Source organism: Crotalus tigris, unplaced genomic scaffold, assembly GCF_016545835.1.
Source record: "Crotalus tigris isolate CLP2741 ecotype Arizona unplaced genomic scaffold, ASM1654583v1 scf7180000019068.10715455, whole genome shotgun sequence".
Taxonomy (NCBI): Eukaryota; Metazoa; Chordata; class Lepidosauria; order Squamata; family Viperidae; genus Crotalus; species Crotalus tigris.
Window position 1 is genome coordinate 2,908,401 of NW_024097358.1, and position 283,809 is coordinate 3,192,209.

The following is a 283,809-nucleotide window of genomic DNA, read 5'->3' on the forward strand; positions in this document are numbered from 1 at the left end:
TAGGTCCCAAGTTGTCTTTGAACTGGGATTTTTTTTTCTTTTTTAAAAAAAATTCCCCTTGAATCTCATTCTTCTGTTAAAGTCACATAGCAACTGGGTTTTCCCCTAAATCTCCAGGTTTTTACATTTTTGAGATGACTGTTGATCTGCACTATGGTAACTTTCAGCAGCCCTTTGAAGCATTTGATCTGTTGACCTGCCTTATCTCATAAACCCTCTTTTTTTTTTTCAACCTTGCAATTGGAAGATGGGTGAATTTCAAGTCCTAGAATTCCCCCGGCAGCATGAAAGCTCAAGTTTTCTTAAAGTTGCTAAGGTTGGAACACTTCGTTATGGATGCTTCAAAACTGGAGAGGCAAAAAAAAAAAAGAACCTTACAGCCAAGATAAATGGCCAAGGAGATAATAAAATAAATGACAAACTCAGTGCAGGATGCCAGGTACAAAATTCAGATAGAAAATATTGCTCAAGTTAATGATTGAAGATGGCCAGCTGGAATCGGAGCTTGTTTCAGAACGCATGGACCTCAAATCGAAGCATTTGGAGCATCTGTGTCTTTTTCTCCTTACCAGGTTTTGTGTGGGAAAGAAAACAGCAGAAGCAACGGGGACTTGTGAACAAGAGGTGGAAGATATCTGGTTCCCCTACAAAGTCGTAGGATTGTGTGATTAAGGCATCTTCTAAAAACATTGGTGATGCCTTCATCAGTGTTTAGTAAATGGATTCATGCCCAGCTATGTGTACATGTACAACTTCCTCTAAAATAATAGAATAGAATAGAATAGAATAGAATAGAATAGAATAGAATAGAATAGAGAGACAGACAGATGATTGCTAGATAGATAGATAGATGATAGACAAACAGATAGATGATATAGAATAGAATAGAATAGAGAGAGACAGACAGACAGATGATTGCTAGATAGATAAATAGATAGATGATAGACAAACAGATAGATGACAAATGATAGAATAGAATAGAAAGAGACAGACAGATGATTGATAGATAGATAGATAGATGATAGACAAACAGATAGATAGATGATAAATGATAGAATAGAATACAATAGAAAAGAAGAGTTGGAAGGGACCTTGGAGGTCTTCTAGTCCAACCCCCTACTCAGGCAGGAAGCCCTATGCCATTTCAGACAAATGGCTATCCAGTCTCTTCTTAAAAACTTCCAGTGTTACAACATTCACAACTTCTGGAGGCAGGTTGTTCCACTGATTAATTGTTCTAACTGTCAGAAAATTCCTCCTTAGTTCTAGGTTGCTTCTCTCTCTGTTTAGTTTCCATCCGTTGCTTGTTGTCCTGCCTTCAGGTGCCTTGAAGAATAGCATTACACATTACATTGCACATTGTGGTCTGCGGACATATGACGGCCACTTTATTTTTCTCTTTTTGCCAAAGAGCTTTGCTGAGAAAATAACAAGCCACGCGCCATGTTTCTGAATTTTGATCACGTGGCCATGAGGATGCTGCAAGAGTCGTAAGTGTGAAAAATGGTCATAAGACACTTTTTTCAGTGCTGTTGTAACCTGAGTGAATTGCTGTAAGCCGAAGAGTACCTGAATTTTAGGAGTTGAAAGACATCCTTATCCCCTGTAACTATGATCATATTTTCTGTATCTTAAATTCTGAGTAAAATCCTAAAAGGCACCAGCCAGCCTTACTTCCAACCTCTTCCAACCTCTCTCTCTCCCACTAAAACGGGTCAAAGCCACCATCTCAAAACTTAACCCGAAAGAAATAAGACAACAGTGAAAACTCTGGAATGCTCATTTCCTACTTGGGTTGAGTTTTTGTTTTGGAAACTCCTGCCTGCAGTTCTATAAAAAAAAATAATCACATATTTGGAAAAGGGATGGAAACCTCATGCAAAGTCAGGCGTAATAGAATTCCATATTCGGAGAAGGTTTTGCCCACGGCTCCTTCGTCTTTCCTCCATATGACGATTCTTTTCCTAGTGGGGTGGAGAAAGACCTTCCCAAACAAGTAAAGCCCTGAATCCCTCCCCCCCAATCTGGCCTAAATGAAATCCATGTGCTTGACTGGCAGATATTTTCCACCAGAACCAGTGCCCAGGCTGGCTCTCTCTAGCTGGTTATTTTCTCGGCAAAGCTCTTTAGCAAAAACAGAAAAATAAAGTGGGTGTCCTATGTCTGCAGACCACAATGTGCAACGTAATGTGTAATGCTATTCTCCAAAGCACCTGAAGGCAGGACAAGAAGCAACAGATGGAAAATAACCAAAGAGAGAAGCAACCTAGAACTAAGGAGGAATTTCCTGATGCTGAGAACAATTAATCAGTGGAACAGCCTGCCTTCAGGAGCGGTGAATGCTCCAACACTGGAAGTTTTTAAGAAGAGACTGGACAGCCATTTGTCCGAAATGGTATAGGGTTTCCTGCCTGAGCAGGGGGTTGGACTAGAAGATGTCTCTGAAAACCTCCAGTGATGGAGCATCCTCAACTTGAAGTCCTTGGCCTCTCAACTTTCCTGTGATATTTTCTTTTAGCCATTGTTATGGGTCTTCCTTCACTGTGTCAAGGTCTGCTTCTTTTACTGAAAATAATTGTGTGAGTCTGGTTTGCATCTGTGGAACAACCAGCAACAATTGGGGGATCAGTGACAGATACTGACAGCAAATGTTGTTGGGTAAAGGCATTCTTTCTTTGTTCAACATAGTAATAGCCTTTGTTCAACATAGTAATAATCATCTGCTATCCAGATGGCCTTGTGTCAAGTTATCCACAGAAACAGGATAAACCAAGATAGCCAAGATAAAACACATTAATTTTTAACCCCATAAAGTGGCCCAAAAGCCATATCAGGGGCAAAAGACATGATCAGGCTTCAGAGCCTGGTTCCCCAATGCAAGAGTCTCTAGATGTGATTAGTAGATAGGAGGAATTGATATCACTTTGTCCCAAAGATGTTATTTCAAAAGGCAACTGGACTTTTTTGTTGTTTTTCCTTGAAGATGTTTCGCTTCTCATCCAAGAAGCTTCTTCAATTCTTCTTCAGGTGCTTCTTGGATGAGAAGCAAAACGACTTCAAGAAAAAGCAAAGAAAGTCCAGTTGCCTTTTGAAAAAGCACCTTTGGGACAACCGTGATCTGGATGATTAAGAATCTCAACAGACTGTTACTATTTTATCAAAGAAACAGATTCCTAACCTAAGAGGAAGAAATCTAAAAGCTTCCATTTTAATGATCAAACTAACAAAAGAAGTTTGGAGGAATCTTATCTCAGATCTGAAGATGCTGTGTTCTAAACCCTAATTCTTGGTATTAATGCCCATTAAAGAAAGTCTTCATTTTCCTTCCCTGTTTTCTGTAGTTCAGGAGATTGATGTGCACTGGTGTAAAAACTCGGGATAGCTGTGATATCCAGGAAAAGGGCATTCTTAAGTGGGCCAAACGGACCAAAAGCTAGCTGTATGATGAAAAATCAGGAAGTAGGAACTAATTTCTCAAGATGCTCTTTGTTTCAGATGCCAAAAACATGCAAGCCATGGAACGGAGCCCTATCGTTGGTATTGTTCATTGTATTCCTCCTACTATCAATCACAAAAGCAGAAAAGTTGAAGGAAAGTTGGAACAGGAGCCTTGTCATCATAATCAGCCTTTCTAAGATCAAAGTTGGACATAATCCTATTTATGTGAAGCAGTTGGATTATACGCAACACTAAGATGGTGTCTATGGACACGTGATGTTCACCACCAGGACCACTGCTTAACAGACAGACGGTTGCTGCCAATTTCAACCTGGGGTGAAAGAGTATGGAAAGAGATGCAAGTCTTTAAGTTAAAGAGATTAAAGAGCCCCATGTTACAGATATGTGATCTCATGTGGCTTCCATCATTATGTTTGCCATGTTTTTCTAAGCAGCTCTCCTATGCTTTCATCCCCCAGATTTGCTGGGTCGCTGTTATTCTTTCTCTCCTCTTATTTCTTTTTTTGTTTGCTTTTCTTTCTCTCCTTTTGTTTCTTTTACTTCTCATTTCCTGCTTCCTGGCTCCAACTTTCATCTCCAGTTGCTCCTTCCCAGTCCCTCAAGGAGCTCCTTTTTCCTGAAAACTGATGAGCCTCTGATACGTTTCTGACTGATGAAAAAAGAGGACACGTTCAAAGCATCACCTTTAGCCTGCTTTCTGAGGCTCCCACCTGGGATGGGACAGCAGAGGTCCAAATTGGTGCTTTGCATATCTTTAAACCACTATATACACAGCTGGATTGAAGAAGTGTATTCAGGTTTCCCATTGTCTAGGCAGAGCTGAAGATTCTGTCAGCCATCAGATGTTACCGCCTACAACTTTGAGCATCACTCAGTGTTGACCTTGCTGGTTGGGTCTGTTGGGAATTGTAGTTCAGCAACATACTGAAGGTCACAGATTCTCCATTCTTGGTCTACGTAGCGATCCTATTTGGTTGTATGAAGGAATAGCTAGACAATAGTTACTCTGAATACTAACCAACTTTGAATACTCCATTTATTTAGAAGAACAGCTGCAAAAGGAAAATCTAAGTGGGACCACAACACTGGACAACAGCAGAGTTTAACCCTATTCCCAAAGTAGTTTTACACTATTGGCTTTACAAGTAGAGGCTTCTAGCACTGATGATGTTACCTAGTTTGGTAATGAAATGTTTGCAAGAAAACCACCAAGCTCAGGGTGCCCCAAAGGCCCCACAGTGGCTTCTACAGCTAAGCATGATTGTGATTACATGTGTAGATCTTGCCTTAGGTACTTACAACACCTGACACAAGTACATAAGTTGTAGTATTTGCATTATGATGTAATAATGCAGTTTTGTATCCAAGTCGTCTCTCTCAGGACAACAATGCCACCGAGCTATTATTAAGGAATTCCCATGAAGAGGTCCTCATTCTTTACCCCAGCATTGAGAGCTGACCTGAACTGAAACTTCCTCATGGCTATGTTTTATTCTGTTTTACTAAAGGAAAAAGAAAAAAAAGAGATTCAACTATAGACTGCCACTCACTTTTCTAATATGGCAGTTAAGTGAAATAGGGAAGGCAAACTACGGCTCGACCTTCCACAACTACACAGCCATAATTCATTGGTTGGTGTGATTTTCTACTGTGGTTCAGGAAAATAATCCTCAAGGTGGGTCTGGAAAGTCAAACATCATAGAAGGAATAGCTAATCTTCTCTATATTGCTGCTAAGGCAATATTCATATGAATGAGTTTATGATTGCCAAGAGTCAAACTTGAACTGAATTAGCTTGAATGCTTTAAACTGCAGAAAAAAAGTATATCAGTTGATCGTGCCTCAAAGTCTCCAGTGTTACCTTTTAAAGAACCTCAAATACCCATGCTGTTTTTGTATGACTATGGTACTTTGAGATGTTTTCTGTTTTAACAGTATAATAGAATAACAGAGTTGGAAGGGACAGGCAGGAAACCCATTTCAGACAAATGGTTGTCCAATATTTCCTTTAAAACCTCCCGTGTTGGAGCACCCACAACTTCTGAAGGCAAGCTGCTGATTAATTGTTCTCCTTAGTTCTAGGTTGGTTCTCTGCTTGATTAGTTTCCATCCATTGCTTCTTTTTTCTGTCTTCGGTTACACCAGTTTACCTCATTTGCGCAGTACAGAAATTGCATGCTTTGTGCAACACATTAATCTATAATTTATAACCGTAGTTTCCCAGCTCTCAACTCTGTTATTGTTTTAAAATGATGCCAACAGAAATCTCTATAGCTTATCTTCTTTCAATAATATACAAGCTGAGGTTTTTATTTCAATATTTCCATGTGATGGAAGCACAGAAAGATTGTGTTTCTTAACATCACACTAAGCCTTTTGTATTTGTCTATAAAGAATCTGGTTGAATAGTGTGAGAAAGGACACAGGTGTAAATAGAATATTGACAGTACAGACTTCAAAATACCAATAAGGACGTAGATTAAAAATAAACACTGATTTACTGATTCATTTGTTTTACCTTTAATATAGTGCCCCCTAGCAACATTACGAGATGTTTACACATCGTTCTCTGCGTTTTCCCATTTTAATGACAGGTTCCCCTTTGTTTCATGTAGGCTATTTTACCATTTGTTATTTCTGCTCAACTTTCCACTTTCCTGAACAAATATTTACCACCCGGCACTCAGTGACAGGCTGTGTTCTAGGGCATCAAGAATGAAAGCTATGGTATTTTCCAGGGGAAAATCCTAATGAAAGTGTTGTTAGCAAAATCAGTTAAAAATACTGGGATACTTTAAAGGCTAAAAAATGGCAGTGCAACATTTTTTTTTATAAAGGGCTTTAGAGTGTGCAGGTATACAGGTTTTGTACCTGTCTGCAATTCCATAAAGAGCCATAGGACTCCAAAGATTCAGCTGCTTAAAGAATTCCAGAGAGATTCTGAATTTGCATTTTGTGTGTTCCAAAACATTATTTCGCAATCAACTATGAAGCATTGTATAACCTAAGAAATTTATGATAGTGTAAATTCAGATTAGACTAGACTAGACTAACTAGAATAATCTTTATAGGTTTAGTTCTTTGACCATATCAAAACCCCTAAACAAAGGATAGGATGGGATGGGATGGGATGGGATGGGACGGGACGGGATGGGAAGAGGAGAGGAGAGGAGAGGAAAAGAGAAAAGAAGAGAAGAGTACTTTATTCTCCAAGTGTGATTAGACGCACAAGGAATTTGTCTCTGGTGCAGAAGCTCTCAGTGTACATGCAGAGTAATAGTAACAGAGTAATAATAATAATAGTAATAATAATCATAATAATGATACCAAATATAGAGGGTAGTAGAAATGAGAAGGATAATAATAATACTACAGTTGTAGAACGTGGGTGAATATACTTAGACATAAGACAGTACTGTGAAGATTAGGTGTTCAGCAGAGTGACAGCATGAGGGAAAGTGTTATACAAAGTGTTGTTATCCAATATGGTGCATGTGTTTGTGGATGTGCACATCCACACCAATATCTGTGCATGAACAAAGAGGTACACTATAGAATGAAAACCATTATTTTATCCAACAACTTTCCCTTTCATAATTTCCGGACAAAATTTTTATTTTCAATGCATTTGAAAGCTACCACAGTGGCTGGATCACTCAATAGAATAAATGTAGTTTATAGCTCCCTGTTTTGTACAAATTCAAATAATAGTTTTCTGTGTAATTCAGGGGCACTCGGAGGGTGCCACCCTCTTGACTATTTTTCACCAGGACATCCCTGGGGTAGTCAATTAATCCAGGCAAATGTATTAATTCCAACAGTCATGCTTCATTTAAGTATGTGTTTGTTTGTTGTACAAACAAGCCAGCAAACAGTAAGGTCAATTGGGGAAGGAGGGGAATCAAATCCACTAAGCTGTAAGTGATTTAAGATGCATTACTGTTTTCTTTTTGATTTCCTTATTGGATCGTTTTCACCAAGAACTGAATACAGAAACCTGATTGTTTGAACAGATCCTCTTAAATGGGAAAATGTGTTCTAGTAGATTTGTGCTCTTTAAATAACTAAAAATAAAATATAGAAGCTAAGAGAAATTGGGATATTCCTTTCAAGCTGTTAGTGACATTAGCTTTATTTTGAACAAATATGTTACTGAACAAAGCTGGATATCTCCCTTTTTTAGTTTCCAAGCCAGTTGTGATAAAGATTGGACAGTCTCGTGAATAAAAATTGGACAGTCACTTTCACCATGTTTAGTATATATTAACTGGAGGCTACGGGTTTCAAGCTATGAAAAAAGAAAAACTTCCTCTCAAATAGATTGTTAACAAAATAAGGGTCCGCTTGTTTACACAATTAGTAACTTGCTGGTGATCTGAACTTGGAGCTCAAATAATGACAAAGGGCAGATGAGCCAAGAAAACATTTGCTGCCCATATACAATATTCTGATCTAGTAATCACCCTTTGTAAAACAGGTTGATGCATTCAGGCATCACGCTAATCCATAAACCAATTTCCAAACCGCATAATTTTAATCATGGACGAGTCCTTCTAGTTAGTAACTAGCAGCGACCCTACAAGTCTCCAGTAGAGGTCCTTCTTAACCTCAAATCTTAGCAAAGCTGATGTGGATTCAGCCTTGAATGCAAGTCAAGGGATCGGTTTTCCTTTATAGGCGACCTCTCTTACAACATAAATTAGAATTCTGCTAATTTTATCCTGTACTAAGTGCCAATTAGCCATCCTTGCTTAGCATACAATAATATAGGCATAGACATTGTTGTCTCCTTTGCTAATCCCTCCCTTTCTAATTACATATAGGCAGTCCTCAGTTTATAACCATTTGTTTAGTGACCGATCTCGGTCATCCAAAGGTGCTTTTTATATTCCTTGCAAGCCTTCAGTTCCCCACCATTCAGTCAGAACTGAAGAAGCTTCTTGGATGAGAAGTGAAACATCGTCAAGGAAAAAACAAAGGAAGCACCTCTGGAACTCTGAATGTATCCCAGCTTTTCCAAGGAAGGCAATCCATTAGAAGCTCTGCCATTCATTATCAAAGGCATTGACAAATTCATTAAGGAAATATTTCTGAAGGATGATCCAACAGGCCGTGGGTGGTCTAGTATTTTATTTAAAAAACTGAACGGTGGGTTTCAACCCAATAAGGATGGCTTTATTGTAATTTTAACAATTGTGTATGGACTATAAATTGGGTTAGGAAGGCTTAACTGATCAAGGAGGCAAGACTTTTGAAGCATTGTCAAATAATTTGCATGACTCCCGTAAAAGAATAAACTATACCAGGGATGGGAGCTATTCTTCAGATATAAGTTCTATGTAGATTAAGGCATGGCTAAATTCATCGATTCCTCCAAGTCTTTTCCCAGGGGAATCTTGCTTGCATGTTTTCAACTCAGCTGTTTATTTCCAATCTCCATGGTGACTCAGAATTTGGGGACTTAGTCACCTTGTTAAATATATTACTCTTTGGAAAATGTGACTGTACCATATTCCTACAAAATTCTTTTTAAACAAATAAAAATAACAATATTTTTTTAAAAAATGATGTGAAAGATCCAGTAAACTAATCTAGCCAAGTTGATCAATATAGAAAGACACAGAGGAAAAGTTTAGAGGCTAACACTTCACCATGGTTAATTTTTCTTAAAATCACTTGCCAGGTTAAGACTTAATTTAGCCCTTATGTGACAGCTCTCATTAATTTTAAGAGTTTGTTATGCAATAAACCAAACACTGGGATGTCTTTGGGAGACAATGCCAAAAAAAGTCTAGATGAAGACCGGATTTGTTATTGGTCTTGTGCTTTTTCCTTGCTTCAAAAAAAAAATCGCCTTCCTTATAAACAGATAGTCTTTGACTTACAACACCTTGTTTAGTGACTGTTCAAAATTACAACGGCACTGAAAAAAGTAATTTATGACCGTTTTTCACACTTACGACCATTGTGGCATCCCTAGGGTCATGTGATCAAAATTTGGACCGCTAGGCAACTGGCTCTTATTTATGAGAGTCCCAGGATTATGTGACTTTCTGATGAGCAAAGTCAGTGGGGGACCCAGATTCACTTAACAACCGTGTTACTAACAACTGCCGTGATTCCCTTAACAATCATAGCAAGAAAGGGCAAAACTCACTTAACAAATGTTTTGCTTAACGGAATTTGGGCCTCAAATTTCAAGGATTATCTGTGAAGTCATTTGTTTAAATATTTATTGAATGTTAACTTGAGTATTAAAAAAAAAGCAATTAAGCATTTTAAAAGTTTTCTAAAACCATTCTGGAGAAGAAGACAAAAATGGGCAACTAGATAGGCAGGCAGTAGGTGAGGTCACGAGTAGCAATCAATCCATGCTATGCAGTCAGTTTCCCGGCAAACTGATGAAAAAGGATGAATGTGTCTCAGCCCGAGAAAGAAAATAATTTGTCCAAATATAATACGTCACAGCTCTTCAAACAATAAACTTCTTACACAGCCTTGAGCTGCACAAAGCTAGACAAGTACTCAACGTGGCAGAATCCTTCTGTGCAAACGTGCCATATAATATTAACTGCCGAGTATGAAATTTGACCAGCAGCAGCCATAGTCTGCGGACTATAAAGTTGGATGCTTTCATTTGGGTTTGATTTAAAGTTCTCGCGCTTTTTACTTGAGCTTGCCTAAATGGCAAGCTAAAAAAAAGCAGGATTCGCTTTGGTTTTTTGTGTTGGTGAACTTGTTTGTTTTTTGCTGACGCCTCTTAGCTACAATGGCCAGCTGCAGCTTGGAACTGATGTAGCAAGCTGAATAAATATTTGTATTTATTCTGTCTAGTCATTTTGAGACACTTCCCCTAAAACCAATAGGAGTAACCTCAAGCAAGCGGGAGGCATGCAGCCTTATTATAGTTTTATCAGGAGACAAGTTGGAACATATGACTCAACTCTGCTCTACAAGGAATGTGAGTCCAAGATATACATACAGGCTGATGGGTTGAGTGCCACCCTTGAGCATGAATAGAATAGAATACAGAAAAGGGCACAATAGCCCTTTTCTTGTATTCATCCAAAGTCTAGGCAAGCAGGAGTACATTTTAAATATTTAGTACCTTCCCAAAGAACATATGCTGAACACTAAAACAATGATTTCTGTGTTTTAAAAAGATACAATAAAAATGCCAACCATTTAATTAGTAATGTGTTTCTTCATCTTCTAAAGTATTCCAAAAAAGGAATTTCAGATATATGTTTTTACCAAATGGATGAAAAATAAATGAGTCCCTAATTGTGTTTCTGCATTCATTTTCATCTCAGGTAAATTCTTTATCTCAAGCCTTCAATATTAAGGATGCTCTATCTGAGCTGCAAAAATCTAGATTAACACTAGAGACACAGATACTGAAAACACAAACCCATTGCTGGCCATCTACTAGTTGTCTAGACTTTTGCAGACAGATATAATTAACTCCAGCTTCACCTCTTAGTGAAATGACCATCACGTCGCTTTAGACTCTGTAGCGGTATATTTAATAATTTCTTCCCTTCTATCCCATTACAATTTCAATTTCCTTTTGAAACATGTGGCTTTCACATATTCTAACATGGGTGGAGATAATAATTATGTAACTTACATATTTCTATACAGCTTTTACTGAAGGACATTCAATTTGTTGTTTGCATTTAGCTTCACAAGGGTAAACATAGGCCACACTGAAATAGACAAGCACAGCCCCTCAGAACATTGGCAGGCAAGCCTTCAGATGTTTCAAAAGGATCTCACTTTAGAAAGATTAAACAAGGCCAAATAGACTGCATATGGAGTTTTTCTAGAATTCTTGCAACTAGAAGTATGGAGTATGGAGAAATTTCCTAACAGTGAGAACAATCAACCTTGCCTTCAAAAGCTGGGGGTGCTCCAACACTGGACATATTTAAAAAGAGACTGGACAGCCACTTGTCTGAAATGGCTGTTTGAGGTCTCTTGCTTGAGCAGGGGGTTGGACTAGAAGATCTCCAAGGTCCCTTCCAGCTCTGTTATTCTGAACTTCCCCTTCAAATTCTTCCTAGTTTTTTTCCAGCTTTGCAACAGTGGAAAACACTCAAGGTCATTTGCTAGTTCCTACTTATGGCAAAACCTTTCACCAGTGTCGTTAAGAATAGCTCCTATTGTTTTTGGAAAAACTACGTGAGTCTTTGCACGACAGTTGGTACTATCCATTCTGGTAATCTGAGAATAAAATAGTTTAAACGTCTGACCAAATACTTAGCACAAAAATTCTTGATGCATGCCGTGGATTTTCTTCTAAGGCAAAGAGGTCCTTTTCCAAAAATAGCTGATGAAAAGAAAATCTAAAGTTAAAATCTGACTCAAGCCACATCTGACTCAAAATCTGACTCAAACCAGCATAATGTAAAGACTCCAACATAACTAGCACACATTTATCACTGGATTCACTAGGAACTAAATAATGCAGAATTATGACTACCATTAACTCAACAATCCTATGATTGCATTTACCCGGCTCACTTTAATTAGCATTCATTTGTGAACCTTAGTCATGTTCTTTTGCCTTGTTGTGCAAGCTCAGGCTGTTTGCTTAGTTTATGGTTTAATTTAGTTTGGGAATCTAGAAAATGGGTTAATTCAGCAACCTGGTTAAATGTATTGTGCAAACATCTGTATATTTCTTATTTTAGAATTAACTAGGAGAGTTTTTATTTAAAACTTCTATGTAACATTTTAGACCCATAATGGCAAAGAATGAATGTTTGTTTTGCTTTCTGAAAACATCTTCTAAATATGGTGATTTCCCCCATTTCTTAATGGTAAAGCATGCAAGCCATCATGTATCATATACCACGTTAATTGTGAAGGTAATTTCAAAGGCAGAAAAGATGGCAATAGTGGGATATTTCAAGTTAGCATAAGGGTTGGAAAAATTTATTTACAAATTAGAGAAAATATACTAATATGAACCACATAGCCTGTTTTGCTTTTTCTCAAACTGCATTTTATTTATTTACTGTCATATGCCATGGCAATCCAGCAGACTCCAAATGCTTTGCATAACCATTACAGTAAAAATGTTATGAACAAACCAATATACTGTTGTTGTTAGTTGCAAAGTCGTGTCCAACCCATCGCGACCCCATGGACAACGTTCCTCCAGGCCTTCCTGTCCCATCTTCTGGAGTCCATTTAAGCTCAGGCCTACTGCTTCAGTGACTCCATCCAGCCACCTCATTCTCTGTCGTCCCCTTCTTCTCTTGCCCTCCATCTTTCCCAGCATCAGGCTCTTCTCCAGTGAGTCCTTCTCATTAGGTGGCCAAAGTACTTGAGTTTCAACTTCAGGCCTTCTAAAGAGCAGTCGGGGTTGATCTCCTCTAGGATTGATCGCCTTGCAGTCCAGGGGACTCGCAGGAGTCTTCTCCAGCACCATAGTTCAAAGGCTTCAATTCTTTGGCGCTCAGCCTTTTTATAGTCCAACTTTCACAGCCATACAATGCAACTGGGAAAACCATGGCCTTGACTATACGCACTTTTGTTGGCAGGGTGATGTCTCTGCTTTTTAGTATGTTGTCTAGATTTGCCATAGCTTTTCTCCCCAGGAGCGTCTTTTAATTTCTTGGCTGCAGTCCCCATCTATGGTGATCTTGGAGCCCAGGAAGATAAAATCTGTCACTACCTCCATTTCCTCCCCATCTATTTGCCAGGAATTGAGAGGGCCGGATGCCATGATCTTGGTTTTCTTAATGTTGAGTTTCAAGCCAACTTTTGCACTCTTCTTCACCCGCATCAAGAGGCTCTTTAGTTCCTCTTCATTTTCTGCCATTAGAGTGGTACCATCTGCATATCTTAGGTTGTTGATATTTCTCAATATACTGTAAGAATTACAATTCATAACTAATTCATCACTAGGGTTACGAATTTATACAGTTCATAATTCTAGTGCGCAAGGAACTGTCACCATTCTATACTCAAGGCATTCCAAAAAAACAAACCCCCTTTTGTGGGGAACTATTTAATTTCAGAGAATATACTATTCCTCTTGACATCTACTTTGTTCTTGGGGCTTATACCATAGCAGAATATTCACATCCCACACTTGACTAGGTCAGCCAGGCAACTAGCAGCTTTTCAATATTTAACACAACCAAGTGTTTTTTGTTTTGACATACGCAAATCCAGAATCCAGACTAAATCCACTAGTATTTCTATGCAGACTCAACTGACATCATCCACATTCTGCTCTTCCTGTTTCTGCATGTGGCAAGAGATTTTCACTGTGCGATGGATAATTTAAAACAGTGGTTCTCAACCTTTTTAATGCCGCGACCCCCCCCCAAACCGGTCATAAGTCGAGGACTACTCAACCGGTCGTAAGTCGAGGACTACTCAACTGATGCACCACCGTTGACAGAATGGGACTTTTGGCGGGCTCAGCAGGGCAGAGACAGCCTGGACAATTCCTATTGGCTTTTGAAAGCCAATAGAATGAGACTCTATTCAATTCTGGGAGTTGAAGTCCACATGCCTTAAAATGGTCAAGGTTGAGAAACACTGGCCTAATCTGTACCGGTGCGAGACCTCGGTTTTCTCCATTGGATACAAGGATGCGTCGGAATGGCAGCTAATGGAGCAAACTCGCAAATAGCCGCGTTAAGCTTGCTACCAACCCAAATAATCCAACTTCCTTCGGAATAAACGGGATTCTGAGCTAGGCATGGGCGGCCAGAGAGCTTCTCCGCGAACAGGATAGCTTCTCCCTCACCAGGAGGGTGACTCAAAATGGCAGCCTGAGGCGGCGAGCTGAGGCTACCTTCCGCGGCACACGTGACGTGGCCCCGCCCCGTTCTCGGGCTCCGCCTCCTCCTTCCCCTCCCCGCCGTCACTCCCCGCTCCACCAATTGCGTCACAAGGACCCAATTGCCCGCCGCCTCTTCTCCTGGCTGGGCGGGGCGTCGCGGGGAGCGGCACCGCTCTCGCGGCCTGAAAGTCCTCCGCCCAATTTCTTTCCGATATTCGTCGCACCCGGCATCCGGGAGCCAATCCCGTGTCGCTTGGGGGCGGGGAGTGGCAGGCGGCGCCGCCAATGGAGTGAGAAAGACGGCGGGCCGCGAGTGGGAGGAGCCTCCGGCGACGGCGGCGCAAGGTGTGTGAAAGGTCGTGCCGGAGGGGGCGTCTCGATGGGAGTCGTTATCCGGGCGGGAATCGGCGGGACCGCCGGCGTCGGGCCTGCACAGGTGAGGCGAGCAGCGGGGCCGAGGGGTCGGGCAGGGGTCAGTCGGTCCCCAGGCTCGAGATCCGGAGGCGCCTTTCCATCCGCGGGCCTCCTTCTCCCCCCCCCACCCGCCTTCGTCCCCGTGGATGCGGCTGCGTTATCCTCCCTCCCTCCCTCCGTCATCCTCCAGACGGGCTGGACTACAACTCCCATCATGCCTCAGCCAGCCCGTTGGGACGCCTTGCCTTGGCATCGCCCTTGCCTGTAGTTTTTCTCTCTCCCATTTGCATCCTGCGCGGAGTCGGGCAGGACGCGGCTTCCTCTCTTCCTCGGAGAGCTCGGGGCCCCTCCGTGGGAGGGGAGGGGGCTGGTTTGTACCTTCACAACAACCCTGCGAGGTAGGTGGGGGAGAGAGAAGGTAACTGACCCACGAAGGGCACTTGGGAAATGGCATGGGCGGGGGGGGCTTGGTCCCTTCACTGACTTTATTGTGGGGGGGGAGAGAGCTCCTGGGGGGGGTTTCTTTCCTAACCTACCTCTCTCTCTCTCTTCCACCCCCCCGCCATTTTATTCCAAGGGCATTTTAATTCGGGATTTTTGTAAAGGTGTCCAAGGAAGTCATAACATGTTCTTTTTGTTTAAAGACTCTTCTAACATTTTGAATGGGATAACTGAAATGTAATCATGGAGAGACTCTACAGCAGTGGTTCTCAACCTTTCTAATGCCGGAACCCCATAATACAGTTCCCCACGTTGTGGTGACCCCCAACCACTTATACATCACTGGGTGCCAGGGGCGTGGCCAAAGAAAAGGGGGAAAAAATGGCGGACTGCGTTGTTTGGCGACCCCCGTGAAATGGTCGTTCGACCCCAAATGGGGTCCCGACCCACAGGTTGAGAACCACTGATCTACAGGGTGGCTGGTGGTCAAAAACAACTGGGTGGCATTGAATAATGTACAAAAAGGAAAGACTTTGGGTTGGGAAGCTGGGTGCTTGAGATTCGACCTGCTCAAAGGGACAATAATCACAGAAACCTTAACGGGGAAAAAAATGGGTAGGTCGGTTTGCCTTGGGCAGCAGAAAGGAGATGAAAGGTGGGGCTTTCTCAAAAGGTCATGAGGAATGTCTACGAAGAGCTCTCCTGGATCAGCTGAAGATCCTTCTAATCTGGGATCTAGTTGGCAGCCCTAGTCTGCTTCCTTGACAAAATTCCTGAGCAGGATATGAAGGCGATTCAACCCTCCTAATTGCTTCTCCTATCTTAATTGAGAGGTATGGAGAGAATAAGATGCATCTTGAAGATATCCGTGATTAAATTCCCCCCAGAAAGAGGCAAAGAACAATAAAGCAGGGGGGAAACATATAGAAATTGTTGTTGTTGTTAGTTGCGAAGTCGTGTCCGACCCATCACGACCCCATGGACAACATATAGAAATATGTCTCTATATAATGGAGGCACTTCTTTAAAAGTATCAGCTGCACCAAGGTGGAAAGGAAATTGCTCCTTCGTAGCTTGTTTTTTTTTAACAGCCCAGGAATTCAGGGATGGCAAAAGAGGATTTCCTCTTTCAGTTTCCTCTTTCATCTCATACAATTATTGTACAGTGATTTATTTCAAGGGTACCTTCCACTCAGCCTCCGCCTTTCTCTCTTCCTGAATGTCCTTTCTTATGGGAATTCCAAATTTCTTTGAGGTTGAATTGATTTTGGATTATCACTTGAATCCCAGACATGAACCAATTTCCAGGGACTCCTATATCCATTATGAAAGGCCATATTTGTTTTCACCTTCCCGCTTTTTCCTCTTCAAGGGCAGTGTTTTCCTATAGTATAGCCTTTTCTCTCCTTATCCTCTTGTTTGTCACTTTATAAGCTGTTCATATTAGAATACCAGTGGCTTTGCTTTGGGAGGTTCATGTGCTGTGCCTCACTTTTCTCCTGGCATGGTTTATAGATGGCATTATGCTAATCCAGTGGTTCTCAACCTTTCTAATGCCACGACCCCATAATACAGTTCCCCATGTTGTGGTGACCCTCAATCACTTATACATCACCGGGTGCCAGGGGCCTGGCCAAAGAAAAGGAGGAAAAAATGGCAGACAGCCTTGTTTGGTGACCCCCGTGAAATGGTCGTTCGACCCCAAATGGGGTCCCGACCCACAGGTTGAGAACCACTGTGCTAATCCTTTCTCTTTTCTCCCTCCTGGTTTTTCCACTATACAGAAAAGAGACAATAAAAGGAAACAAAACTACTGTCAAAGTTTTAAATTAAACACCTATTTTTACAGAGTAGATAGATCAGATGTGTTCTCAGTTCTAGATGATAACAAGCCGGTAGATTTAAAATTTTTAAAAAAGCAATTTGTGTAGTTTGTGAAGAAGGTGAGGATTTTTTTTTTTTTTTTTTTTTTACATACAGTAGTTTTTTAAATGGAAGTTGGAAGCGGGCCTTGTAGAGATGTTAGAGCCAGTTTGGCATAGTGATTAAGCTGCTGGCCTAGAAACCAAGAGTCTGAATTGTAGTCCCGCCTTAGGCATGGAAGCTGGCTGGGTGACTTTAGGGCTAACCATTCTCTCTTAGCCCAACTCACCTCACAGTGTTGTTGTTGTTGTTGTTGTTGTCATGGGGAAACTAAGAGGCACCAGGAAGAGCTATTAAGTATATACGTTGCCTAGATGGATGAATAAATAGAATAAAAATATAATAATGTTGCAGATTCAAATCTGCAGGAGTAAGTCATCTGCATTAGCAAAGATGGAGTTTGATGACTTGAAAAACTTCCAACTCTGTGATTGTTAATGGTTCCTGCACTGCATGTTTCCTATTATTTCTTGAGTTAAGGTGGGGGGAGAGAACAATGCATCTACACCTTGTTTTTTTGGCCATCGTTCCAAAGATGAAAAGTGATTTCACCCCAAGTTTTTTGCTTCAAGAATTCTTTGACAGTTAATCCCTTTTCAACTGTACTTGACCCCTTAATGGGTAGTTTATATATCTTCTAATTCTTACATCACACGTACTTCTCCCATCTTATGTAGCTGAGCTGTGCAGTCTATTCTTTAATAGCTTTTTAGGGGTTTTTGCTATTTATTTGGATTATTTAATGTCACGTTAAGTAGCTTGCCAGGAAAAAATTACACAATCGCTTACAAAATGTGTTAGTCCAATTAATGTGTGAGGAGGCCTAGACTAGATAATATCTTGCCTTGCCAGGTACAAAACTCTTTGGTCCTCTGGAGTTAATTGTGTTATCAATTTAATAGTTCTGTTGGGTTGGGTAAACAAATTCCTGTGGTGTCTTGCACTGAATATTACTGTTGCTGTATAGTTTGGTTTTATGTCCTGATATAAATCCTGATTTCTTCCTGATAATGATTCCTGGAATCATGATTCCTTGGAATTGCTATCAGAATGGAGAAATGAACTGCAGTTCAAGTGCATGTTTTTGCCTATTCAATTGACACAGAATTGCATGTATTCTTCCATAGTTTCTGGCGTTTAAAAATAGTTTTTTACCCAGCAATAACCATACATTTTCACCAATGCTGTACTTATTTATCAATAAGTATTAAGATACCAAGATAGGGGCTATGGCGAGGTCAGGAAATAATTCGATTGCCAAGTATTTTACTTTTCAGAACCTTCTAAATCGCTTTTAATACAAAATATTGCAATATCTTTTGGTAGATTTTTTTCCCATTTCTTGATATTGTCTACTATATTTCAGCTCTAGGCATTGTTTTCTGATATTTTCTGGTGAACCATCTGCAATTTCAATGTATTCCTTTCTTGCACTTAAAACAATGTATGTTTTCTTTCGACAAATTACTTGTATAGGATGCCCAATTTTGTTGGAAAAGCATGGATTTGAATTTCTTACTTTGGTCATATAACAAATCTTCGACGCCTCTTTAAAAATGCTGTTTTAAAAACATTCTTCAGATTTTATGGGATGTTTGCTTTGTTTATATGAGATAGGAGAATTTGTGCCAAGTCTGAAATGACTGAAAACATTCTCTTTTATTGCTCTTCAGACCCTTTAACAATATGGTATAAAGCTTTAACACATTTGTGGCCTTTTTATTGAGGCAACAGATTTGTAAAGGGTTTGATTGGCTTTTGGCATGGTGATTAGTAGAATGAAGTTTTTCCTTTGCACTAAGAAGTCCAGAAATATGATTTTTTTTTAAAAAAATTGTACTTTAAACTGTAAAATACAGATTGCATATGAGAATACTTTCTTTCAAGTGAAGAAATTGGCATGTTAAAGGAAAAGTTAATTGTCTCTGATGTAGCTAGCAGTTTTCAGAAGAAATAAAGGAATGACAGAGGTTATGGGATGAGTAAGGCAGATTACCAGAATTCTTGTTATTGTAGTAAAAATAAGAAGTTGCCTCCTACAAAATTAAGCCATTGGGATATCTGAGAGTGGCTGCAAATAAACTTGTGCCAAGAATCAATAAGTAATATAAATGAAAACTTGAAATTATAATATTGAACCATAGAATAATAGGTTGGGAAATCTTGGAAATTCTAGTCTAGTCCAATCCCTGCTCAAGCTGGAGACCTTATAGCTGTTTGATAGCATTATTGATTTTCTGTTTTACTTTATGACTAATTTACTGTATTAAAGTTGTACATTAACTGTATACACCAGTGGTTCTCAACCTGTGGGTCGGGACCCCATTTGGGGTCGAACGACCATTTTACGGGGGTCGCCAAACAACGCAGTCCACCATTTCCCCCCCCCCCCCTTTTCCTTAGCTGTGCTACTCCCTTTTATTCTATTGGCTTTCAAAAGCCAATAGGAATTGTCCAGGCTGTCTCTGCCCTGCTGAGCCCACCAAAAGTCCCATTCTGCAAACGGTGCTGCACCAGTTGAGTAGTCCTCGACTTACGACCGGTTGAGTAGTCCTCGACTTACGACCGGTTGGGGGTTGCAACATTAAAAAGGTTGAGAACCACTGGTATACACGCACACACACACACACACAGAGAGAGAGAGAAATATATGCAAAACATGCACATAACGCATTTGAACTTCCTGTGTTGTAAACTATATCAAAAACAAAAATCTCATTGCTATTGCTACTAATGTAACCATTTTAGGAGTGAATATTTTACAAATGAGTTCACTTCCTTTCAGAACTGTTATACAAGCCTGAAAAGAGTCTTGTAAAAATGGACGTAAGCCTGTCATTTAGCATTTAATGTCTCAATTTCAATTACTGTATGTGGGAACTGCTGCAAAAGAGCAAAGGGCTCCACCTTTCAAAATGCTATTTAAATGCTGTTTAAATAAGTTGATTAATAAATGGCAGGACATCCTCTGCTCCCTAGAAATAATTGCAAATGGTGGCATAGCATTGCATTAAAATAAGCACAAAACTAGCTTCATAATTGAGGTGCTTTGGATACGAGTCTAAATTCCCCAGGTTAAAATGTGAAGTGTTTTTAAAGTGGAGAATTTTAAAACGCAGCTTGTAATATAGACATAGAATGATTTGGTAAGCCCTATCAAAGTTTTATTTAGACAAAATCCCACGGACAACAGGTAGTCCCCAACTTAACGACCCCAATTGAGCCTGTTGCTAAGCGTGACCGTTAAGTGAGTTTTGCCCCATTTTACGACCTTTTGCCACAGTTGCTAAGTGAAGCCCTGCGGTTGTTAAATAATACCGTTGTTAAGTGAATCTGGCTTCCTCATTGACTTTACTTGTCAGAAGATGGCAAAGGGGGATCACATGATTCCGGGATGCTGCAACCGTCATAAATATGAATCGGTTGCCAAGCGTTTGAATTTGGATCACCTGACCACGTGATGAACATAAAATTGATTTGCATTAATATGAAGATAATTTTTATGCACATTGTTCTCCCCATGGATAAATAATGATGTAGATGCAGTTGAAGGGGCTTCTGTCTAATAGATTTATATGGAATAGCTTAAAAATAGTATAGCAGAGGGCTTTTGTTTTAAGTAGGATACCTATGCTTTGTTGTGACTTGTTTCTCGTGTGAGTTGCTGCTGCCAGTAAAGTGATATACAATCTGCTTTTGTTTTGTAGGTTGATTTTGCATTGGACTTCATATTTGCTTAGATGGTCTGGAGTTTCCTGTTCTTAAGAATAAGTCTCATACTACACAGGTGGGTTTTGTATGCTTGGAATGCATTGTTTGTACAGTATTATAATATATTAACTAGCTATTGTTTCTGCCAAAGGACCAAGCCAAGCAAACCAGGAAGTAATGGAATATTCCCTCTCTGCCTCTTTCCTGTACGTGCTTATAGTCTTCTGGTTAAAATTTGGGCCAGGATACTATATCAAATAGGATTACAAAATTAGAGAGTGTAATTCAGATTACACATTTAAAGACAGACTTGATATCCTAGCGCAGGGGTGTCAAAAACTGCCGGCCCGCGTGCCGGATGCGTCATGGCGAAACCGCACCCATCCCATTGCCGGCAATGGAAAAAAAAAGTCACGATACGTCATGACACATCATGTGACGTAGTGAGTTTGACACCCCTGTCCTAGTGAAACATCCTTTTTTCCATTCCCCCCCCCACTGGATTAAGGTTTGAAACGAGACATAGTTTATTAGTCATAAAGTAAAACAGATAATCTACAGTACTATCAAACACGTGCGGCCGTTGTATAAAAAAAAACCTGAAGAGCATTGATAAAAATGTGGGTTGCTCCTGTACGGTGCATAGTCATTGCCTGTGTGACTAATATCTCCAACAGAAAAAAGGAAGGTGGTAAAATATATTCAATCCATTTCTGAGCCGTTCTAAACGGCCTTCCTTTTGTAAGGGATTACGTGCATTTTATTTAGCACCTTTTTGTAATGGGAATGTGTGGATGAACTTTGGGGGATGAAGGGGAAGAGATGCTGTCTAGAAAACAGGTAAAAGAGACAGGAGCCCCCGGTTGGCTTAACAGTCAGAGAAAGAAAAGTAGGGAGGACCTGCCCTAATGGATCCAGCAGTTAAAAAGTTTGTACTTTCAGACTTGCAAAATAGATTTGTCAACCCTCCCAGGTAAACCAGAGGGGAAATACAGCTGGATGAACTAAATCTATTCCGTTCATAGAATTTTGTTAAGTCTAACGCAGTGGTTCTCAACCTTTTTAATGCCGCGACCCCCCCCCAACCGGTCGTAAGTCGAGGACTACTCAACCGGTCGTAAGTCGAGGACTACTCAACTGGTGCTGCACCGTTTGCAGACTTGGGACTTTTGGCAGGCTCAGCAGAGCAGAGACAGCCTGGACAATTCCTATTGGCTTTTGAAAGCCAATAGAATTAGACTCTATTCAAGAGAGTCTGTTCTATTGGCTTTCAAAAGCCAATAGAATAAAAGGGAGTAGCACGGCTAAGGAAAAGGGGGAAAAAATGGCGGATTGCGTTGTTTGGCGACCCCCGTGAAATGGTCGTTCGACCCCAAATGGGGTCCCGACCCACAGGTTGAGAACCCCTGGTCTAAAGGCACAAATTTCCTGCCAGCTCTTTTAACTGCTTGATCGGTTAGGGAGGGTCCTTCCTAAATTTCTTTGTCGGACCCATAAGCCACTGGGAGCTCCACCCTCTCTTGTCTGATTGTTTCCTAAGCAGCATCTCTTTCCCATGCTCCTTTCAAGGTCATCTAACATACCCCATTAACCTTCTCCAGTGGGCTTATCTTAATACAATTAATTGAATTTGTCTTTCAGATAAGGCTTCTTTCCTTGGTACATAGCTAAGCCACTGAAATGTAATAAGCAAATAAAAGATTTTCCAGTGGAGTAAATATTTTTCTCGGAATAAAAACTGCACCGTTTTAATCTAGAATGAAATGTGGGGTTCTGGGTAGTACTCTTAGATTGAAGAAGCTTTTATCATTTGAAAATGTGGCAGTAAAATGGATTCATTTATTTTTATCTCACCTGTATTATTTTTTATAAATAACTCCAAGTGGAGAATGTACTTGATACTCCTTCCTATTTTCCTCATCATAGCAGCCCTGTGAAGTGGGTGGGGTTGAGAGAATGGCCTAAAGCAGTGGTTCTCAACCTGTGGGTCGGGAACCCATTTGGGGTCGAATGACCATTTCACGGGGGTCGCCAAACAACGCAGTCCGCCATTTTTTTTCCCCTTTTCCTTAGCTGTGCTACTCCCTTTTATTCTATTGGCTTTTGAAAGCCAATAGAATAGACTCTCTTGAATAGAGTCTAATTCTATTGGCTTTCAAAAGCCAATAGGAATTGTCCAGGCTGTCTCTGCCCTGCTGAGCCCGCCAAAAGTCCCATTCTGCAAACGGTGCTGCACCAGTTGAGTAGTCCTCGACTTACGGCCGGTTGAGTAGTCCTCGACTTATGACCGGTTGGAAGGTCACGGCATTAAAAAGGTTGAGAACCACTGGCCTAAAGTCTCCCAGCCAGCTTTTACGTCTAAGGCAGAACTAGAACTCACAGTCTCCTGGTGATTGGCCCAAAGTCACCCAGCCAGATTTCACACCTGAGGTGGAACTTAACGGTCTCCCAATTTCTTGCCTTCAAAATAACCTTTGATATCAGATCGAGAGACTTCTTTCAGTTACGTGAATCAAACCTCCGATGCTGAACTGGACGAAGCTTCCTTGAGTTGAGTGGGCTTAGATTTGAAAGCTTTTTTTTTTTTTTAACTTGATAATTTAATAAAGGACTATTGCACCTCGTAACAATTTTGGTTGCCAAACATCTGTTTTCCAAACATGTTTTTTTTTTTTCTTTTTCAGATAGCAAGATGAGTTCCTTAATAGAAACCCCTGAGCTGCCGGCGGTGTTTGATGGGGTTAAATTGGCTGCTGTCGCTGCTGTTCTTTACATTATTGTTCGTTGCCTGAATCTGAAGAGCCCAACCGCACCTCCTGAGCTGATATACCAAGACACACCTTTAGCCCGCTTCCTAATCAAGTCGTGCCCTCTCCTAACCAAAGAGTGAGTAGCCTAGCCGTATATGGAACTATTTGGCTATTTTGTAATAGTAATAGTAGTAAAGTTGGAAGGGACCTTGGAGGTCATCTAGTCCAACCCCCTGCTCAGGCAGGAAACCCTACACCATTTCGGACAAATAGGCGTCCAGTCTCTTCTTAAAAACTTCCAGTGTTGGAGCATTCACCGCTTCTGGAGGCAGGTTGTTCCACTGGTTAATTGTTCTAACTGTCAGGAAGTTTCTCCTTAGTTCTAGGTTGCTTCTCTCCTTGATTAGTTTCCACCCGTTGCTTCTTGTCCTGCCTTCAGGTGCTTTGGAAAATAGCTTAATTCCCTCTTCTTTATGGCAGCCCCTGAGATATGGGAATACTGCTATCATGTCCCCCCTTGTCCTTCTCTTCGTTAAACTAGACATACCCAATTCTCGCAACCGTTCCTTATATGTTTTAGCCTCCAGTCCCCTAATCATCTTTGTTGCTCTTCCCTGTACTCTTTCTAGAGTCTCAACATCTTTTTTACATCGTGGTGACCAAAACTGGATGCAGTATTCCAAGTGTGGCCTTACCAAGGCATTGAAGAGTGGTATTAATACTTCACGTGATCTTGATTCTATCCCTCTGTTAATGCAGCCTAGCACTGTGTTGGCCTTTTTGGCAGCTGCAGTGCCCTTTTGATTTAGGGGTTAACGAGGTAAGAGGAAGCAAGGTACAAAACTGGAAGCCACCTCATCAGGTTAGGCTCTTTCTTGACGTCAAAAAAAGCCTTGCCTTACGAACCTCATCCTACACTAAGTGAAATTTGCTTTGCTTAATTAAAAGTGCCCGCTTTACAAAAGTCTATAAATCCTGGAGGGAGAGCCCAAAATTGATGTGGCTGAGGAAAACATTTGTTAAAGTGAGTTTTGCCCCATTCACTGGAAGTTTTTTAAGAAGAGACTGGACAGTCATTTGTCTGAAATGGTATAGGGCTTCCTGCCTGAGCAGGGGGTTGGACTCGATGACCTCCAAGGTCCCTTCCAACTTTATTATTATTATTAAGTGAATCAGTGCAGCTGTTAAGTTAGCAACATGGTAGTTAAGTGAATCTGGCTTCCTCATCAACTTTGCTTGTCAAAAGGTTGTAAAAGGGGATCACATGATCTTGGGACGCAGCAACGGTCCCAAATATGAAAAGGTTGCCAAGCATCTGGATTTTGGTCACATGATCATAGGGATGTTACAAAGGTCGTAAGTGCTCATAAGTTGCTTTGTTCAATGCCATTGTAACTTTGCACAGTCACCAAACAAACTGTGGGTAAGGTGAGGTCGACCTATACATCTGAAACCATCAATTCAGCCCGGATCAAGGTGTGGTTGAATTGGAGAAGCTGCAAAACCACTTCTTGGAAAAAAAAGCACTTCTAAAGGCCTATACCTGAAGTTGAAATTCAGGTAGGGACTAAATCGGCCAGTCTAATTATAGACTAAATTGTTTTGTTTTGGATATTTGAAGGAGCTGTACATATTTGCCTTAGGAAGTCTTGTGCAATCTCAGACTCCCTTTGTAGTCAGTTGCCAAGCCTCTGGTTTCTTTTCTTTTTTTCTTTTTTGCACCCTGTGCTTCTGAATGGCTGTGAAAATATGTCAGTAACACCTGTCTATTTCACATTCTGTCCTTGAACCATTTGGGAAAGGGGATAGATGTGATGTAGGTTAGGGCTGCAAATAATCCTTCTTATTACTATCACTTCTTACTGTTTGACAGTGGTTTTTATAATGTGTTCTGTAAGATCTTCCAAGGACTTACTTTAGTCTTAACCTGATGATAATGTTCACTTACAGTGCATGTTTTCGAGTATTTTGCAGTGCTTCACTTAGGGCATTACTCAAGAGATGCTTATGATATGAATGCTGCTGTGGCAGTTTAAGAAAAAAAAGGGGTAATTAATTAAAAACAAAAACTTACCCATTATTTAAAAATGTCCTGGGTCTCTTCAGATGCAACCCTTACGTCACCTTGTGTAAATAGTTTGTGCTTTTATGTTTTATGTTTTCATATCCTGAATAGTGATTCCCCTGTGCCCCTTTGGAGAAAAACAAACTGTTGGTGCTTCCCCCCCCCCGCTGAATATCTCCCATTGATCACCGTTTAGAATTTAAGCCTCAACCAGCAGCCCTCTTCAGACATTTTAAAACTCATTCCACTTAATATTGCATGACAAGAGAATAAGGCTATACGTTTTAATTCCGAGTAACAAAAGCCCCCTGAAGACACAGTCAGCTTGTGCAACTCACCCACTGTTTCTTATTGCCAGACAATGAATGCCTGCCTGGTGCTTTCTTTGGAGAAAGTTTACTAATTGGATTATCCAGTTTTGCTACCGATATCAAGAAGGTTTTCACTTGTATTGTGTGCTGGCAGAATACAGTCTGATTACTGCTTTTGCCCCACGGTAATCTGAGTGCATTGTGAAGAAAAGTTCCCTCCAGGCCTCTGAGTTTGGTGTGTAACCATATGCACACATGCAAATAACCCTATTCTCCTCTCCCATCTGTGCTTAGAAGTAAAAGGAAAGCAATGTTGGTTCTTTGGGTGGTTGCTGATTTGCAAACCCACACTTTATGCTAACTTGTTATTTGGCTATTGTGTCTGAATTCATGGAACACTGAACCACAGGGAAATGCTCCACTGCTTCAGGGAGGCTGTTTAGCTCTGATTTTGTATTATACTTCTACAGGTTTTTGTGCTATATCAGTACTTGTCTTACTTCTTTACTTTGCTGACTACTCCTATTAGTTATATTATCTTTTTTTTAAAAAAAATTTTTTTTGATGTAAGGGAGCCATGCCAGGAAGTATTTTAGTTCTAAGGTATAATATACTACTAAAGGTAAACAAATTGTCATTAATTCTGCAGTTAATATCAACATAATGTAAAAAATTAACACTAATAATAATAATAATCAAAACTGCAGATATGACGTGTAAAGTTTATCTGTTCCCCCCTCAGAAATATTGAAGCTGATGAGGTATGATGTTCTTTGGGAAACACATACATACACACAAAAGAGGGATGGGAAAGCATCAAATAGCTAGGAAATAAAGAGCCATTTTCTCCAGAAATGAACCAATTACTTTTTAACTTTTCTGTATCCTCAGGAACAAGTAATTCTTATGACATCATGAGTAGAAGTCAGCATATTCTGCCCTTTCCCAGAACATTGAACACAAAATTCCTACCCTAACCCACAAGTAAAGGCACGATATTATGTTACGTTTGCTCATCCATAGATCTGGAAGACCTGCTTCTCATAAATATTTTTTCAAGGAACCAATTTTGTTCCTGAACAATATCTGCATTATACAAGTAACTGATGCTAAACTTCTGTCCCCTCCAATGGGTTTACATTCAGCTAAATCTTTTCCTTGTGAACTAGCAAAACAACAACAACAACAAAACACCAACGTCCAGCAATATGTTGTATAACTTTTTAATTAGCTGGATCTGTTGTAATGGGTTTGTACTTAAAAACCCAAGACTTTGACAGATAAAGTAATTCTAGGAGTTTTTAAAACACCTGCATTTAGACAGCTTCAGAAATGACAAATGATACAAAGTGTGGAACAGGGAAAAAAACTTGCTGCGATTAAATTTGGGGCAGAATGCATGGAATTTTAATTGCTGTGTTTCATGGTGGGAATTCCAAGGATCTTATTGAAGCTTAGGAGATTTTACATACTTCTTCTAGCTTGATCTAACAAATGGATAACAACACATGTAGGTCAAACTGTACTTTTCAGTTCTAATAAAATCAGCTTGTGAAGCAGTCAAGTTTTTTCAAATAGGCACATGAAAAGTAGCATTCTCAGGTCACAGTTGATGGGATTTAATTCTCTTTCCACCAACTCAGTTATTACATCAATCTGGCTGTTTGTTCTGGGTCACCTCCAATTCATTCAACAATAGTTAATACTGGTCATAACGTAATACATCTGCAAACAGCATGCAGCAAAGGTCTGAATATCCCTAGCATAATTAGCAAGATAGTGTTGTTCCACCACTCCCCCTTAGCAGAATACTTGAATAATAGGGATGTGCCAAACAAGGGGTTCCAAGCATGATTCACTGACTTTTTGGAAGCCACCTGGATTGAGGTTCTTGATATCCGTGTGGCATTCAAGATATCAATGCCCCTTGATGATATTTCAGAAATCTTGAAAGACTTGACTGTTCTGGTTAGGGTGCTTGAGACTCTGGTAAGGTTATTTGTAGGTATGTTAGCCCAGTGGTTCTCAAATCTTTTTAATGCCGTGACCCCCCAACCAGTCGTAAGTCGAGGACTACTCAACTGGTGCAGCACCGTTTGCAGAATGGGACTTTTGGCTCTGCCCTGCTCAGCAGGGCAGAGACAGCCTGGACAATTCCTGTTGGCTTTTGAAAGCCAATAGAATTAGACTCTATTCAAGAGAGTCTATTCTATTGGCTTTCAAAAACCAATAGAATAAAAGGGAGTAGCACAGCTAAGGAAAAGGGGGAAAAAATGGCAGACTGCGTTGTTTGGTGACCCCCGTGAAATGGTCATTCGACCCCAAATGGGGTCCCGACCCACAGGTTGAGAACCACTGGGTTAGCCAGACTTGTCAGTGAAAGATGTATGAATGTCTCTACAAACAAATAGGATAGGATTACAATCCTAGTGATCCCACCGCCTTAACTTTATTGCAGTCAGAGATTCCATGACATCACAAATTCCTTGGATAAGTGACCAGCTCTTTTTCTCTTTTTTGTTCCTGGTGTCTTCTGCAGGCTCTTTCATTCCTTTTTGTATGCATGCCACTCTATTACCCACCGAGCATTTCTATATTCCAACTGTCTCAACTTTTATTGCCCTTTCATATATTTTACTAAAGTTTATCCTAATGTAAAACACAAAGAGAAATGAAACAAAGTTAAAGAAAAATGAGAGGTACGGAAAGAAACTGACTTCTGATTTTTTTTAATGCAACAGAAAACAAAAACAAAAAAAGTTACAGTCAACCCTTTGCTTCCTATTTTTCTATGACAATGTTTCAAGCCATTTCTATATCAGCGTTTGAAGTCATTTCTATAACAATGTTTCAAGCCATTTCTGTAACAAGTATTTCAGCTTTTCCTCCCGATAATGAGGATGCTAATTACTTTACAAGCTGCATTCAGGTTCTTGAGCAACCTTGACTAGCTGTTATTTGACAGAACATTGCTGCATGAAGTGCAAGAAGTGCCAGCGTGACTCTCCTGCCCCATAAATTTGATCTAATGTGGAGCAGTACAATTAGCCGCGGTGCCAATGTCCTTACTTGCACTCAGTCCAATTTGCAGGATCCAAAGTTTTTGTGGATGGCAAAAGCAGCATCTTATTGTTGTGACTCAGGGCCCATCTGTTTGTATATGTGTGCATCATCCCCAACACATGTACCGAAAAGATGGAATAATGCTACTTCCATCATTTATCCCTCTTGCAGATGCCTTTATATATGGGATGTGTGTATGCATGTGTGTGCATGCCCGCCTCCTGCAAAATGTGTAATCCTTTCAGTGAGATGCACCAATCCAGTATGCATATGCTTCAGGTTTCCCTGAAACCCTTGCATTGCTCTAAGGAGAACTTAATACATATTGAAGAGGTTATGCTTTGGATTATTTCATAATACTTCCAGAAACTGAGACTTTTTTCTCTGGGCCAAGGAGTTAGTCCTGAAAATATTGTACTATTGGTGGGTCAGTTGACTGATTGGTCCTGTGCAAATTAGCATGTCTATTATTCAATTTTCAGCCTTAAAATTAGCAAGAAATTCCAAAATGCCAAGGCTTCTGGCGGTTTTCATATATTTCCCCTCCATCTGTAGCCTATGGTGAGCTCCCCTGTGTCCTGAGTGCTTAGTCTGTGTAACTCCAAATATCACAGAATGCCTAGAGGAGACTTCCCTTTCCACTCGTTGAAAAATTTCAACATCTCAGTACTGCAGTAAGGGTGGAAACATTTTGAAACATGTTCTACAGATAGAATGGGAGTGTAGATGTGATTTCTCCACCTCCTACTTGTAAATATCCCAGAGGCTTTTGATTGAGCTCTGTAAGAGGCTAAATGGCTCCTGACTTGATCAATGGGGCCATTCTTATGTATTTCTTAATAATTAACCTCTAAAGAAAGCTAGTCCTGTTTGATAGTTTGGAAATGCTAGCCAGGTGTTTTTCTGGCAGGATGGTACTGTTGAAAGCGATATCCCTCCATTTTTAACCTCTTCATTTCCTCTTCTTTGTCATTTCTCCTTTAGTATATCTGGAACCATAAATTTAAGATAAAGGACCATCTGTTTTAGCCTCAGTTATGGCACTTTCTTGATGAGTCTAATACATAGGTTGTTTGCTCTCTTAAAAGATGCTGCCTTTGGAAGTGTTTTTTCAAAGGTCACTAAATTATACCCAGTCCTCAGATTTGCCATCTGTTGCCCCATGGCTTTTAACTCTGACCTCTGCTATTTATTTGAGCTATCTAGATTGTACATTAACTTAGGTAAACATTTGTGTCCAAGATGGCTTGCTAACAAAGATCTACCTTTATTTATGTGGCTTGTCTAGAAGTAAACAATTGTGTCCAAAGTGGCCTGTTAATAAATTAAAGATCTTTTGTTTAGATTGCTTTTACAGAGGTAACCATTTGTGTCCAAGGCAGCCTGCTAATCAATTAAAGATACTTATTTGTTTGTTTGTTTATATTGCTTTTATGAATAATGTATATAGAATTGTAACTCTGAATTATTACAATGATATCCTGTACTTTGGTTATTCCTTTATTTTCTCCTCTATTCATTTCATTTTTTTAAAAGCACTTTTTATGTATGTGGTTCCTCACCACCACCTTTCTCTGAAAATGTAAGTATTTGCACCATCATTAAAGATGTGTCTTAAGGCAAAAAGCGCATGTTTGCAATTTGTTTCAATCCATGCCTTTCCATTTTCTCTTTAGGTACATTCCACCTTTGATCTGGGGTAAGAGTGGGCACATTCAGACTGCCCTTTACGGGAAGATGGGGAGAGTAAGTTCGCCACATCCTTACGGGCTTCGCAAGTACCTCACCATGTCAGATGGCGCCACAGCCACTTTTGACCTCTTTGAACCGCTAGCTGAAAACAGCAGCAAAGGTTAGCCTGTGCCTATCTGTTATTTCTCTACCCGGAAGTTTGAGTAAATATTTGCAGAAAGTACCGGCTGCAACATTTACTCCCACGGAGAGACTGGAGATTTATTGGCTTTATAATTCTGGCCTGAGTTTCAGCGTTTGGTCTGGTGGCCTGACTTTGGAACCTCTGGCCCAAGAGCTGGCTATGTGGTGTGTACAAATAGAGATTATTTTTATAGCTCTCAGATAAGAGGCATTGAGTTCTTTTTTAGGGCTAGAATGTCAAATGTTATTCCTGTTACTCATAACGATCACTCTGTGAGATAGGCGGCTATATACAGATAGTCCTTGACTCGCCACAGTTCATTTAGTGACCGTTCCAAGTTACGACGGCAGTGAAAAAAAAGTTATGGCCATTTGTCACAATTAACCACCTTTGTAGCACCTCCGTGGCCACGTGATCAAAATTCAGACGCTTGGCAACTAGTTCGTATTTTACGACCGTTGCAGTGTCCCGGAGTCACGCAATCCCCTTTGGTGACCTCCTGGCAATCAAAGTCAGTGGGGAACCCGGATTCGCTTAAGAACCAGATTCCTAACGTATCAACTGCAGCCATTCACTTAACAACTGTGGCAGGAAAGGTCGTAAAATGAGGCAAAACTCACTTAACAAATGCCTGGCTTAACAACAGACATTTTGGGCTCAGTGGTGGTCGTAAGTTGAGGACTACCAGTCAATCAATCAATCATGCTTGGGATTAAGGTCTGTTAAATAGACTGTAAAGACTGGGATCCCCCCCACCCCACCCTGTTGAGGAGCTTAATTAAATCTGAAACCTGTTTTGTTTGCTTGAAAGAATTCCCCCTAACGTTATACGCGAAGTTGTCCGTTGGAAGGGAAAAGGCGCCATTGGGTTTGAAGTATCCAGGTGTCTTGGAAACGTCTGCCCGATGTCTAAAATATGTTCCTCTCCAGGGCATTCCTTTTGCCAAAATAGCACGTGGCTCGTTCTTGTTTGCCACTGCAACAGAAGCTTGAACAGCAGAGGCTTTCCAAAGTAACACTCTGCTCTTACTGTAGCTTAATTATTGCTTTGAAAGTATTATTTCGTCTTCCCCCAAAGGATACCTTACTTTCCATTTGTCACACAGGCGTGAAAAATACAGACCAAAAACAAATCCCTTCTCATCCAGTCTTCTTTCTCCTTCTCCTAAAGAATATTCTTGAGAAGGGAAGATGTCATGAGGCATAAGTAACACAAGCCTCATTCATAAGAGGTTCAGAGCAGCTAAGCTTACTGGCAGCTTACCCCAAGTTGCTTTAAGACCACCACCTCCAATTTGAAGCTTCTCAGAGGTAGTGGAAGAATTCTCTGCTCACAGAGCCAGTGACTGTGACAGCTTAAAGTTAGATTTCCCATTTGACAGGCGTCAACTTAGGAAAACTGGTTTAAAGCCTTTCTGAGAAAAAACAGGATAAACATTCTGGGGGCAGGGGTGCATGCATGCTTTTATTTTCTCCTGGTTGCTGCTTGCTTGCAGAAATTAACTGAAAAAAGCCTAATGAACCTGGCTATGAGATGAATAAAGAGAGGGGATTTAAAAAAATTCTTTCTGGAATTGTAACAACTAGTCACATTTTGAGAAGTTGTCTTTGTCAGCGACTGCTAATTGGAGAAGTTGTTTTCAGTGATGCTTGCAGTAACTTGTCAAAATAAATTCTGGGTCATTTTAAAGAGCTTGGGTAAACAAACTGAAGTTGCGTAATGGATGTCATGTTTCCTCTCTCTGTATTGTACTGTAGCATAATAAATTGCCACATTCTGAGCAAAAGTATGTGTGTATGAGAGAGGGAGGGAGGGAGGGGTTGGAGAGAGAGAGAGAGAAGAAATGTAAAATTCGCTTTGTTCTGAAATTAGTCTCCATAGATTAAAGTTAGTGAATGAAATGTCATTTTGCATCTTCCATATCCAACTTCTTAAAATTCTCCCTCTCCGATGTTTTTATTCTCCAGAAGATATCACAATGGTCATCTGCCCTGGAATAGCTAATCACAGTGAGAAGCAGTACATCCGAACCTTTGTTGACTATGCTCAAAAGAAGGGCTACCGATGCGCTGTGTTAAATCACCTCGGGGCCCTTCCAAATATTGAGCTGACATCGCCACGCATGTTCACGTATGGTAAATATTGGCTCACTCTTCCGTCTTCTCCTGTCAGCGTTAGTTCCTTGCATGCCTCTGTTCCTAGTGTCCAAGGTACGGGTGGGTCTAATTTGATCAATGGCTCAGCTCACACTTTTACAGTAAGCCCTAATGAGCTTTGCTTGGTTTGGTCTGACCATGTGAATCCAACCAGGATTGTGGTCTGTTAAAAAACATAAGTATATGTTGTTAAATCATGCTGAGGAACAAAATATGGCAGAAGGTTAATTCAATGAAAAAAAGACTTTTTTTTCAACATGGGCATGTTTCTATATGCATGAAGAGAAAGGACAGAGAGAGCTGTTTTCTCGTAGGAATATACATGCAGTGCTATAATCAGTTCCTTTAGCTTGACTCAGGTAGTGCAAGAAAACAGAGTGAGACGTAGCTTACTATAGGACTCTTGGAGAGTAGCCCAAGCTGATACATCTTAAAACCCAAAGGATAGGAGTTAGCACCAAAGGAAGAATTTGTTTTTCCATTGAAATCTTGTTGGTTCCTGCCATTCTTTGTATCCTGTTGTTTATGATGAGTAGTTCAAATCTCTAGTGTAAAGCCTTTGGCATCACTTTTTTTAAAAATATAATTATAGTCTGTAGCCTCAGGAGATTATTCTGGAGTGTTATTGAGCAATCAAAATGTTACTGTAATGTTCTGCCTTATCTTCTATTTCTCTTATGCTTTATTTACCTATACTCAGGTTTGACACTCGAAAACAAAATCCTGGTAGAAAGGATTTTGCCCGTTATGCACGTGAATAGATAGCAGCTTGATTCCAGCCCTAAAACATTGTACATATAACTTTCCAAAAGTTCACACCTTTAAGCTTGAGGACCCTGTTGTTCTCCAGATGTTGATGAACTTTGGCGTCAAGGAGCTGAAGCCAGTATGGCCAGTGCTAAGGAATGTTGGGCCTTGGCCATATCTTGGGTTTCCCACCTTACATATTGATCAAATGTATTAATATTGCTCCTGATGTGGACTTCAATTCCCAGAAATGTCCAGCCAGCATGTCTTTCTTTTCACTGTTTCATAGGTTGCACCTGGGAATTTGCTGCTATGGTGAGCCACATCAAGAAGACATATCCTCAGTCCAACCTTGTTGTTGTTGGCTTTAGCCTTGGTGGAAATATAGTGTGCAAATATCTTGGCGAGTCCCACATTAACCAGGACCGGGTGCTCTGTTGTGTCAGTGTGTGTCAGGGGTATAGTGCATTGAGGTGAGTTGACTTCTGAGCAGGAGGACAGTATAGTTGCTACTGTGTTTCCCCGAAAATAAGACTGAGTCTTATAGTAATTTTTGCTCCAAAAGACTCACTAGGGCTTATTTTGCAGGGGAAATACGGTCTTATTTTGGGGGAAATATGGTACTAAATGCATCCGTTTGACTGACAATCTTATCTGGGGCTTAGTTTGGGGATGGGGCTTATATTACGAGCATCCTAAAAAATCATGCTAGGGCAGTGGTTCTCAACCTGTGGGTCGGGACCCCATTTGGGGTCGAACGACCATTTCACGGGGGTCGCCAAACAACGCAGTCCGCCATTTTTTTTCCCCTTTACCTTAGCTGTGCTACTCCCTTTTATTCTATTGGCTTTTGAAAGCCAACAGAATAGACTCTCTTGAATAGAGTCTAATTCTATTGGCTTTCAAAAGCCAATAGGAATTGTCCAGGCTGTCTCTGCTCTGCTGAGCCCGCCAAAAGTCCCATTCTGCAAACGGTGCTGCACCAGTTGAGTAGTCCTCGACTTATGACCGGTTGAGTAGTCCTCGACTTACGACCGGTTGGGGGTCGCGGCATTAGAAAGGTTGAGAACCACTGGGCTAGGGTTTATTTTCCAGTTGGGTCTTATTTTGGGGGAAAACATGGTAGGTGCTTTTGCTGAGGGTAGAGGAAGTAAATCATTTCTACGTATCTTGTACTCAACTGTCTCTTTCTACTCCTTTTGCAAGATTCTGTCTTTTTGGAAATTATGACATTAGGAGGCAACCTTCAGCAGTAATCCCAAATCTATATCAAATGCAATAAAGCAAAGACTGCAATCAGACAAGAAAATCTAAATATACTACAGATAGGAAATTATTATAGAAATATAAAAGGAATTAACAGATCTGAAAGAGTAAAGGCAGTTGCCTGCTGCTGGGAAAAAAAAAAACTATCTCTTTAGGAGGGTATTTTATTTTTCTTGGGCAAAAACTCAAGTGATCTTTCAGTCTGGTTTGGTTCAGTCCAACACTAACAGAAATACAACCATTATCTTAATCTGTCAAGTATTGGTTTATCATCCCAATACACGTATTTCATGGGTTAAAAACTTCTCTTGTGTTTGTTTTCAATTTTAAAATGGCTAATTTGGTCCCAAATGCTATTGAAATCCAATGCTACAACTCCATCGTAACTAAATAAAAAGTAGACTGGCCAAAATTAAGGGGCTTTATTTTAGAAAGATTAGACAACATATAGATCTTATTAGTGTACCAAAAGCACATTAATTATCCGGTAGAATTGAGCCATATCCATATTAAAAAAAAATATCAACTCAGTTCGACTCTTAGTTTCTCACAGATTTTATATTTCAGGCTACAAAGTAGCCGAAATTTTGTCCAGATTAAATCTTGAAAAGCAATAAGATTAGAACAGTGCAAGCTTTATATTTTACATCTTATTTTGTCCCTCCTCAGACTTATCGAATTGAACTGGAGGAAAGTGGGAGGATACTGTACTTAGTGGGAAAATGGATCTGACACCTTTTTGCAAACATCTTGATAAGATGATGTTGCATGTTCCATACGTACGCAGTGAAGAGTTTGGAAGACCATAATATAACACAGAAATTTTTTTCCTTAAACCAAGTAATTGGTTTAAGTGATGATGTAATGTATTCCCTGCCCAAACCTGGTTAAATATCAAAAGAAGCTTTCAAATCAGGTTCTGTATTGATCTGTACCTACTTGGCCAACTTTTGCAATGTCTGATCCTTCAGCTGATTTTAGAAATGACACTTTGAGACAATATAGGACCGCGTACTCTTTTCGTAAATTTTTCTTTTGCAAGTTGGTTGGCAGCTTCGTATTCCTGTTTTTGAGGATTTTGTTCCCTCTAATGGTTGACTTTTTAATAGCACTTCTCTGTCATTGCCTAAGTTGTGGAAACTATGCCTAATCCTCAACACATGCCTCTAATGGAGTTTGCCCTCTGTGGTTGTTAAAAGAACACAGACAACATTGTTCACTAGGGCCTGGATTTGCCCCAAACCAGAAGTGTCAGTTTTTAGCAAAACTCTGCCGAAACTCGCTCATGTGATTGCAGGATGGCCATCAAGGCAGCCATGTCACTGAGGTACAGTCACATGATCGTGGGTGGGGTGACAGCCATCACTTCAGAATCGGGTCATACCTCCCCTTTTTCAGATAACTTGTAACTTCAGATGGTCGCTAAGTCGAGGACCACCTGTGTTGCTAGCCCCTAGGAAAAGATTTAAAGGAGTGATGTTGCAAATTAGCGTCTTGTCACCATAACCTTACAATAATTTTCATTAACTGGTTTTATTTATTTATTTTCCTCTCTACCATCGTTAGGGCACAGGAAACCTTCATGCAGTGGGACCAGTGCCGGAGATTTTACAATTTCCTCATGGCAGACAACCTGAAAAAAATCATCTTGTCTCACAGGTGTAGAAATATATCTTATTTTGCTCTAAATGTACGGCATGCTGTGTAGATGGATTGCAATTTTTACCACTCCAAGCTAGTTAGTTTTAATCAGGTTGGATAGATTATTTACTGGATTCATCTGGATGAAAACTAGGGCATTTAGCTTGAGAGATGGTCTGTTATGACCGGAGACTGGAAAATAGAATTTAAAAAAAAAAATCTTTTGGCACATACAGCAACTGTATGAAATACTAATAATTGTAACGGCTGCTGTGATTCCTCCTCAAGGCTTTCATAGCAAAGAGCAGTGGGGAAGGAAAATCTTTAGGGCATTAAGAGTCTCTTATGGTTTACAGGGTACTGAATCTCCTTAATTTGTCCCAGATATCCAAACATTTGGATAACTGCAGATATTTTAATCTTCCTCTTTTAAAAGAGTCCCCAGTCTTAAGTACAAGCAATCCTTTGCAAATCTGAAGGATATCTTGTTAATCTGCCAAAAACATTTTGTCTCCATAATAGATCTTTTGTGCTGTAGTGCAACCCCCGAGCCAAATTTCCCCAAATGTTTTTGTGCTCTACAAGTACAGAGAACAAAGCTCACACATATGGCCCACAGTTTTCCTTTTGTTCTCAGCTCTTTATTTCCTGCACAGTCAGGAGCACTAATGGTCTCTACTGTCCTATGCACCAAGCCAGATTTCTCTGCTGAACAACATATGTTGAAGTAACCATTCCAAGTGAATTATTTGATTGAGCAGCATTGTCATATCTCTGTAATTGTGTGGTAATTGATCACGGAGAAGAACACTAAGGGTACCTGTAACTCTAGCCCGATGCCTTGTTATTTGCAAAATGTCTATGACCCATTGTTGCCTGTGGGGGGAAAAAAAACACATTTTAAATAAGCTCTGCCTAGTTAAACAAAACATACCTTTTTTGGAAAGGCATCCTCAACTATGTTCACTTTTCTGTATTCCAAAATTTATCAGACAACATTCAGTTATTTTTTCTCATAGATTTGATTTTGTTAAATGCAAAATTCTTCAGCCAAAGCTAGAAGAATGAAGAATTTCTTTTTCTTTTTTACAGTTTTGAAATTGCATTTTTATTCTTACTGCTACTCAGTAAAGTTGAGGGATACATATGGTTTTTTTTGGGTCAGGTAAATATGTTTATCTTTAGAGGAATATTATGAAGAAACTCATTTTAAAGTCTCTGCCTAGAAATCTTAACAGTTGAACGGCAGTTTTGACTAGAGTCTTTCTGACCTAAGATGAGTTTTATAAACTCTAGATTTCTGATTCATTCTTCTAGCTTTGGCTGAATTACATTCTTCTCTTTGTAAAACTAACAAGCATACTGGTATCGAATTTCATGTTGGTTTTCCAAAGGACAAAATTTGAATGTGACATAAAATGGACAAGTCACACTACAATAAACGTGAAGATTTGTCTCTATACAGTATAGGAGCCCTAGTGACACAGTGATTAGAATGCAGTATTGCAAACTAACCTCTGCCCACAGCCTGGAGTGCGATCCTGACGGGGCCCAAGGTTGACTCACATTTCCATCCTTCCGAGGTCGGTAAATTGAGGAGCCTGATTTTGGGGGGCAACACGCTGACATTGTAAACCACCCAGAGACTGCGGTAAAAGCACTGTGGAGTGGTATACAAGTCTAAGTGCTATTGCTATTACTATCTATAAAGCCATTTTTTAGATAATCATGAGATCAAGAGTTAGCAAATACTGCTATCACTGTGATGCCTGTGATGGGCATAACAATAGCTTTTTTTTCCTGTGTATTTTAGACAAGCCTTGTTTGCTGAAACTACGAGAAAGGTACATAGTTTAGTGGAAACAGATCTAAGCAGACTGCACATGGCAACGTCTCTTATGCAGATTGATGACAGCATTATGAGGTATGCAAGAAAGTAGTATTGCTTACTTTTCTACATAAATGTTTTAGCATAATCTTGATTTCTAGAAATGAAGTTTCTGCTTAATATGACTGTACCTTAATTTTGGCCACCATTTATTGGGGGTTCATTAGAAGTTGCACCTGCTGCAGGATTTTTTTTTTTTAACTATAACTCTCAGTATGCTATAAATAGCAGTATTACGGTATATGTAAGTGGAGTTACCGGGATGAGTGGAATCATTAAGCTGTAAAGTTAAGATTCTTCTGCACTTCTGTAAATTTAGGATTTTGCTAGAAAAACGTACTATGTGTTAATTCAGGATTTATTCACTTTTGCAAATATTTTCTGATGCTTTTAAACATCTGCTTGGCGTACAGTTTTACTAAGGCCAAGTATAGAACTGTTTTGAAAGAACCCATACAGTCCAAGTTTACTTTATCCATGGATGCTATAATGTAGTAAGACAAGCATTCCAAGGTGAGTTGTTTATGAGTCATGCAAAACAAAATGTCATCAGTATGATAGAACCTTATTAATCGGTTAGGCAACAGACTTCTTTAATTGCGGATGAAAAAGAAATCTGACTTTTAGTTAGAAGATGGTCCATTTGAGCCGTATCTTTCATAACCTTGAACCCAGATTTATTTGGCAACAAGGAACTGGCATTCTAATCAGAATTAATTTACCTAGGCGTAGTTGATTCAACAGAAAAAAATATTTAATATATTAGGAGAGATTATCTAATTATCTGTCTATCTCTTCAAATTGGTTCTTGACTACTAGAGACTAGCTGGACAAGTTCTTGCAGTTTTCTTGGCAAAGTTTTCAGAAGTGGTTTGCCCGAACTTGCTGAGGACTTTCTAGAGTGACTGGCTGATTTGTGCCTAAGAAGTCATGGTTCACCCCCGTGTTTGACCACACATAGACCCACAGGTTTATTTTCCCATCATCAGTGATTCAGTTATAACTCGCTAAATCTTTCTCACCCTTCTGTTTTCTTTTCTTTTTCCCTGGTCTTAGAAAATTTCATGGTTACGGCTCCCTAAGAGAATATTATGAACAGGAGAGTTGTCTGCATTACTTGCACAGAGTGAGTTATCATAATATGTACTGAACATTGGTCGTTTTGGTTCTGTGGTTTAAAATGAAAAATGGTCTAAAATGAAAAAAAAAAAAAAAGATGGGGCAATAGACCATTTAGACTTGGTGTAGAAGATGGAGTGCAGTTTAAGAAAAGATGTATTTGGCCACGGGTATAATGCAGGTGCTCAAATAATTCTAGGAAGGATTTTATAGAGTCACCTTAAAAAGTTACATGTTTCTTGAGAAGAATACAGTGACATTATGGTAGTGTAAGGTAATGAAAATAGAAAGCAATAATGAAATTTTGGAACTGGAAATAACTTTGATTCAGACTTCTGAATAATTCACATGAGATTGCTCAGCACAAATTCCTAACTATTTTCCGTGACCCTCATGCTGATATACTAGGAAGCATTTGCCCCTGGAAAACATTCAATACAGTCTTTGCAAATTCTGTAATCGTTAACAGTCTTGCAGTTTATTCACATCAGGCAAGACCACAAATTGGCTTTTTCCTATGTTCTACCCCGATCCCTTCCCAGGGTTAAAAAAATCTTGTGGAAGAAGATAACATCACGAGGGCATATTTGTGAATTGGTTTGGATATAATTTTGGATATAGGCCCCTCTTTCACCCAACTTAGTTGAATACTGTTATGGTCTATGCCTAAAAGCTCTTCTTTTGACAATTCAGGGGATGTTTTTAATGTTTTTTAATGTTTATTATGCTGTAAGCCGCCAAAGTCATTCGAACCGAGATGGGCGGGAAATAAATTTAATAGATGAATAAATGCCATTTCAATGAACAGCAGAAGCGACTCAGAATTGTACTCTTTCCACTTCAGAAAATTCTATTAATCACACATAGGGTAGAAATCATGATGACTTTAGATAATCTCATAGATGACTTTAGCATAACTGTGATGGTCTAAGCGTTCTTCCTGAAACAATAACTAAAACATTGGGACAAATACAGGCTGAACTTTATTCTTAATCCATGACTTAGCTTCCCCAAAAATATCCTTGTTCTCTAAGTCAACATTGTTAACAGGATGTGAGTTTCTGTATATTCAGTTCTCCCTAAGATGTGGCACTCCCATTAGGACGTTTTGAGTAGGATGCATGTTTTTGAATGAAATAAATCAGTCAGAACGCACATCGTGCTCTTTTCTCTCTTCAGATCTTTGTTCCCCTCTTGCTAGTTAATGCTGCTGATGACCCATTGGTGCATGATAGCCTCTTATCCATCCCAAGAGCCCTCTCAGGTAAGGCCAGGCCTTGGCTCAAACTTTTCTCTCCAACCCTACCGCCATGTAGAATATACCCCAACGAATCAAGATAAGCTCCATATTCTCCCTCTTTGGCTTCGTAATGTTCTGTAATGCCCCACAGAAGTACAATCCCACAGTCCTCAGCTTACCACCACAACTGAGCCCCAGAATTTCTGTTGCTAAGCGAGACAGTCATTAAGCGAGTTTTGCCCCAGTTAATAATAATAATAATCCTTGCAGTTATTAAGTTAGTAACACAGTTGTAAAGTGAGCCTGGCTTCCCCCTTGATTTTGTTCGTGATAAGATAAGATTACCTTTATTGTCGTTTTTTACTGTGGGCACAACGACACACATCAAAAATGAAATTTAGTTGCCCGCTCTCAAAGACACACACCTAAACCTACTATATACAACATATATATAGACCTACACCCCTACCTATACATAATATATGAATATTAAACACTGTCCATCTTGAATATATAATGGAAGGAGGAAGCTTGAGAGTCCACAAGGTTTAACGAAACTGTGGCTGAATCTGGATGTTCTGCTTCGGTCGCAAAAGGGGATCATGTGACCCCGGGACACCACAACCGTCATAAACATGAGCCAGTGGTCAAGCATTTGAATTGTGATCACGGGACCACAGGATGCTGCAACAGTCCTAAGGGTGGAAAAGGGTCCTAAGTCACTTTTTTCAGTGCCGTTGTACTTTCGAACGGTCACTAAATGAACTGTTGTAAGTCAAGGGCTACCTGTAGGTCTTTGGGTCACATGGAAGCAGGCTGTGACTTCTTTTCACAGCTTCGGCCCAAAGGAGATGTGGGGCAAAACGTCCACGAGTTTTCCTCACGTTACAATTTAATCTTACGCAACCCCATCCCGCTTTGCAGCGTAGAAAAGAGTTTATGGCCTAAAGCCCAATATGCGGGGACGGTAGACACATCAGTGGGAGATACCAAAAGTGGATTTGATTCCTATAATTTGCTGGCTTTCCTTTGGACTGAAAACAGGTGTTGGTTGTTTTTTTTTTTTTAAATCAGGATATAACGACTGCTGTTTGGTATCATTTGTGGCTGCTTCTTAACTATAGATCACCGCGAAGAAAGCCGCAACAATTTGGGAAACGTACGTGGGCAAAGCCCAGAAGCGAAGTGAGATTGCGTTCTAAACTTCATTTATTTTTACTCTTTCAGAGAAACAGGAAAACGTCATGTTCGTTTTACCCTTGCACGGGGGCCACCTGGGATTTTTTGAAGGGTCCGTCCTTTTTCCTGAACCCCTTACCTGGATGGATAAGCTGGTGGTGCAGTACGCAGATGCCATCTGTCAGTGGGAGAAGAATAAATTTCATTGCTCGGATACGGAACAATCATCTGGCCAAGAATAAACCAGTCCCAAAGACTTTTTTTCAGGTTGTTTCCGACTTAGTTTCCATCTTCTTCTTCCTTGCTGCTTTTTTTCCAGGCCAGGCCTGATCATCTTCAGTGTAGGCATTCGACCTCAGCGTTTCAGGCCAAATAGAGCTACGGCACGAAGGTGTTGATGTTTTGAACGGTTTGGGAGTGGGCTTGCAGCCTACTCAACTCAGAGAGGAACCCTTGGGGTGGCTGCCTGTAGCTTACTATAAGGTTTCGAAACTAGCGAAACACCTGGACATCTTGGAGAGGGGCAAGGTGTCCCAACGCTTACCTTTTTCACTGTTCAAAGAAAACAAGCAGAGCAACCATGCCTGGTTGTTTTTGCAAAACTTGCCTAGTGTGTTACTAATGCGAGATAGAAGTGTACTTTCTTTGTGGTCGTGTTTCACCTCGTTAACCACCGCGGGCCCTGGGAAAAGGGAAATTTTACACATCTGCGAAAGACACAGATAAAACCGTCTCCGCATCTCTCGAGTGAGGAAGGACTTCTTCGTTCTTTCTTGTGAATGCATCTCAAGGTTTTCGGTGGCTTTGAAAACGTTCGGGAGGTCAATCGGCCCTTAATTCCAGAATTCTGACTGAGTGCATTCAGTCAATCACCCTTTTTGCTTTTCTCACTGGGGCTTTCCACGTAGAAAGCTCTGGGACTCAATGGTAGATGCCCTGCTCTGTTAACTACTTGATATTGAAACAAGTAGCCTTGTGATCGTTGCCTTTTCTGAAACAAGGCATTATATTTTGACATAAAAGTCGTGAGTGCTCCTAACCCAGGCCTTTTAATACTGTCTGTAAGTGAAAAACCAGTGACCATCAGTTTGTAAGTTATCTGTTCTTCTTTTTTTTTTTGGTTAGAGAAATTTCATATGCGAAGGATGGAGAAAATAAAACATCCAAATTCTTTTCACCTCCCCAGCATACTAAAGCAGTGTAGTAAGATTTTGAAAGCCACAATGGTCTCAGCTTAAAGAAGTTTGTTTTTTTGTTTTTTCAAATGTACTGTATGCCTTAACTATTAGTGGCTTCTGCAATTCCCTGAGTCCAAAGGTGCTTGTTAAAACTTTCAGCCCAGTGACATCAAATGGGATTGGCAACTTCAAGCGAGATGCAATAATGCAGATAAAATGGAGAAATAGGACTTTTTGCTGATGTAGAATAGAGAAACAGATTTTTGTACTGAGCAAGTTTCCAACCTGAAAGTTAAAAAAAAAAAAAAAAAGACACATCTGTATTTGTACATGCACCCATTCATTCATTCATTCTGAAGTCTGGATTACTTAAGACAGTGCAACTTTGCGATTAGACTAGTTTTCAACTGCAGTTCTGTTTTCAACTGTCAGTTTGGTGTTCCTTCCTTAGGCGTATTTCAGTTTACATTTGAACAGTCATTCCCCTGCATTATAGTCCCTATAATAGTTAGCACTTTATTGCTTCTATCTTTTGCTTTGCTGCCTAGACACTTTAATTATAGCAGGCACTTGTTGTTTTTTTAAACTGTTGGGAAGTCTTTCTTGAAAATAAATGTATGGAGTATCTTCCCAGTTGGTTTGGAGATTCCGAAAAGTGTAACTTATGTTTTTCAGGATTTGTTTTTTGTTTTTAAAAATTGAGCAATATTTGCCAGTAGCAGAGGTGCATTTCTCACATCAGAAGTCAAACTGCTCCATCGTCAGAGCCCTCTTGACCTGTTCAACAAACTCTGTGACCTAAGCAGAGTAAATGAATTCAAATTCTATTTTGTTCTTACATAGGAAGGATCGATCACTCATTAAAAATTTTAAGTTTCTTCCCCCCCCCCACCTCATGTAGTCTTATTTTGCTTTTTTGCCATTTCTTTCTATTTTCCTGGAAACCAAATCCAAGATAAGCATATGATTTTAGCTGCAGAACAACATTTTAATAATCTCAGATGCTTATTTCTATTTAAGGAACAACGACAACAACAAAAAAAAACCTAGTTGTTTCAATTGTTTTCTTTGCTACAGTATATAAAATAGGAATGAACATGACTTATTTTTCCTCAGCTGAACAATGTATTAAAAAGCAGGCAATAAGAATCTTAACACTTTCTCATCATTTCTGTCTTCAAGATAATAACCTTATTGTGTTTTGTATTTAAAATAAATGTAATAAAACTAGCATTTCCTAATCTGGTGATCTCCCGTCAATTCCTGATATCTTTACCTTAATGGCTGGGAATAATATATTTCAACAACTCTGAAGGAGCATCAGTTGATAAAATAATTGCTGTGAATTAAAATTACTTGTAAGTAAAGGCACTTGCTAGACTTTCTGCTGAAAGGCCTGCGAAGGTAGAGTTTGCCTTTATTTTTCTTTTTACAACCAGTTGCAGACTTTGTGTACAATAAGACAAGGAATTTAATCTTTCCTTGTTTAAAGTTTGGAAATGGGGTTGCAAGGTTGTGCGGTTGTATAACATAACAATTTCCAATGAGGATTGTTTTTGTGACTTAAATTCATTTAGAACTATTCAAACCCTTGGAAAATAATTTTTGCTGCTCCATCCTGTAAATAAGACTCTTGTATGTCCCAGCTGTTAACAGGAAAAATCAGAACTTTTCAGTAAGTCAGACGGTCAAAGGAATGTCTTTTGAGTCACAAATTTGATCTTTTCTGCTGCATCAATGAAAAAGAAACCCATGTAAGATGGTGGTAAATTCAATTCTAAGTCCCTCTCCCTCCCCCCCCCCCCAAAAAAAATTCTGTTAAGGAAAAGACTGAAATGATGAGAAATTGACCAACAAAAGATAGTTGCCAATTTATATACCTTCCTTGGCACTAAGCCTTTTTTTTATTATTTTAGTGAAACAGAATATTGCTTGAAAGTTTTTGGAAACAGATCAGATTTTCCCACCATTTATCTTAAACTCAGTTAAAAGAAAACCTCTGGACCAAGATCTTTTTTAAGAGATTTTCTTTGCTTTCCATATTCGGAATTTGACAGATTGTTCCTCTGAAGACTTTTTTGGCATACTGGAGACATTACTGCTCATACATACATACTCCCCTTTTTAATGAAGATGGGGGTTGGGAATTGCATCAGTCCCTCTTGATAAGCTGTTGCAGCCAAATGGTCCATCCGGTGTCACCTTTGTCAGTTGACTAAAAGATAGAAGCCAACTCTTTCCTGGCAACCTCTGTGCCAGAATTAATGTCTTGGCAGCTTTGTCTTTGCATTAAAGATAGCTTCTTTGTGGGTCAAGCGTGCATTTTCCAAATATATGCTAGTTTTACAAGTGTTCCGTAGGTCTACATGTAAAAAAGGAAATAGCCAACTAATAGACTGCATTTCACCTTCCATTCCTTTTGCATTTCATTCTCCTTCCCTTAAGAACAATTGCTGACTTTCAGCCATATTATCTCTGCCGTCTTCAAAATATGTACTGTAATATTGGTGCATTAAGTCTCTGATAGCTTCACCCGTAGGTCTGTTTTTAAAGCAGGGCTGAAAATTGTAGCCCTGTCCTCTAGTGATGGCATTGCTAGGCCCCTAGCAGATAGATCAGTGCCTGCCTGTGTCATTCTTGACTGCAGAAACACGACCTATTTCTGATCTAAAGGAATATGTGACCAGGTCACACAGCCACCCAATATTAATCTTAGTAATGTGCTAGTCCCGTATCCCCGCTTGATGTGCATACACGTGTTAAATTTAAAAAAAAGGAAAAATTGTTAAAAAAAATCTCACGCATAGAGAGACCAAAGCACGAGACAATTTTGTGCTTAGATTGCACTGTTAGAATGATGTGAGCTCAAGTTATTGTTCACTTCTTTTAGATGTGTAGAACAGAGCTTCCAGTCCCTGGAGGGGATTTTTATCATAGGAAAATACCTCAACGAGACAGCTTGACTTTAAATCGGAATGAATGGCCTGGCAGTGGTAGTGATAATCAAAAAGAAGATTTAAGGGGTCCATATCACATTTTCCCCCCTCCCTCCCCCCCATTCTATTTCTTTCCGCATATGTTAACGTGATGGTCTTAATAGCAAACCTGGTTCACTTCCTGCAGATTCTCTTAATCAGAGCGAAAGGCAGCTTGGCTGCTGGTTAGAAGAACTGGAGAGGGGAGAATTCGTAGCTCGGTTTAAAAAGGAAAGGATTCTCGCCCAGTGTGCTGGTATCGGAGCCCTTCGCTTTTTGTTCTTTGCAAACCACCTTTGTGCTCTATGTGTTAAGTCTTTTTTTTCTCTCTCTCTCCTTGAAGTGTCCTTGATGAGATTCATGGTAAAATAAAAACAAATCAACTGGGGAGCTGGGGAAGAATCTCCTTTGAGAACTCTGTGTATTCCATTTTAAATGTTCTTTTTTCTTTCTGCTGGTTTCATTAAAGGGCAGCATTTGGCTAAGCTGGAACAGAGAATTGCCATTCCCCTTCCTTCCTTTCTTTCTTTTGTCTACCAGAGGATATGTATTTTTATTTCCTTGATACGGTGTATTTCCTTTCAGATCCTCAGGTTCTGGGACTACCAAAGTCCCAGCAGCTTTGCTGATTCCAGTCTTAGTGGAACACGGCCTCTTTTTTTGTTTTTATTTTATTTTTATTTTTTTTTTGCCCTCAGGATTCCTGAAATGTGGGCAAAAATAATGTATTTGATGGCTTTATTTGGCTTTTGTTTTGATGTGGCATCCAGTAACATCTGGGTTTGTGCAAACAATCCTGCCATTATCCATAGAGGTCCCGTTTCATATCACGAGTAGGAAGTCATACCATTGCCTGGAACAAATGAGAAATTAACCCACTAATTGGTGGAACCCATCCTTTACTTTATCGCCTTCCAAGCTGACGTCATTCCAGCTGTTTAGAATGGGTTGCATTTCATAGCAAAGCCATTTAGGCATTTTGGGAAGTCTTTCTCCTGATTTAAAAAAAAAGCACAATTTTTAAAGAAGGGGATTTCTTGATTTATTACACTCTTGTTTTTCCTCTTGAACATGTCCTAATAGAGGGGCCCAACACCTCAGGAAGCTAGACGTGTACCTGTGCTCTTTTTCCGTTTGTGTCACTGCAGCTGCCTTATTTGGAGTAAGTTGAGCATTTTTTACCTTTTTTTTTTTTAAAAAAAGGCTGTTGGACTTCAATTCTACTTTATTTTATTGGCAATTTTGGATTCCAAGACCAGTTTTGGGAACCCTTACTTCCACAATCCCAAATTCCTTTACAAATAACAATGCTGCCCTGGGGAATTTGTGTATGTGTGTGATCCTCACTACCGGTTCGTTGTGGGACTGGCTGTCTGCAGGATGAAGTTTTTGCAACTAGCAATGCAATTTTTTTCTAAATCTGCTAATCTTTCCAGTTTAGAAAAGTGTGTCCTTGATATATTTCTTTTGGTTTTTGTTCTGTGTGTGATCAATCAAAACAGTAATTTTGTTATTTGATTCAATGGAATTTCTTTGCTTAGAAAAAAAAAATAAAGACCTTAACTGAGTTCGCAATGAGGATTGTGTCTCATTATTTCTCTTTACTTGGATAGGAATAAGTGGACTTGGAATTTAGATTTCCTGTATGCCTTATTTTTCCCCAGAGGTCAAACTAACAAAAACAAACAAATGCATAATTGTTATTGGGTTGCAGAACCAAGTACATTGATGTTATTTCAGGTAGAGACACTTAACTGCTGCAAATAATCAGTCTCTGTTAAATATGCATATTGAACGAACAAATTTTAACCTGAAATAGTTTATTGTTTATTGTGTCTGCAATTAGAATACCATAAACCTCTGGTAAGTGGTAACCAACAGATGCTCCCATTTTAAGGGTGATAAATGTTGAATGTTTAGAGGGATGATCTTGAAGATAGATAATTTGCCATTTTACATATTTAATTTAGCTTGCCATTTATGATCGATTGGAAACATTGCAGTGTAATTCAACTTTTTGTATGTTTCCAGTTTAGGAAGCATGAAGTGAAATAACATAGCACAGCACCTGTGCTGTGTCAGATTTCTGATAAAATCAGCCAAGAACTTACAAACAGATTAAGGGGTTTTTTTTTGTATTAGTAGCTAACATGCTTTTATGTCAGAAAAAGACAATTGTAGTGCTCAATGCAAAAAGAAAAAATAGGATTAGTAATAATAGGAGCCTAAAAAATAGTAGGAAAACGTGAAAATATCATACCTCTGGGAATTTAGGAAATATCAATCAATCAGATTGTATCATTGAAAACTTTGTTATTGTGTTTTTCTTTTAAGACAAAAGATGCTAATGTATGAGTTTTTGTGTGGGGGGGGGCTCTGCCTTTGGTGACTGAGAGAGTGAAAACGAGGAATGAAAGAGACAGAAGTGGAGCTTATGATCACAATCGGTATGGTGCCATCAATCCAGGTAATCCTCAACTTACGGACATTCATTTAGCAATCATTTGAAGTTACCACGACACTGACCATTCCTCACATTTGTGACCGCTACAGCAATCCCCAGGGTCACACAATCAAAATTTGTGCAACTTGGCAACTGGCTGTATTTATCATGGGTTTGCAGCATTCTGGTGTCACAGGATCATCCTGTGTGACCTTCCCAGACAGCTTCTGACCGGTCAGCGAGAGAAAGCAGATTTGCTTTACAACTGTGATTCACTTAACGGCAAAAAAAAAAAAAGATTATAAAATCAGTTACGGCTCACTCAAATAACCCGCCTGGCTTAGCGGTGGAAATTTTGGTCCTAATTGTGGTTATACATCGAGAACTATCTGCACTGCATTTCCAAGAAAAGCTGAGGCTGATCTTCCACCTCAGGGGTCCATTTTTAGAGAGTTGTGTCTTCGGTGTCCGTCCAGATCCCAAAAAGCTTCTCGGCGATCATCTTGCCATCGTATGTGGGCAGGTTGCCTCCAAAATTAGCTGGCAATATATCAGCATCAATCTCTTGAAAGAAGGTGTCAAGTTCGTCCCCGTGCACAAAGACCTGAATATGGAAAGAAATGGGCAAGACGTGAGCCAAAGACGGCCGCAGGGATTCATTCTGGAGATGCTTATCCTGCTATTTTTTAAAATCTGATTTAAGTTTAACGTCTAACCCAGTGATGGCTAACCTTTTAGAGACCCTAAAACTGCCCCCCGTCCCCGCTCCGCCCTGCCCACTGGGCCACCCACCATCTCCACGGCCCACCACAGATCACCCAGGCAGCCCAGCAGCATCATGGCGGCCATGCCCTCCGCCCGTGCCCCGCAGCATCATCTGCATGCAACGGGGCGCAAGGGTGGAGTCTTGTCCCCCGCTGCCCCGCTACCATGTCCTTGGCTGCGCTGCTTCGTGTGGGCTGTGCCCAGGGGCGACTCTCCGGGGGGGCTGCTGGTGAGGAGGGGACCATGGGAAGAGGTGGGGCTGGGGAGATGGTGTGTGTGCCCACAGAGAGGGCTCCGAGTGCCACCTCTGGCACCCGTGCCATAGGTTCACCACCACTGGTCTAACCTATCAAAGAGAAGGATTAAGGGGGACACGTCTCCCAGTACTGGAAAGGCTGTCACAGAGAAGAAGGGATTGACTTGTTCTCCAAAGCACCGGAGGGCAGGGTAAGAAGTAATGGATGGAAATTTGTTAAAAAGAGTTCCAACCTGAAGGAGAAACTTCTTGAAAGAGAGGACAATTAATCCATGGAACCAGTGGTGGGATTCAAATAAGTGAACAACCGGTTCTCTGCGTGGATGCCGCTTCCGGAAGTCCATTCTGGGCCTGGGCAACCAAAAATTAGCTACCGGTTTTGCCAAAGTGGTGCGAACTGGCTGAATCCCACCACTGCATGGAACGGTTTGCCTCCCAAAGTTGTGGGTGCTCCCTTTCTGGAGGCTTTCAATAATAGACAGTTGCAGCATCCTGAGTCGTGTGATTGTCATTTGCAACCTTCCCAGCCAGCTTCCATTAAGCCAAAAATCTGTGGGCAAAGGCAGATTTGCTTAATGGCTGCGTGATTCGCTTAACAAACGCAATGATACACTTAACGTGGCAAAAAAAAAAAAAGATTGTAAAATCAGTCACAACTCCCTTAACAAGCACCTGGCCTAGCGATGGAAATTCTGGTCCAAACGGTGGCGATAAGCTGAAGGCTATCTGTACCACGGTGTAGTCTTTGATGGTACAACTCACCCTTTCCAGGAGCTTGTTCTTCAGGAAGGGTTTGACAATGTTGTAAGTAGTGGTAAAATACCAAGGCTGGTGAATGAAATGAATGGCCTTGAATCGAGCTGGAAAGGAATCCTGGGAATTCCAAAGATAAGTGTGAAAGCCAGAAAAATGGAAGGTGTCTTAAGCAAGATCTCCTCTATCCAGAAACCTAGATTTCTTCTGAGCCCTGTTCACACAAGACTTCTTCCACTAAACTAATCAAATGTCCCTTTTGATTGTTCTGGCAGTGCACAATCTCAGCAACTGGGTCGAAAAGGAACAATTTGTGACTAGGAAGTCATTTCCACCCCCTCATGTCCATTTTTAGCTGGAAGAAGTCTTATTTTGTAAGAGTCCTGGCAAGGCTAAGGCTACCAGCAATAGCAGTAGCACTTAAGACCTATATACCACTTCACAATGCTTTACAGCCATCTCTAAGAAGTTTACAGAGTCAGCATGTTGCCCCCCCAAAAAATCTGGGTCCTCATTTTACCGACCTCGGAAGGATGGAAGACTGAGTCAACCTTGAGTCGATCAGGATCGAACTGCTGGCAGCGGGCAGAGTTTACCTGCAATACTGTATTCTAACCACAGCTCTTCTCTAGAGGGCAGCAACATCTTTCTCCTACCATCTAAAAGTTCACTGTCTTCTTCAGTCTGATCTATGGTTTGGTCACTGTAAGGGAGTGTTTGCTATCCAATCTTGACAGAGAGTTCTATAATATTTATATTTATTTATCAAATTTATTTGCCATCCATCTCACGGTTCGGGCATGGAAGGACTTTGGAAGACTAGGTGGATCAAATAGATTAGCTCAGATTTAGCTATTTTCTTAACATAATTGACGGGTGGAATTATTAACTGGGTCTTTACGGCTAAATCTAACCTTGGGGTTTGCTGACTGCAGCCGTTAATCAAGAGTACAAAAGGGCAAACTAAACAATGCAGTGGAGTCTTGGTTAAAGCAAAACATCTCTACAAAACTCTGCAGACTCCTGTTATTTACACACAGGCAAGGGGATGGCTGAGCTATTGTTGAGTCCTGCCTCAGGGGATTTCATGGAGCTTTTCTTTAGATGGCAGAAAATATTGCAGACGTCCGCTGTGACTTCAACATGTGCTGCATTGGAGATCTTTTTTCTGCTGAAGTGTCCCACTGAAGAGACATATTCCTTGTGTATCCAATCACCTTTGGCCAATAAAGAATTCTATCTATCACTGGAACAGTGCCTCCAAATCCTTCCCTATGGCTCCATTGTGAACTGCTACCCCACAGCTTGCCCAAATATTCTAGCATGATTATCTTATTTAAGGCAATTTCATGATGTTTGGTCTTTGCAACTTGCCAAGGCAAGTAGATAAGGCTCACCTGTAGCATGTCCACCATTTTTTTCAGTTCCGAAGGCTTGATGCCGTAGGCTTGCTGCATGGTGAATCCCTTGAAGTTTTCAACGATACAGAAGCCATTGATTTGAGTTTCTTCATTCTCCAGCAGCTTCTCCAAGATCACACAGTAGGCACGGAGGATCTGTAGTAAAACCATTGGAGAGTAGCAACTCATGCTCCAACACATTCACGGATCTTCCTGCATTGGCTTTGAAACACCAACCATAAAACTTTTCATTGGCTCTGTTACTGATAAAGTACCAAAGTAGTAATCGTCATCAAAGAAGATAGGATTGGATTTGTGGGGTCCTTGGTGCTCTCCAAGCTTTGTTGTTTTCCTACTGACATTTCAAGTACCAAACTAGGTATCAGCAGCAGCACTGATGATGTTACGTAGTTTGGTAATGAAATGTCTGCAAGAAAACAACCAAGTTCGGAGAGCACCAAGGACCCCATAGTTGAACCCTGAGCTACAAATATTAGGTTTGGATTTATACATCATGCAAAGACATAATGGGATTGTTTGATTTTTCACAAACTATGGCTCCTAGCCTAGCACAATGTGTGATTCTCCCCAGCCAAACCTGTTTTCTTCAGGAAACCAACATTAAAACGAACTGTGGATTAGTGTGTTGTGCAAACTATTCTGTCGTTAGAATCACTTGACTTTCCAATATTGTGGGCTGCTTTTCCTGAACGAATGAAGAATAAAGTCAGCGGTGGCAAGTTTTGATGGTTATACGTGGGATGGATTCCTTCATCAAAGTAACCATGTTTGGTTTTTATAAAGTTTTAGCAGGCCACAGTTAACTGAATTATTATACTACACTAATCCACAAATTGGGGTTTCCAAAGCACAGGTTGTTCAGCTCATCTAATACTAAGCCCTAAATCAAAGCTATTGGATATGGGCTGCAAAACTCCAAAAGACTGGGAGACGACAGCAAAAAGATGCAGAACACAACAACTCTGTTTGAGATTCTTTCTGATGTTTCCAGCCTGGATGTGGTACTTCTACAAAAATAAGCAAACCATAGAGTAGTGCAGTGTGTGAACTCAGCTACTTAATTCTATCAGCGTCGTAGTACAGTTCTGAATACCAAACACTGAGGAATTGATTTTACTTCTTCTGCTTCTGGGTTTCCTTCCAGAGGGAGTTGATTTCTGACTGGCTACAGATAGATATGCTTGACTGGGCTAGACATGACTTTGATCTGATCCAGTACAGAGGTTCATGCCTGTCAAAACTGACAAGACATCATGTGGCTTATTCCAAACATAGTAATTTCATTCAGTGTTCCCTAAGACAGTCTCCTGTCTCTTGGCTGATGTGAATTTTCTGCTCCACCTTAAAGAAGATTTCTCTAAGTAAATGAACTTAACACAGTAACCCCCACCTAACAGGAAAGATCATGTAAACTGAAGAGGATTGAATGGTGGAAGTTCTTCCATACACAGCAGACCAGCTGCATGCCATCTCCCTTCTCTGTTTGCAATTTGCACCCAGATTTTTCCATTCCAGATGAGAAATATTGGCCATTTCTGTTGAGCAACATCTGGAGGGCCACAGTGCTTTCCTTGCTTTAGGGGGGAGCAAGGACAAGTTGATAAGAAAAAATGTCATACATGAAATTTCCTGACGGTTAGAAAAAATAACCAGAGAACAACCTGCCTCCAGAAGCTGTGAATGCTCCAGCAGTGGAAGTTTTTAAGAAGAGGCTGGACAGCCATTTGTCTGAAATGGTATAGTGTTTCCTGTCTGATGGGGTTGGACTAGATGACCTACAAGGTCCCTTCCAACATTATTATTATTATTATTATTATTATTATTATTATTATTATTGATATTATTTGTACAAACATGAAAAATGTTTACATTTAACCATTTATGCACTGAAAATATTAAGATTGATATTTGTTTTAGATTGAAGAAGGAGAATACTATTGGGAGAAGGGAAGATCAAAGAAATATATTATTAGTTAATATACTAATTATGGAATTACAAAAAGTAACTATTATTGACTGTTAATTACTACTGATTGTTTTTTCAAAATATATGAACTAAGACAACATGCTGTACACTAGGCACTAAGGGTTGGTATTGTAAAAATTAATAATTAAAAAAGACTTAGAAAAAACTTTAAAAGATGAACCATCTTTACCGAACAATACCAACCTCATCAAATGTGATTTCTTCATAATCCCAGTTCTCTATGTTGAACAGCAGCACCACCCGACCGTATTTATCCCTGTTGCACAAGATGCCAGGGTAGCCAGCCTCGATGGTACTCCGTACAGCCTCGGGGACCAGGTTTTCAAAGAGTTCTGGATACTGCTGGCGGAAGTTGACGTAACCTGGAGTTAGGGATAGAGGCTCTAACAGTGCCACATTAGAGATGCTAAATGAGTGAACGGCTCAATCATCAAAATTAAAACTCGACGTTTCCAAAGTGGAAGTGGTGACAGAGGCAGGCGGCTTTGTCCAGTGACAGCTGCATGCTTTCAACAACAAGTTCGTCAGCTCCGATCAACAGCTCAGTAAATTCAACACTGTTGTTGCGATACAGAAATCACCCATTTTAATCTGAAGGAAGCCAAGGGCAGAACAATATTTTTTTTTAAAATTCATAACCTGGATGCGTAAAAATGAAACTTTACACACGTGGACTTGAGCGTGAATAGAAGACCCTCTTTGAACAACAGACCTGCTTATCCAGATCCGTTTGGGTAGATGTTTCAACGGATATTCACAGGGCAAACAGACCCTCTCTGCAGACTCTCCATCTCAAAAATCTGAAACCCATTACTTCAGAAGTCCCCAACCTTTTGGGCACCAGGGACAGGTTCAGTCAAGAAAGTTTTTTCCATGGACCGGAGGGGGCATGGTTTTGTGTGCTGCCTGCATCCTGCAAATGGGGCTTTGCTTGATTGTGTGGACCGGTTGCTGGCATGCCACGGCTCGGTACTGGTCCACGGACCAGGAGTTGGGGACCCCTGCATTAGTTGGCAAGTAGACAAACAGTACTGCAATGACATCTATTGCTAGTGGAAGTAGTGGAGCTATTATATTGGAGGCCTTTAAGAAGAGACTGGGCAGCCACTTGTCTGAAACGATGTAGGGTGTCTTGCTTGATCAGGGGGTTGGACTAGAAGACCTCCAAGGTCCCTTTCAACTCTATTGTTCTATTATTATTCTATTCCCTTCTGTTTTATTCTGTTCTGATAGTGCTACTACCCGCAATTTGAGTAACATAACTCATCCCAGCCAAACAACAAGCCCAGCATCTTAACCACTTGACCCATCATGCCACCCAAGCTGTGAGATGGACATCTGTAAAAATCATTGCAACCAGTAAATAAATACATTTCAACCCCCCAACGAGTGATATTTATGGATCTACATGTCTGCAGGGAAGGGTCCAATGGAAGACTCCCCACCTTTAACCAAATCATAAGCTCTGTTGATATCAAACTTGCGGGCACGTAAGAAACGGAGGAGAAAAGCATCTTCCCTCCCCTGCATTTTCTCAGCAACTGCTTTGCAAATGTCTTCTCCATCTTTAGCTTTCTCTTGGATAAGTTCGTGAAGCTCTTTCACTGCTAACTCACGTTTCTCTAGGGTCTCGTTCAATTCATCTTTAGCCTAGGGACAAGAGGCAAAGATAATGTGACAGGTAGGCATTGAGTTGGGGGATCATACTGGAATCTCAAGAAACTGGACTTTCTTGTTTTTCTTTGAAGACTCAGGTGACCCTAAGGATGCAGGTAAACCTCCAAGTGGCCTCAACAGCTCTCTAAAAAGAAGGCAAATGACCAGCTGTCTGCAAGGAACATTAATCCGTCCATTCCCCATCTGAACAGTCAACTATAGACTATTGTTAAGTTGGAGTGAGAGCTTATAATACAGCACTGTAGTTAACATTGCCCTGTTTTGGGGAGTTTGGTGCCATCCAGTGGCTGATAGTAATTATGCTTCTCTCTATCACCCAGGCTTGGCTTACTTAGCCTTACAGGATTTTAGGATTAGGTGGTCATGGCTATGAAGTAAATGGTTGCAGCTCTTAAGCTGAATAAGATGATCAGTGTTTGGTAGCTAAGCATAGATTAAAACAGGGGTCTTCAAACTTGGCCTTTTTATGACTTGTGGACTTCAACTGCCAGAATTCCTCAGCCAAGCACAATTCTGGGAGTTGAAGTCCACAAGTCATAAAAGGGCCAAGTTTGAAGACCCCTGGATTAAAAAGTCTGAGTGACGTGCAGAATAGCACAAGGAACTTGCAGCCAGATATATTTTACAGTCCTCCCTAAAGCAGATCCTCCAGTCAGGATAAAATGGGTGGCAAGGCTAGCCGGCCAACGGATCTGTGCTAAATGTTTTTCTTGGCCATCTTCTGCATCTGGTTCCTGCTTCCGTTGTTCTCCCCCATTTTGCATGATGCTCACCTTCTGCAAGGTGTGTGCGGGGATCTTCTCGGGCTTCCCAAACACAGGACCGTGGTCGCTGGTGGTCAGTCGCTCGAGTTTAGTACGCAAAGCCTGTTCCTCTTCCGAAAGAGGCCTGAAGGTGCCCGTCTGGGACTGAAATTGCAAGATGAAGGTCAGGCAAACCTCAGGCAACAGTTTAGAATAGAATAGAATAGAATAGAATAGAATAGAATAGAATAGAATAGAATAGAATAGAATAATCTTTATTGACATTGTGTAACTCACAATGAAATTAAGTGCTGTCCACAGTGCACACTACACACAAGTAAAAACCACAAATAAAAACATACGTTATATACGCACATCCTTCACATTCTATTCACCATTGCACTGCCTCTAATATCGCACTTCAATGTTGCATTATACAGTGGTATTTAATACGGTTACAGCTCTGGGATAAAAATGATTTTTCAGCCTATTTGTCTTTGTTTTTATTAACCTGTACCTCCTGCCAGATGGTAATAGTTAAAAAAAAAAAGAATGTCCAGGATGAGATGAATCTTTAAGAATATTTTGAGCTTTCCTAAGACAATGGGAACTGTACAGTTCGTCCAGGGGGTGGGGGGAGGAGAGGGCAGCCAATAATCCTCTGGGCGAAGGTAATGTCCCTCTGGAGTCATGCAAAGGAGGAAAGATTCCGGCTAGCAACGGCAGGAGAGGTTGGGAACCCTTTTGGCTGCATGTTCACGCAGCACTAAATCGCAATCAAGACAAATCCATTTTAGCCTAACTTGCTTATGGAGGCAATTCGTGCTTTAATTTTTGGGTAGGGACAGCTTGGCTATGTTTGCATATATTTTCCCATATTTAAACCACTGAGCCATAATTAAGTTCATTTGGCCTGATTTGCTGGATTTACATAGCACAGGGAGCAGAAAAATAACTAGAAAATAGAATGATAAGAGTTGGAAGGGATCTCGGCAGTCTTCTAATCCAAACCGCCCAGATTTGTTTCGATATGAGATGGGCGGCAAGTAAATTTAACAAATAAATAACCCCCCTACTCAAGTGGGAGGACTTATACTATCTGGGCAGTTGGCTACCCAGCTCTTCTTGAAAAACCTCCTGGGACACAGCACCCACAAACACACAGACTGGGCTTGAATAATATGCCAGATCAAAATGGGGTTTGCTGCTTTGGGGTTTAGCGCAGTGGTAGCAAACCTATGGCACAGGTGCCAGAGGCGGCACTCAGAGCCCTCTCTGTGGGCACACCTGCCATGCCCCGGAGATGGCAACCGTCCCTCTTCAACCAGCCGCCCGCTAACTCGCCGAGGTCCCACATGGCTGGATGCATCCCAGCACCCATGCGCTCTCTGGCCTCTGTGTGCAGGGCCCAATGGTATCAGGCAGCAGCCGCCCCGGCCCCTGCCTCACCTTGCCCTGTGACAATGGCACCCTCGCCCTGCCTCGCCTTGCCTCACCTCACCCCGCAGGATGAGCCTCCTGCCCACCGCCCCACCTGCCACCCTGGATCTCCCCCAACCCTGCCCGGCCCCCACAGTCATCCCTCCCCACGAGTAACATCGAGGTGATCATGCCCACCTTGGCCACACCCACCCAATCTGCCATGACCACACAGCCAAGCCCACCCAGTGGCCCACGCCCACCTGGCACCCTGCGATAAATAAGTTGGTTCGCCATCACTGGTTTAGCGTGTGGGGTGACCAGAGCTAGTTCTGCTGCAGAGAAAGTTTGAATCTCGCATCTTTCCCAGCAGTTATCCCCAGTGAGAACTTGAGCACAGGAACAAAGGAAGAGAGTTAAAACTTACCATTGCTGTCATCTTTGCACTCCAATTTAGCCCCTGAGAGAAAGAAAAGGAGACAGAAAAACACAGGGGAACCCTGTTAGGGAGGCAAACCTGGTTTGTCTAATAAGGTTTGTCTAATAATGACTGAATGGATTAACCACACTTAACTGGACTAACAGAATAACAGAGTTGGAAGAGATTTTGGACGTCTTCTATTCAGTGGTGGGATTCGGCCAGTTCACATCAGTTCGGCAGAACCGGTCACTAATTTGTTGTTGCCCAGGCCCAGAACGGACTTCCGGAAGTGGCATCCACACAGAGAACCGGTTGTTCACATATTTGAATCCCACCACTGCTTCTAGTCCAACCCTGTGCTCAAGCAGAACACCTTATACCCTTCTGAACAAATGGCTGTCCAGTCTCTTCTTAAAAACCTCCAGTGATGGAGCACCCACAACTTCTGGAGGCAAGCAGTTCCACTGGTTAATTGTTCTCAGTAGCAGGAAATTTCTCCGTAGTGCTTAGTACTAACATTGCATGCTCACCAAGCAAACAGCATTACAGCAATGCAATATCTGAACCCATTCATAACAGCAGTAGCACCTAGACTTATATACCGCTTCACAGTGCTGTACAGCTGCCTCTAAGTGGTTTACAGAGTCAGCATCTTGGCCCCAACAACCTCGGAAGGATGGAAGGCTGAGTCAACCTCGAGCCGGTCAAAACCAATCAAGGTGCATTGTATCTCATGCAATATGCAAATCCAGTCACCTGCAGCATAATGACACATCGCTAACTACGCCAGCCTCCTTCATTAGGGACAAAACCACAGTCTTGTGCCATCTGGCAAGCTTTTGAAATGGGCAGAGGCTCAGGATGGCTTCTCCAAGTCTTCTGTGCATAAAACTTTAAACCAAGCTGGAAAAATACCACTGATTCTTCAGCCTACAATGAAGCCAATCTCATTAAGCTGGTGCCACACTTCTAAGGAAGCCTACATTGGACTCAGCTGGTTAGATTCATTCTTGGGATGGAGCAAATGCTTTGAATGCAGAAGCTGCTGGATTTACTGCCTGGCATCTACCTTGAAAACAAACCAAGATACACCCATAGAGAAGACTTTTACTGTGGATATTATTCAGCCGGTAGATAAATAGTCTTAACTCAATAGAAACCGTACACAATGACTTGAACTCCTGCATGGTTTTTCACTGGAATATAGACATTCTAGCCTTGGGCTCCATCACCTCTCCTATTCTTCTTCTTTTTTTTTTAAAGCTTCAGTAAAGCTGTGGCATCTTTGACTAGAGCAACAGAATTCTGGCTACATTGCAAAACTTCAATAAGTAAAATACTCACAAAGGATGCCAAGATACTCGAGGAAGATCTGTGTAGGAGATCCTGAAACCAAGAGTGAGGAACGTTTACACAGGCAGGCTGCAGGGAAGCTAGTAGGACTGGAGAGAATCAACGAAAACTCCTGACAAACATCCTGTTAGCAACACTGGGTTGGGATTAGGCCGTCCCGGGGCATTGCTCAGGAGAGCTGCATAATGAGGTCAACCCAAACCAGAGAAGGGATTCCCATGGAAGAAAAGTACAAAAAGAGGATGGAACAAAGACAGAGCAGCGGCCAAGGAGATTTGGCTCAGCGAAAATGCACAACAAGGGACGTTGATGGGATTCGGGGAGCGATTAACCGTGTATAAAAGCCTCTTATTGTATAAGTGGGCCAGACTCATTAGCGTAACTTGGAGGGAGAATGAAGGATTCGTGAGAACGTTGCCAATGAGATAAAAGGCAGAGACCGCAACTCCATCAAGGAGGAAGAGCAACTTCATGGCGAAACAGACATTTTTCATACGTGAGGTCCATATTCTCTTCCTGCCATGTCCGTGGGCGTATTTGTGTGTCTGTATCCTCTGCCAGCATGGGGATGCAGGTTCTCTTTATATCCATGGCAATTAAATCCATCGCTGCTTCTTTCCACCCTTCCTTTGCTTAAACAGGCTCTTTGCCTCATGCTTTAAGGTTCTGAAGTTGAGTGTCTGCTGACATAACTGACTTGCCTGCCCTGAGAACTGATGGCTCCCAGCTTATATCTCACACTTTGGTTGATGTCTCGGTGTGTGATCTAGCCAGACCTTCCATACCAATTATGAGCGATTGCCCTCTCCTTCGACTTGAGCCCTTCCTAGAAGCATCTGGTGGGATCTGGAACATGATTCCCTTTCCTTGATCCAGGAGAATTCGTCTTAAGTCCTTATGTATTCCTCAGTCCATTCTCTTCACATAGAATGGGGCAGACGCTAAAGGACTGCAGTTAGTCCTCGACGTACGAGGTTCAAAGTTATGACAACCTTGGAAAAGTGACTTATGAACCATGCTTGCAGTTGTAACCATTGTACCACTGTCACGTGATCGCAGTGCAGGTGCTTGGTAACTGGTTCATATTTACGACAGTTGCGGTGTCTTGTGAACAAGTGATTGTGATTTGCCACCTTCCCAGATGGCTTCGGAAAAACAGTTGATTGGGGAAGCCGGATCCGCTTAATGACATGACTTACTTAACAACTGCATGATTCGCTTAATGACCGTGGTAAACATAGTCCTTAAAATCTGTTCTGAAAATTCCAGTCCCAATTTAGTCCCATACATTGAAGACTACCTGTACAATTAGTTACGGGGGGAAGGCAGCACAACGGGGAACAAATGAAGACATGGTGCCTGAAGACACCATCACAATGACACCAGAATACATTTGTTATTTGCATCATTTGTTATGTGTCATTTTTTTGCAAGTAATCATTCTGTTGTTATCACAACATGTACTCGACACACCTGCAGTTATGCCCATTCACATTTTAAACTTTATGTGTTCATTTTCATCCATTGTGGGAGAGACTCTCTCTCTCTCTCTCTCTCTCTCTCTCTCTCTCTCTCTCTCTCTCTCTCTCCTCCCATGTTGCATCAGACAATAGTGTATTGATTTATTGAATAAGCTACAAATAGCAGAATGTTCATAACATGCTAAGCCATTATTAGCCCTGGTTAATAATCCACAGCAGCTAGGTTCAGATCACAAGACAAGTCGAACAAATCAGAGCTTGGATTATCACATGCAGTCACAGGCCGTTCCTCTAACAGGAACAGAAGATTAGTTTAGATTCAGATTAAAAAGAATAGGCAAGGGGGAGACCATTAAAGTTAGCTGACGGTTCTTTTAACTTAGAAAGATTCCAGATTCAAAGAAAGAAGCATATAGGTCCAGTGGAGAGCAACTGAAATATGAAAGATGTGTTCTTTAATTGCATGGGGATGTAAGGATTTGGAATTCCACGGTACCAGGACTGTGGGAGGGGACTATGTGTTCCAATTGTGGGTGCAGATCAAGGAGAGAGACAAAGAGAGAGAGAGAGAGAGAGAAGAGGAGAAAGAAGAGGAGTGATAGAGAAAAGAGAGAGAGAGGAGGGAGAGAAGAGGAGAGAGAGAGAGAGAGAGAGAGAGAGAGAGAGAGAGAGAGAGAGAGAGAGAGAGAGAGATACAACTGTCAATGGCACTTGTGTGGAGAAGGCACAATATGGGTTCAGCCAAATGCCATTTTGATCTCTTTTTTCCCCCCTGAAGCTTCTGATTGGGCATCTACACATTTGACAGTTTTCATGAATGGTATTATTTGACTCTAATTAAGCAAACACAATACTGTATTTAGGCCTTGATGTCCAGCCCTCATTTGACATTGTCTGCAGAGGCTCTGTTTGAAGGGCTGAAAGATGAAAAATATGTCTTTCTAGCCCTATCTACATACGAAAACCGGATCTTGAAATGGCCCACCAGTATTTTACAGCAGAGTGACCGGGCCAATAACTAGGTCACCTAAGCATAAGCAGGAGCAGCCTGGCAGCCTCCACCTGATGGTATGCGAGCCACTAAGACAGCAGATTTTCAAGTAGCTAACAGCTCAGCACATGATGTTCTAAAGGCAGCACATCAAGTAGAACAATGCAATCTGTTCATGAGAACATGTAATGGTGGGAGAAGTAGGAGAAACCAGAAAGACCATGCCAACAATGATCTTAGCTAGCTCAAACTATTAAGCAGGGTCATGCTTGGGTGGAACATAATGAAGTCCCAGAGCTGCTAGATTAGGAAACTGAAAAAAAAAAAATCCTAAAAGGCAATGGAGTCTTTATCTTCGTCTTTAAACAGGCCATCTCATCTGTTTTGGCAGGCCAAACCAGGCATATAAAGAATCCAGTTGCTGCAATGAATGTTCTTTGTTGACTGCAATAGCAATAGCACTTAGACTTATATACAGCTTCATGGTGCTTTTACAGCCCTCTCTAAGCGGTTTAGAAAGTCAGCCCCCAACAATCTGGGTCCCCATTTTACCGACCTCGGAAGGATGGAAGGCTGAGTCAACCTTAAGCCGGTCAGAATCGAACTGCTGACAATGAGCAGAATCAGCCTGCAATACTGCATTCTAACCCCTGTGCCCCCATGGCTCAGTTTAACCCAACTTACTGACTGCAAATAATAATAATAATAATAATAATAATAATAATAATAATAATAATAGTAATAAAGTTGGAAGGGACCTTGGAGGTCATCAAGTCCAACTCCCTGCTCAGGCAGGAAACCCTACACCATTTCGGACAAATGGCTGTCCAGTCTCTTCTTAAAAACTTCCAGTGTTGGAGCATTCACCTCTTCTGGAGGCAGGTTGTTCCACTGGTTAATTGTTCTCACTGTCAGGAAGTTTCTCCTTAGTTTCAGATTGCTTCTCTGCTTGATTAGTTTCCATCCGTTGCTTCTTGTCCTGCCTTCAGGCGCTTTGGAGAATAGCTTGACTCCCTCTTCTTTGTGGCGATGTGAACTAGGTGTTATTCTTCTATTCTTGCCCATTTGATGTCAAATTGTAGCGTTTTACTCTTTTTTTGTTCAAAATCCTTTCCTGCCAATTATCATTTCCGGAATGTTTCTTTCGTGTCCTTGATATTTTGCCCAATGTTGACTCACTTTCACTCTAGTCAATTTCTTAGTCATTTTTACAGTGCCTCCCCCTTTCTGCTTCCGGCAATTGTTCTCAAAGTGCTGTTGCTGTATCTCCTAAATTAACTTAGTACTTCTACTACTTTGAAACCTGTATTTGGCAAAATAATAATAAGCATAAAAAAAAATCTTCCCATGTGGAAGATACTTAAAAGATATTTGATGAAATGGATTGTCTTGATGCCTGTTTAGATTTGATGCCAATAAATTCCAAGGTGTTATAAAAGAACATTAAGATGATTCTTCGCCCAGATGAAGAGGATGAAATAACAGGATACCCTGATAATAAATTAGATTTGAATTTTCCAGATTTGAATTTATATATTCTTTTGCTTTATTTTCTTAGATAACTGACACTCTTTTTAAAGACATTTGGAATAAACATTTTAATAAACATTAACTACCACGATCTGTAACATAATGTTGTGATGTGGGTAGCATTCCATCCACTTCATCACACCCATCCCTATGTTTTAGGTCCCACCCTCACCCCTTTTCGCCATTAAATTTAATCTATATTTTGCAACCACCAAAAAAGATTTTCTTTTCCCCACTTTGTGATTTTTTTCCCCCTCCATTTTTTTTCTTACAAATTTAACAGTTACCCTAGGCCTTGCAGATACCTGTGTCTACTCCATGGGGGTGACACTTTGACTATATAAAGAAATCTACTCCACCTAACAGTGGAGTAGAGAAAAATAATAAAATAACAATAGCAGCTAGTCTCAAGAAAAATGACGTTCTTAAGGAATAAGGCCAAGTTGTACTAATCAGTGGGGATTATGGTTCTCCTTGATTGACTCCTTCCCTTCAGCAGCGCAAGGTTTCAAAGAAAGCTTGAAAAACAAGCTGTGCATCTGCAGAAAGGCCACATGGATTACAGTAATCCTCATTTTCTGAATAAAAGTAAAGTTTCTGGTAAATTGAACTTGACTTTTTATAGGCCTATTCATGCTGTTCTCTTAGCAATTGTGTGGAAGTGATTTGTCTCTCTCTTATTCCGGAATACATTTTGATTTCTCCATAGATTTCCCGTCCAATGGCAACACACTTCTAATCCTGTGTAATGCAGAATTCTTGGATTCAGTTTTCTATCATAGGCTTTATGACTCTCAGGACACTCAATGGAAAGTAGTTTGGACATTCCCAACAGAGAATCTGCATCATCTACAATGGGTGTTTTTCAAACCGGGCCACTTTATGTGGACTTCCCACATAAAGAATTCCCCAACCATCAGGATAATAATAATAATAATAATAATAATAATAATAATAATAATAATAATAATAATAATAATGATGATGATGATGATGATAATAGAGTTGGAAGGGACCTTGGAGGTCTTCTAGTCCAAGACAAGAAGCCCAATCAGGAGTATGGGTTGTCCTCGTCTTATGACCACAACAGAACCCCAAATTTCTGCTGCTAAGTAAAACATTTGTTAAGGGGATTTTGCTCCGTTTTATGGCCTTCCTTGCCACGGCGAATCGCCGTCATTATTAAGTTACTTTTTTCCCCAACGCCATTGGAACTTTGAACGGTCACTAAATGAACTGTTGTTAAGTTGAGGACTACCTGCATTGGATTGGTGACGAAAAACCTCCCCTTCCCTCCTTGTAAAAATGCTCAGTGGTGCGGTTTAGAGCAGGGGGTCTTCAAACTTGGCCCTTTTATGACTTATGGACTTGAACTCCCAGAATTCCTCAGCCAGGCATGCCTGGTTGAGGAATTCTGGGAGTTGAAGTCCACAAGTCATAAAAGGGCCAAGTTTGAAGACCCCCTGGGCTAGAGGCAGGGATGGGGACTCTGTCGTTCACTAAACACGTGGGAATGCATGCCTCCCGCGATGCCAAAGGGCTTCCTCGTTGCCCCTCTCAAAGCTGGCGCGGGTTTCCTAATTTTATTCCCATCCAGCAAACCTGGGACTTCAGTTGGGGAGATAAATGCAATGGCAAGTCCGCCAGGAATGCAACTTAGAACCACCCCGCTAAGATCTCTGGCGGGAGAATGTTAAACGGCCGGGACAAAAGCCGGCACCCGCGACATTTTTACGAAGAGAAAAAAAAAGACTCGCGTGGGTACTAAAAAGGGCGGGATGGGGACTCGAACCCATGGCCTCGAAACCATCGGACAGAGAAAACCCGAGGGCGCCACGGCTCCATCCGGGTCTTTGCGGAGAAGCCGGAAATGATAGGAGGGGAAGCGGGAGATTGGTTGCCTAGGGAAACGGGAGAGGAGGGGAAAAAAAAAAAGCAATCGCTTTAGCGGGGGCGGGGCTTGTTGTGTGCACTTCCTGGGCGGGAGATTCGACTCTCGGAAAGGCTGGCGAGGAAGGCGGGATGCGTCGATAGGGCGGGCGAAGAGAGAGGAAAAGTGGGGAAGGGCCCTTCCGGTTGGGGCAGGGTCCTGCAGGGGAGGGGAGGGGGCATTTGGAGGGGGAGGGGTGGAAGGAAGGGCAGTCAGCTGAGGAACCACTTGGTGGGCGGTGGTGGTGGGAGCTCATTGGGCGAGAGGGGTCAAAGGGGCATCAGCCAACGGTGGGAGCTTATTGGGTGACGGGAGATCACGTGGGCCCCAGCCAATAGAGCTGAGGCAACGGGGGCCGCGGAGGGTCAGATAACTAGAATAGAAAAGAATTAAATAGAATAGAATAGAATTAAACAGACTGTAGACTAGAATAGACTAGAATAGAATTAAACAGATTGTGGAATAGAATAGAACTGATTGTGGAATAGAATAGAATTAAACAGATTGTAGATTAGAATAGACTAGAATAGAAATAAACAGATTATAGACTAGACTAGAATATGGAATGGAGGATAGAATAGAATAAAAATAGAATAGAATAATGGAATAGAATAGAATTAAACAGATTGTAGAACAGATTAGAATAGAATTAAACAGATTGTAGATTAGAATAGAATAGAAATAAACAGATTATAGACTAGACTAGAATATGGAATGGAGAATAGAATAGAATAAAAAATAGAATAGAATAATGGAATAGAATAGAACTAAACAGATTGTAGAACAGACTAGAATAGAATTAAACAGATTGTAGATTAGAATAGAATAGAATAGAAATAAACAGATTATAGACTAGAACAGAACAGAACAGAACAGAATCTTTATTGTCACTTTGAATGTTATGGGCTTCCCCAGAAAGGACTGGCTTTCCTTAACCCAGAAAGCAAAACAAATGAAGAAAACCTGGTTTTTTTTTTTTTTTTGTCTTTCAGTAAACCTCCCTTATTCTTGAATATTCTGCCAGGATGGACCAGAAAATCCTGCTTCTGGCATCCGAGGGAAACTCAGAGCGCCTCCAGTCCTGCCTGGAGAGGCTGAACGAAAAAGAGGTCAGCGCCCATTGCCTATCAGTTAAATAAATCCCCCTCCCCCAACGTATCCCCACCAAGCTTATTTGTGCACCACTTTTGTCTGGGAATTCCTTCTGTTCTATCCTCAGTAGCTTCTTCATGTTGGTCCCCATGCTGGGCAAGCTGTGGCACTCTAGGTAGTGCTGAGCTAAAGTTTATAAACTTCCTTTAAAGCAGTGTTGCTTAAAGTGTGGTCTGAGGACCCATGGGGATTCCCCAAGACCCTGTCAGGGGTCCACAAAAATCAAAATTATTTGCCAGACATTGAGAGCATTTGCAAAAATGTAAAAACCATGTTGCTATTGTTTTTGTTGTAAAAAAATTAAGTTTTTTCATGAAAAAAAATATCGATATTTGTCCTGCTGAAATTAAAACGGATGTTTTTGTAGAATATTTATCAAACCATGAACAAGAAACCATATTAAACCCATTAGACATTAACATAAATATTTTGTATGATTTCAACTGCTCTTACCCAGGTTTCTTGCCAACTGGGCTAGCTTGCCATTTATGAAATATGCTATCAATCGACTCTTTTGCTGTGTCACTTGATTGTTTATGTCTGAATTCTCACTCGTTCCTTTTTTCAACATGTTCACAATCTTGCACAGATTATTCTTCGGATAATTTATAGGTTACATTAAATATGCATGTTTTTATTCAAGATTAATACTGGGGGTAATGTTGAATGTAAAAGTTCAAAGGAATGACACGTTTTGCAATTCTGGTCTCTTTGCCACAGTTGAATGACCTTGTTACGAAACATGCTTTGAGGAAGAAGGGGATTGGTGCTGTTCTGAGAGGAATCTTCAAAGGTACTTACTAAGACTAGTGGATTGATCTCTAGCCCAGTGACATGGTTTCTTGTCCATACGAAGCTAGTCTTTTGAGCAAGTATAAACATAGTAGTCAGTTTCTGACCATACTAGGGACAACCTACTTCTCAGTTTCATTTTAATACCTGGGTTTTCTTCCTTTTAATATCATTAGAACAGGCTAGCATCAAGTAATAGCTTATAAATAGTTGGTTCTTTTTAATCAACAAAGTATTGGGAAAGCAAATCGCCCCATCTGTTGATAAAGTCGCCCTATCTGTTGATAAAGGAACATGCAAGCTTTCAGACTTCAAAAATCCAACTTTCCACTGTTTTAAGCAGTACAAAATTAACAATATTTTGTTGTTGTGTGTTTTTTTGTTTAGGTTCGCCTTGCTCTCAACAGAAAGGTGTTGCCAGAAGACTAAGTATTTACAAACACTGTATCGAGTTAGTGGAATCTGGTGACCTGCAAGTGGAAATTGCATCTGAAATAATAAGACTGCTTATGTTAGAGGTAAAAGATAAAAATAGCTTCTCAGGGGTTTCCCCAAGTTAACACTGGGGATGACTGCCTTTTACATCTAAGTCAGAAGTTTATGTTTTTTGAGTTGGCCAATATATTAGCAACATGATAACATTTCCTTTGCAGTCCAATGCTATGTATGCTTATATAGATTTCTAAAAATGAATACTTTGTTACTGTCTGGGATTGTTTGTTCCTTGTTGTTGTTAGGGCACCTCTCACAGTTGTTAATTTTTTAAAAAGCAACTTTATCTAAGCTGGCAGTCTCCACATGCAGTTTGTGAACTAACTCCCAGAATCCTTGGCAATTCTCATGTTAGCAGGGGGGGAATTCTTAAAATTGAAGCCCATGTAATTGAATGGCATTGAGAATGGGAAAGGCTGCAATATGGACGATGTGGCATGCATAGGCTTTGCTTTTTTTGATCATGAAATTAGACCGGGCTACATCCTCAGCTTTTTAATAGCTGGCATGATATGCAAAATGTGTGTAATAGTTCCTCTTTTATTTTGGGAAAGCTATTTCATGTTGTGACTAAAAGAAGTACCTCTGTGACACTTTTATAGTTGTAATGTAATTCAGAGCTCGTTTCTTTCTTTGGTCTGAACCCTTTTAATATAATCAATTATGTAATATAATTTTTAAAATATTATATTTAATACCTCAGGCTCACAAGATGCCAGGGCTTACTTTGGCTGACTTGGCTATGTTGTTCATTGAAGCAATTAAAGGAGGCAGCCTGTTGAGTGGCAAATCTTTGGAACTCTTTCCTACACTTCTTACTTTGCTGGCTACATCTAAGGAGACCCTTGAATATGGGGCAGGTAAGCTTACTCCTCTTCAGTTTTCCCTTCTTTGTCTTTTGCTAACTAGCAACATCTAACATTTCCTTTTCAGGTGAGCTGACTGGGGACGAATATAAGAAACAGCTGATTAATACCCTCTGCTCCAGCAGGTAAGTTTGCGCTTGTCAGATCAGATGCCATTTGGTGGCATCTGTTCTGGTGGTCAATTTCATGTAAAGTGTTTATTGGCATAATTTACATAGACACATGCTAAATTATAAATACATGGAATCTCTCTCTCTCTCTCCCTCCTGCTCACTCTTTCCTCCCCAGTATTTTATGAAGTGTCATCATATTTCTTCCTATAGATAATGAGCAAAGGTAATAGAGTGTTTACTTTGATAATAACTGGAAATGTTCAGGATTACATTTGCCTTGTAATCCTTTGAGTAAGCCTCAGAATTAGAGCTTTCAAATACCACTTTGTAAATGAAAGCATTGCATAAGAAAAAGACAGTTGAATTCTGGATAGATTGTTGGTTACTTGTATTGGTATAAGCTTTTGTGGATTATTTAATTAGTCTGAAAATTCTTTGCCCTATTAAATGTAAAGTTCCACCAATCTCTTTGTAGGTTCAGTGTATTAAACAATTGCATTTCTCTGGAAGTATTTTTTGCTATATTTATATTCAGACTGATTTTTTTTTGGGACAGATGGAGTCCTCAGTATGTGATCCATCTAACTTCCATGTTCAGGTAAAATTTTCCTTTTGGGGGAGCGGTCTAAGACTTGGGGATCAATTGCACAGAGATGTTCAATAACAGTCTATGCTTGGACTTCAGCAAGTTTTCTAGGCTTCTTCCCTTGTGTTCCTTATGTGGGAAAGGTTCCAAAGGAAAGCATTCATATCTGCATCATTTTGGAAAGATCCAGGTGCTGAGGAATGCTTTTATATCCTTTCCTGAATTGGCTGATGAAATTGAAAATTGCTTAGAAAGATTATTTAAAGTGTTCCAAGTTCAGAATTTATTTATGGCCCAAATCCGAACATATTCTGAGGGAAGCTTGTCTTTGTGGAAAAAGAATATTATATGTCAGACTTGAATTTGTTTAGAATGCCAATCTAAGATCAAAATATCTGTATTCAAATCTTGATCTAGCTACAAGTTTATTAGTTGATGTTATTTTTCATTGGCTTTGTTTTAATGACTAAGCCACAATGGTCCATCAGTTAAGTCACGGCTTGAAACCCAAAGTGCCTCAATTTATGGGAGATAGTGAGCTAAAAAAATCAAACAGAATTATGATGTGTAACACACGCCACATAAAATTATTATAGAGTTGGGCAGTCTCACAAAATTAATAAAATAAATTAACCTAATCATCATTTCAGCTGACTGTATATCTCAGGTTTATTGTGAAGGTTCACTGAGAAGGAGAGAACCAATTCTGCTCCTTAAGAGCTTTGCAGAAAGCCAGTATATATTATAGACACAAATAAATGTATGTGTTGATGCAAATGTGGTGCTGTCTTCTGAAAAGGCACCAATCTGCCTTTTGTGTCACTATACAGGGATGTTCCATTGAGTAAGGAAGAATTGCAGTTTGTGGTAGAAAAGGTCTTAAGAATGTTCTCCAAGCTAGGTCTCCAGGAAATCCCACCTTTGGTTTATCAGCTGTTGCTGCTTTCTTCAAAGGTAATGCTTTTGTGTAAACTGCCCTCCCAAATTTTCCAACATCACTCTAATTCAGGGGTGTCAAACACCATTTCATTGAGGGCTGCATCAGCATTGCGGTTGCCCTTGGGGGGGGGGGCTGGGTGGGTGTGGCCAGGATGGATGCAGCCTACTGGGTGGGCGTGGATGGAGTGGGTGTGGCCTACTGGGTGGGCACGGCCAACTCTACATCGTTCGCGTCAAGAATGCCTGTGGGGGCCTCGGCAGGCGGGGGACAGATCTGAGGGTCTCTGGCGAAGAGGGTGGGACCGGGGCAAGTGCCAAGGCATGGTGCATTTCTTCATTCCTCACAAAGGGTGACACCTCCCCACCATGCATCCAGGGGGCAGGGCTGACACGCAGGGACTGGTTCCACGCTGTTTCCAGACGGCCTTGTGGAACTAAGACTGAATGCGTTTCAGCATAGATGGCCACCACAAAATTGTACATTGGCTCCCAGCTGGCCTGGGCCAGGGCCAAGGCAACGGGGGCCGTTCCCTCACTGTTTCCAGGATGGCTTTGCAGGCCACATGAAACCACTTCGTGGGCCGCATCCGGCCCCCGGGCCTTGTGTTTGACATGTCTGCTCTAACATCATAGTTTCATGGCTCAGACGAATTGTCCTGTTTCCCCAAACACTTGGAATATGGATCGTGTAACACAGCCATCTCATCACTTCTCAGGGTAGCAAGAAAAACATTTTGGAAGGGATTGTCAACTTTTTCAACCAGATGGATAAAAAGCAGAAAGAAGAGCAGAGAGATTCAGGGTAAGTCGCTTTTTCCCACCTTCTCGATTTTAGCTGTGATATCCATCGCCCTTTGTTGAAGCAGACATATTGCATTCCCTTCTTATCACAACTGACACTCAATCTTCCAGATCAGTGGAACTTGAAGAAGCTACAGTGCCCTTAGAACAACTCCGCCACGTGGAAGGCACCGTCATTCTGCATATTGTGCTAGCTATAAATCTGGACCACGATCTAGGAAAGGAGCTAATAAAATACTTAAAGGTATATTAAATGGCGGAGTTAAGAGAATGAGTTGATCTCAGGCAAGCCATATGGCATTACTTCTTTGTAAATATGAAGTTCTCTTAAATAGGTTTGCATTTTTTTTATGCCTCCTAGGCAGAGCAGCAAGGGGATCCTAGCAAAGCCCTGTGCCCCTTCAGTGTGACTATTCTGCTTTCAATGGCCAGAATACATCGATTTAAAGAACAGGTATGTCCCTCTTTCTCGATTTTGAGTGACTCTCGTTTAGTCAGTTACAGAAAACCTGATCGTGCTGTCATGTTTAATTATGCTTCTTCTGTACTGAATTTGCTGAACTGTTCCCTTCAAGACACTGATTGAGGGAAGTCCTAACTGCTCATTCTTGTGGTATTTTAGATATTTGACTTTCTGAAAACATCAATTATGAAAACTTTCAAGGACAAACAGTTTCTTCAGGGCTCCAGGTTTCTACAGGATTTAGCTCCTCTACAGTATGATATATCTGATATGTTTTTGGAAGTTGTCGCGAACAGGTAAGTTACTACAGCTTGTCGATTTGGACTTTAGAGCAATTAATGCAGGGAACTTTACCTTTTCCTCCTGCTAATTCCCCACCTAAACCATGAAGCTTTGTAATCAACACATTTACTATAAGAGGTTTTTTTTTTTTAAGTACAGATGTAGAATCCCTTTATTGTGCTGTTTTCTTTTCTCTGTCTTTCCGATGTCCCACCCAGCGTGTTTGGTTGGGATCATGTGACCCAGGGTCTAGTAGAACTTGGATTTATCCTCATGGACTCTTATGGGCCAAAAAGACTTTTTGGAAGTAAAACCACAGAAAGTAACCATATTCTGCCCAAAACTCCAGCCCAGCAGGTGTGTAAATTGGGAGCTGATATCCTCTTGGAAACTTTCAAGGTAATGTAAAAATGGAACTGTATGACACTGTAGATATAATATTAAGCTATATTTTTTTCCTCTGTTGATATAGGCCAGTGGTGGTGAACCTATGGCACGGGTGCCAGAGGCGGCACTCAGAGCCCTCTCTGTGGGCACGTGTACCATCGCCCCAGTCCTAGGCCTTCAGCTGGGTTTTAGAAAACCTTTTTGCTTTAGGCCTCCGCCGCCGTGTGCAAAATAAAAAAAAGGTTCAATCAATCAGCCAATTTCAACTTCTTGCGGGAAAAAAAAGATCTTGCAAAGTTGGAATTGATTGATTGAACTTTTTAGTCCCACCCAGTCTGCCATTACCACCGCAGCCATGCCCACCCAATGGTACACACCCACCCGGCACCCAACGATGCATAAGTGGGTTTTGGGTTGCAGTTTGGGCACTCAGTCTCTAAAAGGTTCGCCATCACTGATAATAGGCTTTTTTTTAATTCTTCTGATATTTAGAAATATTTCTAGACTGTCTTTAAAGGCAAAAAGTCAAGTTGTTTTGATAATTTGGTCACAGTTTTTTTCCTTCTCAATTTAAAATAAATTAAAATTGATTTTTTTCCCCCTTAACCCTGCCTCTTACTATTTGTGGGAAACAGGAAAAAACAGCAGGAAACTTCGTTCAAGGCGAATTGTTATTGGAATGGGCTAAGGGCACAGTACGCAATTTGTTTTTGCTTTTAAACAGAAAACCAACTTTCATTCAAAAATACTATTTAAATAATTAAAACAGGAGCAAGGTAACCTACCTGAGAAAGTAAAACCTTAAGAGAGAATTCCTCTTTTTCATAGATTCAACAAGTGCTTATAGAGGCACTTTCTGTGCTGATCAATGGCTTTAGAGTAAACCTCTTTGGGGCTGCCTGGTAAAGCATCAGCCAAGGTAGCATAGCTTCAACAGATTGTAATAGCGCTCCTAAGACTACCTGGAGAATATGTGCATTTTTAAAATACTCTTTATCTTCCAGGGCCACGAACCGATCAGAAGTGAAATTCTAGAGCAGATCCTGAACAGAGTGATCACAAATGCAGGCCTTCCCATCACCCACTTCATAGGTAATTTTGTCTTACGGAATTCAAGCTCATAAAATAGACTGCAAACTTCCAGGATTTCATCAGCCAGGAATTTCCCCAGGCTGCTGAATTAAAGAAGCCAATGATAGATTTCTCTAATGCGTGAAACCGTAAGGACTTACTCAGCAAGCTTTACATGAGGATGTAAAGCAGAGGTCCCCAATCTTTTGGGCACCAGGGACCAGTTCCATGGAGAGACGTTTTTCCATGGACCGGAGGGTGGGTGGGTGGTTTTGTGTGCTGCCTGGGTCCCGTAGATGGGGCTTTACTCTGTTTTCTATTCTATTCTATTCTATTCTATTCTATTCTATTCTATTCTATTCTATTCTATTCTATTCTACTCTACTCTACTCTACTCTACTCTACTCTACTCTGTTCTATTCTACTCTACTCTATTTTCTGTTCTATTCTATTTTCTATTGTATTGTATATTCTATTCTACTCTATATTTTCTGTTTTATTCTCTGTTCTATTCTATTCTATTTTCTATTGTATATTCTATTCTATTCTATTCTACTCTACTCTACTCTGTTCTACTCTGTTCTATTCTACTCTACTCTATTCTCTGTTCTATTCTGTTCTATTCTACTCTATTCTCTGTTCTATTCTATTTTCTATTATATTGTATATTCTATTCTACTCTATTCTATTTTCTGTTCTATTCTATTCTATTCTATTCTATTCTATTCTATTCTATTCTATTCTATTCTATTCTATTCTATTCTATTCTATTCTACTTCAAGGAATTTGTCTCCAGTACAGAAGCACTCAGTATACGTGCAAAACAACAGAGAATAATACCAATAAAAGGAGGAAGTAAAGAAGATAATAAAAAGGATAGATAATACTACAGTCACATTACATGGGTTAATATGCATGGATATTAGACAGAACTGCAAATCAATGCGTATCTGCCTGCCTTTTTGATTTTGAAAGGATCTGCTAGTCAGAGCACCATCCTGTCTCTTACCCTACCAGATGCCACAGCTTTAGATGTTCTCCTCTCTTTGCAGAGCTTTTGTCCAGTATTATTCTGTCTGCTCCTCTTGTCCTTCAGAATTCTTCCTCTAATGTCACAGAAGCTTTTGAGCATTTCTCATTCCTTCCCCTTGACACAGTTCAAGGGTTTCTCAAGGCTGTACAGGTAACGTAATTATATTTTTTTATAACTATGTGGTTGCTCAAAAATTGAGATTTTTTTTTAAAAAAAAAAACAAGGCATATTATAGATCATTAGAAACACAAAGTGTACTTGGACCGAAAATGAATCTTTAATTGCTCAAAAGGTTTTCTTCCTTCTCCCACCCATAGAGAAAAGGCCCAAAGTGGGTTACAAAACTGTTTTTTTTTTGTATTGCAATAGTTATAAAGACAGTTTATCAAACCAAGATACATGCCCAGAATTGCCCTTTCTGTCATATTCCAATTTCCCGGCTGCCGTTGATTCCTTCTCGGAAATCCCTTGCTTATGAGCCTGTGATACTCAAGTCTAACACATTTATTTTCTCCCAGCCTCTGCTCAAAATAAGCATGTCTTTGAGGGATTCATTGATCCTTGTTCTTCGCAAATCCATGTTCTCTGGGTAAGTTATCTTTGTTTTTTTGTTTTTTTTTAAAAAAAATGTATTCCATGTTTGTTGATTTCCCCCTGCATACGTATGTGCAAATGCTTTTTTTTTTTTTAAGTAAAATTCAGTAGAACTGTTGGATCACTTTTATCTCAAAAATGTTTGCTTGAAGAGTGAAGTAAAAAAAAAAATTCCAATAAGAATGACTGATGGTTTCCAGACAGAGAACCTTAAATCTCTGTGACAAGGGAAATTACAAATGTTCAAGTTTTCTTGTTTTGGGTTGTGAACAAGTAGCCCACCATTCTAATAATTTTTCATCCTGAGGTTGAGGAACTCTGCCTTAAAGCGTTCTTCTCTCTTGATTGCAGACAGCTAGATGCCCGCAAGTCAGCAGTTGCTGGATTTTTGCTGCTCTTGAAAAATTTTAAGGTTCTGGGAAGCTTGACCTCTTCCCAATGCAGCCAAGCCATTGGAGCCAGTCAGGTAAAAAAAAAATAAATAATAGCACTGGTTCCAGCATGTTTCAGTAGCTCTCCTGCAGATGCTGAGTTTGATCTGCTGCACTAATGCGTATGCTGGAAGGGAGTTGTCTGAGAAATGATAGAAACAGCTAATTACAATTAACTAACCGATGGATTATAACTAACCAGTGGAAGGGACTATCCCCAATGTCTTCGAAAGATTTAAATTACTGTCCTGGGTGCTGATGCTGGTTGGGAGTATTGAAGTACAGTATGGAATGATGGTAGGCTTGAGCAATGGCAGAAATGGCTACAGAGTCACTGGGAGCCAGGCGGCGTATAAATGTATTATTCGTATTTATTATTTAGTTTCTTCTCCATCAGATCTGACTCCAGTTGAAAAAAATATCTCCCATTTAACTGGTACCATCAACTTAGGCTGATTTCATAAGCTTACAGAATACGGTGTTACTGTAACCAGCAGGGTTAGATGTCTAAGTTTAACATGTACAGGATTCTGTCCATAGAACAAGAATACAACAGTTCATTTAGTGACTGTTTGGAGTTACAACGGCACCGGGGGAAAAAAATGACCTATGACTGTTTTTCACACAGTGGTTGCAGCCTCCCCGTGGTCACATGATCCGAATTCAGACGGTTGGCAACTGACTCATTATTTATGACGGTTGCAGTGTCCCGGGGTCACGTGATCACCTTTTGTCACCTTCTCACAAGCCAAGTCAGTGGGGAAACCAGGTTCACTTAAAAAGCCTCTTATTGCAGTGAGTCACTTAACAACTGGATGTAAATTGAGGCAAAATTCACCTTAACAAATCTCTTGCTTAGCAACAGGAATTTTGGACTCCATTGCGGTCCAAAGTCGAGGACTACCTGTACCAGTGCTGGCGAACCTATGGCACGGGTGCCAGAGGCGGCACTCAGAGCCCTCTCTGTGGGCACGCACAGCGTCACCCCAGTCCTAGGCCTTCAGCTGGGTTTTATAAAACCTTTTCGCTTTAGGCCTCCGCTGCCGTGTGCAAAAAAAACCCCCAAAGGTTCATTCAATCGATCAATTTCAACTTCTCGCGGGGAAAAAAAAGATCTCGCAAAGTTGGAATTGATTGATTGAACTTTTTAGTCCCACCCAGTCTGCCGTTACCACCGTAGCCACGCCCACCCAATGGCCACACCCACCCGGCACCCGACGATGCATAAGTGGGTTTGGGGTTTCAGTTTGGGCACTCGGTCTGTAAAAAGTTCGCCACCAGTGACCTGTACAGAGATTTCCATGTCTGTTCCTTCCTTCCAGGTCCAGGTAGATGTCCACGCCCGCTATAACGCGGCAGCCAATGAGGCCTTCTGCTTAGAGATCCTAGGCAGTCTGAGGCGATGCCTGAGCCAGCAAGCTGATGTTAGGCTCACCCTCTATGAGGTAAGGGGGGCCTCTCCGCTTACCTTAACTCCGTAACATTTCTCCATTTCTAGCTGTGTCTCAAGTAAACTTACTGCTAATAACAGAGTTGGAAGGGGCCTTGGAGGTCTTCTAGTCCAACCCCCTTGTCAAGCAGGAAACCCTATACCAGTGGTGGTGAACCTATGGCACGGGTGCCAGAGGCGGCACTTGGAGCCCTTTCTGTGGGCACACGTGCTGTTGCCCCAGCCTTGCCTCTCCCCGTGACCCCGTCCTCACCAGCAGCCCTCCTGGAGAAGAGTCGCCCCCCAGCGTGGCCCACGCGGAGCAGTGCAGTCAAGGACATGGCAGCCAGGCAGCATAGACAAGACTCTGCCCTCACGCCCCATTGCGCACAGTTGATGCTGCAAGGCACGGGCAGAGGGTGTGGCTGCCTGCAGGGCCATCACTGCCCTATACCATTTCAGACAAATGGTTGTCCAAATCTCTTCTTAAAAACTTCCAGTGTTGGAGCATTCACCACTTCTGGAGGCAGGTTCTTCCACTGATTCATTGTTCTCAGCATCAGGAAGTTTCTCCTTAGTTCTAGGTTGCTTCTCTCCTTGATTAGTTTCCACCCATTGCTTCTTGTCCTGCCTTCAGGCGCTTTGGAGAATAGCTTGACTCCCTCTTCTTTGTGGTGATAGCAGACTTTCTGCTTCTTTAGTTTTCTGATCTGTGTCAGGCTCACATTTAAAAAACAAACAAACCTCTTTCCCTTCATTTGTCTTTCCAGGGTTTTAATGACGTCCTGCGCAGGAACTCTCAATTGAGTCATTCCATCCTGGACATGCTTCTCTCACAGGTACAGTGATGATCAAATATTAGAAGCTGGATTTAAGTGAAAAGCCAACCAGAGTTTGGGGGGGGTCACCTTTTTAAATTTTAAGTATCCCTGGTTTAGAGTGTAATTCTGCTTCTCAAGAGAAAGCACAAGCCCAGTTGATTGGAGGGGCAAAATGGCAAATTAATTTTGTGCCTCAAAATAGGAATGTAGAAGAAGGATTTCCCACGTAGTTGGGGAGGAGGAAGAAATATGGATCTAAGGCACATATTCTTCATGAGAGTAATGTTTTGAGCCCAAGACAAATATATCTTAACAAACCTCTTCCAAAAAGCTTCTTGGATGAGAAGCGAAGCGTTTTCAAAAAAAAAAACCCCGAGAAAGCCCAATTGCCTTTTGGAAAACCACCTTTGGGAGACCAAATTAGTGGCTGTGTTCTGAAAGGCATTACTGTTTATAGCAGGGGTTCTCAACCTTGGCAACTTTAAGACTTGTGGACTTCAACTCCCAGAATTCCTCAGCCAGCAAAGCTGGCTGAGGAATTCTGGGAGTTGCAGTCCACAAGTCTTAAAGTTGCCAAGGTTGAGAACCCCTGGTTTATAGGCAAGTAACAAGTGACAAAGGAGATTCATCCATCTTAGACCCCATTAAAGGAAACAAAAGTCTATTTATTCCTGGAAGGAAATGGTGATTGCGACAGAAGCATCTCTCTTCACCCTCATTCAGCAAATGGTTGCTTCATTCCAATTTTTTTTTTTAAAAAAAAATCTATTTTTAATGGGGGAGCTTTCTCCTCCTCCTCGCTGTTCGTAATCTATAAAATAATAGATTATGATTCATCATTTAACAAATTCATCTCTTTTGTTTATTGCAACAGATAAGGCAATATTATGAAGCTGAACCAGACCTGCTGCCCCCCTTGAAATTAGAGAGATGCATCTTGGCTCAAAGAGATCAAATCTTCTTGCAGGAACCTTTGGTGAGAAAGGAAAAAAAAACAAACGGTTCACTTGTTTTAAACCTGTCTTTGAGTTTGCATTTGGGATCAACAAGAGGATATTGGCATATTTCCTATGCCCCTTGTCCTGCTTTATCCATTGAAGGCCAATTAAATGGAGCCTTTGAAAAGATATTTAAGGGTTGGCTGGCTTTGAAAATGAGGAAAGGACATCTTTCATTCATAGTTTAATGCCACGATTCCTTCAGGCTCACCTCCTGTGCTGCATTCAGCATTGTTTGGCCTGGTATAAGAATGTTTTAACTGCGCACCAGCAAGCTGAAGAAGAGGAGGAGGAGGAAGAGGAGGATAGAAGTTTCCAGCAAGAATTGGATAAGATGTTGGAATCCATCACAAGACGAATGATCAAGAGTGAACTGGAAGATTTTGAGCTGGTAACTGATTCATTTGTTTATTTGTGACATTTCTATGCTACCGTACTCCAAACACCTCTCTACAATATATAGAAAAGAGAGAGATCAAAAACAGCAGAAAAAATAGTAAACAATGCAAACCACAATCTTCTTCTTGTGCCATATCCGTTATCGGACGTTGGCGATCCTGTTTTTATCAGCAGCCGAAAAAGTGCTGCTGAGTTTTGTCCGAACCAATCCCTTAGATTTTGAAGCCACGATGTTCTTCTTCTGCCTGGACCTCGTTTGCCTTCCATCTTTCCCTGGAGGATTAAATGGAATATGCCGTATTTTTCCGGGTGTCGCAACACATCTCCGAAATATTCTAATTTTCCTTTTTTAATTGTTTTGATGGTTTCCCTTGGCTTTCCCAGGTGGCTTATCACCTCCTCATTTCTGATCTTGTCAACCCAGCTTATGCGTAACAGCCGCCTGTCAATCCAGGCTCCCCCTAAGAGCAAACCATAATCGTAAGGAGGAAAAGCAAATGGGAAGGAGATTGATTCAGCCATGTACAAATATTAGAAGTGGCCATTCTGATCTGCTTGCTTTTGAATGATAGGATAAATCGGCAGACTTCTCTCAATCAACCGGAGTGGGCTTAAAGAACAACATCTATGCTATTTTAGTGATGGGCATCTGTGAGGTCTTGATTGAGTACAACTTTAGTACAGGCAACTATAGGTAAGGAATTGATTTTTTTATTTCTAAAGCTTCTGGTCCTCTCTGTCTGGACCGGAAGATCTGTGGACCCAGCTTCTAAACGAGCTTTGAACGATTTCATTAGTTAGATCCATCACCACAAAATCTGTTTGTCATTTGTAAAGTGCAAGGAAGAGCAACACAACAACAAAAATGAACAAACACTCCTGAAAGAAAAAAACACACACACACACAGAGAAAGGTTCATCTTTAAAAAAAAAAGTAGCTTGGTCCTAGAGCAGTTGTTACCTTACAAGTGCCTGGATGAGCAGGCTGGGTCTTTAGTTGCTGTTTAAAATAATGTGGCAGCCAGTTGCACCAGTCACCTGTCTTGTGAAGAGACAGTCCCAAATACTACAGTATTTAATAGGCTGAACCAACTAGCAAACCCACAAACAGTGATGATTCTTTGATTTTAATGCATGACCTTGTGTGTATTGGAGAATTTGTTTTAGGAACTAAACCATGTAGGGCTATTTAGATCCAAAATGTATGTACGTATCTATCTATCTATCTATCTATCTATCTATCTATCTATCTATCTATCTATCTATCTATCTATCTATCTATCTATCTACCTACCTACCTACCTACCTACCTACCTACCTACCTACCTACCTACATACATACATACATACATACATACATACATACCTATAGATTTAAAGAGTATTGGTCCTGATGGTACATGGCTAAGTTAGATGTTCTACCTTTAGTTGCTTTCCTTGAAACTGCAGGAAAAGTCTTTGCAAAAAAATATATATACAGTATCTTTATTTGATTCTTGATGCGGGTTGTTTGTGTGTTTAAAATTCAAATTAAATAGTTCTCTGAGCCTTTAAAAATGTTCATCCTTAAGAATAGAAATGATGTAACAAAGACATAGCATCCACATCTAGTGCATATCAAGAAATGAATCACCACTCTGTTTCAATTTTTATTATCTGCGGTTAAGTCAAGAGAAAATAGGCCCTCTGCAAAATGAAAAATCATTTTGCGTCTCTTGACTTTCTGTTTTTACCTTGCAGTAAGAACAAGTTTGAAGATGTTTTGAGCCTGTTCAAGTGCTACACCAAACTTTGTGAAATCTCGAAAGAGAAAGCGGGAAAGAGCAAACTCTCATCAACAAACAAAATTCCCCGAAGCTTCCTGTCGATGGGCTTTGTGTGTACCTTACTTACAAGTCTCTTCAGGTAAAGAATATTGACTTAAGACACTGATCCAGCCTCTGCATCTTTTGAATAATCAAAGGCAGCCACCAAAAGATGAGATGGAAATAGAAATAGCACCTGAAACACAAAAATGAGTTGTAATAGCTGGTAATAAAATACAGGCAATGCTCTTTATTTGCAGGAATTACATTCTGTAAAATTGTCACAAATAATAGATGAGCAAATATTGTAAAGCTTAGCTGTGAATGTGCACATTGGACAATTCCAACGTTTTGTCCCTCTACATGTCCATGAATACGACCCCAAAGTGCCCCAAATCTAATTTTCTGGTTACAAATAAATTTTAGTGCGTGAGCAAATTTGCATATACGGAATCTATGAATAATGAGTCTTGCCTGTAGCATAAAAGCACTTTCAATAAGAACCCCCAAATATTATTTTAAAAAGAGCAGCAGGAGATAAAGCAGCACTACTTGCCTGAAACAAAAAGGATTTTGAAATAACTATAAGAGGGCCTTATAGGACCAGAACGCAGTATTAGCAGCTTAACTTTTAGTTAATTTGGGCTTCTATAGGCACCATTTCAGCTGAACAATTCAAGATAATTGTTTATTCCTTCAGGTCCAAAAACAATAAAACTTGGGTTGTTTTTTTCCCCATTCTGACTGTACTGACTGAATGTATTTCACTATAATCCTTATCGGCTTTCACGTGCTGGCTGCAGATAATGAGAAGTTGGCTTGAGACGCCTGAAAGATGCGGATTTATAGACAGGCAGTCTTCAGCTCCACTCAACATCCAAGGACTTAGCCGTGGCATTTGTCTATTTTCAGGCTCTGTCACTCTGTTTTACTTTCTCAGTCCAGAATTTTCTTCCAACTTTTCAGGGACTGTGCCCAAAACCACGAGGAGAGCCTGGCTATTCTCCGCTCCAGCACTGAGTTCATGCGCTATGCTGTCAGCGTAGCTTTGCAGAAAGTGCAGCAACTGGACGAGGCAGGGCAGACAGATGGGCCAGAGGGACAGAATCCAGGGAAGATGTTCCAGTATCTTTGCAAAATCACTCGGTGAGTTAAATCCTAAGGCAGTGGTTCTCAACCTGTGGGTTGGGCCCCCATTTGGGGTCAAACGACCATTTCACGGGGGTCGCCAAACAACGCAGACCGCCATTTTTTCCCCCTTTTCCTTAGCTGTGCTACTCCCTTTTATTCTATTGGCTTTTGAAAGCCAATAGAATAGACTTTCTTGAATAGAGTCTAATTCTATTGGCTTTCAAAAGCCAGTAGGAATTGTCCAGGCTGTCTCTGCCCTGCTGAGCCCGGCAAAAATCCCATTCTGCAAACGGTGCTGCACCAGTTGAGTAGTCCTCACAACCGGTTGAGTAGTCCTCGACTTACGACCGGTTGGGGGTCGTGGCATTAAAAAGGTTGAGAACCACTGTCCTAAGGGGTCAAACAGTTCCAGTATTATAATAGTAATATATATATTTTTTGTCTAGAAGAGCGGCAGGAATAACAGGAATAACCTATATAGGAATAACCTATGTACATCCTTACCTACTTAAGCTGATTTCTTTTGGGATTGAGTATGCAGAGTGCAGAAATGGAGTAAAAAAAAAAAAAAGTACAAATCAAGGCAGATATATGTGTCCCAGGATAATGTTGCAGGATCCAATCTGGATCAGTCACCAGGACCAAAGTCAAGGCGTGAGAGAAGAAGAATAAAGGAAACACCCACTAAATTTGTGTTGCACATTTCTATATATATTCCACGCACTTCTCTTCTTGCAAAACATTCTTGTTTTGACTAGATCAGGGGTCTTCAAACTTGTGGAGCAAAGCTGGCTGAGGAATTCTGGGCGTTGAAGTCCACAAGTCATAAAAGGGCCAAGTTTGAAGACCCCTGTACTAGATCTTCATACTGCTAAGTGCATTGCTTAAAGTGCACCACGAGAAGAGTTTAAAGCAGCAGTTAAGGACGCACGGAATTATTTCTTCAGTCAGCCTGATCTGATCCTAGTCTATTCTTCTCTTCCTATAGAGTCCTCCTGTGGAGATACACCTCGATCCCAACCTCAGCAGAAGAATTTGGGAAGAAGGATAAAGGCAAAAGCATCTCATTGTTATGCTTGGAAGGCCTGCTGCGGATTTTTAACACAGTGCCACAACTTCATCCAGACAAAATCTCACAGTTCCTCCAGGCTTTGGGTAAATACGATTCTGCTTCTTTCGCCAACCCAGATTCTATCTCCAGGCGTCCTTTTCACACTGATTTAATGGATTTCTTTTCTGGATTTTCACTTCTTCCTGGCTGCCCTCTATTCATTCCTCTTTGTTAGATCTCGCAAATGAAGAAGACGAAGAGGCAGCAGAGGTGAATGTCACCGAGAAAGCTGCCTTCCAGATTCGGCAGTTTCAGGTGAGCTCAAGCATGTGGTGATGGCCACTAAGCAGCTCCAAGATATTGGGCCGTCAGGGATCTGAAAGTCAGTCAGAGCTTCAATTTTGGAGCATCCTTCAGGAAAGATTCTGTAATTATTCTAGTTTTCCCTAGAAAATCTTCCAAGTCCCCTAGACTAGGAATGGGGTGCTTGATTCTCAAAGCACTCATACCTCCTTCGGATGATTGTTTCATGTTTTTCTTTTGCCTTTTTTCAGAGATCACTAACAAACCTGCTTAGCAACACAGAAGAAGATTTCAGCAGCAAGGAAGCTCTTCTGTTGATCAACATCCTTGTGATGCTCTCCAAACTGATGGACCCTTCCTCATCCCAGGTAGGTATTTTTAATTTGTTTAGGGTTTTTTTTTGTATCCCCCCCTTTATTATTTTTACTAATAACTCAAAGTGAAGATATCCAGTACATCTACCTCCTCGCCACGCTTTCCAGAATGGCAAGGAATTATTGAGTATTATAAAAGTACAATTGATTTATTGTAAAGTTTTTGTTCTTAAGTTGGTTCTTGACCCTGCCTTATATGCCTGCTATCAGCTTCTCCTAATAAAAGTTCCTTTTGGAATGAAACTGTTCCAAGAGTCCTGCTTTCTTGGGATGAGGTTTTGAAGCGGGTCCTTACAGGTCCGTTAATTCTTTTTATTAATTTGAAGTGTCTGCTCTGAAAGCCTCGTTAGTTGAGAAATTGGATTTAAGTGACTGAGGAGTAATCAACTAATGAGAAATCGCTTTTTTCTCTTTATGCAGTTTGTGCAGCTGTTATCCTGGACAGTGAAACTTTGCAAGGAAACTTGCTTGGGTGAGTGTTAATTGCTTGAGTCAGCATGCTGTTCCAGGTGAATTCGGACTGCTCACTAACTCCATGCAACAGTGCAGGTTGGACATTGGCTGAGCACCTGACTTGAGTGAACGAGCCAATAGCTTTTTATCCCCAATTTTAAAGCCAATCATGTTCAATGTGCCCACCTCAAAGTTTTTGCTAGTGGGAACCAAATTGGAACTTTCAATTATGGATAATACCAAAAGTCATTATGACAATGAAAAAAAAAGAGGTATGCCTGGTTCCCCAACTAACCAGTCCCTCATATCATATTTGAATATACACGTAGGGTTTTATGGCAAAAGATAAAAAATAAAATGCAACAAATGAAATCAGAACAGTCTAACCACGCATAGGAGAGTGTTTGGGTTACGCCTGTGAAGGCAAGTGAAACCAGATCAAACGTTTTCAAAACTTGTTGACAGAGTTTTTTTCTCTTTCTCTACAGAAGATGCTCCTTGTTGCAAAGGCTTACTCTCTCTGCTTTTCACACTGCATGCTCTTGTTAAGAGCCCAGTCGCCCTACTGCGTGATCTTGCCCAAGACATCCATGCTCAGCTGGGAGACATAGATCAGGTGAGGAAGACCAGCTGCGCTTTTAAAGATTGAACTCAAGATAATCCAGGATTTCCCTTTTCAAGCTAAGTTGTAATGTGATTTGATATGGGGCATTTGAAGTATGAACCTAGCTGATGTACTTGGGAAAATCTGGACAGTTAGATGACTAACATATGAAGAAATTATGACCGATAAGAATTGGATTGAATATAAAGGAAATTAAACGTAAACAAAAATTACGAAAATAGGACGCATGGTGAACTAATGAGATGATGGTTATAAGAATAATATAAGCTGAAAAAATGTCATACAGAGAGATGATTATTATCTGTATAAACATAAAAAATGCCTATATCTAATCATTTATATATTGAAAATATTAAGAATTATATTTTGTTTAAGGTTGAAGAAGGAGAATGTGAATGGGAGAAGGGGAGATCAAAGAAATATATCATTAATTAATATACTAATTATGGAATTATCAAACTGAATCATTATTGATTGTTAATTATTATTGTCTTTTTTGGTTAAAATATAAACCAAGACAACACTCTGTACACCAGACACTGGAGATTGTTATAGTTAAAAACCAATAAAATATTTAAAATAAAATGTGAAGTATGAACCTAGCTTGTAGCTCAACATATTGTGCCAGTTGTCTTGGTTTTACTATATCAACAAGCCACGATTAAAACAATGTCTTGTGAACCTAATTGGTTTATTAACCTGCATCCCTTTTCCTTTAATGGGATTCTTGGCAATCTTACCAGTATGGGATAGATTAGAGAGGGTTGTAACAAAGATAATCTCTGTTTCTATTAATATTCCCAGGATGTTGAGATGGAACATCAGTGTCACTTTGCCCTTGTGAATTCAAAGACTGCAGCTCCTACTGCTTGTGTAAGTTATATTGGGATCCAACTTAAAGAGTGCAATTACCGAAACATGAAAATTGCTACTTTAGAAGAGAGCATCGCACAGCACCTGGCTTGTTACTTACGTGGTGTAAGTTGTCTCAACCTCTGTCTTTTTTTTTTTTTAAGTTGATGGTTTTGAGTCAAGCAGACAAGATCCTTGAAGAGGTAGATTGGCTGATCAACAGGATGAAAAACTATTTGGGATCTGAGGCAGCAGGTAATATTTATGAAGAACCTCTTTTGTGAAATGCTTGGATAATTGCCTGTTTTCTGTCAAAAATGACTGCTTCTGGAGAAAGCCCAGCTATGATCATTAAAGCAAATCTACATCATCAGCTTTCAAATTAATATAATTAGAACTTTGCCTTGGTATTTGCAAAATATGGGCCCCCACTTTTGTCAGATCAAACAAGTAGACATGATCAGATATATTAAGATCCTCTTTTTCAGAAGAGATCCCAGCTATACATTTTGGCTATAAAGAGAAAAAAAAAATGGGCCGTAAGGAAAAAGTTTTGCCTCTTTAGGTAGTAAACAGGAGTAAAAGAGGAATAGAAATGTGACTGATCACAAAATCGTGCCAGTTTAATCTTCACGAGGTGAGAGGGAGCCTCCAGAGGTGCAAATCAGATTTTATCTGGTTTTGAACATTCTGCATAATTTCAATCAGTTTTAGCGCAGCCTATTTTCTTTCTTTTTTTTTGTCTTAAGAAAATTGCAATTGAAGATCGATGTTTTCTGATTGGCTTGATCCAATAAACTTAATGGCCACATTTTGGATCTAATGAAGTCTTATTTTAAAGCTTACATAACACTTTCCTTGTATTCGCTTAAAATAGCAGGAAACTAACCATCATATCCAATTTTGATGATGAAACGTAAGTAGCTGTAAGAATGGAAAAATTGAGGGATTCAGGGACAAGGAAATTTAAGAATCCCAGGCTCTTTTCTAACCATGTGCTAGAAGTCCACCTGAACCACAACTCAGAGAGAAAAAAAGATCCTCCCATCCAAAGCAGATAATCCTAGAGCAGTGGTTCTCAACCTGTGGGTCGGGACCCCATTTGGGGTCGAACGACCATTTCACGGGGGTCGCCAAACAACGCAGTCCGCCATTTTCCCCCCTTTTCCTTAGCTGTGCTCCTCCCTTTTATTCTATTGGCTTTTGAAAGCCAATAGAATAGACTCTCTTGAATAGAGTCTAATTCTATTGACTTTCAAAAGCCAATAGGAATTGTCCAGGCTGTCTCTGCCCTGCTGAGCCCGCCAAAAGTCCCAGTCTGCAAACAGTTGAGTAGTCCTCGACATACGACCAGTTGAGTAGTCCTCGACTTACGACCGGTTGGGGGTCGCGCCATTAAAAAGGTTGAGAACCACTGGTCTAAACGATGCTGCACCAGTTGAGTAGTCCTCGACTTACGACCGGTTGAGTAGTCCTCGACTTACGACCAGTTGGGTGTCGCGGCATTAAAAAGGTTGAGAACCACTGTTGTAGAGGATTCAGACCTAGAGGATTTGTGACCTGAACATAACTCCCCCCCTCCTTTTTTTTTTTACTAGAAAATGCCTCTCAAGCAATAATCCAGACTCAACCTTTAGAGAAAGCTGTCATTCTACAGCTTGGGACTTTGCTGACGGCCTACCACGAGCTGGTCCAAACGGCCCTACCCACCGGAAGCTGTGTGGACACGTTGCTTAGGAGTCTCAGCAAGATGTATGCCATTCTCACAACGCTTGTAAAATATGTGAGTGCTTGGAGGGATAAAGGCAAATTTCCCTTAAGTCCATTATTCAGAGGGAGTTAAAATGTAGACAGCTGTTAGACTGAACAGTAGAAAAGAGCTGGTTTATGCAGAAAATGTCTACAGGACTATTCCTAAAAAGGGCCTGAACCTTAAGTGGTGTCTGCCAAATGTTTGGTTATGCAGACCCTAGAAGCATGGAGTTGCCTGCTATAAGGCCCAGGAATAATATATATAAAGACATCCTGATTTGAGTTGGGTAATGTGAAACGATATTCCTTATCTGGGGAAAGAGGCAAGATTCTGTTATTCCATCTGCAACAGTAAAAAAAATACTCTTAATCTCCTCCTGTGCTACTTCTTGGCCTTGCTCACCTCAAAGCGTTGATATCACTCTTGAAAGAATTTCTCTCTATCCCATCTTATATCAAGCAAAATAAAGGCCATGTTATTCTTCTTTCTCATGTTCTCCTCTTTCTGAGTAATCTTTTCTCCTCCATTAATGTTCCACTGCTCCCTTCCCAAGGCCTAGTTTATATATATATTCTTTCGCGGAGAGTAAGGCAGTCCTATCCCTCAGACACGTCCTCTTGCTTTACTCTCCTAGTATCTCCAAGTGTGTCGAAACACAGCCGGAGGGATTCCGGGACGATTTGAGAAACTGGTGAGTATAGCTCCTTGGGCACAATGCCTATCATTATTAGGGACATTATAAATATTGGGCCAGGTAGGAATGGAGAGTCTGTGGAGATCATAGAAGGAAACTCTCAGGATAACTATCACCCTTTTATTTCTGTAGGTTAGGCTGTCTGGTTCTCACATGACTCCTCAGTGCTACGCCTTCATCACATACGTCCAGGTGAGACAAAGTGCTCAATTTCCTATTTCTAGTCCCAGATGAAGCTATTATTAGCTTAAGAAGAGAAATGCTATGAGCGTAAGATGAAGCAACTTTGTTGAATCAAACTGCATTTGAGTTTGAGCATCCCCTGGTAGGGATGGGAAGCTGGTGGCAATCCAGATACATCTGTGGATGCTCTAATATCAAAATCTGAGGATCAAAGTTCTATTAGATGTTGCTGGCAGACAGAATTCCACCCTGTTCTAGAACTATATGAATGTAGCAGGCGGAAAAGTCTTGAATTTGAGGATGGTAAGAATGAGGATCCAGAATTTCTCTATCGCTGGGACAAAAGTCATTGGAACAACAATGTGAGCTTGTAGTTCTCAAGAGTTAGGAAAACACATCAGTAGACTGTTGCCAGCAAATAACCAACTGAAGCCTCTGGACTCATGTACCCAGTTGCTCTATTCCCACCAGACCCATTAAAGCAGACATGTCAAACACAAGGCTCGGGGGCCGGATGCGGCCCGCGAAGTGGTTTCATGTGGCCCGCGAAGCCATCCTGGAAACAGTGAGGGAATGGCCCCCGCTGCCTTGGCCCTGGCCCAGGCCAGCCGGGAGCCAATGTACAATTTTGTGGTGGCCATCTATGCTGAAATGCATTCAGTCTTAGTGCCACAAGGCTGTCTGGAAACAGCGAGGAACCAGCCCCTGCCGTGTCGGCCCTGCCCCCTGGGTGCATGCTGGGGAGGTGTCACCCCTTGTGAGGAATGAAGAAATTCCTTGGCGCTTGCCCCGGTCCCACCCCCTTCTGCCAGAGACCCTCAGATCTGTCCCACTCCTGCCCAGGCCCCCACAGGCACCCTTGATGCGAATGATGTAGAGTTGGCCACGCCCACCCAGTAGGCCACACCCACTCCATTCATGCCCACCCAGTAGGCCGCACCCACCCTGGCCAGACCCACCCGGCCCCCCTGAGGGCAACCGCAATGCTGATGCAGCCCTCAATAAAATTGAGTTTGACACCCCTGCATTAAAGATATGTCTTCCTAATATGATGTTTTGTTTTTGTCAGAACATCCAATGTGAAACCCTGACCTCTGCAGGTGAAAAAAAGAAAAAAGACAAAAAGGGAGAGGAATCCGCTGTTATGGTAAGCGTGGTTAGTTTTTCACATTTATGTAGTTCCATGAAGGCAGGCTGAGCTAAAAGTTGGTCTTCAATATTTTCTTATATCTACATCTTAAGAGTGGGTTTAAACTATTGTCCTACAGTAGTTCCCAGACATTTTATTTTTGCATTCTAGAACAGCAGCAACTTCTAGGAAAATGAGATATTCACACAATCAGAAACAATTGATGTGTTCGTACACAATAAATGTTAAGAGAAAATGGGGTGGACTTAACATGGTCGATGCTTGGATAGAAGACTTATCATTTTGCTTCTGTCCACAGAGAGATTCTAGTTACATCAAATGTCTGTGTGAAGACTTGATTCAGTTGAGTGATGTCAGTGGTGTATTTTAAAATATTTAAAATCTTTCCATGTTTTTTATTTACATAAGTGTGAAACTAATGTAGCCAACAGTATTCTACTTCGTTGCTTCAAAAATTCCTTTATAACTAAAACACTTGCTTAGCCCTTTAATGTAAAAAATAACATCTGGTCTATTTTGATCTCAAAATATGGTAGTTCTTTTCATTTGTTCTACTTTTGCTAACTTCTGGCCCATGAAAATTCTTTGTTGGATGCTGTCTGGTGACACTTCTTATGAGACGGGTAGTTATATAAACAAATAAAATCCTAAACAGTAATAATGTGTTATCTTTTATTGCTATGCTGATTTTCTTGGAATTCATAGGCTAAAGTGCTGCGGGAGACTAAACCAATTCCAAACTTGGTTTTCGCCATAGAACAGTATGAGAATTTTCTGATCCATCTCTCTAAAAAGGCAAAGGTAAGATTTAATTCTAAAAATATCGTTAATTCCTTTTTATAAAATACTGGCAATTGTGATATAACTTAGCGTATCTTTTATACTGCATCTGATGCTTATGCACGTTACGATTCATTAGCCTTGCCTCCCAAGTTCAACATTTTAATTATTTTTCATTTGCATAAGCAATTTCACTTCTTGACTTCCCACATCAAAATAGCATCCGATATGTTAGAATTCAGAGTGATCGAGAAGGGTCTTTGTATTTGCCCTCTGATGAACTATTAACTTATTTGTCTCATAAACCCAATTCTTTCTATTCAGATGCAAATTTTCAGTTAAATTTTTAGTTGATCTATACCATTGGTGGCGAACCTATGGCACACGTGCCAGAGGGGGCACTTGGAGCTCTCTCTGTGGGCACACGCACCTCTCTCTTTGGCTAAGTTTCCACGGGAAAAAAGCCATTTCTCAAGCCCCTTCCTAGCCAAAACAAGCTTCCGGAGCGAGCGGGCTGTTTTCAGCTTTGAATTATATCAAATCTGACACCAGAAACAGACTAACAGATGACCTGAGTGCTGTATGTGTTGCTTTCAAACTTACAAAGTATAAGCCAAGGTTAGACAAATTATCAGCATGCATACCACAGCAGAAATCACATAAATTGTTCAAAAGCATGCCAAATGCCAACTTTTACTTTTCAGTAAAAAGTTGTTTGTATCATTGAAAGCTTTGTCATTGTGTTTTTCTTTTAAGACAAAAGATGTTAATGTATGAGTTGTTTTTTTCTAAACTAAAACCTCAGTATTCAGATTAAATTGCCCTGTTGACACTTTGCGATAAATAAGTGGATTTTGGGTTGCAGTTTGGGCACTCGGTCTCTAAAAGCTTCGCCATCACTGATCTATATACACTTACAGTAACCATACCTCATATAAACCAAGTGTAAATTTGGTATTTCTTATCAATCCTTTGAATGGGTGGTATAAACGTTTTGCAAAATAACTGATTGACCTCTGGGTGTTCCAGGTCAACTTAATGCAATACATGAAACTAAGTGCCTCCCGGGATTTCCGAATCAACGTATCTACTATAGAAAATGTCCTACAGGAACAGAATGCTGAGGAGGAGCCAGACCACAATGAGGTCAGTTAGCAGGAAAGGTGACCTCTCCATGTGCCTCCAAGACCCCTCCCTTGATGCCTGCACACCTTCTTTTAAAAGGTTCCTTTCATGATATAAAGGAAGTTCTTGGTTTATGACTACAATTCACCAAGCTGAACATTTCTGTTCCTAAGGAACACAATTGTTACGTGAATTTTGCCCCGTTTTACGACCTTTCTTGCCACATTTGTTAAGTTAGTAACATGGCTGCTAAGTGAATCTGTCTTCCCCATTGACTTTGCTAGTCAGAAGGTCGCAAAAGGGATCACATGACCCCGGGACACTGTGACCGTCATAAATGTGAACCAGTTGCCAATTTTGATCCCATGGGGAGGCTGCAACAGTCATAAGCCGAGGTGGCGCAACAGTTAGAGTGCAGTACTGCAGCCACTTTAGCTGACTGTGTTCAGCAGGTCAGCGGTTCAAATCTCACCGGCTCAAGGTTGATTCAGCCTTCCATCCTTCCGAGGTAGGTAAAATGAGGACCCAGATTGTTGGGGGCAATGTAAATATATATATATATACATTGCTTACTGGTGTACACCGCTTAGAGAGTGCTTGCACTTAAAGCGGTATATAAGTCTCATAAATAAATAAATAAATAAATGAGTGTAAAAAAAGGTCATAAATCATTTTTCTTCAGTGCCCCTGTAACTTCAAACGGTCACTAAATGGACTGTTTGAAGTCGGGGACTACCTGGACATTGAAAAGGGAGTGAGGTAAAGCCCCGGCCAATTCGCAGCAAGGCCTTTATGTTCCACAAGTGTTCTGCTGATGCCCATTTTGGAAACCACTTTGTGAATGTCCTCCCACTAAGATCCCAAATTTCCAGATGTGCTCCTTGTTTCCAAGAGGTTTTCTTTATAGTCTGAAGGAACACACCAAAAGATCCTTCTTTTGGGGATAGCAGCAATCTCTCTCTCTCTCTAAATTCTCCTTGTGAAGTCTGCATGAGTATCAACCCTGCGCGTGCTAACATCAGTTTAAATAATTATAGTGTGTAAATCTAAATCAAAAATCATGGTGTTTGGAAAACATCACGAGAGACATAGATGGCAATTAGAGGGTGAACCAATTGGTTAACACAATGGTTCTCAACCTTTCTAATGCCGCGACCCCATAATACAGTTCCCCATGTTGTGGTGACCCCCAACCACTTATACATCACTGGGTGCCAGGGGCATGGCCAAAGAAAAGGGGGGAAAAATGGCGGACAGCCTTGTTTGGCGACCCCCGTGAAATGGTCGTTCGACCCCAAATGGGGTCCCGACCCACAGGTTGAGAACCCCTGGGTTAACACCTTTGTATACTTAGGCATAATGTTTTCCAAGACTGAATCTTGGGCTTGCCACCATCAGCGGAGCACACTTAGACCAAAGGCTCGTTTGAATCTACTGCTTCAATTAAAGGATCATAGTTATCCAGGGTCCCTTGTTCTATTAATCAGAGTATAGAAAGCTAAGGTTACTCCTGTGGTTTTGTAAAAAATAAATTATAATGTTCTGCCAACTTGTTTTAAAAGCCAGCCATTAATGGAACATGGCAATATGGCAACAGTCCTAGTCCTATTCCAAAGTGAAGGGACAACTCCACACTGCTACAGTTTGGGAGCAGGAATAAATACCAAGACATTTTCTGCTTCCAGGAAATTTTTATTTAATTTCAAAAATAAAATAGAATCCCGAAATCTTTTGTTGTGGGATCTCCATCCTTACCACAGTTCTCTTCTGTTTCTTTCCTTGAAACCTATCTTAACAAAGGCAAAATAAAATAAAATAAACCCTCTAAAATATTTGGGAGATCTGTTACAACAGAGGTGACTAGTTTGGTTAGCTAGAAAATTACATAGCTTGCACTATTTCAGTCATTCACTGGCCAGTTATGGGTTTCCTCATGTGCTCTGTTTTTATTTCTTCCAGAGCATTGCATCTGCACAGTCAAACCCCAGCAGAGAACCCAAGAAGAAGAGACAAAAAAAATGAGAGCAGCAATGTTTCTTCTCAAATGGCTGGTTTTGCACCTTGTTAACATCCACAAGGAGACCATCTTTTTCAGTCTACAGCATATCTAACAAAGTGTTTCTTCACCATATCCTTTGCACATAGAACCTTAAATGCTCGCAGTATTGGTAACCTGCTGATGACCTATCCATGGTCTATCCTTATAAGGCACATTAAATTTGCCACTTTTCCTTTGGGTCCCTAATCCTCCACGATGGCCTTGGGAACCACAATCCTCAGCGATGCCTCTTCTCCTCCTTTTTTGACTTGGAGTGAGAAAAAAAAAGCAGGTGTCCGTGATCAAAAGGTTCCTTTTGGAGGATCCCGCTGGGACAAAGTGTGTCCAGTTAACTTCTAAACTCAAACTTCATTTTCCTTTTTCCAAGGAACCTTTTGTTATTTCAATAAGTTTGTATATATCCAGAGCTTCCCCTGTAAGAAATTAACAGTAACAAAAGTCATGTCTGCGCATATTAAAAATGCTCAAAAGTTAAAACTTAACTTTTAAAGATTCACGAGCTGGTTTTTATGCTCCTAAATACAATTCCAAGCAGGGATTTATATAAGGCAGGGAAGGAAGGAGCATGCAAATTTAAACTTCCAACTCTTTTTTAGTTTGGCCAGAAACTATGAATATATTTAGATATTAATAAGCCAGAGCAGGTTTGAATTTTCTTACTTTACTTTGGCAAAGTATTCCTCTAACAATTTAATAAAATGCATAATGTTCCGTTGGTTTCTTAAGCTGTCGCATTTAGTTCAGCAATTGTTAACTGTGTTCCTGAAAATAAACAGCTATATACTTTTAAAAATGCACATTAACTTGCAAAAGCAATTTCAGATAGCCCTGATATAGGAGGCTTTTCTTCTTAAAAAGTAAGTATCTTTCGTGGGGGGGGGGGAAGATAAAATGTTTATATTCTGTACTCAGGTATTCAGGCTCATTGAATTTAAATGTCTCTCACTTCTACATGTTGTTAGTTGCAAAGTCGTGTCCGACCCATCGCGACCCCATGGACAATGTTCCTCCAGGCCTTCCTGTCCTCTACCATCTTCTGGAGTCCATTTAAGCTCACCCCTACTGCTTCAGTGACTCCATCCAGCCACCTCCTTCTCTATCATCCCCTTCTTCTCTTGCCCTCCATCTTTCCCAGCATTAGGCTCTTCTCCAGTGAGTCCTTCTCATTAGGTGGCCAAAGTACTTGAGTTTCAACTTCAGGATCTGGCCTTCTAAAGAGCAGTCGGGGTTGATCTCCTCTAGGACTGACCGGTTTGATCGCCTTGCAGTCCAGGGGACTCGCAGGAGTCTTCTCCAGCACCATAGCTCAAAGGCCTCAATTCTTTTGCGCTCAGCCTTTCTTATGGTCCAACTTTCACAGCCATGCATTGCAACTGGGAAAACCATGGCCTTGACTATACGCATTTTTGTTGGCAGGGTGACATCTCTGCTTTTTAGTATGCTGTCTAGATTGGCCATAGCTTTCCTCCCCAGGAGCAAGCGTCTTTTAATTTCTTGGCTGCAGTCCCCATCTATGGTGATCTTGGAGCCCAGGAAGATAAAATCTGTCACTACCTCCATTTCCTCCCCATCTATTTGCCAGGAATTGAGAGGGCCGGATGCCATGATCTTGGTTTTCTTAATGTTGAGTTTCAACACTTCTACATAGCTGTGCACAAAAGTGTCCTGTTAAGTCAGAGAATGTAAGGGAAGATACTATCCCCAGTTTAATACTTTCCTTCCCTGTTGCAGGAAACATGAGAACTCATGCATGCACTTTGGGTTTGTCCTTAAGGATACTCCTGGGCAAAGTCTAAGAGCCAAACTGGTCCTGAGGATGAGGGAAGCCTTGCACAAAGCTGATTTCCAGACTGAGAAAGGCTTACAGTCTCTCATTATATAGGATTATCCAGCAACTGGAAGATAGAATTCTTGTCAAGTGTGATTTTGAAAAGCAGTAACCATCTGATACACACCTTGGGGGATGTTGACGGGGTAACACAATCCATTGTCGCCTCTTTCCTTAAACAATGATCAATATCTACAGCGCTGAAAAAGGCCACTGACTGAGGCAGATCCTGAAGACCGAGTTTATAGGCAAACATACACCTAAAAAAGTGAATGCTGGATTTAGGGAAGAATATTGAGAAGGATATTCCTTTTTCCTTTGAAGCAGGGCCTCTGATCAGTTACAAAATAAATCGTTTAAAAGGTACACTACAACACACCTTCACTATTTCCATCATGCACCTTTTTCCTCTGGAGGAAAAAAAATCAATTGTCCAAAATCACATTTTAATTAGCCACAGAAATTCTATTTAAGTTCGAAAAAAATGGGTAACTGATATATAAAATAGAAAACTCTATATAATATTTTATTCTAAATCAGTAAGCAAGAGCTTCAGAGGATTTTTTTTTTTTACCCCGATATATTAGTTGGTGCTTGAATCTGTGATTTAAAATTATGTCCAAAACTCAGCCCTTGAAGCTCTTTCCCTGATTGTAATCACATGTGCGTATCTCAAAGAAGAACAGATAAAAATCTCCAACCCAGTTCTCAAGATGCCACAGATTTTCTGGGATTTGCAAATACAATGATGCAATCTTGAGCCAGCCTACTATTATTCTACAAATATGTAATTGGTAAAAATTGCATGAAGGGAAACTAATTTTTTTAAAATCAGCTCTGCATTCTTTCAATTAAAATATTTTATTGCCCAGTAGTGTTTTTTCCAAGATTTGAGAATAATGGATTCTCATTAGATCCCAACAATCTTTCAGAGAACTGGGACTAGATTATTAAAATTCTAAACACTAATGTGTCACAGTAAGTTTGATATTTATCTTTGGTATGCAGTTACTAAGTCTTAGAGGTCTTAGAGGCTTTATTTCCAATAATTTCTTTTCCAACTCAACTTCCTTAAACTGAATATTTTTGCCGATAAATTCCTATGTTTCCGACTAAGAAAATGTTTGGCCATCCTCAATTCACATCAGTTGAACCATCTTCCCCAAGCTGACTGGCATTCTCCAGGGTCAATAGGAACACAACTTCTAAAATTTCTACCTAGCATAAGACATCTGGGCTTGTAACCCAAATATCTGGAGGGCACTAGATTATGGGAACATCTCAAATACTAAATTAAGGGGAAATCTCAAATACAGTATGAGCTTGCCAAATGATAGGACCGGAATTTACCGTGTGAGGAGGTTTGTAATCTGCAGGGCAAGCGCTGCCCGATAGCGGTCCTCACTCTTGACCAAGTAGCGCACTTCGTCATGGATGCTGATGCAAAAACGCCCATCAATGTCAAAGACCTCAAAAAGCCATTTCATAGATACGAGCATCAGATGCAGATAATCCACCGCTGAACTTTGAACCACCCAATTTATTCTGCTCGTCACAAACTAGAAAGAGAAAGGAAAAAAAAAATGAACAGATACTGTAATACTTTTTCAATCAGGAAAATCAACTTATTTAATTGCTGCGTAGTTGAGATTTGGGAAGTCTGCGCATCAGCCCGTCTACAACCATCTGCAACCTACATTTTACCCATCCACCCCTTTGCAGCTTTGATGATTGAGGCCTACGTGCAATTGCAGACAAGTCTAAATCAAGCTTAAGAACAAAGATGGTAAGGACAACATTTCCAATTGCAGATCAGTCACTACTTTTACTGCTCAAATAATTAAAAAATCAACTGGTTAGAGCAGAAGGATTTCTCTCACCTCGCCTTCAACAGCTGCTGGCTCCAATGCTCTAGAAATTCGACAGCCCAGCACTGGGGTGCTGGGTGCTTCCGACATGGCGATGCTTTCCAGTTTGTTGAACATTTCAGATTCTGTGCCATTGGCCCACACTCGCTGGCACACCACGTCCCACTTCTTCCTGCGAGATCTAGAATACGAAGCACATCGCTGCTGAACTGGGAGATCAACAGAAAATCTGACCTTACAATTTTGGGTTGCAGTCATTGAACCGCAAGAAGAAAAGACTTGCAATGCAGCAGGAGACGCACACGCAGAGCAAAGAATAACAAACTGATACTGCAATCATACATGATTCATATTTTAGCTTTGTAGTGTTTCAGCTTCCTTTTAAAATGACAATAACGAAAAGTTTTTTTTTTTTTTTTTAGTTTCTGGACCTTATGGCTGAAAAGGCAAACTTAAGAATCTGTCGCTGAAGTTTGGGGAATTTCAGAAATCACAAGAGTATCTGACTGAAATTACCAGACATTTGGAGGAGCAACATGCAAAGAATTCTGAGTGCCAAAGAATTTAGCAAAGCATGCAATTCCTAGCAGAAGTTTGCAGGATGGAGTTTAGCTGATTCTAGCATGGAACATGACTTCATTTTAGTGCCAACAACCCAGTGTTTTGCACAAGTCTGATTATTTTGAAGGAATAACTACAGTAAAGCTTGGCTCTTGTTGTCTCTTTACCGTTTCTTTGCTTCTCTTTGTAACCGCCACACGTCTTGCAAAGGTATGGAACCATCTTCTGCTCTGTCTACCGCGAGGCCCAATTGATTCACTAGCCATTCTCCTTCCTGAGACAGGTGGCAGCTATAAGAAATGAAGAAAGAAGGAAATCCAACGGTGGGACAGACCTTCTAAAAGCTGCTGAGATTTAGAAGCCCCCTCCTGGATCTGTTGCAATGCACTTGTGTCAGAAGCACCGAGGCTGAAAGGTGTCGGAGCATGCACAGTCTTATTGCGCTGAGGTAACCCAGGAATAAATACAGTAAACAATGGTCTGTATTAAATGGTGGTTTATCACATACTATGTACAATTATACACTAGAAACAAAATATAACCACGTGGTGATACAGCAAACTCCAATACACAGCAATTACAGCAGGAAACAGACGAGAGAGAGAGAGAGAGAGAGAGAGAGACACTCCAGCAAGGTCTTCCCTTTTATACTCAAGCTCTTAAAGGGATACAGACTCCTGCCGAGTCATTCCTAACTGCATCATTCATCTCACATTATACAAGCTGGTTAGCTTCTAAATCATTACCTTGACAAAAGGATTAACCGGTGACATCACTGTTGCCCAGAGAACACCCAGTTGAGGCCTCCTTTCATGTCCCCGGCAGGAGCTGGAGCAAAGGACGAGAGCTCACCCCACTCCCTGGCAGCATTCGGGTCTCGAACGTGGATTTACTAAGCTCCAACCCAGTGTCCTAACCACCCAAGCTCCTTCTTGGACCTGTTTAAACAAGTTCTTCTGACCTGCCTCTGAACTTAGGCTCTTAGGCTGCAATGGTTGGTAGATTCTTTGTGGTAAGATTTACATGCTGGTGGATTTTCTTTGGATTCTCTTTTGGATACTATATTGTGAATCAATTTTCTAAGCCACTCAGAGTTGCATGGGTTGGAACAGCGTGTAAATCCAATCAATCATCTAGTCATTCAACACAACGAAAATTCCTCCTTTGCCCAAAGCAACCTTACCGTCGGATTCCCTTCGTGACAGCATACATTTGCCGGGCCTTCTCATTGGCTTCCTGTTCTGTCAGGCGGTGGTTGAACTGCATGAGGAGGCGCTCAGCAAACGCCTGTCCTGCCCCATAGATACGTCCGTAGTTGAACACTTTGGCGTGCTCTCGGCTGATCCCCACGGTGGAGGCCGTCTTGCTGTGCAGATCCGTGCCGTTGCTTTTCTTCCCCTGGAGTGTCATCCAGCCAAAAGCAGTGCAGCCTTCAAAGGGACGGAAAAAAGAGGGTCAGGAAGTAAAAGATCGTCTCAAGGTGGCTTTGATAAGACGAGAACCAAGAACAGAGTGGATCCGGAGGGGAACTGTTGACAGGGATGCAAAGTGGAGCCAAGAACCAGTTTTTGCACAGAAAAAGAAGCATGTCTCCAGTGTTTAGGGCTGCAGTACTTGCTTGGAAACATTTGTCAACTGAGGTGCTAGAGGTTAGCCTGATGCCAAACAGTCAGTTCTGCATTCTCCCCTTTTCCTTCTAAGCTAATCAGAAATGTCACATCCGAAAGGTGCTTTTTCCGGAGGCAACTGGACTGTCTTGTTTTTCTTTGAAGACGTTTCACTTCTCATGCAAGAAGCTTCTTCAGCTCTGACTGGAGGGTGGGGAATGGAAGGGTTTATATTCCTTGCAGACAGCTGGTCATTTGCCTTCTTTTAGAGCACGGGTGTCAAACTCGCCCTGTCATGTGACCTGTCGTGACGCATTGCGACTTTTTTTGCAGCTGGGGTGGGCACGGCCTCCGCATGACAATTAATCAGTGGAACAACCTGCCTCCAGAAGCGGTGAATGCTCCAACACTGGAGGTTTTTAAGAAGAAACTGGACAGCCATTTGTCTGAATTGGTATAGGTCAGGGGTAGGCAACCTTGGCTCTTTTATGACTCATGGACTTCAACTCCCAGAATTCCTGAGCCAGCATGGCTCAGCTTGGAAACCTCTCCCTTTTCCCTCAGCGTGGCTGGCTCAGGAATTCTGGGAATTGAAGTCCACAAGTCATAAAAGAGCCGAGGTTGCCTACCCCTGGTATAGGGCTACCTGCCTGAGCAGGGGGTTGGACTTGATGACCTCCAAGGTCCCTTCCAACTTTATTATTATTATTATGATGATGCAACCGGCCAACAGTCTGACACCCCTATTTTAGAGAGTCACTGAGTCCACCTGGAGCAGTGTTGACCTGGAGGTTTACCTGTGTCCTCAGGGTCACCTGAGTAGTGCAAATGGGAGTGGAGCCTTCTTGAAACTGTTGAAAGGACTGTGTTGTAGACTGAAGACAGACGATGCAAGGATTATAAATCCTTCCATTCCCCACCCTCCAGTCAGAGCTGAAGAAGCTTCTTGGATGAGAAGCGAAACGTCTTCAAAGAAAAACAAGAAAGTCCAATTGCCTCCTGAAAAAGCACCTTTGGGGCAACCATGATCTGGAGGACTGAGAATCTCCATAGACTTTCGATTATTTAAATAAAATAGGTTTTAAAATTCAGCTCCGGAGCACAGGTAGCTCCTCGACTTACCAACCACTCGTTTAGTGATGATTTGAAGTTACCACAGCACTGAAAAAAAGTGACCTGGGACTGGTCCTCCCACTTATAACTGGTGCAGCCTCCCTATACTCATGAGATCAAAATTCGGATGCTTGGCCACTGGCCTTTGCCACTTTCCCAGCTTGGCTTCTGACGAGCAAAGTCAACAGGGGAACTCAGATCCGCTTAACAAACCTGTGATCCGCTTACAACTGCAATAATTCACTGAACCGTGGCAAAAAACAAAACAAAAACGCCTGTAAAATTGGGAGCAGCTTGTTCAACAAATGCTTTGCTTAGCCATGGGAATTCTCGTCCCAACGGTGGGGTCATAAATTGAGGATAGCTATTCGAGGGGCCTTTAGAAACAGGAGACAAATAAACGTACAAGAAAATTGATGTATCAGGAGCTGCTAACGGAGAGGACGCAGAGAAGGTTTATGTTTACCGACACGATATTTTGGCTACCCGGGAGAAAACTGCTCGGTATGCCGATACTCGCCATGCATGCCAGCAAAATGGGCTTCTCCCAAGACAGCTGCTATCCAAAGCTCTTGAGAATCAACATCAGCTCCCACCAGATGGTAACCAGGAGGAGTCTGGACGATCGCTTTAAGCTCGCTGCCCACCCGGTCGGTCTGTAAGAAATGGAAGGAGTAATTTTAGTTTCTCACGAGCCGCGGTCGATGCGTGGGCTTGGATTAAAAGGAAGCCCTTCCCTCCTCCATCCTTTTGCTCGGCTGAAAGACTCATTCTTCAGAATGGACAATCAGTCAGCTCTTATACAGGTGGTCCTCGGCTTACGACAGTTCGTTTAATAACCATTCAAAGTTGGTGCTGAAAAAATAGACTTATGACCGTTTTTCACACTTACACCATTGTATGGTTCACGTGATCAAAATTCAGATGCTTGGCAACTGACTCACATTTATGACCAGAGAAGTCATAAAATGAGGCAAAACTCACTTAACAAATGTCTCACTTAACAACAAAAATGTTGGGCTCAATTGTGATCATTAAGTCGAGGACTACCTGCACTGTTTTATTTTTTCACACTTAGCGACCGTTACAGCATCCTCAGCGTCACGTGATTTACATTCAGATGCTTGATCACTGACTCATATTTATGACGGTTGCCGTGTCCTGGGGGGGGAGGGTGTCTTGTGATCCCCTTTTGCAATCTCCTGACTCAAGGGGGAAGTCAGATTCACTCAGCAGCCTGCTTACTAACTTATCAACTGCCGTGATTCAATTAACAACGGTGGCCAGAAAAGTCGTAAAATGAGGCAAAACTCACTTAACAAATGTCTCAACAAAAATGCTGGGTTCAGTTATGATCGTAAGTTGAGGACTTCCTGAACTGTTTCATTGGTTCTACGTGTGCATAGATGGCTTGTGTTTTGCACTGGGTGTGGCAGGAAAAAAAAACCAACAAATTTATTCTGCTCTTCCATATTCCTCAACCTAGCCCTGCCATATAGGAGGGTAGAGCAGCCAGAACAATCAGCATTGAACCAAATTTCAGGACTTGAGGAAAGAAATTATCCTTATTTGGGTTTAAAGCAACACAAATAGGTTTCTGTTGCAAGTCCGGAAGGGTCTCAAATACCTTAGCGTTGTGGAAACGGGCCTGCAATTTCCCGCTTCCATGCTATCATATTCCGCTCCACTGTGGGAACAGCCAAAAGGCTGGTGCAGAATTTTGAATACAAAGTCTCTGAAAAGAGCATTTTACCCTGGCATTGCTGGCGGTCAGCCACGTAGGCTCCACAGCTCGCCGAGTGACCGTTCCAGCAGTCACTACTTGTGGCAGGATGGCTCCATAAGCATTCTCGTCATCGTAGTCTGGGTGCCTAGAAAAAGATCACAGTGAGAACCCACTTCAAAACCTGGAAGATCAACGTCAGTGACTCTGCAGATTCCACACTGCTGTTTATCGCAATGTTGGTCTTGACTGCATTTCTCTATACAGACCTAGTCACGGATCTTGGCAATTCCCCTTTCTTCAACCAAACCACTATCTGTGAACTGCAAGGAGGAAAAAAAAAGTTTTACAATAAAGTTAGACTAAACTTTTTCTGCCACCTGTCCAGTCTTTTCCACAGACCGTACAGTGTGTGGTTTTGTGTGCTGCCTGCATCCCGCGGATGGTGCTTTGCTTGTTTGTGCAGACTGATTGCTGGCATGTCGCGGCCCTGGTTTATGCAACCTGGACGGGTTTATGATAGAAGGAAGACATTCTACATACAGAACAGAGTTCAAATTACTGCTGTGCGGAAGGAAAGCAAAGGAGAAGGGGAGAAAGGAGAATAAGAAAGAGCAAGCAATTACACTATGGTGAGTTGGCAGCGAGACAAAACCACAACTGAATATGCATCCCTCTGCTCACCTGATGCGTTTATGGGCGTTTCTCCAGAACGAGATTTTCTTGTTGATTTCCAAAGCATGGGTCCCATCTGCTGCTCCTATTCCAGCTTTAAGAGTGCCATCTTCCATCTTGGGTAAGAAATCCTTGGCAAATGGGCTCCCAACATTGCTGGCATTGCCATCCTTTTAAGAGCCAGTGAAGAAAGTTTTATTTTAATTGAAAGCAGATTCTGCAAGCAAAATGCAACGCTTCTTCCTTGATTATTTTTTAAAAAATTCCTTCTTTCATGGAAACACAAGAGAGAACCTCTCTCTTATCAGATCCCTGTTTCAGCTGGGACTATTAGAGATTCTGAATCACTGAGCTATATGACCCATTTTATCCCTGAAAATTATTCTTAGGTTTTTCTAAATGGGCAGAATATTTTTCCCATTAATTAACATTCCTCAGCTGCACTCGCCATAACTGAGAACACGCAAATCTTCACAGCGATCTTCACAACAACAAGCAAAACAAATTTACACTCTGGTGCCTCTTATCTACATTCCCTTTCTTTGTTCTTCCAATCAGGAGAAAAGATACTTCATTGCTGAGATGCCTTAGTAAGAAGAATTTTTCTAGCCAAAACTTATCAGTCATACAGATGCTGATTGGGTAAGTCCAGAGTGCCACAGCTACATTCTCCCTCTTGCCAACTCAAACAGGGCTACAAAAATTATCTAAATAAATAAAAAAATATTAATGTGCACTAAAATGAAAAGGAGGTGGGGTGCAGTGGAGACTGCAACTAACTACAGGGATGTCAAAATGACAACACATTCACTGGATTCCCTGACAGATATACAAACACAGACACCGTGAAGTTCACCCTTACTTTGTGAGGCAGCTTAAAAAACCAGCATCCAGGAATATTGACATCATTGTAAGGTCCGTTGCCATGGTGATATTCAGGTGAACTCTTCACCAACTCCATCTCCTCCTGTACAGAAGAATCAATGCAGGATTAAGCAGTTGAGAGTCATTCATTCATTCATATGTATGTATGTTGGACACTACAAATGGCTGATCAAAGAAGAATTGATGCCTTTGAACAGTGGTGTGGGCATAAATTATAGTGTCTACCATGGAAGACAGAGTGACTAACAGAGGTGTTAAATTGTATAAAACCAGGCTCATCACTAGAAGCTAAAATCATAAGAATACATCTGACTTACTTTGGCCATGTCATACGTGCAAATTCATTGGACAAGGCAATGATGTTAGGAATGGTTAGTGGAACAAGGAGGGGCAAACAAAGAACATGGTACAAAGATGAACATCCAACAACTGGGAAGAAGCTGTGCTTGACGGGGTTGGACGGAGAGCACTTGCCTATAAAGTTGCCAAGACTAAATGGTTAAAACAACAACAGATATGTATGCATGTATGAACAAAAGAACACCTTCAAGCATGCCTGATACCAGATTAAATTATGATTATTTTATTTCTTTAGATAGGCCATTACCTGCCTCAGTTCTCGGGTGATAGGATCCACATCCATATCCACCTCCACATGGCCAAGCAACTCAAACTGACATGAAAAAAAAAAGAGAAACTCTTTAACATGTGAACGTTGTTCCATATCTGTTCACGGTATCGCTTATCTTCCAAGTTTGCATTTGACCAAAAGGATTAGCTATAAAATGTGAAAAAAACACTCCCTCTGTATATAAACAACCAACCAATGTTTTAACCTATCTGACATGCAAGTTTTAAAAAATAATTACGATGTGGTCATTTTTTAATCTGAGAATCAAGAATTTCTGCGGGAGGTAAGGCAAACTGCAGATGGTTCTGCAAAATCAAAACCAACAATTGTTGCAAAGTACAAGGTGAGTAGACTGGTTTCCTGGAACCTCCCTGGATCAGGAGAGGACAGGAGACCATCCACGTGTGCTCTGGATGACTGTTCCTTATAAGGAGACCACAGAATAGCACTTTTCTGCATGCCGGGAGATGACACAATTCGCCATTTTGCTTGCAACCACGGCAAAGCCTTTTAAAGGACACTAATTTCGCAATATATTTATCAACAATCCAGTAAGAATTCCTCCACCCAATATCTGGCACGGTACAATAAAGTGCATACTCTGTCACAAAACTGTACATCTCATCTTGGAGAGGAGAATAAGTACCTTTTCCCAAAAATCACCGTTTTCCGTTAAGAACTCTTCTTCCAGGTAGCTGCCAAGTGAAACCGGTTGCTCCTTGCCTTTCTCCTTGCAATATTCCCGATACAGATGTTCTATTACCCTATCAGAAATAAGAGTATTCATAGCCTGAACTGCAGCAGAATCATAATCATCCCTTGACTAGTAAAATGTATGAGCCTTTTTCTTCCTTCTCATTACTGAATTGTCTTTAGGGGGGAATAGATATTTTAGACCCGCGGTGGCGAACCTATGGCACTCAGAGCCCTCTCTGTGGGCATGCGCGCTGTCACCCCAGTCCTAGGCCTTCAGCTGGGTTTTATAAAACCTTTTTGCTTTAAGCCTCTGCCGCCGTGTGCAAAAAAAAAAGGTTCAATCAATCAATCAATCAATTTTAACTTCTTGCGGGGAAAAAAAAGATCTTGCAAAATTGGAATTGATTGATTGAACTTTTTAGTCCCACCCAGTCTTCCGTTACCACCACAGACACGCCCATCCAATTGGCCACACCCACCCAAAGGGCCACGCCCACCCAGAACCCGACGATACATAAGTGGGTTTTGCGTTGCAGTTTGGGCACTCGATCTGTAAAAGGTACGCCATCACTACTTTAGATCTAATTGTGGGGTTTTCTTTTAGGTACGTAAAGTTCCTGGGTACCTGATATAAAGCTCACAAAAACATTTTCTTGTCTTTACAGCTCTTGAAAAGTAGAATGAATGATGTTTTTCTTAGTGTCAAAATCCAGCAACATTAAGCCAGACAAATAAAAGGCAAAGACAATACTGGCCTAATATTGTAACGACACCGAAGTGACATGCAGTCCAATTCACAAGTTTTGTAAACATTTTACAAGCATCTTGACATACCGCTGAGAAGAATTTGGTGATATTGTCGGCAATATCTGTTACATCATTAATATAACACAGCAATCACTTAGATGAACCTAGTCAGAGTTTTTTGAAGTGGCCATTTTAAGATATGCGGACATGAACTCTGAGCAAGCTCCCAGAATTTTGGGAGTGGAAACCCACGCCTTTTAAAATTGCCAAGTTCAAAAAAAAAAAAAAAAAAGCTGACCTACAGGATTTAAGATGACATCAGTTGATTTCACATGTCCCTACAATGTTTGCAGAAAAACAAGACATAATTAGGTGTCTCTTATTGCATCTGGACAGTTTTTCCAATCCGAACCAATGTTATCTGAAGATAATTCATTCTGGAGCTGAAGGTTAAGTTGCTTCAAGTCAAGATCCCACATTAATTCCCCAAGAAACAGCCAGAGGGGAAGACATACCTTATTCTGGGTTATCACTGAAAATCTGAGCAATGGCATGATTTTTTTTTATTGCATCTGGAACTTAATTTTAACAGCTTTGGTTAAAAAAATACCAGAGGCTAGGCCTGCAAGCTGATGAAATAAGCTTTGTTCTCTCCTGCTTTTCTACTCTTTGCTGTGCCAGATCCTTACCCTATTACTGTATAGTCATCTTATCTAGAAAGTTGGTATTGGAGAATTGCAGTGCCACTTGTTGAGTTTCATGCTTTGCTACATTTCCAAAATATTACTGTTGATGTTCTGCTGTTCTCCAACTGAAGACTGTAATAAAGCTCTTTGGGTGAGATGTACACACTTATGCATCCATTACACAACATGCAAAGGTGTGTGTGTGTGGGGGGTTAGCACTGGGGATTTCACTTCCCCCAGAAATCCTTCCTTACTTGAAAGGGCAGGTGGCCGACGCAGCATCTGGATCATCCTCTAACAGGTTGTCCTTCCTTCCTGGCACCAGGTAGCCCCAGCCATGTTTCTCAGAGTAGTGCAATGGAAAGCCATCCCAGTTGAGCCTCATGAGCTTTGGAGTCACTCTCATTTGAAGGCTGATAAGGCTGGGTCCAGGGGCCCAACTAGGATCATTGAGACGTGGACACAGGTTGCGGTACCATCTACCAGGAAGAAGCAAATAATTTTGACACTCAACTAACACCTGGATAATGAAGACTGCTTACAAAGCTGTTTGCCCATATTTCTTTTCTGAGACTGCTATTGGTTTTGTTGTTCTTCACGACCCCGTGGACCACAGCAGACCAGGCCCTCCTCACCTCCACTGTCTCCCAGAGTTTGCCCAAATTCATGTCCATTGCCTCAGTGACACTATCTAACCATCTCATCCTCTGCCGTCCCCTTCTCCTGTGGCCTTCCACCTTTCCCAGCATCAGGGTCTTTTCCAATGAGTCTTCTCTTCTCCCAAAGATGCTTTTTCACAAACCCATCAGGACAAGCGTCAGCAGTCCAATCTGCATTTAAAAGACAAAGGCCACTCTTTCGAAGGCAGAAAAGTCCACATTTTAGACAGGATCACTGGTTTGAAAGAGGCCATTTATGTCAAAACTGAACAGCCCTCTCTCAACAGAGGGGGAGGAATCCAACATCATCTATCTCCAGCCTACAACACAGTCCATTCAACACTTCCAAGAAAGCTCCACACCCATTTGCACTACTCAGGTGACCCTGAAGACACAGATGAGCTCCAGGTAGCTTTAACGACTCGCTAAAAGAAGGCAAATGACCAGCTGTCTGCAAGGAGTATAAATCCTTCCATTCCCCACCCTCCAGTCAGAGCTGAAGAAGCTTCTTGGATGAGAAGCGAAACATCTTCCAAGAAAAACAAAGTCCAGTTGCCTTGTGAAAAAGCACCTTTGGGATAACTATGACCTCCTAGATGACTGAGCATCTCCATAGACAGTTCTCTCTTCTCAGTATCTGTCCTTCCAAAGAACAAATGCAGACCATTCCCATGAGATGGAGGCAAAGGAAGACCCAGCTGTGCTGGTTGGGCATTAGAGGAGCAGAAACTCATCACAGCTGGAAAGAACCAGATTTTGGGAAACTGTTTCAAGAGAACTCCTTATTTATCTACATCTGAAACATTTCTTTAGGAACTTACTCAGGATGGCCAGGGAGATGCTGAATTCTCTTAGGCTGCAAAACCACCGTCTCCTTTAGACTCTGAAGAACCTGTTGGCTGGCATTTTGGTTTTGCTCTCCTTCTTCTGTCAGAGGACCAGGATCTATTTTCACAACGTAACAATACAACAGTACAAAATAAAAAATTACAAGCAGCATGCAAACCATCTGAATTGTACCTTATCTGATCTGAAGGAGCCTCAGAACCTATCTTGCCCCAATAAAACTCCATGACTTGCAAAGTGATAGCCCAAGGTAATAGCAAATGAGTTCAAAGGGAGCAGATGACCAGGGAAGTTGAGGCTGGATGGAGCCGGTGAGATTCCCAAGGAGGTGAGTTTACAGAATGCAACATAGGAATGGATACAAGCAAAATCAAAGAATCAAAGATAAGAAAGTACCGTTAATCCTGTTGGTATACTCTAGGTTTGGCTAGAATTTTATTCTCTTATTTCCTCCCTTTTACTTTGTTTTGCTAACTGTGACTTATTCTGCTTATGTTAAATGAGTGTATGAGTATGCATACGTATTCTTTGTAGCTTTCATTCAGAAAGCAAATTTCAAAGACTCCGCCAATGTTCAAGGAGAATTATAATATGGTTAAGGGGAAACTGGTTCACACATTAGGCCAAACCACGGTTTGTTAAACCCTGTTCCGCAGAATCACCCCACCCTTAATGGGTGGTGCACTGCATTAAGCCTTAGCTGTGAGGTGTCAACCACAATGGCTACAGTAGTGGAGTATGCCAAAGCAAAAGAAACACACAATTTCAGCATAACGCCAGGTGTGATCCCAGCCAGTCAGTGCAGTGTACAGGAACCTAAAGATGACAGAAAGAGAACTCCGGATTACAAGGCCTACCACCTTGAGCTGGCCATGAAGAGACATCAAACACACAATTATACAATTGTAAGGAAATCCTCTCTTAATCTGATCAATAAGTGGACATCTACCTTCCTGCCACTCCAGCGGAGATGCTTTTTCCACTACTTTAGCTGGCTCTTCATTCACGTCTTCCTTTTTCTTCCTAATTGGTTTCGTTTTCTTTTGCTTAAATGTTTGGAGGTCCCATTTCAGATCCCACAACCAGGGGTCATCTTTGTACCTATTGGGATACAACAGAGCAACCTCAAGGAGGGAATCATACAAACAGCCCCTTCCCATCTCAAACAGGTTTTCCCACCCAAAGGCATCTGAGATTCTGCAGGCTACAGCCAAACCGGGAGATAAGGTTGATTCTATAGCTGTAGAGTCAATTTCTTCTTCTCTCATTATCACCCTACTGCTGCTTGACTGAGATCCGGATTGCAAGACCCATCATTTTACTGAACGGTATAGTTCTGGTTTAAAGCCTACTAGCTCTACTATGCCACGGTTGACGAGTACCTCTCCTCATGAAGCAGCTGACAAGCGTTGTCTGCCAAGTTCATCAAAGACTTCTTCATCTCTTTTTGCAGCTCCTCGTAAGTGACCTGCGCTTCATCCAGGTACTTCACCCAGTTCTGATTAACAGGTAAGTAAGAAACCCCCATTTCTAGCATACCTGCAAAAGTCACTGGATGTGGACACCTAATGGGGAATAACAGACAGGATCAGCCAAAAGAGAAAGAAAACAACCAAGCTCAGGGACCCCACGAACTAAACCGTGCTCACTCCACGCTCCTACAGTTCTTTACAAGGTCTTAAACAACTATACAAAGTCAACCCGAGATTGGTAGCTAACCCAGAACACTAGACTCTCATCCTCAAACACATTTTCACCCAACGAACAATTCACCTTTGCAAGAAAAGTGGAAGCTGCTCGTGGAATATTTCATAAGTAGCCTGAACATCAAGGGCACAGTAATTCATCAGCTCCTTTGAACAAAGAGTGAAACATAAGGACAGTTATTAAAAGGTGGACCACAAGCCATTTGCTAATCTACTTTAAATATTGCCTCCTGGTTACTCTTCGTTTCACGCAGATGTTTTCTCGGCTCCTACTAGCCAAGACTCTGTTTTCAGAAAGAGAGAAGAGATTGTCTTCCCACCTGGAAGTTATTTCTGATATCATTCATGCTGCCCTTGACAAAGAGTTCACGGGCTTCTTTCTGCAACGGCTGCCCTCCAACGTAGAGGGAATGCACATCGGCCAGGTTGTTGATGCTGCTGATGTTCACCCAGTTCCAGGAGCCAACCTACAACGGAAGACCAGCAAAGAGAAAAATAAGAAACTCATCTATAGATTGAAAACCACGTGGAGAGAAACTAGACTGGTTAGAAGCCGGGCAGCATTTTAATATAATAAATAATAAAGACACAACTGTCCATGCCGATCATTATGGCTCGTTTCTCCCCTACAGCTTTAACTCTCAGAATGAAATAACCAGTTTGTCTCCTCTGCAATCTCAGTTAGATGCCCATCTTTTTATTAGATGCCCAGGCCTCTCTAGCTTAATCCATATATATATGCAGTAGAATCAGGATGGAGGAAATCAGAGAACATCTTTTTTCTCCAACAGAGGGGAGGTCCTGTTTGTGAATGCCACTCTCCCGTTTCAAATAAATCTTGCAGAAATAAAAGAGCGGGAAACGTTTTGTGGCAAGGTCTCCTGCTTGAGCGGGCGCTGGACTAGAAGACCTCCAAGCTCCCCTCCAGCTCTATTCTGATTCTGAACTATTTTCTGCTCTTTTAAAGATAGACTTTAAAAGAGGAGGCAAGGAGACAGGTTGGACATATGGGTGCTACAACTTACTGTATGTCCGTCACGATATAAGATAGAAATTCTGGGCTTCATTGTGGTTGTTAAGTTGTGGACTACCTGTATCTGCAACCTTCCGGGTGTCCTTTGAGAAGGTCCACTCCTTCCACAGTTATGTCCCTTGCACTGGGCCAGTTGCATCAAGAACACACCAAGTACCTTGTGTCGAGAGTCAAGGTGCTGTGCAACAGCATCCTGATCATGGCTGCCTCCACTTACCATGGGCCCATTGCCTTTTCTGCGTGTTTTCTTGATGTGTTGCTGGACCTGTTGCAGTCCTCTCCCCTTGCCCTGCTTGGCGGCCTTCCAAAGGCTGCGCTGGAAACCGGTCAGTCCGGAGATAGCCATGTGCATGCTCATTGTGTCCAGGAACCGCATTTGGGATCCCTAAAAGAATGGTCGGAACAGTCAAAGGGAGCATTTGACATTGCCTTACAAACCAACGTAGACTGGAACATCAGTCTGAAATGGTATAGGGTTTCCTGCCTGAGCAGGGGGTTGGACTAGATGACCTACAAGGTCCCTTCCAACTCTGTTTATTCTATTCTATTCTATTCTATTCTATTCTATTCTATTCTATTCTATTCTATTCTATTCCTTATTCTATTCTATTCTATTCTATTCTATTCTATTCTATTCTATTCTATTCTATTCTATTCTATTCTATTCTATTCTATTCTTCCGAATTCTATTTCTATTCTATTCCAAATTCTATTCTATTCTGTTCTGTTCTATTCTCAGACATATGATACGACCAGTTCATATCTCACTCAACAAATGGCATCGCATGCTGGGGTTCCTTAATATAGTAACATGCTGCAACAACCAGGTTCAAAGAAATGTACACCATCAACCTATTGAACATTTGCTTCGCAGCTGCACGATCCACTTAACAACTGCAGTGATTCACTTAACCACCGTGGCAAGACAAGATAGTAAAATGGGGCAAAGCCCATTGAGCTGTCTTGCTTAGCAACAGAAATTTGATCGTTAAGTCGAGGACTACCTGCACAGCCCTAGAATCTCCTGGTGGTCTTCCATTTAAGTACAGCAAGCCACCAGATCTGACACCCCCCCCCCCATTTTAATTGTTCAAGATCAGCCAAGTCAACCCCCGGCCACAAACCTTTTCTCCTTCGCGTCCCTGTGAGAACCGCGCAGAGGAGAAGAAAGCAAGCTGAAGAAACGGAGGGATGTCTTACCTGGATCAGGTATTGCTCCTTAACGTGAGCCCGGTCAAAGGAGACGTTGTGGCCGATCACCAGCCTCTCCTGCCCAGTCTGCTTTCTGAGGCTGCTGCTGCTTTCCAGGGGGATGAGATCGGAGAGCCCCAGCTGGTTAGACCAGCTATAGCGTTGTTCCAGCAGACGCTTGCTGCACCAAGAATACCTGTGAAGCCGAGCAGATCTATTTTTTACCGTATTTTTTTCCTTTTGGTTTAGCCACTCTGCAAAGCCAAACTCTGCATATTACTCTGCTGAACACCTAATTCTCACCGTGCTGTCTAACATCTATGTGTATTTTCTCAATAGTATGGTTGCAGTCAACAGAGGCATAGTGTCAAGATCACGTGAAGTACTAGTACCGCTTTATAAAGCCCTAATGAGACCACACCTGGAATACTGCAGCCAATTTTGGTCACCATATCACAAAAAAGATGTTGAGAGTCTGGAAAAAGTTCAGAGAAGAGCAACTAAGATGATCCAAGGCCTGGAGACCAAAACATACAAAGAACGGCTGCGGGACTTGGGTTTGGCTAGTCTAAAGAAAAGAAGAAACAGGGGTGACATGATAGCAGTGTTCCAGTATCTGAGGGGCTGCCACAAGGCAGAGGGGGTCACGTTATTCACCAAAGCACCAGCGGGAAGGACGAGAAACAATGGTTGGAAGCTGATCAAAGAGAGAAGCAACCTGGAATTAAGGAGAAACTTCCTGACAGTGAACTTCCAGTGGAACAGCTTGCCCCCAGAAATCATGGGTGCTCCATCACTGGAGATTTTCAAGAAGAGACTAGACCAGGGGTTCTCAACCTGTAGGTCGGGACCCCATTTGGGATCGAACGACCATTTCACGGGGGTCGCCAAACAACGCAGTCCGCCATTTTCCCCCCCTTTTCCTTAGCTGTGCTACTCCCTTTTATTCTATTGGCTTTTGAAAGCCAATAGAATAGACTCTCTTGAATAGAGTCTAATTCTATTGGCTTTCAAAAGCCAATAGGAATTGTACAGGCTGTCTCTGCCCTGCTGAGCCCGCCAAAAGTCCCATTCTGCAAACGGGGCCGCACCAGTTGAGTAGTCCTCGACTTACAACCGGTTGAGTAGTCCTCGACTTACGACCGGTTGGGGTCGCAGCATTAAAAATGTTGAGAACCACTGGACTAGACATTCACCTGTCTGAGATGGTATAGGTTCTCCTGCTTGAGCAGGGGGCTGGACTAGAAGACCTCCTAGGTCCCATTCTATTCTGTTCTGTTCTGTTCTGCTCTGCTCTACTCTACTCTACTCTACTCTACTGCTTCTTACCAAGCATTGGATGACAAAGCCACTGCGAGGGTGGGACAATGTCCTTCTTCCATGCACACCTCCACATCAAAGACCAAAGCTCGTTCATCGGGGAAATCCACCTTTTCCCTCTCCCCCTCGGGACCGTACCGAGTCCACCCTACTTCCCAAGCCCACTCCGTGGGCCTTGGTGGGATCTCATGCTCAAAAAGCTCCTTCGCAGCCTCCAGATAGGGGAGGCTCTGCTTCTGAGCCAAGAGGCGGAAATGTTCATCGATGTTAGCTCCGTACATCCGGGGAAGCTGCAATTCCACATCAGGAATGGTGGCTGTCTCTTTGCCCCACAAGTCATGCCTCTCCAAGTGTTCTATGCTCTTCTGGATGTCTTCCTCTGAATAATGAACTTGAGCAGCCCGGAAGATCTGTTTATGAAGGCCCTTGGAGAGCATCTGGATGCCAAGAGGATTCATGCGTTGCTCCTCTTTGGGAGGAGCACCAGTATCTGGCGCCATCTTCTCCTGAAGCAGGAGACCCGCAGAGGAACGGGAGGAGCACGCCCGGGTTCTGCACAAGAAGGATGGACCTGCCAGCGACGTCCTCCATGCCAGGCGCTTCATCTTCACCTACGGGCGAGCGGTTGGGAAAACAAGCCCGATTTCCTGGCCAGCTCAGATCTGTCAGGAAACAGCATGCCCCATGCTCACGTTAATATTTCCCATTCCAGATTCTTATTAACACTACCTTACTAGGAGGCAATCAACCATGATTTCTTATCATGGCTTGCTGAACAAGCTATAACGGTGGCGCAGTGGTGAGAATGCAGTACTGCAGGCTAACTCACTGCTGACTGTCAGGAGTTCGATCCTGACCGGCTTAAGCTTGACTCGGCCTTCCCTCCTTCCGAGGTGGGTCAAATGAGGACCCAGATTGTTGGGGGCAATATATGCTGACCCTGTAAACCTCTTAGACAGGGCTGTCAAGCACTGCAAAGCACCATATAAGTCTTAAGTGTTATTGCTGTTAATAGCCGAGCTTATACAACCCACTGCACTGATGACGTTACTTAGCTGGGTCCTGACATGTCTGCATGGAAACAATCCAGCTCAGAGCACTTAAGAACTCCTCATTTCAACCCTGAGCTACAAAAATATTCTACTGGCGACACCGATCTATTAATCAAGCCTATGTCCCTTTCTCTTACCCTTGGAAAAAAACAACAGAAAAGTTGTTCCTTCCTTAATTACAAACACTGATTCCCTCCCCCCCCCCAGCAAAATCAGGCTATCCACACATCCCCAAAGGATATTCCCTCCCGTCCTCTGAAAATGATTTATTGCGTGTTTTTGCCTTCTCGACTGTTCTCTAAAACATTTAAAATTCAGCCACGTTAAAACAAACAAACCAGACAAACGCATCTATGCTTAATGTTTGCTTAATGCTAACCATGGGTTCTGTAGCCTCGCCAGCATGTTGTGCAAAACCCAGCCAGTTTGGGTTAGTTTAGGGATTGAATCCCCATCGTGCAACTTCAGACCACTAAGGGTTAAGCGCTGGGTGAAATGCAAGACGCGGGTTAAGCTTGTCGTGGGAATGGACCCTCTCTGGCTCGCGCACCACCTTCTTTCCTTGCCCTCCCCTTAAAAAAGGGGGGGGGGTTATTTAAGCCCGTCTCTCCCCCAAATTTGGCCATTCCTCTCCCCCCCATAGAAACAGATGCCTGCTCACCACCTAATCCGAAGGAAATCTGCCTTCCTTCTTTTCCCAAGAAAAGAAAATGCAGGAAGAGAGGAAGATGCCCCCCTCCCTCGCGGCTTTGCACCCTTCGAAAGTGCAAAAAGCCCCCCCAAACCTTACAAGGCCGGCCCCCGCTTCCTTCCACCTTCTGCAAAGAAAAACCTCAACGCAAATCTGCAGCTCTTCCGCTTCCAACTCATGGCGGCCTCTTCCAACTCAAGAAGGGGGGGAACTGAGGATGAAAGGGGAAACCAAACGCTCCTTTTTACGTTCCGAAAGCTCCCCAGAAAGCGAGAGCGCCTCTAAAGGGGTTACGTAAAACAAAAAAAACGAGGCTCAGAAAAAAGTACATCGCTGTCGAGAAGCTTGTTTTGTATTTGTCTGTCTTTGGAGGCCTCCCCTGCCTCTGAGGAGGAAATGGGACCTTCCCAACACGGCCCGGAGCCGCGGCTGCAGCTGAGTCCTTGCTGCAACTTCTATAGGGATCGCGCAGCTCTCCTTACCGGAGTGGCCGCGTGGCCTAATGGATAAGGCGTCTGACTTCGGATCAGAAGATTGCAGGTTCGAGTCCTGCCGCGGTCGCAAAGAAAAGAAGTGAAGGCAGCTTCTGTGTTTTTGTTTGAATAACCCAAATAAATAATTTTGGTTATACTGTCCTGATTTTAGTGGTGAAACATGTTGACTTCAGTCTCGAGAAGCTCTTTTGTGCCTTCTTCCATTCCATCCGTAAACTGGACTTGAGTCCTCTCTGAGCTTAGTTGTTTTCTTGCAGACATCTCATTAACCAAGCTAGATAACATCTTCAGGGCTACAGGCCTGACTTAGCCCGGATGATGTTACCTAGTTTGGGTGACGGTGCGCCTGCAAGAAAACAACCAAGCTCAGCACCAAAGACCGCTCACGTCAAGCCTGAGCTGCAAAGATGCTCCTTTATTGATATTTTATTTCAGCCTTTAATCACACCCAAAAGTGCTCCCTAATGTGGCTAGCCAAAAGGGGATTCCTTTGGGCACACAATCCAATGCATTTCAAAGGCAGAAATTTGCAGATTGGGTTCCTACAGTCTGCCATACCCCAGGCAGCAAATGCTTCCTTCAAATTGTGTCGTGATTTATCCTGGTTCACAATGCAAGTTAAAGTAATAAGCAGGGAGCCCTCCATTTCACAGGGGGCATATTGTGTGAATCGCTACCATCCGAGTAATAAAGGAGAGCTGATTTGGTAGAAATTCTACAGGGCAGAACCCCTGAGCGGCCTGTTCCAAATCTTCTGGATCAATCCATATGCACAGGATGTCCTGTCACTAAATCAGATCATTTGTTTAATGTCAGGTTAGCAGGTTGCCTGACCCCAATTATTCCATGGTTTTTGACTTAGTGCAATGTGTGAATCACAATGAAAAGGAAAGCAGGGAAAAAAGATATCCAGGCAGGTGTTGTTGTTTTTTTAAACACTAGGTTTCTTTTTTCCAGGAATTTTGCAAAACTTTTTTTTAAAATAATAATAATAATAAAAATTCATACTTTCAACCTGAATTGGTAAATATCCCCAGGCTCAATTTGCTACCGGTAGAGGAGCAGACTGGGTCCTTAAAGCGATCTTTTCAAACTAATTTTTAAGATGTTGTTTAGATATATAGATTAAAAAAAACCTTCTTGAAATGAATGAGGAGATCTTAATGTGCCCACTAGGTGGCAGCATTGACTGCGAAATTAAATGTATTAAGCAGCTTTTTCCTACAATACTGCACTAACGGATTTCAAATCACGTTTTGGAAACTGTAGATAGATAGATAGATAGATAGATAGATAGATAGATAGATAGATAGATAGATAGATAGATAGATAGATAGATAGATAGATAGATAGATAGATAGATAGATAGATAGATAGATAGATAGATAGATAGATAGATAGTCTGCTTGAGTTTTCCCTAGGCATATATATCATCCTTTAGGGGAGTGTTTCTTATTTTTTTTTTCTCCCAGGATCTCTTCTCCTTTTTAAAAATTATCCAGGACCCCAAAATAATTTTTGTTTGTATGGATTATATTTACAAAGACTTACCATATTAAAAATTAACATTGATGCCTTTGCTGCCACTACAGATTCTTACAGTTGTCTGATGGGATTTTAATACTGTATTATTTTTCCAGGAAATAATTTAATTTTGCAGATCCCTGAGAGGGTTTTGAGCACAGTGACCAAGTGCCCTTTAATTCAGCCTTTTGTTCATACTAGGATACAGAGACTGTTTTATGCTTCTGAATGTGGATTTGCTTACAAGGAAGAGCTGAGATAAAGAATAGTGTGCCTATACAGTAGTTTATTTGTTTGTTTGATTGTTTAATATCCCAGTTTTATTATTTTTACAAATAAGGCAGCAAACATATCCAGCAGTCCTTCCCCTTCCTATTTTCCTCAAATGATATCCCTGGATGTGGCCCCCACCTGTCTCTTTAGCAACAGCTAAAGAGATCTCAGTTCAAGGACCTGCCCCTTTGGGAAGGGGGGGATGCTTCCCCATCCAGTATTATCAACAGGGCACTTGGGGAGCCCCTTGATTTCAGGACAAGGGTCACCTCCATTAGTGAACCATCTTCTAGGTAGCCAGCTAAGCAATCCTCACCTAGAACAAGGCTTCCAGATCTGGGCAGCTAAAGCCCAAACACCAGCAGGGGGCAGTATGGAAATATAGATAAACTGCCGTCTATTGCATGTGTTTATTTAGAACATTTATATGGCCACCCATCTTAAACCAAACTCTGGGCAGCCCCAACTTACATTATAAAAATAATATATCTATATCTATATATTTAATAATTTTGAATATTGGAATCCCAGGTATGGACATTTAAAGTCAATCAGATAAAAATAAAGAGCTCTGGGATGTAAGATAAAAGGCTTTTTTTATTAATTGCTGAGCTTTCATTAACAACCTATTAACATCATCAGATTCAAGCATTTGCTCCATGGATATAAAAACAATAAAACAAGGGAGGGAGGGAGGGAGGGAGGGAGGGAGGGAGGGAGGGAAGGAAGGAAGGAAGGAAGGAAGGAAAGAAGGAAGGAGGGAGGGAGGGAAGGAAGGAAGGAAGGAAGGAAGGAAGGAAGGAAGGAAGGAAGGAAGGAAGGAAGGAAGGAAGGAAGGAAGGAAGGAAAGAAGGAAGGAAGGAGCCAACTCTTAACGAACATCCAATTTTTTGCAGCCCACTTTTTTTATTCCAAGTCCAAAACATGTGCAAACTCACCCCTGAGGTTAGTTCAGTGGGCTGAATCAACCTCTCAACGTTGGATTTATTTAATAGGCCAAACTTGAGGAGTTAAAATGTCCACCATGCTAATACAACCTACTTATAGATGACTAAATGTTTGCTTAATACACTCCATGGAACAAATGCTTGAATCTTTGGGTGTATGCATCAACAGTCGTTTTGTTCTTCCCTGCCACACATTTGGCATCTAAGCAACCATCTGGGCCTTTTCTCATAACAACCTAAACGTAGAATTCTAAAATGTTCTGGGAAAGGAATGGCATTTGTTAGAGGGGGGGAGGGAGGGAGAGAGAGAGAGAATAGGAGGGAGGGAGAGAGGGAGGGAGGGATGAAAAGAGAGGGAGAGAGGGAGGAAAAGAGAGGGAGAGACAGGGAGAGGGAGGGAGGGAGAGAATTCTGCACAACTGCTCACAGGTTTTTATTCTTTATTGCTGTTCTCTTGCCATTATTTTATGTGCAAAAACCCACAAAACTCTTAAGATTAAATGTTTTGCTGTGCATTAATTTAAGGTTCTTTTCTGAAGAAGGATTATTGAGGAGAAATAAGTTGGGACTAGATAAGAGAATAGAACAGAGCTGGAAGGGACCTTGAAGGTCTTCTAATCCAGCCCCCTGCTCAAGCAGGAGAACCTATGCTATCTCAGACAAGTGACTGTCCAGTCTCTTCTTAAAATTCTCCAGTGATAAAGCACCCCCAACTTCTAGTGGCAAGCTGTTCCACTGGTTAATTGTCCTCACTGTCAGGAAGTTTCTCCTTAATTCCAGGTTGCTTCTCTTCTTGATTAGTTTCCAACCATTGTTTCTTGAGGCTAGTGGATATAATTTCTTGAGCTTCTTTAACAGTGCCATGATGAAGATAATCTGTCTTAAAACAGCCATTTACCAGATTATAAAAATGATAAGGTTGCTTCTCAACTTCATTTTTATATTCAGATGTATGGAGGGCTTGAGTATTCCATAACCTTGACTCTCAGGGCAGAACTGTAGATTAATACTTGCATAGCACCAAAAAGCAAGACTCCTACCATATAGATTTGTTATCGGCAATGTGTGAAAAGCTGGCACTGTATAGGAAATCTATAGAACACATGACATGACATTTTAGGCAAAGTATGAAATATTTGTATTATTCTAATATGCTATATACTTTCCCTAGGCATATATATAGTATATATGATATATACTTTCCCTAGGCACCTAGGCATTATTCAGAATGACTAAGAATTATTTAGAGTATGAATTAAAGTATGAACGCTGGAACCTAGCATGTTTGCTTTGCATCAAACCAAATTCCCATTTAAGAAAAAAAAAAGATTAAATATTCGTAATTTAAGATGGGATGGGGTAAGGAGATTTTAGGAGTGATGTAAAAAGCCAAATGACCACTAGAGGTCAGCAAGGGAATATTAGCTACCGTCCCATCAGCCAGATTTTTTTTTTTTTTAGCAGCCCTAGTATGGTATGTTTAAGTTAAAGAGACTGAAAAGAAAATCATCATAAACATATTGGTGAATGCTGGATGCTTATGCTTGGTAAAATCCTAAAATTACAAACCATCTAGAGATAGAGATGCTTACTCCAATTCTCCCTCTCCCCCTTCCTTCCTTCCTTCCTTCCTTCCTTCCTTCCTTCCTTCCTTCCTTCCTTCCTTCCTTCCTTCCTTCCTTCCTTCCCTCCCTCCCCAAGAATTGTGAGCCTGGAAATCTTCTGAACTGCACTCATATTCCTTACAGACAAACTTAATTACATTTTCTTAATATTAGCAGCATAAGGTACACATGGTGAACTTAGTTGCTGCTCTCACGAAATTGTTCATGAGACAGAATTTTGCTCACGAAATTTTTAATAGTTCTGTAAAAAAAGAGGTGGCCTTACTTTTTGGTTTGCCCTACTGAATCAATCCTCAAAGCTGGGCAGAATAAAAGGAGACAGCCTGGAATAAGGGGCTGGAAGGATTTACGCTGGTTGTGTGAGTATAAGATTCAGGATCTCCCCAAAGCATCTGGGATTACAGGGTCCAGTTCATTGATTTCATACAGCCCATTTTGTGAAGATAGATCTGGACCAAGCAAGATTTGATCCACTTCACTGCAGATTGATGACTTGGGTTTTTTCCCCCCAATGTTCATTAGGAGATTCAGTTCGTTAGATGCTTCATCATAATTACTATAGGATGTTAGTACACCTTACATTTCCGTGAACAAAAACAAGTAATATATTGAAGATGTTCTCTCTCTTTTTTAATCTTTAAAGGCAGAGTACCTTGATAGTGAATTTAGGTAATATAAGCTAGTTCTTATAATTTTAGGCACCATATTATATAAACTGTGAAGCCCCTATTCAATGTATTGGCTGAACTTCCACACAGCTTTCCCAATTTCACACAGATAAGTGGCAGGGAGTAAATATCCACCTTTGAAACTTATGAAGGAAATACCGATTTGCTGATTTTTAATTCTTCCAAACTGACCCAAATACCAGCCTGGCAAAAAGACTTTGATGGAGGCGGGATTATAATATTTAATGAAATTTCATTTATCAATCTGAGAATTCCTAAATATGACAGAAAAATCCAGAGCTATAAAGTAGTCTTTGAATACTAACATATAAATTTAAGACAGGGGGGCGTGAGTTGCTTATTTATAATTATTTGGAGCGCTACATAACTGTTGAAAATGCAACTTTGGGGCATAAGCCACAAGATCCTAATTTTTTTTGTTGTGAATTCATCTGGAGTGATTAATTGAAAATTCGAGGAGGTGCATTTACTTGCTAAGAAAGAAAGAAAGAAAGAAAGAAAGAAAGAAAGAAAGAAAGAAAGAAAGAAAGATTTCCGGGTTCAAAAACACTGTGTGATTTCACAGTACAGACATTACCATTCAGCTTTCTCAAGGCAGTGGTGAGGAAATTATACCAACTCATTTTTTAAAAAAACATCTCGTTCTAAAATCGTGAAGAATCCAAACCAGAATCAGACGAGCTGAAAACTCGATTATAGCAGTCACCACAGGAAAAGAATATATATCCCCCCCTCTCTGAAAACGGGTCCGTAAATTTATTTTTCGCATCTTTTTTTCCTGGTTCCCACACTTTTGCAAGCATTCTCCATTTTTTTTTCTACTGTATTTAACGTGGAAGAATGAAAAAGGAACGAAACCGCAAGATCCAAATAAATATTCGGGGAGGGGTGTGTGAGTGTGTGTGTGCATTTGTGCATAAATTGTAGAAAGGAGAGGCATATAAACATTTCGCGACGGCCAATTCTTGCAAAAACTCAACAAAAGAAAAAAAAAAAAACCAGGGAGGACAATCCACCGGGGAAAGGGATCAGAAGTAATCCCAAAACAGCACAAAACGGTTGCATTTTTATCAGAAAAGTCTGCCGAATGAATCCACTCTAGTTCGCCCACCAGGGGAAGAGACGAAGGGCCGGGAGAAGGAAATGATCCCCACGTATTATAACAGCTTTAGGGTTGTATTTTAAAAAGCGCAACAAATTTCACGGCGTCTGGGAAGAGAAAGTGGGTCGCGGAAGGTCAAACGAGATTAAGAAAGGGAGGAGGGAAATCAAATGAAACGAAATAAAAATTTGGAATAACCGTGGTGCAATTCCCAAGGAGGCCGCTAGATGCCGCTCTTGTTCACACAGTTCGCTCTACGGCGCTGCCGTCAAAGAAAATGTTTTTTTTTTTTGGAGTTTTTTGTTTTGTTTTGTTTTCCCCTCCAAATTCGTGGGATTTCACTCCGAAAACTCAGATCTCTCCTTCAGTCCTCGGCCTTTTAAAGCCGGCCTTTACAGCAACAGGCCTTGAAACAAAATAAGCACAGCGGCCTATGGAATATTTAACAGGTTCTGCCTGATTTCCTCCGGACTTTTATTATTATTTAAGCAACACGTTTTAATTAAGCAGAAAACCCAGCTCCATTATTAAAACATAGGGCGGGGATAGTGTTTTCTCGCGTGAACATTTTCCTGTAGGGGAATTTAGGGATGGCATAATTAGTTTTTTTTGTGGGGGGGGAGGACACAATTGCACAAACATTACCCACCAGTTATTATCCACCAGTTTCTTGAAAAGCAAAGGTGAGTCCCTTGAGACAAACAGCAGGCAGCAAACAATACACACACACACACACACACACACACAATATCTTGGCATGTCTGGATGAAGGACCAACTTTTTACACGGTCTGAGAACAAATTTCCAGCTATTTTCAAGTGCTCAAGCCAGGCAAGGTGTTGAGTGATCTGTCTTTCTGCTGGGGGATCCGGTGATCTCTGTGTTTGTAAAGTGTCCAGCAAAGCAAACAATGCCTAGAAAAGTCCACTACTGGGGGGCAGGGGCAGGGAGGGGCTTGTTAAGCTACCTGCTACATTTTACAAGGAAGCCTATTCTCTCCCCTGCGTTATTCCGCCCCCCTCTGTTTTGAACCTCACAAATAAACTGGAATAACTCTTTAGACCTGGCCACTGAATTATGGCAGCAGAACAAATGAAAGCTCTCGTTTCAAGCAGCAACTGCAGAGGCCTCCATATCCAAGCAACTGCTTCAAAATGAACTGCTTCTTTTATGTTTGTGCCATTCTTAGCCTTAGGACAGGAAAAAAAAAAGGAAAGAAAGGTCAAGATCTCATCCTGGAACGGTTACCAAGACAAATTCAATGCCCGTGGAAGCAAATCTCGCTTAGGGGAAGAAAAAAAAAACAAACAAACTGGGAAACCATGACCAAATCTTGGTAGGCCTTGAAGGGAGATTGGAAAGGCTAAAACAAACAGCTTACCTTGAAGTAGTTACCCTAAGCATGCTGGGCCATGAGGAGGAAAGAGAGTTTGCTTAACCTCGACCACACTTCCCCGCCGAGGCTTCAGCAGAAGACGAGAACCTGAAGGTGGTCAGTAAGCAGGGAAGAGGGCCATCAAGAGCTTCCCTCAAACTAAGCGCTATTATTTCCCTGTCCTTTTTCACAAGGGGGGGGTATTCCAAAAGGAGGGGGGAGGAGAGAGGATTCCTACCTCAGTCAGATCAAGAAGACATGCTGGTCAACGTGTCTGTTAGGAAGATGAACAAGGCACTTCCAGGAGAAGACATAATACATAATACAACCAGCTTTCTTGGCAACACTATGGTCCAGATTGTGCCATATTTTTCTCCTCCTCCTCCACCACCACCACCACCACCATCATCATCTCCTCCTCTTCTTCCTCCTCCTCCTCCTCATTCATCCTTCCTCTTTCCTCTTTCTTCCTTCTTCTTTTCTGGTGGTGCCCTATCCAAGTTCAAAACTATTCCCTACATTGCTTATCTCTTTTGGGGGGGGGGAATTCATGCAAGGTCAACTAAGGACCTGAACTGGTTTTTCAGCTAAAGGTGCATTTCATGAAATGCAGGAACTAGACCAAAGATGCTCCTAGAGGCACCCCCCCCAACATCATCGGGTCCGAGCATCTGCCTGGACCTCCCTCTTGCATTACCAAGGCCTGGTTTTCTGGCTGAATCCTGGGTCTCTTCCTCTGAGTGGAGGCAGTGGAAATGCCCATTATCCCTCTCTCCCACTGAGTTATTGAACCAGACCCCGTGTGATGATTTCGTCTCCATCTTATAATGTATCCTGCTTAGGCCTGGCAGTCCTGCCACTTATATCAAGATGCAGGGTGAATTTTCCCCCTCCCCAATGCATGTTTTTCATTAAAAAGTAATTATTTATTTATTTATTTATTTATTTATTTATTAAAATTTATAGACCGCCCCACTCCCGCAGGACTCCCGGCGGTTTATAATAAAAACACAACATAACTTAACAAACAAACAATACAATAACATTCATCCAGGGGTCAGATTTTATAAATAATAATAATAATAATAATAATAATAATAATAATAATAATAATAATAAGGCTCCTTAGGTGCAATTCCAAAACAACTGGAGCACCACTTGAACACCATTGGCATTGACAAATTCGCTATTAGTCAATTGCAAAAGGCAGCCTTATTAGGAACTGCTTCCATCCTGCGACGATATCTGTAATACCATCAAACATCCACATCTGCCTATCCCAGGTCCTGGGTAAGGACTCGATAGGTAGACAAAATGCCAAATCCAGTCTGAACATCTGGCTGACTGTGCGATGATCGATAATAATAATAATAATAATAATAATAATAATAATAATAATAATAATAATAATACCAACCAGCACATGGCAAAGCCAAACAAGGAGAAGAGAATTTTTTTCAAGTCTCTTTTAGAAAACCCAAATGACATTCTTTCACACTTTCTGGTCTGATTCATCCCTGCAGTTTTCACTCGTGCTCTTTGATTTTATTCCCTCCGCTCCCAGTTGATGTGGAAATGGGGAATAAAACTCATTTAAACTCACTTCCAAGAGGACCTTGGAGAAGCTCCATGCGGCTCACGATTTTCTCCCATTACAGAAATATAAGGTCGTTCAGGAGCCAACAACTCAGCAGAGGTCAAACGTGCCTTTAATAAAGTCTTCCCGAACTGCATCTGAGTTTGATCTTTTTCTTTGCAGGCAAGAACTCTGTTCCTTTCCATACCTACTATCTAGGTATTTCACACGCTCGGAGACTCATACCTGAAGATGGGTGTGCATCACATAACGATTGGAGTGTTGCTCCCAAAATTGGGAGGGCACTTAAGGAGCATAGTATACATTCATGCATCTGTATTTACACACACCTTGCGTATATAATACACCTAGATTTATTAAGAGCTGTTCTTCTATCTACCCAGCTCTTCTCTTTTCCTCGGTCCCCACCAAGAGAGGCCTGGGGAAGAAATAGAAAGCCAGAACAAAATGCTATCCAGTGCTTACTGAGGGCCCCACCAGTTTCTCCTCCTATTTTTCTATCATGTCCTGCAGAGAAGGGCATTTATGTTGCGTATAGTCCAGGCCATGGTTTTCCCAGTTGCAAGGTATGGCTGTGAAAGTTGGACCATAAGAAAGGCTGAGCGCAAAAGAATTGAGGCCTTTGAACTCTGGTGCTGGAGAAGACTCCTGCGAGTCCCCTGGACTGCAAGGCTATCCAACCGGTCTGTCCTAGAAGAGATCAACCACGACTGCTCTTTAGAAGGCCAGATCCTGAAGTTGAAACTCAAATACTTTGGCCCCCTAATGAGAAGGAAGGACTCACTGGAGAAGGGCCTGATGCTGGGAAAGATGGAGGGCAAGAGAAGAAGGGGACGACAGAGAATGAGGTGGCTGGATGGAGTCACTGAAGCAGTAGGCAGGAGCTTAAATGGACTCTAGAAGATGGTAGAGGACAGGAAGGCCTGGAGGAACATTGTCCATGGGGTTGCGATGGGTCGGACACGACTTCGCAATTAACAACAACAACAATGTTGTTCTTTTAGCCTGCGAATCAGAGGCAACCTCTGCCTGGCTAGGCCTGAGTTAGCCTGGCAAGGATGGGGAATAGTCAACTAACTGCTGCGGGCTGGGCTGGAAAGCCAGGCCTTCTCACTGGTAACTCAGCCAGCTCCCCCAAAGGCTTTGCTAGGTTTGATTGGAGTAAGAGAAGGGCAGGAAAGCTCTCCTTCTCCTGCAAGGATCTTGTCTTTCCATCGGCCTCCTTTCTGAAAACCAGCCAAGGCCTGAGCTGCTCTTCCTCTGTCCCAGAGGCTGAGCTGGCTGCCTTCCCTACCTACTATCTCTTCAAGCTTCCATCCCCACTGCAGTTGCTCCAGTCCTGGCTGCCAGCTTTACCCCCTCAGCCCATCCAGACTCCTTTCTACAAGGTGTCTCCCCCTCTTTTCCCCCCACTTTCCCTTTGCGTTCTCCACAAAGCCGGCAAATTATTGCCCTCCACTCCCTCCGGGAAGAAACAAAGGACCCCCACCGCCCCCAATAGTGTCCCTCTCCTTATATGTATTGGGCAAAAAGCCGTCCTAGGAATATTTCCCTCCTCCCCCCCTCCTTCCCCAGAAATGGAGCCGCTCAAGGGTTTATAAGTGACGCACGTGGGGGCCCTTTGGGAAGCCATGGACGAGGGGTGCTTTGGCGCCCACCAAGCTTCATCTCGCAGGGTTTTTCTTGCCCCCCAAATGACAGTTCCCTGCAGCCAGCTTCAACCTGCCCCCCTCTTTTTTGGGGGGGGGAGAGAGAAAGGGCTTTCGTTTTTTCTGCTGGGAGACAAGAGTCCTAAAGAGAGAGAGAAAGAGGGAGAGGGGGGAGGAGAGATAGGGGGGAGAGAGAGCCTGGAAGGTAGTGTGGGTGTGGGGGGGAGAAGACGGTCCCTCCCTTCGTGGGAACTGTTCAGCGGTCGCTCAAGAGAGAAACTGAAACGAGGCAACGGAGGAAGAAGAAAGGAAGGTAGCGCCCACCCGTCCAACAGTTACAGCATCCATGGAAGGTAAGCTCCTGTTTCTTTCCCACCTCGCCCCCTTTTCCCTATCCCTGGAGAGGCGCTTCCCTAATTTCGAAGGACCCCGGGTGCAGAAGGGGGCGCTTGGGACAGAGTGGCGGCGCCGAGGGGCTCTGGGGAGGGGGGAGGCGAGCGCCCACCCCAGAGACCCACCGCTTCCCTCGACCACCGCCGGAACCCCACGAACCCCACGCGCCGCGCCTGGGACAACTTGAGGCGCGTTCACACCCAATTGCGCCTTTGCCTCGCCGCTTGGCGCTTTTATTAGAGTATTTCCGTAAATTCACCGCGGCAAAGAGGTCGGTGGGTTTTCCGCGCCCCCGGAGCTAAGCCTCCGAAAGGGGGGAAGGGGAAAGAAGGAAGGAAGCCCAAGCAGAAGGTTGAAGCGGGGCTAAATTTTTGGAACAGGCTGGCCACCTTTTAAACTTGGAAGCTGGTTAAGCTCCTTGCGCGAACGCAGCCTGGGCTTCGGGGTCGGGAGGCGTTGGCCGCGAGGGCATACAAAGGCGTCTAGGGTGTGTTTGTGTGTCTGTGTGCGTGCGTGTGTGTTCCCCTTCCCCCCCCCCGCGCACACACACACACACACACACACCTCTCTCACAAACAAGCCACTTGAAGGATGTTGATTGACTCTTGATTGCCACCAAGGCGAGAGAGCCAGACGAGGCGATTCTGGCTGTTGGTTCTCTCCACTTACGGGGGGGGGAGGAGGTCAATTTAAGCTTTGATAGAAAAGAAAAGAAAGAAGAGGAGAAGAGAAGAGAAGAGGAGAAAAGAGAAGAGAAGAGAAGAGAAGAGAAGAGAAGAGAAAAGTCAAATCTCTTCTCCTTTCTTCCACACTTTCTCCAGCTCTCTGGATCAAAGGGACCTTACTCTGGTTTTGCTACTCCGGGCAACCAACCTCGCGTTTCTCCCTCGCCCCCCTCCCTCCGCTGGGGATGCAAGTAAGCCGGAAAAGAGCGAGATTTTGAACGGCTCCCTCTAAAACTCACCTAAGACTTGGATCGCGCGTCTCTTCCCCCCCCCCCAACCTTTCCAGCTTTCAAAGGGACCTTACTCTGGTTTTGCTACTCCGGGCAACCAACCTCGCGTTTCTCCCTCGCCCCCCTCCCTCCGCTGGGGATGCAAGTAAGCCGGAAAAGAGCGAGATTTTGAACGGCTCCCTCTAAAACTCACCTAAGACTTGGATCGCGCGTCTCTTCCCCCCCCCCCAACCTTTCCAGCTTTGGAAAGGAGCAAAGGGGAGGCCGGGTTATGCTAAATACACGGTTTGGAAGCGGCGGCGTGCCCTCCTCCCGTGTTTTCCTATCTGCAGTTTGAACACGCACGTTAAGGCCCGCTTCCCCCCCCCCAAGATAGAAGGAGGGGGCGAAACGGCGCCTCTTCAGTTGTGCAGTGCTGGGTCAAAGCCTGAAGCGTGCGTGCGCGCGCGCGTGTGTATGTGCGTGTCGAGGGGGAAGAAGAAGCCGAATTACTTCCCCAGTAAACCGTGGCTTGGCCTGGGGATGGGGGTGGGACGGGGATGAGGGAGCAACCGCCTTGACAAGCTATTCCAGGATTGTGTGGCTTTACCCAGCCGCTTAATTCCTCTTGGAGTTCGCCGGGTCCCGCCCTGCCCTAGACTCTTTCGCCATAAAGGCCAGCCTAGAGAAACCCTTTCCTGTGGGGTGTGTGTGTGTGTGTAAGCGAATTGCTTCCTTACCAGCCACGCATGAAGGTCTGGCAAGGGTCCCTTTTACCCTCCGCCCCCTCCCCTTTCCAGAACGCGGGCCGAAACACTTCCCAGTCAGTGCCCACCGTCGCCACCACCGTCACCAAGTTGTCCCTAAGTTCGCGGGCCGGAGACACAAAGGAGCCCCGGTCTAGTAGAGGCATAAAAGAAGTTGGAAGCAGTAAAAAGCTCAGGACACTTTCACTAGTGGGAGGCCGGCCTGCGTGGAAGGCAAGAGAAAGGAAAACGAAACAGACCGAAAAGATCTGGTTAAAAAAAAAAATAAAAAAAATTCGTTTGGCCTCTCTCTTCCAGCCCCCGTGGGACAAAGCTCACGGAGCGGAGATCCTGAAGATTTTCAGGCGCAGAAACTGTTGGCAAAGTCATTGTTGGGCAAATCAGCGGAGTCCAGACGTGGAGAAGGACGCTTGAAGATTTATCGATTAGGTTTTCCCCACCGTTGAAGGACACTTTTTCAAAGCAAAGCCATTGCCCCTTTCTGGGGCGTTTTGAAAACTTTAGTTAGCAGACCTCGTGTTTTCTGCTTGGTTTTTTTTTCCACTGAAGCTTATTCCACCGGTTGTCGCCCAATAAACCCGAGACAGGGAGGTAAAAAGTCTCTAGTCTGTAGTCGCCTCCGGAGATATTCGGAAGGTTTCGCTTACAACGGCGAGCGTTTAAATCCCCCAAAAAGCCATTTGCAAAATGTTGCGTCTTCTTTGCTATTCCGCGTGGAGTCGTTGCCCCCTCTTAATACACATTGTCCGTCCTGGATGCTTTCGTGACTCTGCGTAGGGTCGGTGTGTTTCGGGCGCTTTTAAGCCTTCGAAACACATTCCTAGCGGCGAGTCCCGCCGAATTGCCATGAAACAAGGGTGGGACCGCAGGGTTTATAATCCCGGAGCGATTTGCTTATTTTCTTATTTTTAATTGTATAACACAACAGTTATTTCAGCGGTCTCTCTTAAGCAGATGGGATGGAGGAGAGAGAGAGAGAGAGAGAGAGAGAGAGAGAGAGAGAACTGCTGAGAAAAGGATCGAATCAAAGTAGATTGCAACACCCCCCCCCCCAAAAAAAACCACAAGAGGAAATGATTTTATTTTATTATTTTTTTCAAATTTTTGGCGCACCTGGAAAATAATACGGGGAAGTTGAAGGAACAAATCCGTTACGAAATTGATAGCTTGCCAACAGAATCCTTTGGTTCTTTTTTTCCCCTTTCTCCCCCCCCTTCGCCCCCCCCAAGGGTCTGGAAGGGTTACAGGAGGCCACAGACAAAGCCAAAAACAAAAAAAAGCCTCGGAAGAAGCGTTTTTAAGGCTCGGAGAATGAACTTCGCCTGCAGCTGCTTCTGCTTTAGACACACTTCCTTCCGCCCCGCGTTACTCTAACGGTGGGAGGATGGCCTGGGAGAGCCGGAGCACTGACCAGGTCTGCAAGGGGTTAAACTGATTGTTCGTGAACTTGGGCGCTCTGTCTGGATTTTGATGGATGGGTAGGCTCCGCTGGCAAATTCAGACGGCAGAACCTCCCCCTCCGCCTTTGATGGGCCTGGGAAACACCCGGGAGAGAGAGAGACAGCAGGGAGACAAGGCAGAGAGAGAGAGAGAGAGGAGGAGGGCAGGGGGAGAAGGGTGTGCCCTCCCTCGCCCCCTCTCTCGCTCCCCTCTGTTTTAAACCTCATCTTGAGAAGCCTCCGAGCCTCCCCTAGAATTTCTGACTCAGTCGGGGAAATGAAAAGCCGGCGGCTTGGACCTTGGGTAGATGGGCGAATGGAGAGGGCGTGAAAAGCCCCTTCTCCGCAGCCCTTCTTACGGTTCCTCTTGGCTGGGGATCCAGCCTGTCCGACCTTTCAACCTCTGGGCAGTGCCTGTGGCAACGTCAATGGGGAAGGAAGGAAGGAAGGAAGGAAGGAAGGAAGGAAGGAAGGAAGGAAGGAAGGAAGGAAGGAAAGAAAGAAAGAAAGAAAAAAAGAAAGAAAGAAAAAAAGAAAGAAAGAAAAAAAAAGAAAGAGAAGGAAGGAAGGAAAGAAAGAAAGAAAGAAAAGAGAAGGAAGGAAGGAAAGAAAGAAAGAAAGAAAGAAAGAAAGAAAGAAAGAAAGAAAGAAAGAAAAAAAGAAAGAAAGAAAAAAAGAAAGAAAGAAAAAAAGAAAGAAAAGAGAAGGAAGGAAAGAAAGAAAGAAAGAAAGAAAAGAGAAGGAAGGAAGGAAGGGAAGGAAGGAAGGAAGGAAAGAAAGAAAGAAAGAAAGAAAGAAAGAAAGAAAGAAAGAAATGATTTTGTGGGCACCCAACACTAATTCAAAAAGCTGCAATGGAGAAAGTCTTTCAGTCCGCCCAGATCTCTTCCCCCACCGTCTCCCCTTCTCTCTTTCCACTCCCTTTCTTTTCCCAGCCTGTCGAAAAACCGGGCGGGAGGTCGGCGCTGCTGAGCACCTCATGGTCTCCTTATTCCACCCCAGCCCCTATTTCAAAGCCCAGCCCCCAGCCCGGGATTAAACCCATTCCCCTTTAGCCCCGGAGGGAGTGGTACGGGCTGGGATCTGGCTGGGAGGAAGCGGCGAAGATCTCCACGGCCACCGCCCCCTTCCCAGCCGCTCGGCCCTCGTTGCCAGTGGCTCTTCCCAACCCAAATGCGCCATCATGCATCTGTACATGTGTTTGTTTTAATCGGAGCCCCATCAGAGTCTTAATTACGGCGCGGGGGGGGAGGAAGGATGCGCGAGCGCGCCGCCTGCATCTTCCCCTCTTCGCCCCCTCCCTCCCCCTCCGCACCTCCTCCTCCTCCTCCTCCTCCTCCTCCTCCTCTTCCACCCCCTCCGATTGGCTGGAGTAAGACGCGGCTGCTCTGACGTCTCTCAGCCTGCCAGCAGCCTGCCAGGCATCTTGGAAACCGACCCAGAGAAGAGGAGAGCAGCGGCGGGGGTGGAAGGCGGCAGCTTCCCCTGCCCAGACCCAGCGGAGAGGGAAGCGGGCCCAGGCGGAAGGGGGGTCGGGTGGAAGGGCAACGCGGCATCCAGGACCGGCCTGGCCGCCCACCGAAAAGGACTGACTCCGCTCGCCCGGCGTTTCCCGAGCTGCGCCCGAGGCTCCTTGGCTTCGGGTGGCGCGTTTGGTTGGAGAAGGATGCCTCGCGCTCCGTCGCCCGGGCTGCCGCGCGTAAGTGCCCATCTCGCTCGCTCTTTCGCCGCCGCCGCCGCCTTTTCTCTCCTTCCCAAGCGGAGAGGGAGGCAGCGGCGGAATGGAAACGCGCCGGTTCTTGGGGCCTGCCACCCGTGGCGAGAGAGAGGGAGAGACGGCCTTGGGTTGGGTACCGGGATGCGGGGGCAAGGAGAAGGAAGGAAGGAAGGAAGGAAGGAAGGAAGGAAGGAAGGAAGGAAGGAAGGAAGGAAGGAAGGAAGGAAGGAAGGAAGGAAAAAAGAAAAAGGAAGGAAGGAAGGAAGGAAAGAAAAAAGAAAAAGGAAGGAAGGAAGGAAGGAAGGAAGGAAAAAAAGAAAGAGGAAGGAAAGAAGGAAGGAAAGAAAAAAAGAAAAAGGAAAGAAGGAAGGAAGGAAAGAAAAAAAGAAAAAGGAAGGAAGGAAGGAAGGAAAGAAAAAAGAAAAAGGAAGGAAGGAAGGAAGGAAGGAAGGAAGGAAGGAAGGAAGGAAGGAAGGAAGGAAAGAAACAGCTCCATCAGCCGGGGTTCACCTAACACGCTAGCATAGGTGGAAAAGGGGTTGGGTCGTTGACAGCGCGCAGTGTAGCGTGTTGTGGGAACGCAGCCATTGTCTCAGCCTCTTGTCCGAACTAGGCCAACTCGTTGCCCTCATCCTGAGTAGGGCATCTCCTCTTGAGCCAACGGAGGAATGGCGATTTTGTTCTTGTTGTTGTTGGTTTCCTTTTATAGCGGGGTTCAGGATTTGTGGTGCGGTGTGAGCTCAGCCCGAGAGAAAGGAGGACAATCGTTCTGGGTTGCCTAGGCGGTCTTGGGTTCAGGGAGTAATGGGGGCGAGGGGAGGCGGCATAGGGCAAAGATTTTGGATGCTTGAATGTTCCGGGTATCCCTAGGTACAGAACTGGCCAGGTGACACATTTCTCCCTGCTCTGCTCCCCCCAGAAGCATGTGTGTGTGTGTGTGTGCTCCGTTAAACGACCGTGTGAAAGAGAAGCTGCTGGCAAAGGAAGGGGTCAAAAGAGGTCTTCTTCTCCCTTGCTTGAGATGTTGGGTCCTGACAGAGCTGTGACTTTGTCTCCAGTTGGTTCATCTTCCTGAAAAAAAACCAAGGCGCGTTCGTTCACACAGGCCCTTTCCCAGGGAGGTGAAAACTAAGAGCTAGCAGCTCCATTCTCAAGGCTGGCTAGCGCTAACCTTGCTCAGGTTTGGTGTGTGTGTGTGTGTGTGGTGTCTTTGTATCTGTGTCTGTGTCTGCGTGTATTTTACTGTAGCTGTGTGCAAATCCAATCCAACTGGCTAGGCGATAGTTGTAATTTATTTCAAAGATGTGGATGGGGATTATTTCAATAGCCCACATTAAGCATGTTTGGGAGAAGGTCCCCATTGAATGTATACTGCTCTGGGGGGGTGTGTGTCTTGTCTGTGCAGTTTTGAAAAGCGGAAAGAGCAAATACCCCACATATTTCTTCAAGGGGATCCAGTAGATTCAGAATTGGGCCCCAAGGCACACTTCCAGACTGGCTTCCATCAACAAGGGATGGCGCCAGGAAGGATGCCTCGGTGTGCATTTTATTTGGAGGGGCAAACCAAGGGGCAGAAGAGATGGATGGATAATGGGAAGGGGGGGGGAGGCGAACTTGGGAACAAACAGCCTATTTTATTCTAGTTGGCAATTTGAATTTTAGCTCTTAGAATGTAAAGGGTATATATATATATTTGCCAAATATTCAAGAGAGGCCGGGGTTTGTGACTCTCCGGGTTGTTAAGATTAAAATAATAAAAAAAAAATCAGCACCCGAGAAGAGGCTCAACCTCAAAGAAATTATTAACCTTCCTCAGCAAAGGGAATCAGAATCCAAATCTGGATTTAATTCAATAGTTCTCCCTTTGCTTCTCCCCTTCATTGGGAGCCCGTTATTCGGAATTAGGTTTCATTGCTATAGCTTTGATTCGAAGTTGCACCGCTGGTTCAAGAGGGCGTTGTTGTTGTTGTTGTTGTTGTTTTCAGTTTGGATTCTTGTTCCTTCCTCTGGAGTGTGGTGTGTCCACAAGAAGTTGTGGGAGGCAAGGACAGCAGCCCACCCTATTTCGCATACTTACCACTTCTTTTCAAAGAATTTCTTGAAAAGAAAAGAAGCAGCAAGGGGTTATTTTACAGCCCTGCTTTCTTAAGCCTCTTGCAAGTGTTAGGGTTGATTTACATGTGTAATTTGTATGTATAAGTTTATTCCTATTCCTATTATTACTATTACTATTCCTCCTTCTATAAAGATAATAATTTTTTTGGGGGGGGGGGCACCGAAAGCTGGCAGGTGGCTACATGTAAGAGGGGGTTCCGTTATCCTAGGATCTCAATGGCTCCTTCCTTTGTGAATAATTATATAAATTATGATGTATTATGATCAACTTTCTACGGGAAGGAATATTTTGAAAGGTTTAGTTTGCAGAGACAGAATCCAAGAATACAGTTATATCAAGGCCGATTCCTTTAATTTCCAACTGAGAGAGTTCATCTAATTATTCCAACCGAAAGAGTGCATCTAATTATATTTATTATATAATTGTCCTTCCTGCACGGAGGGTCTATAAGTTGAACTGTACTCTCGGATTCTATCTCTGCAAACTGAACCTTTCAAAATATTCATTCTGTAAAAAGTTGATCCTGATACATAATAATAGTTTATATAATTATTCACAAGGAGGAAGACAGCCACTGAGATCCTATGAAAATGGGACACCCTCTTGTATGTAGCCACCTGCCAGCTTTCAGCACCCCCCCCCAATATTAAATTTTATATATTATATAGGTATTTCACTTCCATGTTACCTTAGTTCTACCCACTGCATGGATTTAAGAAAGCAAGGAACGATAGTGGACAGAGGTCCCTTCCTTTAATACCTTGGTTTAATTTTGGTTGCCTTTTACCTAGTAGGATTTTATTTTTATTTTTGTTTGGCCTTTTCTCCTTCATCTTTTTTTACCTTCAGATATACCCACCTCCTTTGTATTATCAGTAGTAGTAGTATTAATATTGCTTTTTGGAATCAGATAGGTCTCAGCCTTGATTGTGTGGGTGGAGATAGTATTTTCATTCTCGGCCTGACAGCATAATTGCAATAATGTGAGCCCCGTCAACAACCCCCCTCCACCACCATCAGCCCCGGCCAGAGATGGCAATTTAAAGAAGGACCCTTTCTCTGCTCTTTGCATGGCTGAGATATTCCGGAGGCTTCATTTTACACCGACTACTCACTTCATTGCGCCACCCCCAACCTATTCTTCACATCATTCTGTCTTCTTCCCTCACCCCCCATATACCTTCTGCTTTAAATAATGTAAGCTTGCCAAACGGGGCACGCCTGCTCGCACACCCCTGAGTCTTCCAGGGTGGGTGGGGATGACGGTGGTGGTATTCATGGTTACTTCTTCCTAATTAAAGGATCCCTGTCATCAGATGTAGGGACAGGGAGAATGTGAGCTGGGAAAGTGGGTGGTGATTGCAAAAAAAGCAAGCATTTGCAACCCGGAGGCCTGGTTCTCAATGGGAGAGTTGATACGATTGAAGGGAAGACGGGGTGGGTGGGAACCCTCGGTGCAGGAAGGACAATAGGTGGATGTGTGTGTTGGGGTGCACACCTGTATCAGTCCTGGCTTGTGTAAACAGATTGAACAAGGGAGGGAGGAAGGGCTGGTCAGCTTTGCAGGGCGAAATCCCACAGCTGTGGCTACCTTCACCTCCCTGTTGTGGCCTAGTGAGCATCTGAAAGGGAACTGGGGCTCGCTGCATGTGTGAATGCAACTTGTCTTTCTACTCCAGGGAGCTGGGCAACCTTCAATGGGGCACACTTGCCATTGAAGCTCCCCTTGGCCTCGAGAACAAAAGCTAAATGGCAGCCCAGGGCACAGAGAGAACCATTCTCCATTGCCCCTCCCCCCAAAAAAATATTTCACAGCTGCTGGAGGGGTGAGAGAGATGCCCTCCCCCTCCTTCCCCACCTCTTGGCTCGGTTCCCACAACAGGCTGAGCAGCAGAGAAGGGTAGCCGGTTGTGGTTTAGTTTAGGGTCCTGGAAGCCTAGAAAGGATCAAACCATGGTTTAGTTATCCACTGGGTAATGCCTTGCGCTCACGGAACTTCCTGGCCTTTGATCTGGGCCAAAAGCCCACGCAGAAGTTAGGGAGCTATTAGTAGGCTGCTAACATATACCTCCTTTGCTTCCATTCCAATACCCTTCTTGTGTGGTCTCTGCCGCCTTGCCTCTTTATCTCCAGTTGTACCTTTCCACCAAGGGCTCTGCTGAGTTATGCACATCTAGGGCATTCTGCTGGAAGACCAGTGAGTCACAACAAGGCCAACTTAGGTGGATTTGGAAGAGCCCACCTCCAGCCTCAGCCCTAGAAATCTGAGCAGTCGCCAAACATGGCTTAGAGGAATGTTGGCCACGACCCTAACCGAGGAAGAGTTGGAAGGGACCTTGGAGGTCTTCCAGTCTATCCCCACACCCTTTCAGACCCCCCCATACCCTTTCAGACAAATGGCTATCCGATCTCTTCTTAAAAAAATCTCCAGTGATGTAACCCATAACCCCTTATTTGTGGTCTTTCATTTCACGTAGAGGAGATTGGCAAGAGCCAATCAAAAGATCAAATGCGGCAATGCTACTGCTATCACCCCTTCCTCCAAGATGGGACTGGTCTCCATTCAACCCACCAGCCTGCGTTTTGACTAGTGGGTGGAGCCAGAATCACAAGGAGGCAGAGTCACAAGTGAAAATGGGCAGAGATGCCCACAAGATTCTTGTCTTTCCTTGCTAGCACCGCATGAAGGATAGTCCTCCTTGATACTGAATATTTTCCTACCCCGGTCCATGCAAAAGAGGTCTTGTATTTGCGTCGAGATTTGACCACAGGTGACTAACTCAGGTGGGCTATTTTGTGAAATTACTTCACTTCCTTTTTCAGCTTTGGAAAATGATCCTTCCTTCCTTCCTTCCTTCCTTCCTTCCTTCCTTCCTTCCTTCCTTCCTTCCTTCCTTCCTTCCTCATTATTTTGAAAGAAACAAAGCTTTGAATAAGATCAAGACCCCCCCCCCATGGGATTAACCCTCTACTAGGGCATGCTCATTCACTGCAAGACAGAAAGGATTTTTCTGCTGATATTAACAAAATGCAAGGATGCTCGCTCTTGGTCTTGCACTGGAGAGGACTGTATTTTGCTTCTCTCCTCCCGGCTTGAGTAGGGAGGAAGGGTTGAGGATTTTAAATCTAATTGGAATAATAACACAAATGGAACAGTATTTACTACCACTTTACTGGTGCTAGAGGAGAAATGGTGAAGATTGACAAAGATCAAACAGACGCTCCAGGCATCAGCTACAGAGAAGAAAGGGGGTGGATGGTGGCTGATTTCCAGCACCTTGGTCAGTACCCTCAAGTTCTGGCAGGTTTATTCTCGTGGTCAGCTGGAGGGGAGGAAATTTGGTCCAGGGGAGGAAAAACCAGACCTACCAAAAAAACCTCCTGTATCTTTCTGGGGCTGTAGGATTTTTTTTGGGGGGGGGGGAGGCTCCTGCCTCCAAAGGTCTTTCCGATGGAACCACCAGCTTTAGGCCTTCAGATGTGTCGGCAAGCCTGACCAGTAAGGTGGATTATTTTGCCTGCTGCCCAGGGAGGGATCTGGTGGGGAAAAGACTTGGCATAAGAAGAAGACTTTTTGTTCCTGATTAGGTATTTTTTTTCCTCTCTTAATTTTTAACCTCCTATCCTTGCCGTAACTCATTGCTTTCCACCTCTTCCGAAAGAATGCTTTCTTTCTCGGTTCCTGGATTTCATTGAGGTTTTTTAAAGATTTATTTATTTATTTATTTATTTATTTATTTATTTATTTATATTATGAATGCTTCCCTTTCTTGTCTTTTAAACTGGCTCTCTCCCCGCTGAAACCCTTCGCTCTGATTATCCTGTTACACCACCTGAATCCCCTTCTCTAATTTAATGCGCCTACAGTGACCCGGTTCTGGGGTGTGGGCTGTGTGTGTGGGGGGGGGGAGAAAGGCTCGATTGAGCTGTGCCCGTCGCAGGACCACCGCAGCCCCCCCCCCGTCGTCTCTCCCTTCAGCTAACTAAGCCTCGCCGGCGGGGAGGGGGGAAACTGACCTTACCTGCAGGGGTGTGAGCAGAGCTGTATGGGCCCCAAGCAAGTTCTCCGAGAGGTTCCCTCCCCCCTCCATTCCCCCCCCCCATGGCAAGGACGAGAGAAGCCAGGAGTGGGGTGGGCTGGAAGGAGGGGAGAGGCTGCGACCACCAAGATCTCCCTCTGCTCAGCCATCCACGGGCCCCCTCGCCCTCTTCTCCTCTATGGCACTAACACACACACACACACCGCTCGGTCTGAGTCCCTCCACCGCTCGCCTCGCTCAGCTAGAGCAACGCCTGAGCTGCAAAATCCGGAGGGTCGCTAGGCGGCGGCTGCGCGACCCCCCAAACTCTCCTTTTCGTTACCGATTAGCGTCGGGAGTTTTGCAGCTCCAGCGGGGGCAGCCCTGCCCTGCCCTGCCCCGCGGCGCGCGGTCCGACTTCCCGACGACCGCAGCCCAGAAAGGAAGGGGCAAAGGGGACCTGCCCGCCGCCTCCGTCGTTATTTCTCCCCTGCTTGCCGGCTCCAGGTCCCGAGGCGTCCCTAACGCCTCCTCTGAGCCTCTTTCTGGATTCCGGATCCAACCGGGGGCCGCTTTCTGCTGCGCGGACCGAGCTCGGTGCGGGGGGAGCTCCTGTGCGCGCTTCAGCCGCGGAGAAAAAAAGCAGGCAGGGCCGAGCGAAGGGCTTCTCTGCAGCGCTCTTCCCATCCGTTTCACGGGGCGGGAAAGGGGGCAGGCTGGGCCGCGAAGGTGCTGGCTGGTTGCGCCGGGAAGGGCCGAGCAGCTGAGCCAGCGGCGCCGGGTACAAACCCCGAATCGCCTGTTGGACTCGGGCGCCGGGTTCCCCTTCGGTACTCCGAGGTTTGGGGACAGCCCTCCCGCCCCAAACTGGTCAACCCAGTCCTGAATTCAGTTCAGGAAAGCTCCGTGGTAGAGGAACTCCAGGTTGCGCTCTCCGCTCCCCCCCCCAAGCTAAATGGAGCGCAAAATGGTCCTTAAAAGGCAGGGCGATGCTGGTGTGCGGACTAGCTTCTAACCACCGTTTAACCTCCCCCTGCGGGCCTTTGCGAATCCGGCCGCGGAGCCTTAGCGCTCAAGAGGCGGTGAGAATTCAGACGATTGGAGGCATTGGCTAAACCCTGGTTGAGCTCGCCGGGGGTTAAGGGAGTCACGCGAATACAGCACAAGGCAGCTTTTGGGGCCACCCAAGCGAGAACTGCCCTGCAGAGGAAAAATGGGGACTTGGATAAAAGTGCCTCGCCCCCCCCCATACACAAAAAGAACCAAACGGCGCAGGAAACGACTCTTAGCTATTGTGAATTGCAGAAGTGATTTTTAGTTCGCAGACAACTGCAGAACCTTGGCTAGTTCTTTATTTCCTGTGTTCAACTCGACTGGGCCTCTGTTCTTCCAAGCCGCCAGGGTAGTTTGAGAAGTAAATCTAAAAATATTTCTCTCGCAATAGCGAAACCGTGCGGGATTTTTGACTGAAGCAGCTGTGGGAAAGGAAAGGATGGGGAGAGAAGAAAGAGAGAAAAGATAAAAGAAAGAAAAAGCGAGAAAAAGAAAAAAAGAGGAAAGAAAAAAGAAAGAGAGAGAGAAAGAAAGAGAGAGAGAAGAGAGAAAAGATAAAAGAAAAAAGCGAGAAAAAGAAAAAAGAGGAAAGAAAAAAGAAAGAAAGAGAAAAAAGAGGGGGAAAAAGAAAGAGAAAGGAAGAAAGAAAAAAGAGAGAGAAAAGAGAAAAGATAAAATAAACAAAAAGTGAGAAAGAGAAAAGAAAAAGAGAAAAAAGAGGAAAGAAAAAAAGAAAGAGAAAAAAGAGGAAAGAAAAAAGGAAGGAAGGAAGGAAGGAAGGAAGGAAGGAAGGAAGGAAGGAAGGAAGGAAGGAAGGAAGGAAGGAACCTTGGGTGATATTTGCTTCTAGCAACATTTTTTTAACAGCCAGGAACAATTTCTCAAATAGTGCTGGAGCTTGAGTTTTGAGTTTCAGCTTAAGTTTCAAGCAAAATAAAAATAAAAATTAAAATTAAAAAACGCGGGCGGGGAAAGGACAAAAGTGTTTAATCCAAACGCATTTTTTTTTAAACTGAGTCTTCCTATTTGGGGAGGGGGGAGAAATTGGCTTTGCCTTCCGAGTTATTCTGGCTTCCTGTTCTCTAGCCCTGCATTTTGACCGAGAAAATAAATCTCTTCATATTATCCCAGGATTATTCTTGTGGGCCTCGGGAAATTTAATTTAGGCCAGGTTTTCCAATCGGCCTTTGAACATACGGTCGGGGGCGGTAGAAAGAGGCGCAAAGGTGGAGCAGAGGATGAGAAAAAGACGCGGTTTGATTCTCTACCCCAAAGTAGCCCATTTATTAATAGTTGCTCTCCTCCACCCTCCTAACCCGAGTCGCAGATTTTGCGTCCCATCCAACCCCATTGTGGGGAAACGGGCCCATAATTCAGCAAAACGGCCTTTGGGACAGATGCGCTACTGTTCCAAAGCGCTCGCGAAATTCTTCTTTTATTCCGTGCTGAGCGTTGCACTTAAAAAAAAGGGGGGGGGGGTTTCTGGGTTCGCTCTGAAGCAAAGCGGAACGGGGAGGGGAGGGGAGGGGAGGGTGGAAGAGGAGGAGAGGGAGGGGAGAGGGAGGAGCTAAACCTAAACTGCAGCCCCGTTCAGAGAGGGAAAAAGCCCTGAGATCAGAAAACAAGCGAGTTTTCACCCAGAGACAACCCAGCCAGGAAAGGCTAAGCCTGCTACATCCAGCTATCTTGATAGAGAAATTAGAGAAATTAAACTTTAGAGAAATGAACTCGGTTTAAATCAGCCGAAATAGCTCATGGATTGGCCCCAGGCAGGTGGTCAGTTTTTTTTCCCTTTTTAAGATCCTCACCTATTGAATGTGGAATTCTGGTGATTGGACCTGAAGGTTAGTTATGGTTTGTGTGTGTGTGTGTGTTTTGCCTGGGGGTGTGGAAATAAAAAAATGCCATTCCAGTCCTGTCAATTTCCAAAGACAAAGATTGGGAAACCGAAAGGATTTACTTCCAGACTAACAAATAGCTAGGCATAAGGGTTGGGTGGGTTAAAACACATATTATTTGATAGAATAAGTGTAATCCAGATTTCATGTTTTGGAGGGGAACAATCCCATTATTAGATTTTTTTTTTCCTGTGTTCAGGTGCTGTGTAGGTGCCCAGAGAGAATAAGGTTTACACAGAATTTTTGTGAAGTTGCTTTGGAAAACATGGGGACGCCTGAAAAGGCACAGGCTGTGGTGCTGAAAGTAGTAACTTCTCCGGAAAAGGTTTAAAAACAATAAAAAAAGAGTAACACACATAAATACAAATCATAATCAGAGTAAGCCAATAGGAATCCAGCGAGAATTTAGAACGTTTTGAGTAAAAAAAAGATTGTGGACTTTTTTTTTCACTTTTGGATTTGATTTGATTTAATGATGATGTTATTAATAGACATTGGGCCCTTAATAACACATTCAATGCAAAAGCACTTAACATCAGATTTCCTAAAGTTGGCAACTCCGGAGTGTGGAGGATATCAGAAAAAGACAGGACTTGAAGTTGGCAGACTGAGATCTCATCCAAGTCACACTGTTTGGGTTTTTTTTTTTAAATTAAATTAAATTAAATTTATTTTTTGGGGCTTCCCATTTTGTCTCAACTCTTGATGATTGTTTGGACAAGTCCACACAACTCTTTAGGTGGCATTTTTGAGAGGTGTTTGTTGTTTCCTTCCTCCTGGGGCTGAGTGAGAGGGATTGGCCCACAGTTGCTCAGTTTGTGCCTAAAATAGGATTACATCTCCAGTAGACCAGCACCTTGACTTCCAGACTGAATTGACTCTTAAACTGACTTCTGTAGTTCTTCATTCATTTCTGACCACAATCCTGACTTTCAGCCTTCCAATTCTGAGAAAGAGTCTTTCATGTTGAGAAAGGTTGGGTGACAGCAAAGCAGAGATTACAGTTAGAGAGTCTGAATTAGCCCAATATTCTTAAATATATCTGGCCCAAAGTAAGCTCATTAAACTGTTTGAAGCTGGATAAGGCCTGGTGGCAGAAATTCCATGATGGAAAAGACCCCAAGCATCGTTTTTAAAAACATCTCATTCCCCTCTTTTCCCATTCTGGGTGGTGTTTGCCGGTTTGTGAATTGGTCTTTTCTCAACACCTTGTTGGGATAGTGGAATAAAATTTATGCACTTGGTTGTGCGTAAAATATGACTGGGGCGGGGAGGGGTGGGGGAGAGGGAAGGAGAGAATATAGAGATTTTTTTTGTTTCAGGACTGAGAAAAAAAATATTTTGAGGTTTATTGTATCCTCCCTTCCATTTTAAACATTTTAGAAATGAAGATAAATGTATTTGGGAAAATGAGAGAGGGTCATTTAAAATCGTAACAAATGCATTCACCCACCCATCCACTTTAGGCTTAGTTAAAGTTAACCTCCGTTTGTTATTTGTTTGTAGTACATAGTGTGAAACCAAACTAAATCTTTTGTTCATAATTTGAGAGAAAAGGCTAATTTACCAGGTTAAAGGCTAAACTCTGTTCTGCGGTGATTTCTAAGCCTTGGCTAAACATTATCTTGTCTTTATTCACATTGGGTGCTAGAAACCCTAACTTTGATTCTAGAAATAGGATTTGAGGTCCCGCTCCTTAAAATTCAGAGCAAGAATCTGGGAGTAAATCCGTTCATGGAGATGCCTCTTGGAATGGATGTTAACCCCATTGAGCTCAATCGTCTGAGCACCCGAATTGAAATTTTCCCCCTTGAGTTGGAGGGCCTTGGAAGCATTCCGGTGGGGCTGGAGACAAGCCAAACAGTAAGAGAGGAGTAAAGCAGGGCTGGGTGGTTCTGATTCGGTCACCCTGCTTTTCACCCCTGCTTTGATGATCTCCTGTAGGCCACCCTTCCATAAGATTTAGAAGATCTCAGCCTGCCAGGAAGGGTCCCGTCAAAAGCTGGCAAAGATGCCCGGAAATGACCACAAACTTGGGGATCCTCCCAACGCGGGTGCTGGCAGCAGTAATAACGGTGGCGGGATCCTGAATTAGCTAACCCAGCACCAGCCCATCCTTGCGCACCTTAACTCACAGTGTTTAAAACCAATCTTGGATGGTTTTAAGTGAAAACCTCAAAGCAAGGGCCGTCACATTTTTCCCCCCTCTCTGGCCGGTAGTAGGATTCGTGCCACGGGTGTAATGAAAGGAAGGTCGCCTTCACCTCCAAACGCCTAAGCAGATCAAGGAGCGAACCGTTGTTGCATCCACACGTGCTCAGCGCGGTGGCTATGAATCCCGTCCAGACTAGCGCACGCACCCGGCTCGTGGGTTCAACTTAAGTCTCCAGATTCGGGGGTGGGGGGAGGAGGGGGGCCATCTGCGAAGCCAACCGGAGCCCCCTCCATGGAGTTAATAATAATAATAATAATAATAATAATAATAATAATAATAATAATAATAATAATAATGATGTTGGAAGGGACCTTGGAGGTCATCGAGTCCAACCCTCTGCTCAGGCAGGAAACCCTATACCATTTCGGACAAATGGTTGTCCAGTCTCTTCTTAAAAACTTCCAGTGTTGGAGCATTCACCACTTCTGGAGGCAGGCTGTTCCACTGATTAATTGTTCTCACTGTCAGGAAGTTTCTCCTTAGTTCTAGGTTGCTTCTCTCCTTCATCAGTTTCCACCCGTTGCTTCTTGTCCTGCCTTCAGGCGCTTTGGAGAATAGCTTGACTCCCTCTTCTTTGGGGCAGCCCCTGAGATATTGGAAGACTGCTTTTCTGTCCCCCCTCGTCCTTCTCTTCGTTAAACTGGACATAGCCAATTCCAGCCACTGCTCCTTGTATGTTTTAGCCTCCAGTCCCCTGATCATCTTTGTTGCTCTTCTCTGCACCCTTTCTAGAGTCTCAGCATCTTTTTTACAGCGTGCTGACCAAAACTGGATGCAGTAGTCCAAGGGTGGCCTTACCAAGGCCTTGTAAAGTGGTATTGCATTGAAAGACCTGCCATAGCTGTGAGCAGGAACCATTTCTACGTTAATTGAAGCGCAGGGAGGGAGGGAAGAAGAAGGGCGGCGGGCAAGGCAGAAGGACCACGGGCGGCTTTCTCTGCCAGGTTTCAAAGAAACGCCTTTAAAGCAAAGGAAAGTGGATTTTTTTTTGGGGGGGGGGAGAGGGAAGGATTCAAAGGGGCGCGAAGCAGCGATGATTTGAATGCCAGGCCAGCCATTGGTGCAAGCCGGGCTGACGTCATTTCCCAACGAGGGGGGATTCACATTAGAAAAGCATCTCGGGCCGGGTGGGCCGAATGCAAAGCGGCGGCCGGTGCGCGCGACGGAACGGCTCAGACAGGGGAAGGCAGCGCCCCGGATGGGTGGGGGTTTTCCTCCCCCCCCCCCAGCTTCAAACCTGCAGATCAGGTCAGATCTTGCGGTCGACCTGCTGAAGGAGCGGGCTGCATCCCTCTCGCTCTCTCTGCGTCTCTCCCTCTTCGCGCCCTCCGCCTCAAAAACACCCCTTTATGTATTTGCATGTATCCATATGGTTATTTTCTCCTTTATTTTTCCCCGATGGCAGCTCGAAGATCCAGAAGCGTTCCGTGCTCTGCCACCGCCCGTTCAGCCTGATGCCCAGCCCCATCGGAAAGAGAAAGAAAAGAAAGAAAGAAAGAAGAAAGGAAAGAAAGAAAGAAAGAAAGAAAAAGAAAGAAAGAAAGAAAGAAAGAAAGAAAGAAAGAAAGAAAGAAAGAAAGAAAGAAAAGCCTCACGCAGGAGGGCCGTTTCTCTCTTTGGTTATCTAGCTGTATGAGTGTTATCAAGCCATCATAAAGCTAGATAACCGAAAGTAGAAATGACTTCCAAGGACTTCTGGGAACTGAGAGATGGAAGAAAGAAAGAAAGAAAGAAAGAAAGAAAGAAAGAAAGAAAGAAAGAAAGAAAGAAAGAAAGAAAGAGAGAGAAGGAAGACACCGTGGCCTGTGGACACAACTGGAGGAATGAAGGAGCACGGTGGCAGCCAAAGCAGACCAAGCGTTCTTTCTTTTTTCTTCTTTTTCTTTCCTTTTTTTTTTCTTTTGATCAACCAGGTCTTTAAAACTTGATGGTCAAGGAGTTCGCCTAGCCTTTCTTCAATACAGGTATCCTTTTATATGTCAGTAGTTGTACCTGTTCTCCTAACTTGTTCATTCTTTGGCTGATGTTTATGTAGTTTTTTTTCTCCAAGAGATTTTTGCCTTGATGTCTTGGTTCTTTACGGTGCAATTACATCAAAGGGGATGAACCTTTAGGAATCGGGGTGACTTTGAAAAGGGAGGGTGGGGAAGGACAGACCAGCAGGCACCTGCTGAGGGGGGGGGTGGCAGGGAGGAGGAGGAGGAGGAGGAGGAGGAGGAGGAGGTACTGCCAAATGCATTTAAAAGAATGGCTTCTTATAGCCACAGCACAGCTATGAAGAAGAAGGAAAAAGAAAAAAAAGCCAAATCAAACCCCTTGATCAAAAGGTGCTTCTGATAAAACTGGCTTGGAACCTGAAGTTCAAAAAGTAAAAAAACCACTTCATAAAACTTAAGGAGTGGAGGGGGGGAAGAGAGATCGGAGAACAGCCACAATCGGGTGGGAGTTGTCGAGGGATTAGGTTGTAGACCGAAAAAAACGAACTCTCTTCAACAAGGCCCCTTTGCAGATTAATCTAGACACCCGGCCTCTACCAGTTGATGGAATTGCTCTCCGCCACTCCCCCTCCCCTCCCGCCAGGCTTTTTTTACACCACCCCTCTTCCTAGTTTTCTTCCTTTGGTTACAAGGCTCTCCTTCTTCTCCCCCCCCCTCTAAATTCTGCCCCTCTGTGAGGTCAAGTTCTTGATAATTTGATCACTTTTCATGGACTTTATTTGCCAGCTTTGTGTACAGCTAGGGGGTCTCCACACAGAGTGAAGTGAAGCAGAAATGAAGGGGGGATTTTTGAATAGAAAGCAGCCGGGGGATTTCGGAGCCAGGCCTTCAGACTGAGAGACTCTGCCTGCATACAAACTACCTGTTTGAATGGGGGAGACTTTGCTTCCTCTCTCTCTCTCTCTCTCTCTCTCTCTCTCTCTCTCTTTCTCCCCCCCCTCCCTGCCCCATATAGCTCCCTTCTCCGAGTTGCCTCAATGGTTAATGTTCACAAAGTCTTCTTCTTTCCCTCACTTCAACCCCCCCCCAAGTTGAGACATAATATATATTACAATGTCTAGCAAATAAAAAAGCAATTGGGTGATATCTGCATTCAGTTCCCATGGTAACACAAAGAACCACACTAGCCTGGCCTAGCTTCTCTCTTTGGGCACGTTGGAGTTCCCAGTTTGAGACAAATAAGTGAGTTCCCCCCCCTTCTTTCTCTCCCTCCCTCCTTCTTGGAGCCAAACCTATTCAAATCTCCCCTCCCTCTCTCTCTCTCTCTCCCTCCCTCCCTCCCTCCCTCCCTCTCTCTCTCTCTCTCTCTCTCTCCATCTCAAATCAAGTCACCAAAACCATTCACATCAGCACTGAACTATTATTTTTCAAAAGTCTGGCTAAGATTCCTATTAGAAGACACTGACACCTCCCTCGGAAGTTCTCCCAAAGGTCCAGGGATTTTCTTAACTTCTCACCAAGAATGAGCAGCTTTGTTGTTGTTGTTGTTAATTGCGAAGTTGTGTCCGACCCATTGCAACCCCATGGACAATGTTCCTCCAGGCCTTCCTGTCGTCTACCATCTTCTGGAGTCTCTTTAAGCTCACACCTCCTGCTTCAGTGACTCCCTCCAGCCACCTCATTCTCCATCCTATTGCCCTCAATCTTTCCCAGCATTAGGCTCTTCTCCAGTGAGTCCTTCCTTCTCATTAGGTGGCCAAAGTATTTGAGTTTCAACTTCAGGATCTGGCCTTCTAAAGAGCAGTCAGGGTTGATCTCCTCTAGGACTGACCGGTTTGATCACCTTGCAGTCCAAGGGACTCGCAGGAGTCTTCTCCAGCACCATAGTTCAAAGGCCTCATTTCTTTGGCGCTCAGCCTTTCTTATGGTCCAACTTTCACAGCCATACATTGCAACTGGGAAAACCATGGCCTGGACTATACGCACGTTTGTTGGCAGGTTGATGTCTCTGCTTTTTAGTATGCTGTCTAGATTTGCCATAGCTTTCCTCCCCAGGAGCAAGCGTCTTTTAATTTCTTGGCTGCAGTCCCCATCTGAGGTGATCTTTGAGCCCAGAAAAATAAAATCTGTCACTGCCTCCATTTCTTCCCCATCTATTTGCCAGGAATTGAGAGGGCCGGATACCATGATTTTGGATTTCTTAATGTTGAGTTTCAGGCCAACTTTTGCACTCTCCTTCTTCACCCGCATCAAGAGGCTCTTTAGTTCCTCTTCACTTTCATGAGCAGCTTAGCACTATTTGAATTTAAACTTCTTATTTTTAAGGGGTAGGGTTTCTCTACACTGGGAGACAGTGTAGATGTAGCCACAAGGGTAGCCATTCGAAAAAACGGTGGTGTCTGAGCTTCAACTAACCATGCATTGTCTCCAGTTGGATAGAGAACCATCAGCTTTCTTTTACATCAAGGCGAGAGCTGATGGGTTGACCTTCAACCCAGCCACCTTAGTCCATCTCTGTATTCAGGCTGCCTCAAACAAGGGGAGATAAGTTGGAGTGTTTGCACACCTTGGCCTTTGTAACCATCATTTTGAATGCCTCAGTACCACTCAATGCCACTTCTTTCACTAGCAAGAATTACCAGTGGATGCCTAATAGGGGCATGAACTCGGCAGTATGTGTGTACTCCATCTATGCATGATTGCATCTTTGTGGCTCCATTATGGAGTAACCTTGAAGAGTATGCTTTTCTGATTCTGAGAAGACAAAGCTTTGTTCAAGTCAGCTTGACTCCTGTGACAGCGTGATAGCTACGTGCAAACAGACAAAAACAAAAAACAAATCTTCTCAACTTGGGTTTTAGCCATGGGATTTCTCAGTGGTCTCCCTTCCCTTCAGACGTCAGCAGCAGCTTTCCTTTCAACTTCCCAGCTGAGGAGAACAACATGGTTCTATTGTACATATTCAAAGTACGGTAGTTTTCTTTCGAAACTGTGTGGCCCACAGCTAGATCTCTGGGATAATGTAAGAGAAGGGCTTTTCAGCTCAGAAATGATTAATTGATGGATCAGGGGCCATCAAGGTGGTGTTTATTGTTAGGTAGATTTATTTCTCTAGGACAGTGCTGGCGAACCTATGGCAGGGGTGCCAGAGGTGGCACTCAGAGCCCTCTCTGTGGGCACACGCACCGTCGCTCCAGTCCTAGGCCTTCAGCTGGGTTTTATAAAACCTTTTCACTTTATAAAACCTCCACTACCATGTACAAAAAAAAAAAAAGGTTCAATCAATCAGTCAATTTCAACTTCTAGCGGGCGGGGGGGGGAAATCTTGCAAAGTTGGAATTGATTGATTGAACTTTTTAGTCCCACGCAGTCTGCTGTTACCACCGCAGCCACGCCCACCCAATGGGCCACACCCACCCAGCAAGTGGGTTTTGGGTTGCAGTTTGGGCACTCGGTCTCTAAAAGGTTCGCCATCACTGCTCTAGGAGGATGCTGTAATAGTGTCCATCCATGGATGCTCTTTTCTATTTTCTTCTACCTTTTGCAGCATTATAGACTTCTCTAAAGAGTTAGGACATCATCATCATTATCATAAAGTTGGAAGGGACCTTGGAGGTCATCTAGTCCAACCCCCTGCTCAGGCAGGAAACCTTATACCATTTCGGACAAATGGCTGTCCAGTCTCTTCTTAAAAACTTCCAGTGTTGGAGCATTCACCGCTTCTGGAGGCAGGCCGTTCCACTGGTTAATTGTTCTGACTGTCAGGAAGTTTCTTCTTAGTTCTAGGTTGCTTCTCTCCTTGGTTAGTTTCCATCCGTTGCTTCTTGTCCTGCCTTCAGGTGCTTTGGAGAACAGCTTGACTCCGTCTTCTTTATGGCAGCCCCTGAGATATTGGAACATTGCTATCATGTCCCCCATCGTCCTTCTCTTCATTAAACCAGACATAGCCAATTCCAGCAACCGTTCCTTATATGTTTTAGCCTCCAGTCCCCTAATCATCTTTGTTGCTCTTCTCTGTACTCTTTCTAGAGTCTCAACATCTTTTTTACATCGTGGTGACCAAAACTGGATGCAATATTCCAAGTGTGGTTGTACCAAGGCATTATAAAGTGGTATTAATACTCCACGTGATCTTGATTCTATCCCTCTGTTAATGCAGTCTAGCACTGTGTTGGCTTTTTGGGCAGCTGCAGCACACGGCTGGCTCCTATTTAAGTGATTGTCCACTAGGACTCTCACAGTTACTACTATTGAGCAAGGTACCCCCTATACTACACCTGTACATTTGGTTTTTCTTGCCTAAATGTAGAACCTGGATGGCTGACGAATTCTGGGAGTTGAAGTCCACAAGTCTTAAAGTTGCCAAGTTTGAAGACCCCTGCATTAGTATTTTGATGACTATGAGAAGTAGATTACCTGTCCTTTAGCTCATCTGTTGCCAATAAACAAAAAACAAAACCAGGAAGTGGTAGGCATAGCACATTTTGTTCCTCCTGTTGCTCTGATTTGAATTTCATCTGTTACATTTTTCATCTTTTTCTACTAATTGTACATTCATATTTACTAATAATATGATCCAAGATCTTCCTGGTAGGTGAAATAGGAGACTGGTGGTTTTGTTTGTTGAATTCTATGGTCAATGGCTGAAAACCTATGCATATTCATTTGGAGTTGACACCCTGATGGCCTTACTAGGGCTGACTTCTGTATCCATAAAACTGCTTTCCAGTTTTTTCTTTATGTTGTACTCTGGGAAGAGCAATGTAACTTAAAATGTTAAAGAGCATCAGACCTAGTATTAGACTATCGTTTAGATAGAAGATATTATTAAAGCGGAAATTCTCCAATTTGCTGAAGTCTACATGTAGTGCCAGAATAAAAAAAGTGTATTGGAGGGGGGGGGGGGACTTCAATTCAGTTCGTAGCAGACAAAGAATGTACCATTCATTTTTGAGCCTTTTGAAAAAGTACAAAGGAAGATATCTTTATAGCATCTCATTTTATTCTTTCTAGGTCTCCAGAAAAAGTACTCAAGGTATAGTCTAAACAATGAGATACAAGTGAAAAAGGATTTTTCCTTCCTTCCTTCCTTCCTTCCTTCCTTCCTTCCTTCCTTCCTCCCTCCCTCCCTCCCTCCCTTCCTTCCTTCCTTCTTTCCTTTCTTCCCAGGATCTGTGATCCATGTGAATGAGCTGTTGGCTAAGGCAGCAGCAATTCTGTAGTTCTTAATTTGGCACTTTTTAAAATTTCAAAGCCACAGTGTTTGCTTTGGGCGCTCTCCAGAAAAAAAAAAAATATATGGTTAAGCATTGAATGCAGTTGTGATTTGGGCCATCTCAAAGTCTCCCTTTTCAAAATCAGCATCCAAATGAGAAGACTTGACAAAATATTGAATGTGCAAAACACCTGGGCTGCTCTGATGACAATTGATGTTCTTTTTTTTTCTGCCTGCTGCTTTTTCACCACCCCATATCTCTCTTATTTTCTCTCCCCCCACCCCTTTCAATTCTGAACAGCAACATGAGTTATGTTGGCCATTTACTGGGGGAGGGTAGGGAAAAGAGAGAGAGAGAGAGAGAGAAGTAGACACAGGCAAGGAGAGATTGGCATAAATGTGCATGTACATATGCAAATGTATAAATAATTACTATAATTTAAATAGAAACACAGTATCTCTCAGCAAAGCAGGGAAGATTGTAGCTTGCTAAGTCTGGTGCCCAGCTGCTAACCACTGACAGTCACCTTTAGGACCCCAGCTGTGGTTTCTTCCTATAGTTTCCCCCCCCCCCCCTTTAAACCAGAATGGATGGCAGAGCCCTTGAAATGAAGACAGGCCAGGCAGAGGTAGACTTTCAAAGAGATCTGTCCTTTGCAAACTAGCATTTGTGGCAATTCCGGGTCCATGAAATCCTTGACGCTGATTGCCACAATCCATTGTGCTTAGACTATTGTAATGTTGGCTATGCCCTCAAACCTGAAGGCAGGACAAGAAGCAACGGGTGGAAACTAATCAAGGAGAGAAGCAACCTAGAACTAAGGAGAAACTTCCTGGACAGTGAGAACAATTAATCAGTGGAACAACCTGCCTCCAGAAGCAGTAAATGCTCCAACACTGGAAGTTTTTAAGAAGAGACTGGACAGCCATTTGTCTGAAATGGTATAGGGTTTCCTGCCTTAGCAGAGAATTGGACTAGATGACCTCCAAGGTCCCTTCCAACTTTACTACTATTATTATTACTATTATTACTTTTCTTCTCCAGCTTAGTTTTCTTCACTGGGTTGTCAGCATTTCTTTCCAAATTCTCCTGTGGATGGTTTCACACTGATTTGATTGCTGAAGCTAGCAGATAGTGTTCCTATTACAGGCATGATCTGTCATAGCTGCCTGCCAGAGGGAAACTGCAGGGAGCAGCAATGGATGAAACACGCATTGTGATGTTAGGATGCAACCCCTAGTGACTTACCAAAGCTTGGCATTTGGGGTGCAAGTCCAAAAATTCTGGATTTTACATCATGACCTTGCAGCATGTTTTTCTTATCGTCTTAGCTGTCAGATCTGGGTTGCAAAAAAATCTGGAGAGCCACTAGAAGGCTGCCAGTTAATCAGCACTTAGAGTTCTGAACTCAGAGCAGACATCCGAACAAAGGTGAATTTTAAAATATATAGTTGAAAATAGGAAGTTTGACACTCTTGAAGGAAATTGGCTGGTTCAGCCTCTAATTAAAATTAAGAAGCTTTGTTAATTACTCTAGGATGTGCCCAGGGTTTTATAGTTTTATCTTGCTGGGTCCAATTGACCAACATGCACCATGTTATTCTATAAATCTTTCAAAACCCTTTCTGGCATATTCACTGATAACTCAGAGATCAAGGTCCCAGTTGTGTTTTTAGCTTCAAGTCAGTGCACCAGATTTTAGTATCTGTCTGTCTTTCTTTCTGTCTATCTATATCATTATCCCTCCCCCCCCCCCCCCGTCTCTCATATCTCTTTATCTCTCTATACCTCTCTCTGTCTCTCCAACAGAATGCAGTTTCTGAATTCATACAACCCACTCTACTTCATTATTAAATTTTTGGTGTTTGCATAATACAAAAATGAAATAAACTAGCTGGTTTTGCATATTGCGCTGTTAAGGAATTATTTCAAAGAGACAGGAACTATATATGAACAGTATCTTTTTTTTCTGTCCTTAACAAAATTTCTTTTGGTTTTTAGGATATGCGTGGCTTCTCTTGTTTACTTTGCAAAAGGAAGGTTACTGCTTTGGTTTTGGTAGCAGTGAAAATATATTTGAGTGGAATCAGCGAATCAGGTTTAATTAGTTGCTAGAAATGTTTCAGATTCTGGTAAATATGAGTGAAGTACGTTCTGAGTGTTCAAAAGCTCCTTACAGGTGAAACAGAGTCACTTCATCAGTGTTAAACAGTTGCTATTCAAGTGGTTAGAATTTGTCTTGCTCCTTTCATATGAATATTATATAAATATTTTTATCCAGTTTCTCAGGCGTGAGGTCACATCCATTGTTTACAAAGTGTATACATGTTTTTGGTTAACTATTGATTTATTGTATTTGAATATCTATGTATTATGGGGGCATTATTACTCCTCTCCTGTTGCTGATGAAAAGGGAACTTGAGTAATAGTATCTTGCAAGAGTCAATTGTTGATGTGGTGGGACTTGAACTTGTGAACAAGAGATCAGGTGTACCCATCACACCAAGCCACAGTGTGGTTTGCTTGGATTGGTTTAGCACAGGGGTGTCAAACGTGTTGCGATGTATGTCACGTGACGTGTTGCAACGGGGTGGGTGCGGGCTGGCAGTTTGACACTCCTGATTTAGCATTTTGTATGTTTAAAGCAGGGGTCTTCAAACTTGGCCCTTTTATGACTTGTGGATTTCAACTCCCAGAATTTCTCAGCCAGGTACACTGGCTGAGGAATTCTGGGAGTTGAAGTCCACAAGTCATAAAAGGGCCAAGTTTGAAGAGCCCTGCTTTAAAGCTTAGCTCAGCCAATTGTTGTTTATTCAGTAAGCACCCACTAGGCTGAGAACGCTTTGTGAGTTAGAATTATGCATATATCCTAATATTTTATTTCAAGGTAGCTTGACTGAATCATCTCTTAGAATCTTCAAAAAGCTTCTTCAAATCAATGTGATGTGTTGGATGGAACTGGGTGCCTTCAAATCTGCATCTAAAACTTGGTGTTTGAAAACATAACTGATTCTGAAATTGATTGAACGGCAAATCTGAATAGAATAGACTACTTTTGAAAAAATTGAATTGCGAGTCTAAATTGAACTATTTTTTAAAATGAAATCCAACATGAATCTGATCAAGCCTAATCACATCCAGACCCAATGTGATGACCTCAAGTGTTCAGAGATTTGGATCCTCAGAAAAGATGTGGTCCATGAATGCTCACAAAGAGATCCCTGATAACTATTCTTTAGTATAAGTGTACCATATAGGATGTCGGTGAAGATTGCATGGCAAAGCAAAACCTATTTCACACTGATCTCTTACAAGAATAAAGGAATATTATAATATTTTTTATTAAACTCTTACAAGAAGAGTTTAATAAAAAATATTATAATATTCCTCTATTAAAAAAAAACCCCAAATGTAAGTAGCTACTAGTCATTCTTTGATTTCAACTTCTCCTTTGTTCTTCCACCATGGTCAAAACTTGATTACAATTTTTTTTCCTCTGGCAAATTCCTCTTCCATCCATCAAATGCAACTCACATTTTTTGAGGAATCCAGGAGATAGGATTAATCCCTAGATGATCTAATATTGCCTGAATAGAAAATAAATATCTAATAGGCGTACAATTGGGGTGGGCAAACGTTTGGTGGCTGGACTGGATAGGAGTACAGGGGGATGAGAAGATAATACCAAACAGTTGGTCTTATAATCATATTTGTAGACTCCGTTGAGAATTTATGTATTTTCCAGGGATTTGCAGATCCCTTTGCGACTTTAAAGCAACAGCTTTAAAGACTTACACTTCAGGGTTTGCCTGCTTCTGTGTCTCTGTGCTTCGTGATTCAAAATGGTGGGAAAGTTCCACCCTGATCCTTGGTAATTGTTATAATAAAGAGCTTCAGGGTGCAAAAAAGAAAGAAAGACAGACAGAAAGAAAGAAAGAAAGAAAAAGCTGAAGGAATTAAACATGTTGCTTTCCAGGGCCTTGGATTGCTCACCCTTCCAGACAGAGAAGCATTTTGGGTCTTGGCAAATCGGGGAACAGAATAGTAAGTGAGGGTTTCTTTCTTTTTCCTTGTCTTGGTCAGTTGGTCTCTTAGAAACCAAAGCTGCTGTTCCTATAGAAGCTTAGTTCCTTTCACCTTGGGCCTGGCTTAAGCACCACTTTACCAAGTCTCCCCCATTCACATCGGGGCTCCTTAACACCGTTGAGATGGCAGCCCTGTGAAAAGAAGGGCCAGCCTTGAATTGCAAAGCCTTGGGGCATTCTAATTGGTTTTGGTTCAAGGGCCTACTGGATTTGTGAAAAGCTCCAAGGTACCGTTCCCACGCCAGGCTTCAGTTCTTCAAATTGGGGTGGGGGGGGATGGGGAGGGAGAGGGCTGGAAAGTTGGCTGGGATGGGGAAGAAATAGCGAAGAAAATGAGGATTTGGGAAATGAGCCTGGGGTAATCCACAGCCTTCCCCCCCTCCACACACACAAGAGGGAAATTTATGCTTAATAAACTGGATTAATCTATTTATTACATTTCCTCCCCCCCCCCCAGGGTCTGGAGGCATTGTGTATGAAAGGCTGGGTTTCCACATCAGGTTAAGTTGCCAGGCAAGTGAGCCCCATCTGGGCTCCTCAGGATACATGAACGTGGCCAGCTGTGCCTTATCTAACTCTGGTTAGGTGAACTACTAGGGCATAACAGAATGTGTGAACCCTGTCCTGAGCCAGAGATAGTGAAGCTGAATTGGCTTGTAAACAGGGCCAAATGAGAGTCCGTGAATTCACTGAGTGAACATTTGCATCCCTATTTCCAATTGTTATCCGATACTTCAGCAAATGTGTATCAGCCTGAACTGTAGGCATAGCTGACTCCATCTTTTAATAAACCTTCATGCCTGCTTCTCTTATAATTATTGCTGATGGAACAACTTTGATTTGCACTAGCTTGCTTTTCTTTATGCAAGCTGTACATCATGACCTTTATTTTTATTTTTCAGAGCAAGCACATTAGAATACAGCAACAATGCATTTCCTGAAAGGAAATCAAATGTTCAGTGGTTTCCTTCTTCACCATGTGCACCAAAACATAGAAAAGGCTAGGTAGCCACCTGCCCACCTTCCAAGGTAGATAGACTATGGTATGGCTAGAATTCTATTTATGAAGCTATTGTATGTTTGTCTGTATTTTCCCTTACTTCTCTCTTATACCCCAGGAAGTAGGAAGGAAAGAGCCAGTTTAAGTCACAGTGGGCTTAAGACATGCTCACCTTTTTTCTCACCTTAGTGGGCTTAAGACATGCTTCTGAAGGTCTTCTCCAAGGCCATTTTCATGACCTACATCACATTCTGCTGCTGATTCACTTTGAAAGACAACAGTCTAAAGAAGATTGATGAAAGTTTCTAAATTGGTGTTTTTTATTGGCTAGTCATATACAAAATTGCTTAGGTGGGGGAATTGATAGACTTGGGAGATCTAACTCATCAACACAACAGTTGTGACCTGGTCATCTGAACGTCAGCACTGATGATGGCAAAGGAATACCGAATTCCCTTCTCTATCAACATTGGAAAGATTTATAAATTACTCTCTTTCTGTGTATTAGGATGGCTGCTTGCCAAAAGTGCTTATTTATGAATGCTTTAACAACAACAGCCAAAAACAGGTGCATCTATGGGTACATGCCACAGCTTAATTAATGCTGTAATTATTCAGATAAAGCACTTTAGATTTGCAAGTAGGATACACCATGAATTTTGATGTTATGGAATGCTTCTGTTCAAGATTTCACCTGCCTTGTTCCTTTCCTGGTATTTCAGCTTTTCTAAATAGCCATTGGTCAGCCCTTTATGTTTAAGAAGAGCACTCAGTTCTTTCTGGTCAGTTTTCAGTGAGCCTTCAAAATACATTGATTGGATGCTGTACATTGCCCTAAACAACAATGTCTTTAACTTGATTTCTTGAATGATCTACCTTGGTTTGTTGGTTGAGTAGAACATTCGGTTTGTTGACTTGGAATGCTTTCTTTCTTTCTTTCTTTTTTTTTTTGGGGAAGATTAGAGCCAGAAAACTTAAGTTCATTGGGTGTGCAAGGTTGATATCTGGTTGTGTCTAGTAGGAATGTAGTTGCTTGGTGATTCTGTTGGTATTTCCTCTTTTGACCTTGGCAATGACAACAATGCTGAATAGATGGTCTATCTAGGTCCTCCATGTTTTGCCAACAATCTCAGCAGGAAGCAGCAGGCAAGGTCTTTTTAGCAATATAGTAGCAGTGGTTTCCAAACTATAAGTCATGACTTAGTGGCTACAAATTCAGGGCTGCCTCTTGCATATTTTCTGCAAACTGGACTATAACCTTAGGCCAGGGGTGTCAAACTGCCATCCCGCAGGCCAGTTGCATCATGCAGAGGCCACACCCACCCCAGCTCTGGCGATGCAAAAAAAGTTGCGATACATCGCGACACGTCATGTGATGCGGCAAGTTTGACACCCGTGCCTTAGGCCATGCAATGGTTTGCTTTGATTTTTATGTGGAATCTGGTTCCTGGTTGTGTTGCACAAAGATAGCTAAATCTCCCTCTCTCTCTCCTTCTCCCACTCCCTCTCCCTCTCTCTCATTTTTTCCACTCTTTATTTTTTTCCTTGAGAAGTCTTAGATTAGTGTGGTTCGGTTTTCTTAATGGATTTGATTAAAGAGTTGTCGAAAGGAAGGAAACATTGTTCACTGATAGAGTTTAGGTAAATAACCAGTCCAACTCCATACAGGGTTATAAATAAACAAACAAATTCCAAAATAAGTTGACATCACTAGTTTTTCCAACTTGGTGCTCTTTGGTTATTCAAATGACACTTTCTGAAACTCCCTGCCCAATTATAGGACTATAGGCTGTCCACAGTTTTGGACAAATGTTTCAGCCCTGTGGTCTTACTGAGCTGGTCTACCATGCTAGTCCAGAGTGAGTTATATGGATGCTTCTCAATTTGTTAGTCTTTGGCTGAGAGATGGTGACTACTTTGCTTTCACGTTTAAGGGATGATTGTGAGAAGTCAGAACAATTAACCAGTGGAACAACCTGCCTCCAGAAGCGGTGAATGCTCCAACACTGGAAGTTTTTAAGAAGAGACTGGACAGCCATTTGTCCGAAATGGTGTAGGGTTTCCTGCCTGAGCAGGGGGTTGGACTAGATGACCTCCAAGGTCCCTTCCAACTTTACTACTCTTACTAATTTGATGATCTCCCTCCTCCTCGTCCAGCACCTATACCACATTGCACTGACACGTGTGTGTGCACATGTGTACGCGTCTCTGTGTGTTCATTTTAAGCTGAGAGCAGCTCTGGTGTCTCTTATCAGACTGATGATAAATTTATCATATTAGAGCGAGTATCAGTGGGGATTGAACGAGAAAGAATTGAAGACTGTGCTTACTCAGTGGAGCATTTAATACTCGGTGGATTTGTTTTTGGTATTTTTTTTTTTTTTTGCTTAGGAAGAAAGAAAAAATGACAAATATCTCATCAGGATGTTGGTAAAGCCCTCTTCCTTGCTTGGCAATTTTCCCTAGCATTTGGCCACGAGGAACACAGATTGCACCTCTTCAGTGTTCTGTACTTCGGCAGAATGAGTCTTATTTTAGATCATACGTGGGATGTGAGCCTTTGTGTCTGTAAGCTGATCCTTCTTCTTGGTTGCTTAACATTCAAAAAAGCTGGTTGGGCAGTAAGTTGGGAGTCAGATTTGAAATTCATCTCTCTATATATACATTACATGCACACAATGTGTGCTTTTCAAACAGAAACATTGCTGTGAATGTTTGAGGCTGTTGAATGTCAACACAATCCCCTTTGTTTGTGAATGTCTGGAAACAGATACCTTCGCCTGTGAGTGGCTGGGTTCGATGCAATTGCCTGCCCACCCTGGGATTCCTTTGGTTTGGGCACATCATGTTGGAGAAACCCAACCAATGTGGTTTGTAAACTATGGTGTATGCCTTAGCAGGTTTTGTGAATCAGTTGTTTGTGGTTTATCCAATAAGCCCTGGATAAACCATGTACAATGTGCAATGTGAGTCTGTCTGCCAATGTTCATCTGTATATGTTTAAGATATCTATATGGCAGTGTAGTGACCTGGAATACGAATGCGAAGATTTGAAGATATAAAGGGATTTCAGGAGAGGCCCAAAGTTGCTTTTTCAAAAGGCAGCTGAAGTCAGAACTGAAGAAGCTTTTTGGATGAGAAGCGAAACGTCTTCAAAGAAAAACAAAGTCCGGCTGCCTTTTGAAAAAGCACCTTTGGGACAACCATGACCTGGATGTCTGAGAATTTCCACAGACCAAACATGGGAGGATACAGTCAGAAACTTTGTCTACAATTCCTTAAACCCAAAGCATCTTCTCCAGGACAGGTGTGGGATCTTGGGAAAGCATGTGGTGTGTTGCAGCAAAGATGCCACTTGCACTGTTCATGTTTTGAAATATCACGTCTTCAGGGCCAAAGTGCTGATGCATCACTGTAATATCTATTTTGGGCATTCTCAATTTTGTCTGGAGTATTAGCCTTCGGGAGAATGCGCCAACAGCTTCCACATTTTGGGAGACAAATCTAAGGAAAGGTTTTGAGGATTGTGTGCTGGACAGCCAAGAATGATCACAGCTGGCTTCCAACCCTTGGGTGGGGTTTGTGTTTGTGTGTTGTTCCTCTTCCTCTAAGAATCACATTAAAAAAACCCTGCAGTACGCATGTTTTTCTTATCTTCAGTTCAAAAGGCAATACAGCAAGCGTCTGTATCTAGATTTTCATCCGATATGGAAAAGCAGGCAGTCGGGTGTGATTGGCGTTCTCATTAGCAAGGTTTGTGTTGCATACAGTGACAAGGAAAACTTCTTTGAAAGCTAAATAAGAATATCATTTTCTTGCTGGTCTCTATTTCTCTCCTTTTTACCTTCCAGAGCCCCTTCCTCTCCATTCCCTGGTGTATCCATCAAAGATTTATCTTTGCTTTCCAAAGCTGTTCCTTTCTTTGATTTGAGAGGTGTTGAAATGCTTATTCTGATGTACATCCACAGATAAAAGAGACACCAATTTAGTTCCAACTGGACTTTTCTCCCCGTTGAGCAGTGTAGAGACGATTGTCTTGCATGTACACACACAATGCTAATGGATTTTTTATAAACACTTGAATAACTGGTGATGCAAACATCCAGGTTTTATATGGAAGGAATACTCTTGTCAACTTCCATGTTAATTTTATTCTAAATCCTTATTCAAATGTCTCATTCTCCCTTCACACCTCTCCAGTAAGGCTGTCTTCTGATTTAAAGAATGTTTACTTCACCAACTGCCACTTAACTTGGTTAAAATAGATGCATTATTAAAACACGGTGCAAAGGATTGTTTGTAAGAATTTTTTTTTTTGAAGATTGAAGCAATTTATCCATTTAACACAGCAAACACAAATACCTCCTAGTCTGTGCCGTAATTAATATTTTCTCTGCACAGACCTCGTAGCTCCAAAATACTGACTGGAAATTAAACAAGCACACACCTCGCCTCGTCTCAGTAATTGAAACATCCCGTGATCAATGAATCAACTTGAATTTTAGTTGATTAATCTGTGGCTTGAAAGCTCCCAATTAATTGACTGCTAGCCAAATAGCCCAGCTGTGTTCCAACATCACCATGATTTTGGAGAGATGTAGATGTGTCTCTCAGTGGTCCAGATGAAAGGGATTATCCACCGAGCATGGAATGGCTCTGCTTTATCTCATTACTCGTATGCAATAGCGATGCAATAAAAATATTGCATAAGAAGCGTGTGTGTGTATCTGTGTGTGTGTGTGTGATATCTATCTAAGAAGCAGACAATCCATGTCTGTTCTCACTTTGTGTTCTGTTAATGAGAAAAAGACAGGTAAGCATCACACGTTTCAACTTTCTAGCCTTCAGCTACATCAAGAAAACAGTGACTAACTATTAATGGTAAGTGATGGTCTTAGTGCTAATTAGTACTTTCCTCCCTCTCATTCCCCCCCCCCCATTATATGCCTCATTTTTTTTATCACAATCTTTCCCTTAAGTCAGTGGTTCTCAACCTTTTTAATGCCGCGACCACCAACCGATCGTAAGTCGAGGACTACTCAACCGGTCGTAAGTCGAGGACTACTCAACTGGTGCAGCACTGTTTGCAGACTGGGGCTTTTGGCGGGCTCAGCAGACAGAGACAGCCTGGACAATTCCTATTGGCTTTTGAAAGCCAATAGAATTAGACTCTATTCAAGAGAGTCTATTCTATTGGCTTTCAAAAGCCAATAGAATAAAAGGGAGTAGCACAGCTAAGGAAAAGGGGGAAAAAATGGCTGACTGCGTTGTTTGGCGACCCCCGTGAAATGGTCGTTCGACCCCAAATGGGGTCCCGACCCACAGGTTGAGAACCACTGCCTTAAGTTTTCAAACAGAGAAGGCAATAGAGGTGACCCTCACGGATTTCAGCTAAGCATTTCTTCATATATAGAGATCATCCTTGACTTATGACCAAAAATTCCATTGCTAAGTGAGATTTGGCCCATTTTACGACCTTTCTTGTCACCGTTCTTAAGTGAATCCCTGCATTTGTTAAGTTAGTGACACGGTTGGGAAGTGAATCGGGCTTCCCCCATTGACTTTGTTTGTCAGAAGGTTGCGAAAGGAGGATTGCGTGACTCTGGGACTGCGGCGACCGTCATAAATGTGAGTCAGTTGTCAAAGCCTCCAGACGTCAATCATGTGACCATAGGGATGTTGCGACAGTCCTAAGTGTGACCAACGGTCCTAAGTCACTATTTTCAACGGTCACTAAACAAACTGCTGTATGTTGAGGACTAGCTGCATGTCGAATGGAATTACAGCAACCGCCTTATTGAAACTGCTGTGCTGGACGGGATGAAATTATGTGGTCAATTTGCAGCTGGGAATATGGATGGGGATGCTTTGAAATAAATCTCTGAATTGGGAGGTGTCTTGTTTTAGACAATCGAAGGTTTATTTCTCCATCAGAGCTCACAGCCCTTGGTAAATACTTTTCTCTCTGAATCCAGAGGAATATATGGTGTGTGTGTGTGGGGGGGGAGAAACCCCATGAACTTGACAAAGAGAAGAAAGAGAAGATAGTAACAGAGGCCAAAATGGTTTCCTATTCTGATAGAGCAGTGGTTCTCCACCTGTGGGTCGGGACCCCATTTGGGGTCGAACGACCATTTCACGGGGGTCGCCAAACAACGCAGTCCGCCATTTTTCCCCCCCTTTTCCTTAGCTGTGCTACTCCCTTCTGACATCCAAATGGCTTTGGTGGGAAAAGAAGCATATTTTGGACCAACAAGTGTTCCTTGGTGGGACATTTTTTCATGGAGATTCCATGTGGCTCAGCTTTCAGGTGTCAAATCAGGTCACTTTGAATTTCAGAATGACCAAATCTGATTTGGAACATGAATTCAGATGGTCACTTCTACCAGTGAAACCGGGTCTCTATGTGGCTTGCTGGCTTCGTTCAGCCCTGCAAAAGCCAGGCCTCTCTTCTTTTTTCTTCTTGGAGGAAGCCTTGGGCAGAGGGTGGGACTAGAAGACCCCATAGGTCCCATCCAGCCCTATGATTCTAAGCTAAAGCTACAATGAAGCAGCATGCTGGGCAAACCAAGGTAATTTCATGCACTCCTATTCTCAATAAAGGAGAATATATGTTGAAATGATGGGTCCTTGGTGCTTTTTGAACTTAGTTATTTCCTCACAGATGTTTCATTACCCAAACATCATCAGTGCTAGGCCTGTCTGGAGTTACAAGGGACTGAATTAGGGATCTTTAACAGATTTTTAAAGCCTTAAAAACAAAACTGTGACCCTCGTGTAAGAGATTAATACTAGGTTTCTCTTTTCCTGGTGGGGGTTTTGCTTCATTCCTGTTTGTATGGAACTTTTTTTGAAAACAAATTTTGTCTGTTTCCTGTAATTCAATCCAATAGTTTTGAGTTTCTTCGAAAACTAAGGGCGATTGCTGATTCCGTACTTCTGTAAACACCTTGCTATGCTATCTTACTCGATCAAAAGCTTTTTGGAGTTCTCATTTGAATTTGGGGATGGGCACTCTCTGGGATTCTAAGGTTTGTAAATCTTGGGAGCTGAGCAACATAAATGAATTTAAAATCAAAGGCGTACATTGATTAGAACATGCTTCCTAGTTAAGAGGGCTCCAAGCTTTTTAAGGTCCAAATGAGATTTTTTTTTTATCATGCAATTTTCCTGCCTTATTCTCTGAATTTGAGGAAGGCAGTTGTTTTCTTCCACTTGTGATTTGCCTGTTTTGTTTTTCCTTTTTGAAAGACAAAACAAAAAACCAAAATGGAAAATGGAATAGCTTAATAGCTGGGCAGTGTCATCACACCTTTCTTGCAGAGCTTTTTAAGACTCTCTCCCCTTCAGAACGGTAGTTGAAAGTAGGAAGCTGTCATGGAAAACAGTTTTATGCCCAAGATTTAGATGCCCAAGAGGTTGCCTTGCAATTTCTCAAAAGTTTATTTCTTCTTTGAAAATCGCTTCTCTATTTTTCCATCTTATTCTCCAAGTGTAAGGTATTTTGGGGATGGAGGTGGGGCGGGGGCTGTCTCTTGAACTTATTTGCTAGCTACAATTAGCAGATGATAATTTAAGGTCCCTTTCTGGAACAGGTCTTTCCATCCTTCTGCAACTTCTCTTGTTGTTCATATTCCCCAATTTGGCAGTGTCGCCCCCCCCCTTGTGGGGAGTTCCTGTCTGTTGTCTTCCTTTGGAAGTAAAAAAGGTCTACAAGAAGCCAAAGGGGTTGGAGATCCTTAGATTGAACAGAGAAAGAGTCACAGAGGAGACATGAATGCCAACTGTTCAGCAACCTTTTTAATCAAATAAGCACGAGAATCTAGCAAACTCCAGCCAGGAGAATCCTACTAAAGTTTTCTTCCTTCTTCTTCTTCTTCTTCTTCTTCTTCTTCTTCTTCTTCTTCTTCTTCTTCTTCTTCTTCTTCTTCTTCTTCTTCTTCTTCTTCTTCTTCTTCTTCTTCTTCTTCTTCTTCTTCTCTTCTTCTTTTTCTTCTTCTTCTTAATATTAATATTATTATTCTTATTATTTTCTTCTCTTCTTTCTTCTCCTCCTCTTCTGTTCTTCCTTCTTCTTCTTCTTCTTCTTCTTCTTCTTCTTCTTCTTCTTCTTCTTCTTCTTCTTCTTCTTCTTCTTCTTCTTCTTCTCCTTCTCCTTCTCCTTCTCCTTCTCCTTCTCCTTCTCCTTCTTCTTCTCTTCTCCTCCTCCTCCTTTTTTTTTGAAGTAAATTTTCCTTTTCAAAGGCAAATTCTCTTTCAGAAAACTGAGTAAAAAACGGTAGGCTAAAAAACAACAACAACAACAACACCGCAAGATATTTTTCTGCATGGCACTAATTAAAGTTCCTCTTCAAGTTGAACAATAGACATTGCCTCTTTACTGTAATTTCTCTGAATGGATGAGGGTTTTTCTTTAGGAAAAACACTTTGGTATAAATATTCAGGTAGGAAACGTTCAGCTATACAAATGTGGAACACAGCCCAGTTGAATGTTTTCCAGCATGTATGCATGCTTGCCTTAAAATGTGTGTCCTCCTCCTCCTGCTCCTCCTCCTCCTCCTCCTCCTCCACCTCCTCCTCCTCCTCGAAACATTTGAGGCAGAGTCCAGATACAGATAAAGTCCTATAGGCAGCCAGTAAAGATATTTAACCAAACATCCAAAAAAAGAAATGGCTTGCCAAAATTTGCATGATGATTCATTCATTCTTATGATTGAACGGTGGGTGTTACGTCTGTCTTCTTTGCCAACCTCTCCCACCTTCCTGAACCCCCCTCTCGGTGGGCACGTGAGCGTGCATAGGTGCAAGTACCAACACCGGCAATTGCTTTGCAAGCTTTCCAAATGCCAAGGGTGATTGTGCTTGTTTTTACATGAGTGCCATAGTGCCGGAGGTCAAGGATCCTTGGCTAGACCAAGCATGCTGAATGCGACCTCAGGTGTGTGCGTGGACAGATTCCGACAAGCAAAGTTTTCAAACCTGCGTGAAAGCAGATGACTTGCTTAGAAACCATATGGTACTTCTCCCATACATGAATCCCAGGAATGGGGTGGGGGTGGGGACCTTCTATATTTTCGACCACAGTTTATACACACACACACACGCACGCGCGCGTGCGCGCACACACACACACACACACACTTCCTCCTATGTGGAAGGCTTTCTAATGCCAGGGACATATGATCATTCTCACGGGACACAGAAACAGGGAGAGGATAAAAAAAAAAAAAAGTCTTTTGGTCTTTGTGTCTGTTTAATTCAGTGCAAGTCTCTGGCCCTGGACTTTATGAATGGTGGCTTTGTGTAGGCCTTTGCTAAGCCTCAACTGTGAGCACTTTTCCCGTCCCTCCACCTTCTCTGCTCCATGGTCTCTCCCTTGTTTCCCACCATCCGTTGCCTATTAGCAAACTAAATTATTTTTTCTCCCCTCCTGATGATTCCCCCCCCACTTTGCCCTCATTGATGGAAAACAAAAGGACTTCTAGCAGGGGCATAAACTCAGCTGGAGAAAAGAAAGGGGGTGGGAATTAAAGAGGCAATGATGATGGTGAAGATGATGAAGATGGTTTCACGGGTGTGCTTGGGGTACAAAATGGGACCAACTCAGAAAATGCTCATTTTTAGAGACCTTTTTTTCCCCTCTTTTCTTTTTTCCCCCCTCATTCCTCCTTTGCGTTCTTCTTAATTTATGGGTAAGTGAGAATGTCAAGGAGATATGGGCTTGCTAGCTTGCAACATGCAAGGTTGCTTTGTGTGGGAGACTGCAGAAGACTTGCGCTGATGTTCCCACTAGTTTGTTCAGAGCTGAATTCTGCTAGCTCACAAAACGATCAAGATAAGTTTAAAATAAATTTCTACAGTCACAAGAAACTCTTTCTGGACTCTTTCTGCAACATTAGACTGTAAATTGGATAAGGAGATAACCTCCTCTTACGTTAAGAAACCTATAAAAGCTCTAAAAAGAAAAAAATGAATCAGGAATTTGCTAAGGAAGCAATTATTACTTTATTCCTTAGGCCTCTGTAGGAAGGGAACAAGGGAGAGCTAGCAGCAAAACGTGTGTTGGGGCATCTGGATTCAAATCCCTCATCTTATATACTGGTGAGCATCATCATGGAATGAGTACAACAGGTTGGAACTGACATTGTGACACAACACATATTTTTCTGTTTTAGTGTCACTGGACCAGACTAAACTAGACAAGACTAGATTAAAATCATGATAAGAATAGAATAGAACAGAACAGAATTAGAACAGAACAGAACTAGATTAGAATTAGAACAGAATAGAATAGAATTAGAACAGAACTAGATTAGAATTAGAACAGAACATACTAGAATAGAATAGAACAGAATTAGATTAGAACTAGAATAGAACAGAATAGAACAGAACTAGATTAGAATTAGAACAGAACCGAACCGAACATAATAGAATAGAACCATGATAAAACAGAATAGAATAAGATTAGAATTAAAATTAGGACAGAACAGAATAGAATAGATGAGAACAGAATTAGAACAGAACAGAACAAAACTAGATTAGAATTAGAATAGAATAGAATAGAATGCAGAATATACAGACTGTAGAATAGAATAGAATAGAATAGAATAGAATAGAATAGAATAGAATAGAATAGAATAGAACAATAAGTCATAAGATACAAACAACAACTGATAGATCATAAAATACCAATAGGAACAGGTAGTGGGAAATATGAGAGGTGAGCAAGAAGAGGAGATAAGAAATGGGAAAGATAAGATGACAAGGATAATAGCAATACTGCCTACTACATGGGTAAATATCCTTAGGCATAGACAGTGCTGTGGGAGGTGGGTGTTTAGCAGAGGTGTTTAATTATGATTAGGAATAGACTCCTATGCTTTGCCCTTCTCCACGACAGTATTTGGCTTTGCGAATGTTGTTCAATACCTCTTTCTTGAATGAAAGAGTGATTTAGCAAGATACAAAAATGTTGTCCTCTGTCAAGGTTGGGGGCAGTCTCTTAATGGCCAAAGTAGACTCAATTATGTTTTGCTAGGTTGAATGGTGCAATGAGGGCAGAATCAGAATCAACTGATTTTTCTCCCTATATTTGGGGATTGCCCCGTTTATCTTTTAAAATGATAGACATAATTTTGTGCTGATGTCACTCAGAAGGCTTTTTGTTTTGTTTTGTTTTGTTTCCCATCTCAAATGTTGTTCTGGGACTTCAAGATGCCCACCTCAATTTAAACAAAGGGTTTTAATTCCTGCACATGTCATCCATTTTTCTTTTATGCCCACTTGTGGATAAAATACTCAAATCACCCATCAGGTATGTGACAGCCTCCCTGAGATGTGGAGTTTAAATCTGAATTTTCTCAACCCAAGCAGCTTCACAAGATTGTTACGAAGGGGGAAAATAAAGAGTAAATAGAAAAATCTACGTACGGAAGGAAAAAAATGTAATAAATGGATGAGAACAGAGGCAGAACAGAGGAATATTATTCTTCCTTTCTCAAAAAATGAAAGAGAAATATTGGATTAATAGATAATACTGTGAGCAGTTAAAATGATGAGGAAAAATGTACATATAACAGTGTTTTAATCTGAATTAGATCATTCCCAGCTTGTCTTTGGCACCGGCCTTGTTTAAACCCTGTGCTAAAGCAAGCTATGGTTATTTTGGTTTTGTGACATCATGATGTGTGAAGGCTGGCATTATGGTTTCAAAACCATAGTTTATTTCCTGGTGGCATGTGTAAATTGGATCACTGTATCTTATTCCTAGTTACAATCTCTTTTGCCTTGCAGCCCCACAACTAGGGGCGTTAAGCAGGCTCAAGTCGCAACTGTGAAACATTTACAAATCCAAATATATATATGCATCCAATTTTTGCACGTATTAAAAATGTATGTATAAATTTTGCAAGGCTATTGCCTGCCTATCCTTGGATGAGCATAGAACATCCATAACACTATTTTGGCACTTTCCCCTGTAAATTTACCATTGAATTGTCATCTTGCCATCCCCCCAAAATCTGCATTTACTCTCATTTTCTACTATTCATTTAAACAGTGTGGTACAAATGGGGTCTTCTGATCAACCACATTGGCAGTGGGAGGGCTGATGTTTGGTTCCTATTGAATTCAGCAAGATAGGTAGCAAAGGTTAACTCTCACCCAATTAGTGAGTTGTGAATAGCTAGGAACAAAGTGCCAATTATCTTGGTGGCAGATGGGTTCATGCTTCAACTCATAGAAGCATGGTAGACTTGCCATCTTAAACATGTGACCAAATTATTATTATTATTATTATTATTTTAAAAAAAAAACCTCCAAGAGCAAACAAGTTGTCTAACCTAGTCTGACCAAGCTGAGTTTCTTGGCAAGGGCAGGCTACGCTTATCCATAATAGACTTCTATATTCAAAACAGCAGAGAGCAAGCATGGGAGGATTCAGTACCTAGGAGAGCTCCCAGAGAAAGAAAGTTGTTGCCCTAAAGCAGGGGCAGGCAACCTTAGCTCTTTTATGACTCATGGACTTCAACTCCCAGAATTTCTGAGCCAAGGCTGCCTATCCCTGCCCTAAAGTTTCCAAAATTTGATTTTTTACAAGTCAACCCAGGAAAGGTCAGAATGATCGATGTTTACAAAAGAAACATCTCACCTTTTGCTTAATGATTGGCTCTTTTTGTGCAAGTAAAGTTGTGATACAGATATACATGGGAAAAAAATATAATAGGAGGAAAAAAATCTCTCTCCTTTACTCCCCTAATATAAAACTAGAACCTATCCTATTTCCCCCAAACAGAGTAGCTGTGCAAAAGGGCAAAGTGGATGCATCAGTTCATAGGGATTATCTCTCTGGTGGGTTTTTTTTTTTGTCTTCTTGCATGTAACCATGGCATTATGCCCATGTATCATACTGTGAGTAATGAAACTCTGCCTTATTGTCTCCTGCACAGAGGCTGTGTGACATTCTGCTGCTGTGATAAGAAAATGTGTTCTTCGGCAGGAACAGCCACGACAATGGATGGAGGGCCATGGGGTGTCTCTCTCTCTCTCTCCATCTCTCTCTCTCTCTCTCTCTCTCTCTCCTCCCTCCTTCCCTCTCTCTCTCTCTCTCTCTCTCTCTCTGGCTTAATTCCCTTGCCCTACTTCTTCCTCTTCAGCGTGCCTCTCCACTCCTCAAACACATCGGTGCCTGTGTGGTACCCTCAGAGAACAAGCACAGAAGGAGGCAATGTGCATGAGAGAGACAAGAGGCGGGGGAGAGAAGAAGCAGGCAGGAAGGACCACTTCTCCACTCCTTCAGTTCACCCCATTCGATGCCAGGAAGCCATTTTGACAGAGTCACATGCTGTTTGTAAGATGGCCGCATTGACATGAGGTAGGTTGCCACGGCGGCTGAATTTGTTACCGTGCAACTTCCTCTGAGCCCGCCCTCTCCTCTTTCCCCCCCCCCCTTCATCTTGCTAATTAACAACCCAAAGGCAGAACAATAGGGCCAGGCTGGCACGTCCCACTTTTCCCGGTGCCCCTCCTTCCTTCCAGGAAGAAAAACCCAATGCCTGTTCATGTTATTAATTGCACAAGACATGCTTCCCAGCTTGTACTTGCGGTACATTTTGTGCAATGCCTGCGCCACACATCCCTGTAATCCAAATTGAGGGTGCAGAGAGAATATTTCTTTTTGGGGGGGGGGAGAGCAAGAGAATAAATGGGAGGCTATAAGGGAGTGGAGCAGAAAGAAATGCGTTTTGTTTGCATTTAGGCAAACCCAAACCACTAATGACATGTAGATAAAGGAAATTAGATAAATGGGGATGATATACACCCCACAAACAAAATCTGATCAGAGAGGGGGCAACATAAGCTTTGTAATTTTTGGCCCCGGGGGGAAAAAATGAACAATCTTGTAAGAGGAGTGTTTATTTTATTTTTCTTTTTGCCAATCTGAAATAATTATTAAAACACTTCCCACCCCAATGATGCACACACACATACACACGAACACAAACACACCCATAGGAAAGGCAGTCTCTTGTATGAAATTTATAATCTATATTATTGGATATTACTTTCTTCACAATGTTGTGTGGGCAATGTAGAAACCCACCTGTTTCTTTGTTAGGCTTTTACAAGTGCCCACCCTATTTATGTTACATTGATTTATCATTTCCATCCTAATCCTTCCCTACATTAAGATATTCAGGGTGGCAGGCAGCAAAAAACAAAACAAAACAACAAAAAAAACAAACAAACAAACAAATAAACACTACCGAATATCAATGGATCAGAAAAAAAAGCTAATATAGCAGCTCATTACTTCAGCGTGAATTAAAATTTCATTGCTATTGTTCCATATGCTTCATCTTTTTTCTTCCTAAAGAGAAGAAAGTCTCTTGATGACAAAGAATAATTATTTGTTCTGCCTTTCAACCATATAAAACTCCATTTTCAGCTTGGTTTCTTCCCACGATGGATACCTTAAAATGAGTAACCAAAGACAGAAAAACTGCTAAAAATCACAGACTTACTGGGATACAGGAGGGGACGACAGTCTCAAATTACTTAACAGAGAGGAAACACTTATAAGCAGGTGGTTGGGAAATCCAGCTGTTTGTTTGTTTGTTTTTTGTTTTTTTTTTTAAGTTTATTTTTGGGAAACAACACTTGGTCTCTTAGCAGTATTGAAAAATAACCTACAGTGTCAGTACATGGCTACGCAAACTTAATCAACATTTTCTTTAACTATACAACAATGCCTTATACGTGTCCCCGTTTTATAAAGATGAATACAAATGTAGTTTTGTAAGATTTTAAAACTCCTCTAGTGTTGGAGAACCTCTAATACTTTTGATAATAAAAGGTAAACAGAGGTAGAGCTTGATTTATGACCACAGCGGAGCTCCCCAAATTTATGTTGCTAAGTGAAACATTTTCCCCCTTTTTACGACCTTTCTTATCACAATTGTTAAGTGAACCACTGCAGTTGTTCATTTAATAACCTCATTGACTTTGCTTGTCAGAAAGTTGTAAAAGGGGGTCACATGAGCCCCCCCCCCGGGGAGATGCTGTAACTGTCATAAATATGAACCAGTTGCCCAGCATTTGAATTTTGATCACGTGATTCCGGGGATGCTACAATGGTGTAAGTGTGAAAAATGGTCTTAAGTCTCTTTTTTCAGCACGGTTGTAACTACGAATGGTCACTAAATGAACTGTTGCAATGATATGATTGTAGTGGGTCATTTTTAGATGCTGTTCTGTTCGAGTGGAGGGGAAGGACAGGAGGAGTTTTATGGGAGATGCAGATGATGGTGCTTTAGGGAGAGACGGCACTGTTTGAACAATGTTTGCTTTTCAGGAGCATTTTTTTATTTCTAATCAGCTGGGCAGATTTTCATATAAAGCCACTTTGAGCCTAAAAATCCTGGGTGTTTTAAGTTGTGTGTGATCAAGAAGAAGAAGGGAATTGTGTAGAGGAACTCACCACGTGACTCTTATCCTAAACCAGTAGGTCTATCCCAGTGGTTCTCCACCTGTGGGTCGGGACCCCATTTGGGGTCGAACGACCATTTCACGGGGGTCGCCAAACAACGCAGTCCGCCATTTTTTCCCCCTTTTCCTTTGCTGTGCTCCTCCCTTTTATTCTATTGGCTTTTGAAAGCCAATAGAATAGACTCTCTTGAATAGAGTCTAATTCTGTTGGCTTTCAAAAGCCAATAGGAATTGTCCAGGCTGTCTCTGCCCTGCTGAGCCCACCAAAAGTCCCCTTCTGCAAACGATGCTGCACAAGTTGAGTAGTCCTCGACTTACGACTGGTTGAGTAGTCCTTGACTTACGACCGGTTGGGGGTCGCGGCATTAAAAAGGTTGAGAACCACTGGTCTGTCCAAACGCTTTCGTTATTTAAAGAACCATTTTACAGCAATGGTAAACTCCCCCCTCCAAAATGGCAGGCACTAGAGAATTGGTTTGGGGTTTTTGCTTTCTGTTTGGCATTAAATGGCTTTTTTTCCCCCTCCCTCTGGTGATATGGCATTCAGAGAGAATGGCTTTTAATAACATCAGTGTTCCAAATTTGGAAAGTCATACCGTGTGCTGCTGAGCAACAACACCTGCAGTAGTGCCATTCAGCGTTTGATTTTTGGGTGGGGGTCTCTAAGCATTGAAATGTAGCAATATCTGGAAGTAATAGAAGGGAATATTTGTAGCTCAGGGTTGACCTGTGGGGTCCTTGGTGCCCTCTGAGCTTGGTGGTTTTTTGGCAGACGTTTCGTTCCCAAACTAAGAAATATTGTCAGTGCTCTGATGACGTTACCTAGTTTGGTAATGAAACGTCCGCAAGAAAACCACCAAACTCAGAGAGCACCAAGGACCCCTCAAGATCTGGAAGTTTGGAAGTTGCCTGCTTTAATGCATTGGTGTAGAGACAAAGGATGGCAGGAGGTGCAGGGTGGCAAAATTTGGTTGGGCTAAATTCTCTATTCATGGTTGGGACAGCCGATTCTCCAGTAGCCACATGAGTTGCCAGTTAAGGAGAATATTGTTCAATACAGCTGGAAAACACAGATAGAGAGCCGTAGATCTATCCTTTTTTTTTTTTAAAAAAAAGGGAGGGTTTAGCGAGGAAAATAAATTATTTTAAAGAGAATAGAAACAGAATGATTAAAGAACAGAATCTGTGTGCCCAGTTAAAGTTTTCTTGGTCCCATGACTCCAATAATGACATTTTCTCTGTTGATCTGGCCAACCTCTTAGGGTGAACTACAGCCAGTTCAGCCACCTTTAGGACTGTACAAACCCAGCCCCTCTATTTACCTGGTATGTTTGGTATGTTGATCAAACCTAAGAAATGAGTAAATTCCATAAACCGTGGTTAAATTAACGCCAGGCACAGATGTTGCATACATGTATAGAAAGGATAGAATTTAGGCTATTATAGGAAGAGTATTTATAGAGGTTGGTTAAGAAGGGATAAACCAAAGCACAAGACTGTCTAAACTGCAACCTGGCTTCAAAGTGATCTCTAAGCTTTCCAGAGACTTCATTCAAACAATTGCTACAAATGCTTCCAATGATCATCTTAAATTAAAATGTTGCTGAGAGTTTTCCTTTGGCTGTGGTTTTCCTTCTGTTGTCTGGACTGCCCATCCGAAATCCATGTTTTGATTCCTTCTCCTTCTCCTTCTTCTCCTCCTCCTCCTCCTCCTCCTCCTCCTCCTCCTCCTCCTCCTCCTCCTCCTCCTCTCTTTCACTCTTTATTTCTTTTTCTCTCTTTCTTTTGCAAGATCAATAGCTTATAAAAGTAGATAAAAAAAAGAATTGACATTATAATTTGGTGAGCTGCCCCATAAGCTGTTTTATAGGCTGGCTGTAAAACCATGAGTGAATAAACGCAGTATAAATAGTGTTGGGGGGGGTTGGGGTGGTGGTGGTGGAAATACATTTCAGTGAGGCCTCTATCCTCTTAAGCAGAGCTTCCAATGTAATGGAGCTGGCAGTTAGCAGATGTGGCAGTTTTTTAAACTGATCAATCTGCCTTTGCAAGGATGCTTCTCAACACAATAGATGTTTATCTGCTCTCCTGTTCCATTCCCTTCCGCCTCTTTTTCTGGGCTCCCTTCTGTTCCTTGAGGTGTGGATGGATTAAAAAATCACATTATCGGTAGGCAGGCAGGCAGGGGGGCTGCAGGGGGGGTGCTGATGGGTGGCAGTGGGTGGGTGGGTAGGTGGGGAAACAGAACAGGCGTTTGTCTGGCCTGTAGCCCAAGCATGCCATTAGAGCAGCATTGTGTCAGAAGCCGAGTGTGTCCAGATGGCGCGAAAGCATTTCCAAATCCTTATCTCAGGAATATTCCTCTCTTGAACAACACCAGAGACCTTGGTGCAATGAATTTTCATGATCCCACCTCATCTCCAGTTGTAGTGGATAAAAATATATCCATCCATGCAAAAACTGTTGCAGCCACCTCTGTCTTCCCTCCCTGAATATGAGAGCTGGGATCTCAGAAAGCTATACAGAGACAGCGGATATAAATTCAGTTGCATTATGATGTGTGTGTGTGTGTGTGTGTGTGTGTGAGAGAGAGAGAGAGAGGGAGAGAGAGAGAGAGAGGGAGAGAGAGAGGGGGAGAGAGAGAGAGAGAGAGAGAGAGAGAGAGAGAGAGAGAGAGAGAGAGAGAGAGAGAGAGAGAGAGAGAGAGAGAGAGAGAGAAGTCTATTTACTCGCGATCCAGCATATATTCAAAGCTAGGGAGAAATTCAGAGAGCTGGAGACCTTGATTCCTAGGCACCTTTGTCTTGGATGCTTCAGAGAATGGCATTGAGGCAAAATGGGGGGGGGAACCCATTCCATTCAGCCTGAAAAGCTAAGAAAAGGGGAAAACATAAAAGGGTACATTTTTTTCCTTCCTTTGAAACAAAAGAGTAGGAAAATGTGATTTTTTTGGGGGGGGGGGGGAAACCCAACCTGAGAATTTCTAGGATGGCACAACTGGCGTAGTCTGTTGCACAACCAGAAGTCTTCTAGCATTTTCAAATTGGACACAGTTCTCGCAAATGATGCTTTGATGGACCGGATGTGAGAATCTTAAGTTGGTAAGCACCAAGCTTTAGGGCAGAGTGATTGGTGAAATGAAAAGAAGTTAAAATACGATAGGCGGTGGGCGCCCATTTGTGTATGTTTGTATATTAGAGTGTCTCCTTGAGAAACCTATGCAGTGAAACCTATGCAGGAAAAGAGAGATTGGGACAAAATTCAACCCACTAATAAACATTATAATTGTATCCTTGCTGCTCCCACTTGCACTCTTTGTTCAGCTGAGCCAACCTCTACTCAGGATGTTCTATGGACCAGGGAACGATGCAATAGTTAAGATGTTATGGGCAATAAATTCCCAGGATTTCAGCACGGATTCTGAAAGCACCAAGAATTGTGTCCAAAACAAAAATGTAACACCTAGGAAATCCTTGTTTGAACTCCTATGGATGGGAAAGGCTGTAAACAAGCTGTGTTTGGTGTACATTTGTCACCATCCTTGCAACAGAACAATGCAATTTTTCACTTCCTTTGTGATCAGCTGCATTGAGAGCACATGTTAAATATGGAATTTATCCTCTTTGTATCTGTCTTTGATGTGAGAATCTTAAGTTGGTAAGCACCAAGCTTGTGGGCAGAGTGATTGGTGAAATGAAAAGTTAAAATATGATAGGTGGTAGGCTCCCATTTGTGTATGTTTGTGTGTAGCAATTAGAGTGTCTCCTTGACACACCTTGTATCTGTGGGGAATGAAAAAAAAAATAAAGATGGGCTCTATAACCATGCAGTTGAAGTCTCATCCAGTGTAAAATAATATTATTAGCTCAAGGTTGAATTGTGGGGTCTTTGGTACTTTCTGAGCTTAGTCGTTTTCTTGCAGATGTTTCATTATCAAATAAGGTAACATCAGTGTTAGAAAGAACAAACCTCGCACTGATGATGTTACCTGGTTTGGTAATGCAATGTCTGCAAGAAAACCACCCAGCTCAGAGAGCGCCAAAGACCTCACAAATTTCACGCCCCCTTTTTAAATGTACGGGATGTGTCTCATCTTAACATTTTAAACTCCCCACAACTACCCCTATAAGGATTCAGAATTTCTTTCTCCTATTAGCATTACCTGTTTTTCGGCCTAGCTGTAGGTATGTACTGGAAGACCTTTAAGACTGAGATTCAATAATGCTACCATAAACCAAACAAAGGGAGAAAATCTATTAATCAACGGGATTTTTAATCGTGTATTTTAGAGATCTGTCTAATGCATTTGGGCTCTAATGACAAAGGAGAAGAACAATGACAGGGCAGAGACAAGTGAGGACCAGGGCAAACCGTGATAGCCTCATCTCCTGGATGGTCTATTATTTCAATGAATTCGGAATGCAGATTGTGTTCTATACAGAGCTGGGTTGTAGCTATTTAAACCTGGGACATATGGCGACCATCAGGCCAGGCTCAGTATGGCTTTGTCTGCCGAACGAAAGCAGTGAAAGTGAACCAAATTGAACAACCTTCTGTTCTCGCGTGGACAGGCAGAGCTATGGGAGCTGGCACTCAGCCAACCCCGCCTTCCGCAGGCTTTTGTTTTCTGCTCGTAGACCATGCTTAGCAATCCATGATTTAGGATTTAGCTTTCAGAGTCTTCTCCGTCTCCCTCTGTTTCCTTGATTTTTCTTTTCTTTTTTTTTCTTTTCTTTTTTTTAAAAAGGCAGATTTGGCTTTGGCCTCATGCCAGCATGGATTTTGTTGGGTGTTCTGATGCATGGCTGTGACTGCTGGGGGCTGTCCAGCAAATGACAAAAGCCAAAACGAGAGGCCCAAAGATACAGGCTTAGGCACGTGTGTGAAGACCTACAGGAGAGAGATGCCAAAAGATATAAACGGCTGGTGATGGACACGGATTTTGTGCATGAGAATTTGCTGGCCTGCCGGATCAGTCACGAACACATGGATCTTGACTGACATAAAGCAGCGAGTGGAAAAATCACTATAATGAATTGCCTAGCCAAAAAAACCCAGCCTTTCTCCTTCGATCGCTCCTTAATAAGATGGGAATATTATTTGAGCCCTGAGCTATGGCTGCCTTCCTATTCAGGATTCCTCAGGATGGCTTCATCTTTCTAATGAAGGCTTCATCTTCAATATTGAGAAACAAAAGGGACTGTATTTCTGGCCAAATCAGTTGCCGATTCAGATCAGCATTTGGGATGGGTTCACAACTTGGTTTTGACTTGGTTATGATATGAAAATATTGCCGTTGTAGCATGTACAGTCTGTAGATTGGTGAATTTAGCCGACGGTGGCTTACCTTATTTAAGAAATAAAGATTTTGCATGGTAGATAACCTAGCTTACAAATTATGAATGGATCGAGCTTGTTAAGATGGTTGAAGTAAACCATGGCTTATCTGATGGCTACCGTGACTTAGTGCTGGGAAATGTTTGAGCCTATTTGATTTGTTGAGCTCCAATAGGCCACAATTTTGAAACCATAGCACGTAGCAAGAGAACAGTTTTCTCTTCACCGAAAGATTCTCCAAGGGCTTCCCAAAATTCTGTTTTATGGAAACACGTAATGTATGGACTGCTCATAAGGGCACAATGGAATTTAGGCATCTGCTTTCAGCTGGCCCGTTAGAGAAATTCTCTGTACAAATTACCAAAACAAAAATCAGACTTCCATGGTTCAAGGTAGTGTGTCTCTGAATATAGTTGTTAAGGTAACAGATGAACTAATGTCCCAAAGATGCTTTTTCTACAGGCAACTGGGCTTACTTTGTTTTTTCCTTGAAGACTTGTTTTGCTTCTTCTGAAGCTTCTTCTGTTCTGAGTCAGAACAAGGAAAAAAACAAAGAAAATCCACTTGCTTTTGGAAAAAGCACCTTTGGGACAACCATGACCTGGATGATTCTCCATCGATTGATGAGCTAATGATTGTATGGCCCTCAACTTTGCTGGAACATTTAAATCATCTTACCGATTGGTTTGGGTTAAAGATGCTGAGCTTCTGTTACCTACTTTATTCTCAGGCTGCTTAAGAATGTCTCCAGAATTTTTCTAAGTCAAGGTGTGTCTTCTTTTCGAAAGCGGAGGATGCTACTACTGCTGATGGCAGTAGTATGTTCTGTCTCCTTCAGCTTCATGACTGCTCACATTTGCAAGTCTGCAAAGAGATAATTTGTCTCCTGATACCTTCCCTTGTAGCCTTGAGACAGGTACCTTCAAACTTGGTTCTTTTATGACTTGTGGACTTCAACTCCCAGAACTCCTCAGCCTGCATGCCTGGCTGAGGAATTCTGGGAGTTGAAGTCCACAAGTCATAAAAGAACCAAGTTTGAAGACCCCTGTCTTGAGAGATGATTGTGCAAAGGAGAGTCATAATCATTCTTGGCCCGACTGATAAACTTTCTATATTTTATTTTTATAAGGTCAAAGACCACCAGGTCCTAACTGCAGCAAAGGTCTGAGTGAAGCTGCTGCTGTTTCAGAGAAGCTCAGACTGGGTTCAAAGGCAATGTTCAAACCTAGGTTGATTATCTTTGGGTTCCTCAATGAAGCACAATTTTCTCGAGTCACACATCATCCTAAATCACCAACCGTGGCCAGAGAACATCAGTAAGGATAGCTGTCAAAGACAGAACCTTTTCTTTTGTATTTTGAGACTTTTTACGGCTGAGTTCTTTAAGTGATTCTGAATCAAGGTTCTGCCCTCTATGTCTATGGAGATTCTCAGTCCTCCAGGTCATGGTTGTCCCAGAGGTGCTTTTTCAAGAAGCAGCTGGACTTTCATGTTCTTGTTTGAAGACATTTCACTTTTCATCCAAGAAGCTTCTTGGATGAGAAGCGAAAGCTGAAGAAACGTCTTGGATGAGAAGTGAAGCACCTTCGAAGAATAACAAGAAAGTCCAGTTGCCTCGTGAAAAAGCATCTTCTGTGCTTTGTGTACCAGGATATGAAGGAGGGAGGGAGGGAGAAAGGAAGGAAGGAAGGAAGGAAGAAGGAAGGAAGGAAGGAGGGAAGAAAGGAAGGAAGGAAGAAGGAAGGAAGGAAGGAAGGAAGGAAGGAAGGAAGGAAGGAAGGAAGGAAGGAAGGAAGGAAAAATCCTTTTTCACTTGTATCTCATTGTTTTAGACTATACCCTAAATACTTTTTTCAGGAGACTTAGAAATAATAAAATGAAATGCTATAAAGAAGGAAGAGGGGGAGGGAGGGAGGAAGGAAGGAGGGGGGAGGGAGGGAAGGAAGGAAGGAGGGAGGGAAGGAAGGAAGGAAGGAGGGAGGGAGGGAAGGAAGGAAGGAAGGAAGGAAGGAAGGAAGGAAGGAAGGAAGGAAGGAAGGAAGGAAGGAAGGAAGGAAGGAAAAATCCTTTTTTACTTGTATCTCATTGTTTTAGACTATACCCTAAATACTTTTTTCAGGAGACTTAGAAATAATAAAATGAAATGCTATAAAGAAGGAAGGAGGGTTGGAGGGAGGGAGGGAGGGAGGGAAGGAGGGAAGCTGAAGCCAGATTGCTATGGCTCTCACTTGTCTGTATGAACACTGCTCCGAGGTAGAGAGAATTTTAAAAATATGATTTCACAGATATTTAGTCTAGCTGTTCTGTCTCTGGTGACTCTATCATGGCTCTTACAAGAGAAGCTGACAAAGGAAAAACAGAAGTAGTTAGGAAGTTTCTGATCTCCACATAATAGTGCACATGTATTCTCTATGTCAATAGTAGATTATAAAATTACAGAATGTAATTGGAGGTGTTTGTATATTAAGGGAGTCACATTTTGTAAGCGTGATACTGTAGTTCCATAGCGTGTACCCATTAACCTATGCACATCATACTATTTATTGGAGAAGGTATCATTTATGGATGCTCCTGATCCTTGTCCCATTCTTGCTGTTAGTGTTTTGTCTGCATGCCTATTTCTGCCTTCTACTCCAAAGGAGAGAAATTTGCAGGCAAAATGTAGGCAGGGAATAATCGAAAAAAGATTATTTTTCAGAGGCACAGTTTTGTTTTCTGCTTGCTGACCTATCTCACAGAGTAGAGAGAGGGAAACTCACTGCATTTCAAAGAACCCTGATATTCATTGGAAGGTTATTAGGAACTCTTCAAAGAGAGGATAAGAAAAAGAAAATCAGATGGTTTACATCATGGGGTTGGGCTCATCCATTTAACTCACCATTAACCACTGTAGCTAGCAGAGTTTCTTTAAAAGACTCAGGGAAAAATCTTCTATATTATTGTTCCCTGATCCTTTGGACTTAGGAGCGAACAGCTACAAGGCACATTTAAAAAAAGAAGAAAGAGAGAAATAGCTGAGGATTACTGTGGGCAGTTCAAAAACACAGTGAAATGGCTGGGTTGAGACTTCCCTATCTTTGGTTTTTGTGTGTTTTTGGACATGTGTAGGCACACGGGCATATTTCCCACCCTTTGCTTCTAGTGGAAAAATCATCTGGTCTATGGATGATGACTAAGAAACCTTGTTTTAACTGGAGGTTGACCTGCATCCCAAATTTGCTTTTCTAAACGGCAACTGGACTCTTCGTTCTTTTCTTTGAGAATGTTTCACTTCTCAGCCAAGAAGCTTCTTCAGTTCAAGCTTTTTGAATGAGAAGTGAAAATATTTTCAAGGAACACTCCCCCCCCCCAGGAAACTCCAGTTGCCTTTTGGAAAAGCACCTTTGGGATAACCATGACCTGGATGATTGAGACTCTCCATAGACACTTGACCTGCAAGGACTTCTGCATGAGAAGCATTTGCTTTAGCACTGATTCCTCACCACTGCCAATCTTAACAGAATAACAGATTTGGAAGGGACCCTGGAGGTCTTCTAGTCCAACCCTCTGCTCAGGCAGGAAACCCTCTACCATTTCAGACAAATAGTTGCCCAATCCTTTCTTTAAAACCTCCAGTGTTGGAGCGCCCACAACTTCTAGAGGCAAGGCATTCCACTGGTTAATTATTCTAACCATCAGGAAATTCTTCCTTATTTCTAGGTTGCTTCTCTCCTTGATTAATCTCCATTCATTGTTTCTTATCTGGCCTTAAGGCTTTGGAAAATAGGTCCACCCTTTCCAGTGTAGTGTGCAGCTGTGAACATTGCCTATATTTAAAGGAGAATTCTAAGTCACCTTTTGTGTAACCTCTAGATTCATTTCAATTCCTTCCCAGGTTGCTGAAAAAAGGCAAAAAATAAATAAATAATGGCTCAGCCCAGAAGAACAAAAAAGAGCCAGGATTTGCATAAGTTCTTATGCTAATTTATAATACAGATTTAATTATAATTACTGCATATTGAAGCCCGTATTGTGTAGTAGGAAAATGAATCTAGCACCTATCTGACGGCTCATCCTTTAATCTGAGTGCTAACTGATGGACAACTTTACACTTCCAACCACACAACCTTCTTGTGGTCCTTTATCTTTACATTAGACACCAATTGGATAGTCCTTCAAATTGATCTGATATACAGAGAGAAGAAGAGTTATTTTGGCTTCCTCACCTACAAATTCCCTGAGTCCCAAATTAGAGGGGAATAATGGCCAGATTTCACTCCAGGTGACTTTTAATGTTGTCCTTGAAGATAGCATGGAAAGGCTTAGCCACTGTCTTTTTCTGGAATTCTGCATTATATCCCGTCTAGCCCACAGCCCTGGGGTTCCGTGGAGGTTCCCCCATACAAACACTAACCAAGCCTGACTCTGCTTAGCTTCCAAGCCTTGGGGGAATGGGGAAATCAGTCAATCAGTCAATCAATCTAGCTCAGTGGTTCTCAACCTGTGGGTCGGGACCCCATTTGGGGTCGAATGACCATTTCACGGGGGTCGCCAAACAACGCAGTCCACCATTTTTTTCCCCCTTTTCCTTAGCTGTGCTCCTCCCTTTTATTCTATTGGCTTTTGAAAGCCAATAGAATAGACTCTCTTGAATAGGAAGCCAATAGGAATTGTCCAGGCTGTTTCTGCCCTGATGAGCCCACCAAAAGCCCCATTCTGCAAACGGTGCTGCACCAGTTGAGTAGTCCTCGACTTACGACCGGTTGAGTAGTCCTCGACTTAAGACCGGTTGGGGGGGTCGCGGCATTAAAAAGGTTGAGAACCACTGATTTAGTGCTTCTGTTGGCTGAGGTGCAAAGACTGGCTTTGGAAGAAACGGGTCTTTTGCATGTGAAACCTGTTCTTGAGTTCCAAACGGGTCTCAGTCAAGAGTATAATTCTGCAGGATTCCAGGGACATCTTCAGCTGTCCAAATCATCTCGGGCAGCTTTGGTGTTAGATGGGAAGGGGTCCCATCTGCCGAGGCAACACAGTACAGGGAAGACGTGGATAGAAATAATTAAAGCGGGATTTTGTATAGCTGCGTGCCGGTTCTCCTTGGTGAGAGAAACGTCCCCTTCCAATGCCTCTGGGCCCAGAGTTTATTTATTTCAAATGAAATGAAATAAATAAATAAATGGGGCCCGAGAAGACCCAGACGAGCGAGTAATTCAGCAGTTTGATGTCTTAGGAGAGAACCATAACAGGCCGTTTCCCCCCTCTTTGTCTGGATGAGCCCATGTCTGGGTCAAGGAAATTTGCATGCAGAGTAAAACCTTACCCTTCTGCTGAGCCAGGGCCAGACAACATACCACATTCCCAGAGCAAGGACTGGTCTGCCAGCCAGGTGTAGCTGCCCCACTGTACTGTGTGAGAGAGAGACCCATCTGCTCTATGTTTTATGGGCATGTTCCTTCCATGGGGAAAGCGGGGTGGGGTTAGTCTCCCCCTCCCCCCCAGAATCGGCCCTGTAATTTATTAGCTTAAAAGGGGGGGTGGATAAAAACCATGAAGGCAGCTCAACCTCTCTTTTTTTCCCTTCCCTCTTTCTCTCTTTCTCTCCCCCCCCCTACCGTTGCCCCTGCCCCAGAAGAAAAGCCTGTACATCAGCCCTTGCTTTTCTCTTTCCTTCTGTCTCAGCAAAATCCAGCAGATTCCGCCCAAGGCAAACTGCCCTCATTTGCTTTGCAAGGCTGAGATTTAAGCAAATGTTATTTTAGCGGTGGAATGCCAGGCTGGGCCTAGAGCTTTCCTTGGCTAGCGTCTCTTCTCTCTCTCTCTCTTGATCCCTCTTCTTTGTTGAGCAATTGAAGATTCCAGTTTTTTAGTTTTACTGATCTTTTTCTGTTTCATTTTTACCAGTCCAGGCTTGGACATTATTTATAGCAGCCTGATAAATAGGAATATGCAAATCCTTCAAAGCTTGAAAGGTTTGAACTGTTTTTCAAATATTCTAAACTTGGGGGGGGGGGGAGAAAACATCCCATATTTCAGGTTTTGGCTTCCCACCCCCCCCCCAACTAAACTAAGGAGCTTTTGTTTCCATTGTTTCATGTTTTCCAAGATAAAGGGTTATAGAAAGTTGACAGAGGCCCTTGATCCATCTTTTTTTTTTTTCAAGACAAAGCCAAAAGCATAAATCAGTGGACCATGCTGAGTGTACCAAAATAAAGTTGGTGATTAAAAATGCATAAAATGATTAAAAACACATAAATTCCCAACAATGGAAACAATAGCCATTTATAACATGTTGCTTTTTTTCTTTTTCTTTCTTTTTTTTTAAAAAAAACAGAAGGCAAATTATCCACTTGACTATTTTTGAAGAAGATAGGTGGTAGGTAGCCTCAGGTAGTGTGTGTGTGTACACTGGATCTAAGAGTCAAAATAAAAGAAGAAGTGTTTCTATGATTTCCCATTGTTTTCTGTGGGCAAATGCTCAAATTATTTCAAATTAAGCTGTTTTGTTCCAAGCTTAGAGCAGATTAATTTTTGTTCATAAGGCTAATCTATTCACATTGATAAGTACTATTTAAAGACAGCAGGCTGCTACTGATTTTATATATGTGCACATTATATGTGTTGTATGGTATTAAACACACACACATAACATTCTATTTGCATTTTCTTTCCTTTCTCCCCCCACCCAGCTTTGCCAACGTTCAAATTTCTAAATATGCTATTTCCAGCAATTAAACCCCCTTTGGGATTCAGTTCTGCCCATGCCATTCTTTGGAACCTGGCCCCAACTCCTGTCATTCTCCCTTCCTCTGAGACCAAACAAAATCACCTTCTCTTGTAACCTGCATTCCCTCATGTGTCTTAAAGGTGGATACATCGATAAATACTCCCTTCGGATTCTTACTCTTCAAGCTGTCTGGAGATCATTGCAAGGAGAATCTAGAAAGAGAATAACAGAGTTGGAAGGGTCCTTGGAGGTCTTCTAGTCCAACCCCTTCCTCAGGCAGTAGACCCTATACCAGGGATGTCAAACTTGCAGCGGCATGTGACGTGTCGCGACATATCACGACTTTTTTTTTGCCATTGCCGGCAATGGGGGGGGCACGGTTTTGCTATGATGCATCTGGCCCCTGGGGGCCGGCAGTTTGGCACCCCTGCCCTATGACCCTTCCAGAGAAGTGGCTGTCCAGTCTCTTCTTAAAAGCCTTCTGTGATGGAACACCCACAACTTCTGGAGGGAAGTTGATCCACTGAGTCCAATAAAGGAGTAGCTCAGGACCGAAATTAGGAGTCCTTTGTGAGCTTGGTTCTTCTCTGAGCTTGCTTGGTTCTGAGCTTGCTTGTTTTCTTGCAGACATTTCATTACCCAACTAGGTAACATCATCAGTTCTAGTAAGGACTGGGGTTTGCTCTCAGTTTATATTCTACCGACAGAGCAAGTCACTAGAATATAAATTGAGAGCAAACCCCACTCCCTTCTAGCATTGGTGATATTATCTAGTTTCGGTAATGAAATGTTGGCAAGAAAACAAGCAAGCTCAGAGAAGACCAAGGATACCACAGCTCTCCCCCTTCTCCTCCTCCTCCTCCTCCTCCTCTACCCTCTAGCACTGATGATATTACCTAGTTTGGGTAATGAAATGTCTGCAAGAAAACAAGCAAGCTCAGAGAGTGCCTCATTTCATCGATTAATCAGATTAATCATGTCCTCATTTGCTTATTTAGATCAACAATGTAGTGCTTTCTTGATGGGTTTTCTTCCAAGTGCCAGATTCAACTCTGCTGGACTTTTTGAGACTAGCCAGCCCAGATGTGCCACCTGCCTGACTTCTAAAAGTCTTGTGAAATATTTAGATGTTGATTATGACAGAGGAGTAGAGCTTTCACTTAGGTCCTTCACAACCCAAGGATGACATGTCCCCTTGACTTTCATGGCCCAGACTTATTACAACCTGTAAATCAGAGGTCTCCAACCTTTGGGGCACCAAGAACCGGTTCCATGGAGAGAGGTTTTTCCTCAGACGGGAAGGTGTGCTGCCTGCATCCCATGGATGGGGCTTTGCTTGTTTGTGCAGACCGGTTGCTGGCATGCCGCAGCATGCCATGCACCGGGGGTTGGGGACCACTGCTGTAGACAGAAGTGAGCCACCAAGTGATGAGAAATAAAATGACTGAAAGCAGCTTAGCAGCTTCCTTAAGATGGACAATTTCCAGATGTATGGATCAACTCCCAGAATTCTCCCAAAAAACTATGCTGGTTAGGGGATTCTGGGAATTGAAGGTCACCTGTATCGGGTACCCAACTGAAGAAGTCTGTTGCAAAGCATAACGGGCAGCGAGTTCTACATCTGAAATATCCAAAACTCGGTCTGGATTCAGAATGTGTCCTTGGGCACCCCTCAATGCCATTTCAGACATCTGGTGAACCACAAGGAACAACAAGCTCTAGGTCTGTTCAGAAATATGTCTCATTTTGAGAGAATGACTGCCAAGTAAACAGGCACATTACTGCAATGTAGACTCTGAATGGTGGTTGGGAGAATGTCCTAGAATCCAACCAGCTTAAGGGATCACTATCGCTTCACTCTTTCATCTTTGAAGAGAATGCAGCTTAACCATTCTAAACTGGGTTTCCTAGCCATAAAGATGGGATGCTTTGAATAATCCAAAGCTTTTCTATGAGTAAGACTTGGAAAGAGCCCCAGTCACTCACAAATCCAACAGGCATGGACAGCTTGACAGACAGGCTATGGGAGTGGGTTTGTTAGCAGAGCAGGCAGGAGATCATGCTCGGTAGCAACAGAGATTGCCTTGATAAACCAGGTTTGTCCACTCTCTAGCTAGAGCAGAGGTCCCCAACCTTTTAGGCACCAGGTTCCATGCAGAGAGGTTTTTCCGTGGACCGGACAGTGCGTGGTTTTGTGTGCTGCCTGTATCCCACAGATGGGGCTTTGCTTGTTTGTGTGGACCTGTTGCTGGTATGTCACTAGAGTTCCCCTGTAAGGAAGATGGTTGCTTTTTAAACAATTTGATAAATAAGTAAATAAATAAGTAAATAAATACGATAATAAAATAAAGAACCCTGGAAGCCAAACATGGAAGAGATGACATTTGGAGAACAAGGAAAGCCACCCCGGTCAGCAGCCTGCACATGTATTTGTTTATATTTTACCATATTGGTATGCTGCCCACTTGGTGTGAGATAAATAAACATCGGGAACATAGTGTGTACTGAGCAAAGACAAGCATGTGGCAAACAAACAGGGAGCTTGGCTATGGGAGAGATAAATAATAAAATCTCAAAGCCCTGAAAGTTTGATCAGTTGTTAAGGTTTGGTAACTACAGAAGTGTTTGCCTTTCCCTCCCCCCCTAGCTGTGATAGTTAAATTACAGTTCTTTGTGTACAGAAGTAGCATCCATCTGACAAGCAGATGCTGAGTAGAGCAATTATGGGATGGATATGACCACCATACCCTGGCTTGCAAGCTTCAGTGAACGTCTGGCTGCATTTTCGATTAAGTGGACATTTACATTGATCCTGAAAAACAGTTCAATCTATGGGTGGAGAGAAAGCCTGAAGCTCCCCCCCCCCCAAGCCGAGTCTTGTCATAGTTGCAAAATTCATACTCCTGTTGTCAGTTTTTTTTTTTTGCACTGTGTTATTATCGGTATCTCCGCTATATAAATAGATAATACTCCCAATTCATTGTGTTATCACCCAAGGAGTTTTGTGTCAGCATAATGATATGTAAATGATCACTCCTGTGTACTAAATTTCTGATTATCTGAGCGTTTTGGATATCCCCTGGCCATTTTGGAGAGATGAGATTGTACTTTATTGCAAAATGCTAGAGCAGTATTTATTAATTGGCCATTTGTAATGCCGCAATTCATATTCACTTTGGCAACGATCCCATAGATCTTAAATTTTCCACTTGCAATGGTTAATTCACAATTCATTATTTCAGCATTCATTATTTTCCTACTTAAAGAAGTAGAGATTTTAGCTGTGCACTTCAAAGCTTTCTTTCACGTGCACATTAGTGAGATTGGACTTTCAACTAGAGTTACTAAGATCAAGAATATGATTTAAAGTGTGATTTTAAACAAAGGAGCCCAATGACACAAATATCCTCTAGCCTACAGTCTTCCTTACACGTAGGGACTACAGGTCCCTGAGATGCCAATCAGATACTCAGTTGGAAGAAGCTGAACTAAATTATGCTGATCAGTTGCATGTATGTTTAAGGTTCAGTGGGTCTTGGGGGGGGGTCGTGCTCCTAAGGGGAAAAAAAAAATCATGTTCTAAATGTAGAATTAATTAAAATGAGAATGAGCTGTATATATGCAGGTAGCCCTTGACCTCTGGCCACAATGGAGCCCCAAGTTTATGTTGCTGTGCGAGACATTTGTCAAGTGGGTTTTGCCCCATTTTGCGACTTTTCTTGGCACCACTGTTAAGCGATCCACTGTAGAGATTGAGTTAGCAACACAGTTATTAAATGAATCTGGCACCCCTCACTGAGTTTGCTTGTCAGAAGATTGCAAAAGGGGATCACGTGACTCCAGGACGCTGCCACCGTCATAAATAGGAGTCAGTTGCCAAGTGGCTGTATTTGGACCAGGTGGTGATGCATAAGACATAAATGTGCAAAATGGTCACAAATCGCTTTTTTTTTCAGTGCTGTTATAACTTTAAAAAGTCGCTAAATGAACTTAGTCGAGAATTATGTGTATCTTAGTTCTATATAGATTACAGGTCTGTATTGACTTTTCTACTCTATAAGGACTTTTCTATCACAATAGTTCAAATAGCAGACTAATGTTATTTGTTTGATTGATTTATAGCCAGTGTTCCTTTCAAAAACTCAAGACAGTGAGTACAGTGTCTCCTCCTCCTATTTTATTTTCCTCTACAAAGAAGATTGGACTGAAAAAAAGTCACTAGTCCAAAGTGAAACTCAGTGGCTAAGGGCAGACTCGAACCCTTGATTTTAGTCCATCACCTGAACAACTGTGGAAAGAACATAATAATGGAGTAGAGTGGAGTGGAGTGGAACGGAACAGAACAGAACAGAAAAGGAATAGAATAGAATAAGAATAAGAGTAGAATAGAATAGAAAAAGAATAAGAGTAGAATAGAATAGAATAGAATAGAAAAAGAATAAGAGTAGAATAGAATAGAATAGAATAGAATAGAATAGAACAGAAAAAGAAAAAGAATAAGAGTAGAATAGAATAGAATAAGAGTAGAATAGAATAGAAAAAGAATAAGAATAAGAATAGAATATAATAGAATAGAAAAAGAATAAGAGTAGAATAGAATAGAATAGAATAGAATAAGAAAAAGAATAAGAGTAGAATAGAATAGAATAAGAATAAGAATAGAACAGAACAGAACAGAATAGAATAGAATAGAATTTTTGGAAAGTCAACCCTTTTAAAATACAGGATTATATGGACCAATGTAAATCTTGAATATATCTTGCTATTCTCTTGCTCCTGGGACTCATGCATAAATATATAGGGTGGGTGTGACAGAGCAGTTCCTTCCTTTACCTATGAAAGAAAAGGACTGTAAAAAAAAAGAATATTTGAGTATTTATGTCAAAAATGCATAGCTTTTTTCAAGCTGTTGTTCTAGTAGCAAGCTAGAGTTTACATTCCAAAAAAGTAAATGATTGTGGCAAATATCACAATCACATTTTAATCTAAATCGGCAAATCAATGTCCCACTTCGCTTGAAGGGAATATTAGAATTTGGTGGCAACTTTTGGAAAGGAACTTTTAACTTAGGCTTTGGTAGACCTTTTGATTTCTGATGGTGGACTTGGAACTAGATAATGTTTGTCACAGGCCTATCTCTTTCAAACCAGGGATGCTGAGTTTTGCAACTATAGCTTTTCTTCTATCAATGAGGAATAAAAAGTTTGCGCTCTTCCATATACAAATAAAATAAATGAGCATAGAAATCAAAATTGCAGAGGACATTTGCCTTCTCAGTTAGATAGCTTGCAATGTGCAAATACTTATTAAGTTGTACAGAGATATATTTAGCTGTGTGAATCTGCACTGGAGCAAACTTCAACCCATATTATCTGATTATTAGAAGCTAAGAAATCTTATGTCTGTGTGGTTGTATCAGTGCCATTTTTCATTTTACTCAGGAGAATTCTGGCTTGTGTTATTTGAGTGTGCAAGGGGTGTGTATCTTTAAACATTCCTTCATAGATTTTGAAATTCACATATCAAAATGAAGAGTGTAGCTATTTTGCTAGATGGAAGGGGTTTTGTGGCTTTTTAATGCAGAGAAATATTCAGAAATATATGTTCTAAGATGAGATAATAGGCTCTCAGCTTCTGCTGTCTCCTGCATAACTTGCAAAAAGCCAGAAGAAACATATTTCTAACTCACTTATATGATTTATAGGTATCCTTTGTAGTTCTCTCTCACACTTAGCATCTAGACTAGAGCAAATTGCAGTTCCTGCTGTTCTGACACAGCTGACATTCACTTTCTTAGCCTGCAGCTCTCCAAATATCTTGAGACCCAAATCTTTCCAAGTTGTCTCAGCTAGCTTGGACAAAGGTCAGAGATGGTACAACTTTTAATGCAAAAATATTTGGAGGCCCTTAACTGGAGAAGATAGTCCTACAAAGTTAAACTGATTTAAGGGGATTTATTTCTATAGGGTAAATATAACGCAAGTGGCAGGTGGATGAGTGAAAGGATAAAATATAACCAAATCTTTGAGAGGAAGAAGGCCAAATGTTTTAGATTGCTCTTTTCTTCTTCTTCTATTGTGTCTCTGTCATTCAGTTACATATACATTTTCAGGTTGGCTTTTCCAGATACCACATTTAAAATTAGCTGCTTTGTGAAAATTAGCACTTTTTCTTGGAATGAGTCATTGGTGTTTCTTCTGTTAAAATATATCTAGGCTGTGTCCACAAAAGGCATTTAACACTTCTGGTATCAACTCAGTGGTTGCATTTGTAGATATTAAGCTTGGCTTAGGTGTTTATTTATGGATAAGAGTTAGGTAAGTTTGCCGCCAATTCACACCTTGTAGTGATTTCGTCCCATAGTTCCCAAACAGCAACACCCCTGTACGGTTAGTATCTTCACTGCAGAAAAGGGGCCTTTACAGCAGGGGTCTTCATACTTGGCAACTTTAAGACTTGTGGACTTCAACTCCCAGAATTCCTCAGCCAGCCCTGGCTGGGAGTTGAAGCCCACAAGTCTTAACGTTGCCAAGTTTGAAGACCCCTGCTTTACATTGTAGATTTCAGTTTTCTTCTAGACCGAGCAGGGACCAAGGTGATTCCACAGACATTGTTGAACTACAACTTCTAATATCTCATGCAGCCGGTTATGGAACTAGTAGAAATTGTACTTTGGCAACATGTGAAGAGATTAAAGTTCTTTGTTTCTAAAACAGTGTGTCCAAAGTAGGCACTCAAGTGTAGATGGGTAGTTCCGAATAAGTTAAGGCAAGGCATTAGCAGCTGTATGATCTGTAGTAGGTAATTCAGACATGCTTGTAATCTAATTTCTTCCTAATGTTTGAGAAATGTTATCAGGGTCATTGTGATTCATCAAAATGCTAAGTAATTCTTAGTTGTATCCATCCAATGCTTCCTAAATGTGAAGAGTCTGTCTTTAACTGCATGCAAGTGTACCTATTTGATCAACTCTATCTTAATTCTCTAATGAGAGTCAGAAGAGCCTGTTCACCACTCCCTTATGTCTGCCCATCTTCCATTGATTTGTACAATTCAGTGATGGCCTGCATGAGTTGGCTCTCAATTTTATTTCACAATGTCTGGAAACCTAAGTGTTGTCAAATCCATTTGAGTTCTAAAGTGTTGGGTAGATGAAGGGAGGACCAAGGCAATTTGACCAAACCCCTCTGCTGATCATGACATTTCTTCAAAGTGAGAAAATAAAGTACATTGAATTCCCCACAAAAAATGGACAACTGGACAATGATTTGTCCAAGTTCTCCCTCTTTCTCTCTCCTGTTCATTCTTTCACTGGACTCAGGCTGGTCTTGTTTGCTAAGACAATCACATGCTAGGCAGAAAATCAGACAAAGATTGCTTTGCTGGACTGATGGATGGATCAGTTGAGAGATCTTCTAGTTGGGATAAAATATACATAGTAGTTGGTCTTTTTTTCATCATGTGAACAAAGCTGATTAATGAATCCATAGCAGTAGAAGTGAGCTTCTTGGCACCTTAGGAGTGATATCATCAAAGGAGATGTACTCATAAACAAGAAGTTAAATGTAAACATAATACAGTTAATACAGTTCAGGGACTGTATTGTAGCTGTTCCCCTTTGGGGATCAATGTGTATACTTATCTTTGATCTTTGCTTGCTTTTTCTGGCTATTTTCCACTTTTTTCCCAGTGTTGCCATTTGCTAAAAATCTTGAGTGAAGATGAGATTTCAATGAGAAAAATAACTTTCCAAGTAAGACTCCGAGATCCACCTTTTGACAGACTGTTTAACTTTTTATCATTTTAAAAAAATAAACAGTATAGGATTCAATAATACAATTTTTGATCTAAGCTGGAATACACAGACATCTCCTGAGGTATAATATCTGGAAGAACTTCATTTATAGTTACTGCTGAATGCCAAAGAGTCCTTCATGTTCTAGTTATATTCAATATATTTTCTATGCATTGTAATGCAATCTTTTCTTCTCCTCAGCTCTAGTCATGTAGACAAATATAGGCAGATCAACCATTGAGGACTCTCCTTGAATTTGAGTGCAATTCTCATTTGCCTGCTTCCTCCCCCCCCACCCCATATTATTCATCCAATAATCAAGGCAGATTACAACAGCCAAGAAAACACTAAGTGTAAATAAAGCAGCATTATAAGGAAAGCTGGATTTACAAACCTCGTTGCAATGGATGTCAGATACAAGAGGTTTAGTGTCCCTTGAATTTACTGTAGTGTATTTCATGCTGTTTACATAACAAAGTGAAAACAATACCGGTGATGTCATTTCCTCCTACGGGCCTATTAAAATGAGGCTTCATTGTAATGTAAATACATTCAAAATCAGGGTCAAAAATCAAACATCAACCTGAATAAAAACAATCAAAAGCTTGGGAGAAGATCTAAGGTTTGTTTTTTTTACCGATTTTCTGCATTTTGAGAGGGGGAGGGTACGTCCGCTCTCCCCCAGTGAGCGAATTTGGGCTACCCAGAATAAAAACGTTCTTACACACCCAATTCTTAATTATGATTTTCAGATTTATTGCCAGACAGATGGCCCCACTGCGCGTCAGCTCCTCAATATTTAGGGCTTTTATAGATCAATACTGTTGGTCCCATAGGTACCAAAAGGCAACTAGACTTTCTCTGAGTGTTTTTTTTTTTTTTTTCCCTTTGAAGACATTTCACATCTCATCGAAGGAACTTCTCCAGTTCTAATTCTTCTTGGATGAGAAGTGAAACATTTTCAAACAGAAAAAAAACCCCAAGAAAATCCAGTTTGCCTTTAAAAAAAAAAAAAATCACCCTTGGGATAACCACAACCTGGACCATTGAGAATGTTCCTAGACATCAACAACACTTCCTTGCATTATGCCCAGCAGAATAAGGAGTAGCTGTTGCAGAATGTTGATATGATTACTATTCCTGGTAGCTGTCAGTAGTCAAGCCAGCACATTTTGCCTCAATCCTTGTTTCTAAAACCCAACTCTCTCCATTGCCCTCTGTTTTCTTTTGTCCCTTTGCTTCCCAATGAAATGGTCAGCTGGGAAGGAGGGGTGGGCACAGTGGTGGGATTCAAATAGGTGAACAACCGGTTCTCTGTGTGGATGCCGCTTCCGGAAGTCCATTCTGGGCCTGGGCAACAAACAAACTTCTGCCGAAGTGGTACAAAGTGGCTGAATCCCATCACAGGAAGGAAGGAAGGAAGGAAGGAAGGAAGGAAGGAAGGAAGGAAGGAAGGAAGGAAGGAAGGAAGGAAGGAAGGAAGGAATGGTGGGATTCAAATACGTGAACGATCGGTTCTCTGCTTGGGTCCGGAAGTCCATTGTGGGCCTGGGCAACAAAAAAAATAGCTACCGGTTCTGCCAAAGTGGTGCAAAGTGGCTGAATCCCATCACAGGAAGGAAGGAAGGAAGGAAGGAAGGAAGGAAGGAAGGAAGGAAGGAAGGAAGGAAGGAAGGAAGGAAGGAATGGTGGGATTCAAATACATGAACAATCGGTTCTCTGCTTGGGTTCCGGAAGTCCATTCTGGGCCTGGGCAACAAAAAAAAACTAGCTACTGGTTCTGCCAAAGTGGTGCAAAGTGGCTGAATCCCATCACAGGAAGGAAGGAAGGAAGGAAGGAAGGAAGGAAGGAAGGAAGGAAGGAAGGAAGAAAGGAAGGAAGGAAGGAAGGAAGGAAGGAAGGGTGGGATTCAAATACGTAAACAGCCGGTTCTCTGTGTGGGTTTCGGAAGTCCATTCTGGGCCTGGGTAACAAAAAAATTAGCTAGCAGTTCTGCTGAATCCATCACTGAGTGGGCAGGCACGCAACATTTGCAGGAGGTGATTGTTTAAAAGAGATTTGGTCTCTCCCCCCTCCCCACTCACCCACCCACCCACCACTCTCCTGGCCTCTGTGATCAGCAGCATCAGCTGCAGTGCTTTCTTTCTTAATCTGGAGATAAACCTGATGATGCAAGGAAGAGCTGCCTTGAGCCCTGGGATGGCTTCCTGGTTGCACTTTGCTGGCAGAGCGAAGCTTAAAGCCAGGGAATCAGATGCTGAGCGTGGCTGTGCATCTCCCTGTTTGCTGGGAAGATAAGCACAGGGTCAGGACAGGAGTGGGGCTGGGTGCCTTATGAGGACTTTGCTTATGAGGTGGAAAAAAAAAAGCAGGAAGTGGGGAGGGGAGAGGGTTAGGGGGTGAGGAGAGGAATACGTGCTCCATGTCGGCAGGGAACCCAGATGGAGCAGCACGCCATCTCTTTGAGTGTCTAGGGAGGTCCAATGATTGGCTATGCTGATTTCCCATCGTGGCTTATCCTGAAAGAAAACGGCCCCCATTTTAGAGGCATTTACCCCTCCCTCCCTTCCCCCATCAAAAAAATAGGAACACGCCCCTACTTCTATCCCTATGCTTTTAGCCTTCTTTTTAGATAAACATTGTGTTTCTTTGAAGACCATAAACATAATGCCCTCTGATGACTTCTCTTGCTTGCTCCTGAGCTTGTATGACCTGATTTTTAAAAATAAATCCAATGCCTTACATTTAAAGCAGAGTTAAGTCATTTCGGCTTGGGTCACCCATGCAAAATCTTTGGTGAGCTGAAGGTTTGTGCAGTGTATGGATCCGGCTTGCTTTTTGTTTTGTTTTTTCCCCTGATTATTCTGGGGAAGTTTGTTTTCTCTACTGGATAAAGTCTACCTTAGAATTTACAGAAAGTTTCATCGCAAGGGCTGCCTCAAAATATCAAGATATTGTGTGCCACCGACTTTTAGCAACTGAGGGGGCCCAAAGGAAGAAGAAAAAGGACCAGATGGGGTTGCCTAGTCAGCCTTCAAGGAAAGAATGGTGGTGGTGGGGATGAAAAATGGGCAGAAGGTTGCATCTCAGGGCTCCTTTGGAAAATATTCTCCACACTCTCAAAAGAAAGATATAAAAGTACCCTAAAATGATGGGCATAACCCTCATAGTAGAACAGAAAGACAGAAAGGTGTATTCTTCCTCTTGTGCCTCCAGCTTGGAAAGTCATGCTTTGCAGTTTTTTCCCTACTGAATTTGGTCTGAAAAAGATGAATTGTTATTGTCAATGATATGATTGCATGCGGGTAGTTCTCGATTTACCATCGTTTCTTAAGTGACCATTCAAAGTTACAACGGCATTGACAAAAGAGACTGCTTTTCACACGTACAAGTGTTGCAAGCATCCTTGGGGTCACGTGTTCAAAATCCGGGCACTTGGCAACTGACATGTATTTATGAGGTTCACATGATTACTATTTGAGTCGTGGTGGCGCAGTGGTTAGAATGCAGTACTGCAGGCTATTTCTGCTGGCTTCCTGCAGTTTGTCAGTTCGATCCTGACCAGCTCAAGGTTGACTCAAGGTTCCATCCTTCCAAAGTCAGTAAAATGAGGACCCAGATTCTTGGGGGCAAATATGCTGACTCTTTAAACCGCTTAGAGAGGGCTGTGAAGCACTGTGAAGCGGTATATAAGTCTAAGTGCTATTGTTATTGCAAGCTAACTCTGCCCACAGCCTGGAGTTCAATCCTGACTGGCTCAAGGTTGACTCAGCCTTCCATCCTTCTGAGGTCAGTAAAATAAGGACCCAGTTTGTTGGGGGCAAGAGGCTGACTCTGTATACCATTTAGAGGGGGCTGTGAAGCACTGTGAAGCGGTATATAAGTCTAAGTGCTATTGCTGTTGCTATTTGTAACCTTCAAAGCCAGCTTTTAACAAGCAAGGTCAATGGTGGAATCCAGATTCGTTTAATAACAGCACGATTCACTTAACAATTGCAGTGATTCGCTTAACAACAATGGCAAAAAAAGTCATGAAATAGGGCAAAATTCACTTAACTGCCTTGCTTAGCAACAGAAACGTTGACCTCAGTTGTGAACATAAATTGAGGATTAGCTGTCATCTACTTTCCCAGGTAGCATCTCATATACGAAGTCTTCAAATCCTGCCCCCCCCTCTTTTTTTTTTAAATAAAACCACCTCTAAATTCAATACTGGAAAAAAAAAGCTGCAAGTTTTCCAACCTCCCTGAACATGTTCAAATTAAGTAATTATCCCTAAAATAAATTGATGGTATTGTAAGACTAAAGGGGGAGAAAAGCAACTCTCATTTTCCATCTACAAAAAGAGAGAGAGAAAAAAAAGAGAGAAATATCAGCCTTTCTTATATGTAACCAGTGCTTGGCTCCAGGTCCTAGCCAAATCCAAATCCTTAATATTAAAAGGGTCTCAATCAGGTCTGGTATCATGCAGCACATTTGGTGTGACGTCACTACACAATGTATTTTTGTTTTTGGTAAGGCAGAGAGGACAATGTCTAGTGTTATTTGTTATTGTTGTTAGTTGCGAAGTCATGTCCTCCCCATCGCGATCCCATGGACAATGTTCCTCTAGGCCTTCCTGTCCTCTACCATCTTCTGGAGTCCATTTAAGCTCATGCCTCCTGCTTCAGTGGCTCCATCCAGCCATCTCATTCTCTGTCGTCCCATTCTTCTATTGCCCTCCATCTTTCCCAGCATCAGGCTCTTCTCCAGTGAGTCCTTCCTTCTGATTAGGTGGCCAAAGTATTTGAGTTTCAATTTCAGGATCTGGCCTTCTAAAGAGCAGTCGGGGTTGATCTCCTCTTGGACTGACCGGTTTGATCGCCTTGCAGTCCAGGGGACTCGCAGGAGTCTTCTCCAGCACCAGAGTTCAAAGGCTTCAATTCTTTGGCGCTCAGCCTTTCTTATGGTCCAACTTTCACAGCCATACTTTGCAACTGGAAAAACCATGGCCTTGATTATACGTACTTTTGTTGGCAGGGTGATGTCTCTGCTTTTAAGAAGCATGCAAAATAGGAACTGCAGGGAAATGGTAGAAGAGCGCGCGAGAGAGATTTATAGCACAGTATCTCTACATATTTTAAAATCAGGTTTGTTTAAAACATAATGGCACAACTCTGTATCTCCATATTCTTGTCTTTGCTGTTGCATTCACAAACGGGGGGGGGGGAAATATTGGTATATATATATATATATAAAAAAAAGAAAACCCAGCAGCCACCATAAGTCACAGGGTGTTGTATCTGCAAATACAAAGCAACTTAAGGTGTGTGTTTTTCTATTGTTCGAAAGCAGGCAGCCTTGCCAAGAAAAAAAGCAGCCGTTCCCCATACTAATCAGCCAAAAGCTACAGGGGAAAAGAGGTTGCCTGATTTAATTCAAAGCACATGCTGCCAATTTGAGTTTCAGCCTCTAATCTTCCAAACTGGAACTTGGCCAGTAGATTTGCATCAGGTGACTGCCCTGGTTTTTTTGGGGGGGGGGGAGAATTGGCCCTTCCATGCCTCAAAAACCAGACACGCCATGATTCCAAAAGATCAGGCCACTGGATCAGAACAGCCTCGGTGGGTTAGGCACCCTCCTCTCCGCTATTTCCTGGCAGGGCCGCAAACACCACTTGGTTTCCGAAAGGATTCTCAAGAAGATCCCTGCCTGGCTTGCGAGCAACTTTCATCCTTTATGAATCCTGGCCTCCTGTTTCTGTTTTACGAAAGCAAGCCAATCGGGATGAAATAAAGTTGGGGAGAATGGAAATGCACTGTTGAAACCAAAACAAAACCAGTCCTCTGAAATTCGGGCTGAGGTTTTAAAAAGCAATTGAATTGCACCATAAAAGGATTGGTGGGGGAGGGGGTTTGGGGGGAATTGTGTGTGTGTGTGTGTGTGTGTGTGTGTGTGTGTTCCTTCCTGGTGTTCAACCTTCTCCTTCCAACCATAATCAAGTAGTCTCATTCATTACGCAAGATGTTCAGGGAGAAAGCCAAGTTTAGTAGGCTTATGGGAGAAAGGAAGAATGGCTTAGCTCGATGAAACCAAAGTTTGTCTCTGATCCGGCGCTGTTCCAACAGCGGCTATTCAGATGCCTCTAACAAGCTCCATGGCCACAGAATGCATTCTTTGGGTTTTGTCCCCATTCAGAGGGAACCAGCCACTGAAAAATGGAAGCTTAATTGAGCAACCAGCTCTGCCCAGCAGCTTGTTAGCCCTATCACCCGTTCAAGCATCTAATCATAACATGCCTGAACAATAAGCGTTTAATGCCCGTCTGCCCGAACGTGTGAATGGACTGTGGGAAAGCATTGTGTTCCAGAGAATTCAAAAGTCCTGTTGGGTTGTGTTTGGGCCTGCGTGGGGCTCCTAGGCAAGCTGCATCTGGCAATGTAATTGTCACGGTGGGGGGGGGGCTTTGGGGTGTGTGAAAGAGCTTTGTAGCTGGCTCTGATCCAATGCTTCTATTAACCTTCCCTTGCATCCAACCATTTTATGTTTTCTTCTCCCTGCAGGGCTCCCTCTACACCGTCTCTCAACCCTCTCGGGCCCTTTTTCCCTTCCCTCCAAATGGTCACCCAGGAGTTGCACTATTTAAAGGTGGCTGCTATGTTTTCTCCTGCCTGGGAACAAAATGCTCGTCGTCCTCATTCGTCTCGCCGTTTCGGTCCAAAGTGCCCAGCTTCTGCTGGCGTGTGCAGCTTAGCATACTTTGCACCCCAACCCTACTGGCGGGATGTCCAGGGTACGAAGACTTGGACCCTATGGTGGCCAATGCTCTCCTTGGGATTTTCCCATGAGCTCCAAGCTCCTGCTGCCTTCCTCCCTTCCTTTCTGCAAAGCGGGGCCCAGAGCTGAGTGGTTGCTAGGGAGCTGGGAAATGAAATGGAGACTCGCCGGGGAGCAGCCTGCCTTGTCAATGTGTCTCGGATAAACCACGGCCCTAGGAACTGTACAGCTGGGTGCAGGCTTCTTGTCTGGAGCCTGGGAATAGCCCAGGCCTTTGAGGTTCAAGGGCAAACTTGCTATTCATTAGTCGGGAGTCCTTGACATTCCTCTTCTGCCTCTTCCCTTCTCCTCTGCTGCATGTAACCCCCCTCTGGACACATTCCTGGGTGCCCCTGTTGAAACCACTCCCTCTTCTTTGCCCCCTTTCTGCCCTCCCCCCCCCATGCACAACCCCCCCCCCAAGATGCTGAAGTGGGAGAGTAGATGAACAATGACTCAAGTGAAGGCTATTCAGACAAGGAGGGCCAGACCGCTTAGCTTGTCTCCTGCCTCTGGTTACAACTTGAGGTTATTCTTCAGGCTTCCCCTTTCGGCATTTGCAGCCTCTTCCTGGAACCCTCTTTTCGCCCAGCCCTTTGCTGAAAAGAGATTAGGGGCTCATTTAACTCTAGGTTGTTGGTTTTCCTTATTGTCTGCTTGCTTGTGGGAAATGGGGGAAGAGAGAGAAATGGGGGAAGCTGCCCAGAATAACTTGGTTGAGTTGGGTGGCAATAGAAATTGAATAAATAAAAATAAAAATAAAAAAGTCAGTTCCTCTTTGGTCTCAGGGGGTCCTGAAAACACAGACAGAAATTTGCTCCTGAGAAGAAATAGCAATCATTGCTTAACTGCTGTCTTAACTCTGGATCAGTGAAACAGCTAATAAAAATCTCTCCTGTTGGGGTGGACACATGTATAACTCCTGATCACAGCCATTGGAGATCTCTTGTTTTTCTTTAGAATAGAATATTTCCCCAGGTTTTTTTTTTTTAAGGATTGGGGATACTTTATACTTATTGTAAGCCAAATACCATGTCCTGCTGGCTTAAGGCATTAGTCTGCCTGCCTATTTATCTATCTATCTATCTATCTATCTATCTATCTATCTATCTATCTATCTATCTATCTATCTATCTATCTATCTATCTATCCATCCATCCATCCATCCATCTATCCATCTATCCATCTATCTTATCATCTATCCATATCTATCATTGGTATCTCTCTCATCTATCTATCTATCTATCTATCTATCTATCTATCTATCTATCTATCTATCTATCTATCTATCTAATCATCTATCCATATCTATCTATCTATCTATCTATCTAATCATCTATCCATATCTATCTATCTATCTATCTATCTATCTATCTATCTATCTATCTATCTCTGTATCTATCTATTATCATCCATCCATCCATAAATAATTCCCTCTCCCCACCCCACTCCCAGGCCCCAGGAGCAAAGGAACTACAATTGTGTTGAGTTAGAGGAGAGAGAATGCAGCTTTTGCAGGCTTTTGAGTTGGAAGTCTGGAGCAACACAAAAGAGCATGAAAAGCCCTGATTTACATAAATAACATGTGTCTCTACATTAAAAAAAAAAAAAGAAAAAGAAGAGGAGGAGGAGGAGGGGAGGAGGAGGAGCAGGAGCAGGAGGAGGAGAGTTGCAGAGGAAAAGAAGAAGAAAGATATCAGGGGCCAGCAAAACTGAATTGAGGCTGGAGAGAAAATAATGGGAGCAGGGATAGAGAGAGAAAGCAAAGGAGAGTTGGGGAAAAAAATACCAGTCAGTGTGAAAGAGGGTTTTGCTAAGTAACACCCCGGTGAGATTAAATTGTCCAGAAAGTTTCTCCCTGTGTGTCGATGAAATGGTTGATGGGGTGAGGCGAAGGAGGAGGGGCAGGGTCCCTCCTACCAGAGACCATGAATAGAAAATGGGCAAAGGGAAAAGAATCCGATTAAGCAGGAAAAAAAAAAAAATCCCCTGACATTTTACTTTATTCTTGGAAGGAGTTGTCAGGGGAAGCACCAGTTTGAGCAGAACGTCCACATTGATCCATTTCCTTTCCCAAGAATTGTGAGCTTTAGCAGAGCGAGCAGTTGCTATGGAATAACAATGGTAGTAATAAACCAGGTGCTCTGTGAGGCTATAGATATGAGGCTATATAGACCATTAACTTCAATTATTTACCCTACTTTTTTAAAAAACAGAAATCTCATTCCAGTCCTAGTTCCTTCTATCCCACCTCAGGGAGATTATTCAGTGGAGGATAGCTTGCATAGCTGGGTTTGTGCAGTAGGATGCTAAATTAAAATGAAGTTTGCTAGTCTGTGGTTCCTGATGTTAGCCTAACTTAGGAAGTTGATAAATATCTTGCAAGAAAAATATCAACTGAGGAAGTTGATAAATATGATGCCAAAGGAACATTTAGGGGCTAATGATGAGTTAGGTTAGATTTAGAGGATTAGATAACCTTTATTGTCATTTTCTTTCCTGTGGGCACAAAGGCACACATTAAAAATGAAATTTAGTTGCTTCCTCTCAAAGTGTACACATACATAACAAACATTTAAAACATACTATATACAACATATGTATAGACCTGCACCCTTACATATAAGTAACATATACATATAAGAGGAGATTTGATGATTACCATTTTAGTTTGTTCTCTTGTGGGAACCACACCATTGCGCTTTGCCATAACATTGTATATTGCTTGTGCACAACATGCCACACAAACCCCAAGCATGTCTTTTTTTAAAAAAACGTGTGTATCCAACTTTTTATGCGACAGTAAAATTTCACAAACATCTAATTCAATTCTTCTTTCTGTTTGTTTTATTTTTGTTATAGATTTGTGAGAAGGAGAAATTCAAGAACTTGGACATTATGATGTCTCAACCCAATAAGCTACAGAGGAAAAACACATTTCCTTTTTTCCCACCACCATATGGACCCGTGGTTGACTTTAACTAATCTCTCTTCAAGATGATCGGCACAGAAAATATTTGAGACAGAAGGCCATGCATTTTCTGTTTTACCTACTCTCTGGCTGAATAAAGAGGATTGTTCATTCTTTACCTTTTTCCAAGTCTGTCCACCTCTTTCTTTTGATCACCAAAAGAAAAATGGAAGTTTTCCTAGAATTCTTGTCTATAAGAGGAGGAGGAGGAGGAGGAGGAGGAGGAGGAGGAGGAGGAGGAGGAGGAGAAGAAGAAGAAGAAGAAGAAGAAGAAGAAGAAGCAGAAGAAGAAGAAGAAGAAGAAGAAGAAGAAGAAGAAGAAGAAGAAGAAGAAGAAGAAGAAGAAGAAGAAGAAGAAGAAGAAGAAGAAGAAGAAGAAGAAATTGCCTTGTTATTTGTTCTTTAAATTGTCATTGGTTGTGTGTCTTTACATATTGTGTTATAGTGCACTATGGTTGATTTTTAAAATTGTGTGAGACAAGCCACTATAGTCTATTAAAAATCTATATAATCAGGCATGCATTTTAAGCCTGTATGGTAATTACTAATTCTATATGATTATTCAAAAATAATCTCCTTTGGTTGGGTTCCTACATTAAAGCAAGCAATAATATATTTGGTTTGCTTTATCATGTTGGGTGTATTCAGCCAACTATATTTAATGGAATTTAATACATTTTTTTTCCTCTGAGAATCATCTTGTAATAATTTTGATTGATAAGGGTTACTCTTTATCCTCTCAAAGTCCACATTAAACCTAATGGAATTATGAAATGTTGTCTTTGCATGGTTTGGACAATAGTTGTCAATTAATGGGGAATTAGACAAATACCATGGAGAATAATAATCATGAACTATTTGATCCTTACGATTTGCTTAAGGCCTTTGCAAGTCAGGTTAAATCCAATATGAGTCATCAGTTCAAGAAATTAACCCAGTATGGACATTCAAACTGGATCCTCAAATGGGGTTAATTCATAACTGGCCAGAGTTACCTTACAGAGAAGATGGGTGGTGATAAAAAAAATAATAAATAAATAAAATTCAATGTGGAAAAACCATTTCTGAACACGTGCAATAAGGTATGATTCATCTGGATCCATTTGGAACATCAAATTTGACCATTCAAATCTGACTGAACTTGCTCACGGGCCTAATTTCTATGGCTTATTTTGTTTTCGACTTTTCCCAAAAGGGAATAACCTAACCTTTTATGGCACTTTAAAGACTGCCATATTTATGATGTCACTACAGGCTGTGGTCTGGGAAAACATGCGATCATTTTGCTCATGACGATTATATGTCCTCTGTAGAATGAAAAGCAAGCTACCCTTAAATAAAGTTCATTGGGAACCACAAGTAGGACAATGTTATGTCTTGCTTTTTATTCTGTGCTTCTCCGTGGAAATAAGATATGGGTGTGTGCCAATCCAACATAACATAGAACATCAGAGTTGGAAGGGTCCTTGGGGGTCTTCTAGTCCAACCCCCTACTCAAGCAGGAGACCCTGGCCTATACCATTCCAGAAAAGTGGCTGTCCAATCTCTTCTTAAAAGCCTCCAGTGATGGAGCATCCACAACTTCTGGAGGCAAGTCGTTCCACTGGTTCATTGTCTTGCCTTCTGGTGCTTTGGAAAATAAGTTGACCTCCTCTTCTTTGTGTCAACCCCTCAAATACTGGAACACTGCTATCATGTCACCTCTAGTCCTTCTTTTTTACTAGTCCTTCTACATGATGCTAAACTGCTCAGTTTCAGAGAATGGGTGGGATGTTGTCCCCATGGGGTATTGAAATTCAGCTAGGATCAGCTCACCTAACATCAATATTTAGGCAAGAATAAGGCTCTCTCTTGCTACTGTTTCAGTTATACTGTAGGTCCAGTATGTTGCCTTTATAATGTTCTAGCTTTAAAATAATATCATTTAAGATATTGGTGGTATCAAGACCTGCTTTGCACACAGCTTTCTTGTATTATGGTTTTAATGAAAAATAGATAATGTTTCGTGGAAAAAAAACTACATATAAAGAGGGTTACTATCTGGGGAATTCACAGGTTTGTTCCAAAGCTTATGTCCAAATGAATGGTTGTGAAGCATTTCTAGCAGTCTAAACTGATCCAGGAATTCTAAGCTGCGATATTATATCCATTTATCTGGAAGAAATCCCCACTGGATAAAATATGATGTATATCTAAGCACACATAGGATTTGAAAGCCTTTTGCTTTCAGCAAGGTTTTGGGATTGCTGGATTTCTACTTTTATCCCAGTTCCCTCTAGATTTGGGCTTTGTGGCTCTCTTTGATGTGTATTTGTTCTGAAATAAAAATTACTGTTTGATTTTATATCATTTTCTTGCTGTCATTGGCTTCTTTGGATACCTCCGTCTGGAATGAGAAAGTAGATTTATTCTATTGATCACTGATACTTCATTCTTCAGCTTAAAAAGTTGTCAGGAGAATGTACCAATCAATAAAACCAAAGTCTCTTTCCTTGGGCTTATTAACTAAAAATGTGAGCTGTGGAGAGACAAGAAAACTCAAGCAATTCTTCATGTTAAAGTCAACTATATCTTGTTTTCTTCCACCTTCTATAGCACTTTGCCATGCTACTCATCAAAGCTTCCAGATAAGACCAAACCAAATATTTTTAAAAAGCAATATATGTAAAGTAATTCTTATTGGAAGCAACTAACATTTGTTGCAAGGAATCAAAATTGTCTCCACAATTTTAAAAGGGTCTATGAATGCTAAGAAATATATGTGTTTGGTGGAAGATGGCGACAGTAATGATACTTATTTTAATAATAAAGCCTTTTCCTGTTTTCACAATCTTTGCGGTTCATTTGAGTCTGCGATTGGTCAATAAGACAGATGAAGATAAGAGTAGTTTTGTTTTTGTTTCTTTGGCAACATTTTTGGTTCCCAGCAAAGAAATGTGCCACCAGAGCAGGGCTCTGGGGGTAAAGATCCCGATCCTATTCAGCAAAATGAGCAAGTGGTCACCCAAACAGAACAACGCTGACTTTATTCCATTTTTAAACAAGATTTTATCATTTGAGACAGCAGTGGGCACACAACTAGGAAAACAGGAGTCTAAAATTACAAAACTGCATGGGTGACTTGCTTCTTTCCTAAATTGTAGCACAAATTCTCAACGGTTTTGCATTTGCACCAGGCTATGGAAGCCTCCAGTGTTGGGCTGAAAGATTCCTGCAGCTTCAAGCTGAGTGAGCAATTAGATCGATTCTACTTCCTCTATTCTATGCATGGGGGAGAAATGCATTCACTCTGTGTAGCGGACATGCAGAAACAAGCTATTTCCCGGAGACTGGTATATTGTGACTGCTGACAATCTGGCAACTGTGTTTGTGGACCATAATGTCGAGCTGTCTCTCTGTGGTGTCAGCCTGTATACACTGGCAGGTTAATGTGAGTTGAATGGCGAGCGTGCATAAATACGGACCCATTGTCTGCGTTTCACAACAAGGGATGGGGAATCTGCACATATTAGCCGCATGAATAGAAGAAGCTGGGTCCATATGCATGTGAGGCTGGAGGAGGGTGGGAGAGTTTTCAGACACTGAGTAGGGCAGGGGTATTATGGGACTAGTAAGTATAGGAGAGATCCTTTCTACAAGGCGCATAGGTTCACTGTGTTGTGTCATGCTCGTATTACGTACACAGGCTTGGTTTCAATATAAAATGAACGTTGGTGAAGTGTAAAAGAGAGAATCGGTGTGCGTGCATGGTTAAGGACACAAGATAAGAACCTGGGAAATTTTGGGTTGAGTCCTACTCAGTCTTGAAGCCTCCTGCCTTAAGGCCACCTTTTTCTCTCAGCTCAACCATTCCCCCAGTTGCTGGGAAGAATATACAGGTAGCCTTTGACTTACGGCCACCCTTGAGCGCAAAATTTCCGTTGCTAAGCGGGACAGTTGTTAAGTGAGTTTTGCCCCATTTTACAACCTTTCTTGCCACCGTTGTTCAATGGACCACTGAAGTTCTTAAGTTAGTAACACGGTTGTTCAGTGAATCTGGCTCCCCCGTTGACTTTGCTTGTCTGAAGGTCACAAAAGGGGATCACGTGACCCCAGGACACGGCAACCGTCATAAATACGAGCCTGTTGCTAAGCGTCTGAATTTCAGTCGTGTGGCCATGGGGACACTGCAACAGTCGTAGGTGTGAAAAACAGCCCTAAGTTACTTTTTTCAGTGCCGTTGTGACATGGAACGGTCACGAAATGAACTGCTGTAAATCGAGGACGATCTGTAATTCTATGCCTGTGTGTTCAAATCACATCCCTGGGCAATTGCAAGCCTTCATACAACATGCTAGGTTTGGAAGTTTGAACTTAAAAAAAAATAACAGCTAAGCGTAGGTCATTTTGTTGGCTTGTGGCTAACTCTGCTGCCTCTCTAAACTGCTATAAACTCCTGGAAGAAATGTGGGAGAAAAATTACAGATAACTGAGCAATGGCCAATGGAGTTCCTTTGCTCGACTCCCGTGAACTACAGCAGGGAATTCACGTGTCATTCATCGAAAAGCAGAATGGGAAGGTCCAAAGAAGACATGAGGTTGGGTCTTTGTCTAGCGGCACTTGGAACTGAACCACCGTCATGTCAGGTTCGCCATAATGGATGCAGTCCATTGTAGGCCCTCCTTGGAGCAAAATGAAATGGAGATCCAGAACCATAAATCTATGGTTGTGGTCCCCAAGCTTTTGACTTCACAAGAGAATGGAACACTGGATGCAGTTACGGTTTCTCCTCTCACCCAGCGTGTAATGGAGGCGGAACATGGGGAAGAAGGGCCCTTTCACATCCAGGAATCTATAGAGGAGCAAGGACAATGGAGGGACTAAAGAAAGGTCATATTGTTCTGTTGAAAAGGCATGCCCAAGGATTCCCCCATGGCCAAGTTCAAGGCAAGTGTTGAAAGATAGGGATGTCGGCTGGGCGAGACGGTGGGAACCTCATGCTAATTTCCACTGTGCAGAGTCCGAGGCTAGAAAATCTGCATGGGTGATTATTCATTGCCCATCCAGCCTTAGACAGTGGTCCTGTCCCCCCCCCTCCTCCACCTCCCACCCAGGAGCACATTAAACAGAAACAATGAGGTTTGATTGCCATCTGCTCAAAGGAGGGGGGGGTGCAAAAGAAAGAAGGGGGAAGGTGCCCATCCCAGCACGATAAAAATGACAGATTTTATGGCAAGATAGATGGAGATCTGCTGTATAATGCATCTGTCTATCAGACAGCAGACAAAGATGGTTGATCATAAATCATATCAGCCTAACCGTGGCCACTGCAGCTGTCACTCATGTTCGGCTTCTTAGGTTTTGGCATCCATCATTGAATTTGCAACATCTCTTCAACTTACCGTGTTCAATATATTTAGGGCACTCTGAAGCACAGCACCACCGGAGTATCACAAGATTTAACTTGGGCCAAGTCACTCTTTTCCATTTTTTCTAGATCAGCTGGAGAGTTTATAAAAAAAAGCTGTAATTGGATTTGAACAAATATTTATGAGTCTCTCCTTGTCTTCCTTCCTTCCTTCCTTCCTTCCTTCCTTCCTTCCTTCCTTCCTTCCTTCCTTCCTTCCCTTCCTTCCTTCCTTCCTTCCTTTCTCTCTTTCTCTCTCTCTTTCTTTTTTTTCTTTCTCTCTTTCTTCTCTTTCTTTTTATTTCTTTCTCTCCCTCTCTTCTCTTTCTTTCAGGATGAAGGCCTCTTCCTCATGTTTCCAACCTATATGGTCTTATATATATAAAGAGAGGGGGGAGGGAGGGAGGGAGGGAGAGAGAGAGAGAGAGAGAGAGAGAGAGAGAGAGAGAGAGAGAGAGAGAGAGAGAGAGAGAGAGAGAGAGAGAGAAAACAACTAGAAGCAAAATGATGTAAAGGCAAGATATAGAAGACTGGGAGTTGAGTCATGGCAACTGGATATTATTTTCTTGTTGTTCCGAAACATTTTGATGCTTATCCAAGTAGCTTTTTCAATCTGAATAAGTTGTGGGGGGGGGGGAATCTGAGCAGGCAGAGAATCATTGGCATGTGCCAACTCCCAAAATTCTTAAGGGTCATTAAGTGTGGCCGTCTTGGTGAAGCTATGAAGTGGTCTTGAATTTCCTGAGGAAGTCTGAAAAAGCTACTTGGATAAGCAGCAGAACATTTCAAACGATCAAGAAAATAACTCCAGGGGCCATCAGTCGACTTCCAGTCAATTCTGCTTCATTGGCTGAGAATCTTCATCAACAAATCAACAGAAGAGAATATCTGTAGCTCAGGGTTGAATTGTGGGGTCCATGGTGCTTTCTGTCTCTAGTCTAGCACTGGTGATATTACCTAGTTTGGCAATGAGACATCTGCAAGGAAACAACCAAGCTCAGACAGCACTAAGGACCGCACATGTAAAGAACCATCAAAATTTGTTAATCCACCATCTGAAGTGAAATGTTATAGAGCATCACATTTTTAAACAGCAGGAAAGTCAGAAAACATAGGACCCACATAATTTTCTGGAAATGGTCCACAAACATGCAGCTAACCAGATAGCATTCCAAATTTTTAAAAAAAAAATGCTTTGGGAAAGGACATCTGGTAGGATTCTCAATTCAGTGGACAAACTTCCACCTATTTTAGGGATTTCCCCCCTCCCCCTGGAGATAATGGTACTATGACTTTAACAATATTCTGAGCAAACTGAACCTATTGCTAGAAAAGTATTGCCTATTACTAACAAAATCACCGCAGATGGGGACTGCAGCCAATAAATTAAAAGATGCTTGCTCCTGGGGAGGAAAGCTATGGCAAATCTAGACAGCATACCAAAAAGCAGAGACATCACCCTGCCAACAAAAGTACGTATAGTCACGGCCATGGTTTTCCCAGTTGCAATGCATGGCTGTGAAAGTTGGACCATAAGAAAGGCTGAGCGCCAAAGAATGGAGGCCTTTGAACTATGGTGCTGGAGAAGACTCCTGCGAGTCCCCTGGACTGCAAGGCAATCAAACTGGTCAGTCCTAGAAGAGATCAACCCCGACTGCTCTTTAGAAGGCCAGATCCTGAAGCTGAAACTCAAGTACTTTGCCACCTAATCAGAAGGAAGGACTCACTGGAGAAGGGCCTAATGTTGGGAAAAATGGAGGGCAAGAGAAGAAGGGGACGACAGAGAATGAGGTGGCTGGATGGAATCACTGAAGCAGTAGGCCTGAGCTTAAATGGACTCCAGAAGATGGTAGAGGACAGGAAGGCCTGGAGGAATGTTGTCCATGGGGTCGCGATGGGTCAGACACGACTTCACAACTAACAACAACAACAACAAAATTACTAACAAAGGCAGAGCAAGAGACTCCAGCTTAACCCTAACCTTTTAAAATGCTAGTGTTCTGGCCCAAACTTGCTAGATCTTAGCTAATCTTAAAAAGCTAAGCAGGGTTAAGTCTGGTTAGCGCATGAATGGGAGACCGAAAGAAATTCCCAAGCTGTAAGTTAGACTGGAAAGAGAGAAAAGAAAACCCTGTAATAGGCACCCGTGCCATATTGTTGCCAAGGGAACAAATAGAATTGGCCATGAAGGAAGTGAGCTTCACTCGAAGGATGCTGTATTTTCCAGGTGCAAGGATTTTTAAATATAATTATCAGGGTTTTTTTAAAAAAATAAATAAAATAAAATGAAGGGATATTCATTCACTTGTCCTGAATCTAAAATGTGAAAATCCCCCTCCCCCCAAAAAAAGTCTACTAAGTTCTAAGTGAGATATCTTAATTTTAAAACTGGAAGCAGGAATTTCTCATTGCTCATGATCTTACCTGTGCTTGGAATCTAAGTATTGTGGGGTCTAGATAATGCGTGTACGGGACATCTCTAAGAAGCACCAGAGATGTAAACTGAAATAGGAATCCAAACATACTTTTCAGAAGATGGAAATGGCAACACCACTTCCATAGTGTTGTCAAGGAAACCAAACCAACATGCCCACTATTCTTAGCTTAATCCAAGTTAAGAGTAAATTGACTATGGAGCTGTCCCTTAACCCAGTGCTGAAAGAATTACTGGGGGGGGGGAATATCTCATCGTATTCTGGTAGAGATTAATACATTTACTATGCCACATGCCACAATAAATTAGAGTCCACTTCATCAGATGCAAGAGAACCAACTTAATCATACATGGATTAATCCTTAAAATAACACAGAATCTATGCTGTTGTTCTCTCTGTTTCTTCAGTCAAAAAGAGTACACTCAAAATTATATGAGTTAATAATAATAATAATAATAGAAATGTGATAGCAGTCTTACCCTGGAAAGATGAGGGAGCTTTGGGTCCCTTCCCACCCCAAGATCTGGTGATTTGTCATTTTTGATCCTAGATGGGGTTGCACTTTGCCAGACTGAGTTGCTGCACAGGTTTTTTTTGGGGGGGGGGAATCTTCTTGGATTTTCAGCTCCTGATCAATGAGCAAGTGGCGTCTGTGACTATTGGGGGGAGGGGCTTGCACAGATTTGTCTTATGTATCAAGTGTGCCCTTTCCTGGACTGGGACGCCTTGCTCACAGTCACTCACACCTTAGTCACTTCCCCTTTGCATGGGGCTGGCCTTGAAGATTACTCAGAAGCTACAACTGGGCCCAGAATGTAGTGGTGTGCACGGTATTGGATATCTCCAAGTTCATCCACATAATACCTCTGTTGTGCAAGCTACACTGGCTCTCAGTTTCTTTCCAGGACAATTCAGTATCAATAGCAATAGCACTTAGACTTATACACCGCTTCCTAGTGCTTTTACAGCCCTCTCTAAGTGTTTTACAGAGTCAGCATATTGACCCCCCAAAGCAATCTGGGTCCTCATTTTACCGTCCTCAGAAGGATGGAAGGCTGAGTCAACCTTGAGCCAGTCAGCATTGAACTCCAGGCAGTTGGCAGAGTTAGCCTCCAATAGGAACAGCACTTATCACTTAGACTTATATACCACTTCATAGTGCTTTTACAGCCCTCTCTAAGCAGGTTACAGATCAGCATATTGATCCCCCAAACAATCTGGGACCTCATTTTACTGTCCTCAGAAGGATGGAAGGCTGAGTCAACCTTGAGCCGGTCAGCATCGAACTCCAGGCAGTTGGCAGAGTTAGCCTCCAATATCACGCCACCATGGCTCAAGATGCTGGTTATCGCCTTTAAAGCCCTACATGGCACTGTACCAGCTCATCTGCTGCCTCTCCTCTCTTGAGTGTGTTCATCCTACCAGCAGGCATAGTCCAAATCTCTTCCCTGAATCTTTCCACCTGGTTGTACCTTGGGAGCATTCCTTCTCCGTCCCTGAAGCGCCTTCCTACCTGGTGATTTGGCAAGGCCCACCTCGTTTAGCCTTTCAGAAATCCATCAAGACAGATCCAGGATATCTGGAGTGGTTATGGGGCATCCCAAGGACATGATTGAGGCACCAGGTTTCATTTGGGGACTCTGCAATGGCCGTGTAAGTTTGAGAAATCGTTGTAAGCCATTTTTTTTCCCCAGGGCTATTGTAACGTCAAACAGTCGCTAAACAAATGGTTGTAAGTCAAGGATTACCTGTTCAGCTTTGACGGGCGTGATTTCATTTCCCTTTCTCTTTCCCCTTGTTCTCCCAGATTTGGGGGCTTGCGTGATTTTCTACACAACTGACCCACTCAAACTTTTCATTCGATAACACTCACGAACACAAGTTTATTTCGGCACAGTAATTTAATTTCGTCTCATTCCTACACTCCACGACTAGGGGAAAATGAGTCCAGTCGAAAGTGCACTGCATTCTTTGCCTTACTTTATTTTATTTTTTTTAACCGCCATTGTATTGTTTCTTCATTGCCTCTGTGGAAGCTCTTCAGCTGGGCCTTTGGAAATGAGCTGGTAATAATTTTTGCTGTCTGTCTGTCTGTCTCTCTCTCTCTGTGTTAAAGATTTTGGGCCACTTTAAGCCCTGGAAAAAGAAGAAAGGCTTGACACACAAAGCAAGATAACAAATAGACCCCTGTTTGGGGTGGGGAGAGATATTTCATGTTGTAGATCCGCAAATGAATACATAACTGGTTTTTTTTGCGGGGGGGGAAGCCCAATGGGGGCAATCCCATTAAACTGAATGGCGCGGACTTCTACATAGACACCGACCAACGTGGCACTGTAAACTTGGGAGGAGAACAAGACTGAAGTCTTTGTGTGCCTTTCACAACACCTGCCCCCACCCTTGGAAAACCTTTTCTTCCCAACCCAGGCACTTCACTCTCTCACTTCGAACCATTTAGCTCTTTTTCCTAGCATTGATAGCCCCAAACCGCCTGCCCTCCTAGCGGTCCCCCCCCCCGCCCCACTTTAGGGCAGTTTGAGCTCTGCCCCAGACGGGCCTGTTTCTCTTCTTTGGTGGGTCCTAATTTATTTCTCTCCCCCCCTCCCCTTAGGGTGGGGTGGGGCTGTGGGGGTGGGAGGAAGCAAAATGAACCCCTACCTTGCTTCCCTCCCTGGCTGGAGGCGTTGGTGGAGAGAAAGAGTGAGAGAGACCCCTGGAACTTTATTTGAGGGAGTTGGATGGGGGGGAAGGGGGGCAGGGAGCGCGAAGCCCATAGAAGGCCCTGCACAATGGGGGTTTATTCAAATTTGTTTAGAGTCGAAGGGATTTGCATGAAAAATGTGTGAGAAACGCCGGCGCCACTGACCTCATCGCCAGCTGCCATTGACGTTCAATTACAGGCTGAATAGCTGGAGCGGTGGAAGAGACAGGGACGTGCCGAGAATCCAGCCAGGCCCCGCGGAGGGTGAGAAAGGCCTCTATTACCCCCCCCTCCGCCCCCTTCCCCTGAAGGAATGTGGGCAGGGGTCCTGAGCACTCGGCCATCCACTCCAGATCGCTCCCCGGCCTGCTAAACCCAATGCCAGCCCCAGTGGTCCTGTGGGGAGGGGGCGAGGGGAGAGAAAGGTCCCCCTCGCCTTTGATCCCTCCCAGAAATCCGAAAAGAAATCTGTTAAATAAGGAGGTAAATGTGCTGAAAGATATGTGCAAGTTTCTTAGGGGGAGGGAGGGAGGGAGGGAGGGAGGGAGGGAGGGAGGGAGGGAGGAAGGAAGGAAGGAAGGAAGGAAGGAAGGAAGGAAGGAAGGAAGGAAGGAAGGAAGGAAGGAAGAATGGAAGGAAGGAAGGAAGAATGGAAGGAAGGAAGGGGAGAAGGAAGGAAGGAATTATAATAATAATAAAGTTAGAAGTGACCTTGGAGGTCATCTAGTCCAATCCCCTGCTCATACCATTTCAGGCAAATGGCTGTCCCACAACTTCTGAAGGCAAGCAGTTCCACTGGTTAATTGTTCTCACTGTTAGGAAGTTTCTCCTTAATTCTAGGTTGCTTCTCTCTTTGATCAGTTTCCAACCATTGTTTCTTGTCTTGCCTTCTGGTGCTTTGGAAAATAAGTTGACCACCCTTCTCCTTGTGGCAACCTCTCAAATACTGGAATACTGCTATCATGTCACCCCTAGTCCCTCTTTTCTTTGCTAGACTAGCCAAACCCAAATCCTGCAACTGTTCTTCATATGTTTTAGTCTCCAGGCCTTCAATCATCTTAGCTGCTCTTCTATACACTTTTTCCAAAGTCTCAACATCTTTTTTGTAATGTGGTGACCAAAACTGGATGCAGTATTCCAGATGTGGCCTTACCAAGGTTTTATAAAGCGGTGCTAATACTTCATGTGATTTCTATCTTTTATGATAGATGGATGGATGGATGGATGGATAGATAGATAGATAGATAGATAGATAGATAACTTCATGTGATTTCTATCTTTTATGATATGGATGGATGGATGGATGGATAGATAGATAGATAGATAGATAGATAGATAGATAGATAGATAGATAGATAGATAGATAACTTCATGTGATTTCTATCTTTTATGATAGATGGATGGATGGATGGATGGATGGATAGATAGATAGATAGATAGATAGATAGATAGATAGATAGATAGATGAGTTGAGAGAGAATTGTTAGATATAGATTGATAGATGACAGATGATAGATACATAATTTCCCCCAAAGCTGTGAAAAAAAAAAAACAACAAACCCTGGAGCAAGGCCATCTCTTTTTCCAACCTTATTCTATATCAATTTATTCCCCTTTCCTTGCAGGGCTGGTGGTTGAGATGATAGTGGTGGTGGCTTGAAATCAGTGGTACAGGAAACAATATTGTGAGCTTCGGGGGAAATTTTCACACACAGGCGCACGCGCGCACGCACACACACACACACACACCATCCAAAGGACCTGGATGGAAGAAGGATGCTAAGCGGATTCCCTTCCCCCGAATCCACCGACCACGCCACTCGCTTTTGCAGGGGCAAATTAAAACTCGAGCCGGGCGGGGGGGGGGCGTAGGAAGCGGGAGAGGGGCAAACCCTGGCTCTCTGCACATGCTCCTAAAATGCCTGCCTCTCTCGTCCCTGGGGGGGGGGCAGGGAAAGTGGGAAGCGGCCTCAGCCCTTTCACTAAGGCCCCCTCCCTTTTCTTTTTCTACCGGGGGGGCGTCTTCCGCGAGAATAAATCATTAGAGCCGCGCATGAGAAAAGTGAGCTGGCATTGTACCCGGGAAGAAAAGGGTGGGGGGTGGGTTTGAATAAATGAGAGGTTTAATTGCCCTGCCGTTGGAGGGAGGGGCGTCGGAGGTTGTATTTCCCCCCCCGGCTCAATTAACTATACTTTAAGGGGGAGGGGGCGGGCGGGAGGGAAAGAGGCTGCCTCCCACCCACCCACCCGCCCAACCCCGAAGAAGCTGAATTTCATCAGTGTTTGGGGGTCTGCACGGCTCCCCTTCTCTCCCCCCCCCCCCGCGCCAGCCTCATTTGGTATTCCGGGCAGGGACGGAGGTCCTGAGAAAAACAGGGACCCCCCCCCTACCCTTCCCTTCCCTTCCCAGCCTCAGACAGGCCGCCCCGAGGTGCCCCTTCAGATTCTCCGCCTCGAAGCCCCCTCCCCAAGTTCAAGTTCAGTTAACGGTGCGGACGGGCGCACGGCCACGGGACTCGCCCTTCTTCCCAGCCGGGGAGGGCCTTTTGTTCTTTCCCCGGACAATCGCTCTTTATCCAGTCCGAAGCACTAGAGACTCCGTCATCCCCCCCCCCTCCCCGGCTTCCCAATGATCCACCGCACCCCCCTTCCCTTCCCTCCCCTCCCCTTCCCCCCCGGCTCCTCTTTTCTTTTCTTGGCACCGTTCAGACTCCGGGGCTGCAAAGACTTCGTAGCTCCGGTTTGTTGGTTCTCTAAGCACTCCAATTATCTCCCTTTTTTCCCCCTCTCCCCCTCTTTCTACACATATTCGCTATATCTCCAAATATCCCTTGCCGGCCCGGGGTGGGGGGGGGTGGGGGGGGAGAATCTGGTTCTCTTCCCTCTGGAGCTCCGCAGGTCGGAGAAGGGACGGGGCAGCGCCCCATTTCCTCCGGCTTCGTGGTCGGGGAGGACTTTGCATGGAGAGGATCTCCCCTCCCGCTTAAAACGAGAGAGAGAGAGAGAGAGAGAGAGAGAAGATGGATGGAGAGAGAGAGAAAGAGAGAAAGATTAAGAGAGAGAAAGAGAGAGAGAGAGAAAAGAGAAAGAGAGAGAGAGAGACGTTTTTAAAAAGGTCTCTCTCTCTCTCTCTCTCTCCTTCTCTCTCTCTCTCTCTCTCTCTCTCCCTCTCTCTCTCTCAAACTTTTTAAATAGGCCCTGAGAATTTAGAGAAAGAGAAAGACCCGGTTGGGGGTTCCCTAAGAGGACTGCACTCAGGTAAGAAGGAAAAAATATATATATACTTTTTTTTTCCTTTTTCTTGATTGGTTGGATGTTTTCCGTTTTTGCCCTACCGGGTTTCTAGCTTGTGGAAAGAGCATCCTTCATCTTTATCTCTGTCCCCTCATATGCTGCTCGGGGCATCAATTAAATCCTAGGGACTGCTACGTAGTAGGGCCTGAGCTTAAAAATGGTCACTGCTTTGACCTTGGACAAAATACCCTAGAGGTGGCTTGTGAGCTGAGGCTTTGGGAACTCAAGTCTCTTTGGTACACAGTGAGGACTGGTACCTTGAAACAAAACATTTAAAAAAAACAAAACAAAATGCCAGAACTCCTCATTGATTGAGGTATGGCCTTTGGTACAACTGGTATTAGGACCTCATTGTTGTGTTAACAATGTATGTATGGGGGGCGGAGGAAAGGGGGGGGACTTCTAGTGTTTCCGGGGTGAAAGATCAAGGAAAGGTCTTGTGGCAACTTGTCAACCACATTTTAGCTCATAAAGACCCGGTTCCTGGGCTTGGTTTGTGTATTATTCTATTGTGTCAGTGTAGAGAACTGGGTTAATTAAGTGAACTGCAGGTAAATAAATGAAGTGATAGTGTGGTGTTAGGGACGAAGAAGGGCAGGAGAGGTGGGGAAAAGGAATCTCTGCACACTTGTGTTGCGTGTGTGCAATTACCTTTCTTTCTCTGGGTTTTGTTTCTTTTATTTCTTCAGTTCTTCCATGATGTTGGGAAACATTGTCCCTCTCTTCTTTTACAATGGTTTTCTGACTCTCTCTTCTCCACTTCCATTTCCTAATTGGTATCTGAAAGCAGAATGCTCTCGTCTTGAACCTTAGGATCTGGGAACACAGAAATTAATCAGAAAAAAAAGAGAAAGGATGGGCTAGACAAAAAAAAAGCCAACCCGAAACCTGTTGGATTCATGCTTCACACTAAGGCATGGTCCCATTTTATTATGAAATGGTGTGCTGAACCCAGATGTTGCAGCTTGTAAATCGTGGTTTATGAGCTGGTCTTACATGCTAAACCAACCAGTTGAAATTTGTTAGCAAGCCATGGTTCTGCACATAGGAGTAGCTATAGCAAGCCATTAGAAGAAATAAGTAATGGCTGAAAAGGGTAACTCCTCCTGTTAATCTCTCTTTCCTCTGACCTTACTACACATTTTGTAAATGGTATGGATAATTGCTTAAAATGAAGGGAGGGTTGAATTTTCACTTCAAATCAAATAGCCAACAGAATGTGGTAATGTGTAGCCTTTTGCAAAATATATATTTTCTTTAAAAATAAGGGTGTCGTGAAGGATCATAACCGAGGCTTGATTTTTTTTCCCCAGCATCTGTGACTAAAACAGGCTGCCTTTGCCAATGGGGGGGTCCCAGCTGAACCCCACAAGTGTCGGCTGCTCCCTCGCTTGGGAGGGGATGCTGTAAGAGCATCACGATCAAATCCCTGGTCAGTGCAATCTTGCAAATTAAATATGAGATCTTTCTCCCGGCCTACCAAAGAAATAAAGGCAGAAAACTACATATCTATGGAAGCCACGTCAAAGATAAATCCACCCCAAATTTTAGCAGTGAAAAGGGGACAAAGAGATTTCTACCAAGGGGAAGAAATTAAGAGTGACATTAGCGATGCCTTAAACTGGGGGAACATTTAGGAAAAGGTCTGTGAGACCTTGGAGAGTAACCAATGCCGTTGCTCAAAGGCATTTAAGAATGTTGGGTACCCTTCAAAGTTGAAGTCAGCTTTCTTCACAAACCAGAGGGAAGGGGAACAATATAACATCATGAGATAAGAGTGTGAGGATGGTTAAAAGGTGGTTAGAACATATTTTTTTCATTGGGAAGATTCTGGATTCCATCTCCAAGAAAGGTTGGAAAAGATGCTAGCCTAAATCAAATGTCTGGGCAGAAGTAAGCTAATCTTCTGGTGACCACTAAAGGTTCTCTCACACAATCTCTCCTTAGCATCCATCAATGTGGGCAGAGGCTGGTAGAGTTGGAGATAAAAACAACTGGAGGACATCTAGTCCCGACCACCGGAAGGCATAACTTTTCTTAGGATACATTTGGCTTCGGAATGAAGCCCAAGAAGTTGGACACTTAAAAGGGTCCAAAATGTCCTAGTCAAAACCTACTTGGAAATACAAATTAAAAACGGTTTAATTACTCTCTAGTGATTGATAGTATACATTTTCACTTCTACCACATGCCTTTTATTGTTAGGTAACTGGGTTGGGATTGAAGAGGGCTGTAGTTAGAGATGTGGGGTGAGGAAAAATCATGGATGCTCAGTTTGTGCACCTCCAGTTTTCTATCAGGCACTGAGAAGATTTCTGATTGATATGCAAGGACTGGTTGTTTAAGAATAAAAGTCACCCATTATTTGGAGGTTGTGAACATTTGATGGATTCAAGAGTTTCAGGAAATCAGAATTAAATTGACTTCGTAATTTTATCAGGATCAAATCAGGCAGGTTTTGCACAAGGGTTTGGTATGAGCCAAATCAATTAATTTGAATTAATATGACTGGATTGGAGTAATTCACACACCCCTCAAATTATCTTCCACAGTATTAATAAATCGCCATTAAAGGCAATAACAGCAACACTGGGAGAAAGGGAACAAAGATCTGGTTAGCATCCAGAAGCATTGTATGACTTCATACAACTGTGATAAACCCAAGGTTCTTAATCTAAACATGTGTTCCCATCACTTATTCACAAGCCAAGGGTGCAGGATCCAGAGAGCTCAAGGCAATATTGGTCTATTCTTTCTGGAATCTTCTTCCAGTGGCTAATAGATGTAGTAGAATGTGCTGGCATTCACACATCACAGTGAATCCCACTGTCATTTATTAGGTTTGGGTTTGACTGATTGAATAATACAACCTCTACAGTTTGCAAAGCATGGCTTATGCTTTTTGCATAAGTATAACTCAGCTATATAATCCATCAATAAACCTTAGGTAAACAGATAATTATTTACCATATTGTTCAAAATCCATGTGCACTAAATAAATCATACGATGGCTTTATTTATATGAACATGGCCACTCTGGGCAACTTCATTCTAAGTGTAGACGTTGTCTGTATTATTAGTGCATAACTGTAGCACTTGACAAAATCAGTGGTTTTATCACAGAAATGTAGCTCTCCCTCAAAGGAAGGAAGGAAGGAGACCCACAAACCCAGATAGATGTTTAAATGAATTAATATACTCTCCAAAACAGAGGAAGGAGGGCACAACCGTTAAGAAAGAGCATTTCTTTACCCAAATGCACCAAGGATTAACCAGGAATGTTAGTCTGGTGTAGTGATTAAGGCATTAGACTAGAAACTGGAAGACCACGAGTTCTAGTCCTATCGTAGATGCAAAGCCAGCTAGGTGATCTTGTGCCAGCCACTCTCTCTCAGCCCTAGGGAAAAAATGGCAAGGGCAAATCTCTTCCAAAATCTAGCAGGAAAACTGCAGGGACTTGTCCAAAGCAGTCTCTGGGTGTCAATGCTGACTTGAAGACACTGCCCACCCTTCCCCCAAACCCTGATAGATTAAAAACATTCCAAATTGCAAAACAAACTGGAACTGTGCCCAAGGGATTAATATTTGCCCTCTGTTTATGACAGCTTCTTGTAACTGGGTAAGGGGAGAGAAGACTCCTGCTTTACATTTTGTTGGAGTAAGAGATGTTGGTTTGTTTCCTTGCTACCACAACTTCTGTTTGACCTGCCCTACTGGACTTAAAGGAGACAACTCAAAATCTTGATCTAGAGCTTCTGAGTTCTGCAAAACTCTTTGTCAGACTAGGGTTGATTTTTCGGTTGACAAAAATAAAGGTATTGCCCTAATATAAATTTGAGGATCCTTTTGGCTACCAACACAACTGCCCTCACTTAACCGGCTGGATTTACGTAATACACCAAACTATAATGTGCTTTATTCAATAACTCAGCTTTTAAGCAAGCCATGGATTTTCATTACAATGGAACTCTTCCTGTTTTTGTCTGCAGTTTGTTCATGGAATCTTTCCAGATCCATTTTATTTCTAAGGCAATTTCAAAACAATGTCTTCGTTTTCCTTTTTCCATTTGTGTCCCATTGCTTTCCACAAAGCTTTCTCTCAGTGTTGGCCAAGCAGGTTGGGATATAGGAATGCATTGAAATGGAGCCATGTAAGACCATAATTAACTGCATTTGACTTTTTTAAAAATAGGGAACGGAATTAAATATCTGGGAAAACTCTATTCCTTCTACTTTGGGATGCTAGTTGAATCTCATTCCTTTTTGCCTGATACAACTGATCTTCTATGACCGTCTTACTGTGCATGTTCTAATATTACCCAGGTCCATTCCTGCCCTGCAGTATCTTTTGTTTAGTGTGATTCTTTGCCACCTTGTTGTCTTTTGATTTCAATTTATCAGATTTATCAACCAGATATCACACCACGGTCCAATATCCATCTGCTTATGGTCCTCCCAGCCCCAACCCGTTGAGCCAAGCTTTTTGAAACATCTATTGAGTTGCAGCATTGAAATACAAATAGCTCCCCACTCAACCCCGGCATGTGAGAAGGAAGGTGGGAGGAGGTGGGAACCTGCTGATCATTAAACAACAAATCTCCACATTTCTAGTCCATAAGAAGGAAAATGCAAAGGGGGGGGGGAAGGCAGGTATGGCCCAAGTACTTTCTAGTTCTCACATAAAACTCAACCAGCTTCCTGAACATGTCACTTCTGATTATACGTTCATTTTCTTGTGAGGAGCACTTAGGGGGAAAACACATAGAAAGGAAGGAGAAAGAAGATAGATAGATAGATAGATAGATAGATAGATAGATAGATAGATAGATAGAGTAGATAGATGATAGATAGATAGAGTAGATAGATGATAGATAGATACTGTAGATAGATAGATAGATAGATAGATACTGTAGATGATAGAGTAGATAGATGATAGATAGATAGATGATAGATAGATAGATAGAAAGAAAGAAAGAAAGAGAAAGAAAGAAAGAAAGAAAGAAAGAAAGAAAGAAAGAAAGAAAGAAAGAAAGAAAGATAAAATATATATCAGTCTAGAATCAGCTGGTGGAACGTCAGCTTTAAAAAATCACCCCAGTTGTTAAGATTCTTGATGTCTATGGTGATTCTCAGTCATCCAGGTCCTGGTTGTCCCAGAAATGTTTTTTTCAAAAGGCAACTGGAATTTCTTGGAGTTTTTCCCCCCCTTGAGGATGTTTTACTTCTGAAGAAGCTTCTTGGATGAGAAGGAAAACCTCTTCAAGGAAAAAAACAAGAAAGTCCAGTTGGCTTTTGAAAGAAGCACCTTTGGGACGTGTTAAGATTCCTGTTCTCAATGGGGAGGACAGTCATTTAATTTAGATAAAATTAGAAGTAAAGTAGCCACGTCCATACACCAAGGTCCAGGGACTCTGGCAGGAGCAGGCAACAATGGGCAGCCAAGACTGTGTTATACCCTAACCCTAACCTTAACCAATGGATCGTGAAACTCTAAGCAGACTTTTTAAGATGTAGTATTTCTTATTTAAGGTGGGTGTTATAAAGTTGGAAAGTTCACTACTATACCTTCGTCTTTTATTGTGTATGTAGAAAACTAGCACGTCAGGGAAAATAAGGTTGGGTGCAACCCTAACCTTGACGTGCTGCCTTGCTAAATGCAAGGGGTTTTCTTGTTATTACTGGGAAGAACATGCGTTAAAATATAGTATTTTTCCCCCTCTGTAATCTGAAGTGACAGGGGCCCAAAAAGTTTATCTTGCATTTTTTTTAAATAGACAGATCTGTTTTTACATTCTATGGAAACCGATTTACAAACCAAGGACATATTGATCGGGTGCGATACTACTCATAGCTGGGACTGAATTTTATGGGTCAGCTTTGTTTCATGTCAGATAAATATGATTCTTATACTTCTTCTCTAAAATAAAATCACCCCAAACGCCAAATGTTAAACATTAAATGTTCGCCCTGTATATTTGAAAAAGCCTACAATAACTCTTCTTTCTCGCAGGACTTGAATAAAGGGGGGGGGACCTCAACCCTTCTGCGGGAGCACATACAAAAACACACGTGTCAAAGATTTCAGCACAACCTGTAAATTATATGTATCTTTAAGCTTGTCTTCTAAACCCCCGTGGCAAGAGAGGTTAAATGCACGCATCTGTTACTTTACATGTGAGAAAGGATGTTTGCATACTGGATCGACGTGGAAGGAGCGAGCAAGATTATAGATTAGATGTACAGTGTTTCCACATTTCTGAATGGGTGGGTGGGCTTTCAGCAGACTGTAATCATAGATTTGACAGATCTTCCCCATAATATACTCCCGGTGGATTGATCTATTTAGCAATGGTGCCAGCTGAGAAGGAAGCAAATAAGACAAGACTAGCTGGAGCCGGGCGAAGTATGCGTGTGTCTTTGCCTCTTCTCACCTTCTCGTTCGTTTCCTCCTTTGATCTTCTGCCCAAGTTCATCCTTTGGAACAGGACGTTCAGAAAGAGGCCTATTTGGCCATTTGAGTCACATCAGCTTCACTCCCAAGTCAATATTGTTCAGCACAGCTCATACTGAAAAGTGCCTGCTGGGCCTGGAAATTGGAAATTCTAGAAAGTAGAACTGTTTAATTCCTCTTTTTTTGGCGAATGTAAGGGCTTTCTGAAGCCACATATAGCTTAGAGTAATATTACAATAATAGATGAATGATACAGGGACAATTATAGTCATTGTAAGAGATGAATAAAAGCAGGCGGTTTTATCTGTCAAATGCCATAGGATAACTCCGTTTTAGGGGTTCTGCTTCTATTGGCACCTTTCTTCTGTTACTCAGATATTATTCTCTGCTTCTGACTGCTCTTGTGGAATTCTCCTTAACCGGATGAATGGCCTAATTCACTTTCTGCATTTGCACCAGGCAATAAGCAAGCAGGTGGGGCTCCTGCAACAGGTTACTCTCACCCGTCCCCCCCCCCCAAAAAAATCAAAACCCTTAGCTAAGAGTAAAACTCCTCCTTTAGCCTGTTGTGAGAATGCAGCATCTGTACGAGTGCTGATTAGGAATTGCAATCTTTGCGTGCCCACTTTGTATTTTATTTTATTTTGGCTTGACTTCCTGCCAACTGAACTTCCTTCCTTCCAAGGGAAAGAGGATAAAATTAAAGTAAAACAGAGAAATTTTGTTGATGGGAATGCCTTAGGATTGGGGAAAATCCTTTCTGACCTCTTGAGATCTTTCGAATCCCAAAGACGGATTCATTCCACTCACCTGAAATAAAAGGTCGGGGTCCTTTTTTTTTTTTTTTTTTGCTCTCCAGTTGAGAGAGGCTAAGAATTGGATGCCTTGGTTTTTGCGGGGAAATTATTATCAAAAATTCTAAGCATTCTCTGCGGAGAGGAAAGGTAGTGTGCAGCACAGCTTCTGCAGAACATGCGACACCATTTTAGGGATTTGTAGAGGTGGAGAGAAATGATAAGGTAGAGGGATTTAATCAATTAGATTAATACATTTGCATGCAATGGGGGGGGCGGATAATTGAGATCAGCCACTGCTGCTAATTGCAGCAGATGGCTACTCCTAAACAATCTCTGCAGATCTCAAAAATATCTTGAAGCAATGCTGGTTTGGTTAAATCTTGAACGGGAGACCACAAGGAAATCCCAAGGTGTGGTAGGCTAGAACTCAGAAAACATCCCAAAGAAGCCAATGCAAAACTGTTTATATCTGTATTATTGCAAGTAAACTGGTATGGATATATACCCATCCAAGTCACCAAGAGTTGGGAGGGAGACTTTAACCTATCGATAAAAAATTATAATAAGTTCTTGGATGATAAGAAGAGACACCAGACTACAAGGGTTGAATTCTGGCAACAGGCTAAACAAGGGTCTAAAATGGGTCTGGGTGCTAAGACAACCCACGCATTATTTTAGCAGTTGCAGAGTGCCACACTTTCGCCTCCAGTCAGAATACGATTCCTTGTTTGACTTTTGCCTTCATGTAAACCCAGCAATTGCAGGAGAACTTTATGTTTGTGTGAATGGCCTTAAAATCAAGAGGAGGGTGGGGGGAGAGGCAACAGGGACTTCCTCACGTTTTGCGATGAGTTTTTCCTTTGGGGGAATGAGAAATTACAAGAGGAGGCGACACCAACGCCTGCGCGCCTCTTTGTGGAAGGTGGGAGGTTAAAATACAGAGTCCAACTTTGCTTGGCCAGGCTTTCTCGGTTATCGGATTTTGCCAAGTGTTGCTGAGAAGGGAAAAAGGGAGACGGGAGGGGTTAGCCAGCTGACTTTGGAATTCTGGGAACAGTAGTCCAAAATGTCTGGAGGGCACCAACTTGCGTCTCTGTCTGTCTGTCTGTCTGTCTGTCTGTCTGTCTCTGTCTCTGTCTCTGTCTCTGTCTCTGTCTCTGTCTCTCTCTCTCTCTCTCTCTCTCTCTCTCTCTGTGTGTGTGTGTGTGTGTAAAGCTGCTGTTAAGCCTATGGGCACCGAATACAGAGATTTTCCCCCTTTCTTCTGAAATTCGATAGGCACATAAATCACTCGTGGGCACTTCTCTGGGAAAGCAAAGGCATCCGAAATCTTTAGAAAGTGGCTTATCGCTTCTTTCCAGGGGGCACCGTTCGACTCTGCTGGCGATTACGATAATCGTAATCCATAATCATTTGTTTAACCGGTGGAGAGACGGCGCTTTTTCCAACTGGAGCTAAAGGAAGGAGAGGCTGCGAGGCTGCGCTCTCCGGGCTGCTTAGCTCTTATTTTCCTCTGCTGGTAGACTCTGCGGCGGACAGACCCAGCGTCTCTTTCCAAAGGTTTTGCTGACGGTGGAGAAGACAAGAGGCCGCTACGGTAGTTTGGACCTAGATTCGTAAAAGGGGCGTCGGGAGAATTGCGGAAGGCAGGTTCGACGAAAGACGGCCGGCTCAATGGCGCGCAGAAAATGAGAGTGGAGAGGTTAACGCAGTCTAGGGGGCAAGGCTGGGGAAGAGCCCGAGAGAGGCGGGATGCTGGGTGCTAATGGATTTTTTTGATCTCTAAACCGATAAGGCAGCCTTTTCCCACCCCCCGACACATTTAAATCCTTTGGAGTAATCCTCCTCTTCCGCGTGTGTGCAAAGTAGTGCAAATGGTACTTTCTGGGTGGCAACGTGAGAGATTAAATTCCCAAATGCTCTTTCTCTCTCTCTCTCTCTCTCTCTCTCTCTCTCTCTGTGTGTGTGTGTGTGTGTGTGTGTGAGAGAGAGAGAGAGAGAGAGAGCGAACATGACACACACTCACAGAGAGAGAGAGAGAGAGAGAGAGAGAGAGAGAGAGAGAGAGAGAGAGAGAGAGAGAGAGAGAGAGAGAGAGAGAATAGGAATTTTTCTGGGCAGATCATTTGCAAAATGCAGGCAATCCTCTTTAGTCCACTTTCAAAGTGATTAGCAGAAGGAAAGCAGCTCTACCGCCCCCCCTTTCCCTTCCCCCATGCATAAATAACATTAAAAAAATTTGTAGGCCAAATAATCCAGTGTATATTAAGCAGGCAGGTTAAATATATATAAATCCGTTTCCTTAAGCAATGGCAAGGCAAGGAGGGCTCCCCACCCTTGACTCCAGAGACGCCCGTGTTATCCAGGGCGCGTTCGTTTTGGTAGCCTGTTGGAACCCCGCGCAATAGGCTGAAGTAAAACTAACGTTCAGCAACAAACTCTTTGAAATGGGGGAGCGAGTCTCGAGTTCCTCTATGCAAATCTACCCCTGAGTAGAAAGTGAGGGATCTTCCTCCCTCCCCTCACCCAATAAATAAGAAATCCGCTGGTTCTCCTGATGCTGTGGGGTTGCCAAGGATTGGCTAAAATGAGGGTGAAAATTTGGCTTTCTCCCTGGGGGGAGGGCGGAGATGCCGCCGAACCATGCCTAGCATCAGCACCTAAGTTGGCATGTCAACTACTACGAGGAACTGATCAGCTGCCTTCACCCAACGCGCCGTGAAATTATCAAATCAATCCAATTTTGGGGGGAATGGTGGAAGATCCCTAAACGCACCAAATCGTGCTCACCAAGACAAGTCTGGTGAAAATGGGGGGTTGGTGCCAACGCAACCCCCCTGGTCCCTTGTGCTGCTGCCTCCTCTCCACAATGGGGGGTGGGGGAGGGCATTTATACGGGCCCAGATCATCGATTAATAGGCCGATAGATGGGGGGGATGGATGCCTCCCCCTTTCCCACAGCGTTAAGTGAGCCCCGCGCTCTAGCTTACTACTCCTCGAATCGGACGGTGGGGGTGGGGTGGGGGACTCCAATATTGGCGGAGAAGGCTACAACCTGGGTTGTAGCTAACGTTTCTCTTAGCGTGGGATCGCGCGCGCTCTCGGCTCCCCCCCCCGCCGCTTCTTCTTGCTAATTTCAGCCTTTCAGCCAAATTGGAGGGAGGGGGGAGGGGAAGGGGGAGAGTCAGAACCGAATCCCTCCCACATCGCGGGCAGCCATTTTGTGGCAGCGGGCAAGGATGGCATGTCCGCAAGCTTGGCCTGCTTTCTCTTTTTCCTGCGTCCCCCCACCCCCGCCACGCCAGAAGGTGCCCCGGCTCCGTTTATGGAGGGGACGGGGAGAGAGTGGAGTCGCGCGGGGGGGGGGACACGAAGGGCCCTGGTCAAAGAGGAGATTTGCAGAGGGGTAGATCGGACGGGGCATCCAGGCACAGTTCAGATATGCAACCAAGGCTTGGAACACATTTTCAGGAGGCCACTGGACGTTCTTGTCTTTCTTTCTTTGAAGACGTTTCGCTTCTCATCCACGAAGCTTCCTCAGCTCGCTCAACCATGACCTGGATGACCGAGAATCTCTATAGACATTTAGCTATGCCCTTTGGGGTGAACACCCTTCGAATAGTGCGGGAGTATGACCAGCCGCCAGCAAGGAATATAAACCCTTCCATTCCCCACCATCCAGTCAGAGCTGAAGAAGCTTCCTGGATGAGAAGCAAAACGTCTTCAAAGAAAAACAAGAAAGTCCAGTTGCCTCGTGCAAAAGCACCTTTGGGACAATACCATGACCTGGATGACTGAGAAACTCCATGGACAGGGCTTGGAATAGGGCCAGGCATGTGTCTGGCTGCTTCTTCCGAGCTCCGTCCAAGCACTTCCGTGTCAGGGCTTGCAGGATGTTCAAGAACTTCTTTAGAAGAGAATTTCTAGAAAAAGGGGTGTCTAAGGCCACCAGCCCCCAAAGCTTGGCCAGTCAATTAGAGCAGCGCTTTCCTGTCTTCTGGGGTCTCCACGTGGGTTGGACTTGCTACTGTTCCCACCCAATATGCTGGGCATCCTTCTGATTCCTGCAACCCTGTGGTGCTCATGATGTACACCCTAGAATTTGTGGTTTACCGAGTGGTGTTCACAGGACATGCTTAAGCCTGGTTAACTGAACCTGGGTTCACTGAACAAACCTAAGTTTCTGACTTCGTATCACCCATCATACACTGGTTAGCTGCACAGAATCTGAGTTTGCATAAGAATTTGATTGGTTTCTTTCTAACATACGTTCAGTTGCATATCTTTGAGTGTCAGTTTCCCCATCTATGAAAAGGGCTGTCTTAGGTTTAAGACAGGTACTAGCACTCCCGTTAACCCTCAAGCCCCATCAGTTATTTGTATGTGATGCTGCTGGATGAAATAAAGGCCAGTCTCAAAGTAAAGAGAGAAAAAGATCTGAGATTGGTTTGAAGCAGAAATGAAATGAATGAGTTACCTGTCCAAGGTTCTGAAATAAGAATCTTGCCTTCAGTGAATTTCAAATTTCAAAGGAAATTTTAAGCCAAGTCAGAATTAAACAGAGGAAACATTTCAGAGAAACTGTGTGTTCATTTTTTTTGGGGGGGGGGAACCACAGCCAGCACCTTCAACACTCCACATATTTGTAACAAATTAATCTTTAGGAATAATATATCTTGCTGGCTAGACTAAAATGGAGTTGTAAAATTCATTTCATAACTTAGCATCCTGTAGAAAAATCCATGCTACATTATCCTAATGTATTATGTGAAACAGGCCCCCAAGGGCTGTATTTTAGAAGGTGGGCATAACATGTTCTCAGAACACACAAACTGCATTGTAAGCTAACTTTCAGTTTTACATATTATGTAAACCTGACCGTCTCTTTCTTTTGATTGATTTTCATTTCTTCAGTTTTGTTGCGTCTTTTACACCAGAGGTCCCCAACCTTTTGGGCACCAGGGACCGGTTATGTGGATAGAGGTTTTTCCACGGACCCGGAGAGTGCATGGTTTTGTGTGCTGCCTGCATCCTTGGGATGGGGCTTTGCTTGTTTGTGCGGACAGGTTGCTGGCATGCCGTGGCCCAATACAGGTCCATGGACCAGGGGTTGGGGACCCCTGCTTTACACAATTACATGAAGAGGACCTTCTGAGTAGACAACTATAGGCTCACCCTGTTAATATGTTTCAAACAACAAAGCTGTGTAAGTTGAACCAATGGCTAAAAGTGGACTTTGTCACGTGCTCATACACAACAGACTTTCATGCATATCCTCAGTAAAAGTGACAGCTTTTTCTAACATCTTGTTCATACATATTTCTGTGCACTTAAAGTAACCACATTAAACAACTGCACAGATGTTGTATTGAATCTGGACTCCATTCAACGTGTGAGAAAATTCTTACTAATATCCACATCCACACAGATTTGATCAGCTCCATCATTCTTTATCAAGTGGGTGCTAGTAAAAGAGACCAAATCATTCAATCATAGCTAGCCTGGATGAACAACTGCTGTGTTGCTCAAAATGGTGGGATTGTAGTTCGTTACATCTGGATGATGCCATTCAAGCAATTAATTAAATAGTATTATTTAGTTTTTATAGGCAGAATTGTGCTCCCATAGAGACATCAGATAAATATGATCTATTATCCTCATACCTCTGTCTAAACTTTTTTTTTAAGGAGAGGATAGTGAATAATAATAGAAGCTCATTGTGAGTTTCTTCTTTAAGAAATTGAGGCTGAGCTTGTATTAAGAATTTTTTTTCTTTCTCTCCAAGCTTTCATTGGGCAATGGTGACTATGGCTTTGATTGCTAATTGCTGCTAAATTGCTAAAATTTAAGCCATTTCCTTTTGGCACTGCTTTTGCACATTGTATTTTCCTGTTTTTCTTGTTCACAGGATTGACTGATTTATTAAATAGCTTTGGACATTTCAAGAGAACTTCAAAAAAAACTTCTATAACTTAACTTGCGCAGACCTCCAGATCCCACCATGTTCTTTTTATCAGTTTTTTTCCCCCTTGTTGTGGAGGGGAAGACCTTTTGAGAGTAAATTCTTTTTCATCATTTTTCAAGGAAAATGGTCAGGAGAAGATGCAGACAAAATATTCAGCAGAGCACTATTGCAAATAAGTTATTGAAAGCACAAATGAGGCCCTGTAGGGAAGGAATTAGAACTTTATTGCAGAGGAGACTAAACAAGGATGGCATTGTGAATTTATTAGCAGTAAAAAAGTATGCAAAGGTACTTGGGAACATGTCTCCTGGAACTCGGTTGAGACTTTAATGTGAGCAAATATGCACAAGATGGTGCTTTAGTGGCCAGGTTTTCACAAAACCCTGCTCAATAGTATAATATAGCAGTTGTGCAATATATCAAAGCTTGATTAGTTCTAAGTTTGCTGTGTTTGTGTGTGTGTTTTGTGGACATGTGGGGTTTCACATAAGTCCAGCCCCTTTGATGAGTTTTATGGTGCAGTGTGCTATACACAAAGGCAATTCAGAAAGCAAATGAAATGCCTATAAGCAACTTTGGCCAATATGTCATTTGATTTGGGTCAAAATTCTGCAAGACTTTTTAAAACTTGCTTTGCAGGTGACATTATGCTTTACATAGCAGGGCTAATCTTAAGAATGTCTGGTTAAGATTTGTATTTAGTCAAAAGCCCTTGCTTGAGGAAAAGATGGATGCAAACTGAATGAATAAATATAATTCACTCTAGTGGAATAAGGGCAGATTTTGCCTCTTCAGGCTTTCAAGTCAGCAGCTCAGTCAAATGAACTCCTAACAGGGGAGGGGAAGTAAGGTCTCTATGTGAGACCCCCACAGAGCAACATCCTGATTCTGTAATATTGAGCACCTCTTGTGGGCATTTGCATGAAAGAACCACCATGGGAAGCCCTTGTGCATTCACAAAATGGCTGCTGCGATTGGTATGGCCAGCAACGAAGCAGCCCTCAAGCCAAACAGGTGAGGCTGATTCTGCCAACTTTAACTGCCTTTAGAATTGGGGCCTAGATTCCTGGAGGAAATTTCTCTGTTGGCTCTAGATTTCTACAGATTCTCTTTATGCGGCCTCTGAAGCATTTCTGGTCCAAAGTGCTAAGGACGCAACTTCACTACCGTTTGGGAATGAACAAAAGCTGAAAACGGTGCTTTTAGTCTTAAAAGAGTGGGACAGGAAGAGACGCTACTATTAAAACAGGGGTCAGATAAAAGAAATCTGAATCCGGACCAATGGTGGGATTCAAATAGGTGAACAACCGATTCTCTGTGTGGATGCCACCTCCGGAAGTCCACTCTGGCCATGGGCAACAAAACATTAGCTACCGGTTCTGCTGAAGTGGTGCGAACCCGGCTGAATCCCACCACTGATCTGGACCAGAACTGGAATCTGAGTGAATGTCTCAACAAGTTCTCAAAAAGCAAAGGGAAGGGGGGGGAACACTCTTTCAGACTTGCAAGGTTCTGTTACTATAGCTTTACAATAAAAGCAGTACTGGCCTACATGGCATTGACTTCCTCTAGAACAGTGGTTCTCAACCTGTGGGTCGGGACCCCATTTGGGGTCAAACGACCATTTCACGGGGTTGCCAAACAACGCAGTCCGCCATTTTTTCCCCCTTTTCCTTAGCTGTGCTACTCCCTTTTATTCTATTGGCTTTTGAAAGCCAATAGAATAGACTCTCTTGAACAGAGTCTAATTCTATTGGTTTTCAAAAGCCAATAGGAATTGTCCAGGCTGTCTCTGCCCTGCTAAGCCCGCCAAAAGTCCCATTCTGCAAACGGTGCTGCACCAGTTGAGTAGTCCTCGACTTATGACCGGTTGGGGGTTGCAGCATTAAAATGATTGAGAACCACTGGTCTAGAAGGGCTGGCATTGGCTGCAGCCACGTTTTGATAGCCTGTAGGTGGGAGGGTGTCCCAAGGATCAGGCTGATGAGTTGTTTCCATTAAGCTTTTCTTCCTTGGTTTTCTGCTTGTCTCCCAGGGATGAATGGGCCTGCAAAAAGCCAGACGATGTCTTGTTCTAATCTTACCACAGAAGGCTTAAACAAATAAAAGGGGTGTGGGAGGATACTGCTAAGTAACTGCACTGTAGTTTGGTGGTTTTCACTGAGAGTTTCTGAAGGAGAAGCTGCCCACCAGTGGCCAAGGTAGAGGATTGTCCTGTGGCAGTGTAAAAAAAGAGCCTCAATCATCCAGGTCAAGGTGCTTTTCCAAAAGGCAACTGGACTTTCTTGGTTTTTTTTTTTTTCCTTTGAAAACATGTCACTTCTCAGCCAAGAAGCTTCTTCGGTTCCTGCTTCCTTAGAATTCAAGTTAGAACTGAAGAAGCTTCCTGGATGAGAAGCGAAACATCTTTCAAGGGAACCCCCCCCCCGAAAGTCTAGTTGCCTTTTGGAAAAGCATCTCTGGGGACAATCACGACTTTTAAGAGCTCCTCAGGGATTCAACTGGTCCAAAAGATGCAGTCTGATGTCGAGATTTAAGAAGCTATATTAGAGGCCAAAACATCCTGATCCCATCCCTTCCTACTCAAACATTGGAGCTGGGTGACTTTAGGCCAGTCGCTCTCAGCCCAGCCTACCTCACAGGGTTGTGAGAATATATTGGAGGAGAGAATAACCAGGGATGCTCCCTGGAGCTCTTGGAGCAGATATAGATCTAAATAATGATGATATGGGCAGTGTAGGGGTGGCCAGAAAGAAGGATGATGATGGTATCCATTCAGCCATGTCTGACTCTTGATAACTCTATAGAACATAGAATAATAGAGTTGGAAAGGGTCTTGGAGGTCATCTAGTCCAACCCCCTGCTCCAGCAGGAGACCCTATCCTATACCATTTCAGACAACTGGTGTAGGATCTCCTATTAGGTTTCTCCGTGTCTTTTGATCTTGCACCACTTCTTTGAGTTTTTCCATATGTTGTGGCTGGTGTCAGCCTTGATGGTGTCTAACCACCCTGTTCTTTGATGGCCTGGTTTCCTTTTACAATCCTGAAAAGTTCCTTTGGGATGAGCCCATCTGAATGGGATGTTAAATGGACGGTTGCAATTATTCAGAGTAGGACCAGGGGCATCAGTGCGTGGTGACGACGATGGTGTTACCAGGACTCTCTGTTGTTGCATGCACCTGGTGTTCCACCCCTTTGCATCTTTTCCTTGTATATTTTGATGCTTCTGTCATCCTCTTTTTTAAAAAAGAGATTGGATCCAGGGCAGAGCAAAGCTGTAATTGCACTTGGCATCTTTTCAAAGAGAGCAAGAAGGATGCAACATATCTCCAGGAGTTATTTTTAAAAATATGTGTGTCTCTTAATTGGGGGGGAGGGGAGGGGTCTAGCCGGTGGAGCCTTAAATCTGTGGCTGATCTGCACCAAAAGTACAGATTGGTATCTTCCTTCTGATTCCAGACTAGCCTGCTTTTAGCTCCTGAGCAATGAAAACAGCTATAATAACCCAGGTGCTGAGTTATTAATGGGGTGGATCCCCATTTTGTTATTCTTAAAGCAGACCCACTGATTGGGGGGGGGGAAATGACAAGAAAATAGCATTTTCAAGAGGAAGAAGAAAAGATGAAATTTGTGCTGGTCTAAAGGTTAACAAAACCTCCTAAAGGTGGGCGGGAGTGGGGAATGTTCTTGATAGATTTTACACAGTGTTCTCACGCTTATACTGTAACGTACACTGTTTTTAAAGGGGGAAAAGTATAATAGACTGAACTGAAGGCTTATGAGGATCAGAATGGTGACTCATCCTATTCCAACTAACCAGAGAAATCAAGCCATAAGCTACAAGGTATACCTTTGAAAGAAAGAACGCTTGTTGGAAAACCCGCCAATTTTCCTGCTCAAAGAAATGTAAAGATATGAATAAATCAGTGCTGTCCAAAAAACCCCCCACAAAAAACCAAAAAAACCCAAACCCTCCTGCATTATTCTCCCAGGAATCATTCAGTTTGAGAAAAGAGCATTTGCTTTCAGAATTGCTTTCAAAGAATATGAGTTGGGCACAGTTACATGTTCTGGAATTCAAAAGGGCTGAAAGTTGGGGATGAGTATCTTGCCATTGTGGAATATTCTGTCTAATTCTCCAGCCCTTTTAGCATCACAAACTTCCATTTAAATTCCCATAGCATGCTTCAGGTGATAATTCCTCCTTCCTCCCGTAGAATTTTTCATGAGAGCAGCAAGGAAGATCTGGGAATGATGAAAAAGTGAATGTCAGAAAATAAAATGAACTATTCTCTGCTGTTTTCAGCAAGAAAGCTCAAGACAATTCTCATTGGAAAGATTTCCCCAAGTACTTGGATGTAGGTATATATATGTATGTTAACTAGCAAAGAATGCACAAACACCAGGAAATTATAAAACTATAAAAAGTTTTAATAGGATAAAATACCAAGCTTTCACTGGCAGCTGCCAGCATCGTATGTATGTATGTATGTATGTACATATGTATGTATATATGATGGATGGATGGATAGATGGATGGATGGATAGGGATGGATGGATAGGGATGGATGGATGGGAGGGTGGATGGATGATGGATGAATGGATAGGGATGGATGGATAGATAGATAGATAGATAGATAATTATATATATATATATATATATATATATATATATATATATATATATATATATATATATATAGAGAGAGAGAGAGAGAGAGAGAGAGAGAGAGAGAGAGAGAGAGAGAGAGAGAACCAGAGACTTTTTTATATTGGGACAAAACTTTAGAAAATTAACAAGACTCAAAATTTTACTGAACATACTTTTATAAAGCAAATGGTCAGTTGGTTGTTTTAATAACTGGTCTGAACTGTTTCAAATGAGACAGAAAGCAATCATTTTTTCTTAAAGTCATAAAATCCTATTAAAAATGTTAACACTGTCTGAAAGGTCTAGCTGCATTATTTCAAATCAAAGGAACATCTCCAACATTATATACAATTCTTAAATATAACAGACGATACTGAATGTCTTTAAATGGGAAGAAAAGTTGAGGCTCTGAACTTTGACTTAGCTTTACAATACATTTCTATGAGTCACCCCAAATTTATTGTAAAAATCATTCACAACAGTATTACCCACCCTTACATTTGCACCATCTTAATCAAATCTTGTTGAAAAGGTTTTTATAAACTGGGGGAAATTGTACAATCACCTTTAATAATTAATGCTGTTGTGGTTTTTTTGTTAAATTATTTTTCCCAGAACATAAAACCTTGTGCAGTACAAGAAAGACATTCATTTCTTATTATTTCCTGCTACATTTACCAGAAATAACAAAATATTGGAAATCTACATACATGTTTTGCAAGAATACTTAAAAATATGGGAAACAGCATGAACGCCCAAAATTAAGAGCAGCAAAAACCTGGAAGGAGAATATTTTAAGTGAAGAAATGTTGGCTATTTATTTGATTTCTATTTTTCAATTCCATCAACAGTCATTCCAAGTAGATTTCTTTTGTACGAAGGTCTTTTTGTGGTTTCAGATGGAGTACACCTTCACCAAGCTAAAAACACTGTTTATGTACTCTCCCAAATTAGATGAAAATTACTCCCCCCCCTGCTTTTTTTTGTTTTTTTTGTTTTGCCTTCGGCTTTTTAAAAAAGAAAACTTTTTTTTTGTTCTTGCCTGTATTGTTGTTTTTTTCCTCTGGAAAGTGTTGTTGCTCACAACCTTTAAAAAAATAGCTTTCTACTCAGCATCTAAACAACAACAACAACAACAAAAACCCCTTCCTTTTCTTTATTGCTTGGACATGAGATCCAGTTCAGTGCTCCAAACTCTGCGAAATGTGGAGTTGTCCTAAAAGTTCCCTCTGCCACCCGCTTCCCCCAGCCTCTGTCTTTGAATCTGATCTCCCCCGACTTTTTAGAAGTGCCTTCTTTGAGCCAGTGGAAGGAAACACTTGGCAATTAGCTAGAGTACCTCTCTCGCCCTGCCCCAGAAGATTGCCAAGGGCTTCTTCCATCCCCCCTCTTAACATGAGAATGGAGGCAGCTCCTGTGAACTCCTATAACCCTCTGACCTTGATTCCTAGCAGTGAATAGCGTCCCTTAATGTCGGTCTCTCTCTTTTGCTTTTTCCAGCCACCTCCACCCTTGCCTCAATTCCTAATCAGGGTAATTTAATATACCTTAAGTCCCCAGCTGCTTTATTTGCTCTCCTTTTGGAGTTTGGTTTAGGCTTTACTCTGCCTTTCACGCTGCCCAGTGCACCCCACCCCAACAAGGGTGTCTTCTTTGCAAGCCGTAAGGCACTCTTATGAGAGGAAAGTTGCTTTTCATCCTCTAAATAAATTGTACTTCCCTGACATTTAGAATAGTATTCGCAGCTATTGAGCCCTTTCAGGTCAAGCCCACTCCTCTAGATAAAAAGGGGAAAGGGCTTGGGGAAAAAAAATCTAGCTCCCAACTCTACAGGATGCAGCCAAATCAAATAACTGCTTTGGGAGACGGTGGAGCTTGGCACAGTAGGATGACGCAGGACTTCTGGTGTGGTGCTGGGGCCAAAAAAAACCTGAGCTTCTCAGCCTCTCTGCCTCCCTTTGGGTTTTTGTTCAGAGCCCAACCCTTAATTCTACTCACTTTCTCATCCCTTGATAGAGACACAGTTTTCTACTTGGGCCCCCATCGGGCCCAGCCAGACTGTCCTTGAGATTGTCCTTGGGGGGGGGAATGGATCGTTGTCATGATTGTTTTCTCAGGGCTGGAGGCTTTCAACTTGGAGGTGAAGGGAAATATATTTATTTATTCATTCATTCATTTGCCTTCCATCTGCATTTGGAAATAGTTTTGCTTTTCAAAACAATAGTCTCAGTTAGCCAGACCAAATGGATACCTATGAAAATACAGATAAAATACAGAGCAAATACCAGCGTGAAAAGGCATTCAGAATGTTATATCTATCTGTCTGTCTGTCTGTCTGTCTATCTATCTATCTCTCTGTCTATCTATCTATCTATCTATCTATCTATCTATCTCTACCTACCTACCTACCTACCTACCTACCTACCATCTATCTATATCTATCTATCTATCTATCTATCTATCTATCTATCTATCTATCTATCTATCTAATCTATTTATCATCCATTATCTGTCTGTCTGTCTGTCTGTCTATCTATCTATCTATCTATCTATCTATCTATCTCTATCTACCTACCTACCTACCTACCTACCTACCTACCTACCTACCTACCATCTATCTATCTCTATCTATCATCTATCTATATCTGTCTATCTATCTATCTATCTATCTATCTGTCTGTCTGTCTGTCTGTCTGTCTGTCTATCTGTCTATCTATCTATCTATCTATCTATCTAATCTATTTATCATCCATTATCTGTCTGTCTGTCTGTCTGTCTGTCTGTCTGTCTGTCTATCTATCTATCTATCTATCTATCTATCTATCTATCTATCTATCATCTGATTTAGAAACTATTGCTGCTCATAAATAAATTCTAGAGCCCAGCATACTATGACATGTGCAGATATCATTGAAATATATGTAAACATAGATTGTTTGAGTATTTAGAAGAGTAAATATTTTTTACCCTAACATGCAGGTTAATGCAGAAGCTAATCCAATGCTTAGAATGTTCAGCAATTCATGGAACTCCTTTCCAATGTGTTAAGGTTGCTTTGTGAATTGTTGGACCAAGCCATCAAGAGACTCATCAGATGCACTGGGTATTTTTTTTAAAAAATTGGTGACAAGCTGAAATTAAATCTGTTTGTGCCAAAACTATTTTAGACAAATACAAGTTTTGTACAGATATAGATTCCTATCTATGTGAACCATATTGACTTCCCCAGTGATTATATTTCTCTCCCCTATACTGCAAATGGAGACATTATTTATATATATTTTACACTGATTGTAATTTTAGGGTTGCATTCTGATTTTGTTTCATAAACTGCTTCAAGGTGAACTACATGTGAAGCACTGTAAAATATATATTAACTGGTTAACATCATAATGCTGAACTGCAATTTTCCATATAGCTTGCTTGCTTTAATCCTCGTACACAAATGAATGGGTATTCATAGGTATTTTGAGGTAGAATGCACACAGGTGCCCACCATTTCATGGAAGTCTGAGATCTCCAGAATGCTCTTTACATACAGTGCATACGATAGAACATTAGATGGCTTTTGACATGTAAAAGTAGGCGGTTCTGCTTATACCATGCTATAGTTTCACAAACACTGGCATGCAAAGTAATACTTCTCTTGCTCTTTTCTTGTAGTCTTCATTTTATTTGAGGGAAGAAGACTTGGTTCCAAAATTCACTTTCTGCAAAGATTTGCACGTCCTCTTTTCCAGTGCGCCATCACCTGTGCAGCAATTGACTATTCTCTGACAACGAGCCCGTTCCCCCTGCTTTCTTTAAATCCCAGAAGAGGAAAGCAAAATATTTTTTTTTCTCTCCAAAGCTTTATGCCCTATTTGAGAAATACCTGGGAGGTGGCTGGATGGAAAATGTGGAAAGACAAATTTATATCAGCACGCTTTTATTACTGTGTTGCTGTTTAAATGTGTATACCCCCCTCACACACACTTCCCATGTCTCTGGGTGGTTTGGAAAAATAATAGTCAAAATCCCCCACTGCAGATTGAAAAAAAAACAGACATATTCCCCTTTTGCAAGGGGGGGGGGAAATCAAGAAAATGAGAAACTAAGTTTTGGCATAGTGCTAAGTTAGTTTTTGTCTTTTGTGTTGATTCATGGCTCAGGACCTGCAAAAGAATTTAAAAAAAAACAGACAAAAACCTTTGCCCACTTCATCTCCCAACAATTCAGACAATTGATTTCTAAACAATGCAATGGAAGCTAATATTCCTCAACTTGTCTTTCAGACTGGCAAAAATCCTAAATCACTCACTGACTTGCTATTTTGTGCAAGTTCTTTCAGAGAAATGGGTGAGCTTAAGCGTGTTTTAATGCTCTTTTATTTTCTGAAATGCACCAGCCCAGAATCCTGAAATAAGCCCCAAAGAGGGGAGAATGTGGATGGGTGATAGGGGGTGAGTACTGTGGAGTTTCTGAACCCCTGGGGGGAAAACACTGAGTCATAATCTTTAAGTGAAAGTAAAAAAAATATGCATTCCTTCCCCCTCTTTTTTACCCCTTGCAAATTATGCAGTGCAGACAGTGAAAAAAGTAAAATTTACTCAAATCTGCAATTCACTTGCATGGATAGCAGAGATTTCAGATCCAGGACTTCAGTGGTCACCTTTAAAAATCCACTTTTTAAATCCCTCCATCTAGTGAGTTTTCCAGGGACTGAGATTAAACAGGAAAAGGATATTTTCATAATTTAATACTTTCACTACCTATCCTTGGCTCTATCACTTGCAAAAACAAGAGAGAATGAAACTGCATCTTTTTCTCTTTCTTAGACTATTTTAGGGTTCTGGCTAATATAGGAAAGTACTGCAGAAGCTAAGCAGAAGTTAGCCTGGTCGGGCTGTGAATGGGGGGAACTATAATTAAATCAACGTATCAAGTCTGGAAGAAAGGTAGAATTTAAACGGAATATAATTTACAGCCCTTAAGCCAATATTAAGATCTCCACTGAATATAATTGAGAACTGCTCTGTAAAAGTCCAGTGGATTATGAAATCTTGAAATATATTAATTTTAAACCAGTAATTGTTATTCCTCCCATCTCTCTGTAGGCCCATAGTTATACTTTTATCCTCTCAGAAAAAAAAAGGCATTATACAGATTTATGATTTGATTCCAGAGGAAAATTCCCCTGAGGAAGAGTCAGCAAATAGAGCAAAACACACTTTCGGCAAGTACCTTTAAAACTGGCTTGTACAGTTTGCTTGCTACACCCAGGCTCAAAACGTAAGGAAGTCCAGGGCCCAGGAGCCTTCAGTTTGCTGGGAAGAATTTCAAAGGAAATTCATGGGAATAGACTCAATTCAATTCTAGCATTATCAACAGGAGGTGGGAAGGAGAGAGAGAGAGAGAGAGAGAGAGAGAGAGAGAGAGAGAGAGAGAGAGAGAGAGAGAGAGAGAGAGAGAGAGAGAGAGAGAGAGATAGAGAGAGAGAGAGAGAGAGAGGAAGGAAGGAAGGAAGGAAGGAAGGAAGGAAGGAAGGAAGGAAGGAAGGAAGGAAGGAAGGAAGGGGAGGGAGGGAAGGAGGAAGGGAGGGAAAGAAAGAGAGAGAAAGAGAGAGAGAGAGAAATTTCCTTTTAGACACTGATGGCAAAAAAACTCCATTAATGCTACTTTCCCCCCCCCCAGAAATAAAAAAGTGATTGCTACATTATTTTTAACGCCTTCCTCCTTTCCGCTTCCCTCCTCTTTTTTTTCTTTAAAGGAAACAGCACTTCTTCCCCCAAACAAGAGCATTCTGTCTGTACAACTGTTATAAAGACACATCTTGGAATTCGTGTTATTCCCACGGTCCATTTATACGATGCTCATTACACTTCTAGCCTATTATTATTTTAAACAAAAAAACACGGCACTGACCTTGTCACATAGCTAACTGCTGAGATAATTCAAGGTATCTGATTTGCCTAATAACCTCAAATGTTTCATCATATTCTCTCTTTCCTTCTTCCTCCAGCGTTTCGTTTCCCCTGAACAACATCTGTCTAGAATTGGTTGGTTTCTTACTAGTTCAAAGGGTCACAGAGAGATTAAGTGGCCCGGGATAGGTTTGAACTGGGTCTTCGCAGTCCTAAGCTAATACTTTAATTGCAAAATTAAATGGTCTTTATTCCCTTATCCTGCTTTTGTTTTGTACATAAATGCTATGGGTAAGGTATGGGATGCGTGAAATGTGATCCTTTAAGATTTTTTTTTTTTTTGAGGACTATCTAGAAGTTACTGTTCATACAAACTACAGCAAAGGTGGCTGCCATATCCAAAGATCTGCACTAATTGATAATGGCTTCCTATTCTCAGGTTTCAGTCTTCAAAGTCCTCTTTATGAATGGTTTTCACTTTAGAGTTAGCACAATCTGGTGATATTGTCACCGGTGATATTGTCAACCAATATATACTGCTCACAAAAATAAAGGGAACACAAATGTATAAGATCCTATACGTTTGTGTTCCCTTTATTTTTTTGAGCAGTATATTTCAAGTTGGTAAGAATGGGACAAAAAGAAGGAATGGTGAAAGGAAGGAAGGAAGGAAGGAGAGGGAGGGAGGGAAGGAAGGAAGGAAGGAGAGGGAGGGAGGGAGGAAAGGAAGGAAGGAGAGGGAGGGAGGGAAGGAAGGAAGGAAGCAGAGGGAGGGAAGGAAAGAAGGAAGGAAGGAGAGGGAGGGAGAGAGGGAGGGAGGAAAGGAAGGAAGGAGGAAAGGAAGGAAGGGGGAGGGAAGGGAAGGGAGGGAGGGAGGAAGGAAGGAAGGAGGAAAGGAAGGAAGAAAGAGTGGAAGGAAGGAGAGGAAGGGGGGAAAGGAAGGAAGGAAGGAGGGAGGGAGGGAAGGAAGGAAGGAAGGAAGGAAGGGAGGGAGGGAGGGAAGGAAGGAAGGAAGGAGGGAGGGAGGGAAGGAAGGAAGGAAGGAAGGGAAGGGAGGGAGGGAGGGAGGGAGGGAGGGAAAGGAAAGGAAGGGAAGGGAAGGGAAGAGAAGAAAGAGGATGTTGGCTTGTTGCCATTAATACAACTCATTTCTTCTTTATTATTCACTGTGCAGAGTGTGAGCAAGGGGGCTTGCAGTGTGTGAATGCATGTATTTGTTGAGTGCATTTCTTTGTTAGCTGCCCCTCCAGTCTGATGTTCAGAAGCCACCTGTTTAGAGTTGATAATGAGAGGAACCAGCAGGCTTTTCTGCCCTGCCAATTGATTGGCATGTTGTACCACTGAGAAGGCGCTTTCCTTAGCCAGCACCTCCTAACGTGATTGCATTTGATCCCCCTCCCTCCGGGGCTCCACAAGGGGGTGGACTCAGCCCCTTAAGGGAGATAAAGCTGAATCAGGCAGGCATGGAGAGCTTGAGATCCAGTCGGCATAACGGCCTTATTTTCTGGCTCCCTAGACCCCCAGTTGGATTAGACAAACAAATCGTCTTTGATTCCTACAGAGAGAGAGAGAGAGAGAGAGAGAGAGAGAGAGAGAGACAGAGAGAGAGACAGAGAGAGAGACAGACAGACAGAGAGAGAGAGGAGGGGGGGGGGTTTCAGCCAGCCACCCATTCCCCATCTCCAAAGCTAAGAAAAGGTGACTCAACAAATTCAAGAGAAAAGTTTCATCCCTAAATCGCAGTGGGTCGGAGTTAAGATAAGATAGCCTTTATTGTCATTTTTTACTGGGAAATTTAGTTGCTCGCTCTCAAAGTGAACACATACACTTCCCCACTTCCCCAATCCAGTCTGTTGGCTCTTCCTTAAGAAATCCTGAGGGCAGCAGCAGTTGGGAAAGGGTGCTGAAAGTGTTCCATAAAACCTTGCAAGATTTGCTCCTGTGTGCAGAGAAAAAGCATTGATCCAGAATAACAGAGTTGGAAGGGACTTTGGAGGTCTTCTGTCCAACCCCCTGCTGAAGCAGGAGATCCTATACCATTCCAGTCTCTTCTTAAAAGCCTCCAGTGAAGGAGCACCCACAACTTCTGGAGCCAAATTGTTCCACTGGTTAATTGTTCTCACTGTCAGGAAATTTCTCCTTAGTTCTAGGTTGCTTCTCTCCTTGATTAGTTTCCACCCGTTGCTTCTTGTCCTGCCTTCAGGTGCTTTGGAGAATAGCTTGACTCCCTCTTCTTTGGGGCAGCCCCTGAGATATTGGAATACAGCTATCATGTCACCCCTCGTCCTTTTCTTCATTAAATTAGACATACCCAATTCCAGCAACTGTTCTTTATATGTTTTAGCCTCCAGTCCCCTGATCATCTTTGTTGCTCTTCTCTGCACTCTTTCCAGAGTCTCAACATCTTTTTTAGATCTTGGTAACCCAAACTGGATGCAGTATTCCAAGTGTGGTTGTACCAAGGCATTATAAAGCGGTGCTAACACTTCACCTGATCTTGATGCTATCCCTCTGTTAATGCAGCCTAGCTCTGTGTTGGCTTTTTTGGCAGCTGCAGCACACCATTTATAAAACACCATCAATACATTGTCCAACCTAACATGACCAGCCTTACTGAAAATGCCTTTTGGAATATGCAGAATTCCACGAAAATCCAGATTTAAAATCCTCACTACGTTTTTCTGCCATTTTTCTGAACTTTTTAAATTTCCTTTCCTCTGATTGGACTATTGCACAAGGAATCAGGTTTAATACACGGTATTTTCAGTTAAGGCAGAGCAAGGCTTTGCACTGTGATCTTGGGAAGCTGCTGCCAGCCTGACAATGGATCACAGATCTGACTTGCTAAGCAAGTAGCTGCAGCACGCATAATTATGGCGCATTAAAATTTGGCCTTGCCATTTCTAAAAGGAGGATTGTTCTTCTAGATGATTCCCCAAACGGTGGGAACTCTCTTTACAGGTTCCCAGGAAGTGGCCTTGATTGTCTTTTCTTGCTGGAAGGGGTGTAAAATATTGTGCAGACCTTGTTACTCTCTGAGACTGGCCTTTCTATCCATCTGAAACTGATCCAGCAAAACACTCTTGGGAGGAACCGGTGCGTTTTTTCTTTTATCAAACTGAAGGGGAAGGGAAAGAGGTTTGTGCAAGATGCCCCCCCCTTTTTTTAAGTCTAACATGATGCTTTAACCCCTTCCCATTCTGTCTTGATTTGTTTCGGTTTGGAATGATTTTCTTGGGATGGAAGGAGAAAAGAAATAATAAAAAAAGGAAAGTCCCTGTCAAATTGTGATAAACGTCCAGTCACTTCACAGTCATAATCTTGGCAGTTTCGAAAAAAACTGCTTCTGGGATGTGGGCTCAGCTTCCCCATTTATGATACAGACATGAAGTTTCCTGTTGGTGTCAGTTGCGAAGTGAACAACGTTCCTCCAGGCCTTCCTGCTCTCTACCATCTTCTGGAGTCCGTTGAAGCTTATGCTTCCTGCCTCAGTGACTCCATCCAGCCACCTCATTCTCTGTCGTCCCCTTCTGTTGCCCCCGATCTTTCCCAGCATTAGGCTCTTCTCCAGTGAGGTTTTCTAGTGGCCTCCAAAGCCAGCCAAATGCTTGCCACCTGCTATGGTGGGATAGATGCTGTTGGGAAGAAGGATGAGGAAGATGTTAATCCATTGAGTTGAGTCTGACTCGCGGAGAATCTGTGGGCCAGCTCTGTCCATGTCTTCCGATCTTGGATCTTGCCCTACTTCTTCAAGTTTTTCTATGCTCTGGCTGGTGTCAGCTTTGAGGGCATCCAGCCATTCTGTTCTTTGATGGCCTGGTTTCCTTTTATCACTGACTCTTCCAAACACAATTGCTTTCTCCAGTGAATTCCCACGCAGGACATGGCCAAAGTAAGCGAGGCAGGGAGGAAGGAATAAACAAACAAATAAGTAATCGGTCCCCCCCCCAACGGGATCCTAGCTTGCTACCCAGCCTATGCATCATATTTTAAAAGGTCGTCTTCTCTGTTGGTACGAAACTAAGAGGATCCCAGTTGTGAGGAAAAGGACAGTATGGGGGGGGGGCAAGTGGTCCTAGTTGAGTCCCAGACAAATGCTTGGCTGTCAGCTAGACTGAGTTAAATGAGGAAGAGTCTAGCTTGGGTAGAACCAGCTTCCCCTCTTCTTCCAGTTTAGAGGAATGAAACACACTATTATTTCATCTGGAAATAATCTGGGATGTGGAATAGAGGACATTCCTTAGTTCCCTCCTGCAAGCCTTCACTCGTTCAAGGAGATAGGTAGACATTCCTCCAGCCCAGCCGAGAAGGAAACGATTGAAGTCTACACGTAGGTAGGTCACGTGGGAATCATTCTTTTTTTTTCTCCATGGGTTAACTCAAAGCTAACTTTTCAAGCCCATCAGAGGTCCTGGGAACGAATTGTAAGTAAGGCTGAGGCGCCCCCACCCCCACCCCCACGGTTACGATGGTACAGTCCAGGACGCGCCCATTCACTCCCCTTCTCCTTTCTCCATTGGTGGAGGTGTGTGTGTGTGTGTGTGTGTGTGTGTGTGAGAGAGAGAGAATTCCTTGCTCGGCGCTGAAGGACTTTTTCTGCCCCCCCCCCCCGAATAAACCGGGGGAGAAGAACTCACAGCCTCTGAATCCCGTTTTCGCCGGGGGTCCCCGACTGTAAACAATCCAGTTGATCGACTTTCAAATGATCTTGAAGGCGTAGCTCCCACCGTTCATCGGCTGCGCTCGCACATCTTGAACCAGGGACAATTGAACACACAACTTGCAAAATCTGATTTATTTTATTTATTGATTTTATTTATTATTTCTCCAGGCCTTAAATTCTCCTGGTTTCTTCCTGCGGGTCTAGAAAACGGTGCAGCAGCCAGATTTGCAGTCTTGGGAGGGCGCGGCTGGAGGCTGTGTGATTGATTTAAACGCCTGCCCCGTTGCGTTAAAAAAGGCTCGGGATTAATCGGAAGCCAGGCCAGGCTTAAAAGGTACGGACCCCGCTTTTCCAGGCTGGTTTACCCCTCCCCCGACTACTCATCCCACCATGCCCGATTCTTAAGTTAGACTGGGAGCACAATAAAGTCTGCGAAGGGCATCCAGGATGGGGAGGGCTGTCCAGAGGCACATAGACCCTCCTTGCCAGCCACAACAGGACTAGTTTAAACTGGGAGCAAACCCCGCTCCTTACCAGCACGGATCAGTTTGGGTCAGGAGACCTCTGGAAGAAAAATGTCCATGGAGATTCTCAGTCATCCAGGTCGTGGTCGTTCCAAAGGTGCTTTTTCTGGTGAGAGCTGAAGAAGCATCTTGGTTGAGAAGCGACAGGTCTTCAAAGAAAAACAAAGTCCAGTTGCCTCCTGGAAAAAACAGCTTTGGGTCTGTGCAAGAAAACCAAGCTCAGAGAGCACCAAGGACACACACACACACACACACACACACACACACACACACACACACACACACACATCACTTTAAGCTTGCAGTTACTTTAACCAAATCCTCTTGGAGCAACTCCTTCTGTCCCCACCGGGCATTAAATAAGTCCTCCTCCATCTTTCCAGGAATCAGTTCCACCCCGAGTAAGCTGTTGATAAGAAGAGCTGCCCTGGGCAAGCCAATCCAAGAAACAAATTCACACGAAGGGCCAAGACAAAAACCGGGTTCCTTGCTTGAACCAACAGCTACCCAACAGCACAAACAAATAGGGCCCCTATATGGGAAATTCTCACTCGCAGCCTTTTCGGATTCCGGGAGGCTGGGTGGGGTGTGGGGTGGCGGGAATGGGTCAGGGCAGAAGGCTTATTTGAGGAGCTACCTTCCCTTGCCCTCATTTCCTCTGTATAATAAAGTTTCCTCCTTCCGTTCCAGCCAGTACTGACTTCACAGTCACAGGCTGGTTATGTTGCTTGTTTGAAACCAGTACAAAAAATGGTTTGCCGTTGTTTCCTGTTTGAGTGGGCTGGGGGGCTGGGGGGGGGTTGGACTAGAAGACCTCCAAGAGCCCTTCCAAATCTATTATTATGTTATTTTTCTGCAATAAAGAGAGATGGAGATGATGGGGAGAATGGTCTACTCTAGCCTGCTGCTCTGGGGTTGCCCAGGGGAGGTTTTCCATTCAAATATTGAACTGATCCTGTCCTGATTATTTCTGAAATTCCTTCCTTCCTTTCTTCCTTCCTTCCCTCCCTCCCTCCTTCCTTTCTTTCTTCCTCCCTCCCCCCTTCCCTCCCCTCCCTCCTTCCCCTTCCTTCCTTCCTTTCCTTCCTCCCTCCTTCCTTCCTTCCTTCCCTTCCTTCCTTTCCTCCCTCCTTCCTTCCTTCCTTCCTTTCCTTCCTCCCTCCTTCCTTCCTTCCTTCCCTCCCTCCCTCCCTCCCTCCTTCCTTCCCTCCTTCCCTCCTTCCTTCCTTTCTTCCTCCCTCCCTCCCCCTTCCCTTCCCTTCCCTCCCCTCCCTCCTTTCTTCCTTTCTTCCTCCCTCCCTCCCCTTCCTTCCTTCCTTCCTTCCTTTCCTTCCTCCCTCCTTCCTTCCTTCCTTCCCTTCCTTCCTTTCCTCCCTCCTTCCTTCCTTCCTTCCTCCCCCTTCCTCCCTCCTCCCTCCCTCCTCCTCCTTCCTTCCCTCCTTCCCTCCTTCCTTCCTTTCTTCCTCCCTCCCTCCCTCCCCCTTCCCTTCCCTTCCCTTCCCTCCCCTCCCTCCTTTCTTCCTTTCTTCCTCCCTCCCTCCCCTTCCTTCCTTCCTTCCTTCCTTCCTTCCTTCCTTCCTTCCTTCCTTCCTTCCTTCTTCAAGCTACTGAAATGTTTTCACTTCCTCTTTCCTGCCTCGAATGGGTCCGTTACTAGAAACGGTAAGACATATTTATAGTGTGTGTGTGTGTGGGGGGGGAGGTCTCCTCTTCCAACTGGTTTTCTGGTCCCTCCACCCCAGCCCCTCCACCCCAGCTTGGCTCTTTCTGCCCAAAATAAACTGAAGGGAGGGGGGGTGTCTTACGCTGATAACTCCCATTTCCACCAAACCCCGACGATTCCTGAGCTACCTAAACCAGTAAGGAAGCGATCGCCTCTCGGCTTCCCGACTAGGCGCCACGCTTGCCAACGTGCAGTGACATCTATAAACAGAATGTTAATTCCAATGAAGGCATAACAAGTCGCCCAGGCGGAAAATTAAAGCTGACACTGAGTTTAATTAAATAAAAACAACTAAGCGAGGAATCGGAAGGAAGGAGGGAAGGAAGGAAGGAAGGAAGGAAGGAAGGAAGGAAGGAAGGGAGGGAGGGAGGGAGGGAGGATGGGAAGGAAGGAAGGGAGGGAGGGAGGGAGGGAGGGAGAAAGGGAGGGAGGGAAGGAAGGAAGGAGAGGAGGGAAGGAGAGAGAGACGGGGGGGGGGATTCCTGGATCAGTCCAACATTTTTCAAGTCCATACGTCTTTTTCCATTAAATCAACTGGGTGGTTCTGAAAGTTTACAGTACGGGACTCAAAGGAACAACAATTTCCAGCTGCCCTTTCCAAACCCCACACTTCGCCTTCCTTAAAACATTAGCATCCATTTCATTGCTGCAGTTAAGACTCCTTGTTTTCATGCTTCTGGCCATTCTGTCTCTTGTGGCAGCCGATTCCATAAGTGAATGGTTATGCAGCGTGATCCCCTCCCTGAAGTAAGGGCAAATGATTCTCTCCCTCTTCTCTATTCTACAATCCTCCACAGCTTCCTCTTGCAAACGCTGAGTCCCAGATTAAAGTTTTGTAATATGGGAGGTGGTGGTGAAGGCGGGATCCCTTATTTTGAGTCAAAGTAATAATAATAATAATAATAATAATAATAATAATAATAATAATAATAATAATGAGGAGGAGGAGGAGGAGGAGGAGGAGAAGGAGAAGAAAAAGAAGAAGAAGAAGAAGAAGAAGAAGAAGAAGAAGAAGAAGAAGAAGAAGAAGAAGAAGGAAGAAGAAGAAGAAGAAGAAGAAGAAGAAGAAGAAGAAGAAGAAGAAGAAGAAGAAGAAGAAGAAGAAGAAGAAGAAGAAGAAGAAGAAGAAGAAGAAGAAGTTGGAAGGGACCTTGGAGGTCATCTAGTCCAACCCCCTGCTCAGGCAGGAAACCCTATACCATTTCGGACAAATGGTCCCGTTTTTTTAAACAACTGGTGGCAGTATCTATTCCAGGTCCCTTCCTTCCACGAAAGAGATGCATTTTAAATACGAGTCTCCTGCCTGACCGAATAAAACATCCGTATTATACTGAAAGGTATCCTTATGAAACGGTCTACATATCACGCAACAACCTTTGCCTGTGAAAAGGGCGGTGAGCATCTAGTGAGGATCCTCGTGGCTTGATTGACAGCAGGACAGATTCCCACGGAGCCCGGCCCTCCACTCCCTGAAACCAAACGGAAGAGACGAGTTAAAATTCTACTTTGGAACAGCTTTGCTCAAATGGCAGACATCCAGGTGCTCCGGACTAAACTTCTCGCCGTCCCCATGGAAACTATAGCCCCACCTAGGTAGAGATTGCAAGTTAAGAAAAGTTGCAGGAGAGTTATGTCAGCGAGGGATCTCCAAACCGAGGGAAGTTTGGGGGTCTGCAGGGTTCTGTAAGAGGAAGTAGTTCAACGGTTACAGCTCTGGAGAAGTAGGGACCTGAACAACGTTTCCTTCAAATTCATTCCTCTTACAGTGCAGTGCGCAATTGTTCTGTTTTGTGTCCTCGTTAACCAAGATAAAACGGTGATGTTGGGGAATAAAAAAAATGCTTAGCTCTATTTCTTGCTGAGTATTTGAAAAGAGTTGTGTGTTTCATCTAGGTGTGCAAGGACACAGATAGACACACAGAGAGAGAGAGAGAGAGAGAGATGGGGGAAAGAGAGAGAGAGGGAGGGAGGGAGGGAGAGAGAGAGAGAGAGAGAGAGAGAGAGAGAGAGAGAGAGAGAGAGAGAGAGAGAGAGAGAGAGAGAGAGAGAACGGGAAGAAAATAGCACAAATAATTTGAATTATTTGAATGTGTCCCAAACCTGATTTTGCCATGGATTTTGAAAATTAGATTAATTAAGTTCGCATCCAGTTGTTTAAGCTTGTTGGTCGACTTTTAATCAGAGAGAAAGAAAGCAAAAATATTAAAAGCCATCTTTCTTTAGCCTAATCATCCAGAGATCACCTCGTCTAGCGTCGTGCTTGCATTCCTTCGTTGTTTTAAAAAGTCGCCCCCTTGAAGGTGGAGAAAGTCACTTGTTTTTAATCCACGGATAGGAAGAGATATGGCAAATTCTTTAGGATGTTCACCCGCCCTAGAAGAACGGAATGTAATCAGATGCTTTAACGGAAAGAAAGAAAGAAAGAAAGAAAGAAAGAAAGAAAGAAAGAAAGAAAGAAAGAAAGAAAGACAGGAAGAAAGGAAGGAAGGAAGGAAGGAAGGAAGGAAGGAAGGAAGGAAGGAAGGAAGGAAGGAAGGAAGGAAGGAAGGAAGGAAGGAAGGAAAGATCGGGCGGATCAACGAGAAAGCAGAGAGACCCACACGCGCTGCAAAACTAGGGACGTTCATACACACTTGTTTGATCTGGCTACTAAACTATCCCATTTGTCTGGATTCGCACAGTATCCGGAACCCTAACCCTAACCAAACTTCTGGAGTTGCGCAGTCTGCTAAACCACTGACTCGTAAAACCGAAGGAATGCATGGGAGCCTGGCAAAATATTTTCCGTGATTTGTACACGCCTGACACCAGGCTGCAAAGACTTTTCTATCTTCTTTGTTTCTCACATTTAGACACGGCGTTTCATCCTGGCTTATTTCTGCATCGTTTTGAGCTAATTATTTGTTTTAAACCCAAGTCAGGTTCAGGGTCCTTGAAGCCGCCCCGATGAACTTACAATCCTGTTCAGTTCTGGGGGGGGGGGGGGAGGAGGCTGAGCGTGGAATGAGACCAGAAGGGAAACTAAGCAAAAAAAAATGTATCCACAGCCCGGATAAATTGTATAATGAACGCTTATATGTCAACAGAACAGTAGTGGTACTGATTTATGAAGACCACAAACACACACCGGAAACGGGCGGGGGGGGGGGAAGGAGGATTCGGACTAACGTTTACAAAACAGTTCTTAAAGCTCACAAACTAGGAAGTAAGACGCCTACACAGGAGCGAGAATATGGTTGCTTTCGTTAACTCTGGAAATTACAACTAGTTGGAAACAATTACATTCCCTACATAGAACAAAACAAACTAACAGCAGTGAACAAATCAACAGTTGTTATTTTTAGTGATAAACATATATATTGAGTAGGAGGAAAAAATCTAATTTTAGCCTGAAAGCACATATGGTGTTGAAAGAATTTAAAGGTTGTTGTTTTTTACAATTGAAGAAAAGGAAATACTTTTAACTGCAATCTAGCAGAGAATCATGGATTTAATTATTACTAGCAAAAACCGTTTAGAGGGGTTTGACTAAATATGAACACACACACACATCACCTATAAAGAGACACAAAGTGAAGGATTTTATCGCATGCCTTTTTTAAAACAAATCCAGTGTATCTTAACACAATGAGTCTGATGAAATAAAAATAAAAGTTAGTTTTAATATGAATTCCAATGAAATGGAGGAAGAAATCAATGGTTGTACAATAGTAATAGGAGTTTTTGGAGAAATATCCAAAGGGCTGCCTAGATAAATGGAAATTTTGAACTTATTAGACCTGAATATTCTGACTTAGCAAAAAACCATCCTACTCGGAACTGCCTTTATATTCAGATGTTACTTTAGTAGCTCTTAGATTAGGACTTGAACTGTTAAGTTTTCACCAGTTCCAGTCTGTGAATTGAATTGAAGATTAATCATAACAACAATGACAACAACAACAACTGCACAGCTTGGATTCTATATAATAGAGTTTAGAAATAGGTCTGTATAGCATAATAATAACAGAACAAAAAGTACACAATGAAATATTTTAACAGCATAATCTCCTACATGTCTTCTGGGATGTAAATCCATTTGAGGGTAATAGGGCTTACCCCAAAGTAAATGGTGTCAGGATCCTACCCTAAATGCCATTAGTTTCTGATGGAGGATTAAGCATGTGCTTAAACATCTCCTACCCGAAGCAAGGTGTTTATTTATTTATTTTTAGCAACTTTGAATTTTCACTGAATCTTGTCCCCTTTATGGATATCGAAAGTTAAATATAAATTATAAGATTGGAATGTGAGAGACAACTAACGATGTTGGCTATTTTTTTAAAATTAAGCCCTATCATATTGTATTTTATCATGACATTCCTGATAGAATCAGAATATCATGATCTAGTGCAAAACATGTTATGTGAAATGCTCCAGAAAGGAAGAAAGGAAGAAAAAAGCATGTGGAAAATGAGAAAGAACTGTAGCTATGTGTATATGTGTCCATGTGTTTTGGTAAGTGTATAAACACACACACACACACACACACAAACACACAAGTTTTTTTATTCTCTAATAATGGAGAAGAGGCTCCCGTTTTGCTCCTAAATTGTGGAATTTAGAGAAACCCCAGTTGATTTTTCTTTGAGGTTAACAATTCGCTGTCCAGAATTTATGGTGCTGAATTCCAAAGGAGTGAGCCTAGTAATTAAAACTTAGTCCTCTTTTTGTCCTAATTCTGGGCAGATAGTGATCCTTTATGTTGAGGTGAGAAAGAAAGAAATGAGATAGAAAAGAAGAAAGATAACAGCCCGATCATGAGTATTTTCAACTATAGACAGTGCAAAGCCACTCGTTCCCAAAGATGTGTGAATCTGTAACTCAGATCAACTTGAAATTCAATTCAATTATGCAGAATAGAATTTATGTAGTGGACCTGCTGTTCACAAAGCTAGAAGGAAAATGTAATGGGAGTAACTGTTAGTATGTTTACTGTAAAATAAATTCACTACATCATGTAGAATCCAGACTATGCAGTTGTTGTTGTTTAGTCTTTTCCATAGCCTTAATGCAATAAATCATCATCATCATCATCATCATCATCATCATTCTTCTGGAACAAACTGATGGGATTGACCATTTCTACAATATGAATGAGTGGGGAGCCACTTCAACAGCAATCAGATTCGGAGTCTTCTGGATAATACAGGTTAGCAGCTGATGGGCGATATGTCAAAAATATATCCTGTAAATCGATTTTTGCCTGATGAAGGATTTTTTTTTCTTCTTGGGAGAAGAATTCAGCGACCTCTTATATGGGATCATGCTCTTGGTGACCCAGCAAAGCTAGCAATGGTCAAGAAGTTGGATTTTAGTTGACTTCAGGGAACTCTTCCCTATATGATTTTCTCCCAGATGGACTACAACCTCCATCACACCTCAGCTGGCAGGGAATTATGGATATTGTATGCCTAGCTCCTTGGGAGGAGTGCCCAGTTGGGGGATACTGTTTGAAGTGGTCAAGGGTAGGGGTAAAAATCAAAATAGGAATGCTTAAAAAGGTTACATGCCTTTGAAAAAAAAAAGGGTGGACGTTATACTTCCATCTGTATAAGGAGGGGGTGTTTTTCAGGTTCTTTCCCCCATAGATAAACAGGAAGGGATTTTTTTCCCCTGCAGCCACAAGTTTTTATTATCTCCTCAAAGATTCTTGGTTCCTGAGTGGATCTGGAGAGACCTGAGGTTAATTTAAGCACAGGGCATTTGCACAGGGTCTAATAATGGAGCTTTCAAGGGAGAGAGAGAGAGGAGGGTGAGAGGGTGATTCAAAAGGTGCCCATGTTGCAGAGAGAGAGAAAAACAGAGAGAGACTTTGAATGCTCTCCATTAACATCAGCTAGGAAGTGCTCAATTCACTGTAAAGGAAGGATTTATCGTAGGCTTTTGTGAAAAGAGGAAGAGGGAGAAAATGTAGGGGAGGAAGTGCTGCAGATGAAAGGAACAAATTGATGGTGTGTAGAGGCATGTGTGCTGGACTTTTCTTTGAATAAGAAAAGCAGCTTATAAAAGCAACTCCATCTCACGGTTATTTTATCAACAAATGAACACCATGCACAAATAACATTATTTCCCTCGCTGACTTCTCCCATACACATCAGATGGAGCCACTGACTCTTGCTCTTTATGTTTAATATTGAGATTTGCTAATGCCTGTTAATGCTATGTTCAAAAGCATTCATAGCATCATCATTGCATTAGTGCATGTTACCCTTGTGATATTAATATATAGATTCCACTGGCCTTTAAGAAACTCCAGGCAGCCATAGGCAACTTTTCCCCCCTCTCTCTAAGCAAGCATCACAACAAACCATCTTCTCAACCTGGCAAGTCTACAGAGAAGTTGGACTACCAAGTCCCTCACTTAGAACTGACATTTGGAAATTTACAGATAGCATTGATGAAATGGAAAGGCAGAGGCTGGTCTTGTTTGACCTATGAAGCTCATAGCTGAACATGTCTCCATGAACCCTGTTCACCACTCGATTGATTACAGAAGAGAAGGGTTGACCTGGAAGAAAACATGACATAGGGAGGAAGAGGGTGTCAAAATGGATATTCTTCTTCTATATAGCCTAAAATGCCTTGGTTTTACAGGATTGGCAGAAAAAGCAGAAAGGAACTTTAGAACATCATGCTGTCCAAGGAAGCCCTGATTCCACCATTCCCACATTCTCCAGGACAGATGAAAATTATGCCAGAATGGGTGGAATCTGCAGATGTTGCTTCGTGTCTGAGAGACATGGCAAGCAATTTGCTGAGAATCTCATTTCGGGAGATCTGTTCAAAGTTAATTAAAGATGGCTGGCTTGGGGGTCATTACCTTGGTAACAATTAAGGGTGGAAGGATGCTTCATTAGTGTGTGTATGTGTGTGTGTGAATGTATATGTGTGTGTGTGTGTGTGTGTGTCTGTGTGTCTGTGTCTGTGTCTGTCTCTGTCTCTGTGTCTCTGTCTGTGTCTCTCTCTGTGTGTGTCTGTATGTCTGTGTCTCTGTGTGTCTGTGTGTAATGTTCTTCCTGCAAAATAAAAAATAAAAAAATTGTCTTCTCTTTTCCCATCTAGCTTTCTTAATTACATGGGGTAACTTTCTTGTTTTTTTATTAAAAAGTTTTTTACTTATAATACAATTAAAACAAAAATGGACAAGCGTGACATTCCAGAGTAAGTATTCCTAACAATTTGTTTCTCGTGGTACCAAAACATAATACATCATTCTTAACCTCTATATAAGCTTCATCCTTCTATGCAATACAATTAAATATACAATTATATGTACAGTTTTATATATATATATATATATATTTCAATCCTATCATTAACTTGAGATCCGAGCAGTTCTTCTTAATTCATATCAATGGTAAAATTTGTCCCAGATTTCAAAGTATTTGAGTTCTGTCTTGTCCTTCATAATCATTGTAAGCCTGTCCATCTCAGCACATGAAAGGATTTTATACAGGATCTCTTCTTCCGTTGGAATTCCTTTATTCCTCAAATTTTGAGCAAAAACCAGTCTGGAAGTCGTTAGAATGTGTAACATTAAATAAAGTATGCCTTTGTCGTACTTTTGCGTGATTATACCTAATAGGAAAAGTTCTGGTTTTGGCTCTACCGCTCGGTCTAATATTTCTTCCAACCATTCTTTGATCCTATTCCAAAAATCATGAGCTCGCGTGCATTCCCACCACATATGATAGTATGTTCCAATTGTCAGATTACATTTCCAACATTTAGAGGAGACATTGGAACACATTTTAGCTAATCTTATGGGTGGGAGATGCCATCTATAGAACATTTTGTAGAGGTTTTCTTTGTAAGAGGTGGCCAAAGTAAGCTTCTTGTTTCTTGCCCATGGTAACTTCCTTGTTAAAAAGAAGAAAATGGAAGAAAGGAAACTGGAATAAAAAGAGGGAATGAAGTGATCTGAACAGCAAGACTAGAGCTGGTTTATGGTTAGTAACCCTGAATATTTATGAAGGGGCAATAGATGGGAAGACAAACCCTATTTTGATATCAGTGGCTTGGTACATATTACAACTTTATAAGAAAGCTCTGATAAAACTGGAACTGAAAAACACATCTTTTAAGTCAGTGGTTCTCAACCTTCTCAATGCTGCGACCCCAACCGGTCATAAGTTGAGGACTACTCAACTGGTGCAGCACTGTTTGCAGAATGGGACTTTTGGCGGTCTCAGCAGGGCAGAGACAGCCTGGACAATTCCTATTGGCTTTTGAAAGCCAATAGAATTAGACTCTATTCAAGAGAGTCTATTCTATTGGCTTTCAAAAGCCAATAGAATAAAAGGGAGTAGCAAGCTAAGGAAAAGGGGGAAAAAATGGTGGACTGCATTGTTTGGTGACCCCCGTGAAATGGTCATTCGACCCCAAATAGGGTCCCGAGCCACAGGTTGAGAACCGCTGTTTTAAGTAGAGCCGAGATTCAATTTGGGAAAGAAGAAAGTTGGGAGGAAACATTATTATTTCATAATATACCTTTTCAGACTTTTAGATTTACTCGCATCTGCATTTGAAGTGTAGGTGTGCCCATCAGGGAGTATGAGTATTTGAACCCTCACCTGGTTGTGCATTGAAAACAAGAAAGTGCCAGACTAAAAACTATTTGAAATTGCAAAAAAACAAAAACAAACCCAACACCCCACCACCGTTTCCCTGCAGGGAACTAGGAGAGTTACTGACTCTTTGCCCTTATTTTAAGAGAAATGGATTTCTTCCCCAACCTGTCCTTCTTTGTGGGCAAAATCGTCATCTCAGTGTCCTGAAAATGGAGAGCAATACCTGCAATTCAGGTGAAGGCTGATCTTCCCTTCTAAGCTCATCCCTGTTTCAGGATCTCCAAGAATGGCTTTCTTGGACTGTTTCTCCTCTAACAACAGAAGGCATCTTATGGACAGAATATCCCTTTCTCCCAGGAAAGAAAATCAGCTATTGACAGGGCCACCAGTGTGAGGAAGTTGGCAGTAGTAACAATGGGCCAGAAAGTGTTTCATTTTATGAACTCCAGAAGGAAAGGCTCATCTGGGCATGCTAATTTTGTCCTACTAAGGTTACAATGGAGAAATATCCGCACATCTCCACCCAGATTTCAGCGACTGCCAGAAAGCTATTTTGCAGAGTCCTTTGGAGGGAAGGCAGACCTTGTCGTTGCTTAGCAACCGCCAGGCTCGAGTACATCCAGGTCATTCCAAAGGGCTTGATGACTATATTGTAAGGATTGCTGGGGCAACCTCTTCATCATGTTCTCCCCGGCTTCTTGGCCAAATGGCTGCCATTTGTATAGAACCACAAACAAGGCCAGCTTTTTGACACCTAGTTCTGCTTTATGGAGAGGAAAGGATTGTGGAGGAAGAACATGGACTCAAAGGAGTACATGGAAACTGGGAACCTGTGCCAAGAGGAAAAATCCCTTTGCATTTTTCTCTCTGGCAGTTTGCCTACTGCTGAATGAAAGAGATTTTGCTTTGGAAATCCCTTTCAAAGAGAAGAAGGTGTGGTCGAAATGTCCATGGGAGGAGGATGGTAGCGCTTTCTCCAGAGCTGTGCATCTACATCTCATATATTTTATGGCACAATCCTTTCCTCTGCTCTACAGCTTCGCTGGTTTCAAATCCTTCTAATAAAGCTTGAAGACAGAATGGTGGAGAAACTCCTATGCCTTGTCTTCCCAGTTGGGAATGCTTCAGAGGTAGAAAGAGGTGAAAATCCAGCAAACTTTCAAGAATTCCAAAAATAAGGTGGAGAAAGAGAAGCTCCATTTGTAAGGGAAGAACATTTTTGACACTCCAAAGTAGATTTTTGACATCCCTTTGGTCAATATAGTTTGGTGGACTTGGGACTCTTAGCTAGCTAACCTGTACATTTGCTTGCCTTTTGGAAGCAAAAGTGAAAAGGTGAATCAAAATCCTTCCTAAATGGAAAGAGATGGGTCAGATGCCCAATGCTTCTTGGCATTTGTGGGAAATATAATTTAGGAGTGTCTTTTATACCTACACCAGAGGAAATGAAGCACTAGCAATGGATGCAATAGTAGAAAGCTTGGTCATATATTTTATGCTGATACCAAAGGCTTTGTCAACATCCAGCTTGAGAATCCAAATAAAACTCTAGGTTCGTTCTGTGTCTAAAAATCTTACTATTTATTGAATACACTGCATGGTACTATCGAAGCAAACCTAACTCTGAGGTTCCAACACCAATTCATAGACTTAAACAATAATTTTCCCAGCCAAACCCCCAACGTCTTATGTAGTCCATATAAACAAGTTTACTTTGTTATGGGAACCGTCTGCTTCAAATTCACACCTGTTCTGGTGTCCTTGAAAAGGTTTCAGGCTCTCACAGTCTTCAGCTGTAGAAGTTTCACTTCTCCTTCTATTCTAACCCACTTGAAAGTAACATCTCCCCTCTTAATCTAAAGGCAAGTTGAAACATAGAAGCACATAGCTGCCAAAGTTTCATCCTTGACAGGCTTATAGTTAAGAATTACTAAGCAGCCTGTCCCAATGTCTTAAGGGTGATGCTTGCTATCATGCAATGGAAGATCCTATTACAAAGTTAGAGAAAATGTATGATCAGCATGCTAACTGTCTTCCGTACATGGCACAGTTCCCTACATTTGTCCAGAGGTGAATCCTGTGGTCTGTAGGGCTGCATGCCACTCCATCCTCCTCCAAATGCGGATATGCAAATTTTAATTTTTAGGTTGTGGTCATTCAATGCACTTAACTTGAAATTCAAATGATCCATCAACGAAGTCCACAACTTAAATGTGGATGTAAAATCCAGTGAAACCAAAGTTAGGTTTTTGTCCTGGCGTTACTTGTTATATTTTGGAGCAGGACCTTCAGCTCATGACGTAAAGTGCAGTTCTCGGATCAGAAAAAAAAGTGTCCCCCTGATCTATCACCAAATGTTTGGGATCCCCCTGCTCTCTGTGCCCTTTCCTTTGGAAAACCACGGGAGATCTTTTATGAACTGACCTCATGGCAGAAGGAGGAGAGGATGAGAACACGGGTGCAAGGCTGGTCAGTTTGTTCATCCTACAATGGAGTCCTTGACCAAGCACAATTTAGTCCCCTTGTCCCCCCTTAGGAGAGATGACCTTATCGGGTTTGCTTTCATTGTGGGTACTTCATAAAGATGTTGTGAGTTGCGAAGATAAAGGGGAGGGGGGGAGCAATTGAAAACCAATTACGAAGCTGTAAACTGCTCCGGCCCTTACTGTTCATTAGGCAAACACAAAGCAACTTTAGTTTAGAGGTTGGAGAGGTTGTGGTGTATTTTTTTTTACCCTTACAAAGTAGATGGGGCTGGAGAGAAACTTTCAAAAGATGCCCTTGGCTTGGAAAACCTGGAGCATTAAAAGGGGATGCAGAAGTAATAAAAGCAACTGCTTCAATCAAGCCTAACACGGCTGCCTCTCCACTTATCAATATATTTTAGTTTCAGACATATGATCTTTTGCATATTTATCTTCTTGGGGGAAAAAAAAGCTCCCGGCCAGATTGTTTCCTCTTTTCCCACTAACTATTGAATAGAGGAAGGAGAAATTTCTGTTTCTTCATTCCGAAAGAACAGATCAGCATTTAGAACTTCCAAAGGCTATGCAAAGTGTTAATAAAGCATTATGTGCGCTCTCTCTCTCTCTCTCTCCATCTCTCTCTCTCTCTCTCTCTCTCTCTCTCTCTCTCTCTCTCTCTCTCTCTCTCTCCTCTCAATCTCTCAATCTCTCAATCTCTCTCTCTTTTTCTTTCTCCTCTCAATCTCTCTCTCTCCTCTCACTCTCACTCTCTCTCTCCTCTCAATCTCTCAATCTCTTAATCTCTCCCTTTCTCTCTCTCTCTCTTTCTCTCTCCTCTCAATCCTGTTTTAAAAGGATTGGTCAGAAAGAAATAGATTCAGCTTTGAAAAAAGAACAATGTAGCTTATCCAGGAAAAAAAAAATACTTGGGTAAAAGTACTACAATTTCATAAGCAACTCTTGCAACTACACCGAGAGTCTTTTCTGCATTTCTCTCCCCTACCAACCCTTCTGAGTTTAATGTGAAAGAGCAGCTTGCTGTTGAAATGTTTTCAAGTGAGAATTCCTCATGAAGCTCTCATGGGTGAAACAATGACCAGTTCTTAGTTAGCTTTCACTCTGGCTCCCTGTAAAACTTTCCAGCTTTGTACACTTTTCTTCCGTCCCAAAGTCTGAAGAGGAATCTTCACTTATGGGTTTGCTTTGATAACACAGGAGAAATCACGCTGTTGGGAAATTATTGAAGAAGTTCTCCTTTCCCTGCAAACAACCTCTGGAAAAACTCTAGAGCCATTTCTCTGCCCACAAATTTAGCCGAAGATGTCAAAAGGTCATTGTGATCACTACTGATATTTTCCACTAAGACCAACTGAGTTCCTTTTCCAGTGTTTGCTTCCATGATGGACAAGTGAACACCAACATCTAGAGTGCTACTGGATCTGTTTCTAAAGGTAACGCATTGCCACCATGACTAGTAGCTATGGATGGTCTTATTCTTCACTGAGCTATGTAATCCCTTTTCAAAGCCATCCAGGTTGGCACACCTAACGGGGAATTGTCCCAAAGGTGCTTTTTCAAAAGGCAACTGGCCTTCCTTCATTTTTGCTTGAAGACGTTTTGTTTTGCAAAGCTTCATCCAGGAAGCTTCTTCAGGTCTGACTGGATGGTAGAGAACGGAAGGATTCATATTCCTTGCAGTTATTTGCTTGTTATCACTCTGAAGGTTGGTTCTTAGCTCTCTGAGCATTGTTGAGGCCACTTGGGAGTTTATTGGCATCTTCAGAGTCAATCAGAAGTGAAGAAGCTTCTTGGATGAGAAGTGAGATCTCTTCAAGCAAAATCAAAGAAAGTCCAGTTGCCTTTTGAAAAAGCACCTTTGGGACAACCCTGAACTGGATGATTGAGAATCTCCATAGACCTCTAACAGAGAATTAAGGCTAATCCAGGGGTAGGCAACCTTGGCTCTTTTATGACTCGTGGACTTCAACTCCCAGAATTCCTGAGCCAGTATGGGGGAACTATGGCCCCTTCATGACTCGTGGACTTCAACTCCCAGAATTCCTCAGCCAGCATGGCTCAGCTTGGAAACCTCTCCCTTTCCCCTCAGCATGGCTGGCTCAGGAATTCTGGGAGTTGAAGTCCACGAGTCATAAAAGAGCCAAGGTTGCCTACCCCTGGGCTAATCAATGCCCTGGGACTGAATTCTATTCACGACGCAGGAATATTTCCTTTCATTTTTTAAAAAAATTCCCATTATTCTATCTTTTTTTGGGGGGGCACTAAGGATCACAGAAGGCATAACTGTATCAGCTGATCATCACAATCTTGTGTTAATTCTCTATGGTGTGTGCCTTACGATACAATCAGATCATTAAATGTCCAGCTTATAGTTCTCTAGTAATTGGAACATGTGCAAAACACAATTATTCATGCACGCCACCACAGGCAAAGTATGGCCAAGGAGTTTTTTCTTTCTCCCAATAAACAGAGTTTTCTAAAAATAGAGAGAATATAAAAGATGTATTGAACACCCACGATGTGACAATAAATTCTTCCAACATCAGTCAGAATGTGCTTATTGTCACTGATTTTTTTAAATGAAAATGAAGGGGGGAAAACAAGACAAAGGGAACATAAAATAAACAATCTCAGCAAGATACTAGTATCTTTTAATGCTCCAGTAGGCAATATTTTGAATGGTTGTTTTAAACATCTAATTTGCCTTTCACAAAACCAAACAAAACTGCAATAATAATGGCAATAATAACGGCTATGTATGTATGTATGTATGTATGTGTGTGTGTGTGTGTATATATATATATATATATATATATATATATATATATATATATATATATATATATATATATCCAGTATATATATTATAATACATGGTTTCTGCAGTTTCAGTCAGAAAGGACCATCAAACAACTGTCAAACTAGACAGCTATGTTAAGATGCAGGAAAATTTATACTGGAAAAAAAATAACGTAAGAGTTTGCAGCGTTTGATACATTTCAAGACAAAACAGCTACCCATATTAATAGTTGCCTAAACACAGATAATTGAGACTAATATAATAATAGATCAACAATCCCTGATCTTGAGCCACATTAACAATGAACAACATTGTGTTCCAATATCTCAGGGGTTGCCACAAAGAAGAGGGAGTCAAGCTATTCTCCAAAGCACCTGAAGGCAGGACAAGAAGCAATGGATGGAAACTAATCAAGGAGAGAAGCAACCTGGAACTAAGGAGAAACTTCCTGACAGTCAGAACAATTAACCAGTGGAACAACCTGCCTCCAGAAGTTGTGAATGCTCCATCACTATTCTATCCCTCCATTCCATTATTCTATTCTATTCTATTCTATTCTATTCTATTCTATTCTATTCTATTCTATTCTATTCTATTCTATTCTATTCTATTCTTTAGGTGGCTCACCCCTCTTTTACTTTTTGGAAACTCCTTGTCTCTCTATTGCCAGACGTCTCTTTTTTTTTTACTCAACTGTACAGCTCACAGGTAGATTTTCCCTTCTTAAGTACATGCACACAGTCCAGGGGAATGGGTGATTTATTCGGGGTTGAATGTGACTGTTAATTGCACAAAAATAATAAACCTCTTCAAAACACCAAAATCAATAAATGAAACTAAAGTAGGAACTGATTCTATAATATACAATGGTCAGGTAATTGCTGATTATACAGTGTCAACCAAGCCAGTATTTAGTAGCCAAGGGAGGTAAACAAACCTGTCCTTTCTCAACACAGATTGTCAAATTAAAATTTCATATAATGCATGCCTGGCCCTCTGAAGCAGTGAAGTTTGAAATAAGAGGTAATTGTGGTGTTCTTAGGAATAATGAAGCTCTAGAAAAGAAGTTAGCTAGAAGTATTTATTTACTGCCATGAAGAGAAAAAAAAACTAATAATACCACAAACAACAAAACACAACCAAATATTATAAAATATTAAAAGGGAAAATATATAATTAGTGCTTTATGACATGGAAAATATTCTATCAAACTTTATTGATAGCCAAAGTTTCCTTACAGCCTTCATGACCAAACAATATTTTGCAAGCTTTTTTTTTTTCAATTAGACTATTGTAGATTTATCTGCTAATGGAAGGAGATGTTTTGAAAGAATGTTCATTTGGCCTGGGCTGTGTATACAAAAGACAGACTAGAAAAAAGCAGCAGATTGTGTTATTTGGGATAGAAATGTACTTCCTTTCTTTCTTTCTTCCTTCCTTCCTTCCTTCCTTCCTTCCTTCCTTCCTTCCTTCCTTCCTTCTTTCCTTCCTTCCTTCCTTTCCTTCCTTCCTTCTTCATTCATCATATTTGTCAAAATACATGTAGAGTTTTAGTGAATCTCAAAAGTGATGGAATCCACCTGCCAGCAATACAGGATGTTAGCTTTGTGTGCAGTTGGTGAGCTCTTTTCCTCTAATTATCCATAACAGTTTGGAATGCTACAAAATGAGTCTTAGCAGACACCAGGCAGAGTGATAATTTAAAACAAGAACCATCACAAAAACCCAATGTATTTGTACAACATTTCAGAACAAATTAAACGTTTTATCTTCTTTCCCAGATTTGTAATCTTCACAGTAGTCTTTAAGGCAAAGCAATCTTATTCTCCTTTTGTTGTGGAGGAGTGAAGGGTGGGTGGGAGTGACTCTTCAAAAAAAATTATTTGAGAATTCATAACAGAAGCAATAACTGAGTTTCCACCTCCTGCATTTATCACTGAGTCATCACATTTAATCAGTCCATTTCAGGAAAACGAGTTCAACAGAACAGTTGAATTTATTTGGTTTTTTTAATGTCGCTTTTTCCAAAAAGCCCAAACAAAAGTCTTCATCTTGTTCAAAAGGGGTGGAAGTTGCTGTCATCCTTCAGCTAGAGGTGCATTCCAGCAACAGTTGGAAAGAGAAAGAACACCACTTTCAAAGATACAAAAGCAAGATATACGCAGGGACAGTTGGTGATCTAAGATGCAGCACTAAATATTGATTTTGCAAATCTAGTTCTAAAGTTCCCCAGCCTAGAACTTTGAGACAAGACCTTCTGTAAGTGTTGTGCTCTCTAGCTTTGTCTTTCTCTGGAATGGACACCCAGGAATAACAAACAAATTCATGCTGCTCATTCTTTGTATCTCAAATTAATTACATGAGGCAGCGAATGAGGGAAGGACCCACCATGGATAGCTCAGGTATATGTTCTGCAGAAGGTAGGTGATCCTATTGGCTGATACTTTTTTTTTTTTAGAACTTCTAAGCATCCTTATATATCAGAATTAGAGCACTATGGAAAATTGAGCCATATAATTGGTTTATCTCGTTCAGCAATGAGGCAATTACGACCCTCTAAAATCTTGCTAGGAAAGCTATGACAAATCTAGATGGCATACTAAAAAGCAGAGACATCACACTGCCAACAGAAGTACATATAGTCAAGGCCATGGTTTTCCCAGTTGCAATGTATGGCTGTGAAAGTTGGACCATAAGAAAGGCTGAGTGCCAAAGAATGGAGGCCTTCGAACTATGGTGCTGGGGAAGACTCCTGCGAGTCCCCTGGACTGCAAGGCGATCAAACTGGTCAGTCCTAGAGGAGATCAACCCCGACTGCTCTTTAGAAGGCCAGATCCTGAAGTTGAAACTCAAGTACTTTGGCCACCTCATGAGAAGGAAGGACTCACTGGAGAAGAGCCTGACGCTGGGAAAGATGGAGGGCAAGAGAAGAAGGGGACGACAGAGAATGAGGTGGCTGGATGGAGTCACTGAAGCAGTAGACATGAGCTTAAATGGACTCCAGAAGATGGTAGAGAACAGGAAGACCTGGAGGAACGTTGTCCATGGGGTCCTGACTTTGTAACTAACAACAAAAATCTTGCTGAGTGATAACTCCTGACAATTGCTCACCATTGACCATGCTGGCTGAGAGATGCTGGGAATTATCATTCAATAATACCAGAAGAATCTCTGCTTCTCCACCTCTTGATGGCAACTCCCCCAAGCTTATAAACTATAGACTTTTCCCCCCACCCAAACCTGGAGAAGCTGAGGCCAGAGCGGGAGCCCTTCTTCATGAAAAGCAGATGCTCTCTGACTTGGTTATGGCTGTTTCCCAACCAGACCTTTTGAAAAGGGATGCTTTGTCCCAGCCTTAGCATAAGAATGGTGTCTGAATCTGTGTAATCTGCCACAGACACAGTAACAGGCAAACAGGTCCAGGCAAGCATGCCTCTCGGTATGCCTTTGTATTAATTTCTTTTTTCAAGTAAGTCTTCTGCTACACCACCATCTAGCGGCGAACATTCAGCCTTGCTAAGGATCTTCTTGCAGGGGTGCCTCTAAAAACCACCTTAGAGAAAAAGTCAGAGAGGGCAATCAGAATACAGCTGGAAGGGACCTTGGAGATCATCTAGTCCAACCCCCTGTTCAGGCAGGAGACTCTATACCATTTCAGACAGGTGGCTGTCCTGTCTCTTCTTAAAAGCCTCCAGTGATGGAGCACCCACAACTTCTGGAGGCAAGCGGTTCCACTGGTTAATTGTCTTCACTGTTAGGAAGTTTCTCCTTAATTCCAGGTTGCTTCCCTCCTTGATTAGTTTCCATCCATTGTCTCTTGTCTTGCCTTCTGGTGCTTTGGAAAATAAGTTGACCCCCTCTTCTCTGTGGCAGCCCCTTTAATACTGGAATATTGCTGTCATCTCCCCCCTAGTCCTTCGTTTCTCCAGACTAGCCATAGTTCCTGCAACTGTTCCTCCTGTGTTTTAGTCTCCAGCTTTTAATTGTCTTAGTTGTTTTTCTCTGCACTTTTTCCAAAATCTCAACCCCCTTTTTGTAATGTAGTGACCAAAACTGAATGCAGTATTCCAGATGTGGTCTTACTGGTGATGGATTGGGATGAGTCTCTTCACTCAATGTTGGAGCTCGCTGGATGAGTTTTGGCTTGCCACTCTTCTCTGTCCACCTACTTTTGAGAAATGATCCTTATATGCTGTACTTTTCCATAGGTTCTCAGAAAAATAGAATTTTAAATTCAAATGATGATGATGATGATGATGATGGGGCTGATGGTACACTGCAACCAGCTATTACTGCCATCTCACCCGGGATCCTCCAGATAAACTGAACTTCACCGTTCATATTTCTAGCTCACCTCCTCAAAGATCACAAGAATCGGTCTGATGAATTTGGAACAGTTGGGAATATGCTGCCTTAGGCAATCCTTCACTTCAGCCACTCTTTCTTATGCAAGTCTGAATCTCTTGAACCAGAATATCAGTCTATTGTTGCATGTGTTGCAACCCTCCAAATTGTGGCTAGTTCCAGAGGACACTTACTATGCTTGATCTCTCCTTAGGAATGAAGCCCCAAGAATATTTGTATTTATTTACAAATGTACTAGTTGAGGACGTCCGCTTTCCCCTAACTGCAAACCCTGTTCCTTCTTTGTCAATGTTAGATTATTGACCTATTAATTTATAAACATTCATTCATTACAACCAAGGGACACAACATGGTTGGTACTACTCTTTCTTAAGGCAAGAGATGTTACAGCATATTATGTATACGTGTGTATATGTGCATGTATACATGTGTGGTGCGTAGGGTTTTATTTTAAAGCCATATGGTCTTTTACGGAAATAATTTTGTTATTATTTTTATGTTTCTACCTTAATTTATTTTTAATGGAGTGTTATAAACCATTTGGAAATAGATTAAAATGCTTCAGAATTCCAATCTTATTCCAGTTCTCCCCAGAACCACCAATGCTGTTATTCCAGTATTTTGGCAAGTCTGAAACAGACTTGATATATTTTGGGAAAGCTACATTGATTTAAAAAAAAATCAATCACAATAAGAATCCAAAGGAATCTGGCAACACCTTTTCTAATCAATTGTATTAAATGTATATTCTGGTTTTTATTTTTTGCTCCCATAGATGAACATGGCTCTCCTGATATGAAATCAACAATCAGGGACTGAAAGAGATCACGGGAGATCATCCAGCTGCACCCACCAGACAATTTTCAAGCACAGCCTGAAGTACTTTTTCCCCCTGGTTCCTTTTCCTGCAACCAAGTTAAGTTAGGGTGGTCGTATTTTTGAAGTCTTTCCATATGTTTATTTTGGGGGGGGGGACAGCGGGGATGTTTCAATCTGAATCTTAATCTGCTGTACTGTTACTTATCCTTCTACTTCCTCAGTTGAAAGCATCCCTTGTTATACTATGAGCAGCCGTTTTTGTAAACAGAAGAGTGTGATGAATAATTTCAATAAATACTTCTGTAAAACAAATAGGGGATATTTTTATGGTTTGGTCTCACACAATTAGCCAGATGTTTAGGTTGGGTTTAGCATTTTTATCCACCTATCAAGTCCTTCCCAAAGGCCTGGGATAGGCAGCTGGTATTGTCTGATGGTGTTAAACGTATCCTTGCAGGATGTAAGTTGCTCCAAGTAATGCTGCCCTTTTTGCAATTGACTGAGGAGGATTTTTGTCAATGCCAATGCTGTTCATTAAAGGTATTATTATTATTATTATTATTATCTGTTGTTACTATTATTATTTTGGCCACTTCAAGTCAATTTTTGAGTCCTGAAGACTGTCTGGGCAAATCCCTTTGGTTTTCTTGGGAAAATTTTTAGAAGTGGCTTGCCACGGCCTCTACCGTCTTGGGGCTGAGAGTAAGCGATTAAGCCTGAGGTCACCCAGTTGGTTTTGTGCCTAAGGTGGGACTAGAACTCACTGTCTCCCAGTTTTTAGCCTGATGGCTTCTTGACTGGACGAATAATACGAGATGCTTACATTTCAGCTTCCATCCCACAGAACCTTGGGAAGTTGTCAGCCCATACATGAATATTACCGTGTGCATTTCTATAAGAGGCAGAGAACTTTCAGAAAGCCAGAATAGTTGAGATGTGGCCAACCAGGCAGTAAACCAGAATGGAACCCAAGCACCCCTGAATTTCTGTTTGCCCCTCTGATGTTGGGGGTGCCTATGTTGCATGACAACCATTCACAGCTTTTCATTTATTAAAAATAAGAAGAAGAAGAGAAAGAAAAAACAACCCCACTCTCTTTGATGCTCACCACCCCATGCCATGTTACCAGCCTCATTTTTCTCATGCTGCGACAGGTCAGTGTGCGCCTATGTAGAGGTGCCAGCTGGTATACGCAACCACGATTATCATGGTTGGTGATTGCAAAGGTTTCCCCTCTCTGGAGGGCAGGAAGAGTTGACACAGAGAGTTCTTTGTTTGTCCCGGCTGCCTGCCTGTCACAGCGCTAGTTGTTGGCCTTCCTAGCCATCTTTCACAGAACAGAGGGACTTTGTCGGGAGCTGCCTCGGAATTTTAATGCGCTGGTTTTTGTGTTCTCTTCCTCCAATCTGGTAGCTCATGACCATGCAGAGTTTGGGTCCCTTAATGCACGAGGTAAACAAATAAATGGCACAATCTTTTCTCAGTACAAAATGGAAAGAGGGAAGAGGTGGTGGAGGAGGAGGAGGAGGAGGAGGAACGGGGGGGGGGGGAAGCTCAGGAGCTCTCAATAAACAGAAGGGCTTTGTGTACCCAAATTCAAGTTTGTTTTTTAACATACTGCATGCCCCTTTATGCCAGAGTAAAGGAAGACTGGGGGGGGGGGAGTAGATCAGGAAGAGGGAATGAACGAAAGAGACCCTTCTCTTAAATAAGGATTTTTGATAGGTCTGCTGTAGATCTTAGTTCCTTCACAAAAGGGAAATAATTAGGAGAGAGAGAACTGAGATAATTTTATTGTTAAGAGGCATCAGTCATGCCTACATTCACACTCACACTCCACCTTATCACATTGCTTTGTTTTTCATTTACTTCTATGCTCAATCTTCAGAATATCCTAGATATCCAAATATCTAGGTATCTTGACAGGGATTAATCCTTTTTGAACTCAGGTTGTTTTTTTTTTAAAAAAAGAGAATGGTTTGTTATCTCAATGTCTCACTTTTTCTGCCTAGAATGTACCAAGAACACATTTTTTTATCACTAGACTAAGGCTTGTACTATATGTTAGGCTAAACTAGCCTGGAATTAGACAGCTGGTGGTTCAGAAAGTATTCAGCCATTACCCATCAGATTAAGACATAATATGATTTATTGACTTGGGCCTCCTTTGCTCTGTGAACACAGTGACTGTGTTTTGCTTAGGGTTTAGCAGGTTGTATGAAGTCAACCTGTGAAAGAGAGGTGGGCCCAAGGTCACAACTTATTAAGATACTTAAGACGGGGGGGGGGGCTATAGCGCCTTCAGATTGCAAAGTTTTCTCTCGGCCTTCCTTTCCAACATCAGATACAACTTCAGCGGCTCAGCTGAGTTCTTTTCTTTGAGGATAGTGGAATCACGGTCAGATCAAGGCTTGTTGGCAAAATAAAACAATTGACGTTATGTTTATGATTAATAAATGAAAAAAACCCAGTTAATGAAATATGACTCTCTACAAATATTTGGCTTACTTATAAATGATATATTTGGAGCATATCATAATTTTATTTAGTCATCAGTTTTATATTTCCTTTCTTTTCTAGAAGCTCAAGAACATCCCCTTTACCCCACATTTTCTAAAACAATAATTCTATGAAGAATTACCGAGAGAAAATGACTGGCCCCAAATCATCCAGGGAGCTTTTATGATTGAGGTGGGACTTGACCCTGAATTTCTTCTGCCTTAGGACAATGTCCTCCTGACCACAGCCGCAGGCCATCCATTTTTCCATAAATAAATAATGCACATTATGAATACCATATTTATTTCCTCATTTTTGTCCTTTGTTTTGTTCTATCAGCAGTTGGCCTGAAGTTCTAAAACAGTAATAATATCATTTTTAAAAAAAAACAAACCAAGGAGCTTTTGTATCATTTCTTCTTAGGAAAACCCTGAAGTAATTTACACTAAAAATAATAAGAATAATAAGAACGTGATAATAGACTGAAACAAGATGGAAACACATTAACATAAGAGGAAATAATTGATAATAATGGCAATAAAAGGACAGTAACGACAAAAGAATGTCTGCCTTCTGCCTTTGGAGGAAAAAAGAGCCTTAGTATGAACATTCATACTCTGATTTTCAGCCAGCATGGATTGGCAGAACGCATGATGCTCCCAACCGGGTATCTCATTCAGATGATTACTGGATGACTATGCTTATCACAAATAGGATGAGGGGACTGGTGGTTGAAACATATGAAGAATGGTTGCAGGAATTGGGTATGTCTAGTTTAATAGCAGTGTTCCAATATTTGAGGGGCTGCCACAAAGAAGAGGGGGTCAACCTATTCTCCAAAGCACCTGAAGGCAGAACAAGAAGCAAAGGATGGAAGCTAATCGTGGAGAGAACCAACCTAGAAATAAGAAGCTGACAGTGAGAACAATTAACCAGTGGAATAGTTTGCCTTCAGAAGTTGTGGGTGCTCCATCACTGGAGGCATTCAAGAAGAGATTGGACAACCATTTGTTTGAAATAGTATAGGCCTGCTTGAGAAAGGAATGGGACAAGAAGACCTCCAAGGTCCCTTCCATTATTCTGTTATTCTGTTAGTCCTTTCTAAAACCCAAAGGAACTCACTCCTGCTAGTTGAAACCAACAATATGGAGCAAGAGTTGATCAAAAATAGACCCCAATGCTCCTTTAACTGCCTCATTTCAGTGGGATAATTTTTGAGAGCCCAATAACCATTTTTAGAGGCATCAGACAGTGGCTGGTAGAACGCAGCATACTGAGTTCTATTTTCCCATCATCTTTTAGTGCATTTACATTTGTTTCTGCCTTGTTTGGCCAACATTCTTCTAATTTTATAACAGCCATCGACAACTTAAGGCCATAAAATCACAAACACACCAGCTTTTCCAAGTCTAGGATGTGGCCTCAGAAGTCCTTGACGAATTGTGACACTTAATGTGCCACACTGGGGGAAAAAAAGGAATAGCAAATTGCCCCCACACTGTTGCCAGGAAAATCACAAAGCTGTGTCCCCAAATTCTTGAGTTAAGCTGAATTCAAAGGAGACTTTCTTTTAGTAACGTGCCAGAAGAGGAAGCTCATTCAGCTCACAGGGAATAGTCCTATTTGCTTTGTTTCATTAATTTAATTTAATTGAGCTTCCATTTTCATTAGTTGAAATCAAATGCGGCTCCTGATGCATTCTCTTCTCTGTACTGGGCCTGCACGCTTTGAGAGGACAACCGGTTGAACCAAATCAAAGTCCGTTTTGGCCACCCTGTCCAAAACTATTTTGTCATCTCCAGTATACATTTAATCTTTTTAGTATGTTCCCCAGATTTTCATTCCGTGGTTGAAAACTGAATCTGATTGGTTTAAAAATCTGGGATAGATAATGAGCCTGGCATTGTTCCAATGAATGTTAATGTTTTTGTTAGCCAAACCTAGAATTATTATGAGGTATATATATTATGCATATATATTCTGCAAGATATAGCAGAAAAACTACGTCGTCTTTATACTAGCTCGGATACTGATAGGTGTAACCCTTTGTTTTCTGAATTAAATAGAAAAGAATATTGTTTTCAGTGTGAAAATGAATTTGATCCCTATGGCTGTCCTTTGCCAATTAAAAGTTTATTATCAATCCTATTTTGGAAAAAATGACAGGTTTGATTCTACCTTGGATTCCATGTAGATCTAATATTGTAAACAAAGCTCATGTGCTAACATGAACCAATCAGAAAAGGCCATGATATCATTCAAAGAAAACAGCGGCTTTATATTTGCTATAGGTCCCAGATAATGGCAATACATAGCCTCAAAAATCTAAGCAATTGCAGAAAAAATGCAAAGATACTGCAGAGAATAGAAATCCTTTCTCTGAGTGTATAATCTTTTTGCAATTTGGTGAGCAAATTAGGAATTAGGATTAGGTTAGATCAGTTAAAGAAGATCACCCATCAGGAATAAGACTGAGCTTTTAATTTCAGGGCAAAGCATGCTTCAAAACATTAGCAGAATGGGCTAGCAAAAAAAAAAAAAAAAAAAACCAGCCCAAAACAAAACAAAACAAAAACAAAGAAACAGCAGCAAGATAATTTAAATCTTGACACTCATCCTGACTTTTCATTTTCCTAATGAGCAATATGGAGATCTTTTCGAAACAGGTCAAAACTGCTGCTAAGTAACATCTTGAGTCTATATCCGAATTTCTGTATATAAAAGAATTTCAAGAACAGAGTTGGACACACTGAAAGCCAGAGAAGCTTGAACTAAATGCTCTAATATAAGTGTTATTTGGAGAGAGAGAGGTGGAAATAGGAGGCAGGTGTCAAATTTCCTAAATCTGCTTTGCTTTTTATCAGAAATTGAATGTCCACAACTATACCCAGATGCCAATTAGTTTGAATGTACAGTGTTTTCACACGTATGTAGAAACACACACAAATTCACTCCTGGTTCTCTTTCCCAACCATTACTAATTAGAGCATGCTAATTAGTTGTTGCTAGGATTAAACAATTGGGAGAAACTAAGGAAACACAAAAGCTTGTGTATCATTCAGACATTTACAGACAGATCCCAATCCACCACCTGTCTTTCTGTCTTCTATTCCTAAATTTAAAGCAACTGACAAGGATTAAAATTATGTATGTATGTTTTTTGTGCATGTATGTACACACACGCACAAATAAACAAATAAAAAACATACTTATGCATCCAGAGAAAGAGCGGGAGTATTGGCTTTAGGGATATATTAGCAATGATATTCATTGTTCTTTATTAAAATTTCACAAATCACTCATCATAAAATATTGAAGAGATTTGGAATTATGTTATTGTAAGTCAGGGGAAGAAAAAATAGTTTTAAGGTGTTTTTTTTTAAGGAGCCCACTCTATTAATCATGGATTAAAAGTACTTAGACCAATTATACGTCATTTTTATCAAATGCTATCTCTATATCTATTCAGCATTTCTGAATCAAGCAGGCTGGAATTAACAGCCATCGTTCTTCCAATACAAATTGGCTTAAAGAATCCCAGCTTTCCATAGCCTACATTATGTGAATGTCCCAATTCTCAGAATGCCTTGATTTTGGGAAGATACTTGAACAGTAAAAAAAAAAAAAAAACAACCAACAAACAAACCAAGAGTGACTAAACAAAATAAAAATGTTGTTTAGGAAATAGTAGCGAACCTAATGCATTTTTTTCTGGTCAATGAAAAGGCAGCATAAAACAGCATTCCAATGAATGTATCAATTTGATCTGTTTTCTAAATTATAATCCCTTATTATGCTATCATTTAGAAACAATTCAGCACAATTACCCAAATGATATTTTTACTGAGGTTTTTGGTGATACATGTAAAATTATGTAAATGGTTACAACCCCCCCCCCCACGATCGGCTTAATTTATATTTGGAAAGGAAATACCAATGTTCATTTTATTTTAGAGAGAGAGAGAGAAAAAAATAATATTGCATTATACACAATTTAATCTTATATTTATCTTTCTTTCTTTTTTCAATACCGGTATTTTAAAATCAGAGGATACTATTAAGAGGCTGACCTAATAAACTCATAGAATTCTGGATTCAGATCTGAGAAAATATCTCTCTTTTTAAAGAAAAAAGAAAAAAAAAGATGTAAACTGGTCCTGAATTACTTCACTTTCCATTAGTGTAATTCAAAATGAATGTTAGGTAGATTTGTAATAATCTCTAGCATCATGGAATTTATCCAGTATAGCATTTCATAACAAAATAATGAATTTAATGCGCATTTCAATCCTGCTAAAATTAATGAATTACAATTATTATTACTATCACCCCCCTCTACTTTTTAACACATTTGCAATTTGGTAATAACTTTGAGAGGAGTTTTGAAGATCACCCCAAGGCTTTGTGGAACTATATCTGGGTCGATGGCCACAAAGCATGCATTTCTCTTCAAGTAAAAATTCATATTTTTTTTTTAAAAAAATCAAAATGAAACTAATCTGTGATAAGAAATATGGTAACAGCAAAGAGACAAGATTTGGAAGGATGAAAGAAATAATAAATCAAGTGCAAAAAAATAAATAGAGGAAGGCGGAAGGATAACTAAGGAAAGCAACATGAAACTCACAGGCACCGTCTGTGCTGGAAAAAAAAAGAATAAACCAGCAAAAAAAAATTAAAGCAAAAAAATAAAGATGGGTGGGGGGAAAAGATTTAAACAAGGAGCTAAAAATTTAATAATTCCATTCTTCCAAGTTAGGGAAGGGAGAATAGAAGCAGACAGACAGATTCTGCTAGGAGCAAAGAGGAGATTGATATAAATCAGCCCCATGCTGTAAGAAGGGCACAGCCTCTCCCAGATCTTGGAGGATTTGACTTCCTAAAACCTCCCTCCAGAAAACAAAGGAACAAATCAGTCTTTGGCCAATGAATTCAGTGATGATGAAATGAGGTTGAACTACAGAAGTCAGCTTACAGGCTGCAGGGGGATTAGCTGAAAAACCTTTCTTACTATTTTATAACTTAGGAGCATGGAATACATGAGGTATCTTGGGATGGAGAAGAGGACAGGCAAGTGATGTGATGTAGCTCAGGTCGTCATCACATATAAACTCTCCCGGTTACATGTGGAGGGTCATAGTGGCTTCTACTAGACATTTATGTTCCAGTCAAATCATTTGGCAGCTTTTAAATAAATAGCACGCAGTCATGATGAAGCTTAGACATAGCACGAAGCTATGCATGGGATCGGTTTGGGTTTTGACCTCACGAAACCCATCCACTGGATTCTGTCAATGTTAGCTGAAGACTCAATGTGATCCACAAATGCAGCCAATCATGGTTTAACCAGTTAGAGTTATGTAGGGCATGGCTTAGTGTGTTGTGTGAATCAAGTTAATAGGTTACAATAGATATTGCACAGAATACAGACACATGCAGAGAAAAACTACATGTACGTTTTAGATTAGCAAAGATGAGCAGTTGAAGTTCCAGTTAGCTAGGACCTGTGATTTTGTAGATATTTTGGGGAGGCTGAAATTAGAATTGCAGTTTTGACGTGAATATTTAACTAAACTTTGCAAGAATAATTGGCCCAAACAATTTTAAATAAAGATAGGAAGGCATTGTAAAGATGCATACATTTTTATGATCTATGCATTTATCTATTCATTTAAAATGTTGATTCTGTTATTCCGTGATAAACAGGTCCAGGGTAAGGACTTGTAGAACTATTTTTTGCTTATTTTTGAAGACACATGGTCTGGCATATTGTTGCAATATGCTTGGGAACTTGTGCGGATACTATAAGGACATACTAACTCAACTCCAACTGATACCTATGCAGTGGTTTTGGCTCCATTGTGTAAATTCCATTTCAATGCAATCATTTAATGAGCCAATTAAGTACTTCCAAAGCAACTGATTAATCAGCTACATGCTTTTTAACTGGCTGATAGCCCAGACTGAAGTCCAGTTTCTTCACTTGATGTTAATGTCTCTAAAGAAGAAGAGAAATACAAGCAAGGAAAGTTAGCAAGACTGTCCTGAACTCAAGACCTGGGTTTACAGATAATTGGGGTGAGATGAATGAAAACAGATTTTATTTTATACCCCCATCCCAAGAAGATACAACTAGGAACTGATTTTTTTTTAAAAAAAAAAAAAAAACAGGACCAGGAAGAAAATGAACTGGGACCAAACCATACATGCATGCTACAACTTTCTAATTGTGCAATTTGAGCTTGGTTGTTTGGTTGCAGACATTTTAGGACCTGACTAGGTAGCATCATCCACACTTCATCACAATGATGATGTGTGATGGAGGACTCCATAGTTCAACCCCGAGCTGCAAATATTCTCTTCTATTGGAACTTCTAGTGATCACTTAGTTGTCTCTCGTTGCAATTCATATGATCGCCATTCAAATGTGATGCTCTTCTCCATTGAAATGTCACTGCAGAATTCGTTCTGTATGGAAGAATATGGTGCTATTCCCTGGCTGCTGGCAGCCATGCTTCAGCACCCTTCAGCTGAGGTCCACCTGAATGTTATCTCTCCAACTGAGTAAAGTCACCTTTAAGAACATTTCCATAATGCATGGGGCATTAAGAATGGAAATGTGATGTCTCAAGTAGGTATAGGTGATGACCAGGCTGAGCCCAAGGGAGGGGTCAAACGTGTCATCGGTCATGAGTCCCTGTGCACTCACAAGAGATCTAAGCCCAGCCCACCTTGAGTACCTTTCTTAACTTCCACTACTTTCCCTTGACCGTTAGTAGTTCAGAGCTTACGCTTGCAATAAATCTTTATATTCATTTGAACTGACTGTATATCCTGATTTCCCCAGCGCTGAACAGTAGGTAGATATTTGAATTTCCCATATCTTTTTTTTAAATATACCCTATTCTGGATATTGTGTAAACGCTAAATATTTCCTCTGCCACCCAGGTTCTCTAGAGGAACAGTGGGGAATGATTTGTGCAGGCAGTGAGATTTCATTTTCCATTTGTGTGTCTCTACTTATTTATAATTGGCTGTTCCGTGATCTTAGCTGGCCTTCACAAACCACTAGGTTCACCAGTGGAGAACATATTCCCCAAGCCGGAGGCTAATCAAAAGGATCATATTTCTGTTCATTTGCCAGCACATCATGTCCTGTCCTAGTTTGCCTTCATTCCCAGAAGTTGGTCAAGAGCCGGGGTCTTCAATAATTAAATGGGGGGCATTAAAACATGCCCAAAAGAATAGGAGTTGGCAAATGGCTCCAAGGAACAAAACAAGATCCCTCCGAAGAATATTTTATTCTGCGTTGATCTTTTGCAGGGAGTTGGAACTCGGTGAGTTAGTTGGAAGTTATTTTAGGGCAGTGGTTCTCAACCTGTGGGTCGGGACCCCATTTGGGGTTGAACGACCATTTCACGGGGGTCGCCAAACAACGCAGTCCACCATTTTCCCCCCCCCTTTTCCTTAGCTGTGCTACTCCCTTTTATTCTATTGGCTTTTGAAAGCCAGTAGGAATTGTCCAGGCTGTCTCTGCCCTGCTGAGCCAGCCAAAAGTCCCATTCTGCAAACGGTGCTGCACCAGTTGAGTAGTCCTCGACTTATGACTGGTTGAGTAGTCCTCGACTTACAACCGGTTGGGGGGTCACAGCATTAAAAAGGTTGAGAACCACTGTTTTAGGGGGACTGAAAGAAAAAGAGGAAGAACTATATTCAAGAAATGCCATGTGCCGTTAGTTGGCATCTCTCTGCTTCACAAGCAAAGTGAGTCTCCAGGGCAGAAGGCTTTGGTCATGGCTTAATAAACATTCCAGTTCTTTCTAAGCCTCTCTTGCTCTTTCTCCCTGTCTCTCTAGTGAGACCACAGAGTTTTGGCAAAGAGGCATTGGAGAAAGACAGGACTCTCTGTCTTCTCTTAGGACAGGAAGCTTTGGGGAAAGGGGGTGTGTGTGATTCCAGGCCTTTAGGATAGAGGACCAAAGATGATCCAAGAAAGACTTCATTGTGTTCACTGGCTTTGAGCCACCACAAACACACTGGCCAGAAAGAGTTTCTCACCCAGCCCGATTCCCCCTTGGACTGCTTGTAACATTCTCAGCACCTGCCATGGGCACCGATTCTTGTAAGATTTCTGGCAACATTGCTGGTTTTTTTTCCATTCAGCCCTGGAAGGGAGAAAAAAAACAACAACCCTATTTTACCTCCTCCCTAAGGACTGCTACAGGATCAGAGTGAGATTCAATGTGGGAAAATATATCCTCTTGAGGATGTGGAAGCAAAAGGCAGTGTTTGTGTGTGTGTGTGTGTGTGTTTGCGTGTGTGTATAAAATTCTGGTTTTTGTGTGGTTTTCAGTCATTGTGAGCTGACTTGGCAATAGCCTTTGTACAAAAGAGTTTTGGAATGATTGCTGATCTGAACAGGAGCGGTTTGATACAGCTGCCAAAATGGCAAATAAGCCACATCAAAATAATTCCCATGTCTCAGAAATAATTTGTTCCACTCCATACTACCTTGATCTGACCAGCCCTGGAGACCTGCGTCCAGTTGCTGCAATTGCCAAATAATGAAAAATGACTAAGCTACTGAACAGCACTCAGAGCTTTCCCAAAACAGACAGAGTTACTTTCTGTCCCCTAAATATCAAAGGAATAATGGATACCAACAAACCAGTGGCCATATAGATGCTATTTATCGCAGGTCAGTGTTAGAATACTCCAGTGAAACTCTGAAAGATTGGACGATTTCAAATGCATGGGTAGCAAGCTGGCATAGGAGTGGGTTGAGGTCACGGTCTGGTAGTCCAAGTCCACGTGGCTCAATAGATGGCAGGCATGAGCCCATTTTTCTGCTTCTCTTTGTTGCCACCTAGTGACTATGCAGATTTTTGCATCTCAGCTTTGTTGGCTCTGCCTGATATGGCACAGCTTATTCATATTCAGAATATCATCCAGTATGATGATTCTCCCGGACACGTCCCCAGATATCTCTCCAGATGTCAGCTCGGAGGAAGATGAACCAGATTCCAGGCATATCTGGAGAGGAGTTGGTCAGTGGCTCCAAGCAGCCTTCTGAGAGGGATTTGGCTGAAGCACAGCTGCTGCAGGACAGCCCTGAGACTTCGGATGGGGAAAGCATGCAGCTGCAGCCAGTCAGTGATGAGGAAGAGGAACTGCCTTCTGCACCTGATCCAAGAACGCATAGGGCAGAGAAAAGGCAGGAGCAGAGAAAGTCAGTCAGATTACTTGCGAGGAGAAAGCTTTGCCCTTCTTGATGGGCTGCACTGGAAACTGGCCATTTAGCACAGCAGACAGATGGAATGTGTTCATTTCCAGCTGTGTGTTTTCTGGTTAGTGTCATTCTTGCCTTGCTTTGGACTGGCATTGTGCCTTGACTTGGATTGTGCCTTGTGAACTCTGGACTTTTCTTCCCTCATGTATTGTGGATTTAATTTTGCCTGGTGGGTTTATTTTGATTGGGAAACTTTCAAATGCCTTGTGGCTTCATAGGCCACTGTTTTGTGGATTAGCATTGGTCTGCTTGTGGCTGGATTTAATCAGGACAGTTCTGGATTTTTGGTGAAGGGAGTTGCAGGGGAATATTAATAAACCCACTAAACCACAGTTTAGTGTGCATGTGTGTGTAGGTGTGAGCGGGAGAGCACATCCAGTTTGGACTGATGACTATGATGATCATGGCCAATGTGTAGCCTTTAGGAATAAGAGAGAAGAGATTTTGACTCTATTTTTTAATTGAGAAATCACTGCAGTCTGCTTAGCCTTAGAGTAAATAGTGCAGGTCAGAACATCAAGGCATCCACCAGCATCCCTTTCGTGGCCCCCAAGCTCCTTTTTCTGAAAGGGATGGGGGCCAATTTTACCCCTTTGGGCGACTTGGCTGGTTAAAAAGGGAAAATGAACGACTTAAGACTTGCAGGGATTTCTTAAAAATTTCCCGACCAGCCAGAATATTTTGGAATGTGGCCCCCTTGTGTCTTGGGAAGAGCCTCATGAAGCCTACCAGATAATGTCAGGTATGCCCCCCAGGTTAGCACCTTGATTTTACATTCTAAAAAGCAATGAAGTGACCCTTTTCCCTAAGGAAGACTGGAGTAAACAACCCTTTGATTCTCTTCTTGTTCCTTGATGTCACCCTGAATATCCTTCCTGATCGAGTCCAATAAATGAGGACGTTTTTCTAGCTTCTTCTGGGTTGCCCCTCCAAACCAATCAGAAATGTACCCCCGTACGTGGGAGGGAAGGGAGCTGATCTGACAACCATTTAAAAAATGCTGCACCATTTGGCAGGTTTAAGTGCCGCTTTAAATATAGGCTGTGATAGAACATGCAAAAATAGCACTGAAAAATACCTTGTCATGTTCCATATTGCAAAGAGAACAGAAAAGCTGGCCAGCAGAAGGAAGGTTCCTATTTTCCCAAGAATACACATTTTTTTAAAAAAAGTCTTTTAAAATGAATATTATGTAGCTATGTCGAAATCCCATTGTTTTGGCTAAGTAATGTCTCTTGTCTTTTGCCGTTCTGCATTTCGTCATTTCTGGGTGGGAAAGTCTGTGTATATGTCATCATTTGTTGAGATTTATTCTAGTATGTATCTGAAGACAAAATAATGAGCTAGGTGGAGAAAAACAGCCTTCTCTGACCTGATAAGACCCTGACCTGTCAGTTTTATCTAGAACATATAGTTGGAAAATACAGAATTAGAGTAAGGATTGCAACTACATCCTTCAATGAAGTCTCCCGTCTCTTTTTTCTGCTGAAAATTCAAGATGGTACAAAGGGAAATGTAGTTCATTTTATCCATACAACCATATGACAGCTCTCTCTCTCTCTCTCTCTCTCTCTCTCTCTCTCTCTCTCTCTCTCTCTCTCTCTCTCTCTCTCTCTCTCTTTTCTCTTTCTTTTTCTCTCTCATTCTTTCTCTCTGTCTCTCTCTCTCTCTGTTTCTCTCTCTCTCTCTCTCTCTGTCTTTCTCTCTGTCTCTCTGTGTGCAGGGGGAGAGAGAGAGAGAGAGAGAGATATCAGTGAACTTCACCGCAATTTTTAGAGACCTGTGAATTTTCAAGGATAATTTTCAAGCACCAAGGAAATCAAGAGATCCAGGCAGTTCAAATGGGTAGAAAGATTTATTGTAAGCTTAAAGTCTCTACAACAATCTGAACTACTAACAGTCAAGGGAAATTAGCAGGCGTAAAGAATAGAAAGGAGTTCAAGGTGGGCTGGACTTAGATCTCTTGTGGGCACAAAGGGACTCATGACTGATGATGTATTTGACCCTTCCCTCTGGATCAGCCTGGTCGTCGCCTACAATAACTCAATTTGGCTTGGCACATAGGTTTAAAAATACAAAATTAGATGCCTTGGAATTTAGATAAAATTTCTTTCTCAATCTGCCCACATGCCAGTTTTTTACAATATGAAAATCCTCAGCAGCCAATACTCCCAACTAAGCAAATGTCCAAAGAAATCTTGGAATAGTCTGGATTTACAGCAGAGGATGTTGTAAACATTCTACATTCTATAAAACTCATAATAATGAAGGAATACTTTAGGGATGAAAGTAACATTGTGGTGTCAACCTCAAGGTTTAGATTTGGATGATGACTTTATTGCGGAGAGAGGGGCTTTTCCTGCTTATGCAAATGTAATTAGTTATTTGATTGATTGTAATTACCTATTATCCTTTACAAATCTGGGGCTCTTGATCTGGTTGGCTGAGTGATCACTATTTTAGGGTATTTCAATAAAAAAACATATTATTATTATATTGGATCTCTATTGCTTTGGTTCATATTAACAGAGTTTGCATTTTTTTTTCACCCCAAGACACCACAAAGATTCTTCTTGGCATAATATTTGAAGACCCAAGAAGGAGAATTACCAGATGCATCTCTTCTTTCTCCACTTCACTGTGATCAACTGTGAGCTCTGCTCGGCTGGCTTTCCCGTTATTTATTTAGTCCCAAATTCATCAGTCAAGTCACAGAAAGTGCATGACACTCAGTTCCTGCTGTTCCATTGCTCTCTCTCTCTCTCTCTCTCTCTCTCTCTCTCTCTCTCTGTGTGTGTGTGTGTGTGTATGTGTGTGTGTGTGTGTCTGTGTGTGTGTTTTTGTATGTGTCCCTCCCTCCTGGCTGATCCCCTTCTGCCCTCCGCTGCAATGCTTGAGTGGGGATTTCTCTATTTGCCCAACTAACAATGTACATTCCCAGAGCCTGGGATTATGATGACATCACTGTAGGGATGGTGGAGAGGGAGGGGATATGGGTGGAAGGAGAATGGGGAAAGGAGCAGAGGGGGGGGGCGTTGGAAATCACACAATGCAGAGGCAGGCGTGGGAAAGGAAAGCATCTGAGGGAGAAGCCCCTGCCAAAGGCTTTCAGTCCCTCTCAAAGCAATCCCGGACAAGTAAATTGGGAGAACAAGTTGAAGAGGCCATGTGGTTGAGCAGAAACGCCACCAAGGTCCTATCCCTTTGAGGCAGGCCAAGGCCACACCTGCTACCTTTGGAAGACACGCTCCCCAAAGTAGGCAGGGCCAGCACACACACACACACACACGCACACGCACGCGCGCGCACACACACACACACACACACGAACCTGAATTTAATTTCACTTTAGTGCATATTAGATGAATGAACGACACGCAGCTGATGGGGTGATTTCACAGAATCACAGATCGCAAGCACGGGAAAGGAATTTGGAGAGAAACCCCAAACTGGTGCTTGAATCCATAATTACTACCTGGCTTAATCAGGTCAGTAGAACATCCAGCAGCTGCTTGCACTAAGCTTGGATTGTCTGCCAAATGTGAAAATAAGAAAGTTACATTTAATTGTGGTTCGGTGCCCTGTACAATTTCACTCCCCCCCCTCCAGGTTAAGCATATTGCATGGCGGCTGCTTCTATGCGGTTCATCGTTAATATCTTCCCTGTGTTTAATTATTAATCTCGAAACCACATAAAAATGGGCGGGGGAGGGGAAACTTGGGCATAGTTTCTTAGGGCAAGGCTGCAAGGTTTTGAGGATCCCTATCTGCCACTCTGGAGTCTGGCTTGTGCAACTCTGCATAAAAGACCCATCAATCTGGTCTATTTCAGAGACCAAGTAGGCATCTGATGTGAACAGCGGAATGGAATAAAGGTTCTGCAAAAGATTTAGAGTTGACCTTGGAGAAAGCACGAGAAAGTTAAGAGGAAAAGGAAGGAATGAGCTGCTAACATCAAGCCCTGGAAATCAGGAATTCAGGCCCTTCAGATAAATATATAGGGTTTATTGTATGCTAAAGCTCTCTACAAGAATCTGAACTACTAACAGTTAAGGCAAATTGGCAGTAGATAAACATCAACGGAATTCAAGGTGGGCTGGATTTAGATCTCATGTGGGCTGGAAGGGACTTCAGACTGATGATGCATTTGACCCCTCCTTCGGGTTCAGCCTGGGCATCTCTTACAGTTATAAGGAGGTTGTCCACTCCAGTCCAGTCCAGACTTTGAAAAATTCCACCTCCCCCCCACCCCAAAAAAACTCACAATGATTTTGTTTAGTGTAAGATGGATAGAAACAAACTTGAACAGGCTTTCAAACTTTTGCTGATTACAATAAAGAACATTCCTTATGGTATGTAACATTGAAATATATTAGTAAGAAGACTATCGAGTGATTAATTATTATATTATTTATGATAATTAACTACTACTCGTTGCTTTTTTTAAATACGTGAACCCAGACAACATGCTGTTTGCTAAATATTAAGAATGTTATTTTAAAAAAGCCTAACCCTATCCCTGACCCCGACCCCACCTTATTCCTAATCCTAAAAAAAAACTAATTATATATATAATTATATATAAATGTGATCACCAGATTTATATATATATATGTATATATATAAATAAAACAATAAAGAACATTCCTAAATTCTTTTTTCCCTGTGTTTCTTGGCCCACCTCAAAGGACTTGAAAGCCAGTTCTTAGTTTCTCTTCTACTCTCTGCATTGTTTCTGACACTCAGGGGTCATCTGTTACAAAAATATTGCATTGTAGATCTCCCTGCTGTTCAGGATGCCAGCCACACATCCATCCATCCATAAACAACACACACACACACACAAATAAACATACACACACACTTCTATTCCACTTCCCTGGCTGGTCCTACCATTTAGTGAAACAAGGCAGTTGGATGTCACAAAAAGACACAAATTGATCATATCAATTAGTAGATATAGAGTTGGGTGATCACCTATTAGGGATGCATAAATATTCAACACTCAGTATTATTTGTTTATTAAATTTATATACCGCTCATCTCACCAGTAAAGTGGTGCTGGGCGCTAGATTCTGATCTAGCCTTCAAGATTCAGTTTGAAATCAGTTCCGCTGAACTATTGAACAATTTCTCAGTGAAACAGTTAAATCTAATTGGTGCACCAGCAAGAAAAAATAATCCGAATGATATCTGAATTTATTTAGTTCAGTGATTTAAGAAGCCAAATCCAAGTGCTCTTTGGCTTCAAACTGAATTAATCCTTCCGATCTAGTTGACTCTCTCTCACTACACCTACACCCAGACAGTTAGGAACAGCACTGCTTCTAGAGTTGGTAGCAGATTTCCAGAGATCTGAGGTCCCCAAATTCAATATCATACATGTTTCTTAGAAAAAATCATTGCAGATCCCTTCTTTCTCCCTCTTTTGAGCTAGCCTTATCTCTCTCCTTGCTGATTTTTTTTTTTTTAGCTTTTGCAGGCTTCTAGTGTTCCAGTGTCCGTGGAACAGGCTCCCTCTTTACAAGACCAGCATTTACTAATTGCTCCCTTACCTTGATCCCAGCATGTGGCTGGAGCAGAGGGTCCCTGCCTTTACCAGCAGCCGGAGGCTTGTACACCAGATGTTTGAATCTGAAAAGCCCCCTTGCTGTTCTAATAAGGTGTTAATCAGGTCGCTAGCAGGCCTTTGAAAAGGTGCAATCCATGGGGCCTCCACCTGAACTGATGGGGACTGAGAAAAGTACAAATAATAATAACTGATAATAAGGGCTACAATAGATCAGTAAGACATCTGCGCAAATGCACTTCTCTAATGATGATGGATTGAGGACTGAATTGTGTTTCCTCCTAGTTTCTGCTGACATTCAACTCTGAATGTGCACCTCAGTTTGACCAGCATGGCCTGTATGTAGTCTTTGTTTTAAATAGTTCTCATCAGCTGCCCAAGAACTAGATCAGGGCCAAGGATGGTGTGCTTAGCTGCAAGGAACGTTAAAAAAAATCGGGCATTTTATGCTAAACCCAAAGCTCGGCTTCAGACATTACACTAAGCACAAAACATTACCATTTCGTATTATGTGAGAATTGGACCTTTAACTCATCCATGGAGGAAGGAGGAGACACATACCTGCTTCTCCTTCAAGCACAGAGAATAGATGACCAGGAAAAGATTCAAAATATTGTCTAATAGACAAAATCCCATAGAACTTGGCAAACTGAATGTACATGTTTTGAGTCCTTTAAAAAAAAAAATCCTCTAATAGCTACTCAGATTTCCATAAGGTGGAAATTTGTTTTGGCTCAAGTTTTTATGTCCTCATTCCTTTTGGAGGATGGAGGTTCATCCTCTGAGCTTGTGGATTGGTTTCCGGACGTTACCTACCCGGGTAACATCTTCTGCAGGGTTTAGGGAATGTCAATTGTCCGCGTTCTTCTGCTGATAAAGGCTTTGTGTGGCCAGTAGGTCTTGTGGTGTGTGGTTGTGTCAAGTGAGGGTCTTGTGATGGGGAGGTCATGTCAGGTGAGGGCCATTCCTCTTTTCTCATCATTTGAAATGCTTTACTTTTAAAGAAGCTACCATCATGGTGTATTTCACTGTGGTTAGCCAACAAAAAGGGGTCATCAAAACATGGGTTGATCTGATTTTACCTCACTGTAGTACAAACACGCTTCCCTAAGCTTAAATGCAGTGGAACATTATGGTTTATTCAAACAGTGACGGCTTTCCATTTGTTCCTTTTCTTCAGGATGGCAAAAGGTGGGAAGTTTGAAGCCGCCTGACTCCTGCAGGCTCAGCCTTCCATCACAACTCAGTTTCCTGTTATGTGATCAACTGTCCTGTATATTTGATAATACTGCTGTTTTTCTTAAATGATCCGTTAGTTTTAAATCAAAAGAAAGGGCTGAAGAAGCTTCCTTGGATGAGAAGCGAAACGTCTTCAAAGAAAAACCAGAAAGTCCAGTTGCCTTGTGAAAAAGCACCTTTGGGACAATCAAAATGAAGCTTTTTTTTTTCAAGAGGAGGAGGAGAAGGAGAAGGAGAAGGAGGAGGAGGAGGAGGAGGAGGAGGAGGAGGAGGAGGAGGAGGAGGAGGAGGAGATATTTTTCAAGCTGAGTTTGAATCTTGGTGACTATTTGCAAATGTCATTTTCTTTTGCTTTCTGGCATTGTTTTAACTTTCTAATCTAGCCTACAAAATGAGGATTTTCTGGTGGCTTCTTATCCAAGGACTACCATAAGTCAAGTCTCCCTTTACTTAGCAGTTTTTCAAGAGCAGCCAACTCATCTCATCTGTAACAGGAAAGAGTAGAAGAGAAGACATAGAAACTGAAAAGAACACAAAGCCTCCAGATCTGAAAAATCAATGCTGAAAGGTTATGGCATAAATCAGCTGGGGTGGCACCAGTCATTCTCAGCACACTGATCGCCACAGCAAAAAAAAATCTTGGATGCCACTTAGAAAAAACGTCCACCGTCGCTTGCAAAAAGCCGCACTACAAGCAGTCCTAGTTACTGTTCAGTACTGTTCAACAGCATTGGAAAAAGGGACTCATGGTTACTTTTCACACTTACAGCTGTTGCAGCCTCCCTCTGGTCACGTGATCAAAATTCGGATGTTGGGCCACTGGTTCATATTGAGGATTGTTGCAATATCCCCTGGGGTCATGTGATCCCCTTTTGCCAGATTCACTTAACAGCTGTGGTACCAACTTAACAAGTGCAGCGATTCACTTTACAACTGTGGCAAAGGACGTCGTAAAAGGGAGCAAAATCCACTTAACAAATGGCTCGCTTAGCAACAGAAATGTTGGACTCAGTTGTGGTTGTAAGTCGAAAATTGCCTAAACTGGGATTCACATATATACTACACACATATCCTACACCAATAGATTCTGACATCCTTAATGCATGGGAAAGCCAAGAACAACTAAACCGGCAGCTGTGATTTCCCAATAATAATAATAATAATAATAATAATAATAATAATAATAATAATAATAATATGACCATTCACCTCTTTTTATATTGGCTGAAAACAGAAAGATTCCGGGAAATAAAAATTTCATTTTAGAAAGAAAGTGTAAAATATATATCTAACTTGTCCTTTCCTCCCCCCCCCCCACCCGCCACCCCCTCTAGCCTGCTTTCCAGCATTTGAAAGATAACTAATTCCAATCTTTGTACAGCCTCCCTCTTGGGGGGGGGGGAAAGAGGAAAGAAAACACACACAAACCCCTCAAACCCTGATAATAAAGTTCTTATTTCCAGCACATTTGCCATTTCCTGGTCTAAATAAAGAGTGTCATAAGAGTGACAAGCTAAAAGCCACTGATTACTGTGGATTCTTGGCATTTATTCTCCCAGTTAAAAGAGCAAACATCAGAAATAATGTGGTCCAGCCTAGCC

The 283,809-nt window shown here is 42.2% G+C and overlaps 4 protein-coding genes, 2 long non-coding RNA genes and 1 other non-coding gene across 16 annotated transcripts; 5 read left to right on the forward strand and 2 right to left on the reverse strand.

The window, feature by feature from the left end:
- The first annotated feature begins 14,570 nt into the window (after nucleotides 1–14,570).
- ABHD2 (abhydrolase domain containing 2, acylglycerol lipase) lies at nucleotides 14,571–47,221 on the forward strand. 2 transcript variants are annotated; one of them, XM_039359350.1, is made up of 11 exons: nucleotides 14,571–14,702; nucleotides 20,752–20,831; nucleotides 23,440–23,641; nucleotides 30,621–30,796; nucleotides 32,789–32,956; nucleotides 34,014–34,197; nucleotides 36,557–36,649; nucleotides 38,445–38,555; nucleotides 39,576–39,645; nucleotides 40,818–40,902; nucleotides 42,106–47,221. In XM_039359350.1, the coding sequence occupies exons 3-11, from the start codon at nucleotides 23,448–23,450 to the stop codon at nucleotides 42,297–42,299; spliced, it is 1,275 nt and encodes a 424-aa protein (XP_039215284.1). In that variant the 5' UTR covers nucleotides 14,571–14,702; nucleotides 20,752–20,831; nucleotides 23,440–23,447; the 3' UTR covers nucleotides 42,300–47,221. The 2 variants fall into 2 exon arrangements, with proteins under 2 accessions (XP_039215284.1, XP_039215285.1); XM_039359351.1 differs by lacking the exon at nucleotides 14,571–14,702 and adding an exon at nucleotides 14,926–15,078.
- Nucleotides 47,222–47,393: 172 nt separating this feature from the next.
- Nucleotides 47,394–60,035, reverse strand: RLBP1 (retinaldehyde binding protein 1). 4 transcript variants are annotated; one of them, XM_039359353.1, is made up of 8 exons: nucleotides 59,440–60,018; nucleotides 58,102–58,134; nucleotides 56,286–56,420; nucleotides 55,281–55,485; nucleotides 54,019–54,197; nucleotides 51,825–51,983; nucleotides 50,437–50,547; nucleotides 47,394–49,257 (listed from the first exon to the last, which is right to left on the reverse strand). In XM_039359353.1, the coding sequence occupies exons 2-8, from the start codon at nucleotides 58,111–58,113 to the stop codon at nucleotides 49,099–49,101; spliced, it is 960 nt and encodes a 319-aa protein (XP_039215287.1). In that variant the 5' UTR covers nucleotides 58,114–58,134; nucleotides 59,440–60,018; the 3' UTR covers nucleotides 47,394–49,098. The 4 variants fall into 4 exon arrangements, with proteins under 4 accessions (XP_039215287.1, XP_039215288.1, XP_039215290.1 ...); XM_039359354.1 differs by having other exon boundaries at nucleotides 49,099–49,257; nucleotides 56,286–56,414; nucleotides 59,440–60,035; XM_039359356.1 differs by lacking the exon at nucleotides 59,440–60,018 and adding an exon at nucleotides 58,626–58,778 and having other exon boundaries at nucleotides 49,099–49,257.
- Nucleotides 60,036–65,433: 5,398 nt separating this feature from the next.
- FANCI (FA complementation group I) lies at nucleotides 65,434–94,078 on the forward strand. 2 transcript variants are annotated; one of them, XM_039359077.1, is made up of 38 exons: nucleotides 65,434–65,506; nucleotides 66,373–66,489; nucleotides 67,253–67,325; nucleotides 67,712–67,842; nucleotides 68,520–68,676; nucleotides 68,750–68,807; nucleotides 69,352–69,393; nucleotides 70,212–70,335; nucleotides 71,037–71,122; nucleotides 71,233–71,365; nucleotides 71,483–71,575; nucleotides 71,744–71,880; nucleotides 72,085–72,265; nucleotides 73,258–73,345; nucleotides 74,377–74,507; nucleotides 74,876–74,946; nucleotides 75,303–75,417; nucleotides 76,705–76,827; nucleotides 77,582–77,650; nucleotides 78,507–78,608; nucleotides 78,836–79,021; nucleotides 79,602–79,723; nucleotides 80,770–80,934; nucleotides 81,801–81,980; nucleotides 82,954–83,120; nucleotides 83,252–83,331; nucleotides 83,571–83,687; nucleotides 84,114–84,165; nucleotides 84,635–84,762; nucleotides 85,576–85,644; nucleotides 85,788–85,878; nucleotides 87,222–87,406; nucleotides 88,011–88,067; nucleotides 88,203–88,262; nucleotides 89,323–89,400; nucleotides 90,109–90,204; nucleotides 91,213–91,329; nucleotides 93,268–94,078. In XM_039359077.1, exons 2-38 carry the CDS (start codon nucleotides 66,406–66,408, stop codon nucleotides 93,328–93,330), a joined length of 4,011 nt encoding a protein of 1,336 aa, XP_039215011.1. In that variant the 5' UTR covers nucleotides 65,434–65,506; nucleotides 66,373–66,405; the 3' UTR covers nucleotides 93,331–94,078. The 2 variants fall into 2 exon arrangements, with proteins under 2 accessions (XP_039215011.1, XP_039215012.1); XM_039359078.1 differs by having other exon boundaries at nucleotides 65,468–65,506; nucleotides 66,405–66,489.
- Nucleotides 92,986–115,069, reverse strand: POLG (DNA polymerase gamma, catalytic subunit). Of its 4 annotated transcripts, none has more exons than XM_039359080.1 (23): nucleotides 114,985–115,069; nucleotides 113,152–113,804; nucleotides 111,832–112,018; nucleotides 110,849–111,016; nucleotides 109,919–110,065; nucleotides 109,666–109,745; nucleotides 109,275–109,457; nucleotides 108,842–108,993; nucleotides 107,868–107,991; nucleotides 106,642–106,866; nucleotides 104,905–105,022; nucleotides 104,235–104,300; nucleotides 103,605–103,709; nucleotides 102,752–102,912; nucleotides 102,337–102,390; nucleotides 102,098–102,215; nucleotides 100,865–101,000; nucleotides 98,808–99,054; nucleotides 97,792–97,914; nucleotides 97,076–97,244; nucleotides 96,546–96,754; nucleotides 95,323–95,455; nucleotides 92,986–93,780 (listed from the first exon to the last, which is right to left on the reverse strand). In XM_039359080.1, exons 2-23 carry the CDS (start codon nucleotides 113,745–113,747, stop codon nucleotides 93,745–93,747), a joined length of 3,537 nt encoding a protein of 1,178 aa, XP_039215014.1. In that variant the 5' UTR covers nucleotides 113,748–113,804; nucleotides 114,985–115,069; the 3' UTR covers nucleotides 92,986–93,744. The 4 variants fall into 4 exon arrangements, with proteins under 4 accessions (XP_039215014.1, XP_039215013.1, XP_039215017.1 ...); XM_039359079.1 differs by having other exon boundaries at nucleotides 114,856–114,995; XM_039359083.1 differs by having other exon boundaries at nucleotides 114,980–114,994.
- A 304-nt stretch (nucleotides 115,070–115,373) lies between these two features.
- On the forward strand, nucleotides 115,374–115,446 carry TRNAR-UCG. Its single transcript has one exon. It is a non-coding gene; the product is annotated as a tRNA-Arg (tRNA).
- A 15,644-nt stretch (nucleotides 115,447–131,090) lies between these two features.
- On the forward strand, nucleotides 131,091–144,298 carry LOC120315252. Its single transcript, XR_005558633.1, has 2 exons — nucleotides 131,091–131,392; nucleotides 144,117–144,298. It is a non-coding gene; the product is annotated as an uncharacterized LOC120315252 (long non-coding RNA).
- Nucleotides 144,299–144,404: 106 nt separating this feature from the next.
- LOC120315177 lies at nucleotides 144,405–200,235 on the forward strand. Of its 2 annotated transcripts, XR_005558615.1 has the most exons (4): nucleotides 144,405–144,675; nucleotides 164,966–165,050; nucleotides 167,897–168,321; nucleotides 199,929–200,235. It is a non-coding gene; the product is annotated as an uncharacterized LOC120315177 (long non-coding RNA). The 2 variants fall into 2 exon arrangements; XR_005558616.1 differs by lacking the exon at nucleotides 164,966–165,050.
- Nucleotides 200,236–283,809: the final 83,574 nt, after the last annotated feature.

What these genes read in the sequence shown, in the direction of transcription:
- FANCI (XM_039359077.1), top strand. Translation starts at nt 66,406, where the DNA reads ATGGACCAGAAAATCCTGCTTCTGGCATCCGAGGGAAACTCAGAGCGC. An exon ending in TGTTGCTGCTTTCTTCAAAG is followed by an intron (nt 70,336 to 71,036) that starts GTAATGCTTTTG and finishes ATCACTTCTCAG; the next exon opens with GGTAGCAAGAAAAACATTTT. An exon ending in CGGGACGATTTGAGAAACTG is followed by an intron (nt 88,068 to 88,202) that starts GTGAGTATAGCT and finishes TTATTTCTGTAG; the next exon opens with GTTAGGCTGTCTGGTTCTCA.
- POLG (XM_039359080.1), bottom strand. Translation starts at nt 113,747, where the DNA reads ATGAAGCGCCTGGCATGGAGGACGTCGCTGGCAGGTCCATCCTTCTTG. An exon ending in TTTTTAAGCTGCCTCACAAA is followed by an intron (nt 102,913 to 103,604) that starts GTAAGGGTGAAC and finishes GGCTCTTAAAAG; the next exon opens with GATGGCAATGCCAGCAATGT. An exon ending in TGACCGCCAGCAATGCCAGG is followed by an intron (nt 101,001 to 102,097) that starts GTAAAATGCTCT and finishes CATTTCTTACAG; the next exon opens with ACCGACCGGGTGGGCAGCGA.
- ABHD2 (XM_039359350.1), top strand. Translation starts at nt 23,448, where the DNA reads ATGAGTTCCTTAATAGAAACCCCTGAGCTGCCGGCGGTGTTTGATGGG. An exon ending in TGCCCTCTCCTAACCAAAGA is followed by an intron (nt 23,642 to 30,620) that starts GTGAGTAGCCTA and finishes TTTTCTCTTTAG; the next exon opens with GTACATTCCACCTTTGATCT. An exon ending in CAGGGGTATAGTGCATTGAG is followed by an intron (nt 34,198 to 36,556) that starts GTGAGTTGACTT and finishes TACCATCGTTAG; the next exon opens with GGCACAGGAAACCTTCATGC.
- RLBP1 (XM_039359353.1), bottom strand. An exon ending in AAGAAATCACATTTGATGAG is followed by an intron (nt 51,984 to 54,018) that starts GTTGGTATTGTT and finishes GTTTTACTACAG; the next exon opens with ATCCTCCGTGCCTACTGTGT. An exon ending in AGAACAAGCTCCTGGAAAGG is followed by an intron (nt 49,258 to 50,436) that starts GTGAGTTGTACC and finishes TTCCATATTCAG; the next exon opens with GTCTTTGTGCACGGGGACGA.